Here is a 281515-nt window from a genome sequence, read left to right as displayed (position 1 = left end):
CCCATAAGGATCTACCCGATTCTGTTTGCAGCCCGTGTGATATTCCACAGTATGGGTCTATCATCATTAATTTCGCCATTCTCCTATTGGCAGACATTGAGGCTGCTTTCGTTTTTTTCCTACGATAGACAACGATGCAGCAGACGCCATGATATGAGTGCTTCTGGATACTTCTACAAGCATGTCCACAGCACGTGTTTGAGAATGGCATCGAAGTTCACCTAACTTTCCATCTCTCTCGTTTTATGAGAAATTGTTGTCAGGCTGGCGTCAACACAGATCCCACTTGAGATCTTCTGTTCCCCTCTCTCTGTCCCTCCCACACTTGCCTCTCTCTCTCTCTCTCTCTCTCTCTCTCTCAAAAATCAACAAACATTTTGGGGCGCCTGGGTGGCTCAGTCGGTTAAGCGTCCGACTTCGGCTCAGGTCGCGATCTCGCGGTCCGTGAGTTCAAGCCCCGCGTCGGGCTGTGGGCTGATAGCTCAGAGCCTGGAGCCTGCTTCCGATTCTGTGTCTCCCTCTCTCTCTGCCCCTCCCCCGTTCATGCTCTGTCTCTCTCTGTCTCAAAAATAATAAAATAAACATTAAAAAAAATCAACAAACATTTTAAGTAGAAAGGCGTTATAAAGTTGTATTAGGCAGATGCCTAAACATAAAATCTTTTTTAAAAAATATTTATATATTTGGGGGTGGAGGGACAGAGAGAGAGGGAGAGAGAGAATCCCAAGCAGGCTCTGCTCTATCAGTACAGAGTCCAATGCAAGGCTCGAACTCACAAACCACGAGATGATGACCTGAACCGAAATCAAGGGTCAGGCACTCAACCGACTGAGCCACCCAGGCGCCCCCCCCTCCAAACGTAAAATCTTAAAACTATAAAATTCCCAGAAAAAATAAAATAAAAGAAATTCTTCAAGACCTTGAGTTAAGCAAAGATTTCTTAGGGGTGCCTGGCTGGCCCAGTGAGTAGAGCATGCAAATCTTGATCTCGGGGTTGGGAGTTCAAGCCCCACATTGGGTGTAAAGATTACTTAAAAACGAAATCTTAGGGGCGCCTGGGTGGCTCAGTCGGTTGAGCGTCCGACTTTGGCTCAGGTCACGATCTCGCAGTCCGTGAGTTCGAGCCCCGGTGGTCCGTGAGTTCGAGCCCCGCGTCAGGCTCTGGGCTGATGGCTCAGAGCCTGGAGCCTGCTTCCGATTCTGTGTCTCCCTCTCTCTCTGCCCCTCCCCCGTTCATGCTTTGTCTCTCTCTGTCTCAAAAATAAATAAATGTTAAAAAAAAATTTTTTTTAAATATTAAAAAAAAAAAAACGAAATCTTAAAAAAAAAAAAGCAAAGATTTCTTAGGACAAAAGCACAGACCATAAACAAGAGAAAAAAAAAAGAGATAGATTTAGCTTTATCAAAATTAAAAATGTCTGCTTTTGGAAAACACTGTGAAGAAAATAAAAAGACAAGCCACAGAGTGGGAGAAAATATTTGCAGAACACATATGTGATAAAAGATTGGTGACCAGATATACAAAGAACTCTGAAAACTCAAAAATGAGAAAAGAGACAACTCAGTAAAAATATGGGCTAAAGAAAAAAACTATATATATCTATATGGGCTAAAGATTTGAATAGATATGTCACCACAGAAGATACATGAATGGAAGATAAACACATGAAAAGATACTCAACATCATTCGTTGTTAGGAAAATGAAAATTAAGACTGCAATGGGATACCACTATACAGCTATTAGAATGGTTCAAATCTTAAAAACTTACAATATGGAAGATATATACACACATTTATGTAAATATTTATATTCATGTATATGTGTGTATATATATGTAGATATGTAGCTATGTGCACAGCATGTGTATACACACATATGTTTGTTATAAATCTTACTGACATAGAAGGAGGGTAGCACATTATTTAAAAGAAAATTTTTTTCATGTTTATTTATTTTTTGAGAGAGAGACAGAGACCAAGCATGAGCGGGGGAGGGGAAGAGAGCGAGAGAGACGCAGAATCCGAAGCAGGATCCAAGCTCCGAGCTGTCAATACGGAGCCCGACGCGGGGCTCGAACCCACGAACCATGAGATCGTGACCTGAGCTGAAGTCAGACACTTAACCTACTGAGCCACCAGGCGCCCCTAGCACATTATTTTTTATATTTTATATTCATATAACATACAAGTAACCATCAAAAATATTTTTTTAGGGGCACCTGGGTGGCTCAGTCGGTTAAGCATCCGACTTCGGCTCAGGTCACGATCTTACGGCCTATGGGTTTGAGCCCCGTGTCGGGCTCCGTGCTGACACCTCAGAGCCTGGAGCCTGCTTCAGATTCCGTGTCTGTCCCTCTCCCACTCATGCTCTGTCTCTCTGTCTCTGAAAAATAAATAAACATTAAGAAAAAAAATATTTTATTTTTTAAAGTAATCTCTACATCCAATGTGGGGCTTAAACTCACAACCCCGAGATCAAGAGTCACTCACTCTACTGACCAAACCAGCCAGGTGCCCCTGTAGGTACGCTTTTAAAGAGCTTCCAAAAATCTTTGACTATTTCAAACTTTGAAGTTTTTCTAGGTCAAATAGTAAATTGGGTTCGGTTCAATGGATATCTAAGTCTTTTCTAAATAAGATTCTGGTATAACAATTCACAATTGCTTACCACTTAGTTTCCACTAGACATTAAGGATTCGAAGCATTAAGAATATAATTAAGGCTACTGAAAATAATAAGGGAACAATTCTGTATGCAAGGAAAGATATATGTTTTTGGTAAGCAAGGTATGAGGAATGAGAATATGTTTTTTTAAGGGAAAAGAAAGTAATTTTGTCCTTAATGAGACTGGTTGTTTATTTTTTTCCCAATACTTCAATTTTTTTTATTCATTTTTTTGAGAGAGAGAGAGAGAGAGAGAGAGAGAGCATAAGTGGGGGAGAAGCAGAGAGAGAAGGAGACACAGAATCCGAAGCAGGCTCCAGGCTCTGAGCCATCAGCACAGAGCCCGACGCAGGGCTCGACCTCATGAACCATGAGATCATGACCTGAGCTGAAGTCGGACGCTTAACGGACTGAGCCACCCAGATGCCCCTACATTTACTGATTTTTTTCATTTATTGCTTGTGCTTTTGCTGTCAAGTTTACGAATCCATCGCCAAATCCAAGATCATGAAGATTTACTCCTATGTTTCTAATAATAGTTTTATAGTTTTTGCTCTTATATTTAGGTCACTGACCCATTTTGAGTCAATTTCTGTACAAGTAGTGAGGTTGGGGTCCAACTTCATCCTTTTATGTTTGGATATCCAGTATCCCAGCACCACTTGAAGAGCTAGTCTTTCCCCATTGGATGGTCTGGGCACCTTTGTAGAAAAATCAATTACTCATAGATGTTTGGGTTTATTTCTGGACTCCCAATTCTATTCCATTGGTTTAGATGTCTATACTTCTGCCAATACCACATTGTTTTAATTACTGTCACTTTGTGGTGACTTTTGAAATTGGGAAGTGTGACCCTTGTTATGGGCTGAACTGTGTCCTCCCCACCCCTGAAATTCTTATGTTGAAGTCCTAACCTCCCAGAACTCAGAATGTGACCTCCTGAGGAGAGAGAGTCTTTGGAGAGGTGATTAAAATAAAATACAGTCACTAGGGTAGACCCTAATCCAATACGACCAGCGGTCAAACATGAAGAGGAAATTTGGACGTAGACGCTCACGTAGAGAAGACCATGTGAAAGCACAGGAAATGAAGACGGCCACTGACAAGCCAAGGAGAGACGCTGCAGGGGAAGCAGAACCTGCCGGACACTTTGATCTCACACTTCCAGCCTCCGAAACTGTGAGAAAATACGATTCTGCTCAAGCCACCCTTTCTTCAGTACTTTGTTACGGCAGCCCCAGCAGACCGACACATCCCTCCACTCTCCTTTCCTTTTCCAATAATTCTTTTGGCCATTCGGGGCCCCTTTCAACTCCGTATGATTCTGAGGATTGGTGTTTCCATTGTTGCAGAGAAGGCAATTTGAATTTTGATAGGGATTGTTGGAGCTGTTCATCTCTTGGGGGCATATTGCCATCTTAACAAGTGCTCCGATCTATGACCATGGGGCGTCTTTCCATTTATTTAAGTCTTTAATTTCTTTCAGCAATATTTTGTAGTTTTCAGAGTGCAAGTCTTTTACCTCCTTGGGTATTTTCCGAGCTGAGTTTTTCCTCGGTATTTTAATCCTTTGGATGCTATTGTAAATGGAATTATTTTCTTTATTTTTTTTTTTTTTTGCAGACTGTTCATTGCTCGTAGAGAAACATAACTGACTTTCGTGTGCTGCTCTTTCTCTCTGCAACTTTACTGAATTTGTAGCTCCTACTTTACAAATAATAAAATTACAAATTTCATACAGCCAACTGATGCTCATAGAACACTTTAGTTACTTTGACGAAACCCATGCGGGTGCAATTAACAAATGTGTTCCAACATGAATATTGGCCGATAGCTTCCTTAACATTAGAGAACAAGAACTAAAACCACCAACCGTCCCACAGCTTGAGCTCTGAAGACTGAAACTCTCTCCCCCGACACAAGTTACATTAATAAGACTTTTCTATTCCGTTGTCTTCACTTTTCCAGGAGACTTGCTCAGGTAAATGGCTTGATTATTTATTATATAAACTTCCCCAAAGACTCATCGAGTCTTCAGTGGAAAACATCAACAAGACGATTTTCACCCTTAGATTCCTTGGCTCCCTTGACTCAAAAATCTTTAGCTTGGAGCGCCCGGGTGGCTCAGTTTTTGAAGCATCTAACTCTCGGTTTCGGCTCAGGTCATGATCTCACGATTCATGAGATCAAGCCCCTCGTCCGGCTCTGTGCTGACAGTACAGAGCCTGTTTGGGATTCTCTCTCTCCCTCTTTCTGCCCCTCCCCTGCACACGGTCTCGCTCTCTCTCTCTCAAAATAAATAAATAAACTTAAAAAAAAAATCCTTAGCTTGCTGTCTCTGCCAATTCTGGACTGTTTTATAGTAGCCCTAACCTATTCCTAAACGAAGCCTTGCATTGAAAGACTCTCCTTAAACCAAACTCACAATTCTCAATAAATGCTAATTTTGTCTGCCCACCTTGAGATACTACTGACAAAGCTCTGGTGTGGTCCTCTTCCTAAACTCACCTCTGCCTTACCAACAGGTTGCATTGGAGTAGGATTAGGGGAGCCATCATTTGACGATCGCAAGACAAAACCAAACCAACTGAACCATATGTCAGAACTTCCTTCCTTCATCAGTGGTCGGGTAGCTCCATGGCTGAATCAGATGCTAGTTGTTAAATACTGCAAGAGTATCCCCCCCCTTTTTTTTTTTGCCATGCAATTCACAAAGTAATGTCCCCAGACACAAAACACTTTTTTTTTAAAGTTAATTTATTTATAATCTCTACACCCAATGTGGGGCTCCATCCCATGGCCCTGAGGTCAAGAGTCACGTTCTCCACCACCTGAACCAGCCAGGCAAACCAGGATGGGCTATTTATTTATCTGTTTGTTTTTAACAAAACACCTTTTTATTTTTTATTTTTTTTAATTTTTAACGTTTATTTATTCTTGAGAGAGAGAGAGACAGACAGAGGGACAGAGCACGAGCGGGGGAGGGGCAGATCGAGAGAGGGGCTCCAGGCTCCTCTGAGCTGTCAGCACAGAGCCGGATGCTGGGTTCGAACTCACGAGCTGTGAGATCGTGACCTGAGCCGAAGTCGGATGCTTCACTGACTGCGTCCCCCAGGGCGCCCCACAACACACCTTGAAGTTCCATCTGCATTATTCACATTTCTCCATCACTCCCTCAAGTCTAGACGATCCACAAATCAAACCCTGATATGTAGCCTTTGCCAATTTCTCTGGCGCAAATACTCCCACCACCGCCAATTTCACGCCACCCACGCGAAGTCACCGAACCCAGCTGGGGGGACCCTCACAGCAGCACGTCATGGGCTAGTCTTTCTACCATTCAGGGATAATAAACACCATCTCAAGGGCATAAATAGTGAAACGTAGCAAACTAATTAGGACTTGATGAGTTTATTGCCTTTGTGTTCGATATAAGTTATTTGTTAATTTAATACTTAATAATGGCTACGTTTAACAACCAGCTTGCAAAGTTCCTGCGAATTCAACAATTGCCTCTCACAAACTGGTGCCAGCCAGCTCTAGCACGGCCCTGGGACTATGAAGTGGCCCTTAGGGCGGGGGGGGGGGGGGGGGGGGGGTACGGGTTGGGGGGGGAGGGGGCACCTGGCTGGCTCAGTCAGTGGAGCCCGTGACTCTTGATCTCAGGGTCGTGAGTTCAAGCTCCACGTTCAAGCGTGGGTGCTCACACCACGGAGGGCGGCTGGGACGCCCCTGCCAGGCCCCTGCTGCCTCTGCCAGCTGTTTGTCTCGCCCCCAGGCTCTAGCGCGTTCCCCGGCACAGAGCCTGCCACCGCCTCTTCCAAAGCGAAACCCTGGGTCTGCACGTGATTGGTGGAGGCAAGGTCACATGACCACACTGTAGCGGCAAGGGAGGCTAGGAAAGCGAATTTCTGAGTCCTGCCTTGGGAGAGCAGGACTCATAACGGAGGAGATGCTTCGTATCTAGGAAGAGGGTTCGAAGCGTGCGGAGCCGGCACAGGAGCACAAAAATTGTCCCCTACGGTGACCACCGGTTACTGTCACCAGCGCACGATCACAGACACCAGGAACAGTATCATCCCAGTCATTGTCCAAAGCCTGGCCCGGGCCCTTCTGTGAGGGGGCGCGCTCCGAGGGCCCACGTGGGGACAGGTGTCCGACGGGCCCCTTCCTAGAGGAGTTTGCTGTCTGGTGGGAAGGGCTGGTGACCCGCCTGCAGGCAGCCTGTGCCCAGCTGCTGTACGAGGACTTGAGAGACGGAGGGCTACAGGAGCCAGAGGGGGAGGCGTCAGTGTGCTGCGGGGGGGGAGACAGAGGGCTTCCTGGAGAAGGGGGCATGTGAGCTGAGCTTTGAGGGTGGGACAAACCTCAAATCGGAGGACCCATGTGGGCAAAGGCTTGGGACAAGAACTAGCATGTCATGCTAGGGGCCTTGGCTGGTGCAGAAACGGAGGCAGCGTTTCTCAAAATTCTTGACGGCAACTTGGAAGTAGGGAATATAGTTTACATTGTAGCGCACACATAGGTACATAAACCAGATACAAGTTTCACACAGCGGTTGCCACACGCTTCCCAGGCTACCACACGCCGTGCACTCTGATGTTTTTTCTATCCCAACCTATCCTGTGTCATTATTGTTTTTCAAACGCTAGTCGCCACTCATGAAATCGACTTCATGACGCATCGCTGGCGCAAGGGCCACAGAGCTGGGGACAGAAGGAGCAGCAGGGCTCTGGAAGGCTTCGAACACCCAAACCGCAACATTTGGACTCTGCCCTGTAGATTCTTGAGACCAGAGGTCGTGGGCGGCAGGGTGATTGGAAATGATCCATATATACCATCTGTCAATATTTAAAATGCACATAACTTTTGACCTAGCAATTGCATTTCAAGGAATGCAGGAGAAGCTCGGAGGAGCTCGGAGAAGCACAAGCAAGGATGTTTGCTGCAGCGCTAGGAAAGTTGGAAGCAGCTAAATGTGGAGTGCCCTGCAGACCTTCCAAAGAATGAGGTCACTCTCGGTCGTGGAGAGATCCCCAGGACGCCGGGGAGGGGAGACAAAGTCAAATCACAGAGCCAAATGCGACCTTTGCTCTCAGTTTCGGATCAACCACACCCGTATATGTGTGTGTGCATTTACATGTGTGGGTGTCTCTCAAAAAGACTTATTTTTTATTGTTTTTTAAGTTCATTTATTTATTTTGAGAGAGAGAGAGAGAGAGAGAGAGCAGAATCCCAAACAGGCTCCTCGCTGACAGCGCAGAGCCTGATGCGGGGCTCGAACTCACGGACGGTGAGATCACGACCTGAGCCGAAATGAAGAGTCGGACGCTTAACCGACTGAGCCACCCAGGCGCCCCCTCCCCCAAAAAAGGTTGAGAAGGAAACTCGAACACATGTGCGAAGCTTGAAGATTTACGCTAGGTAGAATAAGCCAGTCGCGAAAGAACAAATCGTGTGTGATTCCACCGCTACGAAAATACCTAGAGTAGTCACCCTTATGGAGACAGAGAGCGGAACAGCGGTTGCCAGGGGCTGGGGGTGTCGGGGGGCAATGGGGAGTAGTGTTTAATGGGGACAGAGTTTCAGTTTAGGAAGACGAAGAAGCTCCAGAGCCCGGCGGCGGAGATGACGGCACAAAGTGAACGTAATCAATGCCGCTGAAAGGCACACTTAACAACGGTTAAAATGGGGGGCGTCTGGGTGGCTTAGTCGGTTGAGTGTCCAACTTGGACCCTGGTCATGCTCTCACTCCCTGCTATCAGGGTGGAGCCTGCTTCAGATCCTCTGTTCCCCTCTCTCTCTGCCCCTCCCCTGCTTGCGCGCTCTCTCTCTCTCTCTCTCTCTCAAAAATAAATTTAAAAAAATGGTTACAATGGTAAATTTTAGGGACGCCTGGGTGGCTCAGTCGGTTAAGCGTCCAACTCTTGGTTTCGGCTCAGGTCGTGATCGCACACGGTTCATGAGATCGAGCCCCCGTGTCGGGCTCTGTGCTGCCAGTGCGGATTCTGTCTCTCTCTCTCTCTCTCTGCCCCTCCTGTGCACTCTCTCTCTATCAAAATACATAAATAAACTTGCAAAAAAAGGTAAATTTTGTTGTATATATTTTACCACAAACAAAACCTAGGAGTCCCTACACCAAACCTAACAGTGGTTGCCATGGGGAGGGGAGGGGGCTGGAAGCTAGAGCAGGCAAAGGGGTTCTTTTATACTGCACCCTCCATGCTTCCGTGTGTTTGTAACCCTTGCAGTGAGCACTTATTCTGAATGACTCACATGATTTTTTAAAAACCAGTCATATATATGTGTGTGTGTGTGTGTGTGTGTGTGTGTGTGTGTGTGTGTATAGAAGTTCAAGTGGATCTAGGAGCAGAGAGTGATAGAGGGTAGGCATGGGGGAGAGGTTGGGGTCTGGAGAGGCCTAGGGGTACGGGTAGATGTGGGCAAGGAGGTTAGTTACCCTATGAGACCCGGGGCTAAGTAGCTCCCTGGAAGGGGCAGTTATAATCCACCGAAGTAAACACCGGGCGCTCTGGGAACCCAGCAAATGTGCTTGACCCCCTCCGAAAATCAGGGAGGGCTTCCTGGGAGAAGTGGCTGAAGCAGGAGTTCGGAGTGGGAGTAATGAAACCAGACAGCAGTTGCAAGAGATTAGGAGGAAGCATCCTCTGGAGGCCAGAGCCTGGACCCTCAAGCGTCCCCTGGGCTGGAGGCTGAGCTGGGCCCACGTGGTTTCTGTCCAGCCAACCCCCCCCCCCCCCAAACTGGCTGCAGGGCAGTGTGGGAGCAGTTATGCAAATCACCTCTCCGTGTGGCTCTCATTACCTTCCAGTGACTGGCAGCTGCAGAACCACACTGGCCTGGAGGCGGTTTGGGGGGTGGGACAGATTGCCTCGCCCCCTTCTCCTACCCCGCGTTCCTCCAAGAGCCCCCAACCCTAATCACATCTGGTCCACATTGGCCCTGTTTGGTTCCAATCGTGCCGCTTCCCGCTACCGTCTCTGGGCACCCCCAACCCCCACGCCCGGCTGTGGGAACAGCCCCCCTTCCCTCGGCATTCAGTAAGTGCTGCACACTGGGGTCCCCAATAGCCTTGGGGAGCTCCCCTTGAGCCCCCACCAGGAACCAGATGGGTCATCTCACTGCCCCCAGATGTGCCCCCGGGCCGTTACTCTGACTCTCCCCTCCGCCTGGGGTGTCCTGGGCCCTGATAGCACCCACCCATTCACATCCTTCCGGTCCAGGAAGCAGGGTGGGGGTGGGGGGAATGGAGAGTTGCTTATCTCAGAGAACAGCCCCCCCCCCCCCCCCCGGCACCCTGGTGGACCCAGAGAAGTGACTTGGAGGGAAAGTATCCGCTGGGAGTGTGGCCGTCCCCAGGGCAGGGCTGTGTCCTGGGGATAGATAATCTATAGCATTTGTCCTACAATATCTTTTTTAATTAATTAACTAATTAATTAATTTTTTAAATTTACATCCAAGTTAGTTAACATATAGCACCATAATGGTTTCAGGAGTGGAATCCGGTGACTCACCCCTACATACAACACCCTATGCCCATCCCAACAAGTGTCCTCCGTAATGCCCCTTATCCGCTTAGCCCATCCCCCCACCCCCCACCCCTCCAGCAACCCTCACTTTGTTCTCCGTATTTAAGAGTCTCTGACGGCTTGTCCCCCTCCCTGTTTTCATACCCTTTTTGCTTCCCTTCCCCTGCGTTCATCTGTTTTGTCTCTTAAATTCCACATATGAGTGAAATCATATGATATTTGTCTTTCTCTGACTGACTCCTTTCGCTTAGCTTAATAGCCTCCAGTTCCATCCACGTCGTGGCAAATGGCAAGGTGTCATTCTTTTTGATTGCCGAGTGATACTCCATTGTACATCTACACCACATCTTTATCCATTCATCCGTCCATGGACATTTGGGCCCCTTCCATCCTTTGGCTACTGTCGATAGTGCTGCTAGAAACATGGGGGTGCACGTGTCCCTTCGAAACAGCACCCCTGGATCCCGTGGATAAATGCCTAGTGGTGCAATGGCTGGGTCGTAGGGTAGCTCTGTTTTTAATTTGTTGAGGAACCTCCACACCGTTCTCCAGAGTTGTCCTTCACCGTTGCTAATTACGCATTATTGCTTGCCATTAGCCAAGCACCGGGAAGTAGGCTAGCTTTACTCCTCACAGGAACCCCCCTCCCCGTGAAGGAGCTGCTGTTATGATTATCAGTAGCAGCCCCATTTTACAGATGAGAAAGGCAAGGCCTGATGAGGCCAAGTAACTCACCCGAGGTCACACACTGGTAAGCAATGAAGCCAGGATCTGGGCCCAGGAGCCTCTTAATCACCCTGCTGTTCAGAGGCCCAGGGCACCACCCCCCCCCCCCCGCCCCCCGCCCAACCCAATCTCGCAGAGGTGGGATCTCTAATTCCACCCACCCACCCCCAAACTGGACTAGACTCTGGACGAGGATTTGAGGGCAGGAATGAGGACAGGGTTCATCTGTGTCTCCCCTGCAGCCAACACCAAACATCCATTCATTCATTTATTCATTCATCCCGTGGGTTTTTACTACCCCCTGGGAGTCGTGTGCCAAAACCCTTGCAAGCTTCAGCCCCTACATCTGTAAGATGAGAACGTCGTCTGGAGCTGAGAGGCCCCGATAAGATAAAGTGGGCCACGTAGGTAATTTTAAATCTCCTTGTGGTCACACTTAAAGGTGCAAAAAGTAACGGGTGAACTTAATTTTTTTTTTTTTCAACGTTTTTTTTTAAATTTATTTTTGGGACAGAGAGAGACATAGCATGAACGGGGGAGGGGCAGAGAGAGAGGGAGACACAGAATCGGAAACAGGCTCCAGGCTCCGAGCCATCAGCCCAGAGCCTGACGCGGGGCTCGAACTCACGGACCGCGAGATCGTGACCTGGCTGAAGTCGGACGCTTAACCGACTGCGCCACCCAGGCGCCCCGGGTGAACTTAATTTTAAAAACATCCCTTGCGAGGAGCGCCTGGGTGGCTCCGTCGGTTGCGTGTCCGACTTTGACTCGGGTCATGATCTCTCCGTTCATGAGTCTAAGCCCCGCGTCGGGCCCTGCGCTGACAGCTCAGAGCCTGGAACCTGCTTCAGATTCTGGGTCTCCCTGTCTCTCTCCGCCCCTCTGCCACTCACACTCTCTTCGTCTCTCTCAAAAACAAATGAACATTAAAACATTTCTTTTTAAATCCCGTGTCAACCCAATACTCCATAATATTATCTCTTCGGCACGTAATCCGTGAAAACTGATAAACGAGAGATCTGACGTGCCTTTATTCACATCGTGTCCAAGACGTCCCGGGTGTATTTTATCCTCCCCCCACATCTCCTTTCGGACGAGCCACGTAATCTGGTGCTCAGTAGCCACGTGTGGCCATCATCCTGGACGGCGTGGCTCTAGAAAGGTTCTAGACAGGTGAGATGGTGAAGGGCGTGCGAGCCTCCGGCTCCCCGCCTGGCCCACGGTGGGAACCACCGTAAGCGTGAGGACCCCCACCCGTTTCTTCCGTCACCTTGGTGGAGTCCCCTTCCTCCGGCATGGCCACGAGTCGGGGTCCCTCCGGGGTGCCCCCGGGACCGACGCGCTGCTGGCATTCCAGGAAGGAGCGGGAGGGAGCGGGAGCACAGGCCGGGGCCCCCAGGAGGGCCTGCCGCCTGGCACAGCGAGAGTTTGTTTGCACCTCTTTGAAGCCAGAGATGAAAGCGGGGCCCACATGGCCGCTTTGATTCCCTCCTCCCTGGGCCCCTCGCAGCTGCAGCCCAGCCTGGCCCAGTTCTTTGCTACCCCAGGGGGAGCAGAAGAGGCCCCAGGACAAGGGTCTTTCTCCCCTGGGTGGCTTGTGGGGTAAGCGGAGGAAACACCCTCCATCCTGGGGGCCCCGTTCTGCCACAGACGGACCCACCCGGCAGCGACAGTGACAGACTCCCTGGAGAGGTGGGACCAGGTGTGATGTGTACAACCTGGGGGAGCCGGCCACCCCAAATCTCTCTGCAGCCAACGCCTGACCGTCCACCGTCAGCGGTCGGTCCTCGTGAAGAAACACAGCGAAGGAGAGTTGGGTGAACCTCTTCACCTCCGTAAGCCTCTTCAACTCAACAAATGTTCGCTGAGGGCCTACTGTGCGCCAGGCACTGTTCTAGGTGCCCCGCTGGCATATATCACAGAGCAGATGGAATGAAATGGTGCGTGCCAAGTGCTTAGCACGGCGTCTGGCACGTAGAAATTGCTCAGTAGTTGTCAACCCGCATCGTCATCATCATCAACAGCATCATCACCACGACGACGACGATCTGCAGGGTCTTTTAACCACTCCCAGGTACTGAGGGAAGGGAACCAGCTGCCAGAACGGTACCCACCCCCAGGGCTAATCCCTCAAACTCTGGCCTGCGCTGTTTTCTCCTCTCTCCTAGGTCCCCTGGGGGCAGCCCCTGGCCCGGAGGGGAGACGGCACCACTGACCTTGACCGGTGACCTCAGGGGCCCAAGAATGGCAGCTCAGACCGGAGGGATGCTCAGAGGACCTCGTGGCCATAATGGAGGCAAAGCCACATATGGGACCAGGCGGCACGGTCCGGGCGTCCTAGGCCCTACCCTCTGACCGACGGCTCCCGGCCAGCCCACCTCTGAGGAGGAACCGCCTCGTCCTCCTCCTTCTCCTGACGAGGGCGCTGGCCTCACCGTCCCTGTCACAGCATCCTTGCACACACATCGGAGGGCCGGTGAGCCCCTCGAGGGCATGCCCCTCTCTCCTGAGCCTCTCTTCGTGGGCGTCTCGCTGCCTCTCATGAGTCAGGGAGGCGAGGTGGTGAAGCCAGGGCTGGAGACAGGAGCAAAGTGGGGAAGAGTGTTTCCGGGCAGGTGAGGTCGTCCCCATCCGTAGGATGGGGAAATGGAGGCTGGCAGCGACGGAGTCACTCGCCCACAGCCACACACTTGGGAGGGAGGGCAGCCAGGATTCGGATCCACGTCTGACTGATTTCAAAGGCTGTGTGCCTTCCATTCGGCCACCAACTCAGCCCTCATCACGGGGACCTCAGGGTGGCCCCAGGCAACTCCTCCAAAGCCTGAAACACTAAAGCCAAGAAGCCTGCCCTAAGGACAGATGCGATGGAGGGAAGAAAACTCGCCTCAGAGACAGACACCTGCTGGGACTCTCATCAACCCGTGTGACCTGGGGCAGGTGCCCTGCCTCCAAGACCTGCCTCTTCTCTCCCAGGGAAAGGGCCCCGAGAATGCAGGAATTCCTGAAGCAGGCACAAGGGACAGGATGATTTTAGGTGGTGGTTCATAGCCTTTTCTCTTTATTTTGGTGGTTGTAGATGCATTTATTGGGTGTTGGATCAGATAGATATAACTAGCACATCGAACGCACAATTTCATGGATGCTTTTGCTTAGGTAGTGTCTCTCTGTATGTGATGGACAGACCGCTGACTTCGGGGACAATACTGCGTGAAAAGACAGGTGGTGGGAGGGCACCGCTCATCGTCGTGACCACGTCTGGGAGGCACGAGCGGCTGTGATGACCGGTGTCACCGAGAGGGGGACCCCAGGAGGTTAGGAGCCCGGAAGGGGGGGGGGTGCCCTGGCCCCAATGGGTGTGGTGAATCCCATGAAGGCCTGGGCAAGAGAGAGGGAAGGAGGCAGCTAGGGAGGTGGGGCAGATGGACAGAGGCAAGGGGGGCTCAAGGGCTCACCCCGCCGGCCGTCTGCACCCACCCGGTGCCGCCGAGCCTCCTGGAGGCCACATTGCCGCCTCCCCTTCCCGGGCCGCACAGTCCGCAGCTGGCTGATGTAAAACACACATGTTTTGACTGAAGCTGCTCTCCCCCCACCTCCTGAAAAACGCCAACATTAAAGGGAGCGTAGCTTTGTAAAACTGAAACTGGAAAACGCTTCTGAAACCCAGCCCGGGGGATTAAAGAAACCACATGAAAAGGGACTTGGGACGACCTGGATGCTGACTTCCTGTTCAGAAGTTCGCTCAACATGTGCCTCCCACCCGGCCAGTGGCGGGTAGCGAGGAGGAGGAGGATGACGAAGACGAGGACGAGGAGGAGGAGGAGGAGGAAGGCCAGGGCCAGTGGGGCTTTAGGGGGGGGGGGGCCTCCAGAAGTCCAGGACTTACAAGGTCCAAGGCCCGACGACCTTGTCGCGGCCCTCCCAGGCCTCTGGCCTCCAGGGGCTCCGAGGAGAAGGTGCCATGTTGCCCTTGACCTTGGGACTCCACCCCGCATCACAGAGGGGTTGGGAATCAAACAGGCCACGGCTCTCTACCGTCCCGATGCCCCGTCTCTGCCCGTCTCCCCTACTCCTCCAACACGGTGTCCCCGGCCCTGGACCCTTGGACCCCAGCTCAGCCTCCCGCCCCTTCCTGGCTAAGTGCCTCCCCCAGGCGCCGGAGCTGACTGGGAGTTCGAATCTCAGCTCTGTCGTTTAGTCGCCGCGGGACATCCAAGGAGCTACTACTGGGAACTTCCCATCTTCCCCCTCCCCCTGTCACCAAGCAGTGTGCAAGTAGAGGACGCCATGTGTGTGCAAGGATGCTGTGCTCAGGATGTTACGAAGGGCTTCTCTGCTCTCACAAGCCTGAGGCCGAGGTGTCCCCACTGGTCTCCCTCTTGCTGCAATGGCCGTGGCCAAGTCACACCCCCTGGGTGGGCTCGGGGCCCTCGTCCTTGGAAAAGAAGATAGGCTGGGCTGGGCCAGAGGGGAAGCCCCGGCTGTGGACTCACACCCTCACATACCGCTCATCACACACACGCACATCACACACACACACACGCACCCAGATGCACACACAGACACATCACGGGCCACTCGGTGGCCACTGCCACCTCCACCTTCTTCGCCACCCTCCCTCCATTATGTAAACTCCCCGTGCCCTCCAGTGTCCCCCGCAATCACTTACCTAATATTAGGATATTAAAAAATATGGCAAGATTTTAAGAGACTTATTAAAATGCAATTAGCGGCGTGTACGACTTAAGCAGGAAGATTATTTTTAAAAGTGACTTGATTGTGCGGAATACCACGCACCTTCCCGAGGCCGTAAACCTGCCAATCACACACATGCTCAAAGGAAGAGGTTTCCTCGCTTTCTCTTTGTCCTTCAGGGTCTTCTCCTGCGCCGCTCCCCCCCCCAACCCCCGGCCCCCACCATGAAGGCTGGAGTCCTCCACCCACAAAAGCCCCCCCTAGCCACAAACATACATTCTGAGCCCCTCCAAGGGTCCCCTCAGAAGGAAGCGAAAGGGTTAATCAGACCCAAAGTCAAGCCCGGAGAAGTTTGGAGTAACCGGCCAGGTGGCAGGCAACGGGATGGAGAAGACCCCACCCCATGACGCCCACCCCCATTATGATTTGGATCAGCAGAGGCTGCAGCCAGAGGAAGGACGACAAACTGTCCTTGTTTCAGAGGGGCTGGGGGTGGGGAGGGCTAAAGGGAGGAGGGAGAGGTCCCAGCTTGCGGGTTACAGCTGACCCCCCCCCCCCCAGCCTCGGAGACCCCCTGCCCAAGGCGCCCGCCGCGCCCCCCACCCCACTCCCGCCCTAGCTGGAACGGTGGGTTATGCTGCCCCCTGCCGCCCGCTCTCCACACTGCAGCCCCGCTCCCAGGACCCGGCGGCGCAGCGAAGGAGCTCGCACCGTCCAGGGTCAACCTTTCTCCCCGTCGCGGGGGGGTTGACCAGAGGGACCCCGCATCTTCCAGGCTCCGACCTGAAAAGAACCGTGCATCTGGAAACGTGGGGACAGTTCTCCGGCCGCCCCCTCCGGGGCCGCCCCACCCCTGGCTGAAGGAGTTTATCAAATGTGCTTGCTACTTCCTGGCATTAGGCTCCCGCTGGCACTTTTATTCCAACCATAAAAAGGCTATTTCATTGAGAAATAAAGTCCCATCTCCCTGACGTGTGACTCCTTTCAGAGCTCTCAGCCGCCAGGCAAAATTTATGTTTCCCGGATGCTCTCTCCGGGGTTTGCAACTGGAAATTGGGGAGAGGGGGCTGGAAGGGGGAGTTTCCTCTCTGGTTGATGGACTTGTGCTTGTTTCATTGGTCTAAGGAGCCCCGGAAACCCAAGGCGTCCAGGAGAGAGCCCTTGCCTTGGAGTGAGGAGGAGGCCAGGGTTCCAGCCCTGGTTCACCAGCTATTAGCTGTGTGGCCTTGGGCAAGGTCCTGAGCCTCAGTTTACTCATCTCTAAAATGGGAAGAGCAATTCCTCTCTTCCTCAGAGGGTTGGAGCTCGATGCTTTGGGCAGAGGGAGATGGAAAGTACCTGGAAGCTGTAGAAATGTCCAGTGTTGCTATTATTATGGAAGCAGAGGAATTCTCTTATTTGGATGGAGGGTTGCTGTCCCTGGCACAGGTTCTCCCAAGTAGTGAGTGGTCTCAGCTTCCGTGTGCATCAGATTCACCTGGAGGGCTTGTTAAAACAGACTGCCGGGCCCCACCCACCCTGTGTTTCAGGATCTGCAGGTCCAGAATGGAGACCAAGAATTGGCTTTCCTAACTATTCCTTAGGTGACGCTGATGCTGCTGGTCTGGGGACCCCACCTGGAGAACCGTTGTTCTGAGGGCTTTGAGATCTGGGGTGTAGGACAGCTCGGCCCGGGCACTGAGAGAGGAGTAAGGAGCTGGTGGGAGGTCACCTGTGGACCAAGGTAGGGGTGGGGTCTGGCCAGCTACGCGGAAGAGAGTGTCTGTCCATATTGTCCCATCTTGTCCCCCCCCCCCCGCCCCCACTGGCCTGGCCTCATGTCGCTGGTGGCCTCCACCACCAGAAACCAGACCCGGGAGCAGCAGAGATGTGGGCGGTGGCCCAGGGCTAGGCTGTGCCTAGGAGGATGGACCCTAAGGGGTGAGGGGTTCTACAGAGCCACACTGGGGACTCTTGATTCACCATCCCCCCCGGCTGAACCTCCCTGCCACCCACTCCTGTTCCCTGTTTCGGCCTGTTGCTCAGAGAAATGAACTGACTTGCTCAAGGTCACACGGCTTGGGCAGGACACTCAGAAAGAGCCCTTACCACCACACTGCCTCTCTGGCAATGCAGTAATTTGAAGGATTACTAAGTTGATGCCTCTAATTCCAGTTTAAGTAATATTCAAATACCCAACAGAGACTTGCAGCTAAGGCTAGAAAAGCATGCAGTGGTTGAAGAAGTCTGCCGTGGGAGCGCCTAAAATCTGGGAATTCAAGACCTTCAACGAGGGAAACAACAACGAGCCTGGATGTTACAGGGCATGGAAACGGGCTTTGTGCTCGGGGAGGAAACCCCAAAAAGGAAACTGGATGGATCATGGCTGCTCCGTGTAACAGGACAGAAGGGCAATAAATCGTCCCAGCCCCTGAAATTTACACACAGCCGTGGGGTGAAAAAGATGGGGACCCAAGCTACTGAGGGCAGGGAGTCACATGGTGTCTGACCACCCCGAATCCCAGACTATCTGAGATCCTGCCCAGCAGGAGGCTGAGCTGGAGGGGAAGAACCACTCCTTGCCAGGATCTCAGTGGCCACAGAGAGATCAGCAGTAAAGAGATGACTGCTGTAGACCTGGAAGGTCTCCACGGGACAGCCGGAGGTCCCCCATGGCTGGGAAAACCCTCGTGCGCATGCACACGCGGCACTGGGATTGGGCACAGGTGCCATCCAGGCCCTGGCGGATCCGGAGCCCTGGGCAGGCATGGTTCTGGGGCCGTCCCGGATTGTGGGAGAACGGGAGACTCCCCAGAAGCTCGAGCGAGCGCTTTCTAACTAAACACGACTGTCCCGGTTCTGAGTCGGTGCGGAGCGGAAAGAAGAGAAGAGAAGTGCTTGGTTCCAGCTGCGCAGCCCGCTGAGCTGGGCCAAGTGCCCAGATCCTCTCAGCCTCGCAGCTCACTGCCCGCTGCGGGGAGAGCCATTTATGCCAGGTAAAGGCTGGCGATTTCATTAACTCCGTTCCCTTTGTCTCGTCTCCAAGGGCGTCGGGTGGTTAAACATGTGGAGGACTTGGTAAAGGGTCAGCCCCGGTTTATAGGACTGTCTTACGGGGGCGGGGCCCTGGTCTTCGAGGCCCTGAAGCTGGGTGGTTCAGCAGAGGTGGGGAAGGGGAGGAGGGAGATGGGGGGGCCAGGAAACAGAGACTGCAGGCATCTCAAACATCACCTGCAGCCACCTTCACGGAGTCATCTGGACGCCCCCCCCAGAGGGGCCCTTTGAGTCACCTTTCCTTCCAGCGGGGTGGGTTGGCCTCTGTCAGCCAGGGCCCCCCTCCTCCGTTCCTTTCGGCCGCCCCTGCCCTCTGATGTCCGCTTTCCAGCTTTTTTTTTTTAAAGCCAGGATAAAATCTGGGCTCCCGCGTGCCTCCTCGTCCTTTCCACTTCCTCCTATTCACTCCGCCAGCTCCCGTGGCCTTCTTTCCGTCCCTCCAACCCTCCTCAGAGCCCTTGCATTTGCTGTCCCTCTGTCTGGATGCCCCCTCAGAGGGGCCGTCCTGACCACCCTGCCCCAACCTGCCCTCCATCCAAGTGGCGTACTTGCGTCTCTTCCGAGCACATGGTGTCATCTGAAGTTGGCCACGCGTGGATTTACGGTCAGTCTCCATCCACCACCCCCCCTTCACACAAAAGCCCACGCTCTCCCACACACATGTGAGTCCGCTAGAACTTTCGTTCCCATGTGAGGGAGCTTTCTGTCCAATTCTCCGTTCCCTTCCCAGCTCTGAAACAGAGAATGCACTCCATCAACATTTGCCCTGCGATGGGGTCCGTGACATGGACCATGCGAAGGCAGGTGGGGGTCTGGGGAACCAGGTGACAGGGAGCCCACAGCATCAGGGCTGGGCTCTAACCCCCTTCCCCACCAGCCTCTGAAGTCTTCTAGCCCGGAAGCCACAGGCTCCAGTGAGGTGATCCCAGCCTAGGGGAGTTCAGGCTTCTTTCTCCCCCCCACCCCAACCCCCCCAGGCCAGACCACCCAGCGGGGGGGGGGGGGGGGGGGCGGCCGCCACAGCCTGGGGCCTCCTCTCGCTGGCTTCCCCTGTAGGTGTCAGGCTCGCCCTGGCCTGGGGGCCGCCGTCCCTGGGCAGCGGCTGCCCACAGGGGAACCGCCTGGCAGGGCGGGTGGGGGTGGGGGGTTGGCCTTGGAGTCACGGCTCCGATTCAAGAAGGGAAATCATCCGAGCTTTTAAAAAATTAAATGGAGTCAGTAATTTGATTTCAGAGAGAAGCTGAAAACCTCGTAATGGCAGGAGCAGCTCAAGTCCGTGGTGAAAAGGAAAAGCCTTAAATGGGGCTATTAAGCTTTTGCCTGGGATGGATCTGCCCGGAGAAGGAGGAAGGGGGGGGGGGGGCGGGCAGTGGGGAGAAGTCGTCCTGGAGGTAGAGACCGTTTATCAGCCAAGACAACCCTGATTATTTATTTATTTATTTGTTTCGCGTTCCGGGCGTTGTCCGCGGCCCCCTCTCCTTGGCTGTATTTCAAATCCCACTTCCAGCGACAGACTGGGGGGTGGGGGGGAGTGCCACCATCTCAGGGAACCACCCCCTGTGCTGCTCCCGCTCGGGCCACAGCTGGGCTTCTGGGCCAGGAAACGTGGGACCCCAGTGTTCCCTGGAGGTCAACGGGGGTCACCCGAGTGATCCAAGCCGGTGGGGGATCAGCTGCTGCCATGGGAACGGGAGGCAGGGAATAGTGAGTCACGGAACCAAAGCAGTAAGGCTCCCCGTTCTCCTCTCATGGGGTCCTTTAGAGACCTAGGGTCACGGCCCCTGAGGCCCGGGGGAGGGCGTCTCACCCTGTAGGATCTTATCATCACCCAGCCCTCCCCCACCCCAGAATGTCTGAGCCGTGGCTGGAGGCTTCTATGCTCTCCTGGAACAAGCAAACACGCCCTCCACCTGGGCCTGGGAGCCCAGCAGTTTGCTGCTCTGATTTGCCAGAACGGCAGGAATGGTGACCCCAGGGATGGCTCACGGGTTCTGAGTACATGCTGTGTGCAGGGGCCTGCGCCCCAGGCTTCGCGTCCACGTCCTCCCAGCCCCAAGTATTATCACCCGCCCCCCACCCCCACATTTGACTAATCAGGACACTGAGGCACAGAGAGGTTAGTGTCTCGCCCAAGGTCACACAGCCAAAGAGTGGAGAGACCAAGACTTGACCCCCAGCAGCCTGCTACAGAGCTTGCACGCTTACCCCCTAAGTGCTGTCCCCCGCCCCCCCCCCCCCCCCCCGTGCTTCACCACATTTCACAGTGAGAGGGCACGCACGCCAGTGCTGGAGTTCCCTGCGGGTGGGAGGCATGCCCAAATATCGTCCTCCCCACTCCTTTTACTTGGCATCCCCTGGACCGCTCCCAGGACTCACCCCAGCCAGGGGGCCTCTCAGAAGCCCCTCCACATTTTTCTGAAGCTCGCAAGCCCTGTGACTTTCGGGACTGGTTGCCCATGTGGGTTCTGTGGGCTCCTGATAGAGCATCCCCTGGTCAACAGAAAGGGTCTCCAGGTTCAGCCAGGCTGCACCGGGAAATGTCTGTGGGGGCCCATGGGCTCTGAGTTTGCCGGATGCAGGTACCACGCCCCACTCGGCCTGCTCCACCGGCCGGGGGCTGACTCCAGGCCTCAGGCTCACTATTACCCTGCCTCCGATGGAGCTGCCGGTTTCTTAGAGGTGCAGGCCAGAAGAATCTCCAGAGGAGCTGTCCCGGACCGGTAGCTGCTCAGCGGGAAGAACTGGCCAGGGGCCTGCTGGGCCCACCCTGTGCCTCCCCGGGGGCTCGGGGCCTGGGGCCCTCAGACGGGCACTGGGCCTGGCTGCTGCCATCATGCCTTGGGAGTGCTCACGGCAGGGCAGTGACTGTGGCGTCCATTCCCAGACAGGGGGGCGAGTCCCGGCCCTGCTGTGTCCTGAGCTGGTCCAAGGTGCCCCTTAGCCTCCTTCCTGGATGGCCCTGGGGCCTCCGTTATGGAGGACATCTTCTGGGGCTCTCTGGGGGCAACAACAGGGACCCAAGGCCTCTTCAGCTGGGCTGGTCATCAACCTCGTCAAAGGGTGGACCTCCTGGCTGGCCTGGCCAGGTCCCCCTCGCCGGGCTAACTGGCAGCCACATCCCCCCTGACAATATTCCCAGCAGGAGGGGACTTCCTGGTGGCCGGGCAAAGCTCTGCTCAGATGTCATGAGCAGATGACATACTGCTTCCTAGATGTCATGGAAATGGATGGCCTTGAGACCAGGAACACTTTGGACTGTTTGGACCCCAGAGAGGAGCTGAGGAGAGGAGATGTCTGAGAACAATGCATGGTCAGGGCTGTGGGGGCTGGGAAGACTGGACAAGGGGACCGGGGCTGGCCTGGACAGCTCCCATGGACTCTAAGGACAGAGCAGCTGAAGGTGGGGCATGTCCAGGTAAGCCCACCTTCCTCGAGGGAGCCTGGGGACCATTCTTCTTCCATAGGCTTTGCTATTTGCAGGAATGGTCCAAGCCCCTTCTTCAGTGAGAGAGCAGTGGAGAGAGAAAGCATATCATAAATAAAGGGATGTGAGCTTAGGCCCTGCTGAGGACGGCAGGCCAGAGACAGCCTGTGGGAACTGCGCCCTCAGGCCGGTACTCCAGGCCTGGCCCCAGGCTCCAGCCACAAGGTCTTTGAGGCAGGCCTTGGTTCCCCTCTGTGTGCACAGCTGCGGACCCTACCGGCCACCTCCTTTTGCCTGGTCTCAAGGCCCTGGGGGCTGTGAACCAGGCAGGACAGCTGGAGGGGGGCGGATCTCAGGTGGGAGCTCTTGGGGGCCCTGTTTTCTCTGGGGACTGTTCTGAATTTGAGGAGAAGACTTGGGCGGAGGTCAGAGCGCGGCTCCTTTTGGAATAATGGCTGTGAAAGGGGGGGGGGGTCTCATGTCTGTCTGGGTCCACCAACGCCTTGCCAGGATGGAGCCCTTCAGAGGAAGTTGTAGCAGCGAGGCCAGGGGACAGACCGGCATCAGAAGGCTTGAGAGCAAAGCTCTGACAAAGCCCTTCCCAGAGGCCACCCATGGCGGCGGATCCCGCAGATTAGAACTGGGGAGAGGAAGCAGGTGGCCTTCCTGCTGGAAGGGTGTCCCCTCCTGGGGATGGTGGAGGGGGAGCAGACCTCAGAGTGACAGTTCAAGCAGACAACAACCTTCTAGAACTTTCCAGAAAGGAAGCAGGAGTCAGCTCTCCCAAAGGGCCAAGATCATCCCCAGCCCCCTGGTGAAAGGGTCACCCATGCCGCCTTCCTACAGACGGGAAAATAGAGGTTTGGGAGCTTCAGATTCAAGCACTGGGTTAGGAACTGCCCCCACCGACCGAATTTCACAGACCTTCAACCTGGAGTCCTTTTTGAGCATATGCGAATGTCAAAATCTCTTTTTGAAACTGAATCACAGAATTTTAAGTTTTCTGTAAAGACCAGCCGGCCCCATGGGGCGCCTGGGTGGCGCAGTCGGTTAAGCGTCCGACTTCAGCCAGGTCACGATCTCGCGGTCCGTGAGTTTGAGCCCCGCATCAGGCTCTGGGCTGTTGGCTCGGAGCCTGGAGCCTGTTTCCGATTCTGTGTCTCCCTCTCTCTCTGCCCCTCCCCCGTTCATGCTCTGTCTCTCTCTGTCCCAAAAATAAATAAAAAATGTTGAAAAAAAAAAAAATTTTAAAAAAAGACCAGCCGGCCCCAAGTCCCCACCCCTGTATGATGCCACCTCCCGGTTGCATCTGTGAGCTAGTCGAGGCCAAATACGTGGGCCCAGCCCCAAGAACCACACAGAAGCAGACTCTGCCTCGATACTATCGACATCCTGGGCCAGATCCTTCTCTGCTGTGACAAAGGCTCCTGAGCACTGTGGGATGTCCAGCAACACCCCTGCCCTTTACCCACCCGATGCTGGTAGCATCAGAAATATCTCCAGACATCGCTAAACGTCCCCCCGGAGGCACAAATACACCCCGTGTTGATAACTGCTGGGTTAGAGCTTGCTGGGTCTGGCTTATGCCTTCAGACACGTTTGGTTTAGCCTGCAGAGGGGTTGAAATATTTTTTTATTTTCTATTTTTTAAATTATTTTTTTAATGTTGCTTTATTTTTGAAACAGAGAGAGACAGAGTGAGAGCGGAGGAGAGGCAGAGAGAGAGGGAGACACAGAATCGGAAGCAGGCCCCAGGCTCGGAGCTGTCGGCACAGAGCCCGACGCGGGGCTCGAACCCACGAACCGCGAGATCACGACCTGAGCTGAAGTTGAACGCTTTATTGACTGAGCCACCCAGGTGCCCCGCGTTTTAAATATTTTTTTAGATGAACTGAGAAAATGTAACCAGCTTCTCCTGGGAAAACAGAAGATTTGGCCGCATTGGCCTGCCTCCCTGACGAGCCAGGGATGGGCTGCAGCTAAGTAGAACTACTCCCTCTCTTTAGCGGGGCCCGGGGTCTGCCCACTCACCGGCATTTCCACCAGTGTCCTCTCCCTGGCCTTCAGCACTGTCACCTGGGCCACCGGCTCTCTTCCCCTCACTCATTTATACTCCCTGCCTGACCCCTAGAGGCATTTTTGTCAGAACCTCTGCTTTAAAATGTCAAACAGCTTTCTCTTAACCACCCTCCTGGTTTCTCTTCTCCAAGCTGGACAGCCCATTGCTTCCACTGCCCTTGACATCTGTGATATTAAATAATGAGGATTTCTCCAATATTTCACTCTGGAGGGGGTGGGGGGGGGCGGGAATGGAAAAGACTCTGTAACCACTGAAGGCTTAGGCAATCCTGGTACATTAATATTCCAGCTCATTAGTCATATATTTTCACAGAGAAATGTTCTTTGTCTGAAACGGTGTTTTTAAAATTCCTGGTGAAAACATAGTCCAACGGGCATCTATTAAGTGCTTACCAAGGGGAAGGCGGTGTGGTAGTCCCATGAAGGATAAAATGCTGAACAGGACACGGTCCTTGACCTCAGAGAGTTCCCATACGAGAGGGAGACACAGGATTGTGCACCGATAACCGTAACAAGCATAGAAACACCTAGAAGCCACAGGGGAGGTGCAGGGAAGGTATGCTGGGAGCCAGGGAGAGGGGAGATTCATTCTGGCTGCTGATATTAAATTAATAAAATGAGGCAGAGAACATTCTTTCCCCGTGTAAATCTTTCCGGAGAGGCCAAAAAGTCTTCCTAAGATGTTATTGCCATTGCTGAGTTGTTTTTGTATCTTATTTACCAGAGAATCTACCTTCTCTTCAAAGCCAGGGGCAAAGGTCATCTGGTCCTTGTCCTCTCCTCCAGGACTGCCTGCCCTCCCTTATAACTCTCTGGACATTTCTTTCCTCCCGCTTCCAGACTGGACGCTGCTGGAGAGCAAGGGCTGGGGACCCGGTGGCCTCTGTTCCCACCCCCCACCCCCCAGCCTCATACAGGCCCCTCCCACAGGCAAGTGCTTAGTGAATCTGTGTCAGATAAAGATCTAGCCCTCCCTTTCCAAAAATCAATGTCATTGCTGCAGGAAACTGTTAAAATAAAGACAGCCAAAATGTGTAAAAACTTTCAAGAAACATTTCCATTCTTAGCAGGCTGTTAGAGCTCATCCCCCACCCCGCTTTTTTCCTTTGTTTCTAATTCTGAGTTTGGGGCTAGATGTGGTAGGCAGTCCCCCTTTTAATCTTTAAATATAGTTCTGAATATAATTACATTTTTATGCAGCACCGAAACATCATATCCTGGTAACGGGGCATTCTTGCACTCTGCACATCTGTGTTAAATCTCCTTCACGTCTGTCTTCTATTGAGGACAGTTGTGAAGTCTGAGATGAAAGTGATCGACATCATTTGCGAATTATGTGTATTTCCTTATGCTGTATTTCAACGGGCTTTGCTCCTGGTGGTTTTGCAAATGGCAGGTTGTCTGGTGGCCGTGCCGTCACCGAAGACCCCTTTCAAGACGTGGGTCCCGGCGTCCTGGCACAGAGGACACACCCCATGCTTGGAAAAGCATTCGTCCTGGATTAAGAAGCCACGCCGCGTCTTTGCCAAAGAGCCCGATCCGTCTGGTAAGTGAGCTGAGGCGCGGAGCCCACACAGGTCAAAATGAAAATGGATCACCTCGTGCTAGGAACCCTGCTGAGCTCCTAACCCCGTCCTCCCCCACGGGCACCCGTATTCCCATTCTGCAGATGAAAACACTGAGGCTCCGCGGGGTTAAGTGACTCGCCGAGGTCCTGCAACCAGCTGAGAAGTTGATGTGCCCCTCCCCACGCCCCGGCAGTTCGAGTCCAGGGCCCGTGGCCACATCGCCACTCAGCTCCCAGGCCCCTCCTGTTCCCGGACCACTTCCAGCCAGCGTGCCCGACGCCGCTTACCGCATCGGGTGTGAGACCTGGCAGGCCCAGAAAGGGAAGGCTTGTCACAGGAGAAGGAATCACAGGGCCAGGGAAAGAGGGTTCGGGTGACGTGTCCTGTTACCGGCAGGCGCACCCCCACGGTGACTCGCTCACCCACACGCTGGGAGGAGCTCTCCACGGTCCAGGGGACGGGGGCAGCCATCTCGCCGGTTCCAGGACTACTCTACAGACAGCCTGCATTCCAGAGGCTTCTTGGGCCTCCTGGCATTGCTGTGGGGCGACGAAGAGTGAGTTGCGCGTGGCCGGGTGCATCCTGTACCCCACGGCCGCCGTCCTCCTGGCGGGGGGGGGGGGGGGGCTCCCTGGCAGGAGTGTCAGGTCCCAGGGGCACAAGTGGCCAAGGTCCGTCTTTAGCTGGCCCCACAGCCCCACCTTCCAGGTCTCTGATTCCACGTGGCGTCAGTGGCCCAAAGGAGGAGGGGCTTCCAGAAGACGCGAGGACGGCTGTCATGACGGATGCTGAACTGGACCCGCAGCACCCTTGCCACCAAGCTCAGGATTTCCTCCACGTGGCAACCTTCTTTGACCAGACCCAGTCTCTGCGTTGGGATGTTGAGTAAGGCCTCTGACTCTGGAATGGGGAAGGTCACGGGACACAGAAAAATACACACTTCGCAGGTATGCAGACAAAAAGGGCGGTTCCAGGACCTCAGCGGGGGGTTGATGTCCCGTGGCCAGCACAGTGTGCTTCCTGATCGGCGACGTGAGATTACTTGGAAGGGAAGAAACAGGCCCTCCCCAAGATCCAGGGACGGACCCCACCATCCGGGAAGGCCCATAAGGAAGCAGATGCCAGGAGCAAGCCTGCCCCTCGGAAGCTGCAGAAATGTCTCCACGGAGACCGCCTTTAGCTTCAGCGACCTGGTGCCCCTTCCTCACCGAAGCTGCTCTTAAGAAACAAAGCTCGGATCAATTGTTTACACTTTAGCAAGAATTTCGTGTGTCGCCCTCCTCATGGGGGCGTTTTAAGCCAGCTCTGCAGTGGCTAAATGAAAGCACCTATCTCCAAATAAAGGGCTTCAAGCATCATGGATAAGGAAAGAGGTGTTTGGGGGCTTGGCGAGGCCCCTCCCCTGTGCCTTAAAATCACCAGAGCTCCATCGTGAACTTTGGGCCACGATAAAATTCTATCAGATGTCAAGTCTTAGTCCTCTCTGATCTACCCACACAGGATGAAGCCTTTGATCCACCCAATGTTGCAAACAGAGTTCCTTAGAATTTAAACTTCCCAGAGGTAGGAAGTACTCATCCAGGTTCCAGGCCTCTCTATATGACACCCCAGGCTGAACGAAGTAGTTATTACGTACAGGGTCTGGATGGGGTTCCCAACCACTGAGGGATCGCAGAGCCCCAGAGGGCCTGCTGACAGGTGCAGACCTTCTCCTGTCTTTATTCTCAGGCCCCCTGGAGCCGATCACGGGACCTCCCAGGAGAGAAGAGACCCCGGGTTTGGAGGCCTCTAAGTAGAAGATTCCGCTTTTCATCCATACTCTACACCCAACCCGTACTCCATACACATTCATACCTTCTGGAACAGCAAAAGTCTCTCTGTCCCAAGCAATCCAGGGAGGCACAGTCAAGGCTGGGGTGACGAAGAGGCGAAGTGGGGCGGGGCCCTGGGGATAAGGTGTCCAGAGGAGGGAGGAACACAGACGGAACGGGACGAGAGAGAGACGAATCCAGAAAGGGTGGATTTAGGGGCGCTCCTGGGTCTTACCCAGTGGGCAAGCATCTTCTAGAAAACAGGCATAGAAGCCGTTCACCAGTTAGAGTGGCAGGGGACCCTCGGAGGTGTTGAGAACCTGGTGAGGCAGAAGTGTCCCCCCCGCCCTCCCCGCAGTGGCCTCTGAACTTCCAGAAGCAAACTCCCTCCACGGGGGACTGGCCTGCGGCCTAAACCCTCAAGTGTCACCCAGCTCAGGTCAGGGACCGTTGCTCCAGTGCCACCAGGAAATATTATTTAGCCCGGATATTTTTAGCAGGAACCGAGCTCCGAGCAAATGTCACGTGAGCCATCTTCTCTTACACGGCAACTTTGGGCTATTTAAAGAGATGATAATTACGCTCCTGCCACCGCGATCAGGACGGGCTGAGTGCGTGATTACAGGAGCCCCTCATCTGCCGTGCGGAGCACTTTACGCTAATAGAGCCCAATTTTCTAAGCTGCCTGCCTAAATCTGGCCGGTCTCCCAGGTGGACCTTTGAATTGGCACCGGAGGGGCGGCAAACTGCTCTTTGAGACCTCGTAGCTGCCCCCCAACGGCGGCTCCGAGGGCACTAGGCCACGAGATCCGCCCCCCACCCCCCAGCCTGGCGGGACTGACGCTCGCCACTGACCACCCGCCTCAGAAGAAGGTCTCGCCTTGGCCTTCGGGTGATGACAGTGGTGGTCTCCGTGCCTGGCATCTTTCAGAGAAGCCAGGAGCGACCCTCGAAGGAACAGCAGTCATGGGGTCTGAAGAAGCAGGACAGTCAGGCCAAGGAGACGTGATCGCTAGGGGGCCCAGGAGAAGGCGCACTAAGGGGACACTTGGGAAGGTGACAGGGCCAAGGTGGGGGAGGGCGGGACCAGGAGACAGGGCAGCAGGCCACTCGGGGAGGAAGGCAACCTAGACGCTTGCACTCCTTACACCAGAGGGAAGCAGGCACCTTGCAGGAGCCGCTGGCCCGTAGTAGGAAGGCTGTGCAGCACACACGAGAAAGAATGGATGTGCTGTTACCCCTACGGGCGACGGATGCCGACCAGGCAGCCCATACTCCGTCCAGCCAGGCATAACTGGGGTCCTGTGCTCCGATCCATTTGCGGTGTGCTCGTGGACATCGCCGATGGGGGTCTTGAATAAAGGTGGGCGCCTGGATGGTGGGGGAGGGCGGACAGGAGGGAGTCCACAGACCCCATCCTAGAAGGACTGGCAGGAGGAATTCAGGGGCGGACTCGAGGAAGGGAAAGCTAGCTGACTTCAAATACTCGAAAGGATGTAAAATGGAGAAAGGGCCAGGTCCTTCCAGAAGGCTGCTGAGAACGACTTAGGATCAGCCGGAAGGAAGCGTGTGCCCTGTGGAACCAGGCGGCCTCGCAAAGGAATGAGCTCCCCATCACTGGAGACTTTTCAGGGAGAGTCATAGCATGAAACGGACCTCGGAAGCCTCGTGGCCAGCCTCCCACCCAAAGCCGGGACCCTTCCTCAGAGTTCCTCCCGGATGACCTCAGGGCTCTGCCCGGAGGGCACCAGGCAAAGCATCCAGCTTCAGCTGCCAAGACACGAGCCCAAGAAAAGTTGGCACTGTCCACCAGGCCCGTCCAAAGGAAAACAGAAGTCAGAACCTCCTGCCTTGGAGTGTCCCTGAGCGCCGGGCCTGGCAGAGCCTTCTAGAACGTTTTGCTCCCGCCCCGCCTACCTGGCCACTGGCGCTTCCCAGGGGCAGTGTCAGGGAGACTGCGAACAAAGAGAGAGCAAGGGTTCCTGGCAAGCGGTTAGCAAAGGTGAGCGAGTAAACATTTCTGCCTGAGCACATAAGCGTGGCAATTACCTCAGCAGGACGCCGGCGAGAGAGCGTTGCCGGCTGGGTTGTTTGCTCATTAAGACAAGAAAATCATTTATGTTCTGGGACTCAAGTGTCAACAGACCCAGGGAAAATGTCTTGCCTCAGCTGCCACCCTGGGGCCGGCCAAGGGGGCAGCTGGGATCCCAGGCACAGCTGGCGGGGCCAAGAGCGGGTGTGCACGGCACAGACACGGTTCGGGACCCACTTCCCATCAGCGCCGTCTCTCAGGCCCTCCTACCTGTTTTCCTCCCTTGCCCTTTCTCCTCCCTTCTCGGGTCCAGCAATGAAGGGTGGAGAGAGTGCGGCGACGGGCCTGGCGTGCACGCCAAGGGTACCGTACTTAGGCGTGACCCACCCACCCCAGGCCGAGAGGGTTCCCCTGCGGTGGGACTTTCAGGGAAGCCCCAGGCAGACCGGGATGGCTGGTCACCATGCCTTCCATGAGCCCTGTAGCCGCCCCATAGGAGGGGCACCATTCTGCCCATTTCGCAGATGGGGAGGAAGGTGCCGGTGAGGGCAGAGCAGAGAACCTTCCCTGGAGCCCCTGTTGCAGCCATGGTCTCACCCTCCACTCCAGCTCTTCTCCCACTTTTCTCTCCTTGCTGCAGCCCCTTTCGTTTGCTTCAGACCCGGGCAGGGAGGGAGTCACAGACCCACGGAGGGTCCCTCGGACAGCCCTGACCAACGCTTGCCCCGACAAGCTGGGGAGGGGAGGCCCGGGGGACTGAGTGGCCTCAACAACACCCTCCCGAGCAGCACCCCCCCCCCCGACTCCTCCAGAGGCAGGGACAGACTGGGCCTTCATTCTCCCGTCTGTAGGATGGAAATAATAATAGCAGAAAGAAGCAGGTGGGAGGAGACCCCAGCCGGTGCGGTCTCCTCGGTGGCCCAGCCTTGCTCCCCTTGGCCGTCAGGATGCCCCACGAGCCCCTGGGTCTCCCTGTCCTTGGAGGTGCCGCCTTTACTTGGGCAGCAGAGACGCTGGAACGGGGTGCGGTGAGAGCAATGAAGAGGGTGCGACGTTTCCCTGGGCCCCCACCAGAGCCCGCCCGCTACTCCCGCGTCCCGTCCCTCTGCTGCAACCTGGAATAAGGCAAGGAAGCCCTCGGAGGCCAGGCTTTAAGGAGAGAAGCGATTCTGCTTCCAGAAGGAGGGGAACTTGCGATCGGCACCGTGCCCTTTAAGGCCCCACGCGGAGGCTATATTTAGGGCCGAGGACATTCCGCAGGACCTCGGGCAGCCTTCACTGGGAGCAATCGCTAATCACTGCATTGAGTTTACGGGTGCCCCTGGGCACACTTAACCCAGGGCAATGAATAGTTATTGCCGGCCTCCCGCTCGGGGCCTGTGGGCACACTTAAGCAAGAGCGCGGATCGCTGCTAGCGGGCACGGCTCGGGTACACCCTTGGGCACCCTGCGCCTTCAGCGGGGAGAGGCAGAGTATTAAATATCTATGTGCCCTGTGCCCACAGCTGCATTTAGCCAAGGGCAAGGCCGGTGAAACGGCTTTAATTAAAACTTAATGCAAGTTCAAGGTGCAGGCACGGAAACAGCGGCTGCAGAAGTCACCAGGAATGAATCAGTCGATTCGATGAGGTTCTCAGTGGGGGGGGCAAGGGGTGGTGGGGAGGGGGGCCAGGGCAGCAGAGACCCGTCTTCTCTCTCGTGCCTGCTGCCCACCTCTCTGTGTCCATGCTCTGGGACGTGGGGCCACTGCGGGCTCCCACACCTCGCTTGGTGAAGGAGGCTGGACATCGCGGCTTCTAAGGCAGACCGTTGGAGGCAAAGCAGGCGCCTGGGCCAGAGGCGGATCCTGTGTTTCTCAATAACCCGGCCCGGTGCCGGTGACTCTGGCCACACCGTCCCCCTGGCGGTGGCTCCCAGAATTACAGACCCGGTGCAGGGGGAGAAGTGACCCGTCCCGGAAACTTCAAAAGTCATCACCTGTGGGCAAAGCTTGGGGATCCTGGGGTAGATTCTTAGGAGGACCAACACCAGGCAAGTGGGCAGAGAAAGTCCTGCTCCTTAAGACTGGGAGGCAGAGGAATAGCCAAGCAGTCTGCCCATTAGCCCAGGCCCCAAGCCAGGAGGAGTTCAGGTCACCGGGCCTGGGGGCACCCCAGAAGTGGGGCTCCCTTCTGCCACAGCGCTCTTGTTAAAATTCAGACCAGATGGGAACACGGCGACAAGCTCTTCCTGGGGCAAGGGTCCACAACTCATTCAAATGTGGTCCCCTAGTACCCGTGCAATGCCTGGCATATAGCAGGTGCTACATAAGTGCTCCCTGAATGAACGGGGATCGTCACGGGAGGCCTTCTCTCTCCCAACACCTCTTCTCTTCTCTCCCCTCCCCTCCCTCGTCTTTCCTTCCCCAGGACCGTCTTCCCTGACTCTCAGGCAGAGGGGCTTGCACCCCAGCATCCCCCCAAGGCCAAATCCAGCACCTTTTTGGAGCCACTTCATGTTTACAAGATTAAAGTCAACTTTTGAACATCAGAAGAGCTCACATACAATTATGGATTTCCAGTTTCTCGTGAAAAGTTGGAAAGGCTGGCCAGATGGGGCTGGGGTGGAGTGGAGGCTGCCTTTCTGAGTGGGGGAGGGAGCGGGGGGTGGGGCGGGGGGAGCAGGGTGGGTGGGAGCCTGTGCCCGCCTCGGCTGTGGCCCCGCCACAGCTCTGCCTGGCTCACAGCCCGCCTCCTCCGCATGCCTCCTAATCCCTCCGCTTCATTCTCCCATCTGTAGGATGGCAATAATCATAGCACCCATTGCTCAGAATCGCTATGGAGATGCAGTGAGTTAATATTTGCAAAGGAGTTAGAACAGTGCCCAGCACAGAGCAGGTGCCTTGAAAGTATTTGCTAAATAAAGACACGAGTACAATTCTGTGCTGCCTCCTGAGCCTGGCACACTCATTTCTGGGGCGGGTTTGGCCCCCCCTAGGCATTTGCATTTGTAACCACCCACCCATCCAAGTCTCGTTTAGCTCACAGAGACTCCGGCAGGACTAGAGAGAAAGCTGACAAGCTGACGCAAGGAGCCCACAAAGCAGGGAAGGAGCTCACCTTGGGGGGAAACTCCACTTCCTGGTCTGCACCTGATTGTATCTGAGGTCCTTTTATGCCTAAAAGACTACAATTCCTTGACTTCACCCCAGTCAACAAGGGGTATCCAGACCAGCCATTTTTTTTTTCAATCGAGCAATCGAGAACACGAGGGCACAATGTTGCAGCTTCGGTGACAGCCCCAGTGCTCCCGCTGGCCCCCGTGCCAGCTAGTTCAGACACCTTGAACGCACCTGCCCCCCCCACCCCCGCATCCCATCCCAACTCACTCAGACAAAGCCCAGGGGGACCGGGCACCCGGCCGGTGTCCACGAATGCCTGCGGGAGAGCAAGGCCACGGTGCGTCTCCAGCTGCCACCTCTCTGCCGGACCACGTCTGAAGGCTCAGGAGCCGTGGCCTTTGGAGAGAAGCCCAGTCTGGGATGTCGCCCCACCGTGTCCCCTGGGCCCTCTGAGCCTGTTACTTGAACGAACGTGGGCCCACAGTAGACGCCCCCCTGGCCCAGCCTGGACGTTAACACTGGACACTTCGTGATGAAGCAGACACTCTGCTCCAACCTTCTCATCCCTGTTTGAAATATTCTGATTTCCAACCTGTAATTTTGCTTTCTGGAGGGAGGGCAAAATTCATGCGTGCGAATGGAAGAGGAAAACACAGTTCATAGGGCTGCAATTATAGGTCAGTGACTATTCACAGCAAGTATGGTTCACATCAACTGGCTGGCAGCCGGGAAGGTGTCAGGGAGAGGGCTGGGAAGGGAGACCGAGGCTGTGGGGCCTGGGAACCTGGGTCTGGCTTCTGGGTTCCCGCAGCGCAGCCCCCACCGGGAAGCCCTCGGGGCTGGGGAACGTTTGCAGATTTCAGGAAGGCCAAGCCTGGGCAGACAGGACAAGAGCTTGTGCCGGAACATCCCCTGACAGGCACCAAGTGTTTGCTCATGCCTGACCTTCCTCGACCGCCACAGATGACTCCTAAAGTAGGCTTCCCTGCTCCCATTTGATGGATGAGGCAGGTGAGGCTCAGAGTAGGTCAGTGACTAAGCCAACGGGTTGGTGGGAAGAGGAAGCAACTGAAGAAAGGAAGAGAAAGAGAAGGAAAGGTTAGGTCCTGGGATCGCTCCCCCCACCGTGACCCCCTCGGGAGACACTCTGGGCTCGGTCAGGGAAAAGAGTCCGCTCCCCCACCGACTGGCATCAGCCCAGCCCTCGGACCCCAGCCCCCAAATCCCGCCTCTCTGCACCTTCCCTGGGCAGGGTCCAGGCCGTGCAGCGCCTGGAGCTCAGGCAATTTGGGGGAAGGGCCTCTTTAGGAAAAAGAATATAAAAATCTCTTTTGCCAGCTTTACAGTCATGGTCTTGTGAGCACCTAAGGGGCCGGTGCAAGTGAGGGGCCCTGAGGCTTATGCTCCGTCAGCGCCAAGGCCAATCAACTTCTGCGAATCTGGCCGCACCACTTATTCCCTTTATTAAGCACTGACTAAGCACCAACTATGTGCCAGGCCCAAAGGCCAACGCTGTGGGCATGCCCCACCCCCTCCCACCCCGCCCAAGGCACCCCAGATCCAGCCAGAGACAGCTGTGGGAGGAGATTTGTTATTAATCAGGGCAGCAGGTGCAACGATAGAAGCAGGTTCGAGGCACAGAGGTGATCAACTATCAGGAAGACTTCCTGGAGGAGGCAGCCTCTGATGTAGGTTCACGCGCCTGGCAGTCTGTGCCCCAAACTCTGAGAGGTCAGAGCCTGGGCTTGGCCCCTCTCTTCTGTCTCTCCCCACTCTGTGTCTAGGAAGGAATAATGATACAATGTTCCCTTTCTTGACGTCTGCACTCATACTTAGGTCTTTTTGTCTCCCTGAGTGGGAGCTTCCCAAAAGACCTCAGCAAAGCCTGATCTTTCCCAAACCCACCTCCTTCTGCACGAAGCCGACTGAGTATTGAGCTCAAAATATGAAGTCACCGGGGCGCCTGGGTGGCTCAGTCGGTTGAGTGTCTGGCTTCAGCTCAGGTCATGATCTCACCGTTCGTGAGTTCAAGCCCCTCATCGGGCTCTCTGCTGTCTGCTCTCTCGGCCCCTCTCCTGCTCGTTCTCTCTCTCTCTCTCTCTCTCTCTCTCTCTCTCTCAAAAATAAATTAACATGAAAAAATTTTTTAATAAATTAAAAAAAGCAAACAAAAACAAAGTCACCGTCAGGATCAGGATACAAGAAGTAGCCACGTTGGGTAAGAAAAGAATTCAGGTGGTTGGGGCCCTCCAGGTCCCCACGATAAGCAAAGGACAGAAGTGTGATTGAGCCTGTAGAGGCCACTTTTCTACAAGTGGAATCTCAGAAATCTCAGACACCCAGACGTAAACCTCGAAGTCCCTTATCTGGGGTAGAGAAAAACAGTAGGAATAGGACAGGGCTGAAAAGGTACAGAGCAGCAGGAAATCCTAAAGGTTCTACCTTCGAAACATATCTAGAAGCTCACTCCTTCTCCCCACTCTGGTCCCCGGCTTGGGTTTCTGTAGCAACCATCTCCCTTACCTCCTGAGCCCCTAACGGTCTGTACTCCACACAGCAGCCGTTTGCATCTTTTCCCACACTCGGTCAGATCACGTCCCGCCTCTGCTCAAACCCCCATTTTTCACCCCGAGGAAACGCCAAGGTCCTAGAAGGCCGCACGTGATTTGCCCCTCACCTCACCACCCTCCACTTCCACTTCCTCACCTCCCTCCCTCCGCTCCAGCCACCCTGGCCTCTCTGCCCTTTTGCAAGCAAGCCAGGCATCCTTCTGCCTCAGGGCCTTTGCACTGGCTGAGTCCTCTGCCTGGAGCTCCCTTCTTTTAGATACCTGCACGGCTCGCTCCCCCATCTCCTTCCAGTCTTTGTGCCAATGTCAGCTTCTCAATGAGGCCCACGTTCTGGGTAGAGAGATTACGGGTCCCTTTTATTGTTTTCTTTGGGTTTTCTCTAGTTTCCATAATTATCTTGTGTTGCTTTTGTCATGATTTTGTTTTAAAGTCACTTTTAAAAGCTCACAGTTTGGGGGCGCCTGGGTGGCTCAGTCGGTTGAGCATCCGACTTCGGGTCACAGTTTGTGAGTTCAAGCCCCGCATCGGGCTCTGTGCTGACAGCTCGGAGCCTGGAGCCTGCTTCAGATTCTGTGTCTCCCTCTCTCTCTGCCCCTCTCTCACTCACACTCTCTCTGTCTCTCAAAAATGAATAAACATTAACAAATGTTAAAAAAAAAAAAAAAAAAAGCTCACAGTTTGGGGGCACCTGGGTGGCTCAGTCAGTTAAACATCCAACTTCGGCTCAGGTCATGGTCTCGCCGTTTGTGGGTTCGAGCCCCGTGTCGGGCTCTGTGCTGACAGCTCAGAGCCTGGAGCCTGCTTTGGATTCTGCGTCCTGCACCGCCCCCCCCCCCCCACCGCCTCTTCCCTGCTCTCTCTCTCTTTCTCTCGCTCTCAAGAATAAACATTTAAAAAAAATTTTTTTAAGCTCACAGTTTCATTTTCAAATTCTTGACTCAATTCTGTATTTGGTGGAAGATGGAGACACTATTTCAGAAAACAGTCCTGGAAGCCTTTATGCGGGGGATTCTCTGGTGACATGTGTTCCTTTTAAAAGCATGCAGCCTCCACCTCTATCTTTAGCAAGAGATCAAGGCCGTGCCTCTGGCAGAGGGCGGCTCTGAAAGGTAGGAGATCACTGGGGAAATAAAGTGTCTCAGCCTGGATGTGTAAATTGACCTGGATCATTTTAGTTTTGCATTCACGTCTGCACTTTGTAAATATTTGCCTGGCATCCCGCTGCTCACACCTGCTTGCTGTCCCCTCAAGTTTATGGAAGGCAGCAGGCACCGTCATTTCTCTGTCCCCACCTGGCACTGCTAAGCACTGCCGTGAAAGGAAAACTCTCCAGCGAAAGCCACAGGTGTCTCTGACAGCGCCTAAAACTAATGGCCTGTGGCTGGCCGCTGTGACTAATTCTCTGATTATTGACTTTATGATTTTACGCTTAAAACTTCTTTATAATAACACACAGAAATGTTTAATGGGCTCTATCCAGAGCCATAAAAATTACTTATTGAACAAGCGTTTTAAAACTATTAATCTATTGTTTTCCATTAATAATGGCTCTCCAAAGAACAGGCGACAGCTTAATGTATCCACGGCATTTCTCCTCAAAAAGTGGCCTTTTAATACATAAATGCCGCTCCCAAGGCTTCATGGGTTGGCTGGCCGTCGGGCAGCTGGCCCTCCCAGGACAGATTTAGGCTCCACCAGTCCCAGAAAGTGCTTTAAGGATTTCCCTAAAAATCCTTAAGGGGGCCCTGGGAGATTTTCCCGGTCTCTGAGAGAGATCGAAAAGCCTCTCTGCTCGATATCTCTTTCTGTGCAAAAGAGAAGAGGTATTTCTAGGGCCTGTGCTGCGGTGCCCACGGTGGAGGACACGGAGGAAAGTGGGCAATGTGCACATCTCTCTACTCTTGTTCCCTCCAGAAGGTTCTGGAGATACAGCAATAAACCGGAAACATGGGGGCCTTGCCTGCCCGGAGCTACCCTCTGTGGGGGGGAGCATAGACAGCAAAAGGTCATAAATGATAATTTTGGGGGCCGCCCACCTGGGTGGCTCAGTCAGTTGAGTGTCTGACTCTTGATTTCGGCTCGGGTCATGATCTCGTGGTGTGTGGGATTGGGCCCCGCGTTGGGCTCGACAGGGTAACAGCGTGGGATCCCTGCTCGGGATTCTCTCTCTCCGTCTCTCTCTGTCCCTCCCCTGCGTGTGCACACTCTTTCTCTCTCAAAATAAGTAAGTAAATTTAAAAACGATTATTAAAAAAATCGTAGAAGATCATTGTAAACAGTGGTGAGTTCTGAGGGGCAAATAGGGTGAGGTTGTGACTGGGGGTGGGCGGGGACTATGTTAGACGGAGAGTCAAGAAGGCTTCTTGGGGAGGTGGCCTTTGAGCGGAGATGTGAGTGACAGGAAGGAACCGGGGGTGAGAAATGGAGGAGGAGCATCCCGGGCAGGGGACAGGGGACACCTGGGATGAGGTATCCGGGCAGGCATCTCTCCCTAGGTGAAGACCTACTCAGCCAACAACCGTTCCCTACCTGGCAAGTGCAGAATTCTGTTCAGCCATCTGCCTCAAACTCTCCCCATCTCTCCTGGGCATCCACAGGCCATGTAGTCTCAGAGGCACTTGACCTTATCTGTCGAACAAGAAAACACTTCTGAGAAGGATGGAAGAATTTCTCGGCCCAGCCTCACTTCAGTGGACCGGTTAGGTAGGGGCATGGAGGAGTCATGTTGTCAAACCTGAAGGGGCCCTTTACCCCATGCGAAGAAGGTGTTAGTTCAGAGAAGGTTAGAGGCCAAACGTCTTAGGGCGGGGTTTCTCAGACGTCAGTGTGCCACAAATCACCTGGGGGAGTCTTTTTAAAATTCGGATTCTGATTCCGTAGCATCGCATCGAGGTAGGGCCTGGGGTTCGGCAATTCTGTCAAGCTCTCGGGTGATGCTGTGCTACTGGTTCAGAGACCACACTGAGTGGCAAAGGTCCTGGAGGTCATTAAGTCCAACCGTGGTGTTTCACGGGGGGAGACAAGCAGAAATGCGACTTAATGGTGAGAGCGCAGCGCTGAGGTCAGAGCACCTTGGTTTTTTTTGTTTGTTTGTTTGTTTGTTTTTTTAATTTATTTTTGGGACAGAGAGAGACAGAGCATGAACGGGGGAGGGGCAGAGAGAGAGGGAGACACAGAATCGGAAACAGGCTCCAGGCTCTGAGTAGTCAGCACAGAGCCCGACGCGGGGCTCGAACTCACGGACCGCGAGATCGTGACCTGGCTGAAGCCGGACGCTTAACCGACTGCGCCACCCAGGCGCCCCTTGTTTTGTTTTTTTAATACCTATAATGTATTGTCAGATTGGTTTCCGTACAACACCCAGTGCTCATCCCAACAGGTTAGGGCACCTTGGTTTGAATCCCACCTCTTGGGGCGCCTGGGTGGCTCAGTCGGGTAAGCGTCGGACTTCGGCTCAGGTCACGATCTCACACTCCGTGAGTTCGAGCCCCGCGTCAGGCTCTGGGCCGATGGCTCAGAGCCTGGAGCCTGCTTCCGATTCTGTGTCTCCCTCTCTCTCTGCCCCTCCCCCATTCATGCTCTGTCTTTCTCTGTCTCAAAAATAAATAAACGTTAAAAAAAAAATTAAAAAAAAATGAATCCCACCTCTTTTCTGTGTGTGTGTGTGTTTGTGTGTGTGTGTGTGTGTGTGCGCTGGTTGCTTAGTTTCAGTTTCTTCCTATGAATTGATTGTATGATGACAATGGTGGTGATGATGGAAATGATGGTGATGATGGTGATGATGATGGTGGTGATGATGATGGTGACGATGGTGGTGATGATGGCAATGACAGCAACAACGATGGTGGTGACAACTTCATAGGGTGGATGCGAAGCTCGAATGCGTGCATACTACGGTCTTTACAGGGTGCTCGTTGTAGAGAGCGGTGCCTAAAGGTGACGGCTCTTATGATGATAACTACCATCACCCAGAGACAAAACGACTTCTCCATGGTCACAGAGCAGTAGAACCGGATGCCCAAACATCCCTCCTATAATTTTCCAGCTCATCACGTAGCCAAACAAATTACAGTGTCAGAAATCGAGCCAGTGTTAGAACACACATGACCCTGAATCAATATGGAACCCATCGTAACGTTCCCCTTCTGGTACAGGAGGTACATCTGACTTCTGGCAGGCCTCAGGGCCATCGCTGTCGACACAAGCTCTGGGAGAGTCAGTAGAGAAAATGGGGACTCTGAGCTGGATCTTCACAGCACAGACATGTGATAGCCTGGTACGGTTTAGAAGATATGAGTAGACCCTGTGGAACTTGTTTACCGGTCACTTGACTCAGAAAAGTTGAGTAGGGGCAAGCCAGGGCCATCCCTGGAGCTTTGCAACTCAGGTGAGGGCTCCAGGTAGAGGGCACAGCGTATGCACAGGCTAGAGGTAAGAAGCAGTCTGCAACATCCTGATGCCACCCCACCCCCAACCAGTCTCCAGACGGCATCCAAGAAGGATCTTGAATATGTGAGATCATGCCAGTCCCTTCGGAGAATGGTTCAACAGCTCCCCACTACCCCTGGGAAAAATCCAAACACTTGCCCAGCCCATGCAGCCCCACCCACTTCTCTGTCCTTTCCATCACCATAGTCCGGCCAAACTCGTCTTTCTCTCCCTTGGGTCCTCTGCCCATACTGTTCCCTCTGCCTCAACACTGTTCCTCATTCTTCACATGGCCAGCTTCCCTTTATCCAGCAGGTCTCAGCTTCAGTGTCGCCCCCCATGGAACACCCTCCCCGACCACCTCCACCTGTTACCTACTCTGGCCTTGTGTTCGTTTCCTTCCCGGTTCACATCACTGTTGGGAACTATGTCACCTAACGGCTCAGAAGGATTTCTGTGTATTTCTTCCACTTGAGTGAAGGTACGTGCAGATAACCTTGTCTCCCATTCAAGTGAGGATGAGCTCAAGGGGGGCAGGGGCCGTGTCTGTCCACACTCTGTTCCCAAGGCCCTGCCATTGACCTGTGCCTGGCATGTAGTAACTGTTCAGTAAATATTTCACAATAAATAGCTATAGCCGGATCCTAGCATGCTCAGGAAAAGGGGAATGATGGAAATAACGTGTGGCGATTCATCTGCTTCCCTTCCTCCCACAACACGTAACTGATAAGCTCTATGAGAAAGCCCAGATTATGTCTAACTCATTCACCGTAGAACCTGCAAGATTTTGCCCAGCGCAAGGGGCAAGACCCCTGATAAGTAACTGTTAAAGATGTGTTTTGGGGGCACCTGGGTGGCTCAGTTGGTTGAACGTCTGACTTCAGCTCAGGTCATGATCTCACGGTTCGTGGGTTCGAGCCCCGCGTCGGGCTCTGGGCAGACACGCTCGATGTCTGGAGCCTGCTTCCGGTTCTGTGTCTCCCTCTCTCTCTGCCCCTCCCCTGCTTGCGTTCTGTTTCTGTCTCTCTCGAAAATAAAATAAAACATTTAAAAAAAAAAACACGTGTTTTCACCCCGAGTATGCTGGAGTTTTCTGTAATCACACGGGAACAATGTCAAGTGTGAGGGTTTGGCCAAGGGAAGTAGAATCTTGTTGGATGTGACACGTTTTCCGAACAGATCCCTGCCTATCCCCCCCCCAATGGCACAGAGTTGATAGAGTTCTTAAATTAAATATAGTCTAGATGTGACTTCTCTGACAACTGGAGAAATGGGTAGATGAAAAAAATCTCATCTCCTGGGTTGTGTCTCCCAGTGTCAGAGGCACTGAAGCTCCCAGAAGACCACAAGACGCAGGGGTCCCGGGGTTGGGATGTCAGGGCTCAGATGCTGGATCTAGCTACGTGACCCAGACAAGCCATTTAACATCCACAAGACTCCATTTCCTCTTCTGCAAAATGGGCACATGTGCAGTAAAGGGTTAACCCTGCCTATGGAAAGGTCTGGCCCTTCGCCCCCAGTTCCCAGGAGGCAAATTCTAAGCCCTTGGAATATTTCACGTGGGAGCCTTGGGCCACACCAGATAGCCTAAGCCTCCATGTGATGTATGGTAGGGCGCCTTGGACCATGTGATGTCAGCTCAACCTTTGGAGGGGCTGGAGACTAAGTCAGCTATGCCCTAGCGAAACTCTGGACACCAAGGCTTAGGTGAGCCTCTCTGTGTACCTGTCACACACTGTCACTGGAAGGTAGTGTGGTTAGCATACCTCCCTGGAAAAGGACAGCCAGAAGCTCGGACCTGGATACTTCCGGATTCTGCCCCATGCTCCTCTGCCCTGGGCTGATCTTAATCTGCATCTTTTCGCTATAATGAACCGTAACAGTGAGTAGAGCAACTTTTTTTTTCCTTTTTAAAATGTTTTTTAACGTTCATTCATTTTTGAGAGACAGAGAGAGACAGGGCGTGAGCGGGGAAGAGGCAGAGAGAGAGGGAGACGCAGAATCAGGAGCAGGCTCCAGGCTGTGAGCTGTCAGCACAGAGCCCGACGCGGGGCTCGAACTCACGGACTGTGAGATCATGCCCCCAGCCGAAGTCGGACGCTTAACAGACTGAGCCACCCAGGTGCCCCAAGAGCAACTTTTCAGAGTTTTCTGAGTCCTTTTTGTAAACTGAGGGTGGTCTTGAGGACCCTTGAACTTTGAAGCTGGTGTCAAAAGCAAGGGTGCCGTTGGGGACTCTGGAGACTTTCAGGTGAATACTAGCACCTCCCCCATTGGATATCAAGAAGACATGAGCCGATGCAGGTGAAACCCTTAGCACGGAGCCTGGCCCGGAATACATGTTCAACAGGTATTTGCTCCTCCTCTAGAGTCTTCTAGTTGGCGCGGTGGCTCAGTATAGACCCTCTGGAGCTCTCCTGCCTGGGCTGAGGTCCTGGCTGTACCTCTCGTTGCCGTGGGACCCGGGACTAGTCACCTTCTCCTCGGGACCTCGGTTCCCTCGTCTAAAAGTCAAGCTGTCATAAGGATGAGTGAATGGACACAGATCCCTGAAGGCAGGCCTGGCACACACATCATGCTCCATGTGCTGGTTTTTATTATTGAAACAGTGCTAATCTCTGAGTCAGAGGATCCCAGGCCCAACCCTATTTCTGGCACCAGCCAGCCACCGTGACCTCTAGCACTTGAACTCCGGGAGCCCCAGTTCCCTGCTGGGAGGATGAGATCATGAAATCCACGCTTCTGCAGAAAGCTTTCTCACTCCCAAAGTTACCCAGTCTCCCCGGGTTGCTTATCAACCTGCTCAGTGGGGAAAGGCCGGAAGCCTGATGCGAGCCATAAACACGTGATTTATTTACCTGCCAGAAACATCAAGTGCAGGGCTTGGCCTGGCCTTGTTTAACCTACAGGGGAGGATCCATGGGAACAGCATGGGTTGAACACAGATTAGACAGACGGCCCTACAGGAAAGGAAGGACAAGGGAAAGGAATGAGGGCTAGTATACAGCTGGTTTTCTACTTTCCTTCATTCAACCCGTTATGTTTATTTGTTGGGGTTTTTTTAATTTTTTTTTTTCTTAACGTTTATTTATTTTTGAGAGACAGAGAGAGACAGAGGGTGAGCCGGGGAGGGGCAGAGAGAGAGAGGGAGACGCAGAATCCGAAGCAGGCTCCAGGCTCTGAGCCGTCAGCACAGAGCCTGACGCGGGGCTTGAACCCACGAACCGTGAGATCATGACCTGAGCCAAAGTCAGTTGCTTAACCGACTGAGCCACCCAGGTGCCCCCCATTATGTTTATTTGAAGCGTCCACCCCACGCAGGGACCAGGTCAGGGAAAGACCCACTGAAAACAAGTAAAGAAATACACGAGCGAAGTCATTCCAGATGATGATCCAGCTCTGAAGAAAGTAAAACAGGGTGAGACACAGAGAGTTTGGGGTGAGGAAGGTGAGTGTTAAAAGGTAATTTTCAAAAAAGGTAACATCGTGGCTCTCGTGCAGACAATAAAGAAAACGAACCCGTGTTAGAGATTTTATTTAACTCATTACTAATGAGGGAACCAGGCAGAAGTTACAACCAGTTCAAAGAGGAAATCAAAGAACAGACACATTTATAGATGGGGAATGTTGAAATGAATTTGCGAATAGATCCGAAACTGGCTTCTTCCTTATTCTGCAGAAGGGGATGGAAGTCAATCGAACCGCCCCGATGCCATTGATTTGCCTGTCCAAAGACAAGAATCACTCACATTGCCATAGGAGATCTACATCTTATAACACTAAAATAGCTCTGAGGCAATAGAATGAGGGGAATCAGCAGGAAGGGTGTCCTATAAACAATACAGTTTTCTACTGGAGGCATGCGATAACTTTTGGGGTGGTTTTTTGGTTTTTTTTTTGCTTATTCCAAATTGTCAGGTAAAACATCACTGAGAAGTGACATTTGAGCCAAGATGGTCTTCCAAAGAGTTCCATGCAGATATTTGGGGAAGGGCATCACCAGCAGAGCGAACAGTAGGTGTAGAGCGGGGAATGAGTTTGGTGTGTTTCAGCAACTAAAAGATCAGCCGGACTGGAGCCAGTGACAGGGGCAAGTGGTGGCCACAAGGTGGGAAGAACAGGCAAGGAGCAGAGCCACAGAGCACAGACTGAGATTTTAAGAATGAAGGGAAGCCCTAGAGAGATCTGAGCAAGGAAGGAACAAGATCTCACTTACGTTTTAAGAGAATCCTTCTGGGGGCTCCTGGGTGGCACAGTCGGTGAAGCATCCAACTTTGGCTCAGATTATGGTCTCACAGTTCATGGGTTCGAGCCCCGCGTCAGGCTCTGTGCTGACAGCTCAGAGCCTGGAGCCTGCCTCGAATTCTGTGTCTCCCTCTCTCTCTCTCTCTCTGCCCCTCCCCCGTTCGCGCTCTGTCTCTCTCTCTTTCTCTCCCTCAAAAATAAACATCTAAATAATTTTAAAATAATAAGTAAAAGAATCTTCCTGGGGACACCTGAGTGGCTCGGTCAGTTAAGCGTCCGACTTCAGCTCAGGTCATGATCTCATAGTTCGTGAGTTCAAGCCCCGCGTTGGGCTCTGTGCTGACAGCTCAGAGCCTGGAGCTGCTTCGGATTCTGTGTCTCCCTCTCTCTCTACCTCTCCCCTGCTCCTGTTCTGTCTCTCTCCGTCTCTCTCCCAAAAATAAATAAACATTAAAAAAAAATTTTTTAAAGAATCTCTCCGGTTGCTGAGGCAGTAGCTATTTAAAAATGACTGTAGGCAAGAGCCTGAACTTCTCAGGAGGAGAAGTAGGGGGAGTGTAGGAAACGATCTTGGACCCAGAACCTGGAAAGAAGAAAGACTGACAACAGAAGGAGAAGTAGGAGGGTAGGAGCAGTGAGAAAGCTCCCTCCTCCTGGTGGGAATACATTGGTTCAACCGCTTATGGACCCTCATAGAATCTACTAAAACGGAACCCCTCCAGCGTCTGATCTGCAGCAGAAATGCAAGCACATGGGCATCAAAGGACATGCACAAGATTGTTCGCCACAGCATTTATTTCCTGAAACTGGGAACCGCTCAAATGCCCATCAGTAGTAGAGTGGATACCGTGGTCTCTTCATCCAGTTCATCCAACGGATTCCTATGAGGCGATAGAAAGCAGTGAGAAAATGATGAGTGTATACAACACAGAGAAACCTCAGAAACATTTTGCCGAGTGAAAGAAACCAGACGTTGAAGCATATGTGCTCTTTGGTGACACGTATCAGAGGTTTAAAAATACACACAACTAGCCCTTGGGTTTGGAAATCTGGACAGTAGTTACCTTCGGGAAGAAGGCAAGAGGAATCAATGGTTGGAAGGAACCCAAGAAGGGCTTCCAAGGAGCGAATGTCCTATTTCCTATCCTAGGTTGTGGTTCTAAGAAGGTTCTCTTTGGGCCAATGATTTGAGCCATACCATAGAGCTGAGGAGAAAAACAGTGAAAGCTTAGAAGTGGATCCCCCAAACTACGAGGTTTCTTCAGTAGAAAACTGGGTGTTGTGTAGGAATTGGAATTATTTTATTCTATGCAGCTGTCATCATCTTTGAGCTGTTTTACAACTAAGTTGTTGACTCTTGGGAATAATGCAAATGATTCTTCTTTTCTTTTTTACGAGAGAGTGCATGCGCGCAAGCATGAGTGGGGTAGGGGCAGAGAGAGAGAGAGAGAGAGAGAGAGAGAGGGGAAGAGAGAGAATCTTAAGCAGGCTCCATGCCTAGCTTAGAGCCTGATGTGGGGCTTGATCCCATGACCACCATGAGATCATGACCTGAGCTGAAATCAAGAGTCGGACGTGGACACACTCAACCAACTGAGCCACCCAGGCACTCCTGCAAATAATTCCTGTCCAGAAAAATATACACTGTGTCTGACAGAGTGACAGTTGGCTCTGGACTGTGGATGTTGACCAATGTTGTATCTATGAGACAGATCTGTCCTGACTGCCTTCAGACCGATGGTAACACGGTACCCGCTCCTCATTCGTTAATGAATTGAATAAAATCCCTGACACATGGGGGCACCTGGGTGGCTCAGTCGGTTAAGCGGCCGACTTCAGCTCAAGTCACGATCTCGCAGCTCGTGGGTTCGAGCCCTGCATCGGGCTCTGTGCTGGCAGCTCGGAGCCTGGAGCCTGCTTCGGATTCTGTGTCTCCCTCTCTCTCTGCCTCTTCCCCACTCACGCCCTGTCTCTCTCTCTGTCTCCATGTCTCTCTCTCTCTCTCTCTCTGCCCCTCCCCCACTTGTGCACACTCTCTCTCTCTCTCTCTCTCTCTCAAAAATCAGTAATTAAACATGTAAAAATTTTAAAAAGTTTGTTTAAATCCCTGACACATGTTTATTTCATATTTGTATGAAAGTCATACTTACAGCCTTCTTTAAAATTTCTCCTTTAACAAGGTCTCTCTCTTTCCCGGTAGGAATGTTAGATTCCCATTTAAAAAAAGTGAATAAAACAAGTTACATTCAAAAGGGCAGGAAACGGGGCGCCTGGGTGGCGCAGCCGGTTAAGCGTCCGACTTCAGCCAGGTCACGATCTCACGGTCCGTGAGTTCGAGCCCCGCGTCGGGCTCGGGGCTGATGGCTCGGAGCCCGGAGCCTGTTTCCGATTCTGTGTCTCCCTCTCTCTCTGCCCCTCCCCCGTTCATGCTCTGTCTCTCTCTGTCCCAAAAATAAATCAAAAAAAAAAAGTTGAAAAAAAAATTTAAAAAAAGACAAAAGGGCAGGAAACATCACCATGGTTCTGTGCAAGGCAGTTATCCTCCGGTCCTTCAGTTCCTGGGTGGGACAGGGGGCCGGGCTAACTGCCAGGAGTGGGGCTGGCAAAGAATGACAGGTGATGTCCCCAGCCTGGAATCTGAGTAGAGGGCAGAGTCCCTCTCTTAGGAGGCGGGCTGGCCCTGCTCTTCAGGCGACTCCTGAGGCTGAACCTGCTGCGGGCCTTCCTTCGGTTCCCCGTAGGGGGAAGCGCTATTATTATTCGATTAATTAGCAAAACAAAGACCTGGCTGGGGCAATTGGGCTTGAAGTAAGGTTCTCCAAGGGCGAGCAAATCTGACACCAGGGCAGAGAAAGAAACCGGGGGAAGGAGAGGTGGCTGTCCCTGACATTGAGCAACCATCCTCGCTGGGGGAGATTCCTACCTCTGCCCTTACATAAAGGAAGGCTGCGCAAAATCGAGCTCGCAGGAGGCCACGGGCGCCTCCATACTCCTCCTCGAGCTTCCGACCCCGCCGAAGATTGACAAACGGTTAGGAGGAAGGTGTGAGTTGTGGGTTTTGCCCCTCGCTTCTGCAACCCAGCGGAGGCAGCCCCTGACCTTGCCCGTCCCAGCCTTGGAGTGGAACCGCATTCCATCCTACAGCTGAGCCCCCTTGTTGGGCATTCTTGAGAAGCAGGTGGGATCCAGGATCTGCAGGAAGGAGCAAGAGGGACAGCGCCCAGGCCTCCTCCCAGCTGGCCCTTCCCTGCCCGCACCTTCTGTGCCTTCATTGTCATCAGACTTACCAACCTCACCTACCGGAGATCAAAACCCTGCTGCGATTGCCACCGTCCCCCCCTCCCCAGGGAGTGGCAACCATCAACTATTGTTGACAATTCGAGCCCTTGGAGACCTCGCTCGCTCCCGATTCCCGGCTCCCCTGAAGGAGCTTTTCAAAGTCTTTTTCTTTCTTTCTTTCTTTCTTTCTTTCTTTCTTTCTTTCTTTCTTTCTTTCTTTCTTTCTTTCTTTCTTTCTTTCTTTCATGTTTATTTTTTTTATTTTTGAGAGAGAGAGAGAGAGAGACAGAGCATGAACGGGGAGGGGCAGAGAGAGAGAGGGAGACACAGAATCCCAAGCAGGCTCCAGGCTCCCAGCTGTCAGCACAAAGCCCCAAGCGGGGGGGGGGGGGGGGGGGGCTCGAAAGCACAAGCTATGAGATCATGACCTGAGCAGAAGTCGGAGGCTTCACCGACTGAGCCACTCAGGCGCCCCTCCTTTTTTGTTTTTTTTAATGTTTACTTATTTTTTGAGAGAGAGAGAGAGAGAGCTCTTGTGCTAGTGGGGGAGGAGCAGAGAGAGAGAGAGGGATAGAAGATCCCTCCAAATCTTTCTTAAAAGGGGATGTCAGGGGCGCCTGGGTGGCTCAGTCGGTTGAGCATCTGACTTCAGCTCGGGTCATGGTCTCGCAGTTCATGAGTTCAAGGCCCACGTTGGGCTCAAAGGAAAAAAAAAAAAAGGATGTCAGCTGGGGAAAACAGGCAGCAATTCTGTTGCAAAGGAAATTGAGATTTTCTCTGTATCCTTACCATTTAGTAGCTCATGACCACAAGCCCATCATTTGAAAACTCCTTGAAATCAAGCATCTTTTGGCCAACTCGAACCCTAATTTGTCTTAAGAACCCCTCCAAGAAACACAGGAATGCTGTTTCCTTCGTGTTCTGGGAGGCAGGTGCACCTGAGAAGGCCCGCCCCTTCCCAAAGCACCCCCAGACCTCATCCAGCCTCACACATTTGGGCCCCTCTCCCCACTATGAAAAAGGAGACAAGAGGCCCCAAATGGAGTCATTTGTGCAGCAAAGCAAGACTTAATTCCTCATCTAATTTCTGTTCCCGACCTTCCTCAGAAACCTTTAACCAGCCAGCCTGGCATTTCCTGGCCAGCACTAGGAAATGACGGACAGACCGCCCCTCAGGACGTGGGCCTCGCCTAAAGGCCTTCTCTGCTAATGATTTCCTCTTTTCTGTTCCCTCTCGGCCTTAAAAGCCTTTCCTTTCCTTCCGTTCCACGGGGCTCCTTTGCATTTGCTAGATGGGTGCTGCCGATTTCGTGAATCACTGAATGAGGCCAATTTGATCTTTGGATTTACTCAGATGAATTTTGTTTTTTTTTAACACCACTTAGACGTGAGGCTTCAGGCCTCTGATGGAAAATATTTGGCCTCTGCTCCAAGGCCTGTGGGGATTTTCAGCACTCCCCTGGCTTTTCCCAATTCCCACAGGGACCAAGGAAGACCTTTCTGGATGACCTAGTTAAGAGACACTTCGCAGACAACTGCTGGGGACCCTCCAATCCTCAGGCTTGGCCACTCTCTTCTGCCCTGGACGGATTTAAGAAAGAGCCAAGAGCACAAAGGTCAGCCTCTTCTTTTCCCCTCCAGGGCAGATCTCAAGGGTCACTGTGGTACCAGAAAGCACAGGCAGCTGCCACCGTGTCTCAACCCTTCCCTGCCCGCTTTGGTGACGTCAGCTGCTTCAGCCCTGGGAGCCCCAAGTGAAAGATGCTAAGGAGGAGGATGTTAGACGGATTCCCCGGAAAGGCAAGGCCTCCACCTCAGCTTGAAGGAGAAGGTTGTGCAGGGAGGAGAAAAAAATTCCCTCTACTTCTTAGGGTCCCTGGCCACACTAGGGTCCACACATCAAACCACCGACAGAGACGGATTGTAGGAGAAAACACACACATTAATATAAGTTTTACGGGACACGGGAGCCTTCCTAAGGAAATGAAGACCTGGAAAAAATGGTTAAACCTGAGAGCTTGTATGCTAGGTTGGATGAAGAGAGGGCAGTCGTGGAAAGATATTACGGGCAACGGGGTGTGCACGCAAGATAGAGAACTGGGGGAGACCTGGCAAGGCCCATTCACTCAGATCCCTCTCAGTGTCCCTCTGTCTCAGGGGTAGAGATGTTCTTTTTCTCCAGGCATACAGAGGACCCCTCTCTCTCGAAGGTTCTGTGACCTGCTTCAGGGGAAGTTCAGAGTGCCTCCTGCCTCTGCCATTTTCTCACTCCTTTACGGTATTCAATACGCCAGAGCGCCACGTTTTAGGGGAGCATGATGCCCTGAGCCCTGTCAGCTGTCTCCAGGCCAAATGAAGAAAAGAAAAGAAACTCAGAAGCCACGTATAACTTGAGGAACAGTCGCGTTCTCTTGACCCAGCTTCCCAGAAACTTCCCCAGGGCCCTTCCCGGTGGAGGTCAGAGGTCGCTGAGAACAGACACACAAGCCAGCTGAGGCTTAGAGGGTTTCGGAGAGAATGAATGGAGAATTTCTGAATAAAGCAGCTGAGGCGAGAGAAATCATGAACAGAGGAGGGAAATGAACTGACTTGAGGTTTTTAAGGGGTCACTGTGGCTGCCGGGTTGAGAATGGCCTAGAAGTGGGTGAGGGAAGAGGGAAGGAGACCAGCTGAGAATATCCTAACACCCCCCCCCCCCCATCCAGGAGACAGGTGTTTCCCCGTCCCCAACCCCGAATACACTTGGTCCTTCCTGCCTCAATCTATGCTCTGCTCTCCCACCCCTACCCCCACCCCCACCCCCCGCCCTTGGCAAGACTCACTCAGCAGAGTGAGCATTTTCCAAGCTTTCCAAGACTAACAGTGTGTGCCTGGATCTTGTTGTTGGATCGTTGTTTTTTTTTTTTTTTAAAGTTTATTTATTTTGAGACAGAGAGAGTGCGAGCAAGCAGGGAGGGACAGAGAAAGAAAGAGAGAGAGAATCCCAAACGGGCTCTGCTCCGGCAACTCGGAGCCCAATGCGGGGCTCGAACTCACAAACTGTGAGATCACGACCGGAGCTGAAACCAAGATTTGGACGCTTAACCTCCTGAGCCACCCAGGCGCCCCTGTTGTTGGATAGTTTTAAGCATGTGATGCTTTAGCCCCGCAAAGCAAGGCTGCAAACAAGACTGGGAAGAAGAAGGAGAAGGAGAAGGAGAAGGAGAAGGAGAAGGAGAAGGAGAAGGAGAAGGAGAAGGAGAAGGACCAGACCAGAAGTTGGGAGACGCATCCTGGTCCCAGTTCTGCTGCCGATGAGCTTGGGCAAATCCTTTCCACATCTGCTGTTACGGGCTGAGCTGTGTCCTTCTGAAATCTGTAGGTTGGGGTCCTAATCCTCAGTACCTCAGAACGTAACCTTATTCAGAGGTGAGGCCTTTCCGGAAGTCATTAAGTTCAAATGAGGTCGCTAGGGTGGGCCCTGATCTAGTCTGACCGGTGTCCTTTTACGAGGAATTAGGAACCAGACACACGCGGAGGAAAGATAGCGCGAAGACACAGGGAGAAGACGACCCACAAGCTCGGGAGAGAGGCCTCAGGCGAAAGCAACTTTCCAGACCCCTTGATCCCGGACCTCCAGCCTCCGGACTGTAAGAAAATCCACTTCTGCTGTTGAAGCCGCCTAGTCTGTGGTACGTTGTCATGGCTGCCCCAGCAGACAAGTGCACCTGTAAAGTGATGACTTAGGACCCTTTGGCTCCTGATGTCCCTTGCAAGTCAAAAATATATGTCTCGATTCTAACTGTTCCCATTTCATCTGTACCTGTAGCTTCTCCCCGCCCCCTCCCCCGCACCCCAAGAGTTGGCATCGTTGAAAAGTCCAGGACCTTCAAATCCCAGCAGAGTGCCGGGCACGCCGTAGCTTTCAAAAAACACTGAACGAATGAAGAAAAGTAGCAAGAGGGCAGAAATAGTAGGGAGGGAAGCGAAATAGAGGGGACCTTTGACAGACATTTGACAGGGCCTGGCACATAGTAGGCACTTGTCAAACGGGGACCCGCAAATCCTCAGGCGTGACCACTCTCTTCTGCCCTGGACAGATTTATCCAGAAACAGAACCAAGAGCACAAAGGTTAGCCTCTTCTTTTCCCCTCCAGTGCAGGTCTCAAACCCCATTCCTCCTACACATACATACCCCTACACACATAGCTGCACACTCCTCTGCACACCCTTACGCAAACCTGACGTGTACCCTTCACGCACACCCTCACACACACAAGCGCACAGAAAAGTCTCCTGTCTTGGATAGGCTTAGATTCACCCGGCTCTTTTCAGTGGGGCTCAAATTGCATTTCTCCATTTGGGAAAAGTCACATTTTCAAAACTGCTTTTACTCGATACACCGGAAGCCCCAGGATTGGCTGAATCACAGCCCCTGCACGGTTTCACCACAGTTTTATTTACGAACACCCTCCCTCTCTTGCAAATGAGAAATTGCGAAATCCTTTTAAAACTAAGGGCCCTTCTACCTACTAACTAAGCCGGTTTTTCAAAAGCAGAAACCACTGACCCACTCATGGGGTTTCTTTTGATATTTAGAGGTCAAAGATTAATAAAATATATTTAACTCCCATTGCCAAGCTTCCAAGGCATTTTAAATGTGCCCATCTCAGTGAGATCTGGCATCATCGTTACCACTTTATAGATGTGGAAACTGACATTTAACCAATTATCAGGCATGCTGAAAAGCTCCCTGATTAGTCCCTTAGAAAACACACACAGCACCCTGGGAACCAGGAAATGAATGGTCAACTAGTTGTGATGCAGAAACAGAACTTTCTTCTTTGCTCTATTAGAAGGAGTGATTTAATCCATTCTAGGAAACAGTTAGTTCCCTCTCCTCCTGGAACAGAATGCAAATCTTTGACTCTCCTTCCCTCTCCAAGGGGGGAGCCCGTTTTCTGCTGCTGGAAATCATCATTTATTGAGTACCTCCAGACCCAGGCCCCGTTCTGAGACCTAGAGCATCTAATTTGGGGATTCTTACCCCAGGGTCCACCCCAAGGGATATACAGAATCTGGGGGTTCTTGAATTTGGGTGGGGAAAAATTACTTCTTTATTTTCACTAACTTCTAACTGGAATTTAGCATTTGCTTCTGTTATGAAGGTAGGCAATAAGCCAGAGTGTTGTTGTAACTCTGTCCCCAACAGAAATCCCCAATAGTTTGTTTTGTTTTATTTTGAAGTAGGCTTCACGCTCTTTGAGAAGCCCAGCACGGGGCTTGAACTCATGACCCTGAGATCAAGACCTGAGCTGAGATCAAGAGTTGGATGTTTGACTGAGCCCACCCAGCACACCTATACGCTTTTTTTTTTTAATGTTTATTTATTTTTGAGAGAGAGAGAGAGAGAGAGAGAGAGAGCGTGAGCTGGGGAGGGACAGAGAGAGAGAGAGGGAGACACAGAATCTGAAGCAGGCTCCAGGCTCTGAGCTGTCAGCACAGAGCCCGACACAGGACTCAAACTCACAAACCACGAGATCATGACCTGAGTTGACTGAGACACCCAGGAGCCCCCACTATGTGCTTTTTAAAATGTTATTTAGAGAAAGGGTCCATAGGTTTCACCAACCATAGAAGGGATCCATATGTAACACACAAAAGATGAAGAAGCCCCATGAGACAGACATTAGAAAGATGGGCTCAGAGAAGTTAAAACACTTGCCCAAGGTCACCCAGCGGGGATTCGAGCCCAGCTCAGTCAGACACCAGAGCCCGTTAATATGGTATGACTTCCCTTTCAGTGAGACGACTTCAACTCTGGTTTCAATGGGCATTCAGGGTCTTTCCGGATGGGCCCTGAAGAACAAACGTATCTTACATCCCAGCACAGAAGCCCCAGGCATGGGTCAGCGTTTGTAGGAAGAAGGTCAAGCCTGTTCTCCACTCCCACTTTTTGGGCAGTACCCATTGGGTCTGGGTCTTTACTCGGCCTCTTTCAGACCCCCTGGTGAGGATCCCAGGACAAGGAGCCCCAAAGGGACCCCTGGATGCCTCCTACGGCACCCGAGCCCCCAGATCTGGGACAGTGGGGAGTGAGCATCCGATTATAGCCCCAAGCCTGTGAGCATATGGCTGGAATACCCTTCTTTTTTTCTCTTTTCAAAATTTTTTAAATATTTATTTATTTTTTATTTATTAAAAAAATTTTTTAATGTTTATTTATTTTGACAGAGAGAGAGAGAGAGAGAGACAGAGCATGAGCGGGGGAGGGTCAGAGAGAGAGGGAGACACAGAATCCGAAGCAGGCTCCAGGCTCCCAGCTGTCATCACAGAGCCCGACACGGGGCTCAAACTCACAGACTGCGAGATCATGACCTGAGCTGAAGTTGACACTCAACCGACTGAGCCACCCAGGCGCCCCAATGTTTATTTATTTTTTTTATTTTATTTTATTTTTTTTTCAACGTTTATTTTATTTTTTGGGACAGAGAGAGACAGAGCATGAACGGGGGAGGGACAGAGAGAGAGGGAGACACAGAATTGGAAACAGGCTCCAGGCTCTGAGCCATCAGCCCAGAGCCTGACGCGGGGCTCGAACTCACGGACCGTGAGATCGTGACCTGGCTGAAGTCGGACGCTTAACCGACTGCGCCACCCAGGCGCCCCTGTTTATTTATTTTTGAGACAATGGGAGACACAGAGTGCAAGCAGCGGAGGGGCAGAGAGAGGGAGACACAGAATCTGAAGCGGGTTCCGGGCTCTGAGCTGTCAGCCCAGAGCCTGATGCGGGGCTTGAACTCACGAACCGTGAGGTCATGACCTGAGCCGAAGTCGGACGCCTAACTGACTGAGCCACTCAGGCACCCCTGGAATACCCTTCTTACGTGACAGCTGGACGAGAGCAATGATCCCAAACCCCACATGAAGCCATGCTGCCCAACAATCGTGTTTTACTCCTGACCTAAACTTTCGGGTCCTGTAATGCCTTTCGTCTAGCAACATCTCCCTGAGAAAAAAGCCAAGTACCCAGATTATTCACACTGTCATGGGACATCCCCCGGAAAATGCTAAACTCTCTGACATCACCGCATAATGACACTTTTTCCCTTTCTCATGAGCACTGACAGGGTTAGAAATAGTAGCTAATACTGGCTGGCACCTTTTATGTGCCAAGCACTTTGCTTCTCCAGCAATCCCATGCGGCAGTGGCCATCACTAACCCCACTTTACAGAGCAGGAGGTAGAGGCCCAGAGCATTTTGTGATTGGCCAGAAGTCACAGGGCTGTTGAGAGGTTTGCACTTTGACCCCAAGCGGTCCGCATGAAGCACTTCATGCCAAGACCTGTATGTCCCCTTTCTAGAACACAAGCCTCAAGCTGTGACTTCCTCAGGGAGGAAGGCACCTAAACGCCTGGGAGTTTCTCTGTTAAAACATTTTTTCCCCCACTCTGTTTAGAAAATATGCCGGTTGCAGAAGAAGATACACTCGTTGGATTTCAAGAAGCAAATGAACAGGAGTCAAGAGCCCAGATTCTAGAAATACTCAAATTCACTAGAGATCAGAGAAATGCAAATGAAAATGACATTAGGAGAGAGCATTTTATACTCATCAGAAGGGCAAAAATTAGGAAGGTGGAAATTAAGGCTGGAGTGTTGGCAACGCTGTGCAGGGTCAGGAGATCAAAATGCTGAGAGCCACAACCAGTCAGGGGTGGAGTTCACGTCCTACCCTGGCATTTCTTTTTTTTCTTCTTCTTCTTCTTTATTTACTTATTTTGAGAGGAGGGATGGGCAGAGAGAGGGAGAGAGAGAGAATCCCAAGCAGGCTCTGTGCTGTTAGTGCAGAGCCCGGCGCAGGGCTCGATCTCACGAACCGCGAGATCATGACCTGAGCTGAAATCAAGAGTCGGACGCTCAACCGACTGAGCCGCCCAGGCGCCCCGCCCCCGCCTTGGCATTTCTGCGCCGGTCTCTTCATCTGGCAAACGGAGGTGACATTGCCTACTTCACACCCTCGCGTTGTGAGGGTTCCAACGCTGTTGACATCAGGTGCTGAGAAGGGCACCGGAGCGGGGTAAGGGCCCCATGAATACAGCACTGGCCACCGTAAGCTCCCAGAGGGCAAGGACTTTTCTCTGCTCGTTTGCTGTATACCCACTGCCCAGAAGAATCGCATGTTCTGTAAGTGAAGTGCTCGGTTAATATTTGTTGCATAAATGATGTGTGTGACTGGTCTAGAGACAGGAAATAGCACTGCTTGATGGAATGTCAAATAGTGAAAAGAGAAAAACAAAAGGAAAATCTTGGAAATTGTTAACAGCACAGAAGAAAGGAAAATGAAGTGTGCGGCCACGGCATGAGCCAACTGTCTCACCTCGATGTAGCTCAGGGAGGTTTGTGACGGGGAAGCCAGGGGGCAAGCCAGAGGCTCACAGGGGAATGAACCAGTAAGATGAGGGGGTCACACGACAGAAGACCGCAGCAGTTAGAAGCCGTCACTCAGAGCACGGCTTGGCAAGCCTTTTTGTAAAAGGCCGGATAGGAAATATCTTGGGCTTTTCAGAGCATAGAGTCTCTGTTGCTTTAGGCTTTAGATGATATACAAATGGACGGGTGGACATTGAAATGTGAATTTCATGTAGTTTGTGTATGTCACAAAACACTATTCTTCGTTTGATTTTTTTTCTTTCCTCAACCATTTAAGAACCTTAGTTTGCATGCTATACCGAAACTGTCGTGGCCCAGATCTGGCCCTGGTTTGCTGAGAGTTGTGTATCCAACGACACAGCAAATTCTAAAAAATGCAATGAACAAAGCCAGTGATCTCAGGCAGGATGACAGTTGGAGAGAGATGACCACACATCCTGTTTTTCCAGGGATAGACTAGTTTACCCCAAGTCGTCCTAGAAATTAACAGCCTCTTTTTCACTCTCAAAAGTCCCAGATGGGATGATGAATTACATGCATGCCTCCACTCCATTAAACCCTCATTTGTTTTGGGGTGCTTGGGTGGCTCGGTCATTTGAGCAGCCGACTTCGGCTCAGGTCACGATCTCATGGTTCGTGAGTTCGAGCCCCTTATCGGTCTCTGTGCTGACAGCTCAGAGCCTGAAACCCGCTTCGGATTCTGTGTCTCCCTCTCTCTCTTTGTCTCCCACTCACACTCTCTCTCTCTCTCTCTCTCTGAAAAATAAATAAACATTTTAAAAATTTAAAATAAAAAAACACATTATTTGTTTTATATAAGTTAAAACATATGTTAAATCTGCACCCTAACATCTCAAGCAGGGGTCAGCAATTATTTTCCCAGTAAAGGGCTGGATAGTATATATTTTAGGCCTTGTGCCATACAGCCGATGCAGCATGAGAACAGCTATAGACAAGATATAAATGAATGAATGTGAGCGTGTACCCCTAAAACTTACTGATGGACAATTTGCGTATCATAAAATATTCTTCTTCTTTTGATTTTGTTTCAACGAATTAAATATGTGAAAACCATTTTTAGCTTGTGTGTCTTACAAAATCTGCCAACAGGCTGTAGTTTGCTGACCCTTGGTCAGGAATAACACCTCGCACCTGGTAGGCACTGCATAAGTGGCTTGCTTTGCTGAGTACACTCACTGAACAACCATGCATGTCCTGCAAGGACCGGTGCATGATTTAAGGTGCAGGCGGCAAACACCAGTGTGAATGTCCTGGGGCAGGGTGAGAGGGGCTAGGGATTAGGAATACGTGGGGAAAATAAATAAGAGAAATGGGGAAGAAATGGGGAAGAAGTGAGATGCGGGACAATGGTGGATCATGAACTGAGAAGGTTGGTAAACCCAGCTCCACTTCTAAGGCCCAGAAAGAAAAAGAGGAAAAGAAAAAGAAGTGAGGGGTCCGGAGCCGGACAACCTAGAGTTGAAACCCTGGTGCTGCCTTGACTATCCGGTGATCTTGAATAAGTTTAACCTCTCAGCGGCTCTTTGCAACTCAAATACAACTAAATACAGTACGTACTTCCTAGAGACGTTGGAAGGATTCCATGAACCCACGCACATAAAGTGCTCAGAACAGTGTCAGGCACTTAGTAAAGGGTCAATAAATGTTATGACGTTGTGGTTGTTTTCTATAAAGAATAGAGAAAAGGGGTGCTTGCGTGGCTCAGTCGGTTAAGCATCTGACGCTTGGTTTCAGCTCAGGTCGTGATCTCACGGTCGCGGGATCGGGCTTCACGTCGGGGCTCTGCGCTGACAGTGAGGTGCCTGCTTAGGATTCTCTCTCCCTCTCCCTGCCCCTCCCCCTGCTTGTGCTCTCTTTCTCTCTCTCAAAATAAATAAACTTTAGGAGAAGAAGAAGAAGAAGAAGAAGAAGAAGAAGAAGAAGAAGAAGAAGAAGAAGAAGAAGAAGGAGAAGAAGAAGAAGAAGAAAAAAAAAACAAAACAAAAAAAACAAAACTTGTTCCAGAGGATGGACAAAATGGAGTCAGAACAAAAATCCCCTGCGAAATACTCCAGAAGTTCCCAGAAGTTGGGCTGGGGACTCTGAGCAAAGACTCTGTGGAGGAAACCTCTAACATGAAAGACAAGACCAAAACAAACAAACAGAAAATAATTATCCTGATGAAACAGACATAATGCTGAGTGCACGAAAACATCAAGTAAACTATCATTAGCGTCTTCCGAGAATTAAATAAAAACGTCAGTTCTGTGCAACAAGAACATTTGCTGTCATTGAGGAGCAATCAAACAATGAGAAAGATCTTTTGGAAAACAAAAATATAGATGCTGAACATTTTTTTTTTTTGAGCCAATAGAAGGATTGAAGGTAGGGTTGGAGAAATTCCACAGAAGGTAGAACAAAAAGGAAAATTTGCACAATAGAAGAAGAAATCCTTTTTTAATGGTGGGACATTGCAGGAGATTCGATAGCTAGCTACTAGAAATTCCAGAAAAGAGAACCAAGAAAGGAGTAGGGAAGTAATTGTCAAAGTAATACTACAACAAACGTTTCCAGAACTGAAGAACAAGAGAATCTAGAACGAAAAGATCTCCATGTGCCCAGAACAGTGAACAAAAAAAAAGATCTCCAGGAAAACAAAGTCACCATCTTGAATTTCAAGCTACGAATAATAAGGAGAAGATTATGAATGATTCCAGAAAGAACACACAGAGTACATGAATGACCAAGAATGCAATAGACTGCTCAAAAGCAACAAGAGAAGCTGGAGGGCGGTGGGGAAAATGTCTTCAAACATGTCAACCTAAGATTAAAAATGTCTTTCAACCTAAAATCCTGTTGCAACTGACTACCAGTCAAGTGTGAACATGGAATAAAGCCATTTTCAAACATGTAAAAAAGTCCCAGGATGACAGCTGAAACAAGGTCCAGAAAGGAGGGCTGAAGTCTCCAAGAAAGTTTTAAAAATGTAAATTATCTGATAGATTTGACTGTAAGGAACACCTTGAGAAGTTTATACATCTTTCAGAGAGTGTAGGGGGACATTTGGATGTTCAAAGAGTACAAAACAAATGAAAAAAACCCAGGCAATTATCAACGCCAGGGAAAAGAAAAAGTTGCACAAGAAAGGATACTTCTTGGCTCAGTATTGAATGAAATGTATTTAGTTATAATAAGGAAAACATTGAATGTGTACTTAACTAAAAATTGTGAGGCCGCCTGGGTGGCTCAGTCGGTTAAGCATCCGACTTCGCCTCAGGTCACAATCTCACAGTTCTTGAGTTCGAGCCCTGCTATCAGCGCAGAGCCTGCTTCAGATCCTCTGTCCCCCACCCCCGCCCTTCCCCCACTCACTCTCTCTTTCTCATTCTCTCTCAAAAATAAATAAACATTAAAAATCAATCAATCAGGGCGCCTGGGTGGCTCAGTCGGTTAAGCGTCCGACTTCAGCTCAGGTCACGATCTCACGGTCCGTGAGTTCGAGTCCCGCGTCGGGCTCTGGGCTGATGGCTCAGAGCCTGGAGCCTGCTTCCGATTCTGTGTCTCCCTCTCTCTCTGTCCCTCCCCCGTTCATGCTGTGTCTCTCTCTGTCTCAAAAATAAATAAACGTTAAAAAAAAATTTTTTTTTTTAAAAAAGAGTAGCTTCATTTAAAAAAAAAAAAAATCAATCAATCAGGGCGCCTGGGTGGCTCAGTCGGTTAGGTGTCTGACTTCGGCTCAGGTCATGATCTCACGGTTCATGAGTTCGAGCCCCGCGTCGGGCTCTGTGCTGACAGCTCAGAGCCTGGAGCCTGCTTCACATTCTGTGTCTCCCTCTCTCTCTCTCTCTGCCCCTTCCCTGCTCATGCTGTGTCTCTCTCTGTCTCAAAAATAAATAAACATTAAAAAAAATTTTTTTTAAATCAATCAATAAAAATAAAATTGTCATATTTTAAGAGGATGGAGGAAATGATAAAGGAGTGTGTGTGAGATGAAAACCTTCACTGATAGTAATAGGAAATCAACAAGATCATCTCTAAAGTGGATACATCAAAGTATTGTAGAATAGATTTATTATTTAAGTATGTATAAGTATAACTATGGGGAAAATCAGTTTTTTGTTTTGGGTATTTTTGCACTAATTGGCTGTTCACAAAAAATAATTTAGAAAGTCTAAGACCTCAGTCAAACAGGGGAGGCATATCTTGACTTTGGCAGGTTCTAAGATACTGAAATTAAAAGGAAAGTAAATCGTAATGAAACTAAGAAACCAAAATAGCTTGTAGCAATATTGTTATTTTACCTTTCAGAAATGCTCATGACAACCAAAGTAGCAATGAGTACACCTAATGTCCAAATTCTAGTTTCTAAATGCCTTTTCTCACAAAAAGGAATCAGGGCTCTTTAGAGGAATTCATTCATTTCAGGTGAACGTGGAACATCTTGTACCAGAAACAAGAGCATGCTTAAAGACTAATGGAGACACATTAAAAGGACCCGAAGCTAGTTTAAAGGGTTTCCCCGGCCATCATCAGGACAATCTGATCATTAAAACCACTAATGACTGTAACTTATTGTAAAACATTGAATAAATAAAATCCAAGAGTTCATAGTGACTATCAAAAGAGAGAGAGAGAGAGAGAGAGAGGTGGGGGGCACCTGACTGGTTCTGTTGGTGGAGCATGTGACTCTTGACCTCAGAATTGTGAGTTCAAGCCCCACATTGAATGCAGAGATTACTTAAAAAATAAAATCTTTAGGGGTGCCTGGGTGGTCCAAACAGATGATCGTCTGACTTCTTATAGCTTGTGAGTTCAAGCCCCAAGTCAGGCTCTGTGCTGATGGCTCAGAGCCTGGAGCCTGCTTCGGATTCTGTGTCTCCCTCTCTCTCTGCCCCTCCCCTGCTCATGCTCTGTTTTTCTCTGTCTCAAAAATAAATAAAAACATTTAGAAAAATTTTTTTTTAATTTGCCATTTTGCAACCCCCACAAAGTGACTGAATCAGGCAACTATCACCAGTGAATGCAAAACCATGAAGTGAAAGGTCGTAGGCAAACGGGATATTTGCCCCTGTCAAAGTATCACCCAGAGATTACTTGCAAATTGCAAAGACGGAAAATATGTTTTTCCGGGAGAGATGTGGCGGTCATACTCTTAACCAAGAGATCAAATTTAGCATCACCGAAAATAAGACAACCAGGCATAATGTGTTCCTGATGGGGCACAATGGAACATACGTAGCTTTACTCACAAAGTGTTCAGGCCATTATGTCTAACCTAAATGTGATCTCAGGAAAAATAGGGGAGAGAGGAATGAGCTAAGTAATGCCATGAGGAACCAAGCTAATGAATCCAAAATGCACCACCTTCTACAAACTATCTGGCCAGATATCTTCCAAAAGTCAGTATCTTGGATGGGGAGATTATTCTAGATTTAAAATCACTAAAGAATGGGGCACCTGGGTGGCTCAGTGGGTTAAGCGTCTGACTTCGGCTCAGGTCATGATCTCGCTGTTCATGTTTTCGAGCCCCGCGTCGGGCTCTGTTCTGACAGCTCAGAGCCTGGAGCCTGCTTGGGATTCTGTGTCTCCCTCTCTCTTTGCCCCTCCCAAAGATAAACATTAAGAAAATTAAAAAGACTAACGAACACAATAACCAAATGCAATGCATGCAACTTAACTGGAACCTGATTCAGGAAAACAACTGTAAAAGACATTTGGGGGAATAATTGTGGAAATTTGAATACGGACTGGATACAAGGTGCTATTAGGAAATCATTGTCAATTTTCTTGGGTGTGATAGCAGCATTGTGATTATGTAGAAAAATGTCCTTGTTCTTAGGTGATGCAGGTTGAAGTATTTAAGAGCAAAATGTCACAACAACTTCAACCTACTTTGAAATGGTCCAGCAAAAAATGGAGAGCTAGCTAGCTAGCTAAACAAATAGGACAAAATGGTAATGATCCTTGCATCTGGGCGGTGACTATGCTAATACTCCTTGTAAGTTTGCTTCAATTATTTCCAGTTTGACATTTTTTGAAAGAAAATTTTTCTTAAATGTTTATCTAGTTAAATTGAGAGAGAGAGAGAGAGAGAGAGAGAGAGAGAGAGAGCGCATGTGGGTGAGCAGGGGTGGGGCAGAGAGAGAGAGGGAGAGAGAGAATCCCAATTAGGCTCTGCGCTGTCAGCACATAGCCTGACACAGGGCTCAAACTCACGAACCATGAGATCATGACCTGAGCTGAAATCAAGAGTCAGATGCTCAAGTGACAGAGCCACCCGGGCACCCCTATTCTCACAACTTTATCGTAAGTTTTCAGTGGTTTCAGAGGGGGCAACTGGATGGCTCAGCCGGAGGAGCATGAACTCTTGATGTCCAGGTCGTGAGTTCGAGCCCCATGTTGGGTGTAGAGATTACATCCATGTACACTTAAAAAAAAATATTTTGGAGTAAAAAATTTTAGAAAAATCTAAGTCAGACCTAGACCAGTTGGAGATGCGGCTTCCAATTTAGGGACCTAAAAACACCAGGACTAAGAAAAGTAAACCTTGACAAAGTTGCCCTTATTTAAATACTTGTATTATCTTAGTTCTTTCAGCGTTCAGGAATGTATGTACACTTTCTGGAGCTGGCAGAGCTGGGAATCTAGGGGAGACACAGCCAAGTGACTAGAGTGAAAACTGGGGCCCTTTCCCAGACATTCTGATTCTCTGCCTAGTGTCCTTTCTTTCCAGTTGAGACTCCTCATCCTTGTGCTTGGAAGCTAGCACCCCAAAGAGCTATTGGGGAGCCGCTCGGTCCCTCAGCATCTGCCTAGCACTGGCACCGTGTCCTTTATGTCCTCTGGGATTGTTTTCCAACTACTCTCTGTCCCAGCCCCCACCTGGATTGCAGACCACTCCACGCAGGCTGTGGCTGGCTTTCATTTTTCTCGTGCGTCTTTACACTGTAATTTTGGCACAGTGCTGGATGAGCCGTGAGAGCTCGGTATATCCTTTCTGATCCATTATCTTCAGAAAGCATTTAATAAATGCTCAGAAGAGAGGAGATGGGTAAGAACAGGAATGTCTGGCCTTCTAACAAATCCTCAGGCTTAATGTGTGCAGGATATGAACAAACAAACAAACCAACCAAGAGAACTTACGAAACACATTTCAGGGTGCCTGGGTGGCTCAGGTGGTTAAGCCTCTGACTCCTGGTTTCGGCTCAGGTCATGATCCCATGGTTGATGAGTTCAAACCCCACGTCGGGCCCCGCACTGATGGTGCTGGAGCCTGCTTGGGCTTCTCCCTCTCCCTCTCTCTCTGCCCCTCCCACACTCTCTCAGACTAAATAAATAAAATAAAATAAAACACACACACACACATTTCAAACAAGTAGAACGTTTGATATGATCATCGCTGTAAAGCTGAAGCCCAGAGATGAATTGCAATTAAGAGCAGAAGGATTCCACACTGTCCAGCCTCCCTCTGGCCTTATCGATTCTCTTCCTGAAGGAGCATTTGCCCTCTTCAAGACGGTGTTCACTGGTCTTCTCAACTGGCCGTGAAACTTCTGGGGGGAGGGACGGCTTTTGTGGTTTTGTCCCTGCTTGACTTTTCTCCGGTTTCTGCACACCCTGCTCCACCCACCTATGGCTGGCATCCAGGGCCCACAGGGCTGCCCACACTAAATGCCTCAGTCTCAATCATGGCACGGAGAGTGGGCCAGGCTGGAGGATGGAACACAGCTTCAGGGTCTGACAGAACGGGGGAGAGCAATTTACGGCCTGGATGACATATATGGGCAAGTGTGTGACCTCAGGCAAGTCACGTGGCCTCCGAGCCTCAGTTTCTTCTTCTGCAAAACGGGAATAATAAAACTAACTTCTCTCCCCAAATGGCTGGGTGGATGAGTTTAGATGACTCAGGCCTCTGCGCTTTATCTAGTGCTGCAAAACGTTAGTGACCATCAGGAGCCACATGCCCAGCTCTGCTGTCCTGTGTGTAGGGCCGCCTCTCGGTGTCTGTCTGCCCCCACCCTCTCTTCCCTTATCCCTGCGAATTGATTCACGCATAATCTGATTAATATGAACAGCAGGCATCAGGACTGGCAGGTCTTGACATTTACTCCCTAGGAAGCTTCAAGGGGGTGGCAGTGGAGCTCCTCCAGCCCGGAGCCAGACTGCCTGGGTTCAAATCCCAGTTCCAACAGTTACTGGCCCTGTGAGCTTGGGCAAGTTGTGTCCTAATGTAGACAAAGTACAGTATTATCATCAGAGGCCTGGAGCTGGAATATTTTAGCATTAGGGTTAGAGTTCAAACCCCAGGTCCACCATTTACTACCCGAGGGACTTTATGCAAGACAGTTAATTTCTCTGTGCCTCAGTTTCCTCCTCATCGGCACAGGCGAATAGAATCAATAGTACCTACCACACACAAGATTGTAGGGGCAATCGGATATGTGAGTACGTGGAAAACACCTGGCACATAGTAGGCTCCATCTTTTGACTATTTCAAACAAGGTCATTCTTTTCAGGTGTGGAGATCGGCTAGGGGAGGGAGGAGTGGATGCACTCGGCTGGCTTTATAGACAAAGGGGGCTGGGCTCCCGGGCTCGCTCAGGCCTCCAGAAGGTCAACCGGACCGGGGATCCAGCTCCCAGCTCCGGTCTGGCCCCGCCCCGCCCCACCTGGCGTCTCCCGGCCCCGCCCCGCCACTCCTAGCCCTGCCCCTGCGCTAGTCTCGCGCACTTTCAAAGTGCGCGAGCTCGGCCGAGACCCGGGGCCGACGGTTGGCCGGGCGAAGCCATTTGTTACGCTACGTGGGGGGAGCTAACAGCCTACGCCTCCATATTTTTGTCAACTTTTAGCCTTTCAGGCTCAGGTGCTAGTTTTACTGTCGCCTTTAAGTCCGTTCTGTTTGCTCAGCCTCCCGGAAGGGAGCCGTGCCGCTCTGGGGAGAAGGTCGTTGTGCCTCGGTGCGGCGTCCTTCCCCTCCCGACGGGGAGCCGGTGGGAGAGGACGACGGCCGGCGGGGGGAGGAGGCGGCCCTAGCGCCATTTTGTGGGAGCGAAGCGGTAGCTGGGCTGCTCCTGGAACCGTCGCTGCTTCGGGTTCCCTGTCGGGCTTCCTAGCAGCGGCCTCACGGGTGAGTCGCGGCCGCTTCTCACCGAGGACGCCCTGGGGGTCTCGGCCTCCGCACGCCGCGGCCCGAGGCGGACGCAGCGGCTTCCGCCCCCGCCCCGGGAAGGGAGCCGTGGGGCCGGGTCCGCCTGGTCCTGGCCGAGCGGGCTCGCGCGGGCGCGACGTTAGGGGCCTGGCGCTGGGTGGCCGCCGGCGCCGAAGCCGGGACGCTGGGCCTGCGGTGCCGTGCAGCCCGGGGCGGAGCTTCCGGGCCCTGGCAGGGCTCTGTGCTTTCGGCGCTTCGCACGCCGGGGGACGCCGCCAGCCTGGGCCCTGTGCCCCTGCGTCTGGTCCTCGGGCCGCGCCGAAAAACCCCTCCCTCGGCCGCCACGCGCTGGCTTGTGGGAGGTGGCGGCCCGCGTCGCGAAGGACCTGTTGTCGCTGTCCTTGCCCGAGTGTGGGGAGCCCCCGGAAGTCCCACAGTGAGGAACAGGGAGGAACTTTTCTTCCTGCTCTCTTCACCTGGCTCGCTGCTGCTATTTCTCAAGACACAGCTTCTGCATCTGGTTCTTAGGGACATCAGCTTTCATTCCCACACACGTCTCAGCCCCCAGGATGATTATTTACTTCTTTCTGGCAGCGTATATCAGGGTCGTAGTAAATAACTGTTTGGTATCCTCTCCGGATGTTCCCCCGCCCCCAGTAACCACCTTGCCCCCTGCGACTGTTTTCAGTTGAGCATCTGATGCCTAGTAGGCACGCGGCAAGTGTTTATAGCAGGACTGAAATAGCAAGGCATCGTGTTTTGTTAGGAATCACTGGCCTTGCCTTTGCCTCGTTTCGGTGGTAACCCGCACGTGTAAGAGCCCAAACAGCGGAGATGTCCCCGGAACGTGGACGTGGTGGTGGTGTTAACCAGGTGATGATAAGGGAACAATTACTCTGACTCGAGTGTCGGTCATTAATGGTTCTTTTTCCTTTAAGAAAACTAAGAGAAGATGTCTGAATATATTCGGGTAACCGAAGATGAGAACGACGAGCCCATTGAAATACCCTCAGAAGACGACGGGACCGTGCTGCTGTCCACGGTTACAGCCCAGTTTCCAGGGGCCTGTGGGCTGCGCTACAGGAATCCAGTGTCTCAGTGTATGAGAGGCGTCCGGTTGGTGGAAGGAATTCTGCATGCCCCCGAAGCCGGCTGGGGAAATCTGGTATATGTTGTCAACTATCCCAAAGGTTCGTTGCCCTTTGGCTTTGCAACGCTCAAGCGTTTGTTTCTCATTCTGCGTCCGATCATGGCCTCGTTTCACTGCGAAACATCTCCTATAACCCAAGTATTTCTTTAAATGTTACTGTTAGCTGCTAGTCCTGATTAGTGAAAATTGGAAATACAGAATTTTTTTGAGAGAAAACTATGTATTATGTGAACAGATGCTGCCAAGTTAATGCCAAATTTAAGGAACCGCTGAGAATGCTTTGCAGTAATCAGCCTCTTGTAAATAGATTCTTTTCAGGTGCCCTGATGTTTTGCTTTGGTTTTTGGTCCTTGCAGGCTTCCATGAGTCATTCAGTTAATCTGATGTTTTTGCCCCTTAAATCGAGTGCTGTAACCCAAATCTGAATTAGTGCAACTATAATTTGGGGTTTTGGTCTTATTCTCACTGCCCCTTATCACTGATGTTCTAAATCTAAAAAAAGGAAATATGAAGGAATGGTGCCAAGGAAGTAGGTACATTTCAGCAGAAGGAATTTGCTGTAGTTGATCTCTTTTGTTAAAACGCGATACCAACAAAGTATCATTTTTGATTAGTATGCAAGACTTTGACTTCCACTTTGAGAACGTTTTTAACAGCAACTTGGGGTTTTTTTTTGTTCTTTGTTTTTCGTATGCTGTTTTTCGAGCCATTGGCTATAGATTAATATTTACCCAAATGTAAAATGTCATGTAAGGGCACCTGGGTGGCTCAATTGGTTAAGTTCTTTTTTTTTTTTAATTTTTTTTTTTTTCAACGTTTTTTTATTTATTTTTGGGACAGAGAGAGACAGGGCATGAACTGGGGAGGGGCAGAGAGAGAGGGAGACACAGAATCGGAAACAGGCTCCAGGCTCCGAGCCATCAGCCCAGAGCCCGATGCGGGGCTCGAACTCACGGACCGCGAGATCGTGACCCGGCTGAAGTCGGACGCTTAACTGACTGCGCCACCCAGGCGCCCCAATTGGTTAAGTTCTTGATTTTGGCTCAGGTCATGATATTGCAGTTCTCAAGATCGAGCCTCGTGTAGGGCTCTGCGCAGACACTGAGGAGCCTGCTTGAGATATGCCCTCCCGCCCTCTCCCCTCCCCATGCTCGCTCTCAAAATAAACAAACATTAAAAAATAAAGTGCCATTTAGATGATAACGTGTCAGTACAGGTTCATCGGTTGTAACAAATGTCCCATACTGGTTTGGGGGGTTATTGATAATGGGGAGAAGCTATCCATGTGTGAAGGAAAAGGGGGTGGGAAGTCTCTGCCATCCTTCCAATTTTGCTGGGAACCTGAAGCTGCTCTAAAAAATAGTCTTTCTAAAAATCTCACTTAGTTCCTTTCCTCTTCCGAATACTGAGGATTTTTGTTTGCTTTAATGTCAGTTTATTTTTGAGAGAGCGAGAGTGGGGGAGAGGCAGAGAGGGAGACACAATCCCAGAAGCAGGCTCCAAGCTGTCAGCACAGAGCCTGACAACATGTGGCTCTAACTCACAAACTGAGAGCATGACCTGAGCCAAAGTCAGACGCCTAACCGACTGAGCCGCCCAGGTGCCCCCCAAATACTGGTCTTGAAAAATAACCTAAGATTTTGGTTTCTGTTACAAAATCAATGTGAGTTCACTGTTGAAAGTTTATAAAAGAAAGAAAAATAAAATTGAAATTACCCTTAAAATCCACAGCTGGAGATAAAAGTTGATTGTGTTTTGGTCCGTAACTTTTAACTTATAGGCATTAAGGTAAGCAGATATGTTTAGTAGACATAAAGATATTACAGCACTGTTTTTTAACCTGTTTTTTTTTTCCTTCTTAATGTGTTTTAAAGTCCAAAATGAAGTAGAATTAGTTTTGTTTCGATGTGCCTTTTGAGAGGAGAGAACAAACCATTGTAATCTTGAGATCCTGCAAAACCAGAGGTGGGAGGGAGTCCCTGCATTCGCACCAGAAAAGCCCTTCAGCCACTTATTCAGTCCCTGCTTCTGTCTTTGAGAGCTGATGTCACTCCTTGCCAAAAGTTTTCAGTATCTTATTGTTCTTAGAATCTTTTTGCTTGCCGTTGTTAGGTGTAGGAGTTAATATGTCCTAAGAAGTGTTAAATGGGGAGTTCACTGAGAGATTTCTGCTCATTTTGTTCAGATAACAAAAGAAAAATGGACGAGACGGATGCTTCTTCAGCAGTGAAAGTGAAAAGAGCTGTCCAGAAAACATCTGATTTAATAGTGTTGGGTCTCCCGTGGAAAACGACTGAACAGGATCTAAAAGAATATTTTAGTACCTTTGGAGAGGTTCTTATGGTTCAGGTGAACTTTGATTTCATTTGACAGTTTTTCTTCAGTGAATTCTTTTCCCCGAATTCCTGCAGTTTAGTGACACTGCCCTTCATGTTCAGCAGATAGTATCTTTAACATTTGTTACATGTATGCATAGGGGATGCCGAAATGGTTCGGGTGCCTGGCGGGGTTAGTTGGTGGAGTGTGTGACTCTTGATGTCAAGCCCCATGTTGGGTCTAGAGCTCACTTAAAAAATTTGGGTTATACTCTTTCCCTTTATGCGTATATTCTGTATTAACTTAGATTGTTGGGAGATTTAAAAAAAACTTTTTTTTAAGTTTATTTACTTTGAGAAGAGAGCGTGAGTAGGGGAGGGAAAGAGAGGGAGAGAGAACCTCACGCAGGTGTGGACCCTGATGCAGGGGTTAAACTCAGGACCCTGAGATCATGATCTAAACTGAAATCAAAAGCCAGGCAACCAATTGAGCCACCCTGGGTCCCTAAAAAAAAAACATCTATTTTTTTTTTAAAGGGGGAGCCACCTGGCTGGCTCAGTTGGAGGAGCGTGCAGCTCTTGATTTCCATGTCGTGAGTTCAAGTCCCATGTTGGGTGTAGAGATTACTAAAATAACTTTTAAAGAAATATAAAAACACTTATTTCCTGTTTTTCCAATTTAAGAATGTAAACATTAGAGGGGTGCCTAGGTGACTTAGTTGGTTAGGCATCTGATTTCAGCTCAGGTCATGATCTCACTGTTTGTGAGTTTGAGCCCTGCATCGTTCTCTCGCTGTCAGGACAGAGCTGGCTTCAGATCCTCTGTCTCCCTCTCTCTCTCTGCCCCTCTCCCACTCTGCCCCTCTCCCACTCTCTGTGCAGGCACGTGTTCTCTCTCTTCCTCTCTCTCTCTCTCTCAAAAATAAGTAGTTTTAAAAAAATGTAAATGTTAGATCTAATTTATCTTTGCATTGTAAACCAAGTTGTTAAAATTCTGTTTCATAACATGATTATTAACATGATCTGGATTCAACATTTACTCTCCTCTTGTTTTTACTTCAAGAATAACTTGGTTTAAATTTTAATTAAGCAACTCCATCCGAGTGAAGCCATTCAAATTACCAAGGAACTCTGATTTGGGTGTGTGTGAGATTTTAGTAAATTTCAGTGATTTTTTTTTCCCCCCCCCTAGGTCAAGAAAGATCTTAAAACTGGTCATTCAAAGGGGTTTGGTTTTGTTCGTTTTACGGAATATGAAACCCAGGTGAAAGTAATGTCACAGCGACATATGATAGACGGACGATGGTGTGACTGTAAACTTCCTAATTCTAAGGTACTTTACTCTTTTTTCCTCTGCTTTGGGAATTTTGCTTTGGGAATTTCCTCTGCCTTGGGAATTTTTGTCAAATTTTGACAAAACTCCCTTAGAAGACACTGTAGAAAAATAGTAAATGTACTTGGAAAAGGTAGTGGCGGGTATATTCCTGAAACATTTTGTCTCATTAAAGCCTTAGGACCTTAATGCATGCTGAATGTTTTATGTTTGTTTGAAATACTTAGTTTATTACCTCTCTTACTAAAACTTCGTTCATTTTATTCTTTTTTTTTTCTTTGTTATTTCTGGTGAGTGAACAGTTTCTTTACGTGGTTACGTGTTAAAGCACAAAGACAGTGAGAACACATTAATCTTGTCACAAAGGCCTAATTTAATTTGTTCCTAGCAAGCAAGACTTATTTGGAGAGTTACCATCTTTGCCAGGGCGTTCCTCAGTCATTGACTTTCCTTAATCCAAATAAACCTTCTTGAACTTGAAACCTTAAGACTTCGGAGGCACCTAGCCGGCTCAGTCCGTAGAGCGTGCAACTCTGGATCTTCGGGTTGCGCATCTGGGCCTCGTGTTGGGTGTAGCGATTACTTAAAAATAAAATCTTTAAAAAAGTTACTCTTCGCTGAAGCATTAAAGAGAAGTGCTAATACAGAAGAATGTATCTCCTTTTTAATGACTGATCGCTGTCGTTACATCCTCTATCATAATGCTCTTTCATAGGTCATAAAATATTTCTCATGTTTTCCTTTCCTTTCGATTTGACCAGCAAAGCCCAGATGAGCCTTTGAGAAGCAGGAAGGTGTTCGTTGGGCGCTGTACAGAGGACATGACCGCCGATGAGCTGCAGCAGTTTTTTTGCCAGTATGGAGAAGTGGTAGACGTCTTCATTCCCAAACCGTTCAGGGCTTTTGCCTTCGTTACGTTTGCAGACGATCAGGTACTTTTCTCTTTAATGATAGTCCTCTGACTGGGTAATTTGTCGCGAAGATTTCCCATCCCGCTGATTGCCGTCCTCAGCTGAGCTTTCTCACCTTGTAAGCTTTGGGATATGTATGGGTCTAGACAGTCGTCATAAACCCTTTAGGTATTTTTTCAGGATGTGGCACTTAAGTGGGAGTGTTTTATATCTTCTGAAAATAAGCTGAAAAAGTCCGTGCTGCTGTTACTACAGCTAAAGTCCATTTTACGGGTTTAAATGAAATGAGCTTATTTTTCCTCCCGCGTAGACTCTGGCTTGAAATCTAAGTTTGATTGCTACTCTGGTGCATGAGTCAATGGTTTAATTTCCTTTATTTACATCCCCTATTTCTTATAGGTTGCCCAGTCTCTTTGTGGAGAGGACTTGATCATTAAAGGAATCAGCGTCCATATATCCAATGCTGAACCTAAGCACAATAGCAATAGACAGTTAGAAAGAAGTGGAAGATTTGGTGGTAATCCAGGTGGCTTTGGGAATCAGGGTGGTTTTGGTAACAGTCGAGGGGGTGGAGCTGGTTTGGGAAACAATCAAGGTAGTAATATGGGTGGGGGGATGAACTTTGGCGCTTTTAGCATTAATCCGGCAATGATGGCGGCTGCCCAGGCGGCACTGCAGAGCAGCTGGGGCATGATGGGCATGTTAGCCAGTCAGCAGAACCAGTCAGGCCCGTCGGGTAATAACCAAAGCCAAGGCAACATGCAGAGGGAGCCAAATCAGGCCTTTGGTTCTGGAAATAACTCCTATAGTGGTTCTAATTCAGGTGCAGCGATCGGTTGGGGATCCGCATCAAATGCAGGGTCAGGCAGCGGTTTTAATGGAGGCTTTGGCTCAAGCATGGATTCTAAATCTTCTGGCTGGGGAATGTAGACAGTGGGGTTGGTATAGACTGGTGGGAATTCAAATTTTTCTAAACACATGGTAAGTATATTGTAAAATACATATGTACTGAGAATTTTCAGAATTGGTCTGTTCAGTGTGGAGTATATTCAGCAGTATTTTTGACATTTTTCTTTAGAAAAAGAGGAAAAGCTAAAGGAATTTTATAAGTTTTGTTACATAAAGGGTTGAAATATTGAGTGTTTGAAAGTGAACTGCTGTTTGCCTGATTGGTTAAAAAACAAAAAACAAAAAACCCAACACACTACAATTGATATCAAAAGGTTTCTCCTGTAATATTTTATCCCTAGACTTGTCAAGTGAATTCTTTGCATGTTCAAAATGGAAACCATCGATTAGAACTACATTCTTTTCTCCTTGTTTTAATTTGAACCCCACCATATGAATTTTTTTCCGTAGGAAAATCTCCTTTTTTTGGAGATCATGGTGTCACAGTGTTTGGTTCTTTTGTTTTCGTTTTTGTTTTTTTTAACACTTGTCTCCCTTCATATGCAAAAGTACAATATGAAGCCTTCATTTAATCTCTGCAGTTCATCTCATTTCAAATGTTTATGGAAGAAGCACTTCATTGAAAGTAGTGCTGTAAATATTCTGCCATAGGAATACTTCCGTCTACATGCTCTCTCATTCAAGACTTCGTCATCACACTGCACAGGCTGCGTCTTTGACGGTGGGTGTCCCATTTTTATCCGCTACTCTTTATTTCATGGAGTCGTATCAACGCTATGAACGCAAGGCTGTGATATGGAACCAGAAGGCTGTTTGAACTTTTGAAACCTTGTGTGGGATTGATGGTGGTGCCGAGGCATGAAAGGCTAGTATGAGCGAGGAAAGGAGAGAGCGCGTGCAGAGACTTGGTGGTGCATAATGGATATTTTTTAACTTGGCGAGATGTGTCTCTCAATCCTGTGGCTTTGGTGCGAGAGTGTGCAGAGAGCAATGATAGCAAATAACGTACGAATGTTTTTTGCATTCAAAGGACATCCACATCTGTTGGAAGACTTTAAGTGAGTTTTGTTCTTAGATAACCCCGTTAGTTGGATGTGTTAAGTGAAACGATACTTGTATTTCCCCTCCCCTTTTGTCAACTGCTGTGAATGCTGTATGGTGCGTGTTCTCTTCTGTTCCTGATCTGTAAGTGTGGTCCTGTGAACTGAAGCTGGTGGGTTGAGAACATGGACTGAGCTTGTGGTGTGCTTTGCAGGAGTTCTGGGAAGCAGAGTTCACCAGTGAGCTCGGGGTGTCGCCACGAAGGGTGGAAGCTCTAATGTCTGTCAGCTACCCATAAGAATGCCGTTTGATGCAGTTCTGTGTCCTGTGCTTGGATGCTTTTTATAAGAGTTGTCAACGTCGGAAATTCTTAAATAAAACTGATTTAAATAATATGTGTCTTTGTTTTGCAGCCCTGAATGCAAAGAATTCATAGCAGTTAATTCCCCTTTTTTGACCCTTTTGAGATGGAACTTTCATAAAGTTTCTTGGCAGTAGTTTATTTTGCTTCAAATAAACTTATTTGAAAAGTTGTCTCAAGTCAGATGGATTCATCACCTGTCATGCATTGACACCTGATACCCAGACTTAATTGCTATTTGTTCTTGCATTGTCCAAAGTGAAAAGTTTTTTTTTTTTCTTTTTAAACCTAGTTTTTAATAAGTCTGGGTGACCGCACCTAAAATGGTAAGCAGTACCCTCCAGTTTTTTTATTAGTGCCTCTGTGCATTTGGGTGATGTTCTATTTACATGGCCTGTATAAATCTCCATTGGGAATCATGCCTTCTAAAAATATTCTTATTTGGGGGGAGTGGGAAAAACAACGTTGATTATTTTCAAATGCTTTGTAGCAAAGCATAGCAGTTGGAAAGGAGGGCATTTCAGCACCTTTCTAGTTTGGGATTTGAAAAGTGGAATTAATTGCGGTAGGGATAAAGTAGAAGAAACCACAAATTTATCTTGTGCCTGAAATCCATTACAAAGCCTGATAGCTTTAAGAACTAGCAGGGTGGGATGTCTGTCTGAAAGTGTTAAGGGAAATGGGCTTTGTCCTCCACAGGGGGGGGAATAGAGTAACGTTGAGTGAAATCGTTTACAGAAAACTCAGATTAGACTCTCACGGCGCATTGTGCAGTATGTAAAAGCAATAATCTATGATTCTCTGTTGTACTTTTTATGTAACTGCTGTGAGAGTTGAGCTTGTTTTCTGATGGAAGAATGTTAACATTTGTGTGTCGGTAGTTTACCTGATGCCCTTATCTAATTAGATGATGGTAACTAGGTTTGTCATTTTTCAAGTTACGTGTTTTAAGCTTTTAGAAATGAAGTCGTCCTTTAGACTTGTGATCGCCACGTTGTTTCGTTACTCAGTTTCCTCTGTAAAAGGATCTTGCATTGTTTTAATTTTTTTCTGCATCTCAATTGCATGATTTCCAAACCCTGTACCATCTGAATTTTGCATTTTAGCCCTTGCACTGTTACTCAGCAGCAGTAACATGGTAACACTTAAAATGGTATTCGGGGACCTCCAAAGACTAAACTGACAAGCCTTCAAGGAGCCCAGGGGTAAGTTCACTTGTCAATGGCATGGTTTTAATCCCTTACTTGACTTGTTGTGAATCTAGTTTCCGGTCTTAGAAGGCTTTCAATGTGCAGCAGCCTTCTGTTAACAATGTTTGTGGTACTAGTAGCTGTGGGTATTTAATTCTACCCTTAAAGTTAAAAAAAAAGAAAGAAAGAAAGAAACAAATGAAGTCTAGAAGTAAAACTATTTGGCAAAGATTTGTTTTTAAAATTAAAAGTCTTATTTGGTCATCTCAATGCATTCATTCTTAAAACTTTTTTGAACCAGTTGAATAAAAAATTTGTTGCCACCACAGTTTAGTGTCTGGAGTCTTACTGGAAAAATTCAATTTCTTTTTTATATGTGACAAAGGTGATGGAAAGTTACTTTGGAAAAGTCTCAAGAAGTTCCCCTTTAATATGCACAAGAGGAATCAGGCACAAACTCAAAATGAATTTTTACATGAGTGGTAAATATTTGGCTAGAATGAAACTCTTTGTTAAATGTTAGCTATTAAAACTTTAAGGAGGAATAGCCAGCCGAAATGACCTGAGGTCTTTAAGGTTAGCTGAGCTTAAAGTGTGTCCTTAGGGAAAGTATCTTAACCGCTTGATAATTCCAAAGATGTATGTGATAATTGGAATAATTTGTTGTTGAGTGCCAGGAGAGTAGCTCTTCATTGTGTATGAGTTCTATACTCAGCTCTTGTGATTTGTGATCTGTTGTTTTAAGTATGCCCAAGGATTTTCGTGTTCATTGTGAGAATTAAAAAAAACAACTACAGACTTATCTATGCTATCGCCACTTAGCTCTGATGTCATATTTCTTCTTAAGGAATTGCCACATTTGATTCAGCTGTCTTCTGAATTTGAACATTATTTAGGTTATTATTTCCAAGGGCCGGGAACATCCTCACAGCTGAATTAAAATTCTCAGCGTTGGCGTTACTAGGTCAGAGGCTGCATGCTTTCAGGGCTTTTCGGATACCTTGCCAAGTTGTCCTTTAGAAAAACCTGTGTTGTCTCTGACAATGTGAAATAGTGCTGTTCTGTGTTTTTCTTGTCTGCCAGTTGGATAAGTGAAAAATTACCTCTCACCAGTTGATGGCATTGGTTTTGCACATGGGAATCAGTCAGTACCTAACCTGAAGTATTGATGTTTCCATTTTATCTACAAAATCACGATTCAAGGTTATCCCTGAACCAGTACTGCCGTAATATATAAAGCTCTGTTAGAGATCAAGAACAAGTCCCCAGACAATGGAAGAGTTGTCAGAGAACATGAATGGGCAGTTTATAGAAATGCAGATATCTGGTGCAGATACTGGACTTTGTGAGTCATGAAATGCAGATTTAACTGGTGGTTTCCTGTGGGATTGGCACAGGTGATCTCACTTGCCTGTGTCCCCTCGAATCCAGCAGGAAGCGGTGAGAAGCCCCAAGGGAGGGGCACCTGTGGTGGCCTTCTTCCCCGCAGTTTGCTTTTGTTTTTGGCGGTAGGGCAGTAACTGCCATGTTAATGTCTCTCGGGTCACGTTGCTGCTACGGTCTTTTAAAGGGGTTTCTAAAAATAAAGAATCCTTTTCTGATTGAAGACGCAACGAATTAAAAGTTATTAATTATGTTCTTGATCCAGGGAATATAGTTAACAACTTTTGTGTAGACCCCATACTGGTTTGCTTCCCCACAATTCATGGAACCCCAGGACACTATTCCTCCCACAAACCATGTCTGTGTCTCGTTATCTAGAAACACTAATGCCCCTCCACTGTCCCCTTTGCAGCTGTCCTTGCCCCCGCCTTCTAAGCCAGCGCAAAGCATGTTGTCTGTCACCCTTCCCCCTGGATAGGGCTGCTTTTCGTACACAGCGGTACATTTCTGATGATCGACAGTTGGAATGTCAACAAACATTAGACTTCTGGCAAGAAAACCCCTTTGGGTTAATCCCCATCCAGACACGGTCCCAATGTCATTTGTCCTCATGAAGGATTCGGCTTCTTTTCGTGGCAGACAGATAGGCAGGATGTTGCTATTGATTACAACTCTGTTCTTCAACTTAATCAGTGCTATGTCGTTATCAAAGCCGGCATCGTGAGTATAGCCTTCGTGTATAAAAATGGCCTCGGCCCAGGCTTGTGTATAATGAGCTGACAGTCTCTTCAGGGCACCCATTCTGATCTCTAAGGAGGAGGCATCTTCTTTTTGCTCATATACAGCGTGAGCAGCTGTGAGGATCCAGTTGTCCTGTAGGAGTGCGCCTGCTGCCGTAGTTCGACCTAGTAATAGGACTTGCCAGGGAAAATCGCCAAGCTTTGCGTTTTGCCCTCCATATATACGCCCTCTTACGGTGCGAGTTGATAGTCCACAAACTGGGGAAAGAAGCAGACACATAGAGCCTTTACAGAAACCCAGTGGTGGTTTTTTCCATAATCATTCCCACTTTGGAATTGTATCTATTTAATATCATCCAAAAATATCATCGGGTGAATTGGTGGGTGTCCACCCACACAGGCAAGTGAGACTGCTTTAAAACGGCACAGTTCGAACCTGAGGAAACCTTTTGGTATTAGCATTAGCTCCTCAGAAAATGAGGTGTATGAAAATTAGCTTTTAGAAACTAATTTGTTCTGCTGAAATAATTTGGCCTACACGATAGGGAGTATTAATAGGGCAGACAGGAATTGTCTGGGCTGATGTACTGGGGTGATGTGATTACAAGTCCAGTGAAAGGAAATAACCTTTTCATTGCTTCTGTTTTCCTGCTTGTAAAATGGGGTATTTACCCTCTAGTTCTGGGAAAGCAGGAACTAAGGTCACTGTTGCAGGATTTGCAAAATCACTTTCGCCTTTGAACATTGAAACGTTTTGCAAATCAGAATGTTGGCAGTTGTAGCCAGGAACCTTCAGGTTCGGAAATTACTATTTTAGTCTAGTTGGTTCTTCCAAACTAAATTTCCCTGTGTGTATTGCTAACTAAATACACTCATTAATGTAGCAAATATGTCTCCTGTTGTGGCAGAATGCTTGCACTAAAACGTACAAATGTTGTGTCAGCTAAGATGTAGTTTTTTTAAGAAAACTAATTTAAGCCAGATAACGCAGGAGTAATGAATACATTATTACCTTTCTGATTTTTTTTTTTTTTAATCGCTGTACTCAACTACATCTTCAGAGCCAATTCTGGCAAAAAAAAAATTTTTGGGGGGGTACTGTTCAAAAGGCAGATTGCATTAATGTTTAAAAACTAGATGTCGTTGAAAACAGTTGCTTAGGGAAATGAGTTATTAGCTTTGGGTTTTAATAGTTTTACAGAGAAGAAAAAGTTAACTCCACAGCAGGACTTGTGTTTATAAATGAAAATGGTTCAAGATAATTCTGAAAATGGTTTAATTTTTTACGCTCGCCTAGTTGTGAAGTCAAAAATAATCCAATGACTGACGTGCAGTCGGCACCTAGCAGCCCCTCCGCATGGAAAGGGGTGAGTGAGAACGTATTATCTGGAAATAATAACTTGGTGTAAGAGCCAAGTGCTGAGGTTCCATTTCTGCCCAACACCAGCTAGAGCTCGCTCGCCTCCCGCCCAGCTGTACTTTCCATCAATTACGCGTCTCTTGTGTAAATGTATCCATTACCAGGCTCACAGACTGGGAGCGATTTTTCTCCTTTGGAGCTCGTCCAGAATCCATCAGCCCCACACACATATTTACCTGCAAATCATTGGAAAAGCAAAAATGTTTAACTGCATGGAGAAGGTGGTTGTCATTTGCTTGAATAGCCCCTTGAAGAATGTTGATTCTGGAGCATCATCGGGAAAGAGAGGTGTCTGAATAACCATTTTACATGATTTCATAAATAGGAGGTCTCTGCATTAACCATGTTTGCTTGCAAAGTGGAAACCTTTTAGATGTGTAACTTGAATATGTATCAAGATCTCAAGTGCTTAATGATAAGGTTTTGACTTGTGAAATTAAACCATTTGGAATATATTGTGTGTTTGTAGTAGTCATTTACTAGATAAGATCTGTTTTCAGATTCTTGCAAATTGACATTAAAGTCACTTGAGCTGTAATACTTCACTTAGCGGGTGGGAGTAGTGCCTTTTAATCTTCCCTGCAGCCTTAGCCAAAAATGTTGGCTGAAGTTTATTTTCAGATCCCGAGGGTGTAGGTTCCAAATCACTCACCCCCAACTTGGAGCAGTTTGCTTACCATCCTCCCATCTCATCGTGTAGAAGATCTCGTTACAGCGGTATTGAATCTCCGCCTGGTATGTGGTCACTTCAGGACCTGTGACGTAGTGCACTTGGCCGTTGGGTAGGTCTTCCGGCGGGCCGCAGTCCACAACTGGTCAAGGGAGAGGGAGGAGTCAGGTCGCACTAACCTGATTTGTGTCCAGCGCTGACCGCGAAAGGCCAGACGGGCAGGTGGCCGTGCTGCCGGGCGCGCTGTAGCCCGAAGCTCCCCCTGTGTGGGAACAATGCTGACCTTCTTCCCTGAAAATGGAGAGGTCGGCCTTACTGTGATCGTAAAGCATCGCCTTCCTCCCGTTCCGACCCGACGGCTGGATTGCGGTGAGACCCCTGGGGTGGGAGCGGCACGGTGCTTTCCAGAAGGAAGGGGTTTGAAGCCACCTGGGACTCCTTAGTGCCCGTGCCCTAACTTCTGACGGAAAGTTCTGGGGCAAAAGGGCCTCAAGGAAGGAAGAACGGGGCACCGCCCACGCGTCCCTGGAGAGCAGTACTCCGTTTGCAGTTTGGCCCTGAGAGTCAACAATGCGACGGAGGACTTGGTTTGTGCTAAGGCTCCTTGTCCCAAATTAACTTTTTAGGAGATCTGGAAGTCCTAGTACCTTGAATTTGCATTAGAATGTTCACCCGTTAGGACACGAGTGTGAACGATCTACCCAGGTTCGGAGATGAAGTGATAGCAGGCCAGAAGCCCTACTTCACGCAAGGAGGTCGAAAACCCGACACTCGATGTTCTTTCTCCGAAGATTCAGAGCTTACACTGAGATAGCAACTTAATAGCCGTGAGCCTGGTTCTGTGCCGAGTGCTGCTCTGATTCTCCGCAGAGAGGTGCCCACGGCTACCTGGCTTCATTAAAGTGGCCGCGCTGGGGTTCGGGCCGGACTCCCAGCTCCCAACGCTCCCGTGGTGCCGGCTCTCCTGCTTTGGAACTAAGCATTGGTAGTCTCGGTGGTGGGGCTGAAGCCATGAAGTGAAAGTGTTTCAATTGCCTGTGGATTCTGTGGGAACCCTTGCACAAAACACGCACAAATACATTTACAGGGGCGCTACCCACAGCAGTGGATGTATTCGGAAAGACCTGGGGACAGCACACATGCCGTGGCGGGGGTGCCACGCAGCCACTAACGAGGCCGTGATTCTCCTGAGCCTTGGGTGGACGTGGAAAGAGAGCCCGACAACACGGGGGAATCCGTGCGATCAGACCGAGTCTCCTTTTGCTTAAAGAGTGTGGACTGGTGAGATACGTTAGGATACACACACGGCACGGGAGCTAAAGCACGTGAAGGCACGGACCTCCAAACTCTCAGGGGTAGTTTGGGGCAAAAGAGGCTCTCGCTGTAGGTGTCCGTAAACTTAGTTTTTCGACTTAACTTGCATTTTATCGTTGGGAAAACAACTTACGATGTGATTCTTAACTCGCAGGCTGGTAAGTACACCCTCGCTCCAGTTTGGTGTGTATGTGTCCGCGCAGTGACCCCCGTCCCTACAATATGGTGGCCTGTACCTGTGCACACGTGTGAGAGCGTGTGTGACCGCGGGCGTGTTCTAACAGTGGGATCGCGGGCCTTAAAGTGCCATTTTCTCTTTCCCATCCCGCACGGAGATTTCATACTTGGAAAAAAGTTTTAAAGATTACGCTTGTCCAAAGGCGATACTTTTCCTAGTGGCTTGGTTCCGTTTAACCTGTAAGAGCGCCCGGAGAGGCCGGCGAGGAGGAGCAGGTTTGGAACCCGGTCCCCGAGAAGCGGACCATTTCAGAAGAGACCGGAAGCAGGCACGGGCGGCACAAGCCGGGCGGGGATCTGGGGTCACGGGGCCTTACTGCTGCACTGCGGCGTCGGCTTGTCCCAGGATCCGTCTTTCTGGCACACGGCAGCAAATGACTTGAGGGGCAGACGACCCTAAAGAAGAAGCCGGAAAGGGTTGCGTTACTCGTTTGTATCGGGACCCCACTCCCCGAAGCTCCGCTCCCGCAGCAGTGCCTGGGTGGGGGGGGTGGGGGGGGGGTTCAGGGGGTGCCGCACCCACGTGACCGGCCACACCCCCGACTCTGCCTCGGTGCCCATGCGCGCTGGCGGCCGACAGCTCTGCCCGTTGTGTCGCCGATGCCGCAGACCTCTCCCTAAGAGAGGTGTTGGCGCTGCAGGGATCAAATGGTGACCTCTGCGGCAACTGCGGAACACTTTTCGCTCTCCACTGCAGTCCAGGAACACAACACGTCCAGTGCCTGCTGCTTTTTCACCAGTTCTTTACATAAAGGGCCAAAGGGCGGTGGCCAAACTTTGGGGAAGGCCAGCCGGCTCCCGCGTGGAGCGAATGTGCACGGAGTTTTCTAGCCTTGTGGCCATCAGCTGGGGGGGGGGGGGGGGGGGGGGGAGGGGAACAGTTACTAAAAATACTTTCCTAGGCCTCGCCTGTGCGTTCTCAGTGATTGCTAGAATGGTTTGCAGAGAACGTGTCTGACTTACTGAAACGTTATTTTATTTTTTTAACGTTTATTTATTTTTGAGACAGAGAGACAATGCATGAACGGGGGAGGGTCAGAGAGAGAGGGAGACGCAGAATCCGAAACAGGCTCCAGGCTCTGAGCAGTCAGCCCAGAGCCCTAGGCGGGGCTCGAACTCACGGACCGTGAGATCGTGACCTGAGCCGAAGTCGGACGCTCAACCGACTGAGCCACCCAGGCGCCCCTGAAACGTTATTTTAAAGTTGGAAGTGAAAGATCACTTGGGCAGAGCAGAAGAAGCCTTTATGCTTTCAAGGAAGCAGGAGGGTTTTTTGTTCGTTCTTTTTCCCTTCCACCTCCCCCCCCCCCTCCCCCCAGCCACCCCCCAGCAGAAACTGAAGAGGTTTGCAGTCCAAGGAGCTGCGGGCCAAGACCCTGGCCGGGAACTTTGCAAGGTGGGAAAAGTGCCGGGTTTTGTTTTGCTTCGTTTTGGACTCACTCCTCCGCAGGACTGGACTGAATAGCTAACTATCGTTTCCGTGTTATTACTTTGTACCGCTGGGATTCAGTGACAATTTTGAAGAACATAAAGAGGACGTGTTAATCTCTTACCTGTGCCCCTGAAGCAACACAGTAAGCATTTTTAAAAAAAAATTATCCTCCCTCACCCTTCACAGAGGTCACTATTTATAACTTTGCAGAATGTACCGTTTCCTAGTGCCGTTTAATCTTTGGTGCGCCCGGGACTTGTGGCACGGAAAGGTCGTCACGTGACCGGGGGCGGGGGCCTAATTTAATGCCAGGTGGCAGCCCGGACCCCTCGAGCTGCCTGATAGGATGTGAACAGGGAAAAAATCCCTTTTAATCACCAGCTTCGGAGAAGAAAAGGGCTTCTTCTTTTCTTTCTTTCTTTCTTTTTTTAAAAGTTTATTTTGCTTATTTTGAGAGAGAGGGTGGGAGGGGCAGAGACAGAGAGGCAGAGAGAGAAACCCAAGCATGCTCAGCATGGAGCCCGCTGTGGGGCTCAAACCCAGAAACCGTGAGATCACCGCCTGAACCGAAATCAACAAGCCGGGGCTTAACTGACTGAGCCGCCCCAGGTGCCCCTTAGAGCTTTTTGCATAAAGAACGAAAGAATTCTCCACAGACCTCTCTCTTCTAGGCCAGCTTATCTCTTTGAATGTTAGTGGCTAATCGTGGGCCGAAGAAAGCCCCGTGCTGACCACAGCTAGTTTTCCACTTGCACCCATCTGCCGCTACGAATATGTAGCCACGTAAAAACCGGCCATGATCCTGCTGCGCTTGGAGCTCTGTGCTAACTTACCTGCAGGAGCTCGTACCCAGTCTCGCAGAAGACGGCGAAGCGGTCTTTCAGGACGTACTGGGCTTGCACAGGCGCGAGGCGGCCATTAGGTGGAGCCACCGGACCAGGGCAAGGCCGAGCTGCGCGGGGTGGAGGGGGCGGTTGGAAACCGGGTTTAGGGGTTTTGATGCGGCCTCTCGAAGGCCAGTCTGCATGCAGCCATTTCAAGGTCTTGATTTTATAGCCGGAACACTTAACACACAGAGAGAGCTCGCCACAAGTGGGGTAGCTACCGCTTCAGAGTTCAAACCAGAGGCCAGATGACCCTGTGGGGCGCGTATTGCACCGATCGGGATTAGTAGCCGCGCCTGGGCCTCCCGGAAAGCGGCGTTGCCGAGCCGGGCACCCGGGGGGGGGGGGGGGGGGGGGCGTCTGCTCTGCCCCCGGGGACCTTACAGTCCCTGCCGCAAACCAAGAGAGAGTGTCGCTTGGAGGAAAAGAGCTAGACCCGCATTCGCAGCAATTACTTTTAGCCTCTCTGGGCCTCCGATTCCTCTGGGGGTCGTGAGGGCCGGATGTAAAGGCTAGTGCCTTGCTGAGCGCTGGGCCAGAGTGGGTGCGGGTGACCGCCCACAACAGCCCGGAGACACCTGGGGTTCCGATCCCCACCGGCGCTCAGGGAGCCTGTGCTTCCCCCTCGCCAGCACGTGCTCACAGCGCTCAGGCCCCCGGGGACACTGCCTTCCACTCCGGCCCCCAAACCCCGGCCTGGTGTCACCCTCCGCTTCCCCTCTGCCACGCCAGTGGTTTGCTAAGTCCCCCCAGCAGCGGGTCTCCGTGCCCTGGGGTGGCTCTCAGTCCCCTGCTGTCCCAGAGCCCTGCCCACCAGCGCCCCCTGCCCACCCCATCCCCACCCCTCCCCTGTCTCCAGGGACAGGCCTGGTGGCTGCCCAGCACCCAGGCCAGAGCCCTGCTCCGCTCAGCCTTGGCCCTTCACCCACCAGCCCTGCCAACCTGACTCCCTCTTTGAGTTGCTCTGAAAGCAGCACTTCCGTTGAGGATGTGTTATTACTCTGACCTACAGGAGAATGAATGAACCGGGGACAAACGAATCGGTCTCCTAGTTCCGGCCTCCCTCCTCCCAACCAGTCTCGCCCCTTCCCACATTTCTAACCGAGGTGGCCCAAGGGTCAATCTTTTCTAATCCAGTTTCCTCGTTTAAAAAATGACTCCAGGGGCGCCTGGGTGGCTCAGTCGGTTAAGCGTCCGACTTCGGCTCAGGTCATGATCTCGTGGTCCGTGAGTTCAAGCCCCGCGTCAGGCTTTGTGCTGACCACTCAGAGCCGGGAGTCTGTTTCAGATTCTGTGTCTCCCTCTCTCTCTGACCCTCCCCCGTTCATGCTCTGTCTCTCTCTGTATCAAAAATAAATAAACGTTAAAAAAAAAAAAATGACTCCAATCCCCATAATCCCAATTATCACTTCCTCTGAGCCACACCCTGTGCTCAGCACCTTCCCTGCATCAGCCCAGGAAGGAACACCTTTTGAAGGAGACATTGTGCTTAATTGGGACGACTGGGACATTACGGCTCAGAAAAGTTACGTGAGAGGTTCGGTGTCACATAGCCAGGCAACAGGTTCGTGCCTGGACACACACCTAGGCAGCCTGACATCAAAGCCTGCACTCTGATTTCCTGGATGGGTGGGTGGTTGGAGAGAAGGATGGATGGATGGATAGAAAGATGGATGGATGGATGGATGGATGGATGGAAGGAAGGAAGGCAGGCACTAAGGTTGGAGGGAAGAAGGGAGACATACTCTTTCCCCTAAGAGAAGGTGATCTTGCCTGGAACAATCCTTTCTTTTCTTTTGCTTATAACTGTCTTGCCCCCTCTTTCTTCCTAGGAAAACCCTCCATGTTTGCACACCCCCCTTGAGAGCTCCCCTTCACTTGGTAGATGGGATGCTGCCCAAGTCATGCATCATTTAATGAAACCAATTAGATCTTCACATTCACTCAGTGGGATCTTGTTTTCTGGTTTTGATGGCTGGACGTGAGGGGTGGTGCAATAGGGCACCCCAAAATATGACTCTTTAGCATAAGGATTGTTTTGAGCTGGTTATTTCCAGACATTGCAGACACAGGAGAGGCTCTGAGAACAGAGTCGAAGTTTTCCTTTTGTCAGGGACCTTTAGGTTGACAAAAGACACGTCCATTTTGTAAGCGTGTCCCCCTCTCTGCCCTAGAAGAAGGATGAATACGTCACTAGAAAACTCATCACCGGAGAAGGCAGGGTCTTAAATCTGAATTACGGACCTTACTTTCATTTACCATACTTCTCCTGGTCATGTCACCTGCCCGTAACTGGCTCCCCGCCCCCCTCTCTTTTGTCTTTAGCTGAACATGGTAATCGAAGCCTGAGTTCTAAGTCCCCATTCTCCCCTGGGTAATCTCCCACGTGTGCATGAGACGTACCTCTTCACAAACTTGTCTGATTTTCTCTTGTTAATCTGTCTTTTGGTCCCAGCTAAGAATTTAGGAGGGAATTTTTTCCTCTCTTACAGAGGAAGGAGGGCTGGTTGGGTGGATGGAAGAGGGAGGGACAGGAGGAGGAGTGAGGAGAGGGATGGACACGTGGGCGGATGGCATTTCCTCTTGGGGTACCATTGTCTCTCACAGGCCATCCCCCCCCCCCCCAAGCCTGCTTTGTCTTCTGGTGGAATTTGGGACATACTATCCCAAACTACAGCACCTTGGCATGTTGAATATCTTCTTAAACTGAAGGAGTTTGAGAAAACAGAAACAGGGAGATCCCTCAGACCTCTGCTCCCCGGCCCTTTGTCATTGTCACAGTCAGAAGACCCTCATGTACTGTCATGTGACAGGTGCCCTCCTTGTGCCAGGAGGGAAGGAGCATCCTTATCTCTAAAGACAAAGGGAGCCAAGAAGAATCCAAATAAACAGGCCTTTGCTGAGTCCTCCTCCCGGCACCCCACCCCCCACCGCGTCTACCACACTGACCTTAACGTGTCATTTTTTCCCCCGTGACCATCCATCCACCTTTCTGCAAACCCGGCACAAAAGTACACAGGCCTGTTTCTTTGGGTCTTTCTTTCCTTATGACGTCTCCCCTGTAGAACTTACGTGAAATAAATCTGGACGTGTTTCTCCTGTTGATCTGTCTTTATCAGTTTACTTTTCAGACCCAGCCAGGGACCCTAAGAGGGTCGAGGAAAACTTTTTCTCCCCCTACACTTCCCAGGCCCAGCTAGGAAAAGTCCCATCCCGTGTGGCTCCTTGACTCTCCCGAAACAGCTTCCTGCTGGGATCTGAGACCCACTGGCCCTCACCTGTGCTGGTGTAGTGGATCTTCCAGCCCGTGTGGTCCCCCGACTGATCCGTGACAAAGGTGATGGTCACCGCGTTGCTTTTTGTTTCAATCCTGCTGGGCAACGTCGTCCCGCAAAATGGGCCGTATTCCTCTTTGTCTGTTTGAATCTGAAGGCAGAAAGGGCCCTGTCACCTCAGGACCCGCCAGAGCCAGATGAGCTCCAAATCCCGGGAACCTGACCTTGAGGGAGTCATAGGGGCACAGGGTTTCAGGGTGCGTCTCCACGTCGAAGGACCCCACGAAGTCCAGGATGATGCTGAACCCCTCCTCCAGGTGGATGCTGTAGGAGCAACTGGACAGTTTGGGGTACGGCTGTGGGTATTCAGGGCTGCTGAGCACCCCCGACCGGCCGGTGAAGACCTGACCTGAACACAGGGCTGAGAGAGGGGGTGTTCCTGTGAGCCGGGGCGCAGGCAGCCTGGCTCCGCCCCGTCCGGCTGTCCTCACTGCGGTCCGGCCCGGGGCCCCGCGCAGGCCCGCCCCACAGACACCTCCTCAGACCGAACACCCCACCCCAGTGGTGAAGGGACAATCTGGAGTTTCTCAGGCTTCCTGGCTTTGGCTGAAACAGGTGACACCCGGATGTACATCCTCCAGGCCCCACTCACACCCCTGGGGCTCCTGGGCCAGAGTCACAACCCCGGCGGGGGTGGGGTAAAGAAGTGAGCGAGGTCACCGGCGGGGTTGGGGGGGGACAGAGGGGGGCGGAGACGGGGGGGGGGGGTGAGGGATCCCTTCCTTATCTACCCCTGACCCCAGCAACTCCCAAGTTCATCCACCACAGGGCTCCCGCCCGCACCCGGCCGGGAGCAGTCCAGCCTTCCCTGGTTCCCCACGGAGAACAGCGGGGCCTTCTCTTGTCCACTTCCCCTCCCACCCTGAGCCTGGGCTCTGCCCCAGGGGTTGGTTGAGGGAAGTTCAAGTTCACACTGATCAAGCGTGTCTGGTGCCCTTTCCCCACTGGGCCAACTGATTGTGCACTTGCTGAGGGAGCGTCTATACCAGCCATGGGAGGTGTCCGACCACCCCTGCCCCAGGCTGTAGACAGGGGGTGTGGGCATTTGAGCCGGGAGATTTCCAGAACTGAGGAGTCCCAGCACGGCCTTCCTTGCTCTGTGTGGCTGCTCCCCAGGGGCAGAGGGAACAGCCCCTGGGTGTGGGGGGACCAGACCCCCCATCAACACAATCTCGCTGGGCCTCTCTGCTCGGGGTCAGGCTCCCCCAGCCCAGCACACGTGGGACAGGAGCCATCCTCGGAACAGGAGCTGGTCTCAGGATGCTCCCAGCTCAGCCCCTGGGGACCTAGTGGGGCGTAGAGAGAGCTCGGTTTCCCTGTGTGAACTCAGGCCAGCCCTCGCCCCTCTCTGGGCCTCAGTGCCCCATCTTCCAAATGGATTGGAGGCTGCTGAGTAAGCCTTTCTAGCAAAGAGGCCCGTGGCCCGTGGAGGGGACCCCCACTGACCGAGGTGCCTCCAGGCCTTGATGAGGGTAGGGAGAGAGGGGAGGCGGCCAGGGTGCACACCACGGGCCTCTCCCCACAGGGCCCCCCAAGAGACACGAAGCAGGAGGTAGAGGTGGAGGCAGGTTTATTGTTAGGTCCAGGGATGGGGCGGTCGGGGGGGCTGCAGCAATCTCGGCCCGACCCAGACCGGAGCCAGAGGTGAGGCTAGGGGCTCTGCTCTGGAAGAGAGAACAGAGAGACAGGGAGAGACACTGGGAGAGAGACACTGAGCAGGGGGAGGCGGGGTCAGCACTGAGGCTGGGGGCCGCCCTCTCGCCAGGACACCCCCGGGTTTCCTGCCATCTGGCCACCTGGCGCCTGGCAGGAGTTCAGAGGGGGCGGGCAGCAGAGGCCGAAGGGGCTGGCCTGCTGGGAACCAGCCGCTTTGAGCACGCCCTGTCCACACTGGGAAGTTCTGTGCAGGGAAGCTTGTGTGAGCCAGGCCCGCGTCCCCCACTCTTCCCATCTGGGGGCCCAGGGCGGCTGTATGGGGGCGGGGGGCGCCCGGAGCCCAGACGGGATGCACGGTGGGGGCCTAACACATGCGATTTACGGGAACGGGCTCGGGACCGATGGCCGAGCCGAGGGCAGAGGGAATGTGAGTGGATGGGACACACGGCAGGAGGGGACAGAAGATCAAAGGTGGGCCGGCGGCCTGCCAGGAGAAGTGCCCAGTGGGCCAAGGCCAGGGGTCCCCCCGGAGCCCTGGGCAGAGCGGCTATGGCCTTGAGGAGCTGGCTGTATCCTGGGCCAAGGTGGGGGCTGGGCTGGGCGCCGTGTCCGCCCCGCCCCCACAGCCACAGCTCACCTGAGCAGGTGCGCTTGTTGCGGTGGAGAACGTAGCCCGCGCGGCAGGAGCAGTAGAAGCCACCCAGGTGGTTGTGGCAGTGGTGGTCGCAAGGAGGCGCCTCTCCTGGGGGCACCTGGCACTCGTCGATGTCTGGGGGAGGAGCGGGCCAGGCGGGTGGTCAGAGGGAAGGAGAAGAGGCCGATCTGGGGCCTCGCGGCTGAGCCGAGAGGAGTCTCCTGTCCCAAAGAGGCTGGTGCCCGGCCAAGCATGTTCTAGGCCCAGGGGCACCGTAACGTCCCCGGGACGCTTGGAGGCAGAGGTCAGCACCACCTTCTCCAAACCAGGGACAGGTGAAGCGTCCTGCTCCGAGTCACCCAGCTAGCGGGTGATCGGTCGGACCCACCGAGCAGGTTCCGCCAAACCCCGCTGCACCCTCCTGAGGAGCACAGAGAGGTTGAGCCACTTGCCCGAGGTCACACAGCGGCCCCCCCCCCCCCCCCCCGCCCTGGAGCCGCCATGTGAAATCGAGTCAGGCTCGAGGCCCACGCACAAGTACAGTGTGCCGGGCCGTCCGTTCTCGGCGGGGTAAGTGGGCTCCCTGGGCCCTTGCACCACAGGGGGGGCTGTGGGCATGTCCCTGGCTCCGCACCGTCAGGCTCAGTCGGAGGGCGGAAGGCATGGCTGTGACCGATATTTGCACCGGGGATGGTGTTGGACTGAGCTGCGGACTTCTCTCCGGCTGGCTTGGCAGGAATCCAGCCTCGGGGAGGTGAGGCTGAAGGGAGAGCTGGCCTGGCCCAAGACAGAGTCGCCCCCGGCCCGCAGATGGGCCCTCCCCCGCCCCCACCTCCTCTCGGCTCACCCTCTGCCGCATAGAAGGCCTCAAAGCCCGTGAAGGGCTTCTCGTTGGAGTAGTCGGAGTGGAAGGTGACATCCAGGCTGGAGGCCGGTGAGTAGAAAGTGTCGTTGCCGGGGGCCCGCTCCGTGTCTGTGCTCTCCTGCCCGCACAGCGTGGCCAGCACCTTGGTCCCTGAGCTCAGCTGTAGGGTCGGGGTCACAGGGAGGGAGGGCAAGACGCAAGGCCCGCCGTCCCTCCTTCCCTCCCTCGGAGGCCAGACCCCGCTCCCACGTGTCCCGGCCCAGCCCCCCCCCCCCCTGCCGCCGCGGGGCCCCTTCGTCGGGAGCCCCCAGCCCCCGAGAGGGTCCGGGTCACGCCCCGCTCCGTCGGCACCTTGACAAAGTCATACTCGCAGAGGTAGGAGAGCTCCAGGTGGAAATGGGTGAAGTAGAGGCCCAGGCGGTAGCCGGGGGGAGCCCTCAGGGTCCAGCGCTGGTCCTGGTTGTTGCCATACTCCCCGGGGAAGCCAGGAGATGCCAGGCGCCCGAACACGGGCTCGGGCCACTGCGGGCCCTGGCGTGCGGCTGCCGAGCCCCACAGCAGGCCCAGGAAGATCAGCAGCAGCCTGAGGGGGGCGGCACGGGGGTGGGTGAGGGCCCGGAGGCCTGTCCTCACCCCTCGCCCCTGCGGGGGAGGCTGGTGGAGGGGGGGGGGGGGCGCGGTGGTCCACTCACCTCATCGTGCACCCATCCAGCTGACCAGGCCGTATCTGGAGCCTCATGGTCTCACCTTTGATCTGTTTGTCCAGTGCCCAGCCCTGCCCCCAGCCTCCCTGACCCTGGGATTCCGGGAATTGACCCCGTGACTCCTGCTCGCCCCGGCTTTCCGGCAGGGAGGACAGGACGCTCCAGGAGCCAGGAATTGCACCTGGATGACAGATGGCCCCGGAATGAATCTTGGCTCCGTCCCTCACCCTTAACTTCCTCCTAAGGCCGGAGGGGGGCCTCCGTGACAACGATGGCTTCTGGACGGAGGTGGGGGATGCATTTATGTTTGCTCCCTCCTGAAACCCTATGCAAGATGGGAGAGAGAGGTTTCTTAAATGTCTTTTATTTTTGAGAGAGAGAGAGACCGCAAGTGAGGGAAGGGCAGAGAGAGAGGGGGTGGGCAGAGGATCCGAAGCAGGCTCCACAGGGACGGCAGAGAGCAGCCCAATGTGGGGCTCAGACGCACTAATGGTGAGATCGTGACCTGAGCTGAAGTCAGACGCTCAACTGGCTGAGCCACCCAGGCGCCCCGGGAAAGAGAATTTTTAAAAACACATGAATGTATGAGGACGGAGGCTATGGGAGAGGAGGCAGCGTTCCCGTTTTGGAAGCTGGGGAAATGGACAGGTGGAAATAACCCTCTAGAAAGCAACTCTAAATCGGCAACGGAAGGGGAAATCGGCTTGGGGATTGGCGGCACTGAGTCCTTCTGGAAGCGTTAAGAAGCTAGCCAATCCCGGGATGCCTGGGGGGCTCAGTCGGTTGAGTGCCCGACTCTTGATTTCAGCGCAGGTCATGACTCCAGTGTCATGAGAGCGAGCCCCGCGTCGGGCTCTGCACAGTCCTCTGCCAGACTAAAGCTTGGGGGTAGGATACGGTTGAGATGTGTGTTATTCTGTGGCCAGGCCCTAAGGGACGCTGCAACTTCTGTCTGGCTTTTTTTGGGATCAGTTGCTCTGGGGGAGGCCAGCTGCCATGTTGTGAGGCCACTCAGTGTCCCTGTGGGGGCCACATGGGGGAGGAACTGAGGCCTCCTAGCAACCACTGGCGTAATTTGCTGGTCACCCATCAAATCACCAAGGTGGTGAGGGACCCGTCTTGGAGGTTGCTCCTCCGGTTCCAGTTAAGGCCAGGTGACTGGCCGACGGCTTTGCCGCAAACTTACGGAGGAGTCTAGGCTGCACCAGCTAGCTAAGCCACTCCCAAATTCCTGACCCGCAGAAAAGCACTTCAATCTGACACCTTTGAGCTACTTTGCAACACAGCGAGAGATAATCCATAAAAATGGAAAAGAGCAAATCCCAAAATGCTAAAGGGAGAGGATTTCCAACATAGAATTCTGTACCTATCCGAATTCTATGCCCATCAGTCAAGCAGTGGAACAGGGACATTTCATGTGTGTCAGATTTTTCAAGCATCCCCTGCCCCCTTTCTCAGAAAGTTACTAGGGAATATGCTCCACCAAGACCAGGGAGTAAACCATGAAACGGGAAGGTATGAGGTCCAGGAGACAAGACTTCCGATAGGGAGTTCCACTAGGGGTGGTCCGAGGCTCAGGGGTAGTCAGAACACTTGTTGAGTCTAAACATTAAAACTTTTTTTCAGGGGCGCCTGGGTGGCTCAGTCGGCTAAGCATCCGACTTTGGCTCAGGTCACGATCTCACGGTTCATGAGTTCAAGCCCCTCATTGGGCTCTGTGTTGACAGCTGGGAGCCTGGAGCCTGCTTGAGATTCTGTGTCTCCCTTTCTCTCCTCCCCTCCCCCACTCACACTCTATGTGTGTCTCTCTCTCTCAAAAATAAATATACGTTAACAAAAAAACCCTACTTTTTCAGTAGTTATTGTTTCTTAAGAGTGCTATGTAATTTCCGGTATAAATCATAATGAACAAATGCATATTAGGTATGTTACTATTTCCTGTTACTGAACATTCCATTGAACATAATCATGAATGTACTATAAATTATAATGGGGCAGTTACTAGGGTCTCATAGCAAAAAACTGGTTAGCATTCTGTCCAGACCCTCATGAAGTATATTGAGTCCAAAGATCTTAAAAAGAGCTTTCAAGATTTGGTAAAAAGTTTGGAGCTGAACTGGTGATGAATTTATTAAAAATTAAGACAATGTGAGGGGCGCCTGGGTGGCTCAGTCTGTTAAGCGTCAACTCTTGATTTCAGCTCAGGTCACGGTCTCACAATTTGTGAGTTCAAGCCCCGCACAGGGCTCTTCACGGACAGCGTGGAGCCTGCATGGGATTCTCTCTCTCCCTCTCCCTTTCTGCCCCTCCCCTGCTAACGTGAGCACACACACACACACACTCTCTCTGTCTCTCTCTCAAAATAAACTTGAAAGAAATTTAAGCAGATGTGAGACACCCCCAAGGGAAGTGAGGTGTGCAGATGAACTTGGTCTCCTGTCCCAGCCGAGAGTGACGTTTATAGAGCTGTACTGGCACCCGTGCTGAATGTGGCCCCGACCAAGATGATCGTTTAGTTGTTGAGAGTGTGGCTGGGTCAGGGAAGGGAAGAACGAAATCCTCAGCTTCCCTAGTGGAAAGTCAACAGATTATGACTGAAGCTGCCACGCGGAGAGGCAGTAACTCAGGATGCTCCAGACGTGAAGGCAAAGGCCAGAAGCCTCGGCTGGAAGAGGTACACGCGGCTGCCTCTGCGAGAAGTGCAGTGGCCGAGGAGGCCCGCTATTTTCCTTCCAAATGGTCCACCTACTGGAATCCTTACACCGGAGCAGGGCTAGTTTTGATAAATAAGTAAACTTCAAAGCTACGGGGTGCCTGGCCGGCTCAGTCAGTAGAGCACGTGACTCTTGATCTCAGGGTCACGAGTTCAAGCCCCGTGTTGGGCATAGAGCTTAAAAAACCCCAAAAACCCCAAAACTCAAACAAACAAACCAAAAAACAAAACCCCAAAACGACTTTATCCGCCATGCTACAGAGGGGGCCTGTTGGTGGCCCTCCGGCATTTCTGGGGCCTCGAGGCTCAGGCCACGTCTGCACCGAATGCCCCCCTTCTGCTTTGGTCCATTAGTCTGTGTCTACATCACACCCACCTCGATGTGGGGCCCAGTGCTAGTCCCTAACTAACGTGCACCCCTTCAAGGAGGCTTTATGAAAAGTTGGGTAAGTGGAGGGATTTACGCTGCGGACAACTTCAACGTCCAGGTGAGGCATTCTTGTTTCCCAACGGCCTCCCTCTTTCTACGCCTTGGGGCCTCCTCTCCTCTTTCTCTGTCCGGACAGGCAATCCTGATTCTCACCTACTCAGCAAGCACTGCGTCACCGACACCCCTTAATGAAGCCCGTCATGGGTAAGGGCTATGAATGCTCCCATTTTACAGGCAGGGTAAGCAAGTCAGGAGCGGAGTGGCTCAAAGCCACAGAGCCAGCAGGAGGCAGGGTTGAGATTCAGGTCCAAGTCCAGAGCCCCTGTCAGCAGCATCCCTCGGGTTAACCTTGGGACAGACCTTCCTGGAGTCTGGTAAGATGGGCTGGGGCAGGAGGCGCCCTGAGAGCAGAGGCCCGGTGATGTCCCTGCTGGGGCCCGAGGGTGCTTGGGCTGAGCTACAGAGGCACGTGGGGCAGGCAGAGTGGAGTGGCTCTCAGAAGGCCAGGTGCCTGGTACCCCCCACCGTGTGCTGACTCGATGTGTGGCCCTGGGCAGCATCCGCCTCTCCTGGGCTCAGTACCTTACAGGCAGCTGTGAAGGTTTAAGGAACGAAGACCCGCGTTGGGTCAGGGCTTTGTAATTGGCCACCGCATCTTCTTTTAACTGACACTCTGCCTTGCGGCCCAGACTTGTCGTGACGCCACCCGGCCTCCCTGGGAGTGGGGAGACCTGGGGGAACAACGCCCATCCCCAAGCCTGGGTTTCTGGCAAAGTTAGCGATCAGGGGTCAGGAGGTGGTCCGGGTCCAGTGAGGGTGTGGGGTTGGGGTGCGTGGAGCCCAGAGCAGGGAAGTGATCTGCCTGCGGCCGCTCAAGGAATTATCTGTGCAGCTGGAGGCTTGCTCCCCAACCCCGTGATGACTGCAGTTCCAAGCCCCTGAAACTGTCGGGTCTGGGGTAGCTGCCCAGGGCAGGTGCAGGTCAGGGGGGTGTTCTGGCATCCTTCCTCCCTGCTGGAGCCACTCCCTTGTCACCGCCCTGCCAAGTCCCCTTCCAGGTCAAACTCGTCCTCTGGCAGTGCCTCTGTCGAGGGCGGAGAAGGTGGTTGGTGAGGTCGGCTTTTCCAAGGAGCAGGGCTCTTTCCCGTAGACCCTGAGATGGGGGTGGGCTGGAGGCCTCCCCCCTGAACCTGCACCGTGTTGTGTCTTCTCTCGTACCAGCAGAGCCTCAGTGCAGGTCATCGGGAAGGGTAAGGTGCCTGGGGCAGAGGATGGAGGTTCAGCACCTTGGAGAGGGGACAGTCCTGCGCCCACAGTCCTGGTATAGCCACCCACACCTGTTTTCTCAAGCTCTCTCAACGCTCGGGGGAACTTCTGGGAATTGACTACAGCACACTCACGGGTTGGCAGGCAGGATCGGAACCTAAGTCTGAATCCTGAGCCACGTTAGGGCACCTGATGTGCTTACACAGGCCCAAGTAACCGGACCCCAAGCGTGCCCCAGCCAGCTGCCTGGAATCATCTCCAGCATCTCCACCCCGATCCCCAGGATGGCACCTGACAAGCCTGTGAGTGACCCAAATTCTTCTGAGACGACAAAGCCTCCGAGCGGCCCCGCCGTGATCTTGTCAGCCCCACAGCCCCGGCCCCAGGGGTCTGTCACCTCTGTCCTTGTGGGGTTTGGTGAAGGAATGACTAAGGCAGTGTCTCAGGACAGATGCGGGCCCAGTTTGGTAACTGCTGTGTCCCCCGGTGCCTGAGGTCGAGGGCCAGTCCAAGGCTACACAGGGAGGGTGTGGGGCAGACACCTAGAGGCCCGACACTGGGGCCGGCTTGGAGCCTGCTACACAGGAGTGTCCAACCGTGGCTGAGGTGGCGCCCGCCTGGGCCCACTCAAGATCGGGGGACACACGATTCAGACTTTGTTATAAATACACGTGTTTGGTGAGTGAGGGTGACAGGAGGCGGAGAAGGTGCCGTACACAGCTGCCATAGGCTTGGAGGCCACATCGAGAGAGACAGACAGTCCGCCCAGCGGGGCAGGCTGGGCAGCATTCCGGGGCCTGTAACACTTGCTTGGTGGGCACGCCGGTGGGGCAGGGTCGGTGGGGGGGGGGGGTCCTGTCCAGGGCTTGTCACACCCGGGCGCCCCGGAGGCTCCCTGGCCTGAGATCCTGGGCAGCACGGGCGGCGGTACCTGGGCTCAGCTCACATCATTCAGGGCCTGGGGGGGACAGAAGGCCTCGTCAGGGGAGTGCTGGGTCATGTGGGGGCTCAGGCGGACCCTCGGGAGGCCCCGGGCCCCCCTGCCCGCTCCTGCCAGCGGCTCACCTTGCGGGCAAACTCGGGCAGGACGAAGGCTGCCTGGTGCACGTCGGAGTTGTAGTATTTCAGCTGCATCTGTTCAACCTGCTTCCGTGTCAGCTGCTGCACGGGCTTCCGGAAGTCGGTGCCCTGGGGGCGGGGGACGGGGGCGTCAGGGAAGCGCCTTCGTGCCCACCTGCCCCCCTCCTAGCCCCAGGAGGGAGCGCAGCTCACCGGATTTTTGCTGCACAGCATGAAGCCTATCTGGCCGCTGGGGTAGGTGGGGATACTGCAGTAAGCGTAGGCCACCACAGGGAAGAGCGACTTGCAGAACTGTCGCATCTTCTGGATGAGGTCCAGGTGCAGCCACTGGCACTCACCTGGGGAGAGAGCAGGGCAGTATCAGCGCCGGCAGGCAGGGCCCCCCGACACTGGAGGACCCCCGCCCCGCCCCCGACGCCGGCCTGCTCACCCTGGCAGCAGAGGACGCCATCATCCTTGAGAGCCGTTTTCATGAGCTGGTAATAGGATTCCTTGAAGAGACTCTCCGCAGGGCCTGCAGTGGTGGGGACAAGGGACAATGGCTGAGACCTCCTGAGCCTGGCTCTGGCAAGTACCACCACTGCCCCTTTACACGTTCACAGCTGCCAAGGGGGGCAGGGCCGGGATTTCAGCCCAGGTCTGTGGATTCAGAAACCAACCACAAAGAGAGTGCTTTTCAGGAGCGCAAGGATCCATTGTCCACCTGAGGAGGGCTCCATGTTTTCCTCCCATTCCTGGGCAGGGAGGTGGGGGGGGGGTTCTCATTGCCATTTTGTTGGGGGACTCTCCACCCTGGGCCCTGGGTTGAGACTAGATCCCTGCCCTGATGCTGGCCTATTAAGACCAGAGAAGAGGCTGAAGAAGAAACTTAGGCCTCAGTGGGCCAAGACCAGAGCCCCACCCTCCTCTAGGAAATCAACCTGTGAACTTTGGGCAACAGCGTGGTCTGCCTCTGCTGAGCCAGGGCTGGGTTGGGGAGGTAGCAACCAAGACAGGAAAGACGCGGGACCCCCGCCTCTGGACGGTGGCTGCCAGGGGGGCCCAAGGCCTATCCCTCGCTTACCCATGGGGTCTGAGGAGTCAGTGATGATGACATCGAAGGCATCCTGGTTCTGTTTCATGAACTCAAAACCGTCACCCACGTGTAGGGTCAACTTGGAACTGGAGTAGCCCACGGCCATGCCCGGCAGGAACTTCTTAGAGACCCGAATGACGTCCTGAGGAGGGAGGAGGGACCGGGCTCTGCCGTGGGGGTTGGAGGCCCTCCAGCAGTCCCTCTAATCGCCCGGTCACTTGGGCAAGCCATTCATTTTGTGGAAACCCGGCTTCCACATCTGTAAGATGGGGGGCACTCTGGTACCTCCCTCTCAGTCATGGCAGGATGGCTCCTCTCTGCTCCCCGGCCCACATCCCACTGTCCCTGTTTTCTGTCCCCAGACCAAACTGTCCCTTCTGAGAGACTTTCTTGCTATCTCAGAGGGAGGCGAGTCCAACCTCTTCCAGGAGGATCTTCCCCTGCCTCCACGTGGCCAACTGTTTTCCATCCAAGCCTCAGCTGAAATCTACCTCCTCGGGAGGCCTGCGCTGACCAGCCTTCACCCGTGAGCTCTGAGCCTGCCTTTTCCTTTCACCCCTGGCTCCCACCACGCCTTCACCAGATCACCCTCTTAAGTCTCTTCCTCCCTGGAAGACCGACTCCAAGGGGGTGGGGACTGGACGGGTCCATTCACCACTGTGCCCCAGCATCTAGGACGATGGCTGCTGCGTACTAAATGCTCATTAAAAACAAGCTGAGCGTAAAGGGTAAACGCACGCACGAGTAGTTGGAACGCTCCTGGATCTTGACTTGAAAACCAGCTTAGTCTTACTAAGAGCCAGCATTGAGGCACACTTATTACATGCAAGGCCCTTTACTACCCAGATCTTCTACTGAATCCTCCCAACGAAGAAAGAGGCTGAGCAAGGTTAAGCAACTTGCCCAAGGGAACACAGCCAAGTCCCAGGGCGGAGCTGGGACTTGACCCCAGAGCCCAACACTCACCTCATCAATCTCACACTGGACCACGGACTCCACGGAGGAGTGCTTCAACACCTCCCGCAGGACACCCCCGTCCCCACCCCCGATGATCAGCACCTAGGAGCGGGAGGAACAGTCAGAAGCAGGGCATCAACTGAGCATCAGCCTCACCAAACAGGCTCCAGCAGGACTCAGCGGCCTGGGCCCGCACGGGGCAGATACACTCACGCAAACCATCTGAACAGGGTAGGTTTCTCAACCCCGCTGATGCACAGACCTTATTATTTCATCTGCTACTCTCAGCAACGCTGTCCTGCCTCAGGAACCTGGCACGAGGCGTCCCCTTTTCCTGGAAACTCCTCCCAGGGCTGCTGCGTCTTAAGCTTCGGGCCTCAGTGAGAAGGGTTTGCTCCTCAGAGGCTGTGTCAGCCCCCACCCTGTGAAGTGGGCCCGCCGCCACCCCCACCCAACTTACTCCCTTTGTGCTTGCTAACACTTTCTGACAACCATTTAGGAAGCAGCTGGGCCGAGCATGGGCACATCCATGTTCTGCGGGACACTGAGCAGTGGGCTTCCTGTGTGGGGGCTGAACCTTCCGGAGCCGGGGTACCTTGCGTGGGTTGGGGTGGCTGCAGAGGGGCAGGTTGGCTATCATCTCCTGGTAGGAGAACTCGTCCCTCTCTGTGCACTGGATGACGCCGTCCAACACCAGAACGTTGCCGTAGCTCTTACTGAAGGCAGGAGTGACAGTTAGGGACCTGGGTCCCCTGCAGTGGGGGCGATGTGCCCCCACTCGCCCTGGGTGAGAAGGATCTCCCCCGACCTGCCGAGGGGTCCCAGGGGGAAGTACTGGGGATGACACGTGGCGAAGCTGGGCAGGCAGGCCCGCCGGGTGGGGGGTGGGGGTGGACTCAGGGTCCCGGCTCTGACGTGTCCGGGACTGACACGTGGAGCGCGGCGCGTGGGGTCGGCGCAGACTCCGACTCCCTCCCCGCGGAAGAGGACCGCCCCAAACGGCGGCCCCCGGCCCAGGGAGACGGGGAGCAGGGTGGGGAGGGCATCGCGGCAGGGGACGGGACCGCGGGAGGGGACGGGCCTAGTTCTTCAGAACTTCTGACAGTTTTGCATGGGGAGGGGCGGGGGGAGAGACGGCCGGGGGCGGGGGGCGAAGTAAAGGGCGCAAGGCAGGGGTCGGGCAGGAAGAAGGGTGGTCGGGACGGAGATTCGGGTAGGAGGAGTCCCGGCTGGCTCCGGAGCAGCGGGCAGCGGGCGGTCTGGGCTGAGGGCCGCCGCAGGCGCTCGGTGGCGCGGGGCCGGGTGGGCGGTGGTACCTGCGGAAGACAAGGATATCCTGGAACCGCGAGCGCTGGTGGTGTAGCAGCTGCTCCACCTGCAGCGACAGGGCCTGGCCTGGCCACAGGCTGCACGTCTCGCGGAACCAGCCCTCGCGGATGTCAGCGGGGCCGAAGGCGGTGGGGCCGTCGGGGCCGGGCTCCATGGCGGGCGGGCGGGCTGCGCGGGGCGCGGGCCCGGGACTGCAGGCCGCGCGGAGCCGCAGCACAACGGGACCAGCTCCGCCCGCCGCCCGTGAGGCAACCTAACCCTGCCGGCGGGGCGGGGCCTGCCGGCAGGGGCGTAACCCAAACTCGCCAATGGCGGCGCGGGTACGGGAGCGCGGCGGCCCGGAGGCACCGCCCCCACCGGGGCTCAGAGCGCGCTCATTGGCTGTCGGTCCTCAGCGCGGTGTCAGTGGCTGGACACGCTGTCCGTTCGCGGCAGCAGGGTAGTGCGGCCCGCTCCGAGGGGCCACGTGGGGACGGGCCCGGGCGGACGGGCCCAGGCAGCGGGGAGGGTTCCGGCTCTGGGCGAGCCGGGCCGGCGGCGGGGGTCGGGTCCGCGTCCGTCCCCGGGCCCCGCGCTGGCCGGGCGGTGCAGGCCCCCGGGCCCCGCCCCTTTTCCGGGGTCCGGGAGGCGCCGGGGGCCGCAGGGAGGGAGCGAGGGGGCGCCCCGGCGCGGGAGGGGAGACCGGAGCGGGCGTCTCGGGCCGGGCGCGGACCCTCCGAGCGCTGGGACGAGCGGACCGCCCGCCTGAAGCCTTCGGTCTGCAGAAGCGGGAGCGGGCGGCTACACTGCAAGGCGCAGAGTGACGTTGTTGCGCCAGGGCGGACGAGGAGAGTGTAGCTCTCGCCGTGTCCCCAAATTTGGCTCCTTGTTGGACGGAAAGTGTGGCTTGTCGCCAGGCGCACTGTTGTTGTTGTTGTTGTTGTTGTTGTTTTACTTGAAAAGGACCGACTTAGCTCCCTGACTTAAGTGAGATCTAGCCATTTTCTCTCAGATTCTCCTCCGACCCATGAGCCGTGTGGCTGGCTGCTGGATAAGGAGTCTTTTTCGAAACGAGTTTCTAAATTTACGAGCAATGTCCCGGAAGAGGCCAACCCACGTATATTCGGCACCAAATAAGACTGGCACGCGAGTTTTTTTAAATTTGTCTTTTTATTTTTTCAAACAAACTGGGCTTTGCTCTTTGAAGGGGTGGGCGGGAACGTGCTGTTTTTAGGCAAATGTCAAGGAACTTATCTGAATCGCATTAAGCATGCTAATTACCAAATATTACATGCTAATTGCTCTACACGCATAGTTCTTTGCACGCCAAGGAAGGGAGCTGAAGCTGGTGTAAAACTACCGGTGGCATGAGAGGGATGTCTTTTGACTGACGTTTTGCGGCCTCCCCTCGGAGGTGGGAAGCATGTTCTCTGTAACCTCAGATGAGTAACAGGCTGGTGTTTACCAGCTGGTGCAAGCCTCAAGCCTTACGGCAACAACGTATCTTGGTTGGCTTTAAGCTCCTTTCACAGGGAAGGTGAGCCAAGACAATAAAAGAATTGCTAGGAGACGTCTCATACAAAGCCGTTTCAGGACACGAGGTCATTCAGTAGAGGGTCGCACAGCAGGTAAGATTCGGTCAACCCCTCTGTCCAGTTACTACAGGCTTGCCTGCGTTCAGTCCTGTACTGGGGTCATGGCATTTGCCTCACAGCCTGTACAACCTCCATCAAGACATTTGCACCTCTGAGCTCTGATTGCTTGTTTACTTCTGTGTCCCGAGGCAGACTGGAAGCTCCATGAGACTAGAGCTGGCAGCACTGGGTAACAGGCTGAGTTGATGCTGGCGGCCTGGGCCCTAGTCCAGGCCCCTCGTAGTCAGCTGTCGCGGCTTTCTTCCAGGGACTGCACAGCTGAGACCAGACAGGGGCCCTGGCATTCCTGGGGCACTGCAAGGTCAGGGGATGGGGGGAGTGGAAGATCAAGTCCATCCCATGCCCCCTGTGAGCTGAACAAAGCTGCTCCCAGCATGCGTATCCTCACAAGAGAAGGAACATAAACGACATCTTATCGCCTCCTGTAGAGGAAGTGAAACCACGGTCTCCGCCTCAACACCAACAGGGAATGGGATCTCTGGGATGGTGTGTATAAGCAGTAGCTCAAACCTTCCAAGTTCAAAGAAGACAAAGGCCCTGAATAAAATACAGGCAGAAAAGTCCCTAGATGTACAGGACCATGATCCATCCCATAAATGCCACTCGACTTCAGATCACGAGGAGGAAACACAGTGGTTCTGCCAGAAGTGGCCATATTGTGGAGCCCAGTTATTCAAAGCAGGTAGGGAAGACCAGGATGGAGGCAACCAAGGTACAGCACGAAATGTTTCCCCGAATTCAGACCAACGTGCATTTAAGGTTCCGTTGTCACGCGTCACTGTCTAGCGGGTCAACTATCCCAACCTGTTAAAGTGTAGATAATATATAAAAAGGGGGAGAGGGGAGAGGACAGAGGTGGGCGACTGGCCACTGTCCAAGGTGGAGCTTCAGGGGGACCGCCGTGGGAAAGGTATGTGTGTCTGTCACCGGAGACTTTTAGCAGCTGGCACCTGAGGCACGTTTTAGGCACTGTGTTCAGCCAGGCTGACAGCTGTGGCCGTGAGTGGGAATGAATTTGGCCACCGCACGGTATTACTTGGTGAAGATGTTTATGGCAAGCTGACCAAAGTGCCACAAAGAGCAGCACGCCTCCTTGAGTGAAGAGCCCTCCTCATAGATCCTCTCTCCGCCGCCAGCCCGCTGACCCTGCAACCTCACTCCTCCAGAGCCCAGGCGCGGTCCTCCGCGGTTCCAAATCACCGAGCCTTTCCTCCGCAGGCTTACCCATCCTCCCACGGCCTTGGGGATCCACGTGCTGTCCCCATGGCTTGACACATCGGTGAATGGAAATAGAGCTGTTCTCCAAACATCCCCAAGGTTCAGGTCTCCATCCCGTGGCTCAGGAGTCCTGGACTTGTGGTTTCAGGGCCCGGCCAAGTTTCAAAAACCCATCTGGGGACTGACGTTCAGGTTTTGCCAGCTCTTTCTTTTACAAGGAACGACATTTAGAAAGACCTCAACTAGTACTACTGTTCACGGTCCCCATCTTTTTAGAAAACAAACGCACCGAAAACCATTGCCACGAAGACAAAACTAATAAAGATAATTTCCAAGTGAAGGACAAGGAATCGTTTTAGCCACGGAAGAAGCTGACACACGGTCTTTGTTGTTCTCATTTCCCCCTTGGCCTGCGTGCGGGAAGCCCCCTGCGGCCCGCTAAGCGAGGCCTGGGGCCCACCACCCCGCTTACCATGGCGGTCCTCAGACTTAGGCCACTGTGACAATCACCCGGAGAGTTTGCCGAGCCCGGCTCCCGAGGCCGCAGCTCCAGCCTGGTTGGCAGCTGTGGGGTGGAGCCTGGGTTTCTTTGTATTACAAGGTTCTCTGGACTTTCTCCCTTCCTCCTCCAGGTCCGACCCAAATGTGCCTTTCACGAAGTCTCCTCGGGCCATCCTCAGTAGAAAATGATTGCTCACTCTTAAAAATTCCCATCTGTCCATTTTTTAATCGCAGGGACTCTGAGATTTTGGGGGAGACTGCTTATTGTGCCTCACTGTCCATTCTCTCCAAACTGCATCAGAATCCTGGACTTTTAGGGGCACGTGGGCACGGAAATGACTTTCCCAGTAGCCCTTGCTGTGGCATGTGACTATAGGCCGGCCAACGGGAAGTGGAAACGGGCAACTTCCACGTAAAGGGAGGTGGGTGTGCATCTCCCACTCCTTCCAGCTGAATGGAATGCAGATGTGATGGATGGAGCCATGGCAGGTCCCCGTAACCCATGCGGTGGAAGCCCTGCGTTCCTGTTGAGAATGGCAGCGCCACACTTAAGTGCCAGAGGGAGGACTGCAAAGGTGTCCCACTAGCTCTGGACTCAATAGGACTGAGGAGAGAGGAAACAAACATCTGCTTTGCTAAGCCACCGACAGTTTGGCTTTGCTGTTGGTTGCGACCGCTCGCTCCAGTCCTGACTAGGCCAGACATCAGCCCATTTGGGGCCTGGGCTGTTCTTCGCTGTTCTGCCTGACTGGCTGCTCCCTGGCAGTGCGCCTGCTTTGGCTTCACGGCCCCTCCGGGGGTCGCACACAGCCAGCCCTCTCGATGATCTCTTGGGAAAAATTTCTATGAAAATACGTTCTTTGTTTAAGTAGTTGTGAAAACAAAAATGATGGTATATTTTGTGCCTTCTTGGCTTAATATCCCATCTCGATATTAAAATCAAATGGAATTCTGAAGAAGTTCAATGCTCCATTATTAAGAAGAACATAAAAATGCAAATATACATGTTCAATAATGGTGCTTAACTAGAATGAATTTTGGAATGAGAAAAGATGGAAACTTTAAAGGTGAAAAACTGCAGAAGCATAAATCCAAGTTTGGAAATGAACACACACGTAGTAGAAAGCCTTTCTACCAAAGCGTGAAAGCTTATATCTCTGTGTGGTAGGGTTACAGACGATATAATTGTTCTCTTTTCCTCATTTCCTACAGTGAACATGCTATTACTTTTTTAATTGGGGAAGTTAAAAAAAAAAAAAAAAAGGGGGGGGGGGGGGGGGGGGACAGGTACAGGGAAGAGACCGGGCCCTCTAGAGGCCACAGTTGGCTCTAAAGCTGTACCAGCCGCCCCCCACCCCTGCTCCACCCCGCCCCCTCACCCCCCACCCCCCTACCCCGCCCCGGCCCCATGGGGTCTTTACCATTTGGCTTTCACTGGCATGACTGGAAGGCATGTGAAGGAGGGAGCACGGCTCATGGAACCCTCTTAAAAGGGAGAGTCGATGCTCCATGAACAGGGTGCTCTGTGTTTTGTGGGTGCTGCCCTTTTCTGAGTCATAGGAGATTCTCCTGTGTTCTCTCTCAGGAATGATTCTGGACTTCTCCAGAAATCAGTGTCCTCAAGGGCATGCTTACCCACAGACAGCCGGAGACGGTGATCTGAACGGGGTGGGATCTGTCCTCTCCTGCCGGAACTGTGGTGGCAGCAAAGGAAAAGTCAGGAACCCGCTTTCTTCCAGTAAGAATTATTTTTAATGGTTTAAAAATGAGTCTGTACAAAACCAGCACCACCGTCTGGTGCTTCCGGTCCGCTGGGGAATTCCGGGGGTCTCTTCCAGTGCTATCTCTTTGGCCAGCTGTGCCTGAGACCTCTGCAGAGACAATATGAAAACAAGAGTTACTTCTTCCAGTTTGGCTGGAGAGCTGCTCTCCGCTGTTCATAAAACCTTGCAAACCTTAATGCACAACTGGGGGAGCCTGGTTTGTTGGGGGGGGGGGCGTGCGGTGGTCCTGGACAACTGAGCTTGGCAGTAGGGTGCCCCCCTACCCTGGCAGACGAGAGCGGGCTGGGGCAGTGCCCTGGGGCCCAACGAGGGTGGCTGTGCTGGCTAAGATCTAACGGCAGATTCCCTCATCAGGCCACCCCCCAGGGGTGAGTCCTCTGGTTTCAGGGTCTGTCCTGAGGATAAGCATTTCAGGTTCTTAACTAAAATTTTCTTAAATGACAACCCACATTCACTTCACTGATTTTCCCCCCCCATTCCTCAGAATTGGGCTGATCTAGGAAAATTCCAAGCCTATTTGCTCGGAGGTGACCCCGAGGCAGCTGGGTGGCGATAGGTGGTGAGTGACAGGAATCTGAGTCCGGGACACAGTGACAGCACTCGGCAGTCCCTTCCCCTCCTCCCAGCTCGGCTTTCCTAGAGTGACCGGGAGGGATCTGCTCCAGTGAGGCTCTCTGGGTCTTTCCAGCTGAGACCTCTGAGCCACTGCTGGGTTTGCGGGGCCACGCCGGCCTTGGCCACATACCTGTCTGGCTTTCCGCTTGGAAAGGACATGCTTTTGTTTCCCACCGACTGTTTAAGTTTTTTGGGTGCGGCGCATTTCTGAAAAGATAAAACGAAAAAAAAAAAATCACTTCGGCTGAGTGATAACCTGACTGCAGGAGACACAGGAAACAGCTCAGAAGGCCCTCCCGAGACACCAGCGCCACCGGTGTGACTGGTTTTCTCTCCACTGGATGTTTCTGGGTGCTCTGAAGAAAAGGCCATCCGGATGAGCTACTAAAGGGACAGGAGGGCTCCACACGGGCCTCAGCCTCCGCGTGCAAATTTTCGGCCACTTTTGGCTCCGACTGGCACCAACACCCACGGGGGCGAATGCAGGCTTGTGCCAGCACAGAAAGGAGTGTCTGTGGCCTGCGGCTGTGATTCCCATGGTAGCAAACCGCATGCCAGCCTTTACGGCCTCTTTAAAAAAAGCTTTTTTTTTTTTTTCTTTTTCTTTTTATTGCTGGAAGAGCTGATGGGTATTGTCCGGACTTGGGAAGGGATGAGGTGAGGGCAAAGATATGCAAAGGAAGATGACTGATGATTCCTAGCTGGGCCCTCTTCCCAGCAGTGGAAGAGGAAAAAAAAAAAAAAAAAAGCACCACGAGCACGTGAGAATTCTCAAGCAGATTTCTATTTTTCATGTAAAAATTTTTTTATTTTAGAGAGAGTGTGCGTAAGTGGGGGAGAGGGGCAGAGGGAGGCAGGCAGAAAGAGAAGGAGGGAATCCTAAGCAGGCTCCACGCTCAATGTGGAGCCTGACGCGGGGCTCGATCCCACGACCCTGGGATCACGACCCGAGCCGAAGTCAAGAGTCGGATGCTTAACCGACTGAGCCACCCAGGTGCCCTGTCTTTCCTTTTTTCTTTTTTTTTATTAGCTGTATCTTGTGTTTTATTTTTTAATTTTCAATGAAAATATAGCTGACATATACAATCTTACTAGTTTTCGGTGTCAAATACATGTCTTACCTTGCCAGATGGCATCTGCTTATTTGGATCAAACTGGGAAGAAGGTTTCGATTTGCTGTTTCCTGGAAGGTAAGAGAAGAGAGACACCAGTGATCACGTACAGGAGTTAGTACACCCAACAGGCGGACTCCTGGGTGGGTGCCCGGTGTTCAGGAAGGGTGGGGCTGTCAGCCTGCTGACCCCTTTACGAGGAGGGACCGATGGCTGACACATTTCCACGTGTCACGCTCCCAGTATAGAAGGACAGCCCGAACACTCGTTTCTCACAGATCTATTCTCAGCTCAGGGCAGGTGGCTACAGCACTGGCTCTTTTTCCACCGAGGAAACCCGTTCTGGTCTGCGTGCCGGTCAGATGCCACTGTCGGGAACTTGGGCTCTGAGGTGACAATCCTGCGCTACCTTCTCTCTCTTCAAAGGGACGTGGTGCCAAGGAGGCTGCTCTAGAGTCAGGAACGCCGCCTGTAGCCCCTCCAACGTAGATGGACTCTGACGGGCCAAGGAACAGCAGAGCACCTCACGGGCGTCAGGTTTCTTCAGTCAACTCCTTACCATGTTTGTGTGTCTGAGAAAATGTGTTTCTGGGCACAAGCTACAGTGAGGGAAGACCACGCGTGCCATCTCGCTCAGCTACCAGGGAGGCCCCGGCAAGTAAGGCCCAGCACAGGAGGGCGGGCTCTCTGTCCGGGCGCTGCAGGCTCCTAGGGCGCCGGTGCCTTGTCCTTCTCGGGCTTAGCCGGTGCCTAGGGCACGCTTTCTTCACGCTACAGTTCCTCCCCCCTAAGGCGGCCAGACATTCCCTAAAGGGCACCAGTCCCGGCCTCACCAGCAAAAGCCTTGAAATCCGACTTGCTGTAGTCGTAAGGGGTAAAATCTTTTCCTGGCAGATCTGGGTCTTTTGGCTTCTTAGAAGTTTTGAGTCGTTTCTTCTCTTGTTTCTGCTCTGTGGTCCTTGGGTCACTCGTCGTTCGCTCTCTCTTCTTGGCGGCGCTTTCTAGCTGTAGAGGGAAGGAAGCACAGGGGTGGGTGAGACAGACGGACGGCCCCACTAGGGACTCCGCCGCTGTGCTGGCAACTGGAAGGGGAGTGCGGGCCGTGAGTCTGGGCAGGGCTAGGGCCACATGGAACAAATCCCTCGCCGGAGAATGGCGGCAGGTCACTGAGGAAAGATGGGCTATGCACTCTGGAGGGCTCTAGCGGGGTGGAGAACGAAATACACACTAGGGCAGAGCAGGACGGTAAGCAGGCTTGGCTGTTAGAAGCTTCAGCACCTTATCTACTACTAGAGTCAGGGGTACGGTCTGTTGAGGGTAAATTCAACAGAGGAAATCATCTAAGAGGAATTGCGATATAAACTTTTTTGAGGGGAAATAAGGCAGGCACTAACTGACAAGCCAAAATGGACGGGGAAGACATAGCATTCAATTTGAACCACAGGGCAAGCCCTCCTGCCATTCGAGGAAAATCCTGGCCACAACCAGGGGCATCGGGTTTCTTAAAAGAAAGAGAAGGGCCGGCACGTACGGCAGCCTGCTGTCGGACGGACACGGCCTGTTCCGCTGTTGCTTTGTACTCTTCCCTGGCCTGGTCCCGGGCGGCTGGAAGAGAGAGCACTGTCTGTGGAGCTGCTGCCTCCGGCAGCCAAGCCTCCTTCCTCACCCGGCTGCCCCGGCTGCCAGGGCCGCCACAGCCGGGGCGCCCTCCCTGCTCCCCAGCCTCCCGCACCGGCCCCTCTCCCCCAGGCTCGGAGGAACGGCTGCCTTGAGGCTCAGGCCCGGGCGCTCTCCCCACACTCTCAATCTGACGGCCCACCTGCCCCTCTCCTGAGAGCCCAAGCCAGACGTCCACCACCTACGTGACTCCTCCCTGAGGACATTTCGGATGGGCCTCAACCACGGCACATCGAGGACCAGAACGAGACCCAAATCGGCGCCCTGTGCACTCTTACTCTGTTGCTGGCCACCCTCGTCTTTCTAATCACTCAGGCCCAAACCTTCTGGCGTCCGCGGCTCCCTTCCTCCTCTCACGTGCCTCACCCGACTCGTCATGAAGTGCTGTCAGTGTCCCCACCGGAAACGTCGGCTTCCAGCCGCCCGTCCCCAGCTCTGCTACCGTGCCTTCCGAGCCAGCGGCCCCTCACCTGGGTTACCGCCCTGTCTCCTACCTGGGCTCCCACTCCTGCCCTCTCCACTGCCCTCTGTGGCCCCTGAAGATCAGTGCAGGTCACTGCTCCGCTCAGACCCTCCAGAGCTTCCCAGTCCGCTGGGAGTACAAGCCGTGCCCTCACGACAGCCCTTCCTGCTCTCCTCCCCTCAGCCGCGCTGGCTTCCCGGCCTCTCTCTGTGTGCGCCCGACAAGCGACCGCCTCGGGGCCTTGGACTTGTGGGGCTTCCCCCGGAAGCAGCCCGCCTTTGCTCAGTGTCACATTGATTAGACTGCCTTCACCAAACGCCACACGGAAGCGGCCACCACTCCCCCGTGCCCGCCCCCAAGCACCTCCTACCCCTCTCCCCGCGGAAGTGTCTCTGGCCATCTGCAAGGACAAACGTTCACGGTAGGCTGTCCGCTGTCCCCCAGGAAAAGGCAAGCCCCGCAGGCAGGGGCCGTGCCATTCTGTTTGCTGCCACACGGGCCTTTTGTTGAACAAACAGAATGATGTACAAGGCCTGTTCTTTGACAGACACACTGACGGGCTGCCTTACAAGGAAGTGAGAGCTACCTGCTTGCTCCGCTGCCGTCTCCTTGGCAATTTCTTTAGATTCTTTGCGTACCTGCACCTGGCTCGCCAGCTTCCAATGGTTGCTGATCTACAATGAAAACAAACCAGACAAAAACGCTCCGAAACTCAGCCACCCAGGAACGCTGTATTTTTTTAATGGGGTGATACTGGACATGCTAACCTAACAACGACACACGTTCTAAGTCAGAAGTTCCAAATCTGATGACACACACACACACACACAAAAATCCGTTTTATTTATAAAATCTTTATCAAGAAGGACAAAGGGCAACTGTATTGCAGGCACTGAGCCGGATGCTTTCCCGTCCGTTGTCTCATTCAATCCCTTCTAATAATCCCCGGGACAAAGGCATTATCATCACCCCCACTTTGAGATGGGAAATAGGTTCAGAGAAGCTAAATAACTCGTCTGAGGGCACACGGTTAGCAAATGGTGGAGCTGGGATTCAAGGCAGGACTTCTCAGGGCCGTTTGCTTCTGCATGAACATTTGCCTGCGGGTCAGGACGCATCTCGCTGAGATTAGACAGAAGCACGGTAAGGGACGTACAGTTGCCGAATGGGCCACAACTGGTGGGGGAAGAGGGGCAGAAGGCATAAGAGCCACCTGACTCCCCATTTCTAAAGGCAGGAGGCCGACCACCAGCGACAGGGCAGGGGCCCGTCAGGTTTCTGGCCTGACCCTTGGTGCCTAACGAAAGAGCGGGAGGCAGACGGAGCCAGGCCGTCCATCTGACTGGAGCAGAAACTTCCTGCAGGAAGGAAGAAGGCTTTTGACAGACAATTAACAACGCTGGCTCCCAGGAACATCTCATGGGGCTCCAGGGAAGGTATTTCCTTATTCCTCATTATGCTATTAAAAACAAACCAAACAACAGAAGACAGAGTGTTTTAAAATTTAAGCTGTCATCTATAAGAGCCTTAAAGTAATATTCATATATAAAAATGCATCAAGCTGATCCACAAAGAACTTATCAAACTCAACACCCAAGAAACAATCCAGTGAAGAAATGGGCAAAAGATATTAATAGACACTTCTCCAAAGAAGACATCCAGATGGCCAACCGACACATGAAAAAATGCTCAACTTCACTCATCATCAGGGAAAGACAAATCAAAGCCACAGTGAGATACCACCTCACCCCTGTCAGAAGGGCTAACGTTAACAACTCAGGCAACGACAGATGTTGGCGAGGATGCAGAGAGAGAGGATCTCTTTTGCATTGTTGGTGGGAATGCAAACTGGTGCAGCCATTCTGGGAAACTATGGAGGTTCCTCAAAAAATTAAAAATAGAACTACCCTACGACCCAGCAATCGCACTACTAAGTATTTATCCAAGGGATACAGGTGTGCTCTTTCGAAGGGGCACATGCACCCCCATGTTTATAGCAGCGCTGTCAACAATAGCCAAAGGATGGAAAGAGCCCAAATGTCCATCGACGGATGAATGGATAAAGAAGATATGGATAAAGAAGGTGTGGTGTGTGTGTGTGTGTGTGTGTGTGTGTGTGTGTGTAATGGAGTATTACTCGGCAATCAAAAAGAATGAAATCTTGCCATTTGCAGCTATGTGGATGGAACTGGAGGGTATTATGCTAAGCGAAATTAGTCAGAGAAAGATAAATATCATATGACTTCACTCATATGAAGACTTTAAGAGACAAAACAGATGAACATAAGGGAAGGGAAACAAAAATAATATAGAAACAGGGAGGGGGACAAAACAGAAGAGACTCTTAAATATGGAGAACAAACAGAGGGTTACTGGAGGGGGTGTGTGTGTGGGGGATGGGCTAAATGGGGAAGGGGCATTGAGGAATCTACCCTGAAATCGTTGTACTATATGCTGACTAACTTGGATGGAAATTAAAAAAAAAAAAAAAAAAAAAAAAAAGGAAAAAAAGGCATCAAGCTGTACACCTAACATCTGTGCACTTTGTGACATATAAATTGAACTCCAATTAAAACCAAAAGCCTCAGGGCACCTGGGTGGCTCAGTCGGTTAAGCATCTGACCTCAGCTCGGGTCACGACCTCACAGTTTGTGAGTTCGAGCCCCGCATCGGGCTCTGTGCTGACGGCTCAGAGCCTGGAGCCTGCTTCAGACTCTGTGTCTCCCTCTTTCTCTGCCCCTCCCCTGCTCACGCTCTGTCTCAAATTAAAAAACAAAACCAAAACCAAAAACAAAACATTAAAAAAAAACCTGAAAGCCTGTTTCTTAAAAGGTTCCCAAATGCTTCTGAAAGTCAGAATAAAGTTCTCGCCCCTCTCTCTAGAAACTATGCTTATATGTATTTATATATAAAGCGTTTTCTGTATTCAGGAGGTTCAAGATGGGCTTAAGACAAGAGCTAGTTCAGATAATTAAGAAGTCTCCTTTTCCTAGAAAGTCACTCTTGGAAAGGATGGTGAGTCCACTTACTTCATAGATTTTTGATGACGGATCAAACTTCGCTGCCTGAGAAACGTGAGCGCGGCGTTCGAGAGAAGGCAGAAACTGGAGGGACGGAAACAGTCGTGTTAAAGGCGGTCAGGAACTGGGCGGGGGGTTTCGGTTGGTGTCAGCGTGGGAGGCCTCGTTCAGAGCGTCAGCCGAGCCATAGCTCACTGGCATTTGAGCGAGGTATCCTTGCCGGTTTCATCTGAGAAGATCCCGACTCCATCCCAACCTGGACACCAGGGACAACGGACACACTGGATTCAGGTGCTCCCTCTTTTCTGGGCTGTCGGCCTCTTTTCCAGGCAAAAGGCCCCTACAGCGGCAGAAACCTCTGCCTGTTCCGTCAGCCCTCAACTAGATACACAACGCTTACTCACCATCCTAAATGGATTTTCAAAGGACTCCATTATGTTCTGGGCTTTCTTCTGTGCAACCGTTAGTGGGCCCTTTCCACTCTCTTCAGCACTAGGTTCCTGCAGGGACAAACAGAAAACGATCAACTCATCACCGTCATCATTTTGTGGCAATACGATACAAGCAACGGCATAATCGTAACAGTAATAAGAATACTGGCTAATTTTTTAGGGCTCTCGTCTGCGTAAAGCACTGTAATAGCCTGTAATAGCACGCAGTGGGGTGTACTTAACATCTATTTATTAAACCAATGAACTCTCACTGTGTCCTTACAGACTATTAAAGTATGTGGTATTATTCTCCCCATTTTACAGATGAGGAAACTGAGGCACAGAGAGGCTAGGTCTTCCAGACCCTGACGGCTAACAGCGGCACAATGAGGACTTTTTTTTTTTTTTTTTAATTTTTTTTTTTTCAACGTTTTTTATTTATTTTTGGGACAGAGAGGGACAGAGCATGAACGGGGGAGGGGCAGAGAGAGAGGGAGACACAGAATCGGAAACAGGCTCCAGGCTCCGAGCCATCAGCCCAGAGCCCGACGCGGGGCTCGAACTCACGGACCGCGAGATCGTGACCTGGCTGAAGTCGGACGCTTCACCGACTGCGCCACCCAGGCGCCCCACAATGAGGACTTTAAACTTAGGTCCATCTGGCTCTAGAACTCGAGGTTGTAACCGGACACTCACAAATGAAAAAAATTACACACTTTTGCGGGGAATCAGGACAATTCTGCACCGGGGTGTTGCTTCCAACCGGGTTCAGCATGCAAGCTATCCTTCCGCGTGCTCTGTGGTAGCAGTCTTGCCACCCAGGGCACAGAGACACGACGGTCTGTTAAGTACAGTGCTTCCGTGTTCACACGGCCCCAAGTTCACGCTCGGATTTGTAGCTGCTGAGTCACCTTGATGACTCAGTTAAAGCGCCTAGATTTCTCTGGTCACGAGTTACTGAAGCCAGACCCAATCTAAGTTTATGTGATTAAGTGAGAAAGTTAACTCTCAGGCACCACGTCTCGCAGGCGGCATTTTGTCTTCCTGGCTGCGGCCTCGCGCTCTGGGGTGATTCTGGAACCTACGGAACCACCCAGCTGTTTCTCACGTGAACACCTGCTAAGCTCGATCCTCGTCTTTGTCCAAACGGATCAGACGCTTGCTTCTCTTTCTTTCCAGAAATTCTGAATTTTTCCTCTACCCCCTCTGTTGTTGGCAGTATTCAGTCTTACCTGTGTATTTTCCCTTCATCCTGGTCATTTTGGTATCTACCTATCTTGACCAACAACCACACCGTTCATCCTCCCTTTGCAAACAGCCTGAAATTCCAGTACTGGCAGAAACACCCACTAGGGAGGACAGACCGGGACAGGCTCTGTCACAACCCAGTGCGTATTCCGGGAACACGGCCTGACCCAGGTTGGCCACACTCGGTCCCATACTGGACGTGGTCACGACCTACCACGGCTCAGCCCCTCTTTGGGATGCGAAACACATATCTCCCCGCTTCCCAGTGCCCTCATATCCCGCCCTTCGCTTTCCTTAATCGGCCAGCGTACAGAGTTACACTCACGAGAGTGCTCAGCAGGCCCCTTCTGGGACTCAGGCCGAGCCGCCTCCACTGTGGCTGTCAGGAAGGTCCTGCTTACGGATCACCGTGGCCCACAACCTCCTCCCCGCCAGGCGTTAGCACTCTCGTCAAGGTGTTAACCCTTCCTCGAGGATCTCTTCACACAGAGCTCAGGAGACAATCCTCTGCCCATCTCTCACAGACTGCTTAGCAGATCTGTCTCCACGCCTGTCCCCTCCGGCCTGGGTTTTACTTCTGGCATTAGCGTCCACAGTGGATGCGACGCTCCAGGCACACAGCCTGTCTGATAAAGCCAACAAATCCCTGCCGGTCTACATCACCTCACCGGCGAGTCCCACTACTCACGTTAAATAACGTGATGACAGCGGTAGCGATCAGGCATTTGGTCTCTGGAGGGGCGTCCTCTTCTCTTTGGTCAGGGAAGAGGCTTGCCTGTTTCTGCACGGGCACGGGCCCTACAGGGATGGAAGTCAGTAAGGTCAAAGCCTAGCGGACAGCGTGCAAGGCACTTTCCAGGACATTCCAGAGGCCTCTACGTTACCGTCGCTTGCGACGACAGGGTAGCCATCTGAAGGGGCGTGGGAGCAATCGTGGGGTCCAAAGAGAACATTCTCTAATCTCTGCGTCAGAAAGAAACCGACACGCCTCATGAAAGCCTTGCAAGCGTGCAGCAGCTTTTCACTACCGTGCTGGGGGCTGCCTCGGACAGGGAGGTTTGTCCTGCGCCGGCTCTGACTGGTGTCCCCCCCGCCCCCGCCTGCCCACCGGAAAGAGGACAGATGCAGGACCATACCTCGGGGCTGGGCAGCGGGCTGGTCTTCTTCACGCTGGTTGCCACTTCAGACTGAGGAGGAAAAACAAAAAGCATCTGAGGAAAGGTATGCCAGTGGGGCGCCCGCACGTGTTTCCCTGGCATAGACTGTGCCCTTCACTAGACTGTCGTTCACGAGCCCAGAGATTTTCTTTCGTCCTTCATCCCTTACAGCGCCTGGCGATATGATCAGTTGGTACTTGGTAATTATCTGTTGAACGAAAGAATGAAAGCCTTTCTCATGGCAAAGGGACGACGCAGCAGATTTGCAAGAGCTTGAAAGAGATTCTTGTCTAGAGACCAGGGTTTCTCTTTCCCTGGACAAGCTGTAGAGCCAACGGAGGAAGCTTGAACACGAGGACTGAGATGTGTATATCTTTACACATCCTAAAGGAATTGATTTTAAGTCTTTCTGGGTCAATAATCTTTCAAAAAAATTACAAATACGGTTTACTATATACCAATATTACCACTGAGGCAACACCGTTAAAAATTGTCCCCTCCTAGCTCGGAGCCTGGAGCCTGCTTCAGATTCTGTGTCTCCCTCTCTCTCTGCCCCTCCTCTGTTCACGCTCTGTCTCTGTCTCTCTCTCAAAAATAAAGATTAAAAAAAAACTGCACCCCCCCCCCCCCAAATACAAACCAAGACACGTAAATCTATCTGAACATGCTGTAGCATCGACACAGGCGTGTGCGCGCGCACACACACACACACACACACACACACACACCCGCCACCGTGTCCGCACCCGGGCGCCACGTGCGTGGAGATGCAGGTAACCGGACTTCCGGCTGGCTAGCCTGCCTTCATCTGAGTTTGTCGAAAGTTTGGCATCTCCTTCACAAAATCAGCTCTTCCTGAATTCCCCATTTCTATCCGAGGCCCTCCTATTTTCCCAGTCACCTAGGCTTTATATTTGGAGTGAGTTGTCCTGGACTGGACTTCCACTATCCCCAAATCCACAGTCTGAGAACACGCCGGGGTACTTCGCACGGTGCTCAAAGAAAATGGCAGTCGCTTTCATCGTCTGTTACTAATTCCCATCGACCTTTCTTCTGATGGCGCTTCTTGTTCGTGTTCCTTTCCTTCCATTTCTGGGACCGCCAAACTCACAAGACGTTATCGCTTCACGTCTTGGACCCCTGCCAGGCTTCCAAAACATGCTCCCTGGACTGAGACCCTCAATCCATTTTTTTTTTTTTTTAAGTTTATTTATTTAAGTAATCGCTACACCCAATGTGGGGCTCAAACTCACAACCCTGAGATCGAGAGTCGCACGCCCCTCCGAGCCAGCCGGGCGCTGTGACCCCCAATCCATTTTATTCCACCAGGTTAACTGCCTCCCAACAACAGCTAACTGGCCCAGTCATTAGACATTACTTGCTGTCGACTTATTGAAGACAGGATCATAAAATAACAAAAATGAGCTTCAGCTTTTCACTGTCATCAAGAAGACATGTCTACTGGCTTTCCTAGCCCCTATTATTTTCTTGGGGTTAAAAAAATTTTTTTTTTAATTTTTATTTATTTTGGGGGGGCAGAGTGTGAGCGGGGGAGGGGCAGAGAGAGAGGGAGACACAGAATCTGAAGCAGGCCCCAAGCTCCGAGCTGTCAGCATAGAGCCTGACGCGGGGCTCGAACTCACAGACCGCGAGATCATGACCTGAGCCGAAGGTGGACGCTTAACTGCCTGAGCCACCCAGGCGCCCCTCCTGGGGTTTCTCTTTAGCATGGAGACCAGATCGTGTATGGAGAAGACCACAGGTGCCAGCAGACAGAGCCTGGTGAGCTGAGAACCTTTGGCAGCAAAGCTTCTTACCTTCAGCAGGGGCATCTCCCGAGCCTGCTGGATCAAGAGGTGCATCTCATTGATCTGCTGCCGTACGAGGGGTGGGACAGGGTTGCAGCAAGCTATGATGCCCTGGGGTTCCCTGAAGACAAGGAAGGACAAACTCATCACTCCGGGACACGGCCCTCCGAGGCTTCCAGACAAGCACGGTGATCAGGGAAGCCCGAGCGCTACGGCTGAGGGGAAGACCAGGGAGACGAGCTCCTAGCGGGGGGCAGTCGGGGCCAGCCGCTTCCGCATGTGCTCTCTGCTGCGGCAAGCTTGGAGGAGGTGGCCCCTGCAGCCTGCCTCCGGCTAACAGGGAGAGCTGGAGAGGGGCACCACAGCCCTGCCGAGCCGTTGCACTGCAACGGGGTCAACAGGAGATCACGAATTTGGATTCTCTGTGTATGCTTCAATGAACATCATAAAGCATTCAAAACCCCAAGATTCCAAATTACAGAGGAGAGCATCTGTGACACTTTCCTCCCTTCAGAGTGGGTACTGGAGGCTCAGACTCACAGCGGATCCGATCTGAGGCGTAACCATTGAAAACGGCTGCAGTTCAGGAGCTTTAGTTCCTACTGGGCAGTCCAAGGGAGGAAACTCTGAATCCTTGGACTCGTGAACTTCCTTAGAGCACTCATTTTTTTCTGAGTCAACAGCACTGGGCTAATAACTATCAGAGAGGCTGATTTTTGAAGGATAAAATTTCTCTGTTGAGAAAGTCAACATATTTATCAGTTCTCAGACTCACTTGGGCAGTTCTTCAGCTATCTTTAGCATCATGTGGTTTGGCAGGACGTATCTAGAACAAAACACACAGTGGTAGCACGTTAAATTCAGCCAGCGAGCCCCATTAAAAGGCTACAACCCGGGAGGGGAAAACGTAACACACTTTCAGGGTGAAAAGAAAAAAGCCCATTATTTCCTTGCTACCCGAGCCGCTCAGCCTAGGAGCAGATATTAAGAGAACGTCCAATCCCTTACCCGTAACTTTCATCTTCCCTACGAGCTGTTTTATCCCTCCAGGCAAACAGCAGCTGGAAGGCTGTCAGCTGCTGTGTGTTGAGATGCTTCTTCTGCTTCCTATACAGTTCGAGGTAGGATTCGTCCGTGAAGATAGGTTTGATGAATTTCTGCAATGTATTACAGAACATTCAGGATCAATGGGAATCAGAATTGTGCCCTGGGCTCTTGAAAACGTTCGGCTCCTTTCCTCTGTGTAACGAGCAAAGCAAAGCACGAGGACCCGGCCCGAGACAGGGTGGCCGTGACCGGTGACACTGTACCTTGAGGCAGATGTCCCTGCTCCGCTGCCACACCACCTGCAGCTGCACGGGCTGCTGGTTGCCTCGCTCCCACAGCTCCAGCCTCATTTTATCATAAATGTAAAGCAGGTAATGGGTGTCATCTCGGGCGTAGTTGAGCATTTCCTCAGGCAGAGGTCTAGAATTGCAACAGAGGCAATAATTTTGCTGGTTTCTGCCCCGGGTGTGGCAACGTAAGCTGTGTGCTCTGAGGGTGCTAATGAGACTTGGGCTCCTTTTAGTATCACAGCCAATACTCCAGTTATAGCGGCATTTCCTACATCTTAACAGGACAAGCCACTGTCTCCACGGTTGGGGAGAAAGGGCAGCAGGTAACGATGTGGTTGAAAATGGAGACCCTGGGGTCCCGAGTTTGAATCTTAGCTCTCAACACCTGTCCTCGGACAAGTCACCGGGCTCACTTTCCTCACCTGGGAAATGAAGGCCGGCACCTCACAGGCTGCTGTGGGGACCACCCGGCACAACATCCCCGAAGCTCTTAGCTCAGTGCTTGGCACATGGCAAGGGGTAAATAACAGGTAGTGGCTTTCAGGCTTTGTCAGTTTTCATCTTCTATCTGGGCTTTGTTAGATCCTCTTTGGAAGTTGTGGTGTGCGCAAGTGGAGGAAAGCTCATTGGAGGAGGCTGCTTCATACCGCAGCTGCAAACTCAGGAAGCCGGCCACCTGACAGTGACCGAGCTGAGCCCAAACCCCGGAAAGTGTGGCAGGACTCCACCAAAATCTTACACTCTAGTAAATACTCATTATACGGTGCGATCACCTACATACCTTAGAATTCTTTCAGACCTCTGGGAATTCACCACACGCACGCACGCACGCACGCACGCACCCACCCACCCGACTGCAGAGATCTGAGTTTCAAACGAGAGACGGGGAGGGATATAGACACGAACATGGCACACCTCTTCCAACGTCTATTCCCGAGAAGCGTGGTGTCATAGCCCCACATACACTCCACGTGGTCACCCTAAAACCTCCAGCTGTGCTGGAAACAGCTGGAAGAAAGACCAGCGACATTCAACTCAAGGTCTGGCTCACGTCACAGTCTGAACAAAGGCCTGCGCGGACGAGACGCTGATGGGCACCCCCGCTCCCTGTGCCATCAGCGTTTCCTCGTTAAGCACAAACTGACCGTATCCTCCAATCGGCCAGCTGGAACTGTTTGTTGGCTTCCACGTTGCAGTAGAGTTTCAGCAGATGGTCCAGCGAGTGCCTGCCCAGGTTAAGAAGGCGTGCCGCCTGATGGGTATCGAACATGTTCACTACATACAACCCGAAGTCTTTCTGTAGCCACTCTATGTCTGAATCAGCACCGTGGAAGACCTGAAAACAAAGCCGGAGTCAGGGGGTACAATGTGCACGAGGCCACTTGGGCCCCGAAACACACTCTACCTCTAGGGGATTATAACTCTGGAATTAAGCCAGAAGGCAGATTCAGATGGGTTCAGTTTTAAACGCTTCTTTTAATTTGGACCGACAGCCTTCTACACTCCTAATGGCACACTCTTCAAGTCTGAAACTGCTAACAGCCAGTGATTCTGAGAAAACAGCTCCACTAGCTTCAAGGATAGTCATTAAGTCCGCAGGATCCTGATGGCACGGGCTCACTGCAGGAATCCTTAACATGATGTACCGTCGCCCCGGGTGGTAACGAGCTGTAAGCTGTATCTCAGGCTGTTCTAATTGGGGCTTAGAAACAAAAGCAGTTTAGCGTGGGGGATCCGAGTGCAGGAAATTACAATGATTTCTCTCAACGTCACCAGCTCTATGTTGAAATAATGAAACAGTAAAACGAAAGCACTTAAATCCTGCGCTCATGCGCCAGGGCTGGAAAAGGCTGGCTGACCTTAACGATGGCGGGGTCTGTGAGGCTCTCATTGAGAATGTACATGTCACTTCGGAGCTCCAGGGTGTCGACAATGAAGTCTTCTGTTCGGGTGGAGATTTGCATCAGGCAGGTCAGCCCCAGGAAGCTCCTGTAGGAGTGGTGCTAAAACCCGGAAAGAGGGGAGAACAGAGAAAAATGATTCTGCTAGGCTTTCCTTTACGGATTTTAGGAGGCCAGCTATAAAAGTTACAAGGCAGATTGGTCTTTGCCAAAAAATAGATCTGTTGGTATTAATTTTATACTCCTCAAGGAGGTGCACTCATAGAGGATGTAAAATTTCACTCAAGGTCATTCACAACTTACCTCTAAGTCTACCGCAAACTCCTGACAAGCCAAGAGCTTCTCATTGAGCTCCACCAGTTCGTCCAGGGAGGATACAAAACGGCAGGGTGTTTCTCCCACAGGCCTATATAACTGGAGCACGAACGCACAGGTAGGAAGAGAGAGGAACATTACGAATCATCCTTCGCTAAAGCACAAAATGAATTAGGGGTTCAAGAAATGACCCAAAGGTGCAACCTTCTACTTTAAAAGATATTTAAAGAAAGCCAAGATTGCATTGATTGGATTTCTCCTGGGCTACCTGGCCATCATCCATAAACTCAGTTTGGATGCTAACCTGGGGTTCTGGCTTTTGAAGGACTGAATCTGGTGGAGTGAAGTGATCTAGTTCATACTGATAAGGATGTGCGAACCTGAATAAACAAAACAAAAAGAAAAGTCCTTTTGAGGAGTTTTGTGATTCAAGGAAGAACAACTGCTTTAATCCAATTTGTAAAGACAAATGAGCAAAGAACACTGTGAAAATATCTTCTCTCTATAAAAAGCACCATTATTTCAGTGAGAATTCAAGGGCATCAAAAAAAAAAAAAAAAGATCATGTCATACTGGTTCACCCTTATAATGTGATTAATTAAAAATCTACTGATTCATGGGGCACCTGGGTGGCTCAGTCGGTTAAGCATCCAACTCTTAATTTTGGCTCAGATCATGATCTCAAGGTTCATGGGTTCGAGCTCCACACTGGGCTCTGCGCCGATAGTGTGGAATCTACTTGGGATTCTCTCTCTCTCCTCTCTCTCTTTCCCTTTCTCTCCCTCCCTTGCCCTCTCCCCCTCCCCCTCGCTCTCCCCACTCTCTGCCCCTCCCCTGCTTGCGTTCTTTGTGTCTCAAAATAAATAAACTTAAAAAAAAAAATCTCATTTATAAAAACCTGAACTCTTATTTCAAAACACTGTATGACTGCCATTGTGGATGATAAAAAAATGTGCAATGTAGAATTCCTTGTGGTTTGGGGGGAAAAAAAACACAAACCTGTGGAGAGAGAGAGGGAATGGGGCAGGTATCTCAATAGGTCATATGCTAAAGGCTCTATTTTTTGTTTTTCTGTCATCTACTTGCATAAAAATCCTAAATCTCTGAGTTCCTTGAGGGCAGGGCCATGAGTCATCACCTTTATTCCTTTGCACCTGCCTGTGGCCTCATGGTGCAGAGCTGGGGCCGAGGGCATGCCGTTAGGGCAGACTCCAGCTATATGTGAGAAAAAGACCAACACCAGCAAAGTCCTTACCACCTTTTCCTTTCATACGGAAGGCAAGGTCCCTTTGTCTATTTTAAGCAGTTAATTATTCTTTTTTAAATTAATTAATTAATTTTTAAAAGTTTATTTATTTCAAGAGAGTGAGAAACAGAGAGTGTGTATGTGAGCAGGGGAGGGGCAGAGAGAGAGGAAGAGAGAGAGAGAGAGAGAGAGAGAGAGGGAATCCAAAGCAGGCTCTGTGCTGTCAGTGTAGTGCGGGGCTTGAACCCATGAACTGGGAGATCATGACATGAGCAAAAATCAATAGTCAGATGCTTAACGACTGGGCTGCCCAGGCACCCCTACGCAGTTTTTGGCAGATGTTTACACTGCCAGTGAAAAATGCCGTCTCCCTACTGACTTTATTGGCGGGCCCCTATCTCATGCCTGGTGAGAAAGGCAGAATGTCAGAGAGGAAGGACAGTTTTTTTTTTTTTTAACATTTATTTTTTTGAGAGAGACAGGGCATGAGCAGGGGAGGGGCAGAGAGAGAGGGAGACACAGAACCCGAAGCAGGCTCCAGGCTCTGAGCTGTCAGCACAGAGCCCGACGCAGGGCTCGAACCCACGAACCGTGAGATCATGGCCTAAGCCGAAGTCGGACACTTAACTGACTAAGCCACCCAGGCGCCCCTAGAGGAAGGGTAGTTTTAAGAAACTGGAGGTTTCGAGTTCTGATTGTGTGGGAAGTCAGCATCTCTCGGAGGGGGTGGTGGGGGTGAGAGCGAGTGCTACCTCTGAGGACTGGTGACGGCTACCCAAGATGTCACCTGTGCAGGCCCTCTGTGAACACCAGCAGCAGGTGTGACCAAAGAGATCCACTGTTAGGATAGTGATAACAATCACCCATGCCTCAGATTCTCTGTTTACACGGATACATTTTACAAGAGTGAAGCTGAGTGAGAATGTGGCATAAAGGCAATAATCACTCACGGCAGAAAGTCCCGACAGGCAAATACTCACATGTCCTGCTCCACCTGCTGGGTTCTCTGCTGATGGATGAAATCAGCCAGGGCAGGGGGGACATCCAAGTCCTCTGGACGATCCTGTGGGCGTTCCCTCCTTTCTTTAGAGAGTGCTAGAGACCCAAGGAACAACAAAAAACGTCATCCCAGGGCGTCTGGGTGGCTCTGTCGGTTAAGCATCCAACTTCGGCTTAGGTCATGATCTCACAGTTCATGAGTTCGAGCCCCGCATTGGGCTCTGTTCTGACAGCACGGAGCCTGGAGCCTATTTCGGATTCTGTGTCTCCTACCCTCTCTGACCATCCCCACTCGCACTCTGTCTCTCTCTCTCAAAAAGAAACATTAAAAAACAAAAACAAAACTGCCATCACAAAAGGGGTGAATACATTCACATCTTGTCTAGTTATGGAGGAGTTAGCTGGCTCCTTCCAAGACAGGGAGGCGGGGGGAGACTTTTCCCGCTTTCTTTAGGCAGAGTCTGCACGACTTACCCTGAGGGAGGGGTTTCTGAGCGTTGGGCTTGATGAAGATCTTAGGAAGAAATGGTGTGTTGGAGTTGTCGATCCTTTCTCGGAATTTAAGCTGAGGCCGGGCGATGTTTTTGGCATGAAGCAACCGGAAAGTTTCAGATTTTGTTTTTTTGCTATATTCTCCTGCCTACGATAACACATACAAATAGCTTATGACATCGCAACTCATCGATGAGAAATATAAATCCCATTTCTGCCTTCCAAGAGCATTCATTTGAGAGTGTATGTTGTGGATTAGGTTGCAGGGTGCAAAGGAGACAAGAGGTAATTAGGTGGTGCCTGTCCACGAGAACAAGTTGGGCAGTGGCCAGTTCTGTGTCCAATGAATCAGAACAGAAATGCAGACTTGCACAGCCAGGGGCCCTATTGTAAAGCTGACATTAGAAGCTCTAGTCCATGTGAAAAGCCTCCCTCACCTTGCGGTTCCAGCTGGACACTATTGTCTTGGGGACCTGTAATCCTGCAGGGAGGACTGGCTGTTGGTTCTTATTCACACCTGAAGCTTCATCCAGTAAAATACCCTAGGGGCAAGAGACAACAGTTCAGGGTTAACAGGTTAATTATTTGACATTCTTAAGAAACACATTCAGGGGCGCCTGGCTGCGTCAGTGGGTTAAGCGTCTGACTCTCGGTTTGAGCTCGGGTCATGGACTCGCGGTTTGTGAGTTCCAGCCCTGCACTGGGCTCCGTGTTGACAGTGCGGAGCCTGCTTTGAATTCTCTTTCTCCCTCTCTCTCTCTGCCCCTCCCCCACTTGCTCTCTCTGTCTCTCTTTCAAAATAAATAAATAAACTTAAAAAAAAAAAAAAAGAAATATATTCAAAGAATCATGCGTGGGAACATATATAAACACACACAAGAAAGTCAGCCCAAATAATTAAAACATTATTTGCTCAAAGACAGGGCAGTAATTGACCACTCCCAACCCTTGATCAGTTCCCCTGACAGCTCTCAGTTGAACTGAAAATTGAAAAATGATTGAACAGTGTGATCTGGCCCACAAAAAGAATTAAAAAGACCCTAGACTGTAGCTATTAAACAAGGAAGGATGGTACTCAGAGGGAGAATGGAGGGTGTTTTGATCCATTCTGCCCCATTGAAGCAGACGTAGGTTATCAGTCTGGGCATCCAGATGACATACGGTAGCATGGCTGGACTTGAAATCATAAAATATGAGAACCTGCTGAAGGACCCGTGGGCATTGAGACTATGGGAGGGATGACTTCACAGGACAGGAGTGTGTGATTTATTTTTTATTTTTTTAACGTTTATTTATTTTTGAGACAGAGAGACAGAGCATGAACGGGGGAGGGTCAGAGAGAGGGAGACACAGAATCTGAAACAGGCTCCAGGCTCTGATCTGTCAGCACAGAGCCTGACGCGGGGCTCGAACCCACGGACCGTGAGATCATGACCTGAGCCAAAGTCGGCCGCTTAACCAACTGAGCCACCCAGGCGCCCCAGGAGTGTGTGATTTAAATATCTGCAGGGTGTCACATGGTTGAGGGTTCAATTTGTTTTGGATGATCTCTGTGTATTTCTGTAAATAACGGCTGTAGAATTGGGCCTAAGTAGACAGTAAGCCAGATCATATGATCCACATCTCCTTCTAATCATGCAAATCAGGCTGTTTAGCAGATAGTAGATAACAGTAAAAAAAAAAAACAAAACTCAATTTTGGTTAGGTTCTGTACCCAGAAGCCCCTTCTCTCGCAATGCAAATAGGACTTGCAAACCTGGAACGTGGATTTCTTAACAGGCCTCCACTGAGCAGTGATAGGCTGAAGTAACTTATTTGAAGACAACTGTGTTATCTTTGGGGAAAAAAGGCCAACTGTCAGGAAGGGAATGTCATTGGAACAAGAAATGCTAAATTTCTGGGGCGTCTGGGCGGCTCAGCTAGTTAAGCATCTGACTTCATTTCGACTCAGGTTATGATCTCATGGTTGTGAGACCGAGCCCCACGCTGGACTCTGTGCTGAGTGTAAAGCCTGTTTGGGATCCTCTCTCTCTCTCTCTCTCTCTCCCCCACTCTCTCAAAATAAATAAACACTTAAAAAAAAAAAAAAAGAAATGCTAAATTTCCTTTTCATTTCCTCAGATGCTGGGGTTTCTTTTCATATTTTAATAATACAAAAGCTCCTCATTTGTTAATTACCTTTTTTTTTTTTTAAAGATTTCATCTTTAAGTAATCTCTATGCCCAACATGGAGCTCAAACTCATGACCCTGAGACGAAGCCAGCCACGTGCCCCCATTTGTTAATGATCTTAAGAGTAGGGTGAAACACTCACCACTCTTTCCAGAATGACGTCGTTGGTATCGACCAGCAAATCAAACTTGTCCTCCAACTCTGTCACTTTACTTCGGTCCTTAATGTTGCTTCGACACCCGTGGTACTGCATTACTCTGCTCATGCTAAAAGGACAGGAAAACCAAGGTTAGTTTGTATACCTTTATTCATTTGTTCTCAGTCTGAGAGAAAGCTTGAAAGGCTTGGCTTAGACTGTTCCCGATACTTTGTGATCAAACTAATAATATTTGCACCCTTATAGCAAAGTTGTGTGGCCTTGGGCAATTCCCTAAATCTCACTCAGACTCACGTTCCTCACTTGTCAATTGAAGGGATGGAAGAAATTACTGAAAGCTTCCTTTAAATTCTAAAGAATGCATCATACTATGTAAATAATACACTCCGCATTCATTGCTTTATCATGAAATCTAAAAGAGATTCTCTAACTCTGTCACATGACAGTTAAACAAAAACACTGTTTGTGTACTGTCTGTCCTCATACTCTTATTAAAAAGCTAATCCTCATGTCCCTGCAAGCTGTATGAGAGACTCTTGGATCTAGGCTTTCAAGTCCCATGTTATTCAAAAAGATTCACATATAGTGCAAGAGTCAATATGTTTTTTTAAAAGTTAAACTCAAGGGGCGCCTGGGTGGCTCAGTCGGTTGAGCGTCCGACTTCAGCCCAGGTCATGATCTCGCGGTCCGTGAGTTTGAGCCCCACGTCGGGCTCTGGGCTGATGCCTCGGAGCCTGGAGCATGCTTCCGATTCTGGGTCTCCCTCTCTCTCTGCCCCTCCCCTGTTCATGCTCTGTCTCTCTCTGTCTCAAAAATAAATAAACGTAAAAAAAAAAAAAATTAAAAAAAAAAAAAAAAGTTAAACTCAAAAGGTACCAAATAACATTTCCCTATTCAAAATCCATTGTCTTGGGGGACCTGGGTGGCTTAGTCAGTTGAGCACCTGACTCTTGATTTCAGCTCAGGTCATGATCCCAGGTCGTGGGATCAAGCCCTGCATCAGGGTCCACTCTGAGCATGGAGTCTGCTTATGATTCTCTCTCACTCTCTCTCTCCCTCTGCCCCTCTCCTCTGCTCACTCTCTCTCTAAAATAAATAGGGGCGCCTGGGTGGCTCAGTCGGTTGAGTGTCTGACTTCGGCTCAGGTCATGATCTCGCGGTCAGTGAGTTCAAGCCCCGCATCGGGCTCTGTGCTGACAGCTCAGAGCCTGGAGCCTGTTTCAGATTCTGTGTCTCCCTCTCTCTGACCCTCCCCCGTTCATGCTCTGTCTCTCTCTGTCTCAAAAATAAATAAACGTTAAAAAAAAAAAATTAAAAAAAAAAAAATTAAATAAATAAAATTGGGGCACCTGGGAGGCTCAGTCAGTGAAGCCTCTGACTCTTGGTTTTGGCTCAAGTCATGGTCTCATGGGTTTGCAGGATCGAGCCCCACGTCAGGCTCTGTGCTCATAGCAGTGCGGAACCTGCTCAAAATCCTCTCTCTCTCTCATCTGCCCCTCCCCTGCATGTGCACACACTCTTCCTCAAAATAAATAAACATTAAACAAAATAATAAAAAAATGAAATAGATGAGAAAAATCCACTCTTTAAAAAAATTTATTCTTTTAATGTTAAAAATTTTTTAAATCTTATTTAAAACATTTTTTTGTTTATTTATTTATTTTGAGAGAGACAGAGAGAGCACGCAGGGGAGGGGAAGAGAGTGAGGGAGAGAGAGAATCCCAAGCGGGTTCTGCACTGTCAGCGTAGAGCCCGATGTGGGGCTCGAACTCATGAACTGCAAGATTACAACCTGAGCTGAAACCAAGAGTTGGATGCTTAACTGAGCCACCCAAGTGCCCCTAAAAAAAAATTTTTTTTAATGTTTATTTATTTTTGAGAGAGAGAGAGAGAGAGAGAGAGAGAGAGAGAGAACATGTGGGGGAGGAGAAGAGACAGAGGGAGACACAAAATCTGAAGTATGCTCCAGGCTGTACAGAGCCCGACACAAGGCTTGAACTCAAACTGTGAGATCATGATCTGAGCTGAAGTCGGACACCCAACCCACTGAGCCACCCAGGGGCCCCTATTTTTTTTTTTTAAGTTTATTTATTTATTTTGAGAGAGAGAGTGCATGAGTAGGGGAGGGGCAGAGAGAGAGGGAGAGAGAGAATCGCAAGCAGACCCCATGCTGTCAACGTGGAGCCCAATACGGTGCTCGATCACGTGATCAGTGAGATCATGACCTAAGCCTAAACGAAGAGTCAGACACTTAGTGAGCCACCTAGGTGCTCCAAGGGTTTTATTTTTTTTAAGTAATCTCTACATCCAACGTGGGGCTGGAATTCACAACCCCAAGATCAAGAGTCACATGTTTTACCGACTAAACCACCCAGGTGCCCCCACTGTCTCATTTTTATATGTTATAGGTCTTGATAGCACAGAAAAATATGATTAAGATCAAACTAATCTAGGAAAAATTATCGTCTTCTTTATATTCATTATTCTCACTGTAATAAAATAATAGAGTACTCACCACTGAAGCAACCTGTCTCCCTGTGTTTCACAAAATGCCTGGAAACCAGGAAAACTTCGGTAGAAATCATACTCATCGCCAAACTGTGGTAGGCCCCCAGATGCCTTGGTGACTGCCACCACTGACCCAAGAGCAAACTGTCAAAAACCAGAAAAAAAGCATTTTTTGTTTAAAGTTTATTCATTTATTTTGAGAGACAGCGTGTGTGCATGCATGCAAAGCAGTGGGGGAGGGGCAGAGCGAGAAAGAGAGAGAGAGAGAGAGAGAGAGAGAGAGAGAGAGAGGGAGGGAGAATCGCAAGCAAGCTCTGCACTGTTAGTACAGAGCCCGTTCTGGGGCTCAATCCCATAAACCGTGAGATCATGACCTGAGCCGAGATCAAGAGTCAGACGCTTAACTGACTAAGCCACCCACGCACCCCAAAACAAGCATTTTATCTATCTATCTATCTATTTATTATAACAAGCATATTTTAAACACGGGTCCCCATTCATTCAAAAGCTCATTTTTCTCAGGGCACCTGGGTGGCTTGGTCGGTTAAGCGTCCGACTTCGGCTCAGGTCATGATCTCACGGTCCGTGGGTTCGAGCCCCGCGTCGGGCTCTGTGCTGACGGCTCAGAGCCTGGAGCCTGTTTCAGATTCTGTGTCTCCCTCTCTCTCTGCCCCTCCCCCGTTCATGCTCTGTCTCTCTCTGTCTCAAAAATAAATAAAACGTTAAAATTTTTTTTTTAAAAAGCTCATTCTTCTCAAGATTTACTATATACAATACATTGTGCTAGACGATGCATCTTCACACATTCAACAAATATTCATTTAGTGCTGATTTTACCTCAGGAACCAAGTTTTGGAGCTTACATTCTTGGGAGAGTGGGAGAGAAAGACTAAATACATACAAGACTAATATTCAAAATGGCCTGGCTTTGGGGACGCCTGGGTGGCTCAGCCGGTTAAGCGTCCGACTTAGGATCAGGTCATGAGCTCACGGTTCGTGAGTTCGAGCCCTGAGTCGGGCTCCCTAGTCAGTGCAGAGCCTGCTTCGGATCCTCTGTCGACCTCTCTGTCTGCCCCTCCCCTGTGCTCTCACTCTCTCAAAAATAAACAAACATTAAAAAAAACAAATGGCCTCGGTTTGAATCTTGGCTCTGCTACCTATCAGCTGTGATCTTGGGTAAGTTGTTGAATTTATCTGGACCTTAGTTTTCTCCTCTGAAAAAGAGGCATAATAAAAGTGTGAACCCCATAGAGCTGTTGTAAGGATTAAATGAGCTAATGAAGTCACAAAAGGTAGTGCTTGGTAAGCACCTAAGTGCTACCATTATTGCTACTCAAATTGAGGTCCATGAATTTTCTATGGGAATTGACTTCCCTGTTTCCATTTAGGCAAGCATCTAAAACATAAGAACATTCTAGATCCTTTCACTGACCAAAGTATAACCATCACTGCCCACAACTGGACTTGTGTTTATGTTCCAGTTAGTGCCAAGTGGTTCTTTATTTTAACTGTTGTGCGATCATGAGAAAAAAAAACCTGAAGTGCTGTCATAAAGAAATCATGGTTGGTAACATGAAGGGCGAACGACACCACTGTGAGTTGTGTAACGAATGGTTCAAGTGGGGGGGGGGGAGAGAAAGGAGGTGGGACACAGGGTAGCTGGTGAGCCTGAACGCTACCCAATCAGGACCATGGCTAGTGGTCCAGGAACTATCCCAGCCAAACAAATGAATTAATAATGACATCTGCTAATGATGATCCACCTAGCTGAGTGGAGGTTGGGGGAATACACAGTGCTAATTTACAAGTTATTTTAGTTTTGTGGATTTGTAAGAGTTATGCACGAGGCATAACTAAACCTACTTTTGTTTGTTCATATTTAAAAAGCATTACACAAATAATTTAGATGAACCCTCTCTGTGTTCCTCCGAGGAGGCAATGGTAATTGTTCTAAGGCACCCAGAGGAGGCTGAGTTGGTGGCAGCTGTTACAGGTGACATTAAACCCAGGGTCTGGGATTATATAGGACTGCACCGCATAAGAGGAAAGGAGGATCATCCCGGCCGCGGGAGAGGAGGATGCCCATGCGGCGTAAAGCAGCCGAGCCCCTCCGGGGAGTTGGTCCGGTGGCTCAGGCCCGGGCGGGGACGAGGGCCCGAGGGCTGGGGACATCAGGGTGACAAGGAAGCCCTTCCCAAGACGCTGACACGGCTCTCCACACCCGAGGCTGCATGGGCTCAATGTGAGAACGAGGGTCCTGGGAAGCGGGGCGTCCCTCAGTGTTCGCGTGCGATCACCGCCCGGGAGGGGAAGTGAAAGACTGTGCCCGGCTCGGACAGCGGCCTCTCGATCCCCACCCGGGGCCGGCAGCAGCGCGCGTGCGGCCGGCTGGGCGGCCGCCGACTGGATCCGGGCCTACCTCTGGCCGACCTCGGGCGGCTCCCGATGCCCCAGAGGCACAGCAAACTTACCTTCACAAAGCTGTCCGCGTCCGGGAAGCCCGGTAGCACCATCTCCCCGTCGGGTTTGGCCGCGCTAGTGGCCGACTGGGCCTTGGGCTCCCGGGGGCTGGGAGGCGCCATTTTTCCCAGCCTGCACGGCTCTTCTCGCGAGAGCGCCCCGGGTCGACGCGACGTGCGCGCACTACGCAAGCGCAAAGGTCGTCTTCTCGGGGGACGTGCTGGCTGGGAGTGTGAGTTGCTTTTCGTCCCTGAGCGCCGCGGCCGGGGAGTTTACATTTTCTCTTTAACCTCTTATCGTATCTTCTTGGTAACCTTGTGTTTTACGGTGGGACCCGGGGGATCCAAGTATCCTCATTTAAGGCCAGCTCCTCGCAAGCTCGTCCCGTGCCCGCTTCACCCGCTTGGTCGTGTCTCCTGTAATGATGCCCTTTCTCCGCACAACTGTGAGCCACCCAGGCTTCCTTGTAATGATGCCCTTTCTCATTCCTAACGGCCTACACGTGTGCTGGCATCCCTGCGACAGAGACACAAAACATCGCCGCACACCTCCTTCCAACAGCCGTCACGTTTCTCTTGCCCCTTTTAGGTAAACTGTTGGAGAAGGCGTTTTCCTGCCACACGGGCGGGCCCTCCAACTCTCTTGACCTCCTCCAATCAGTCATTCCCCCCCACCTACACCGCTGGAAGCAGTCTTGCTGAGGCACATATGGGGAACTCACACATTTGTTAAGTCAGCCTGGGAAGAAGGGCTTTTTTTCTGAGGGAGGCAGTTTTGGCAGCCCAGGAGATGGTTCGGAAGGTTAGTGGGGTGTAGCCTTTCTCCTAAGTTCAGGGGTGGCACACCTTTAACAATTCATTTGGCTTAGTAAATGTTCAGTAAACATTAACAGATCCCATTATTCAGACTGTCCTATTAACAGGAATATCCTATTAAGAGAACACTCGTTTTCACTCTCCCCCCTCCCCACTGGCAGGGTACCCTGGCAGAACAAAGACCTAGCCTGGGTCATTTTAACAACAAATATTTTCGAGCACTTATTTCCGTGTGGCTCAACCTAATACCACATTTCAGGCTGTGCTGTGTGCTTTACATGTATTATCTCGTCCTCAAAACAACCTTATGGGCTAGATCATACTATTCTCCATACTGTCCGAGGAGGAAGCAAGCATAGATTGAATAACTGCACAAAGGTAGTTTGAGGTGGAGTTGAGATTTGAAACTAGGTAATTTGACACCGCAGCCTTAGTTCTTTCAAACTACTTTACATGCCTCCCAGAGTTTTAAGACCTAACCTATAGAAAGGTACCAGGGCTTGCAGGGATCCTGAAAGTCCTTTGCTACGTGCCTCCCTTCACACAGGGTTACGTGAAGCCATCAGGGATGGATGGGTTAATTACGACTGTCCTTAAAGGTGTCCATCAGCTCAGCTTCCTTGGGTCATTCATCTCAACAGAGTTGGAAGTTTTTGTCTAGATACAACCTGAAACCCGTTAGATTCACTAAAGATCTTAATCCTGGTGACTCATGTCCAAAGAGTATGTCTTTTCCATTGATAGCCACCATTTTCCCGAGTCCATTCATTCCCATACCCTTTATCTTTCACAGAAATGGTAATGTCACTGTAGTCCCTGATAGTGATTTCACGTAGAACCAAGAAAGTTATGGTGCCCGTATTTTCTGGAGCAGAATAGTTGACACGTGGCGTAGAGTGACTATAGAAAAATCTAAGACAGGTATGAGACTTTCTAACTGGGGGGGGGGGGGGGGTGGTTAAAATAGTATCAATATTTAAACTCATCTTTGCTTTTAATACAGGAGTCCTCCAACAAATGTGTACGGAGCACCACTGTGGTCCAGGTCTCTGGCAGGTTTGGGGGATACAAAGTCTTATAAGAAATGGCTCCTGGCCTTGCAGTTCTCACGCTTTCCCTAATACAAGTTCTCTGAACAGCGTTTATGACTCAGTATTTCAAACTGGGTAGCTGCGGCCCATGGGAATTTAGAAATAGGAAATTTACTTGAACTGAAAATGCTGTTCTTCGGAAGAACTCCTTAGGCATGCTCTCTCTAGAGGACTCTCTATATAGTACTTGGCAGCTCCATGTAGAGTTCTCTCCTTCCCATTATTGTACGCCTCTTTAATAGGTCCTGTGGCTTCTAGTTTTCTCTTTACCCGTTTGACACTGGTTATGTTTTATTTTTTATTTTTTAAGTAGGCTTCACGCCCAATGTGGGGCTGGAGCTCATGACCCTGAGATCAAGAGGCGGATGCTCTACCGACTTAGCCAGCCATGCGCCCTGATCTGTTTTAAACACTACTCAGATTCTACTTCTGTTTTAGAACTTCACATGGTTCCCTGTTGTTCTCAGTGTCAGGTTCATACTCCTTGCTGTTGAATTGTGAGGCAGGCCACGGTCTGCCCCACACTCTACTTTTTAGCCTCCTTTTAGTTGCTATTATTCCTTTTGTTCTCCAGTGACCACTCAGCCAGATGTGCTGAACTGTGAGGTCTGACTGTGTGAAACTGCCGTTTTACATATCAAAAATGGTCTAAGACTTGCAATTCAATACAGTTCAAGTTCACACTTGCCATTCCTGCATGATACTGTACTTTCAGACCGCTTTTCCGCAGAATGTCTCCACTTGCTTCATCTGATAAGCTCCCACTTATCCTTTAAAACCCATGGCGGATGTCCCCTCTCCATGAGGCTTTCCTGGCTCACCCGGTGGAATTAGTGCCCCCAGCAGAGGCTCACACCCTGGATGTGATTCTTCTCCCCACTTAGCTTGGCGGGAGTTACCAGTCCACTCCTACACGATGCTGGCCCCGCCTTGTCTGGCCCGTGAACATCCCAAGGAAGGGGACCATATCACAAAGATCCCACATCCTGCATAGTCCATAGTGCCACGTGCATAATGCTGACTATTGGAGGACTACCCGCTTCCTTTATGAACTTGTAATTATGAAAAGACACTCCTACATGTTTTTAAAATTCTGATGTCGTTTATTGGCACAAAAATTATTCAGATACAACATGGTGTCTAGAATGGCTGCACTTGATACTTTGTGCATTTACTTTAATATTTCCTTTGCTCAGAATTCCCAGCGGGTACCAGACCTTCCCTCTCTGTTGAGCACCTCCACGACGGCATTTCTATTTCCAAGCCCTTGCTCTAAACACAGAGCGTTCGGACTTCACTGACAACATCCCAAAACCGTGCTGGGGAAGGCCACTGTGGGCCACCCTACCGCACCACGATCTCTGTGCATTTGCTCAGCTAAGGCCACCCAGCGACTGGAAGAAACTCCCCTCCTAGCACTGGGGCCTTGGATTGAAGTGAGTCAAGTCGCGGCATCACGAGTGAGGCAGAAGACAGGCGCTTGCCACCCATTTTGGCCCATCTTACAAATGTTGTTGCCGTCCGCGGACCAGTGAGGTAACGGGATGGGTGGAAGTGACCAAGTCAGCTCCTCCCGATTTCTAACACGTGTCCTCCATGGCCTGAGGCTTCCTGACTGTGCAGAGTTTGCCGTGTCCTTATCGGGAAGGACAAGGAGGCCATTCTTCCATCAGCAATGCTTATGATGAGTTCTCTTGTGAGTTAAGTCAAAACCCGTATTTCTAAGTTATGGATCTTCTGTTCCCCCAAATCAATGGCTTGATTTATGTAGTATTTCTGTGTTTACTGTCCTGGGAACCGAATCAAGCCTTGTGTTTCTGACAATATATTCTTCAACAGCAGCTAGAAAGTTGGTTCAAACCAACGTTTAATATACAGTAGTTCTTTTCATTTACATTTCAAGATATTTAACAAAGTCGAACTTCCTGGCCATGGTTGCGGTTTAGTGGAAGCATATCCAAAGTACAAAAGCCTCAAGAGAAACGCTGTGGGCCCTTCTGGGCCTTGGGTTACCAAAAAGGACACCTAAGAAGACAGAGACAAAAGGAATATTTTAATAATTTGGGCTTCTTCAGGCCTTTACACAGATACACTGAAAGTGGAGAGACCAAGGTCTGACAACCCCTGGGGACATTCCTTGAGATCTCCCACAACTAATTGTGTCGGACACACTCATCATTTCCAGTCAAGGGCTGATGCCTGCTGCGGTCCCAGAAGGACACTTCGCCATCCTCCTCCCTCTCAAGTTTCTATCTTCAAACGTGCCTCCGGCAATTCATCAAAGCAGACCCCAGCGTGGTCCTTGAGGTTACAGTCCCAGAGCATTAATTAGTCTTTGCGTCTCCTGCTCTGTCACTGCTCTGGCTTCTTTTCTGTGGCCCTTCCCTCCATCTTTGAATTGACAGCAAAAAATCCAAAAAGAACCTCTCTCCCCACCCCTAAGGAAAGGGGGACTCACCTACTTTTCTAAACCACTTTTTAATGTAATTTTATTTCGGTGTTTGCCTTCCAAGTAGGCACCCGTGTTTCTCAAGTGGCTCCCTTTCTAGAACTGTGAGCCCACACGGTGAATACCAACTTTTAAAGAGATCTGACACTACGATTACCCTTTATGGATAACCCCCCCCCCCCCCCACCCCAGGCTTTCTGCAGCTCTGGGACTGGGGCACAGGACGGGGCCCCACTGGCTGGTTTTAGCACAGGCGCTCTGGCACGCCCACTCACCAGCCGATGTAGCACTGGCACAGGTTTTCATGGGATGTTGCTTGCTTGATCAGCAGCTCAACTTGAGTGGGGACATCCAGGGTTTCGTCATGAGAAAAGTCCCGACCTAGGACAGGAGAAACAAAAACAGCTCTTGCGCACCTGTTTTTCAGCTCCGTCCTTGCCCCGGGGTCGGCTGACCTGTCTGTGCAGCCCGTATCAGGTTCTCCTTGCCTGTGAGTATGAAGGCTACGCGGTGGCTGGATTTTAAATTCACCTCCGTGTGACATGAACACACACCGGTCTCCTCCTCCAGACAGAGACTGGGTGTGAAGAGGGTAAGGGTGAAGGTCTGCGGTTGGCTGAGGCCTGGGGTGGTGCAGGTCTGGCTGGTGGGTCTGCGGAGATTCCTTTTATCTGTTGCCATCTTCAGGCAAGTGGACGGGAAACCCTTCCCCCTCTCAATCCTATAACCTCCGTTGTTGAGCCTTTGCTCCCACGGGCCGGCTTGCCTCCGTCATAAACCAGAACAGGCACTCGTGGCCGGCCGATGAAGCCTCGGGTGAACGTGCCCGTCCACCTCCCCGAGGCTGAGCTCAAGACGGCTGAGCTGGCTTTTCACCGCGGGCTTCTCACCGCCAGCACGTGCCCTCGGCTCCTCCTTTACAAGTTAATTCATTCACTGAGCTCATGGTTTCGGACCCCTGATGTGTCAGGCAGCGCTCGAGGCGCTGGGTTTGCTGGACACGAGCTCTCTCCTCATTGCTGCTACCGTCTGGAGGCACCTCTCCTCCCACTGAAGGCGAAATTCCTCTGCACTCGGATCCCAAGGCCTCCCGGTGCCTAGGGGGGCTTCGCACGGTCACTTGCCCTCCTTCCCTGTCTTTAAACTTTGTAAACTAGGTCCTCTTGCCCATTAAAGAACAAAGGGCTCCCGCCCAACTACTCCCTCTGCAGCCAGGGACCCTCCCGTCCCTGCACAGCCAGCTTCTCACACTTTTGAGACTTGTCTCCCCTGCCTGGCTTCTCTCCCCAAGTTCACATCCTCTTCAACCCCTTTGGTCTGGCTGCCAGCCTTGTCACACTCTCAGAAGGCTGCCAGTGACTCGGGGCTTCCTGGGTGCCTCCCATCCTCACGCCCCATCATCATCAATCAGTCCCTTGGATTTTGCCTCCTGAAGTTCTGGAAGCCACCTCAGTCTAGTCAACTGTCCGGCCGCCACTTCGGCACCTGCTTCCTCCCTCCATGCAGCCTCCACGTGGCAGGACAGGCAGGATTCCCCAGGGTAAACCCAGCGGGCCATTCCCGCCTCTCCACCCCACTTCAAGACCTCAGGGCCTTCCCACTGCCCTGAGGATGGAGAACGAAAATGCAAGGCCCCGCGTGACCCCGCCCCAGCCCCCTCAGAGTGAAGCATTTTGCGCTGTGCTCCTCCCGTGTCGCTCTCTGCGGCAGTCACACTTGTCGGCTCTCAGACCATTTTTCTTGCCAGCTTCCTTCCCACCACGGGGCCCTTGCATGTGCCGTTTCCCTTACCTAGAACAATCTGCCTCTAATTACGTCCTTTTTCGGGTGTTAGCTCAAGGGCTGTTTGCCTAGGGAAGCTTTCCTGAACACCAGCACTTAGATTTCCCCGTTACCGGCATCACAGCCCAAGCCCTTTCTTGCACCTGCCACAGTGTCTCCTTCAGACGTTGACCCCACGAGGGCAGGAAATCCAGCTGCTTTTACCAGCACAGTTTCTTCAGCATCTAGCGCTTGTAGGCGCTCAATAAATAAATACGACTTGACCACAACACTTCTGTGCCAGCCCCTCATGCTAAGGCTTGGCATCCCAGGTCTCACTTGAGCCCCGCCGCCTTCTGAGAGAGGCGCTGTCGTCATCTTCCAGATGAGCAGACAGGGAGGCCCAGGAGTCACACAGGATGCGGCAGAGCTGGGGTCTTCGGTCCCTGTGACCACTGCCCCCCCACCCCCACCCCATCATACCCTCTGGTCTGTATGACACGTCTCGTTTTCAAAAGTATGCATTTCTCTCCCTCCACGCTCTCCACTCCGTTAACAGCCACCAAAGTGCAGGAAGGCAGTGAATGAGAGTGGTCAGATTTGCTCCAGTGTCAAGCCAGGATGAGAAGAAAAATTTTTTCCTGAATTTGGCGGACTTTGGACCCAAAAGGACTGTATCCACCTCTGTCTGTTAAAATGAGATTAACGTCTGCTTACAGTGGGTTTATTGGTCTTTAGAGAATCAGAGAGGGTCCTTGACGGATACAGCCTCGGAGACCCTCCAGTGAGCTGCAGAGTCCAAGTTTAGGCGCCAACACCGCCGGGAAGAGGCTGACCACCCACTCGAGGACAGAGAAATCTCTCAAGAGTCTATGTTCCTTTTAAGCGAACGCACACACATACTCACCAGTGAGCTTGTCTCGAACCCGGTTGATAATCTGAATAGCTTTCTTATTTAGGGCCTCTGGTTTCACCAAACCGTCTCCAACTGGAATACACAAAAGTAGAAATAACAGTAGGATTGGATCATCTCAACAGTCTCAACGGATGCCCCTGTTTTTCTCAAATATTCACTTTTGTAAGTGTTGGGTAATTCTCCCCCTGTGTCTGTCTCTGTGCTCGGAATATAAAGAGGAATTCACAGAGCGCTATCTGCTCAAAGGCAGTTTTGTTGCCTCGCCCTGTTGGCCCCTCTCATGGCACAACACAGCCGCTGTGCTCTTCATGAGCCGGTCCTCGGTGCAGTTCCTCGGCCGTTGCACTTACTGAAGGAATGAATGGACTCTGGCACCGTGGTCCCTGTTTTCTTATGCGCGGGTTCCCCAAGCTCCACACCGTCCAAAATTTCTAGGAGGAAAAAGAATCGACTGGCAGAACATTCTACCACCAAGAAACCACTGTTTCAAGTGTTAGCTCTACTTCTCCACACACCACCTCCCCTTTCAAGCTCGCCCTGCTACCTCTGAGGGGAAAGGAGAGGAAGAAGGGTCACTATGGATTTGAAAGATCTTACGTCTCCAAACACGAATTTTCAAGCAAACGGCCTTTATAAAATGTTCTGACGTAGAGAACAGGAGCGGGAATGAAAGCCCTGCTGTTAAGACTTGTTTGGCTCGACAAAATCTGATGATACAAAAAACACGAGCCTTCCCTGGGTCACGCTCATGACCCGAGTGTTATTCTTTGGAGGAATCTATATGCCATTTCTGGGCAGAAAAAGTCCTCAGGCCTTGGGGTCACTCTCCACCAGTTGTGGCCTTCAGGAGAAAAGAGTCTGGAAGGAGGAGTATGAGGTTATTTGCACGTTGCCCTTGCACACCACAGGCCTTCAAAATGAAGCGAGTAGTAATAATAGTTCTATGAAACTTCACTTTTAAGCCACATGACACCAGCCGGGTCCACCACTCTCTGGTGCCACCAGAACCAGCTGTCCTAATTCCCCGTAGGCAGCACAGAGGAGTCACGCGATAATGTACGAATGAGGTGGACCCTGAGCACGAAAGTCTCACATACTTTGGACAAGACCAGTCACCCGCACAAAGTATCCCAGACACTGCAAGTAATTCCGGCATCATTCACAAATCCTGTCGTAGTGTCCGCGGTAGAGTCCGCACCGGTTCACAGACTGCACCATAGCCCAGGACCTCAATGTCCTGCCCAGAACACCCTCTTCCCTCCCACCTGTCTGAAATGGCCAGCCTAAATCGCACTGACCCGGGACCTCCCTTCTCGACTGCAGTTCAGAGTGGTAGGTTCTTGCTCTCAGCCCCACAGCCTCTCCTCTGAACCAAACTGCAAACCGTGAGCTGTGGGACCACACGGGGCGGGGGGATGACGGTTCTCTGATCAGTTCGTGGACTATATGTTTTGACTGATTCTGTGATGTGATTCTATGCTTCTCGAAGGTAATCTCTGTATGTCACACTCTTTTTGCACCCTTAAACATTATTTGGCTTAGCTAAGTAACAAGTTGCAGATGTTCCATTGGTATTTGTAGAGAATACTTACCTTTTCTTACACCCCAACAGTATTTCCAAGGTGCGAACTATGTAGGATGTTGTTAGATGTTATGGGGGAAACAGGGGAGGAGGGACGGGCAAGGTGAAACAAAGTTAAACCGCTTTACTCTTAAGACTTTTGAGAGGTTCACACAAACCCCGTTCTGGCTCTTGAAGGGCATTATCTTCCAGGGACCCTGTTCTGTGGACCCACTCTTGACGGCAGTGTTTCCTGTGGCTTCCCCGCCCCTCAGACAGCAGTGTGAGTACACTTCCAGTAGCTTCCTGGGTCCTCAGCCAGCAGTATGAATACACTTCCCGTGAGTACACCTTCTGTGGTTTTCCTCAGACGACAGTGTGAATACGCGTCTGCTGCTATTTCTAAGCTACTAACAATTCTGTAGGCCCGTGGACACGGCTAATAATTATCCCAATCCAGACAGCATTCAAGGGCATATACTGGCTGATACTCAGACATACTTTCAATTGTGTTTACAGATAGATTAAGACTGGAAAGTTTGATCAAAATTTCTGAGCCTCAGGTACCCACCCCATCCTGAGAGGCATTAAATAAAAAAAAAACGTGTGCTCAGTAAATATTTCTAGACTAACTTTCTGAAGTTACATAAATGCCCATTAGACGATATTTTAGCAGTGACACAACTTCTGCATGACCGTATCACTGGTAAGAGCCTCTGGAAACACATGCTTCCTTCCTTCATATTCAGCATCCATTACCGCTTTCCATCATGCCTCCTAATGGCAAGAACAAAGCTCACCCTGTTTGAGACAAACTCTGCACAAAAGGGACAGCATCTGCAATCTCCCATGGGATGCACCCACCTACTGACTGGCCAGCAGAGTAGGAATCTGTCCTTGTTCGGGACCGCTTGTTGCCTTTGGTATTTGCTGGGGAAAGAAATAAAGAGAGGATAAAAAGTGCTTCCAACTGTCACTTGAAAGAAATTTGGTTGAGACGATGTTTTCTTACAACCATAAAAATACAATTTTTCGAAAAGCTAGAGCTTTGGGGAGAACTCAGGATGGATCCCTCAGGAGTCGGCAGGTGAATGTGAGCATGGGTGTCCAGTCCTGTGGGACGCGCTATGTCACAGAGCTGAATGTAGATGCTGGGGACCAGATAACAGAGGGTGAAAACAGGGTTTGTTGGCAGTGGTAGAGACACCTGTGTTAGTCACCCCCTTCTAAGGAGGAGGAGCAAGGGGGAGACGGAGAGGTTGCTGCCCTAGGTCACAACTGCCTGTGTCTCCTGTCAAGATGCCCGCTTGCTACTCTATATGAAATGCAAACAAACAGAAATCACTAGGGTACTTAATTTATCCTGAATTTATTTATTTATTTATTTATTCATTCATTCATTCATTCATAATGGATGTCTTATTTTTATACATTTTTTAATGTTTATTTTTGAGAGAGAGAGAGAGAGAGAGACAGTGTGAGCAGGGGGAGGGGCAGAGAGAGAGGGAGACCCAGAATCTGAAGCAGGCTCCAGGCTCTGAGCTGTCAGCACACAGCCCGATGTGGGGCTCGAACTCATCAACTGCGAGATCATGACCTGAGCCAAAGTCGGATGCTTGACTGACTGAGCCACCCAGGCACCCCTAAATGGATTTTGTTTTTTAAGTTTATTTATTTTTGAGGGAGAGAGAGAGAGAGCAAGCAAGCGGGGTGGCGGGGGGTGGCAGGGAGGGGATGGGGAGCAGAGAAAGAGAGTGAGAATCCCAAGCAGGCTCCGCATTGAGAACACAGAGCCTGACTCGGGGCTCGATCTCAAGAATCACCAGAGTATGACCTGAGCTGAAATCAAGAGTCGGACGCTTAACAAAATGAGCCACCCAGGCGCCCCTTAATTAATATTTAAGTTGATGATTGGTGTTTTCTGTTCTACTTAGAAAAACAAACAAAAAAAACCCCTTGAAATTCATTTCCAGCCACCAGAACAGCTCTGTAAAAATACAATGCAATAGGGGTGCCTGGGTGGCTCAGTCGGTTGAGCATCCGACTTCGGCTCAGGTCATGATCTCACAGTCGGTGAGCTCGAGCCCCGCATCGGGCTCTGTGCTGACAGCTCAGAGCCTGGAGCCTGCTTCAGATTCTGTCTCCCTCTCTCTGACCCTCTCCCTCTCCCATTCATGCTCTGTCTCTCTCTCTGTCTCAAAAATAAATAAACATTAAAAAAAAAAAAAACAATGCGATAGCCCAGTGATACACCTCAGGCTCCAGGCTGGCAGGGGAAAGATCAGTGAAATGGAACACATCAGATATTCCCTGTCTGGAGGATGTGGGTTCCAGCTCCCAGACATTTGCTCGTACTCACTGTCCATCAGCCTCCAGTTCAGCAAGGGGTCATAGACAAAGGCTTCCAGCACGGCCATGACACTATCCTTGTGTTCCCGAAGCACTTCCATCACTGTGTGGCACGTGATTCTGTAGTTGCCATCCAGACCAGTAACCTGCAGGACCAGAGCCATTCGCCACAGAAGTCGCTGGTACCAGCCCCACCCCTGAAGGCCCCACAAGCAGAAGCAAGTCAAGAGGGTCTGCTCCCCACACTTAGGAAGCAGACACAGGCCATTAATGATGTAGCAGGATGGGAGGGTGTTTGGAGCAAGGGGTGGGGTCAGGCCTGTGGCTCGTAGGAGACAAGGTCTGACGTGAAGCATCTCAAAGATGGATCGTTTCTAACACAATGGAAAATACCAGGAAACCACCACAGAAGCCACCCAGGTACTTCAGGGAACTGATGAGATCTAACAAGCAAGTCTGTCTTCAGAGTGGGTCCTGACTGTACCAGCCCCCATTCCAAAGTAGCTCGTTCCCAATGCCCACTCACCTCCATAGCATTGGTCAGCATTCTGGTTAGTCTAAATGGAATCTTCTCTGGGAATTTCTCCCTGGTCATAGCAACCTGTGGGGAAAAGAGAGAAAAACCAAGTCTGATGGTTAAATTGTTTTCTTTAGAAGCCAGGCAAAGGCAGATAGCTTTTCTTTGTACTGATTTGAATTAGGGCACAGAGATGAAGTAGCTTGAGTTTAGTGAGGGGACTTGTCACAGGGATTTAAAAGACAACCCGAGAGAGAGAGAGAGAGAGAGAGAGAGAGAGACAAAGGGATAGAGGGGAAAAAAGAAAAAGGACAAGCGTGCATCATGCCAGGCCTTTGACCGGCAGGCTGTGTCGGGAAGGAGGATTCCTCCACTTGAGAGGGTGTGTGAACAGTCTTGCTTGCCTCTAGAGAAGTCAGAGACCAATTACAGCAAGTATCAATGAGCACTGATTTTGTTTCTTAGATTGACTTTCTGTTGCTTTGGTAGGAGAGGCAGGAGTCAGGATAAGCATTTTGGGCTTAAATTTGCTGGAATGGTCAGAGGGTGGAAAGTGGTCATCTGGAAAGGAAAGCTTTATGTGGTGTTTGAGAACGCATGGTCACCTCAAAGCAGTCCCCAAAGTCAATGTGCAGGATCTTCCCGCTCAGCCGGTCCAGCATTAAGTTGGATGGGTGTCTGGGAAACAGGAGAGAGACCGGGGAGAGGTCACTAGAGCAGCACTGATGAATACATCAACAAGGATGTGATATTCCAGGCCCCGTCCACAGGCCAAAGCCAGCCCCGCCTGCTTCTGTAAACAAAGTTCTACTGGACACAGCCGTGCTGACTGGTCACGTTCTGTCTCAGGCTGCTTTTGTGCTACAATAGCAGACATGAGTAGCTGTGAGACGTCATATGGCCAGCAAAGACTAAATTATTTCTAATCTGGCCCTTTACAGGGAAAGTTTGCTGATCCCTGCTCCAGGTCTGAAACGAAGGCTTATCTATGTGAATCCCAAGTTGCTTTCCCAAGGTCTTTGGTCACAAGAGAAATCATTCCTGGTGGTGCTGGCATCTCAGAGTGACAAGGCTCTATCACTACCCCTCAGCATCTATCACAGGGTCTCACCTCTGAATTCTCCTGGTTCTTTTCAAAAACAAGAATTTATTATTTTTGTGGGAAAAAATTATTTTACTCTCAAATAATTGCACAAGACATGAGCCCAAGAGAGAGTAGATACCAGAGAACTAGTTTTTCAAAGACTTCTGGTGAGTCAATTTCTGAATATTCCTTAACTACTTTTTCAGTCAGTATATTTGGATATAATTTCTTATGTAGAACTACCAGGAGGATCTACTTTGGTTGGTTTCATTTACAGAAATAGAATTATTTATCTCAGCACAGAGGTGACCGATAAACGTTTACTGAATCAGTACAACCAATCAAGATTGTTCTTTGTCTTTTAAGTAAGGTCTGCACCCACTGTGGGGCTTGAATTTGCTACCCTGAGATCAAGAGTCACGCCCCCTACTGACTGAGCCAGCCAGCTGCCCTTGTACGTGGCTTTAAATATATCAAACCAACCTATGGAGAAAGCAGTACCCTAGGACTAAGCTTTCTCTTCTCTTTAGTTTGTTGTGTGGCTGTTGTGTGGATAATAAATTGGGACCTAAGGCTGATGCTGCAAACGAGGGCCTGGGGTACAAAATACAAATATTTACTAGATGGTCATAAACCTTACTAGATAGAAAACAAAAGGAAACTGTTCAAGAAAGGTACAATGTAGAAAAAAGACTAAAAAACCAAATTAAGTTTGCTCACCTATCTCCTAGGCCCAAAATATACCCGACCATGGACATGACCGCTAAAGAGCGGGTGTAGTTGGTTCTTCGGTCAAACCACACCTGGAACACAGAAGCACACTTGTACCAAGGCTCTGGAAGCTAACTAGCTTCAACATAATTATACCTCAATCAGTTGCTTTTTAATATTTCATCGGTAACTCACTAATAACATAAAATGGAATAAAAAATCTCATTTATTATTATAACAATAAAGTATGCTTGGAATAAACTTAAGAGATATTCAGAACCTAGATGAATAGAAAAAATTAACCTTTGCTTTGGAATATAAAGACCTGAGTAGATGAAAATATCCATGTAAGACAGAAAAAATATAATAACCTCCCAAATTATTTGATACATTTAATGTCATCCCACTAAAAATTCAGTGGTACTTTTCTGGGGGGAGTGTGACAAAATGATCCCAAAATTTATCTGGAAGAAGAAAAAAATTAAAATAGCCAATGAGAAGAGACTTTTTACTAATAGTTGTATTAATAGTATGGTACTTGAGAATAGGCTTTGGAAATAAAGATCAATGAAATAAAACAGAAGCCCTAGAGAGAAATCCAATGGCACAGAAAAAAATTTTTGTATAATAAAAATTAATTCTCTTAAAAGTAGGGAAAGGATGGATTATTTGCTGAATACTACGGTGTTGGCTAATCATCTTGAAGAAACAAAATTTAAGGGGTGCCTTGGTGGCTCAGCTCAGTTGGTTAAGTGTCTTGACTTCACCTCAGGTCATGAACTTGAGGTTCATGGGGTTGAGCCCTAATTCGGGCTCCACGCTTTTAGTGTGGAACCTTCTTGGGACTCTCTCTCTTTCTCTCTCTCTCTCTCTCTGCCCCTCCCCACCTGCACGTGCTCACTCTCTTCGTCTCAAAATAAACAAACTTGAAAAAAAAATTTTTAATCTTACTCTTAAATTTTGAACTGGGTCGAGGATTTATCTATGTTAAAATGTTTATTTATTTATTTTTGAGAGAGAGGAAGACAGTGTGCGAGCAGGGGTGGGACACAGAGTGAGGGAGAGACAGAATCCCAAGCAGACTCTGCACTGTCAGCACAGAGCCTGATGTGAGGGCTTGGTCTCACGAACCATGAGATCACGAGCTGAGCCAAAGTCAAGAAACAAGACACTTAAGCAACTGAGCCACCCAGGCGCCCCTGGGTTGAGGATTTAAATGGATAAATAAATCTTAGAATCAGTACAAGAAAATAAATGTAAAAAGATACATAACCTTGAGGTGGGGATGGCCTTTCTAAATGTAAGGCCAAAGGCAGAAACTCCAAAGAAAAGGACAAAAAACCTGGTAACTTCTAACTTTCAAAAAAGTTTGCGTATCAAAAACGAAACAAAAATCCCAAACCAGGAAACATACCATTAACAAAATTAAAAAACCAAACGGACAGGAAATTTATACCGTACGTGAAAAAGATGTAACAGCCTTAACGTAAAGAACTCAAAGACTATTGCAAGAAATGGGAGAAACATTAAGTTACTAAATTTCTATCTGCTAAGCTGCACGGCTCTCCCATTTAATTGCTGCTAGAAAAGACCGCACATAATCTAGAATCATTACAAAGACGAGTCCGCCAGCACACGTGAAGGAACAAGAAGGCCATCCCCGACAAGCGAGTGGGCCAGAGGGCGTGGCGTGTCGTACCTCGGAGCTGGGGCTTTTCAGCCATAGCAGCTTGGCCAGGTCATCCCCGGCCGTGTTATTGACGGCGTGCTCGAACACCTCCACCTTCTGCATCAGCGTCAGATGGTCGTAGTCCGGAGCCATCTGCATCAGGACACAACCATTCTGAGGGCGGCCCCAGACTAGCAGCGTGGACCCAGGAAGAAACAAGGCTCGGGGCCCGGGCAGAGCTGGGTGCTAGTTTCACCACCCCGGCCCAAAGGAAGAGGAAGGAAGACCAGTGCAGGAGGCACAAGGGTGTGGCCCCTCAAACCCAATGACCACAGGGGAACTGCCAGGGCCTGAGGATAAAACATCAGGCCCCACCCTGAGTACAGGCCTGCTGGTGGGAATGACAGCAGTGCGGGCGTCAAGGTTCCAGGTAACAAACGAGTCTCTTTCTTACTACTTACGCGTCCACTACACATTTCCCCACGTGGCCAGTGCCCTGTACACATTAGGTGTTCGGTAGATACACACTGCCCGATAAACGATCCCGGCCAGTCTCACCTGGAATGACCGAAACCTAATTTCTGGGCTCTAGGGTCCTTCTGTTTCTTAGAGGTAATCTGCTGTAGGACTCACTTCATTAAAACTTCTTCCGTAGCTAATTCTCAATAGACTTTTCGGTGATTCACAAACACCGAAGAACGACAAGTGCAGCTTTGCCTAAACTTCTCAACTTGTGAGTTGTGTCCAGGCGTGAAAGCGCTGGGCTTGGCAGCCTCATCACGTACCCGCAACATGATGCGATGCTCGATGTTGAGAAGGATCTTCTTTTTCTCTCTGTAGTCCCGGATGAGGGCGTGCAGCGTGTCGCAGTGGGGGACCCAGCCGATGAGGCCCGAGTTGGTTGATAAGGGGATGACAGCGTATCTCTGGATGCTGGCACCCACAGGAAAGGAGGGTTATCGGACAGTAAAAAGGGTGCATCTTTGACCCGCTCGCAACACACGTAAATGGGCCGAACGAAGTCCCCTGCGCAGGGCTGTCGTGAGGTGTGCAACGAGGGCGCTTCCCAGAAGGATATGGCTGTGGACGGGGACGGCATCAGCCTCCTCAACCTGCCTGGCAACCTCCCCGCTTCGGGGGAGCGGCCCAGCGATTCTCAGCCGAAAACCGCCTCGCCACTTAACATCCGTGTTCTTAACAGGAAGAGGAGGGAGGGCGGGGTGGACAGGGAAGGTCAAACACACCAAATGTATAGCACCTCTAGTCTAATGGCCACGGGTTGTTCTATTCCGGACCCTTTGGCGTTGTCACAGGCATTTCCCGTGCAAGCACGTTAAAACTACAAATTCTTCTCTTTGTGTTTGCCACCTTGGCTGTTGAGGACTTCCTGTCTGGGTACATAGTTCTATAACTGATTTCGTGAAGGGACGTAAGGAGACCCTAGAAGACCTGTCACTGCCGTGCCCCCCGCCCCATGTCCTGAATACCTGAGGTTCTTGCGAAGAGACGTGGGGTCGTTGGCCAGGAGGGTGTTCACCAGGCCGAAGAGCTGCATCACTCGCTCGTCCTGCCGCAGGTCCTCGTGGCCCTTCAGGAGGAAAACAAACTCATGCCCGTTGCTGCCTGTGAGGAATGGTGGGAGCAGTTAGCACAGACCGGCCCCGGACTCACGAGCTCCTACAGACTATGCGGACCCTACCCGGTCACACTTGCCCCAAACACGAAAAAACGCCCTGGACCTCATGAAAAGAATGGCGCTAGTTTTGATGGTCTCCCAGTGCAAAATGAAAAATGGTCTCAAGTGAAAAATAAAATTTTAAAAAGCTCTGTCTCTGAGGATCAGGAAGGACTCTGCACAGAGATGGTCACTCCGGACGTTCCCTCACAACCCACTCTCCGCCCTTCTCTGGTGTGCTTGGGCCCTGTGAAGCCTGACCCCTAGAGACCTCATCACCCAGGCTCCCGGTTGGGCTGGGACCATGGCAGGAGGTCAGAGGGTGGGAAGACGGAGAGGCCCAAGGGTTTGCCCCTGACGAGCGGCCAGGCTCCAGTTCTAGAAACAGCCGTGTTCCCTCCGTCTGGGCTACAGCTTCTGGTGAATGGCCCCTCTTTCCAGGTCACATGCCCTTGACGGGCTCCTTGCCCTCTCGGGTCTGGAGGGTGGGGGCAAGTCACAGCTTCTCACTGTTGGCTCTCTTAACCCTGTCACACCCTGGACACGGGTCCTTCATCCAAGTCTCTAATGAGACACCGTGGAGAACCTGAGTGACACACAATTTGGTACAGGAGACGCCAGCCCACGGGCACAATCACTTGTGTACCACGACTAACTGGTGGTGAATAACTACTGCATTTAAAAAGCACGAGCCTTTCTGAGGCGCCTGGGTGGCTCAGTCGGTTGAGTGTCCAACTTCAGCTCAAGTCATGATCTTACGGTTCAGGAGTTCGCGACCCGCATGGGGCTCGCTGGTGTCAGTTCGGAGCCGGCTTCGGATCCTCCGTCCCCAACCCCCCTCTGCGTGCATGCGTGCGCACTCTCTCTTTCTCTCAAAAATGAATAAGCCTTTATTAAATAAATAATTAGCACGAGCCTTTTTAAAGGTGAGAACCCTCAAAGGACCACCAGAGCGTCCAGGCATCCTGCAACTACGTGAGGTGACAGAGCTGCCCGTGAGAACTCGTTTCTACCTCGGTTGTTCATTTTACACAACCATTTCCCACAGAGAGAGACTGTGACGGTAAAAGAATATTCAAGAGCCCGGGAGCCCTTTCTCCAGCCCTGCTCGTCCCCTGCCACACCTGCATCCAGGCTCCTCTTTGCTGGCCTGGTCAGTCCCCGAAGCCGCCCCCCACCCCCACGTCCCCACGCTGAACACCTTTACGGTTCCCTCCACCTGTCCTGCTGCAGGGCTGTCCGGCTTCAGGTAAGCGAGCACGTGATATGAATGCAGTGGGAGTCCTGAGGAGGACGTAATAAGGAGCCCGCTTGCCCTCTGTTTCTCTCTCAATAAGCAGGAGCGAGGTGTCGCATATGAAAGATGGGTGGTGTGAACGGTAAGCGCTAATTTCAGCAAAGGGGAGGGGTTCGGCCAGGGTGGGAGGGAGACGCAGGTGGCGCGAGCACAGGGGTCCTTACCCATGAGGGTCAACTTCCGGGGCCGCTGCTTGGAGGTGATGACCTGGAGAGACGGCGCTATGGACTGAATGCGGATGATCGGCTGGTGGGGGTCGTATGTTCCCGGCACGGCCAATTCAAGGTCCCGGCACATCAGAAGTTTGGGGGAAACATACTGCAGTTCTAAGGATGTGAGCTGTAAATAATTAACCACAGGATTTAGTTTTCTACCTCCAGGGAGGAATTTCAATGCCATTTAGGCAGTTTTCAACGGACTGCTGATAGCAATGACTTGTCTGCCGACAGAAGTGCAGCCAGATGCTTCAGAGTTAGCGTTAGAACGTTCATAAAAAGTAAGACACACAGGACTCTACTGACAGTTCCCGCCAGAACCCGGAGACCCACCTGAGGCAGCTGCTTTGAGATTCGTCTGAACACGTGATAGTAGAGGTCCCAGGCTTGAGTGAGGTCCTTCACGTTTCCCGATTTCATGTACTTCCTGCACCACTCTTGGGCCTCCATTAAGTCTCGCCCATACGCCTGAGCGGGGAAGCGGGGGAGGGATGCGAGCTGTCAAGGTGCGGACTAGGCCGCGGGCTGAACCCCCAAGCCCAGACAGCAGAGCCGCTCAGGCACACGCTATGGCCGGATGGCTCCGGCCCCTGGCAAGGCGTAGCTCTCCGGTCCTGGAGGCCCCAATCCCAGGACGGCTTATGGGCAAAGTAAGGTCAGAGGAGAGGCGAGATGACCTCGGGAAGAATCTTGTGGTTTTCTGGTTAAAATCTGGGGAGGGTCCCCATAAGTTAGTGACAACTAAACTTGTGCTGGTGTTTTTATATTGTGACCTCAGTTCGGAGAACACTGTATTCAAGTCAGCAGAAAGACCAGAGGGAAAGGGGTCTGGTGGCGGCTTTGGGTCACGTCGTGTCGCACTTTCTTATCCCATACCTGATTAAAAGACGTTTCCTTCAGAGTCTGGGGGCCCCGTTCCATCATAGCATGCAGGGGCTCCAACACCTCAAACATGCCTTTCACGTTCCTCTCCCCAAAGTATAAACGAGACGCTTCTTCCAGGCCTTCGTGCCACATCTCGTGCCAGAGGATGGCCACGCGGATCAGTTCCTCACTCACCTGGACCAAAGAGGGGAAAGAGACAAGCGCTGAGGATGAGCTAACCTCGGAAAGGCCTGTCTTGGGGGTGCTTGGGTGGCTCAGTTGGTTGAGCGTCTGACTGTTGATCTTGGCTCGGGTCACGAAGCCCTGCCTTGGGCTCCATGCTGAGTGCGGAGCCTGCCTGAGATTCTCTTTCTCCCTCTCTGCCCCTCCCCTGCTCATGTTCTCGCGCTCTCTTAAAAAAAAAAAAAAAAAAAAAAAAAAAGGCATGTCTTGGAGAGACAGGAGGTACTCCTTTCAGCAGCACTGTCGTGAGGAAGAAACCATCTCCCTCAAGACCTCTGGCTAGATGGTGGGGTCCACGAAGGCCCACACAGACTCCTGACTCACCATCATGGCCTGCTGGACCAGGGTGTTACTGTGCTCACACATGTTCTTCAGAATCTTGTTGGCTGCGTTGTGGCGGGCCGTGGTGGTGGACTTGGAGGCCACGGTCAGGGGATAGATGAGGGCCTGAGGCAGACACAGAAGGAACATTCGCAAACTCTGACTTTCAGGAGGACAAGAGAAATGGCCGCCAGCGCTCCTGTGAGTCCACCAGGCGGGGGCGCTGCTCAGTCTCGGGGCGGGTGGGGGGCTCTTTGTCTTCGGGAAGGCCCCGGGCCTGGGACCTCCAGCTGCACGGGTGGGATGCCTGGCTCCCAGTTCCTGCACTTGCGTCTCTAGAGCAGCTTTGGGAGAGGCTGAGCACCAGGTCAAAAGGCCAGCTGTTTGAGGAGAAACCGCCCAGGCGCCCACGTACCTGGGGGTGGTACCGGCCAATGTCGGTGAGAAGCTGGTGGATGAGGCGTCCCACCAAGGGCCTGGGCGTATCAATTCTTGCAATGAGCTGAGGTATGACCTGGTATTCAGAAAGACCCGGAATGCAGCACGTGAGACACAGAAACAACTAGTTATTCTCCCGGGCAACGACCAGCTCTTACAACTTGTCGCGGGAGATGCTGGGAAGCTCTGAAACGGTTCGTTCCCTTCAGTCCTCTGGGAGAAACTCAAGAAACTATGGCTCGACCCCTACCTCTTTACCACTGTTGACTGAACACGCGTGACTCCAGGAGGAGGCAGACCAGGAGTGAGTCTGACCCCACCTTACCTGTAACCACGTGTCAATCTGGATCGCCTTCACCCCCTCCACCAAGGCTTCGTTTACGTCCGGCCAGTGACCGTAATCAAACCACAGGGTGAGGACTCTGGAAACGAAACATGAGAAAGTCACAGAAAACTTAGTCTCCCAGCTTGTGCGTGTGTGTGTTTTAATCTTCAAGGTTCTTGAGAAAAGAATTAACTGGCAGGGCCTCAAATCGGTGGCTCCCCAGTGTTTGGTCTCAGGACCGCCTGGGAGGGTGGGTGGTGATGGCCGTTTAGAACTGGGCTCACACGAGGAGGGGCATCCCAAGTGAATGCTTATTTTATCCCAGACAACGTAGAGGGATTGGCACGGTGCAAGCTCGGAAATCGGACAGATGAGCCCAGGGCTAATCGTGGATAATCTTTGCACGTATAGAAAATCACCTGTAGAACAGAGTCAACGGGCTAAATGTGGGACTTAGCTGCCCCTTGTCACCTATGGTCTCCGGACTGGCCGGTCTGTGCCATGTTTAGGCCTTCCTAAGTGGCCTCTAAAAGCCGAGGGCATTTCGGCACTCGGGCTTCCTCCCGACAGAACACAGCGCACGGAGTGCTCCCAGGCCACTCCTCCTCCTGGGTCTTGGCAGGGGGAGGCCTGTCAGCAGTTCCCCTTGGATACACCCATCAGGGTGGGGCGGGGGAGGGGACCTCCGTGTCATTCTGTGTCCCGCAGAGGCTCACGCAGCCTAGCAGGGCCCGCCCTTCGATACCTCAGCGTGTCCTGGAGGTTGTTGCCTCGCGACAAGGAGATAGAACGGAAGAAGCCCTGGACGGCAGGGACGGTGTACATCAAGAGGGTTTTGGACAAATCCTGTTGGAACACACATTCTTGCCTTAGTGTTCCCATCCGTAAGAGGGGCCTAGCAGCATCCCAACAGTATCTACCTCAAGGAGTGGTTACCAAGTTAAATCAGTTAATGCATGACGAGCCTCTGGACTAGTACCTGCACACGGCAAGCACTCAATAAATGGCAACTGTGTCACAATGGCTATCATCTTGGGCTAACGGTGGCTTCCTGAGCAGGGTGGCAGGAGGAGGGGCGCGGAGTCTGAACACGCTGGTCCCTGAACTGACAGCCTGGAGGGAGGTGGGGCGCGGGGAGCAAAGGCGAAGGCAGAGGACGGATCCCGTCGGCCTCTGTCCTCAAGTGGACCCGCAGATGTGCACGGCCACCCACGCGCGCAGGTGCAGGGCTTTCAGGGAATGAGCTCATTCTCATGGGAAGAATGACAAGAAACTGAATCTTCAGCTTTGGGGCCATAGCAACGCCTCAAATACAAATATGAGCACAAGGGCACCGTCTCAAACAACGGCGGATGGCAAATGAGCAACATCGTCTAGCTGTACGTGGCATTTCGGGGTGAAGCCCGGGTTCATGAGGGCCCTGCCAACACCCCAGTCCTCAGAGCGCCTGCTGCCTGGGTCTGTCCTCGGTGAGGGAGGAAGGGAAGGGTACCTCAGTGACCTTCTTCTGCAGAGGGGACGGGGTGGGGCTGTTCTCGGTGCTCTCGGCCTCACTCTCGCTGTTGCTGCCCTCGGTGCTGGTGGCCGTGGCGGTGGCGGTGGCCGCTGTGGTGGCGGCAGTGGTCGTGCTGGTGACGTTGGCCCCGCTGGCGTGACGCAGCTTCTTCTTCTCGTCGCGGGCTTGGTTCTGATGTTTGTAGTGCAGCACGGCTTCGAAGTTCATCACTGCCCACGCGTGCCAGGCCTGGGTGTGGCGAGAGTCGAGGATGAGGAGGCCTGAGTGCCAAGGGGCTGCCCTTCCCTCTCAGTGGCCAGCAGAGCAAAACTGCACTTCACCGAAACACTGGGGAATGGGGCCTTTTACTAGACGCAGCCCGATTCCTTCATTTTGTGGGGCCCTTACTGTACCAGCACTGTGGCGAGTGCTGTGGGGGAGGGGCGCCCCGGGAGAGGCACGCCGGGTCCTCACCTCAGGGCCCTTCTGGTCTGGTGGGGGGCCCAGCAACCCAACGACAGGCAAACGTGGCGGGGGGTGGGGGGCAAGGAGAGACGGGCAGCGGGCAGGCCAGGGCAAGCTTCACAGAGAGGGGAGGGATTTAGGGGAGGGCTTGAAGAGCAGCCTTCAACGGACAAGGCAGGGACAAGAAGCCAGCAGCAGGGACTTCCTGGCCTGGGGAGGTCAGGGACGAAGGTGGGGGGTGGCCAGCATAGGGCGGTTCACAGGAAACAAACAGACCTGATTGGAGTGCAGGTGCGCAGGAGGAGGTGAGGGGAGGGTTAGTGAAGCAGCGGGATCAGATTACGGACGGGTTGACATATTAGGTCAAGGAGGTCCCATTTCATTCTAGGTTTGGAAGATTCCCTTGGCAGCTGGTATATGAAACAGCTTGTTTAAGACAGCAGAGACTTAGTGGTGCAAGTCCTAACCAGGTTCCAGGCCAGTGGGAAGGGGAGCACATCAAGAGCACGTATGGGGGCCGGCGTTCCGCCATCCAGCTCTCCCATCCGGCCAGGGTGCGCGGCCTGTCAGAGAGCCGATGGGCCATGACTGTTTGCTGGGAGAAGCCTTTGGTGCTTATTTTGGTAAAGGACGAACTATCCACCCCCGTGCCATGTTCAAGGACGGTACAGCACTGCCTGGTGTAGACAGCAGGAGGCACGCTTTGATTTGGGGGCCTCGTGAGTTTGCAGTGGGGGCAGGACATTAAATAATCCGCTAAGAGTTGGACTTTCTGGATAATCAGGCAATTCCTTTGCATCCCTTGCTAGAAACCTTTCTTTAACATAAATGTCTCCATTTTTCCACCCAAGCAGAGTAGGTTGACCACAGTTGACCTTTATTTGATGAGTGACAATTCTACAATGACCCAGGCTCAGTTTCCCAATACCTTCATTTAGTCAACAGATCACTCCTCTATATCCCCTGCATGACGGGCAATGAGCCAGGGGACGCGGTGAGCAACACGGGACCAGTCTCTGCACACCGATGGGACCACACCATGGGCAGTAAGACAGCATAGACCCCAAAGGACTCATACGAGGGAAAAACTTAAATTCCTGGAGTCCGTTTTTTTCCCCTCATGACTCGTTTCTTTTCTCATCTGGTTAGGAGAGAGTTCTAACTGGTAAGGTTCCGGCTAGTCAAGGGTTTGCTGGCTATATTTTCCAGCGTACGACTGAAGCTATTCTAGATAGAGTAATAGCTGCTGCCACCACGAAATAGGCATTTTTCCGATCAGAATGAAGCATGCTTAAATCAGGGTAAGATTTTTACTGTGGATGCTTCTGTGTCTTCAGATGCACCTTTTGATCCCAGAGGGATTAAATCACAAAGTATCAACAAGTTAAAGAAATACTGGAAAGAAATGATGACATGTGTTACAGCATGTGGCCATTACCAGGAGGTCCCTGAGGAAGGTCTAAAAACTCAGGGAATGTGCTCTCCTCAAAGATGTGTTCTTCCAAAAATCCCTCCTCTACCGGTCAACCACATCTTTGATACATTTTCTGATTTTGTTTATCTTCCTGAAAAGTCTCCTATGCCGTAACAGGATGTTACCCAGAGCTTTCCAATACAAATAAGAGAAAGTCAAGTTCTTAGATGAGGACCAGGCAGGGATGGAAATCAGGAAGAAGCCGGGAAGGAGCGGATGACCCAAGGGAAGACAGAGTCCCAGAGATTAACTGTGTGTCCAGATGCTCGTAGGAAAACAATCCGCTAAGAGTCTGGAAGACAACAGCATTCCCCAGAGCCACACACGTAATAACGGTGCAGTAAAGTATCTCGCAGATAAAAGATTCGATCGATCTTTCTGTATCGATTAAGCTCGTAAGGGGCCTCTGGCAGTCCAACGAGCAAATGCCCAGAATCGGACCGGCACCACGAGGCTCTGCCGTAAAGCACAAGCGCTCGGGACGCCGGGAGCCGGGCTCTGCCCCCAGAGGAGGCGGGGCTGGGACGCGGCCTGGGCCGCGGTTACCTTGTACCAGCCGCGGTCGTGCTCCGTGGCGGCGCTGTAGTACTGCAGCACTTTGGGGATGGTGCTCTCATTGATGCCCTGCAGGTTCAGCTGCCACTCCCCGAGTTTCAGGAAACACCTGGAAACAGAGAAACGGGCCCCCGTGTCGCCGTGCCCGCACACCAGCCCTCGCCCTCCACCAGGGAGGACAACTGATTGTGTCAGGGGGGCACGAAAGCCTCCCGGACAGTCATGCTTGCTCTCGGGAAGCGACGTGGTGGAACCATCAGAATTCTCAACCGCACAGGAGGGAAAAAAACGGGCTTCGGGGATGCGTATTTTACGTATCGTCTCTTCCCCTTGACGTGTCCTTCAATGCTAGCATAAACCAGTACCTGGGATGGGCAGGTCTGTATGGACCTGTCCACCCCCATGTCAGTGTTTGGTGGGAGTTGGCTGTTGAGTAACTTTCCTGATCGACTGCTCCTGGCTTCTCCCTCACTTCTCCCTTCTCCTCCATTTATAATGAATGATACAATACATATCAAAATATTACACATATACTAATAACATTAAGAGCCAACATCAACTGATTGCTACTCCATTCCAGGTACGGCTCTAAATCGTTGCCATGTTTGTTCTATTAACCCTCATATCACCTCCTACCACCCTCACAAATAGGAGCTCTCGTTATCCCTTTTATAAATGGTGGGGAAACTGAGGCACAGAGCGGTTAAGTCATGCATCTGAAGTCACACAGCAAGGCAGCGGCGTATCTGGCGTTTGCAAACGAGGAGTCTCACTCTACACTTGATCTTAGCCGAGAGGCCGAGAAGCGATAAGGAGTCTAACTCTAAAGCCAGACACCAGGAGGGAGGACCACAGCACGTGGATGCTCTCAGGCTGCTGAATCCTGGGAAGACAGCAGCAGGGGCTCTGGAGCGGCACGATTCGATGGCCGCCTGGGGTCCCCACCGGAAAGAGCCGGGTCAGCAACTAGCGGCCCACGGAGCCCTGCGCGCCCCCCCTCCCCGTGCTGCAGAGGCGGCTGGCATTGGCGGGACTGGAGCACGACCGGCCCCGGCCCGGAGGGCCCCACCTGGCCATGAGCTTGTGCAGCTCCTGCTTGTGCTGCTGGTCCTCGCTGGCGATGGCGTGCTGGGCTTGCTGCTGCATGGTCTGCACGAAGTGCTGCATGTGCTGGAAGGCATCGATCTGGAGCAGGACACAGGCACAGGGAGCTGCTTGGTTTGGGGCCCGGCCTCAGGGGCAAGACACTCCTGTCCATCAAACGGGCGCGTGAGCCGACCCCCCCTCCCAGGGGGACACCCCGGAGCGGTGGCGAAGGGTCTCCCACGGTCAGGGGAGCAGGGCGTGATGCCGGGAGGCGGTTAGGCTTTTCAAAAAGATCCGTAGTTTTCCAACTCGAGCCTTAGCTCCCCTTGGTTAACTGCAGTACTATTTTCCTACGTCTGGGAAAAGCTACGGCCCGGCTACCCCAAAATACCAATTCATATGAGGTAATCTGAAACGACCGCTTATTTCGCTATCAACACACTGCCCCGGGGCAAACCAGGCTTATGGGGAGCTATCTGGGGCCCGTAAAACTTTAGTTTTGTTTCAAACACTCTGGTACCTTGGGACACTCCGGCGGGGCAAAAACCGTGGTTTAAAAAACCCGACAGAACCCTCAGTGCCCGACTGAGAATACAGAGGTGGCGTAGAAGCCCCTCATACGTGCAGGTGAAACGGGGGGTGGGTGGAGACACCGGCCGAGCAGACGTCCAGTTGAACGGGGTAGCTTAGGAGCAAAATGCTCACAGCAGCCTCAAGCAGTCAGATCTATTTACACCACAGGGTTTTACACCAACAAGGCACCTGGGCTAGGAACGGGATGCCGAGTGAGGGAAGACTGGAGGGAGACACGGAGCCAGAGACCTGGGAATAAGTTACAAGCCGTCTGTAGAAGCCCACATGTCCACACACACCAGTGTCTTAATAAACGGGGTCCAGGGGCGCCTGGGTGGCTCAGTCAGTTAAGCGTCCGACTCTCGGTTTCGGCTCAGGTCGTGAGCTCACGGGTCGTGACTCCAAGCCCCGTGCCCGGCTCTGCACCGGCGGTGGCATAGAGTATGCTTGCAGTTCTTTCCCTCCCTCTCGCTCTGCCCCTCGCTCTTTCTCTCCCTCTCAAAATAAATAAATACACAAATGGGGTCCATATGCTCTTCAAAGGGCTTCACGGGTGGAGACAGAGCACATGGACACAAACGTTCCAACGGAAAAAAATGGTGGAATCTAAACCTACCAACACAGTGAGGGGAAACGCTACGTGAGAGGATGTGAAAAAGAGGCTACGTGTCCTTTCCTGTGGGGGGGGGGGGGCACGGGAAAAGCTAACGTTTTAAATAAATAAGGTCAGGGCGGTCTTCTTCCGTGTTTTTAAAACACAGAAGCAGGTCAGCGGTGACAGTCTTGAAGGAAAAATAAAACTCCCTGGCTTGGGGGCAGAGACCAACCTCAGACACTTTTCCACGTAAGGAATTAATTGGCGTCAACGGGATGGGCTCACCCCAGAGCCAGGATGATGTGACAAAACGATTTATCAGGCAGCTAATCCGTGCAGGGGGACATTGCAGACACACAGATGTTCAACAGTTAACAAGACAACTGTCCCCCTCAGACAGCTAGCTGCCTTCATAGGGTCCCATTACTCACCACTGGCTTTGAAAAATGAACTACGTTAGCATCCCACACCTGGGAAGTGATAAATGTTTTTAGTTTTTCTACAAGAAACCGCACTGACCAGACTTAGAGCTGATTAAAAAGAAGAAGAAGAAGAAGAAAAAAAAAAAAAGAATTGAGAGGCAGCAGTAAAAAGATCAATCGGGGGGCTCCTGGGTGGCTCAGTCAGTTAAGTGGCCGACTTTGGCTCAGGTCATGATCTCGCAGTTGATGAGTTCGAGCCCCACATCGGGCTCTGTGCTGACAGCTCAGAGCCTGGAGCCTGTTTCAGATTCTGTGTCTCCCTCTCTCTCTGCCCCTCCCCCGTTCATGCTCTGTCTCTCTCTGTCTCAAAAATAAATAAATGTTAAAAAAAAAAAAAAAAAAAAAAGATCAATCGGGAGAAAGGTGGCTGACTGATAACTCAGTGTGACGAGCGTGTCCATCAAGCAGGTAAGAACTACACCAGGAATGCTGAGGTCAGGGCTGTTCGGAGCCCATGAGCTCTGTCACTGACAGTCCAGACACACAGGGTAGAGTCTTTTGGGGAGGCTCAACAAGGCACTGAACAAAAAATAAATTGCCCAAACCGGGGAGGACTGGGTATTACTTTGGATTTGAAGCTCAGTATAAAGTAAATTTATCCCACTCGGGAGAATCTATATCCTTCTCCTCTGTGGCATGGAGGCAATTTATTTTCAAGGAATTGAAAATGTTCTATTAAAATCCCTCTTGGCTCCGCCCCTGGGAAGTGAGGAGAGAAAAACTGATTTTCTCTCTCTCTCTCTCTCTCTCTCTCTCTGACGGATGAGGGACCGGCCACTCAGAGGAAGGGGTTTCTCTCATGCCCAGAGTTTAAGCTGCACATCATACTCTTGGCTCCTGGATGCCTGAGTGGTTTGTGGGCAAGACGGACAAGCTCAGCTTAGCGAAATGTCATGGAAGGACCGGCCTGTCTCTAGATTCCGGGAGGCGGCTCACCTAGGAAAACACGGTACGGTCACCTACTGCCTGACACCTTCCTGCAAAGCCGACGCTGCGTTTCTCAAACTCTTTCTGCCTTATGCAGGGCAGAACACAACAGTTTACTGAATTGTTTCTAGTGGCAGGAAAGCAGAGCTCAGAGAAGAAAAGCACTTGGTTCAACAGCACAGTTATTACTAAGCACTTGGTTTTCTTTGAGTAGCTCCCGAATGTCTGCGAAGGCAGAACATCTCTAGCTCTGGGCTTGAAGTTCGAGCCCCTAACTTGAAAGAGGTTTCTCAATTTCTAATCCATGTCGTTTTATGGGCTCCCACCAGAAGGTGGGCTCCCAAGAAGAGGCTGTAATGTGTGGAGAAGCCGGGCTGTGGTCCCATGTTGAAAGAAGCCACCCCTTGGTTGAGACATCAGCCAGGAGGCTCCCGCTGCCTGCCTTCGGCAAGACGTTCAAAGACTTGGAGGCTGCACGTAGGAAGGAAACCGGACTAGATTCAGATCCAGTACCTTCTGTTTTTCTCATCTGCCTGGAGGAGGTCAGGCTTTGCATCGGAACCGCTCTGGCCTGGGAAGCTTGCAGAGCCTTGCAACCACACCAAAGCAAACCAGACCCCAACGAACAACAGGAGAAAACACCCCTCCTCCCCGCCCCCGCCCCAGACCATACGAGTGGGGAATGCAGCTCGGGTCGATACGACTGAAACGCACCCCTGTCCAAGACCAGCGCTGGGCTCCAGGGCTCCCGATCCCACTCTGGGTGGCGTTCGTCGTCAGAGTCGACCATCCGAAAGGAAGGCAGTTTCTAGACACAGTCCTAGATTTCCCTAAGCATGCCTCCCACTGAGACACGACTGCTGTGTTATGGCATCTTTCCACGGCCACGGCCGCAGTGCTGACCCCTCTCACGACGGGTCCCAATGCGGGGACCACAGTGGCGAGAGAGGGAGAGCTGGGATGCCCTCTCTGTCCGGTAAGGAGGATGAGGAGCCAAAGCGGATGCTGATTTTGCCTCCGGGGCCAACTTTTTGTTAATCATCGCCATCATCCAGGAAGACGGTTTCAAAAAAATAAAACCAAAAACCCCCGCCAGGAGCCGCATCTAATTCCCTGTCTGGGGAAGGCCCTGCCTGTAACTAAAGTAAGAGGAATTCTACGCTGGCTCCAAGGTGACGCTCCCGACTGGATTCAACATTACACTCGGTGTTGCTGCTTCTGAATCCCAAGCGATGACAGGACAGGAGACGAGAAGTCTGAAAACGCAAACTGGTCTTGTGAAATTTCCCATCTGTGCTCTCACAGATAGGCTGCCCTTTCGGTACTGAACAGCCCAACCTTCTCTTGGGGGGGAGGGGGGTAGAAATTCAGCTTTCTCTATGTTCTAGCATAATCAGTTATATTACATGATTACACTCATTGGTTCAATCAACTGTATACGTGCATGTCCTCAAATATGATTCACTTTTGAAATCGGGCCAAATAGCTTCCTACCAGGAGCTAACTCCCTGACATGGTGGTTTGGATGCTGTTTCCCTTTGGGCCCCGAGGCAGCGACAAGCCGATTAGTGAGCATTCTGGAGCGACGCGGTCTACTGCTGGACGGAATCGGGACACAGACCTTGCGAGCACTCTTCCACATGTTTTTCATGTAGGCGTAGGTCACCTGAGGGTGAACTGTTGGCAGAGGATGGTCAAGTTGCCGAGACGGATCAACTCCCAGGAGCAACACCAAGGTCTTATGAGCAAGAGCCTTAAAACCAAGAGAGGTCAGGTTATAAACAGAACAGGACCGGGAGCGCCGGGCCCTCCTCAGCCTCCCACCCTGTCCTGGTGGCGGGGGGTGACTCACCAGCCTGCCACTCTTGCCACACAGGCTGGCATACTTGAGCCAGGTCCTCATGTCCTCGTGGGGGCTGACCACGAGCGAGCGCACCATCAGGATTTTCTGCCAGTCCTCCACGATGCGCTGGCAGCCCTGGAACATTCGGGGGTGAGAGTTAGGTAGGTCTCCTGCTGTCGCTTCATCCCCGACAAGCAACAGCAAAACCCACCTTGAGCCAAAGAAAAGAAACTCATTTTTACAACCTCAACTTTCTCAAGGGAAGGGTACTGCGAAGAAAACAAGAAAACAAAACACTTCTTAGGAACCTCTCAAAATCTGAGGACCAGGGGAGTATGGACTCTGGCGCTGGGATCCCGGCCCTGCCACTTACCATCTATGTGACGCTGTGCAAGTTACTTAGCTGGTAAAAGGGGGTAAAGGCAGTACCAACTTCATAGGGCTATGATGAGGGTGACAGGACTTAAATTATTTAAATTGCTTTTCTGAATTGTAAATGATGCGTCTTTAACTTTGATTTTTTTTTTTTTTTGCTTCAGTTTCTCTGGATGAAGTGGACTATCACTGACAAACGCAATGTTAAAATGTATCATGCAGGGGCTCCTGGGTGGCTCAGTCAGTTGAGCGTCCGACTTCGGCTCGGGTCACGATCCCACGGTCCGTGAGTTCGAGCCCCGCGTCGGGCTCTGTGCTGACAGCTCAGAGCCTGGAGCCTGCTTCGGATTCTGTGTCTCCCTCTCTCTCTGCCCCTCCCCTCCTCGTGCTCTCTCTCTGTCTCAAAACTAATAAATAAAAACATTAAAAAAAAATGTATCATTCAGGGGCGCCTGGTTGGCTCAGTTGGAGAAGCTTGTGACTCTTGATCTTGGGGTCATGAGTTCAAGCCCTACGTTCGTCGGTGTAGAGATTACTTAAAGATAAAATCTTTTTTAAAATGTATTATTCAAGATTTGGAAGATGAATTAAGTACAAAAGAAGTTTAAACAATTAAAATTTCACATGACGTTGCTCGTAAACTGGTGGCATAAATAGTCCTGAAGTTATTAATCCCAACTGATGATAGGAAAGGTGATGAGGAATCTGAAAAACCGAACCAGACTTGTGACCAGTTATTGATGCCTAAACCTTCATGAAAACCTGCCTAGATTCTTTTCTCTTCATTTGTCCCAGAGCAAAAACTGCACGGAGAAGGAAAAGTGCCTCATTTGTTCACATCTATACATTCCTTTTAATGACAACAGAGTGGGGGCACCTGGGTGGCTCAGTCGATTATGCGTCCGACTTCGGCTCAGGTCATCATCTCACGAGCTCGAGCCCCGCGTCGGGCTCTGTGCTGACAGCTTGGAGCCTGGAGCCTGCTTTCAGATTCTGTGTCTCCCTCTCTCTCTTTGCCCCTCCCCTACTCATGCTCTTGGTCTCTCTCTCTCTCGAAAAAAATAAAAGTAATAATAAAAAAATAGAATGAATTCATCATTATTAAAAGGGGTAGGCTAATTTTATATCAAAAACTTCTGAGGGAGAGTGGGCCTCTCCTCTTCCTCACTGTAAGAAGTCAGGCTCAGAGACAGACCTGCAGGGGAGCAGAGCTCCTGAGACCTGTCACTCCTTTGGTGAATTCATCGGTTCAAAAGGCAAATGGAACCAAATGAACCATCCCTCCATGGAGGCGATTCTGAGAGCCCAGCAGCAATGGCCACAGGCTTTTTTTTTTTTTCAACGTTTTTTATTTATTTTTGGGACAGAGAGAGACCGAGCATGAACGGGGGAGGGGCAGAGAGAGAGGGAGACACAGAATCTGAAACAGGCTCCAGGCTCCGAGCCATCGGCCCAGAGCCCGACGCGGGGCTCGAACTCACGGACCGCGAGATCGTGACCTGGCTGAAGTCGGACGCTTAACCGGCTGCGCCACCCAGGCGCCCCCACAGGCTTTTAAGTGTAACAGGATCCAGAGTGAACTTAAATGCGGAACTCAAGGCACATGAGGCTGACCTCTCATGCTCCCCACGGGAGACCCTGGCGGGGATCTCCACGGAAATGACCTGGTCACAAAATGGAGGCCTTCCAGCCGAGGCGGCTTATCGAGTGCTTTGACGACAAGCCATCCGTGAGAGCCAAATTTCTGCCACAAACTTAGTGCTTTATTTTCAGGCCTCGGACCGTGTCTTTCCGTCCCATTAAGTGTGGCAAGAGTGATTTGGAAAGTTACAAAAACAGAAAAAAGTACATCGAGTGACTGTTTTGGGAACTTCTCACCATCCGCTAGTTTCTTCCAGATGCCGAAATGATCGGGCCCCCTGTGAGCCAAAAAGCATCTTGCTGTCTCAAGGTAGGAAAGTCACGAAGGCCTCCGATGACGACAGTGTTTTGGACACGGTAAAGTCAAGCACGGGTTTCCCCTCTCCAAGACTCATTTACTCCACCCCCGTCCGGGTCTCTATTTGGACAAGGTCTCCCTTGTCAGAATGGCAAAAGATTCATCAGATCTCTGATGTGGAAACTCTTTACCCCATTACAGACACTTAAAAAAAAAAAACCGGGGTGTGTCCAAGGCAGGTGGGAAATGCTTGCTCTGTGGAATTCTTTTCTGGTGGCCAATGGACAATTTTCCATCAAAACATTCACTGGGCGTTTCATAATTGCTAATAAAACATCTCAAAGAACTGCATGTGCTCACTGCAGAGCGTAAGTGACTCTGCATTCACACACGCTCTTTGCCTCCTGCTCTCCCCTCGCCAGCGGAATGTGCCCAAAGCTCCCCAGACAGGAATGCGGCCTGGAGTGAAAAGGTTTTCTCACAGCCCACTGAGGAGGGGCCTGGAGCCGAATCTGGAAATAGGTATGGATGGGCCAAGAGGAACTGTCTAAAACCGTGGCGGGAGGGGGGGGGGGGTGGGGACGACGGACGAGTGGCTTCTGGAGCGGTGAAGGCTTTTTCTCCTTTGCAAATGAACTTGCCCTCCTACCAAAGCAAGGAATGGGAGAGCTGTCCTTTCCAAGAACACTTAAGACTGCTGACTCCCACATCTGGAACGGACTGCTCCTCACGCTTCAAACAATCAGAATGTACAATGAAAACACTGATGCAGGACTTGGAGAAGTTCCTCCGTGAGGGAAACTTCAGTCAGAAGAGAGACTGTGGACGACTACGGCCTGAGGAACTGTACACGGCAGGGGTCGGTCAATCGAAGCATCAGGTAACCCCGGTTAAAAAGCTGGATGTGGGTGGCCAGGAAGTGGATTCAGAGCAGTGGTTCTCAGTGTTGGCCACACACTGCAAACATCTGGGGAGGCTGAAAAGATACTGAGCCTCGGTCTGTCCCCAGAAATTTGGATTTATTTAGTCTGGGAAGCGGCCTAGGTATCCGGACTTGAAAATCTCTGCAGGTCATTCTATCATGCAGCTGAAGTGGAGAACCACTGAATCCGGGGTTAAGATTCTCAACAAGTTGTCTAGAAGTGGCACTTATTAAAGACGTTTTCTTGCCCTCCTCGAAAAGGGTAAGAGGAGGCTGGAGAACTGGTCATTCTCTCACACCTAAGGGCTTAGGTGCCCGGACTTTGAGCGCTTTGCCTTGAACGTGGCCCCAGCCTCTGTGAGGAGGCAGGGAGCGCATGGCGAGCCAGAGCAGGGGAGGGAGAGTGGACGGGCTGCCCCGGGGCTTTCTACCGGCCTCACCTGCAGTCTCTCCCACCAGATCTGGCGGATGATCTCCCGTCGCTCGGGGACGAGCTTGTACTGGATAACCTCCTCCAGCTCGGAGAGCATGTGGCAAGAAACCATGGCCTGATGGAAGCAAATCACATTCCAACTTAATACGGCATGAACAATCCACAGCCAGGATTCATTTCAATCATTCCTTCTGGCGACAGGGTATCTGCTGAGAACACACAGGCATGTTCTCAGCGGCCTGTGACTCCTCACTGGCCCGCGCTGAGGAAAGAACTGAAATGAGCCTTTAAAACGACACTGTGCAGAATGCTCGACACTCACCCCATATGCCCGACTGTAGCTCTCTCCTGCCATAGCAGTTAGCTCTGCATCCAGCAGGTCCCTGGCTTTGTCGATACACTAGAAGAGAAACAGAGAAGCCTGGAACTGAGCCATGGGCTCGGGAGCCGAGCGTGGTCTTCGGCTTCCTAACTAGTTGGAGCTTATCCGTTTCACTTAAACTCTAGTGATGGAGAGAAAAGTTCACTGAAGAAGGAAAGAAGCCTTTTACCAGATTTACAAGGCTAAAGAAGAGCATTATCCAATTTCCCAGAAAAGACAGAACGTATGGCAACCAAAAGCTTAACATCCCGAAACCTAGGTAACGAGGGAAGGAATAGGTATGCTGAGAATCACTGTGTTCTCAGGACGTCAGGGTGGCCCAGTCGGTTGAGCGTCCGACCTCGGCTCAGGTCATGATCTCACAGCTCGTGGGTCCGAGCCCCACATCGGGTTCTGTGCTGACAGCTCGGAGCCCGGAGCCTGCTGTGGATCCTGGGTCTCCCTCTCTCTCTCTGCCCCTCCCCTGTTTGCGCTCAGTCTCTCTCAAAAATAAATGAGAAACATTAAGAAAAAGTAAAAAAAAAAAGAAAAGAATCACTGTGTTCTCCTGTCTCAAGACGACAGCTTGTGGACCTGCCTTCTTTCATCTTTTCCTTGCTGGACGTATTTGTAAACTAAACTGTGCAAACCCTTACTAGCTCCAGGTGGCCATCACTGGCTTCTAAGCATCTTGTCCTCATGCAGGAGTGCCGTGGCTCCTGGCAGAGGAATGTCCAGACCTGTCCATGTCACAGGCGCTTCTGTGCCTGTGAAACGACGGCCCAGGCCTCAGTTCTCATCATGTAAGCCCGAGCTCAGGGGATGGCCCCAGGACTGTGGTTTGAGTCTTGAGTTTCCTCAACTCAAGACCCCGCATGCAAAGCTTTTCCTTTCTCGAATATTTGAGCTTCGTTACTGTGCCCCCATCCCTTGGGTGCTCGGGTCATTTACCCCAGCACCTCACCCGAGACAGCCTGGTGCCTGTTAGGATGTGACCACTTTGTTCTTTTATCCCGTGAGCCAGCACAGGGTTCTCAAATACAGAGCTCCCTTTCCCAGGCCATCGCTATGTGACACGCCTGAACAGCCGAAGAACCTGGAGACTGACCTCTGCAGACGGGGCTGCTGCTTCCCAAACCCTCCTCGGGTGAGACACACAGCCCTTCTGTACTACAAGGGACGCTGCTAAAGCAGAGCGATCAGAGGGTGCAGTGCTGACCCGAGAAGCGAATTCCAAAACCACGTAAATGGCAAATTCCAGAACACCTCTGTCCCTCTTAGAGCAGAAAGTGGCCCTGGCTGATGTGCTGGCAGTCTTCTTGCGAGTCTTATGCTCCAAAGCCTAGAGTCTGATGTGCTCACGGAGCCGAACCCCAGAGCGGAAGGACATTAGCCCATTTCCACAGGGGCTGCGTGCCTCGGAACCGACAGGGCACAACTAATCACCTTTCCTTTGCTAGACGGTCTGAGTACACGTAGGCTTTTACCTGTTGCGCCAAGGAGAAGAGGTCCTGATGTAGTGCCAGCACGGCTCTATAAAATGCCCCATCGTGGGTGTCCCGAGGGATCATACAGGTATATTCCTCCATGCTGTCCCACTGACCTACACACACACACACACACACACACACACACACACACACAGAGAGAGAGAGAGAGAGAGAGGAAAGCATTAGGGTGGTCAGCTTGCTAGGATGCTAAGGGAGCAGCTCAAATTGGCCTTGTCACTGTACCTTGCATTTAGCTTGGGGTTCGAACGAGACGGGCTTGTGCCTGATGTATCAAAACCCTGCCAAGACCTGCTCTACCCTACAGGGTTGAGCGAGCCAGTGTAACAAGCAAAGCCACGTCTGTCTTCCAAACACAGGACTCCACTGCTGCCCCAGGGAGCTCCGTGAAAGATGGGAGAAAGCCAGTGAGTGCAAAGCCTACCTGTCAAGAGGCTTTAACGTAGCACCTCATTAACCTAGAGGGCTCGCTCAGGCTTCCCTAGGTGACACGGGATGGCTTTCTTCCCTACTAGCAAAGCAGCTCGCAGTTCGACGGTACATTGGAAATTACATTTTCCCCTCAACGACTGAAAGAGGCCATTACCCAGACAGGGGGCAGGATTAGACAAAGAGCTCGCCCGCCTCACTCTGGCACTACCTGTGCCTCAGGAGGGAGGAGATAAATATTTTAAGAGGTTCTGTTATAACAGAAAGATGGGCTGGGTCACAGCACAGCGGTCTCTGTATCGGGGCACAGACCGGGGAGAGGGCTGCATCCAGAAAGAGACACTGCCTTCCCCGGACGGGGGGGGGAGCACGCATCAGATGCCAGCGTTTCCAAGCCCGTCTGCAGAAACGCTATCAGCCTCATTAGCTGCAGACTGCAGGGCAGCCGATTTTACAAGGCATTTTCCTGCCTTTCACTCCAGACCATCGACTCATTCATTCTTGGTGCCTCTGGGCAAAAGCAAATGGCCAACGATGACTCCTCAGGAAGCACTTTGTTTTTGAAAGATGTCCTGGATCCAGCCCAGAGCTCATGAATGGAAAGGATATAAGCTCTGTGACTCAAGAGGGATGGAATGGAGGTAGAGGGTTATGTAACCTTCCTCTGGACGCCACAGGTGAAGCTTTTCACTTGGGGCGTCCTGTGGCTTCTGTCCCCGCTTATTGAGAACATCTCTGGACCAGACATTGGTAATCTCAGCTGGGGCCTGGTGTCAGAAATCTACACTTGTCTGTGGGGACTGAAAGGAGATTTCTGCTTTAAGATACTCAGGGAGTAAGGGGGGGTATCAGGCAGCAAGGAGGAGAACAGAAAATACAGAACTGTGAAAATGTTTATAAGTGTTGGAGAAGGTGAGGGCATATGGGAGTTCGTTATACTATTCTCTTCACTTTTAGATGTGTTAGGAAAGTTCTAGAATAACAGTTAGGAAATAAAAGGAGACAGACAGCTGTCTTCTCTCTTTATTCCTGCTAGGGGTAAAGACATGATGGGCGGAGCTCCAGCAGCCATCCTGGATCATGAGGTGGACTTGAAAATGGAGGTCCCACGCAAAGCAGAAAATATGGAGAGAGGCTAATGGCAATGGAGCCAGACACTAGGTTGGAAATTTCTACTTCTAGATATTATTCGTAAGAGAGAAAAATAAACCAGTAATTTGTTTAGAATAAACAAAACCTCACTAAATGTATCAGTTTTGATGCTTGCTGGCTGGTTTTCTTGGCTTCCCTGGTGAGAGCCATTTTTACCCGTGTCTAACAAGTCAGTCACGGTCATCAGGTAGAAGGCACGGGTGGGAGAGACAGACGTGGGTACAGGCTATTTGACACTTCTGTGGACCTCACGTTTCTACCTGTAACCACAGCTGCCTTAATTTTTGAATGCGAGCCCCCAGCCACCCCCTCCCTACCCCGACGGGGGTGCCTGGGAGGGAAGCCTCACCTAAGCCCCAGGCAGCTGCAGCGGCCATCCGGGCCATCTTGGCTTGGGTCTCATCGTTAACCAGGGTCCACTTCTCACAGCACTGCTGGTGGAGCTGCCCCCTGAAGGAAGAGAACCAGACAGTTGTGTTACCCGAAACCACTTCCACAACCTGTGCGTCGTCCTCTCTGGCCCCCTGGGTGAGCTGGGGCCTGCCGTGAACCAGGAGCCTTCAAATAAAAAGCACTTTTGACTGGGTCCTAAGATATAGGAGAAGTGGTCGGTGACTTCTTTCTACGGCCTGGTGGCTCACCATTTGTCGGCGGATGACTTTATCGAGGCTGGGGACTGTGTCTAACTCTGGGATCGGAGATGTCCTGGGCATCCCGCCCCCTTCATAAATACTAAGTAGCTTCTTTCCTAGGCCAGTGAATTTTGGGCTCTTTCCCCTTAGCGGGCCTACAGAGAAAGCAATCTGAAGAGACACAGCGACATCTGGACATTCATATTGGGCTCAAAGGTTTAGGGAGAACGGGCTCTTGAAAGTGTGATACAAACGGCTGTGGTCTGAAATGAGACGCAACTGAAATCCATCAGCACAGGACGAGGAAGGCTCAACCGTGGTCACGCCCACCAGAAACCCAGATGCTCGTTCCCAGATTTTATACAACTGGCGTTCGTGTGGGGAAGGACTATGAGATACCGAGATCTGAATGGTGCTCAAGAGACTTCAATCCACCAAGAGGGCAGAAGGCCTCTCGAGAAGCGAGACGTCCCGTTGACTCCTGACACCGTTGCCTTCCCATGTTCCCCTCCTGAATGAATGGATGTCAAACCTTGCTGGTGGGCGGACAGGACCCTCTATTTTCCTGTCAGCTTCAAGACTCAGCTAGGAGACTCTAATCCTTCATGCTTTCCGAAAGAGACGCTGCAGCATTTTTTTTTTTTTTTTTTTTTTTTTTTTTTTTAGGATGTTCTAACTTGGTCTTGGCAGTGGAGTCAAGAGAAAAGGTACAAGTTCCAAGTGGCCCAGATCAGAAGCTGTGTGGGACATGAGCTACACGGTGTGTGGTCAAGATGCTGAAGCCAGTCAGTTCTGAAGGGCTCTAGGCTGAGCTCACCGAGAAGCGGACTAGCGACCACTGCTAGGACAACTGCTCAGGGCCATGATCCAGCACGGTGGCACAGCCATCACTAACTTCTCTGGCGCACGATCAAGAGAGCCGGGGCCACGACATTCTAGTTCAGTACACAGCTAGGATCAAAAAGAGGAGGAAGGGGAGTGGGCCGCCTCTGTGCCCCAGGCACTCACTGAAGCTCAGTGACGGGAGCAGGATGGAGGTCGCTGTTGGCTTCCTGCCATCCACCCCCAAAACCTTCACCGCTGGGCCCTGCAAGGGGTGACCTTTGAGCAGCAGTTCTCAAACTGTCTGTGCATCACAATCCCCCGGAGGCTCCTTCCTTCAAATAGATTGTTGGGCGTCACTCCCTGAGCCTGACTCAGGAGGCGTGCACTGGGGCCTAAGAAGGTCCATGTCTAACAAGTTTCTAGGTGATACTGACACTGCGGCCCCGTGTCTGAGAATCACGGACTCAGCGGCAGATTTTTGCTGGGGTCCTGCCTAGACGTCGGGGAGGAAGCTGCCTGATCTCTGAACGGTTCTTCTAACCCTAGATTTCAAATCTGTATAGCTGGGGGCCACAGGCAACTCAGCACCCTCCAGTCTTGTCAGGACCACCCAGCTCTGTGCCGTAGGTCTGTGGACCCAGCTGTGCTTTTCATCTAGAGGCAGGGAGCGAGTTCAGTGTGAAACACCACAAACTGTTACCTGAAAAGACACAGCAGGGAGCAGCGGCCCCCGACGGCAGACATGGGCACCGCCTCTAACCTGTGGCCCTGTTAATAGCTGCCAGCACACACAGAGGGGGGTTCCTCTCCCATCAGCATTTGTCACAAACAAAAATGCAGAATACACTGAATCTTAACGCTCAAAGGCAAGGGGAGAACAAAATCAAATACATAAGAAAATATGAGGGGCGCCTGGGTGGCTTGGTCGGTTAAGCGTCCGACTTCGGCTCAGGTCATGATCTCACGGTCCGTGAGTTCGAGCCCCGCGTCGGGCTCTGTGCTGACAGCTCAGAGCCTGGAGCCTGTTTCAGATTCTGTGTCTCCCTCTCTCTCTGCCCCTCCCCTGTTCATGCTCTGTTTCTGTCTCAAAAATAAATAAATGTTAAAAAAAAAAAGAAAAAAGAAAATATGAGTCTGTGTGTGGGGCAAACAGTACGATCTCTTTTCTGGTACCTCTCACGGCACTCCAGGGAGAACTGGGTAAAACGCCTGTCCTCCAAGACTTTGACCTTCCCACTGAGCACAGGGGCAGAAAGCTCTGAAAGCGTTCTTTCATTTGAACACCTAAGTGGCTGACGGCCTCTGATCTCGCTCCTGAGCAATCTGTTCTCTAGGACCCAAGGGCCTGTGAAGGAGTAGTTAGGGAGAGGGCTTACTCACACTCACCCTGGCAGCAGGTGTGGCTGTGTGTGCCATGGGGCTGGGCTGGGGGCTTAGCTTCCCGGGGCAGACGAGCATGGGGAAGGGGTAGGTTCTTAGCTCACTGGTAACCCCTGGTCACTGCTGACGCCGCCTCTGCGGGCGTGTTCAGGATACATACTCGAAGCGAAAGCTGCTTAGAAATCGCACGTTCGATAGAACTGACCGAACAAACCATGTGAGAACCCTGCAGGTGATCGGGAAAAGGATCCTGCTTCATTCATCTCTTTTTAAAATCTCTTTCAGCCGGCCGCGTTCCTAAATCCCCTGGTCAGCATCACCAGCCACTTACACTTTATAGGTAATTATTGAACTGGAACGGATCCAAGAGAGCAGAGGCAAAGGGGACCCAGCCCCGCCACGGCAGGAGACCTGGATCGCTTAGCTCTTGGGACCCCGCAGGCAGGCTGTGTCAACTTCCCCGAGTGTCACAGGGGATTGGACAGAATCACAATGAAAGCCTCTTCAATATATCCAAGCTACCCCTACAGAACCAACGTAAGAAAGTGCTCGTCTCGAATTCCTAAAGTGAGAAGGGGGCTGGAAACGGTCTTGAGGAGGAAGAAACAGTACGGATGGACTTTGAAAGGGGGACAGAGTTTCAAAAAGTGGAAAAAGGAGCAGAGGAGGAAGTGGGTACACTTCAGGAAACTGAATCGACAAACGCAGAGGAAACAAATTCTGTGGAGTTTGAAGAGCAAGGTTTGGCCAGAGCTCGGATTATGAGGTAAAGTTCACTGAGAAATGGGCTGGGGTCACGACACAAAAGACTTGGATGCTAGGCTGTGACACTTACATATAAATTCAAGGGCAAAATGGAGACGCTAAAACATTTTAGGAATTGATTGGTTAGAGTTGAATTTTAAGAATGTTTACACCTTGTTTTGTTTTGTTTTTAATCTTTCTCTTAATAGCATGGTTGTATGATAACCAATTTGGAAGTGGAAAAAATTGTTTTTGAAATAATGTGGCTAGTTTTCAACATACTACTCTTGCTTTAGATCAGTACCGTCCAATAGGTTTCTAGAGTGATGGAAATGTTCTCGATCTGCACTGTCCAATGCACCAGCCACCAGCTGAATGTGGCTGAGTACTTGAAATGTGACCAGTGTGACTTGAATCATTAATTTTATTTAATTTTAAATAGCCACACTTGGCTAGTGGCTACAGCAGTTTTGGATACCTGTCGGACATGAAAAACAAAAAAAAAAACCTTAGTTGTACAAACTAATGAGGCAGATTTGATAGGCTATGCTTCCTCATTTATTGAGGTGGACGACTCATTAGGAGAATGCTAATTATGGAAATAAATAATAACATTTCAATCTCCCTAATAATGGTTAAACCAGACAAACCAATTTCAAGCAATTTTAGACTATTATCTGCATATATGTGATCCAATGCCTAAGGCTAAAATCATTGACATTAAATTTTCATGCAGTACAATTAGATCTTTTGTCTTAGGAATACAGTAATAACTTTATATTAAGAAGTAAAAATAGCCATCGTTTGCCAAAGAATATCTATAATTAGGTACAGAAAGGATGTGTAGTGGGAGAGCGTTCTGCGTTCTTCTTAGAAGACTTCCCTTGATTTTTCTCCAATAATATTCTTTAAACTGCCCAAGGTATTAACATTTCAGAACAATCTAAATTTGCCTATTTAGACAGACTGAGATTTCCTAATAATAACAAAATGGAATACCGTGAGGCCCTTGAGAAAACGAGACAGCATTTCAGGTAGTGACGGGAGAGTGGCTTACACGCGTTAAGTGAAAAAACAAGGTGCAAAGAGGTGTGCAGAATTCACCATCATAATGTACATGGTGCACCGATGCGGACCGTCACCGGGAGTCTCCACAAGGACCCGGCCTCGGCGCCTGCGGGTCTGGGTGGCTGCGGGACGGGGAGAAGACTTGGTTTGTGCAGTTCCGTCACTGGTTTGTACTAGTGGATTCTGTACCATGGTGGATTTTGCCTTTTCAAAAATACAATGCTTTAAAAATAAAAAATGATTACAAGAACGTAGAGTAAAACAAAACAAAACAAAACAAAACAAAACAAAACAAAACAAAACAAAACAAAACACGTCCTTCAGGGACAGAGGCTGCCAATGCAGATCCAAATGCGAGGGTGCGGGCCTGTGGAACTTCCCCCAGACGGCTCCTTGGAGGCCTGGTTTCAGGGGAACCTTAGGCTTTGGGATGATCTGACCTCTGAGGAGCTCTGGGGGTGTTCCAGCCTCCCTTTATGCTGGAAGCTAAAACCGTAATTCTTTCCGTCCTCACTTCCGCACCTAATCAGACTCCAAATCCTGTCAACACTGCCTCCTAAACACCTTGGGATCCAGCCCCCTCCCTCTCCCCTTTCTCCCCTTGGGTGGCCTCTGAACAGGCCCTTCCAACCCTTCTCTGGTCTCCCTTCGATCCATTCTCTTAATTTGCTCCGAAAGGTTCTGTGTATAATGCAAACCTGCCAGTCGCGGCCCTCCAACTCCTCGGAGGGCCGGTCAGTAGCCTTAACTCCTCACGTGGTATACACCCCACGCCACCTGGCCCCGGGCGACCTCTTCTGCCTCCCCTGTTACCTCTCCACATCACACTTGACCCTCCGAGCCACACTGAACTTTCAGAACACTGAACATACTGTGTTCACTCCTCACTACACATGTTCAAGTTAGGTATCACTTCCTCCTGGAAGCCTTCCAAACGCTTCTACGCCTGGATTGGGGGCCCTTCTATTTCCCACAGCCCCCTGCACTTCCTCTTTATTACTGTATTCACTCTGTACTACTGTAGCCCAGTTACCTGGCCTGTGAGCTCTGGGAAGGCAGGGGCTGTGTCGCCTGGTTCGCTGCTGCGTCCTTGGGACCTGGCACAGACACTGGCCATGAAGAGGTGCTCAGTAATTACTGGCTGAATGGGTACATAGGGGCCCTCCGGTCTCCTGTCTCAGAGAAAGTCTGGATAATCCACTCGTGGGGAAGCAGCATGGCATTTCAACTATTTAAAACTATTGTTACAGTATTTCAGCATTGTGACGCCTGGGGGGCTCAGTCGGTTCAGTGCCTGACTCTTGATTTCTTTCGGCTCAGGTTGTGATCTCACGGTTCGTGAGGTTGAGCACCGCGTCGGACTCTGTGCTGAGAGTGCGGAGCCTGCTTGGGATTCTCTCTCTCTCTCCCTCTCTCAAAATAAAAAATAAACATTAAAAAAATAGCATCTCACCACTGTACTGTGGCCTTTTGTTCCAACTATTTAAAAAAACTGCACACGGGGGCGCCTGGGTGGCTCAGCCGGTTGAGCATCTGGCTTCGGCTCAGGTCATGATCTCACAGTTCATGGGTTTCAGCCCCGCATCGGGCTCTGTGCTGACAGCTCAGAGCCTGGAGCCTGCTTTGCATTCTGTGTCTCCCTCTCTCTCTGCTCCTCCCCCACTCATGCTCTATCTCTCTCTCTCTCTCTCTCTCTCTCTCCTTCAAAAATGAATAAAAACATTAAAAAAATTTTTTTTTAAAACCTGCACTAGATGCTGGGAAACAGAATAGGGACCATTTTCCCTTCAATGTCCCCCCAAAAATCCCCAGACCAAGACCTCGGCAAGTGTTTGCAGCTAAACTCCCCATTCCCCTTCAGTGTCCCCCAGTCTTAGTCCTCCCTTCAGGGGGGAGGGCAAGGCCATCCTGCTACCTCCATTGGTTAAAGTCATCTGCTCAGACCACCGTCACTGTACTCTCCGGCCTTAATGACTATCTGCGATATGCTTGTCTCACGAGCCTCCTGATGGAGGGAGGCCTTATTTTCTGTGCTTCTTTTATGTCTGGGGCCTGGCAGAGTGCCGGGCACGTAGTAAGCGTTCAATATAGATGAAGCATCTGAAGAGGGCGGTAACTTGTTCTTCTCTCCCAAAATCATTAGCAAGAACTAATAAAGAAAAGGCTATACAGTAAGAACGTGAGGTCTGCATGGTCAAGGTCAAGAGGCAGACGGGAAGGAGCAGGTGTAGATCCTAGCAGCTCACCCAAGCCCACCCTGTCCTCGAGGACTTACAAAGTCTAGGTCTGAAAAAAAACCTCCAAACACCCAAGGTCTAGATGATCCCCGGGAAGATGCCCAGTGAAACAAAGAGGAGTGTCTTGGGTGAGAACTCTGCGTGGGGGAAGCCCTCCAAATCCGAAACCCCACAGAGGACGTCCCCGGCGGCTCACCATTCCCCCAAGGCCTCGAGGCAGCGCATGCGACCCAGCATGAGCTCTGGGTCGTCCTTGTTGGTGTCCATCTTCTTGTCGTAGGCCACGAGCGCATCTTCCCACTCGTGCAGCTTCTCGTACCAGGTGGCCTGGATCTCCTGCCAGGTGGGAAAGAGAGAAGACTGCTGTGCGCATGGAGAGCTGGAGAGCAAATTAAAATTGCACGTTTTAAACCCCACGCTGCCTTTCTTAAGGTGCTAGGTGCTTCCCCCGTCACCGTATGTCCTGGCTTTGGTGGAAAAGAACTTCAGCATATCTGGAGGCAGCTTGGGTGGCGGTGCGAACACAGGTGCCTTGGCACACTGATGGAGTGACCCTGTGATAACCTGACAGCAGATGGCGGGCCATGTCCCCGTGCCCCGTCACGTCCTGCCCAGACGCAGGGGCCACCAGAGCCCCGGCAGGTGGGGATGCGATGACAGGGGAGATCCTTTGGGACAGCAGGAGGCCCCGACCAGAGCTCCTGCAAGGATGCCAAGGCCTCGGTCCGCTGGAGTGCGGGCCGCGGGCCACCGGACCGGGAGCTGCTTTCCTGATGGGGCCGGAAAGACCAGGCATATTTGCACATTTGCTGGAGGAAAATAACTCGAATTTTTAAAAGCTCCTGATTCTCTGCATTTCTTAATGCGTTTTTAAACTTTCAGGAAATACTGATTTAAAATACGATAGAGCGCCACCACTTAAAATTCTCTGGAAAACCTTTCCTCCCTTCTTCGACTCCTGCATCCAATGTTCCCTCCTGCTCAGCGCCTGGCAGGTCTGCCAGTGTCGGGGGCCAGAGGATGGTTTCCATTACCCGGGCAGATGGTGCGCCACGCTGAAATTCAGCGCTGGCCACGTGAGGAAGAGGGGCCACAGGCTAAAAGGGGCAGACTCCGGCTCTCCAAATGGTCAGGGGACAGACCGCTTCCCGAGACGTCTTTGCCTGCAGCCTCCCCCCCCCCCCCCCCCCCCCCCCGCCCTCCACCTCAGTCTGTCTTCTGGGCTTCTTCCTCACCAGCCTAGTGAACGGCTACTTCTCTACAGGCCAGGGCAGTGGCTCTCCAGGGATTTCTCCAACAACAAGAGGAGTCTGCAGCGGATTCTGTACGATACAATCCAGGGCCCACCCGCGCTTCCCCCCATTGCCCTCCTTTCCTTTCTGAATAAAAGTCTTATTTGAGTGGTATTATTTGAGTAGCCGACCGCTACTCTGCTAAGCTCTCTGAAAGGACCTTTTCTTCTCGAACCTCCATAAGGAGGTCATTTCTATTTTCAGTCGTTAACTCGTGCCGACTTCCCCTCGGCGGTTCTTGGCACAGCCGATCCCCTCGGCCGCCCCTGCACGAATTCCGCTGCCCGGCAGCCCTCTGCCCCGTGTCGGTGCACAGGAGGGTTCACCCAAACCGGCCTGTCTGGCTCTGCAGAAGGGAAAACTACTTAAACTTCATTTTCCGAGGCTGTTTAGAAGAATATGAGAGCGAAAACTTAGAAGCGTGGCTGTAAAGACAGCGTTAAAATGAAAAACGCTAAAATTGGGAAGTAAATGATTTCTACCCCAGCGGGAAAGAGGAAGGGGGCCGGTGACCAGCGGATGGCACACGCTAGGCGCAGCCAAGCAGAAAGCAGAGGCAGCGGCATATGGAGCAGGTCAGGCAGGGGGCAGGATATTTTGAATTGCAATAGATTGCAGAAACTATAAGGTTTAAGCAATGAATCACACGAAATTCTAATGAGATTGCTGTTACATAAATTGTGCTGAGAAAGCGCAGGTTCTGCCAAGAAAAGCCAAACCACTGTCAGGCTTAATACGCTTCAGCTCCCTAAATATAACAGAAAATCCACCACGGGTTTAGCAACAATCCTGGACCTAATGGCCACCTTTAGAACCTGGAGACAGAGGAACTTGCACTTAAGGCTGGCGCTCTGAGCCGCTGGGCATTAGCTAGCTGCTGGCAGGTCACCCGAATGCCAGATGGTCATGGGAGCTCCGTTTCTATCGCCCTTACTGCGGCCCAAGCTCTAGGGAGAGCAAAGGAGGAGAATGCATGTCTTCGAGAGACTACGTTAAGCGCCCCCTCTGCAATCAAGGATTGAGGCAAAGGTGGAGACGTAGTCCCTTCTGCCCTGTCATCTGGACAGATGCTGTCTTGGTCTAGTTACAGATAGGTGCTCAAGATGGCAAAATACTCCCTGGAAAGTTCCAGTCCAGTTGACTAGCCCCTGTGTGAGGCAAAAGCCTATGAAGCGGCCATGGATTTCTTCACTCTAACACACTGGGCCCTTGATTACGGCAAACCTGAGTAAGTGACCCACGCGACTAACAAAAGGTTCCTCATCAAATGCACGGACCCAGAACATCTTGACCTTCCCGGAAGTCAATGCCGAGTTGATTAAGTCAATGCTTTATATATGGTTAGGTAGTTACCAAAGCACCCTCCCCGGACCACAGAGGGTCAGGGAAACATTTTAATATTGATAAGGCAGAGATGGCAGGAGAGAAGAAGCTATGTGAGCAATAATGAAATGGAACAATTCCTTAACAGGAGGTATAAATTATAGTACATTTTTTTCTGGAGCACTGGCCATGGTTTCTTCTGAGGTATGTCCTGAGCGTTAATCGTGGGCCGGTGGCGATGCCAGCCGCCACAGATGACACAAAATAACTCAGGTCAGAGTTAAATGGATGAGGCCAGACTGCCTGGGTTCAAGTCCTGGCTCGGCCAGTGATTCGCTGTCAGATCAGGTGAGGCTGCTGTTCTGCTGGGACCACCGGCTCCCTTCCTGTAGGATGGGGTCACGATTGCACCTCTACTCATCGGGCTGTCGTGAGGACCGAATGAGATGGTGTACATAAAGTACGCAGCGAAGGGTCGGGCACGTGCCAAGAGTCTGATGCACACCAGCTATTACTATTTATCAGGTTCCGTCCTCCCGACCTATATTCAATTTGAATGTAATCCATACAGCCGCTCTCTCCTTCATCCTTACGGTACAGCAAAGTCAGATGTCAGCAATTGGCAAAAGAACAGGAAAGTAACTTTCTCCAGGGGGTGGCTGAGTGCCTCCCTAGCCAGGTCTCTGCACTTACCAACTCTCCGAAGTGTTTCATGGCATATTCTAATACCCCGGCAGCTGCCTCTGGCTGTTGTAGCTTATTATTAATGCTGGGGAGACAAAAGGAAGAGGGGGTTACACTCAACATGTCAGAGACTGGGAGGCGTGGGGGTCGTGGCGGGTAGATGGCTCACCAGCCCACCGGAGACAGTGTCTTGCAGAGAAGGTGACTGTCTGTTACCACCCAGCAAGCTCAGTCTGAATGACTTCTTCTAAGGAATGATTTCATCTCGACCCCACACTCCTGGTTTTGAGGGGGTAGCGTCTGGTAGACAGGAAGCCTCACCGGCTCTGGGGCCCTTTCTCCAACCAGCACGGACTGGCTTCCTCTCAGATACTGTCAGTCAGGCACCTTGTGTCTGTTTTCTAAAAACTAGAAGCCCTGGGTCCGTATTTGGCCCTGTCGTTGAACACGACCAGATGAGGTCCCTCTGAACTTTGAACTCTTACTTCCGCTCATCAGTTGCCTCCAGGAATCAGAATGATCAAAGTCGATAAAAACCATCAGGCTCTGTGGGTGACACAGAAGTGGCACGGAGGCTGGGTCATCCACGTTAATGACAGAGCACCCCAGGGACTGTGGCCGTGCAACCATCTTGACTGCTCCCCCGATAGCCCATTTCCTTCCAAGATGGACGCTTCCTTAGTCCCTCTTCGAGGACCACCCCCTCCCTCTGCAGTGGGCAGCCAGGGACCTCATCCAGGGTCACATGCCGGGCGGAACGATGCTTTTCACTAACGACACGCTACTCTGCTGTCATCTGTGGGCAGCATGTGGCCACTGGGACCGACTGGGGGACTGTAACGTATTAGGACAACTAGGCGGTAGGCTGGCGGTGGGTGCCTGGCGCTGGCTAACCAGGGAGGCTGTAGAGAGGCCCCGGAAGTTGGACAGCAGCAGGGCCGAGACCCTTGTTCCGACGGTAACATACACGAAAGGGGAAACGGAAACTAAGCCAACCCTGAACGTAAGCTGGAGTTACAGAAGGACGGGAACGAGGGACGAAACAGGCCTGAGAAACTCATAGGACAGCAGTTTCTTTATCTGTTCACAGGTGGGGAGCAAACGATGTCAGTCCAACTTGGGAGTCTAGACTGTTTAACGAGCAAGGGATCCAGTTTATTGCCCTAAGTACAAACTGTCTACTTGACTAGAATTAATTTTTAAGTGGTTTTGGGAAACTCCAGGATTTGGGTGGAATGTGGTAATAATATGGCAAGAGATCGCTGGTATAAACATTATTTTTAAAAATTCAAATTCCACCACATTTATTCCAATAAAACCAAGAGGGAACTGCCCGCAATCTGTCAAACTAGAGAAGTTAACATTTGTGGAAGTAATAATCTAATGCCTCATGTTTACAAAGCACGTTTCAAATGATCTTTCCAACCTATCACTGCTTTAACCTCCTGCATCCCTGAGAGAGTGGAAAGGAAAGGTATTACCAGTCTTGTTTCACTCCTGGGGAGACTCAGGCCTGAAAGCGTAGCAATGTTCCCCGAGGCCCGCAATGAATGGGGAGAGTCTCCATATGATCTGAAGCAATTTTATGACTCTCCTTTGTTAAGGTGAGGATGGGGAGGGGGGAGGGGGGCCGCTTTGGATTTGGAGTCAGAGAGCTTGGGTTTCCATTTCTGGAGGTCCAATCCTGCCGCCTATAAGCTGTACGACCATAAGCAAGTTCCCTTTTTTGAGTCTTAAGCTTCTCATCTATAAAATGGGCCTAATACCACTCCTTTCAAGCTTCCTCAGGGAACAAAATGAAATAATGGGTATGAAATTACTAAGCAGATCCTGGTAAATGCTCCTTCCCTCCTTTGGTTTTGTCTAAGAATAAAGGTTGCTAGAAACGTAGCTGCATGCTTGTATGCAGAAAAAACACTCATCTAAGGTTGAGACTCGAGCCAGCACTAAGAAATCATCAACTCATCCTGAAGACAACTATTTGAGTAGGGTGCCCAGGCTCTAGGCCCTGCAACTGGAGGGGAGAGTCACCATACAGATGTCTCGCTCCTTTATTTACAGCAGACAGGTGACCTCAGGTGGCATCTACTGGGCAGACCCACCGGCACTTCTGTGCTGCTCCTAAGCAATGAGCCAGAAGGTTCTCCATGCAAGTCAGTCCACTGCAGGACTCAGAAACATTCAAAGAGAAGCAATAACACCATGGTTTCTTTCCAGAAGTCCTATGAGATTTAAAAAACAAAAATTGTGTATATATGAATGTATGTATATATTTCCTTAAATAATTTTTTAAAGTTTATTTACTTAGTTTGAGAGAGAAGAAAGAGAGTGAGAGTGGGTCAGGAACAGAGAGAGAGGGGAGAGAGAATCCCAGGCAGGCTCCATGCTGTCAGCACACAGCCTGACTCGGGGCTTGGTCTCATGAACTATGAGATCATGCGTGACCTGGGCCGAAATCAAGCGATGGCTGCTCAACTGACTGAGCTACTCAGTGCCCCTGTTTATTTTTTTTTTTTTAAGTAAGCTCTATGCCCAATGTGGGGCTTGAACTCACCACCCCAAGATCAAGAGTCACATACTCTACCAACGGAGCCGGCCAGGCACCCCATGTGAGTTTTTCTAATAAGCTCACTCACACAGGGTTAGGTGCATTTTATTAATATCACTCTTAGCCGTATCCATACAGCTTTGTGATTACCTAGTTCCCCGAACCCAAACACAGATTTTGGAAGCTTAAGAAGATATGGGAAAAAAAAAAAAAAAAGCCAATGTATCTTCTCTAATGAAACATGTAATATGCCATATGTAAATACATATAATTACATAGACTGTATATTCTTTTTGGTTCCAGTGTGGATTCTGGGATGACCGTGGCAGAGATATTAACTACTCTGGTGAGGAAGACAATGTGTTCTGTGCCTAAAGCAAAAGAAGTTAACTCTAAGAATCACACATAAAAATCCAGGAGTTCCAATAAATGTCTTCCGATCTTGCGTTCTGGAGCATATGCTATTTTCAAGAGCAAATTACAAACATTGCCAAAGTTTGCCTCACTTGGGACAAAGCCAACACAAAAACGGAAGCAAGCAAAAGCCTCTTCCCACCCCATTCTCCCACTCATTATGCCTAAAAAGGAAAGCTTTACAACAAGCTGATCAAAATCAGGAAGTAATAATGACTAGGAACCAGAGGAGAAATACGAATTTTACCTTAATATTGCTATGGCTTTGATATCCCTCATCAAAGGAGAGACTGACTTAGCTTTGCAAATTAAAAACAAAACAACACCCCCCCCCCCCAAAACTCATCGTATGCCCCCTACTCCTTCAAGGGAAAGTCCAAATAAGTCCCCTACCTGTAGAATACAGACAGAGGTGCTGGGCTCCCTTGGGGGAACCACCGAGCAGGACTTTAGAACCTGCCAGAAAACTGGGGGTTGTACCTTGAGATTCTGTCCAACAGTAAGGATGATCACTGAAAAATTACAGCTTTGACTAGACGGACTAAAACACAGCCATGAAAAATAACCGGGGTCAGCCTGAGGAAAGGGTCCCTTATTAAATCCTTGGTCTCTGGATTGAGGACCTGAAGGAAAGGAGGAGACTGTGCGCACCTACGGGCGACCGTTCAGAGTAAATATTTTGAGTTGACCGGCCGCTATCCCCATTTATTCTTTTCTCCTCCCTGTTCCCTCTTTATTTTCCTGACTATGCTTCCCTCTTCTTTCCTTCCATGGAGTCTTCCGCGCACGCTACGAGGCTGCTGGAGAATGCAGCTGTGGACGCGGAGAGGAGGTTCTGGTGAGGGAAGGAAACAAAACTCTTGGTGATACAAGAGTCTGTCATCTTGTTTGGGACCTTAATTTTTTCTCCTTCCGCCATGACTTCTGGCATTCCACTGCGGGAGGCAACGTATCAGAACAACAACAAAAAGAGACCTAAATTTACCGAGCGCTTACCGTATGTACGAGCCACGGGGCTTACTGCTTTTACGTGTTGTCTCATGAAGTAGGCACTAATATTAATATTCCCATTTTACACATGAACAAGCTGTGGCCCAGGTCACAGGCTCCCGTACCATTAAAAATGATCTTAACAAATTGTTTTTTAATGTTTATTTATTTTTGAGACAGAGAGAGACAGACCATGAGTAGGGGAGGGGCGGGGAGAGGGGGAGACACAGAATCTGCAACAGGCTCCAGGCTCTGAGCTGTCGGCACAGCACCCGATGCGGGGCTTGAACTCACCGACCGTGAGATCGTGACCTGAGCTGAAGCTAGACGCTTAACCAACTGAGGCACCCAGATGCCCCTAAAAAGGATCTTAAGTTGGGGCCTTAAGATGGCTCAGTTGGTTGAGCGGCTGACTCTTGATTTCGGCTCAGGTCACGCATGATCTCACAGTTCACGAGATCAAGCCCCGAGTTGGGCTCTGACTGACCGCACGGAGCCTGCCCGGGATTCTCGCTCTCCTCTCTCTCTGCTCCTCCTTGCCTGCATGCATGTGCTTTCTCTCAAAATAAGTAAACTTAAAAAAAATTTAAAAAATAAAGAGCACCTTAATTAATAACTAAGAGTGCACTGTAGCTCTGCAGCGGGAGGGACAGCGCCTCAGCCTTCCCCCTCTTGGATCAGCAGGCGTGCATAAATGCTTGTACAAGGAAGGAAAGCAAGCATCGGGTGGGGGGTGCTCCCTATAACCCGCCACGCGGGAGAAAGCAGCCCTACCAAGCTTTCGTTTTAATTTCCTCCTCATGGACGCTGTGGCTGACCGCCCCTCTGACCCCGAAGCTCCCATCCCGTCTCTTTCCTTTCAGAAGCTGCGGGTATGCCTTGATGCTTCCCGACAAAACAGCCAGCCAGGTCGCCACCATGGGCTTTTCCAAGGCAGCGTGTCCAAGGCTGCTGGGCTTACAGACACAGCCCAGGCTACAAAGTGTGGGCTGCCTAAGTCTCTGTAGTCAAGTGCCCAGTCTCCTGCCTACTTGGGTGACACAGGGCTGTCCTCTGAAACAGTCCCCTTTAAAAAAAAATGTTTTTTTAAAATGTTTATTTATTTTTGACAGAGAGAGACAGAGCATGGGCAGGTGGGGGGGCAGAGGGAAAGGGAGACACAGAATCCAAAGCAGGCTCCGGGCTCCGAGCTGTCAGCACAGAGCCCGATGCAGGGCCCAAACTCACAGACTGTGAGATCATGACCTGAGCCGAAGTCGGGATGCTCAACCGACTGAGCCACCCAGGCGCCCTGAAATAGTCCCCTTTTAAAACTCAGATGTGGTTTTATGAGACTGAAGGGAGAGGCTCTATGTTTGGCTCGTGGGGAGAAATCACCTTCACTCAAAGCCCCCTTAATGAGGAACTCTTGTTTCATGGGGCAGCTGGGAGTTTTCTATCGTCCGTTCTATAAACGGTCCCTTGTGTGCCCCTCAGTCGCTCCGTGTTACTGCTGGAGGCTTAAAAGGGCAAACCGTTCCAAACCCCACAACAAAGAAGCGCTTAACGACACAAACCAGACCCCACGGACATCAGTCCAGGTGACAAGATCTGACCACAAACAAGCTGAGAGAGGTGGAGGTTCGGCAGCAACGTGCCCACGAGAACAGTGCAGAAGGACAGGCTGACGAATTTCCTGTCTCCTCCCGACAGGGGCTGAGGCCACAAGAACACAGAGCTTTGCCAGCTGGTGGAGGCCCAATCGACAGGGGTCTATCTGCATTCTGCTCTGTCTTCCAGTGGGAGCAGCCGGTTGAGATCTTACAGGCACGAATCTACAGGGCAAACAGAAATGCCCTGTCCACGTGATCATCCCGGAGCCCACAACTGAACCTGGCGTTAGAAAGCCCGTGAAGAGACAGACAAGAAGACAGCAAGGTAGGACAGCAAGAAGGGGAGAGGCAATTCTACCGACATTCACTTTCACTCATTCCCCACCCCAAGACTTAATTTTTATTAAGGGAAGTGGAGTTGAGAGCTAGAAACTGGGAAAATTCTTGGCAATTGAGGGAGACACTTTCTAGAGTTGTGCCGAATTAACAAATAAGGACGAGACAAGAGTGCCTCCATGCCTTCAGTGGCAAACACCTTAAACCATGTATCTTCTCTCCCTGCTATCTGAGAATTCTTCTCCAGAAGCAGGGGAAGCGGGTCAGGTGGGCCAGGGGCTCAGATGTGAAGGAGATTCTCTCGCCGCCTCGGCAGATGCCCCGTCGAGAACGACGGCGAAAGAGCCAGTGCTGGCGGGAGGGCCTGCTTACTTCTCCACGGCTCTCCCTCTCGAGCTTCTCCGCAGTGCTTTTCCCGTGCAGGTGACCAGCCCCACGAGGATGAAACTGACCGAAAGGGTCAGTCACTAAGTCACTAGCTGCTCGGGGTCTTAATGCTGACCCACAGCATAGCAGTAAGACGGTCTCTGGCTTGGCATCCAAATGCCACTCCCACCACCTGAAGAATCCTCAAAGGGTTTGGCTCGTGGGAAGAAATCCCAAAGCGTTCCAAAGTCATTGCTCCCCACGCTTCTGGATTGATGTCAAATCCCAAGTGGCTTGGCCTGATAACTAATTCCTTCTGGGATGACTCCTTTGGTTATTGACCTCATCTCTTAGCCTCGCTGCCCCAGCGACCTTCAGGCTATTAAGAACAAAGCCCGGGGGGCGCCTGGGTGGCGCAGTCGGTTAAGCGTCCGACTTCAGCCAGGTCACGATCTCGCGGTCCGTGGGTTCGAGCCCCGCGTCGGGCTCTGGGCTGATGGCTCGGAGCCCGGAGCCTGTTTCCGATTCTGGGTCTCCCTCTCTCTCTGCCCCTCCCCCGTTCATGTTCTGTCTCTCTCTGTCCCAAAAATAAAAAAAAAACCAAAAAAAAAAAAACGTTAAAAAAAAAACAAAACAAAAAAAAAAAAACAGAACAAAGCCCGAGGGGCGTCTGGGTGGCTCAGTCGGTTGGTCGTCCAACTTCGGCTCAGGTCATGATCTCATGGTTCGTGGGTTCGAGCCCCACGTCGGGCTCTGTGCTGACAGCTCGGAGCCTGGAGCCTGCTTCAGATTCTGTGTCTCCCTCCTTCTCTGCACCTCCCCTGCTTGTCCTCTCTCTATATCTATCTCAAAAATAGACATTTAAAAAAAAAAAATTAAGAAAAAAAAGGACGCAGCCCAAGCCTGTTGGAAAGTCAGTCAAATAAGGAGCATCTGCGGTCACATCTGGGGGACCGCTTAGGCTTTCCTAGCGCTCCCATCAGGAATTTAGGAGAACGTTATGCACTCGCTTCCCAAATGGCTCCGGGCCTTCTTTCTCCTGTCTATTTCTAGTGCAGACCACAGTCTGTGTTTTATTTGGTGCCCAGTCAAGTAAGAATTCTCCGAATTCCCTTAGCGCCAGGCTGCGGACACATGCAACACAGCTGACTGGGGACCTTGGCAGGTCCGACCGAGGAGCTCCTGACCAGCCAAGATGAGGCCAAGGGGGACGTGGCTTTGCATCCTTACCACCTACATCAAGCAGTTCCTCCTGCTTCTCTTGTAGAGGCAGAGCTGCTTCAGACCATTCCCTGTCCCTTCTCCCAGCACCGAGGCTTAGCTCTGTGTGCCAAGCGTGATCCCCGCACAGAGCCAAGGAGATCTGCGGCCGGCCGGGCCCCGTGTCTTCATCGGGCAGTTCCCCCGGGACTCTGGGAGCAGCAGGGTAGACTGGGGAACCCAAGGGTGTGGCAGCCTCTTTCTGAAGAGGGTAAGTGAAGACAGAAGGCCACGTGAGGGCATCTGAACTGCGACATGGACGAAGGCCGTGAGGACGAATTAAACTCAGGCAGCAGGAAAACGCAGGCAGGCTGGTTGGCCTCCGTCGCCCACGGACAGCTAGGTCAGGTGATGACGATAGCGCCTGTGGCTCTGTTAGGGTCAAACTTCCCTTTTCTGCTCTAGGAACTCAGGAAAAGTCACTTTAGTCCTTTTTTACATATTCACAGACAGGAGGCTGGCCTCATTAGAAGGTTTCAAAGCTGGGACATTCGGTGTCCCTGGTGTTCTAGGGCACCTGAGGCATCCAGATAAAAAAGATTTGATGCGGAAGAAGCGGCCTGCCTTGGACAGTCAATGGGTTCCCGACGTCTCAGTCCAGAGTGGCTTAAGGGGAAAGAGCTCGTACTTGGTCTCCACCCTTTCCTTCGGTCACAGTTTAAATGGCGTGTCGGTCACGATACTTGGAGGACATGCTAACCCTGCATTTGAGAAAGTGGGAGATGTCAAGAGGAAAAAAGAACACCAACAGCTGTGTGAGGGACAGATTAGGGAGACAAAAAAATCCTATCTTTCCAAGATTGGAGAGGGGAGGTGTATCTTCTGGTTAAACTCCACTGCAATTCAACCACTTTTCAAAATACTGTTTTCACCTACGCATATTCTATGTAAACAGGTATGTGTTCTATACACAGCAGTGAGCAGATCATTCGTACAATTTCGTATGTTGCTTTTGCACGTAGCACAGGCGTTTCCCACTCGATCCAGTCTTGGCAATTACTTTTAAACAGCTCCACCATTTCGTCCTGCCTGTGGCTCCCAGGCCTGCGATCGGTCTCACGGGTGCACCTTCTTGGCCGGTGGGCGGGCAGCACTCGCGTTAGATTCCCGACCTGCAGGCACGCCGCTCAGGAGCACACATTCGGCGCTCTCGCACGCGCAGTAAGCGATCTGTCCGGCAGAAGTCTGCAAGGCCCGCTCTGGGAATCCAAGCCCCGAAGATGAAGACGGCGCTCAGCGACAAGCCCGGAAGGCTGTCCCATTTGACACGTCACCTCCAGGCAGCCCCTGGCTGGACGCGGGGCCCAGGTGCCCTAGCACAACCCGGCATAAGGCACGGAGAGGCCCCGGAGCCCCGGAGTGTCAAAGCGCACGTTTTGTGCCGGCTGGGTTTCCAACCCAGGGGCCCGTCAGAGGCGCGCTGTAAAAATGATGAATGGCTGTCACATTTCCAAGGCTCCGGCTGATTTAGGGAGCCATTGGCAGACACATCACTCCCAGCATGTCAGCCAGTTAATTACTTCCAACTTTATCTTTCTTGTCAACACTTCTTGACAAATTGGCCATTATCTTTTTATTCTACAACAACGAGCACTGCTCCTTTTCTGGTGATGCCTGGAGGTTTTTCTCCTTTCCGCTTCTTCGTACCCAGAGTGGATTGAAGAGCTCTGAGAGAGCCGATTAGAAAGAGGAGCTGTCAGGAAGAGGACAAAAGCGGCGAGGGCTGCTAGAGTGAACCCAAGGCTCATTATCAAATGTCTTCACTCAAAGCAGAGTTGATGTTTTGGGTAAAATACTGATTTCCCGGCTTCCCGATGTCCGGGAGCTCTGCCTCAGTCTCTCGCGGGGACGAAGTTGGGACACAGAAAGGTAAGTGAGCTGGCGTCTGCTGATCTGGCAGTGCTGAGCTCTTCTCCCCACCTAACTGGGAGCGCGGACGTGAGGTGGCCCTCCGCTCCCCTGAGAGGCCACATTGTAGAAACACCGATGCCCATTCTGGAGTCAGGGAAGAGGGAAAAATAAACCTACTTCTTGGTAAGGCCAAGCCAGTAGAAGATGAGCGTGACACGCTATAAACGGGCCACCGAGATTCAAAGTCTGTGAGATGACCAAAAGCATTTGGAGAGACCAATGGTGTCACCACCAATACGTTTCGCCATCACTGCACGGACGTTGTCAGCGGTGGCCATGGGGCAGAACCCAACCCCTACTGTACTCCACCAGTTGTAAGACACACACTTTAACATCTCTGAATCATGATATGGCATATAATTCAAGGTTTGAGAGCGCTGTGACGTGGTTTAGTTGCCAGCAGTAACCCCCGCCCCGCCCCGCCCCAGAAGTACATAAAAATCAGAAGCAGCGTCTCTAACTCACCATTTACTGGTCCCATTAAATCTCGAGGGGTTCCGGCGGGTGAGCTACGTACAGTGGAAGGGCAGACATTTACTACCGAACTACCGCGAGCTTCTCCCTTTGGGACGGTCTTGGGCTGCAGTGAAAGACCCTGTGTCCTTTTGGTTCAGCTTTAGGGGAAACCCCGGGATTCTTCCCTTCGTACGGCTCCCTGCGGACGGCCGGCTTTCTACACTGACAGGCAGCTTCTCTGGGGTTTCTGAGGTGCTCTATAAAGACAAGCTGTCGTCCAGTGAACCTGTAGAAAGTCTTCAGAACAGCCAGAGATACATTTATGCTCTCCTGGCGACTGGTGAGAGACCTGACCTCTTGGGTAGGGCTGGATGTTAAGAGGGCACTAAAGAAAAAGATGGGCCCGGGAAGATACAATCTGCGTTTGTGCTCTGGCTGCACGGGGGTTTCCTCTGTCCATCCGCTCTCTCCTGTGTGGAGCTGCCCTACAAGGGGTACAGATTCCTAGAGGCACATTGCACTTTTGAAGTCAGCATGAGCCCAGAGGTTTGGAATGTGTTTTTGTCGAGAAGCGAGGAGCTTTGAGCAAATCCTCACCCCTCTGGCCGGAGTGCTTTTTCTTCCAGCAGAGGTAGGGGAAAAGAACACGACTCTGTGCCTTTTCTGGAAGCCAGGAAACGACTGTGGAAGCAGGACTCATACTTCCAAGCAACACAGCGGTGACACCCTGGGAACATGTGTTTAGAATTAAGACAGAGAGGGTTTTACTCACCCCTCTAGCCCCTCGCCGGTAAACAGCAAAGCGCAGTCACGCTTGCCATTAATTGGTTGCTCAGGCACAAGTGGCACAATTTCTCGAACGTTCTCAAAGAATTACAGTCCCCTTTTCCCATCAGTGCTGCCTACGTCAGGGCGGCAGAGGTCCGGCCCGAAGGGAAGCTCTGGGGATCCCAGGGCACCTGGGTACGAACGTGTGATCCTATCCTGCACTTCTGACGGGGTCTTATCTCCGGCTGAGAGTGACTTTCTGCTACTGCAACGTAATGGGTATTTCATCCCCTTTTGGGGACAGCAAGATCTGTCAGGTTCCCGGATAAGTTCTGGCGAACACAGCTGCCCCGAGATGTGGCTGTTTTTACGGGGACGTGCGACTTCATTCTGCCTTCGATGTCAGCTGTTGCGTGTGGCCCCTCAGGCCACGGTGATGGTGAACAAACAGGCCGATGCAGGCGGAAGCGATCAGATAGGCCATTTACCCAGGCCTCTGGAATAAAGTGGAGCGGGACAAAACCTTGCTCCAAATGCTCTGTGGTCCTTCTGTTGGTCTTCATACGTAAAGAAAGAGGAGGGAGACACAAATCGATGGTTTCCAGGGAGACAAAGGGATCACACAGTGAGGATGCTGCCCCCAGTTATTGATTAAAATACAAGGTTGAGCCAGATGATCTCAGTGTTTCCAGTTCCCACTTCCTTTGATTCTGTGTCTAAGACCTACAGAAGGAAAATGGACTCAGAGCAGGACAGAACGCAGGGGCCAACGATGAAGACCTCGCGGTGACAAAGTACCGCCAATGACCATGGATAGAGACTCTGAGTCTCCACAACAGATGTTTTAGGCGAAGAGAACCTTCTGCTGGGGATTCATTCTTTCACTTGACGAGTTCCAAATAAGGAGCTCTTTGGTCTCAGTCCGGTGCCAAGAGATAGATGTTAGAGCTACCGTGGTAAATACGACAGACGAGGGCTTTGCTTTTGCAGAGCTAACGGGCTGGTGAAATAGATATACAAAAAAAACGAAAACAAAAACCAAAACAAAAAAACCCTGAAATAAATGCTGTGAAGGTAAACACCAAGAAGAAAACAGAGAGCCTAGATGGAGACTAACGGGGGGGTGGGAGGGGGGGGGGCGCTTAGTGTAGACTCGGAAGGGCAGGGAGGGCTTTTCTGATGAGATGATAACTGCATACCTAACCAGTAATACTTGATATTTGCTGGACATTGACTATGTGTCGTCACTAACCTGTATCATGTGCACTATCGATTTTTGAATCAACTTCCTAGTTGAAGTGTAACACACATACAGAAAGGTGCACACAGTGTGCAGCTTGAGAAATCGCGGAGTGAAGATACCCTTGTAAATACCACCCAGAGCGAGAACCAGAACACAACACACTGCCAGCGTCCCAGAAACACTGAGCCTTCTCCTGACCGCGGCTCCCCTCCTCATCTCTAGAGGCAACGACTATCTGACCTCTGACGCAACTGGTTAGTTTTGCCGGGTTTTTTTTTTTTTTTTTTTTTTTTTTTTTTTTTTTTTAGTTTAGTTATTTACATCAAAAGAGACAGAGAGAGCACGAGCAGAGGAGGGGCACAGAGAGAGAGAGAGAGAGAGAGAGAGAGAGAGAGAGAGAGAGAATCCCAGGCAGCTTCTGCACTGTCAGTGCAGAGCCTGATGTGGGGCTTGAACTCATGAAACTGTAAGATCATGACCTAAGCCAAGATCGAGAGTTGGACGCTTAACTGACTGAGCCACCCAGGCGCCCCACAGTTTTGCCATGTTTTGAACCTCGCCTGATGCTCAACACGATGTCTGGGACATACGTCCGTGTTGCGATGTGCCACCAACACGCCACGGTCGTTCTTCCTTCTGGTGCTGAAGACTCGTTCACTCTATGAATATATCACAAAGTATCCATCTTCCCGCTGATGGGCATGTAGGTGGCTGTCAGCTCTTGGCCGTACGAGTGCTGTCCCTACACACGTTCTTGTACTGGCTTTGGTGCAAGGGTGCTGGCGTTTCTGTCGGGACCCTACCAAGAAGTAGCACCTTTGGGTTACAGGGTGTGTTCTGCTTTCGAGGACACGGACAAATTGCTCCCCAGAGTGGTTTCGGCAGTTGACATTTCCACCGGAAATATCTGCAAAGCCCAATGGCTCCACATCCTTGTCAACACTTGGTACTGTCCGTGTTTCCCATTGCAGTGTGTGTGTATTGGCGGCATGGGAGAGTTTTGATTTCCATAATGACTAAGGAGCTTGAGCAGCTTTTCGTGTTTATTGGCCTTGTGGAGATCTTCTTTTGTGAAATAAGTGCCTTGTGACATCTCTTGCCAATCTTTAAGTTGGCTACCTTTTTCAAAGTTGTTTGAGAAGAGCTGTATGTATACTCTGGATGCAATAAACACAAAGATATCTATTGGAGATAATCTTCCTCCCTTTTCGCTCTCTTTGTGGTGTCTTCTAATGAACAGAGATGACTCTTTCTATTGCATTTGATAATGTTTTCTTGTATGGTTAGTGCTCTTTGTATCTTGGTTAAGAAATCTTTGCTTACCCCCAAGATGCCGAAGATAATAGCCTATGTTATCTTCTAGAAGCTTTGGTTTTACCTTCCACATGTGGAACGGAAGCCTCCTCTGAACTTGAAGTTTTATGTGTGGTGTGAGGTAAGGGTCAAGAACCCTCTTCTCCCCGTAAGGCTACCTAGCTGACCTGGAAGAACTTGCCGAAAAGACTGTGCTTTCCTCAGTGTTCCGCGGTGCCATCTTGTCAAAAATCAACTGTCTACACACATGTGGGTGTTTCTGGACATTTGATTCCACTCCATTCATCTGTGAGTTTAGCCTTGTGCCACCACTACGCTGCCTTTAATCACTTACAGTAGCTTTATGATAAATATTGATTTCTCGTAGTTTAATTCCTCCAAATTTATTTATCTTATTCAGAAATGCCTTCACTATTTTTATCTTTTATTTTATGATTATTTTTTAAATGTTTATTTTATTTTTGAGAGAGAGAGAGAGAGAGAGAGAGAGAGAGAAAGACAGAGGATCTGAAGTAGGCTCTGAGCCAATAGCAGAGAGCCTGATGCGGGGTTCAAACTCACAAATGGTGAGATCATGTCCTGAGCTGAAGTCAGATGCTTAACCAACTGAGCCACCCAGGTGCCCCGCCTTAACTATTTTTAATCCTTTGCTTTATTGAACCAGAAATCCTGTGAGGTAAAGTAGTTAGGATTTGCATCACCACTGCACAGATCTGTAAACTCAGAGAAATAATTTGCCCAGGGTCATGGAACTACCAAAGATGGGAAGGGATTAGAACCCAGATTTGTCTGATTCTAGACCCAACTATTTCAAGTCCTTCATATACCGCCTCCTTAATCTTCAAGCCAGATGATCCCTTCGGGGCATTTAATATGAACGCATTACAATTTCAAGAAATTCGGATGTTCTAGGCCGTCCCATTTCCAGTTAAAAATCTTGTGGGGCAAGTACAAAAAGCCCCTTTCCCGGTGAGACTCAGGAAAACAGAGCAACAAGGGTAAGGAGCTGCTTAGATTCCTTCCAGAGACTCGTCTGTCTTCAGAGTAGCAATCACGCCCCTCACGTCGACTCCTCGGGGCCCTCAGGCCTGGCTCCCCTCCACCTCTCTGGCTTTACTGTCCTCCGCCCCTGACTCTTAAGCCACACTCAACTACTTACGTCCTCCTACTAAGCCAAGGTCTTTCACAAAGCTGCACCTTGCTCAGAATGCCGGCCTCCCACCCCTGGCTACCTCCTCCTTTCTCTGTGAAACCTGGGTAGCACTCCCCTTGGGAGGCCTTCCGGACCTCATCTGAATTGGGCACTCCTCCTCCTCTGTGTCCCTCACCTAGCATGTCACACTGTCCCAGAGCTCAGCTGTCTGTTTCTCCAACTGGACGGTGAGGCAGTTGAGGCTGGGCCGGCATTGTTAACGATGCTCTGCAATTTACATGCTGGCTAACAGAACAGACGTTTGCTACAAAGTCTGAGCGCAGAGACAGACTCTCTTGCTAGGTGCTGTTGTGAAATAATAGACTCTAGAAGGAAGCACAAGAGAAACGATTTCTAACACGTCCAGAATGCACTCTGGTACGAGTGGCAGATCAGGAGACTTAGGGAAGAGATGGATGTGCCTCCTGGGGTGGGTGGCATTTAACTGAGGCAGAAATAGGACTGAGCGACAGGAGTGTCAGGTATTGGGGCACGTGGGTGTGGCTCAGTCGGTTAAGCGTCCGACTTCGGCTCCGGGCATGATCTCGCGGTTCGTGAGTTCGAGCCCCGCGTCAGGCTCTGTGCTGACAGCACGGAGCCTGGAGTCAGCAACCTGCTTCAGATTGTGTCTCCCGTCTCCCTCTCTCTCTGTCCCTTCCCTGCTCGCACTCTTTCTCTCTCTCAAAAATAAATAAACATTAAAAAAAAAAAAAGGAAGAAGAAGCGTCGGGTATTAAATGGCCGCATACAGTAAGGCAAAGCCGTGACTCACTAAGACTTTAGGAGAAGTAAAATATCCCCATAAAGAACACTATTAAACTAACAACGAGGCAGGCAGGTTCTTCTGAGATGTACTCATGCCACAAACTGAGAGTCCGGTTCTAAGGGTAGCTGTTTCCCTCACCAACTGTGCAAGTGGTGGTTTAAGGGCAGGCAGGGGCAGGAATATATTAGCAAAGGAGGAGGCTCTCCAATCGGGACGTTTTCGAGATAATGCGACATGACGCTCCATTTGCGTGGAAGGAGAGACCACCTCTAGGTCTTACCCAGCTCTGTAATCCTCAGGCTGCTGGAGGCTTCCCGTCCTTGGTGCCAGCCCAAGGCAGTATGGCCCAGACTGTGAAGTGTCTGAGAACTTCCAGGCTAAGTAAAAGCTCACTGGCTTTTTCTCATTAAGACTATAAATTTGATTTTCACAAACATCTTCCCCAGGAACACCAAGCTGACCCTCTTTCACCAGCAGCAAAATAGAGAAAAGGAAAAACTGCAAGATGTCCAACACAGGCTTTCCTTATTTTCTCAGTTAATTCCCATTTTTATGGTCACTTTATCCGCTGAAGGGCAGAGAAGGTAAAAGCCTCTTGGAGAAGGGAAAACTGGTCTCGTCCTCCACATTCTTCCTGGTTTTCTCCACTGGCTTAGCTGTACTCAAAACAAGGGCTTACTTTTCTTTCTTTCAGAAACTCAGAATCTAGCACATCGCAGGGTTGTGGATGTATGCAGGATTGATAATCTTCCGGCATGGGAAACACTCTTAATTTGCTATTTTTTTTTTTAATTGGGAGGGCTATTGACATTTGGGCAGCTTAGGTGATTTAAGAAAATCTTCAAATAAGGAAGGCTTCTGTCTCTAACTTGTACCTCATGTTAGAAATAGGCTTTCAGCAAACAAATGTCAGAGAGTAGGCATTCATGCTAACAGCTAGGTGCTTCTGATCCAAACCTATGAACCCCCAGTAGGGATTGCTACATGGGCTGCAAATACAAATGGCTGCTTCACTTTCGGCCCAGATAGGAAAATCTATTCGTAGCAATTTCCTGTTTGGGCGGGGGAAGTGGCCACTGGGAAGAACAAACAGAAAGTTGGCTGGGAATCCATAGAGCTCCACTGACCCTTTCTCTATCACGTTGCTCGGGGGGGAGCACCAGGACGGCAGGGTCACAAAGGATGCTCCACATGCCTGTGTGGCACAGGGCAAAAGCTCAGTGTCAGCCGATGGCTGGGAGATCGACGTGAAGATCCTCACCGGGTTCAGGAGGCCGTTGGATGTGGATGGTTGGGGCTGGGTTCGTGTTGGTGAAATGAACTCCATGTGGCCGAGACCGCAGTGCCCAGCTGGGCTGGGTATTTGCGAAATAAGAGCGGGGACTGGCTGCCAATTCTAAACAGGCTCTTCTGAGAGGAATGGCAAGCTGCTGTGGGGGGCCAGCCACACCCTCACCCCTCAGTAGGCAAGGGGACTCAGGAAGGGAGAAAACGAACCCTGGGACACCTGAGCCACAACCGCTTAGTGATTTAAAGGGGGGGAGAAAACCTGTTTGGCAACTCTAGCTGCTGAACAGAAATGACTTTCTGAGGCCAGAAGTGCCACCTGTAAAGGGACTCCGGGGGTCATGGCAGGGAAGGAGGGCTGTCGGGCACCAGGCTTGTGTGTGAAGGACCCACATGGAACAGCAACAGGACGAGGTCTGCCTCGGTGGCTCCGTAACATGGAAGCAGAAAGAGCACGTTCCAAAGACAGAGGCAGTTACTGCTTAAGGATGGAGAGGCCTCTGTATTCGTTCTCAGTGAAAAGCTCATTTTAAGTATCTAAGGTTTGCCGAAGCCCCAGGTTTTTCCCATTTGTTTTCAAAGGAGTAGTGCCCTTCCGTTCCAATACATGAGAAGTGACAGCATCCCTATTTTCAGGGACGTACATCAGATATAGAGAAGAGCTTCAGATTTGCAAACTGTGTTGTACAGGAAGAGGGACATAAGACTGTCGATATGGGTTAGGTGACAGAGATCCTTTTCCCTATGATTTAATGTACGTTCCAAGTTTTGAATCACGGGCCACGGATGGGCCTGTTCTCCGCTGTGCCTACAGACCGACGGAAGTACATCGGCATGACCGTGCCAGGACCGTGTCCGGCACTCCTGAGTTTTTGTCCCTGCCGTCCTCTCCGACACCTCCTTGTCAAATGCCACGTGCGAGGAGCCAATACGGGCCCACTTGTGGAAGAAGGAAGTACGTAAGAAGAAAGATGACTGAGCAAATCCTGTGGATACAAACCACAAAGCCTTTTTTTGCTTCCTAAGATGCTTACTCTTTCTATTTCTAGAGCTCTTCTAAGTTGGAGATTTTCCACCGTGACAGTGTTAGATCTAGGCGGAACGAGGGTTTTGTAAAACATCATTCTCTGAGTGATGATCAGAAAGAGGAATAACCAGCCTTGTTAAGAGCACACTCAGCAGGATGCCAAAATATACCAGATCCTCATATAAACAGCATGGATTACATTAACAGGCCTCCTTGGGTGAGCGGGAGTCGTATTCCCAATTCTCTTTGCCCACCTTACAGTCACCCCACGGTTATGTAACCTTTAGAACGGAATTTGGAAATTCTTCCGACCCTGCCCTGCTCGCTGATAGAGCTGAGCCAGTGGCTGGCAGGGGCATAATCTACCAGGCGAAATTGGAAACACACAAATTCATAGTCCTCTTGTCTCAGCCCAGAGACTGTGCAGGCAAGGAAAGAAAGACTCGCCCCTGTGTCCCTCCTCCCCTCTGGCCTAAGTTTACGCTGACTTCACCCAACAGGCACCTGACCCTCCCAGATGAGCTGGGAGGGGCTAAGGCACCATGCACGGCCACAGTGGGGGTGGAGGTGCAGGCAGCAAACAATATTTAAGATGCTGAGTTTGTAGAGCGTTCAGGCTTGGGAAGAAAGGTACAGGGAGCCCAGTTAGGCTGCACTTTTAAACCCAAGCTTTGAGAAAGGCTAAGAAAGAGCAAGGGAGGACAGAAAGCAACAGGGTGGTGAGCCCATCCGGAGTGAAAGTGCACAGCTGTAATTTGCTGCAGCTTTGCAGACCTCAGCCGGGCATACCCAGATCCCCCAAAGGAAGATCCTTCCCCACCCAGGCCCGCGAAAGATGCTGAAAAAGACTCTCTCAGCTATGACCTGGCTCTGCATTTTCATCACGGCCTTTGTCAGCCACCCAGCGTGGCCACAGAAGCCCCCGAAGCGCAAGACACCTGCGCAGCTCAAGGCGGCCGCCTGCTGTGAGGAGGCGAAGGAGCTCAGGGCCCAGATTGCCAATCTGAGCAGTCTGCTGAGCGAACTGAGCGAGAAGCAGGAGAGGGACTGGGTCAGCGTGGTCATGCAGGTGATGGAGCTGGAGAGCAGCACCAAGCGCATGGAGTCACGGCTCACAGACGCGGAGAGCAAGTACTCGGAAATGAACAACCAGATCGACATTATGCAGCTACAGGCAGCACAGACTGTCACCCAGACCTCGGCAGGTAAGGAGAACGTGTCCTCACGCTAGTTGCCACCTTCTCGGTCAAACACAGACCCGGAGCGTCTCTGTGTGGCATGGTTTCTAGATGGCTTGGCCATCAGAATGATGACTGGGGGTTCTTTGGGGGTGTATTTTCCCGGGTACGTGCCACCGGCTCTAATGTCCTGTAAATTTCTGTCAATTTCCCCAATGTCTGCACAGTCTCTTTACTCACACCATGATTCAGCATAAGGAAGGTATGAATCCCCATCCCGGAGCGCACAGGGACGACATGGTTTGCCCAGAGTCACATCGCAAGCCTTAGAAACAGGGTTTAAGTCTCCCTGATGGGTTCGCTTCCTCACCCAGAGCCGACAGGCTGCACCCACAGTCCTAAGGAAGCAGGATTGAGCACCAAAACTGTAACATCTATCGTTGTAAGAACCAAGTTTTGCCACAAACAGTTCTCCTGTGTCCCTAAGATTTAGTGGAATGGGCATTAATGGGTTTTTGTGTCCTGTCTCTGCAAACCTGACTCTGCCCACTGGCTCAGAATTAGGTATAGATGCTGCCTAGAGCCAGAAGAAGAATTCCTTTGGGTCAGGAAGGAGAGGCTCGAGGTTCCTCACTTCTGAGATTTCTATTTTCCCCCAGGATCTCAAATAAAATTCTCCCATTACAGCAAATAAGAAAATGCAATGCTGAAATCTGGATTTTTGGAAGCCCCCCACGTCAGATACATCCAATGCTTTCTTTCCTAAAATAACTTCTGGTTTCTAGTTAGGTTGGCTCAGACCGGCTAAGGTGAATTTATTGCTCAGAGAGAAGAAACTGGGGTTTCTGAAATCATCAGGAAATTGTTACTTGTCAGGCGAATATCCTACAGATATGCCATTTATTACTGATATAAAAACTTTCGGTCACATCATAGAGCAAGTCAAGAAATAGAAGAGAGTGAGTCACTGGTGACTCTCAGTTCAAACGGAGAAAAAGCTTTAACGTGAAATAAGCTTAAACGGCCCGTTACCCAGTAAACCACCATGTGAAAATCACTTCCTAAGCATGTACTTCCTGCCCCTCAGTGTGGGACTAGAAAGGTATCCTCAGGACATTTTCCAGACAAGCGCGTCCCGATTTGGCCCGGCGCGGCAGAGCAGGCCAGGCGGGACTCTGACTGTGCCGCCTCCTACTCCTCCAACTGGGGTTTTCTCCCCTCCCAGCAGGGAGCTTCTTGGGGGTCAAAGGCAGCTCTCCTGCTGGGCCTCCTACCCTTCTAGCCCAGGACATCCTTCCTCCGTTTTCTTCTCGATTGCCAGCTGCTGGGTCACCTTTAGACTCTCTAAGCAGGTAGCTCATCGGAGAAAGCAGTAAGTTGATGCTCTCCTCAGTAACAGAAAACGAAGGACGCTGATGGCAAAGGCACACGTCTCCCCCTCCCTCAATGTGCTCTGCCTGGGACAGTTCCTGGTGGCAGTGAGCGTCTCTCGAAGGGCCCTTCTCGAAGGCCCAGCACAGGGGCCTCCAAGGAAAGAACCCCAGAGACAGAGGACAGGAAGCGTCTCCTGGACAGCAAGAGCTCCCGCTCTTTGAATCCCATCAGGAAAGGCGGTTTCTTTGATATTTGAGACCTGGAGACAAAATCTGGCACAAAGCTGCAGCCCCAAGATGGCCAAGGAAGCGTTTAAATCAACCCCAGGGTGAACACCAGCCTGTTCGATGCTCTGGTTTGCTTGTTTTAATAATGCTGCCAGGGGAGGCCTCCACGGGTTCCTCAGGGTGTTTGCACTTCCGTTTGAGGAATGAGCAGTGTTAGACGAAGCAGCGGGGGGGGCGGGGGGGTGGTTCGGGGAAGAAGATGTTAAACTGATCTCCCTTAATTAGGGTCCTAGCAGGCAATCTAGATAAAAATAGCCATTCTCAAAGGTAGACATAGCCATTGCCTCTGAAAAACCACCCCCACCCCCAAATAAACCAAGAAAACAACAAAATCAGACCCTATGAGATGCTCATGACGTACGTGGTAAGAGAGGCTAGCGGTCCCAGAAGTGGAATTTATTAAACAGGCGCATCTATTACGTGGCCCTCGCACACTGTAATGTTCCCAGAGATCGTGGCCTAGAAGAATAGAACATAGCGGGATGATCTATTTCAGAGTTAACCTGAAACCACCTGTTTGACGGTCCCATTGATGCTGCTATCCAGGTGAGGGCTTCCCCACCACCAATGAAGCCAAAAGACACCTCCTTTTGGTCTCCCAATGGCCACACCCCTCCAAAACCCAGACCCTGTCTAGTAATGAACACTCGTGTGAATTGTGTGGTAGAAATGAGATCTCAGTTTTTAAACTTTCAATGGAGACGGAGCACGAATGCCCACCTGTCGTGGAGCCCCTGGGTTTGGATGCTCACTCCTGCGGTTTGCTCCTATTAACAGACGCCATCTATGACTGCTCGTCCCTCTACCAGAAGAACTACCGCATCTCTGGGGTGTACAAGCTTCCTCCCGATGACTTTCTGGGCAGCCCTGAGCTGGAGGTGAGGTCACCAGAGCCCACGGCCCAGGTTCTACCATCGGTCCTCTGCCCCCTCACAGGGCTGGGGGCAACAGGACTAATCACGGTCTAGAGAATGGGAAACTCAAGACAGAATCAAACACACCGAATACCCAGAGAGCTATCCACACACACACACTCAGTTTGTGGGGGGGGGGGGGGGGGGGGAACCACTCCCCCGGCATCTCTTTTGCCCCTTGAAATCATTACCGACCAAACACCAAATCTTCCGACACAGATAATTCTATAACCTCCACCCGACTTGTTGACATCTCTTGCCACGACCCAGAGCAGTTATTCTTGGGGGAAGGAGATAAGAGAGAACACGTAGAGAGCACACATGGATTTTCTTCTCTTCCAACTATACGTGCGCTTGCCCCCCTCCTCAATTTTGACAATTCTTCCTTAGCAAGCCACCACCACCCCACTCCTGCTCGCTGACACTGGGGTAGAGTCGTGGTGAGCCCGCACACATCCACTGGCCCTGCGGCAACGGGAGGGAGGCGACGAGGCCCGCCCTCGGGCTCCTCTGCCTGCCTCTGTGGGTCCCTGACCAGAGCATCCTCTCTGCCACAGGTGTTCTGTGACATGGAGACGTCAGGCGGCGGCTGGACCACCATCCAGAGACGAAAGAGTGGCCTCGTCTCCTTCTTCCGGGACTGGAAGCAGTACAAGCAGGGCTTTGGCAGCATCCGTGGGGACTTCTGGCTGGGCAACGAACACATCCACCGGCTCTCCAGACGGCCAACCCGGCTGCGTGTGGAGATGGAGGTGAGCACAAGGCCCCTAGGACTGGAGCAGGTGCCACACCCAACTGTGCACGACTCTGGGGGCGCCCTTTCCACTCTTGCTGACTACAGGCCTGTGTGCTTATTACGGCGCTTTTCCTGCAGGCTGTAGTGCAGTTGAGAAGAGTTTTTCCTATTTGTTCCCAAAAGCGAGGCTGCAGATACACAAGAGGCTGGACTCGGGCCAGAGCGGGGGGATCCAACAGTCAGCTGTGCTGACACACTGCGGTCCCCACTCGGGCCTGGGGCTTGAGCTCCTCTACGTGCAAACCTTATTGACACTGACCGGTGACGGTCGTGAAGGGAATGGAGGCCCCGCTACCTTCTCCAGTGACTCTGAGTGGGACACAGAGAGACACACACCCACACCTCACAGACAGACAGGGACAGGAAGGATGCAGAAAGAGGGGCTAATCCAGGCCAGATGGCGACTCAGGAGCGAGCCTTGCTCTGGGACCCTTGTTTTGTGACTCCCAAGCCTAGTGTGGTAGCTAGAGGCAAATAAGCGATAAAGCCTCGCTGGGCCCCCGTGCAAATGGACAGACGGACGTGTGGCTGCGAGCCGAGAGAGGGAAGGCCGGTGGCGTGGCGGGAAACACAGCCCCCGCGCTGCTTCTCTAAGGCTCCACCTGCTCCCCAACAGGACTGGGAGGGCAACCTGCGCCACGCCGAGTACAGCCGCTTCGCTCTGGGCAACGAACTGAACAGCTACCGCCTCTTCCTGGGGAACTACAGCGGCGACGTGGGGAACGACGCCCTCCTCTACCACAACAACACGGCCTTCAGCACCAAGGACAAGGACAACGACAACTGCCTGGACAAGTGTGCACAGCTCCGCAAAGGTGAGGTGCGGGGGGCTCGGGGGCTGGTCCCAGCGGGGAAGGACCAACTTAAAGCCGGATTTAGAGCCGCACGGCCCGGCGTTCTGGCTTTGGCACTTCTGACTGCGGAGCTACGGTTCAAACGGCAGCTCCGCCAAGCCTCCTGTCCCGTGTGTCCGCCGTTTCCGGGGCGGGGACGAAGTGGGCTCACGGCCCCGATCTCTCTCTTGGGCCAGGCGGCTACTGGTACAACTGCTGCACAGACTCCAACCTCAACGGGGTCTACTACCGCCTCGGGGAGCACAACAAGCACCTGGACGGCATCACGTGGTACGGCTGGCACGGCTCGAGCTACTCCCTCAGGCGCGTGGAGATGAAAATCCGCCCGGAAGACTTCCAGCCCTGAGTGCAGGCCTGCCGGGGGGCACGGCCAGGGAAATGGGGACAAACGGAGGCTGGGTGAGGGCAGGGAAGGGGAGGAAGGGAGTGGAGAAAGGGTAGGGACGGAAAATGGCCTAGAATCTCCAACGAGAGTCTGTCTCTAGGGAGCACAATAAAACTGAGAGGACAAGGACGTTACATAAATGGGATGAATTATTTAAACACGATGGGCCATCACACAACTTCCCAGGGGCCTGGCCCGAGTGGGCTCTCTGTGCCTGTGATCCCTGACATATTCACTCAAAGCCTCTCCTTTCCACCTGATTTTTCTGTGAAAGAAAAGTAATTGTGACATCACTGTATCTATTTAGTTGGAGGTCTAGGTTATGTGAGGGGAGAGAATAGACCCCTTCACTAAAAAGAATCATGTGATTTTGATCTTCAAGGAGAGGCCTTGGGTGATGGAGGAAGGCATAAAAGAGAGGCGTGGTGGGGGAAAGAAGTTTCGAGTTTTAAATCCAATCCAACGAAATTACCTTCAGTCTACACATTTTTTCTTTAAAGACAAAAATTATTCTGCCGGCAGTGGATTGACCCAGGAGGGATCTCCAGGGTCCCGGGACTGGCGGCAGGCCTCTGCCTCCTCCCTGCTCAACGTCAATCAGGGTGCAGTGTGCTGAAAGGCAGAAGTGGGTCTAGTGGTGGCTGGGGAGTTCCAGTAGGAGGTGGGGAAAGTCCCTCGTGGATGCTTGCACAAAACTGCCTTATGATATTCAGTCAATACAGATATATTGGTTTTTATTTTTTACTTTGTAAGAAAAGGGCTCAAAGAGCTTCCTCTTTTGCCTATAAAAGTGGCTGCAAAATGAAGGTAGATGACACTATGGTTAATGATTCATGCTGTTTATAAGCATTTTGCTTTGTAAAAATACAACACTGTAGGATGTTGTAAACATTTCAAGTTTCCTTTTCCTTCCACAATAAATTCTTTTAAAACTTGTTGGTTTTTAAATTATCACCATTACCATTCAGAGCAAGGTAAAAAGCTTAAGGGAAAAACCAGAGGGTGAGCAGTGAGAAAGAGACTGATTTTGTTACAGTCTTTAGGGAAGCCAAAAGGTGAAAAGGCAGGGGCCGACAAGGGCAGCAGCCGCTGGGAGAGGTCAGATCTAGCCACCTAATCACCACGGAGCCCAATGCCACCGCCCGGCTTCAAAATACTTTGCAAACCAACACTCCTACTTTCTTTCTCCTTGAGCAAACTAACACAGAGAGGGGGCATGTCTTCAGCCGTAACAGATGCTAAATTCATTTTGAGTGGCAGGAAGTCATTTTTCCTTGCCAAAAAGAACCATTCCCTTGAGCCAGTCAGTGTAAGGTAAGCCATTACTCCTACTCAGTGTTCCCTATTGTACCTATAGTTCTTGGGCTGCTGGGAGCCTGTTTAATCGTAAAAACAAGAACGCGGGGATTTTCCAAGGAACAGAGTGAGCAGAGAAGAGGTGCGCTGCAGCAGGGCATTCCACAGGACAGGCATTCAAACAAACTCCCCGAGGCAGGCGGGGAGTCTGAGGCGCCAGCAGCCGGCGCAATACTGCCTGGAAAGTGAGGATAAAAAGATCAGGGGGTTAAGAGAAGAGCAGGAGAAGCGTGAACGCCTCTGGCAGAAGTAGCTAATAATTCTCTCTCTCATCTCCTCTAACCCCAGAACTAAAAAAACATCTGAAGCTCTAGGCACCAAAGGCTAAAATCAATAAGTGGGCTCGCCTAGAACTAAAAAGCTTCTGCACAGCAAAGAAGCAATACGTTGTTGAAAAGACAACCTGCAGTATGGGAGAAATGATTTGCCATCTATAGCCCCTCGTGAGGAGTTAATATTCAAACTATATACAGGAATCATACGACTTAATAGCAAAAAAATAAATACTCCCAATTAAAAAAAGGGCAAAGGTCCTGAATAGACATTTTCCCAAAGAAGACATTCGCGGAATGGCCAATAGGTACGTGAAAAGGTTTTCAACATCACTCATCATCAGGGAAATGCAAACCATCCAGTGAGGTATCTTCTCATACCAGGTATGATGGCTGTTATCAAAAAGGCAAGAGACAGCAAGTGTTGATGAGGATGTGGAAAATAGGAAACCCTTGTACACGTTGGTGGGAATGCAGATGGGGAGATTTTTAAAAATAAAATTACCATACGATCCTGAAATTCCACTTCTGGGTACATATGCAAAGGAAAGGAAATTAGTATCTTGAAAAGATGTCCGTATTCCCATGTCCACTGCAGCATTATTCACAATGGCCAAGACATGGAAACAGCCTAGATGTCTGGTGACAGATGAGTGGATAAAGACACACACACACACACACACACAGAGGAATATCATTCAGCCATATAAAAGAAGGAAACTCTGCCATTTATGATGACATGGATGAATCTGGAGGGCATAATGCTAAGTGAAATAAGATAGAAAAAGAAAAATACCATATGGTATCCCCTACATGTGGAATCTAAAAAAACAAAACAAAATGAAACAAAAACCATAACCACCACCTGATTCCACAGAAAGAGAACAGAACCATGGTTGCCAGGGGGTGCAGAGAGCCGGGGAAATGGGGAGACAGGTTGAAGGGCACAAACTTTCCACTGTAAGATGAGTAGATTCCAAGGATCTCATGCACGGCATGGGGACTATAGTCAATGTTGCACATTTTAAAGTTGCTGAGAGTGGGTTTTAAGTGTCCTTATCACACACACACACACACACACACACGAGTTAACGATGAGAGGTGATGGATGTGTTAATGATCTTGAGCTTGATAAGCATTCCATAATGTGTATCAAGTTATCATGTTGTACATTTTATTTTATTATTATTATTTTTAAGTGTTTATTTATTTGGGGGGAGAGAGAGAGAGAGAGACAGAGAGAGAGAATCCCAAGCAGGCTCCATGCTGTCAGCACAGAGCTGGATGCGGGACTCAATCCCATGAACCGTGAGATCATGACCTGAGCCAAAACCAAGAGTCAGATGCTTAACCAACTGAACCACCCAGGCACCTGCCTTCATGTTGTACATTTTTAATATATACAATTATATTTATTAATTATTCCTTAATAAAGTTGGGGTGCAAAGCATCTACACCGTCCTAATCCAAACCTATAGTTGCTGAAACTTACTCCTATTTTTACATGTACACAATTGCGTAAACAGAAGTATAAATTTTTCGTGACAATGTTCATGTTGGAGGACGCCCCCCGCCACTTAACCTACGGTGCGGATTCTGACCAGAACCACCACTTTCCAAGCACGTCTCCAGGTGCGGCCAGAGGACAGACACCAAGGATTCGGAGAGGAGCCAACACAGTCTCTGGCCCTAAAGAGGACAGAATCACCAGGAACCAAAGGAGAACTCAGTGTCATCCCGGAAAGTAAAGCACGTTCTGTTTCATCCTCCACGAGGTATGCTGCTGCACAGCCACCACGGAAGTGCCGGCCCCTGTTTTTGGTCTTAATTCTGCCAATCTCAGTCAGAAAATTCTTAAAAAACGGGATTACTTGCTAGGGGTTGGGCAGTGAAAGCATCCAGCTTGGATCAGACACTTCCTTCTACTTTGGGTGAGAAGCAGGTCCTGTGGACTGAATGCGTGTGTTCCCCCCAAATCCTACGTTGAAGTCAATTCCCAATGTATTCGGAAGCGGGGCCTTTGGGAGGGGATTAGGTCACGAGGGTGGGGTGGCTCACGGATGGAATTAGGACCCTTATGAAAGAGACCCCAGAGAGCTTGAGCTCTGCTTTCAGCCACGTGAGGACACAGTGAGAAGGTGGCAATGTGGCAACCTGGAAGAGGGTGCCACCAGTACCCAACCGTGCTGCTCCCTGATTGTGGGCTGCCCAGCCTCCAGAGCCGTGAGAAGTCAAAGCTGATTAAGCCCCCTGGTCCGTGGTATTTTGTTACAGTGGCCCAAATGGACTGAAACAGGAAACTGGTACCAAGATGCGGGGTGCTGCTGTACCAAACACCTAGAAACGACGAAGTGGCTCTGGAACAGGGAGATGGGCAGAGGCTGGGAGAGTTTTGGGCTGCGTGCTAGAGAAAGCCCAGACTACCGTGAATGGACTCTCAAAGGCAAATTCTGGTGAAAGCTCAGCAAGAAAAAAAAGAGAACCAGAGAGAACGCTTCTGTCTTCTTAGAGAACATGCATAGTTGTGAACAGAACGGTGATAGAAATATGATGGTAAAGGCCATTCTGACGAGTTCTCCGACGGAAAGGAAGACGGGTTATCGGGGAAGAGAGAAAAGGCAAGCCTTGTTATAAAGTGGCAAAAATTTTGCCCGAATTGTGCTCAACGCCATAGTGTTTGGTGGAAGGTAGAACTTGTGAATGATGACCCTGGGTATCAGCTGAGGAGATTTCTAGGCAAACTGAGGAGGAGTGGCTTGGTTCTTCCTGACTGCTTAGGGTAAAATGAGAGAGGAGAGAAGCAACAGCGAAAAAGGAGCCGGGACTTAAAGATTTGGGAAATTCTCAGCCTATCTCTGCTGTGAGAAATGAGCGCGTGCATTCGGGGAGAGCACGAAGGGTACGGCCACGTGAGGCTTTGCTCAGGGGACTGGGTGTCATGAAGCATGGACCTAATCAGCTACTCCGGCAGGAAAACTACCACATTGAACAGACGGGCAAAGAGACAGGAGGGAATGAAGGAAGGCTGTTGAACTTCCTGGATTTTACAGGACGGGACTATGGAGCTATTTGGCTGTGAACAAGAAGAGAATGATCCTGAAGTTGATTCAGAGATCAGCAGGGCTGCCTGCTTGTTTTCAAACAGGAGGACCATTGCCTTGCTTTTAACAGGCCCGTGAACTCTGCCCAAAGCTGTGGGGGTAGAGCCACCGCCGGGCCGTGTAGCCGGCGGAGCTGTGGGGCCAGGACCTCTGCCCAGCAGGTCCAGAAGGCAGACCGTTACCCAGAGGGCTTGGAGAGCAGAGGATCCAGCCAAAAGCGATTACTCTGGAGATCTCATGAAGTTTGCCTTGCGTGGGACCTGTCACCCTTTCCTTCTTCCCCGTGTCTCTTGGAATGGGGATGGCTCTCCTGTTACTGCCCATCAGTGTATTCTGGAAGCATGTAACTTGTTTGTTTTCACAGGTTCGCAGCCAGAGACAAATTTTGCCTCAGGATGAACTGTACCTAGATTCTCAAGTCTATCCCTGATTTAGATGATATTTAGATGAGACTTTAGAGCTGATCCTGGAATGGGTTGACTTTGGGGCTGTTGTGATGGAATGGATGGATTTTGCACTTAAGAAGGACATGCATTTGGGGGGCCGGGAGCGGAATGCTGTGGACTGAATGTTTATGTCTCCCCAAATTCCTGTGTTGAAGGCTAACACCCAGTGTGATGGGATTGGGAAGTAGGGTCTTTGGGAGGTGATCAGGCCATGACGGTAGAGCCCTCACAAACGGGATTAGGGCCCTCATCAAAAAACAGCCTGGGGGCTCAGTCGGTTGAGCATCCAACTCTCGGTGTTGGCTCAGGTCATGATCTCATGGTTTGTGAGTTCAAGCCCTGTGCTGGGCTGTGTGCTTTCAGCACAGAGCCTATTGGGGATTCTTGCTCTCCCTCTCTCTCTGCCTCGCCCCTGCTCACGCGTTCTCTCTTCCTCTCAAAATAAAAAGAGACTTAAAAAAAAAAAAAAAAAAAAAAAAAGCCCAAAGAGCTTGTTCTCTGCTTTTTGCCGCTTGAGCACACAGAGAGAAGTCGTCCGTGGGGCAACCTGGAAGAGGGTGCTCGCCAGAACCCAACGGTGCTGGCATCCTGACCTTGGACTTCCCAGCTTCCGGAACTGTGAAAAGTGTTTCTTGCGTAAGCCCCCCGTCTATGGCAATTTGTTACAGCGGCCCTAATGGTCTGAGTCAGCAGGCACTAGACTTTAACCTAATGCTACAGGCTAACCAAGTAAAAGCCGGGGTGTGTGTATGTTTACAAATAATTCAATACCATTTAATCCTCTGTTCCCTTATGAAGCAATTATACTTACTGATATATACAAGCTTTGAGGAGATGGGAGTCGTTTATAATGTCTCACTGTGAGCCTGGTTTGAGGATTACATGTGAGATTTAATTTGTCCTGGAGTAAATAGTAGAAACGTCAAGAGGTGGGAAGTCAGACCAGTAGCAAGAGAAAAGTACTGTCAGCACAGCACAGCTTTTAGATACAAAAACAAAAACTGAGGAACAGCTGATTGTTTCAAAGAGAATTTAAGGCGGTCGACTCAAAGATAGATACCAGAATAACCTTTCAGAAAGGGCACAAACAGTGAAGGGAAAGAGCAGGAAAGACAAAAGAAAGCTGGGAGGAGAGAGGGCGGCAGACAAAAGAGGTCGAGGGTCTGTAGTCTGTTAGAGGTCAAGTTAGAGTCTATTAGAGGTGGGCCAGGATCCGAGCCACTGCGAGGAAGGGAGTTCAATCTATCACTGAGGAGCCGTGTCTCCAACACGGGACCCAAGCAGTAACTCAGGGACAGGCAACCACCAGCGGTGGGACCCCTGGGAGGGGTTTCCACGAGGCTCGGCTAGAGGACTGGGGTGGTGCTGGGCGCACATTCTCTGACAGCACCTTTGCCTAAGCCTGTTTCTTAAAACTTTCTGTGGGGACGACGATGGCAGAACATTGCCACGGTGCGTAGGAAGTGCAGTTTTCAGTGGGAAAAGCGGCCAGTGGAAACAGAAAAGTGACGTTACGGGAAGATGGGAGGCGGCACTGTGAACTCGGCTCAGTCAGGCCGGGACAAAACCGGAGCTCAGAGCACTGGCTCCATCTGGGAGCACAGGTCTCTATTTGTCTGTGTTCTTAAAGTCAAGATCAGTCTGCAGGGATTTCTGAGGACTCATTTTCAGTTATACTGGCATAAGAAGTTAATGGCTTTCTTGGACACTTTTCCCGGCCTCTGACTATACCTTCCTGTTACAAATCCGTATACACACTAATCCTTCTGTGATTGTTTCAAATACGGAGAAAGACCTGGGGTGGCACCAGGGAGGTTTCAGAGAGCTGTCAAACAGAGAAAGCTCAGCAAAGAAACTGACACGCAAATCTGGTTCTTTGACACTGAGGTTATTATATTCAGTTGCCAGATTTTCTATCAGTTATCAAGGAAGACAATATTACCAAAGCCGGGGGGGGTGGGGGGGGAGAAATGCAGGTTTTCACATCTGCTGGACCTAATCTGAAATGGAAGCCGACCCCAGAGGATGGCATGTTTATATCTGTTGGTATGTGATATCGTAGAAATCAATGGTCTCTCCAAGTTCACTTCACTTGGACAAAAACATGACTCTCTCGCCTTTTGGTCACTTTTTAAGGTGTTTAAAGGAATACTCAGCATTGACTCAAAAGCAGGCCTGGCAGGGAAGCTGGCTATTTGATTATTCTCTCAAATGAAGGAAGCACCACACACAGCAGACTGTTTCAGCCACAAAGGAGGTACTTATTAGCCGGGTGATTTTCCCCTAAACTATCTGTAGTGAAATAATCAACCGTGTTAGCATTTACATGAAGATAATTAGATCCCAGAGTTAATATTCTCTGATAATCATTAGGGGAAGCGAAAGGTTCTCTGGGAGCTGGCGCTAACATTTGAGGCTGCTTCTAATTTCGTAACAGCAGAAAATTTATTAAACAACCTATTTTTGTCCATGCCCAGAAGACTCAAAACCGTCTTACGAGAGGAGAACGCATGACCAAACCAAGGGAAAAGATCACTGAGTCTCAGACTTCGCTCTGCCTCTTAGATTCACAGAACCCCAGAGGAGGAAGACTCGGGCAGCAAAACCCCAGTGGCCCTTGGGGCAGTGGAGCCAGTACTTTACTCCCACCAGAGAGGGCGATGGAACCCCCGTGTCAACTCTATCGCTCCTAGGCTGCTACTGCCCCGGAATCGCTTCTGGACTGATTTCCCTGGGACAAGCAGGCCCAGGTTGGAAAACAACGGGAGCCCATGTGCTGAGGGTTAACAGAAGTGACAATTACGGCTCCGACAGCGGGGAGAGCCGTCCGCAACCACATCGCATTTAAACGTGCTGGCCGGACCGGGCGGCCGATTTCACGGAGCAGAAGTCTCCACGTGACAGCGGCGATTTGGTACCAGGCGGCGGAAGGGAGAGAGGTCGTTTCAGATGAAGGCGGCGATTAAAAAGGGTTTCGAGCCTACCTGATGAGAGACTCTAGGATGGCGGGGGTGGGACCTTTCTGGAACTCCAGCTCTTTGTAGTGTAGTGCTTTGGCATATGCTCGGCACTTGGCGGCCCTCTCGCCCAGCAGGACGATGCCGTTGTCGTCTCTCAGTGGCAGGGGGCCCTAGGGCAGAACAGAACCCACAGCGTAGGAGCGCGGGGGCCGGGCCACTTCTCCCTCCCGCCTGGCTCCTGTCGGGCTCCATCTGGACAACGGCAGAGCATCTCACCTTGTCACTGTGTTCCATGAATTCAGCCAAGTTTAAGAGAGTTTGCGTGACTTCGGCGATGTCCTGAGAGGTGAGGGCCAGCTCGATGCTCCTGATGAGTTCATCCTGCTGGTCTTCGTTCAGTTCAGACCAGCAGGACACAAACGCGGCGTTGAAAAGATCCCTGAGGGCGGAGAGAGCGGAAAAAGATGTTGGCAATGCCTCTCGTGCCTCTGCCCGGTGCCATCAAGTCACACCCGTCAATCTACTCCCGGCGTCACTGACTTTGCTCGGACACACAGACAGGTGCTGTCCATCAGAACGTGCTGGAAACGCTCTGTATCTGTCCGATACGGTAGCCACTGGCCACTGAGTACCTGAACCGTGGTGAAGTGTGCCTGAGGAACGGAATGTTAAATTCTGTTTAATTTTAATTCCGTTCGTGCAAGCACACGTGGCCAGTGACTCCCGTATTTACAGCGCAGGCACAGACGCTGTGCGCACAGCAAGCTGCGTGGGGGTGCGAGGGGCAATAGCCTGTCTCACAGGCACGTTTCTTAGCAGAGTTTGCATTTTTTCTCTTCAGTGGGCGGGGGGACGAACAGAAAGGGGACTTCCAGCACAGAAGTTGGCATCAGCCGATTCAGAATATGATCATCTCCAAAGGATTCTTGGGATCCTTCTCAGGTAATGTCCAAATTCCTACGATCGGAAGCGGCAGAGGCAGCACCTATGACTGCCTTTCAAAACACGACCAGAACCCTTAGCTGAATGGTCACAGACGCACAACAGAACTTAAGAAACTAAAAGCGTTAGCGAATAGAATCCCGAAGGATCCCCTACGCCAACCTCACCACTGGAGACCTGGAACCAGAGGTGTCATTTCTAAGATCATTACGACTACTTTAAACCATCAAAGCATCACACGAACAGACATATTTGCCGTGCCCGACGACATCTGAACTTTAATCCCATGCCCTTTTGTGGTGAATGTTGGGGGAAGGGGCTTGGAAACTATAAGATATGCTTATAATGGATGGGTTGATCATTTCATGCCTCTACATATGCTTTTTATTACACATTAAAAAAGGTTAAACCAGACCAAGCCTCTAATTTTGGAATCTTCTGGAAAAAACAAAATGTGAAATTCAAAGGATAACACGAAGACCAAAAGAAGTCCCGTGTAAATTAAGAAATAAACTTTCTGACCTACATCCAAGGCCAAATGCACACAGTTGGCACTACAGTGATAAACGCATACATGCACGTTTTATCACAAGCCTCTTTTGGATGACGCCGTGTTCGAACATGACCTGGGGCAGAAGAGAGATACGCTCCATCAGCTAAGCATGTGAAATCTGCACACTGTGCGACCAGGGAAATCCTAGGAACTATTTTTAAAGCATAAAAAATAGCATTTTATGCCCCATTATAAATAATTATCCGTCATAGAAAAATCTGGAAAACAGAAAAACATTAAAAAAAATACTCCTTAGGCCTTCCTACTTAATCACTGCTGTATTACTTTCTAATCTCTTCCCTCTGTACAAGTGTTTTTAATAGTTGAAATCACACACACCATCTTGTATTCCATTTCGTTCGTTTACATTATACTGTAAATCTTTTACATGCAGTGAAACTTTTTATAAACCAAATCTTCAATGGCTGTTTGAGATTTATTATTTAAAACAGTATTTTTTTTTATGGCAAATTCTATTTCTCAAAGATGGCTGCCACAGTCTCTCTTCTTCCACATGTTCTCCTAGAACCTTCCTACTCCCCTATCGATGGACAGCATTCATAATCTCCTCCCCGTGAATGTGAGTGGGCTTCTGTGACTGCCTTGAACTACAGAGTGTGGCAGAAGTGACACTGTATGACTTCCAAGGCCACGTCATACAAATATCATACACTTCTGCCTTGTTCCCCTGGGGACATTCAGTCTTGAACCCGCCAGTATTCTGTGAATGATCCCCACAGAATGAGCCACACGGAGAGGAACCAAGGCTCCTAGCCAGAGCAGTTCCCACTCAAAAGCTCCAACGGGGCACCTAGGGGGCTCAGTCGATTAAGTGTCCGACTTGGGCTCAGGTCATGATCTCACAGTTCGTGGGTTCATTCCCCACATCGGGCTCTTTGCTGACAGCTCGGGCCTGGAGCCTGCTTTGGACTCTGTCTCTCCCCCTCTCTCTGCTCCTTCCCAACTCACGGTCTCTCTCTCTCTTTCTCTCTCTCTCAAAAATAAACATTAAAAAAAAAAGCCCCAACCTGCCAGACGTGTGGATGAGCCACCTTGAAAGTGGGTCCTCTGACCCCCGGACAAACAGCCCCACTGACACTGAAGCAGAGATGAGCTGTCCCCACAGATCATGTCCAAACTGCAGATTCATGAGCAAAACAAATAACTGTCGTCGTTTAAGACCAGTAAGTTCTGGGGTTATGTGTAATGCAGCAGTAAAGAATTAGAGTATCATTATTATCAGAAAGCAGTTAGAGTAAACCGTTACATCGTTGTTTTCAGAGTTGTAAAGGACATTGTAATTAAAATTCTGGACCTAAATCTCAGCAAGGTTAAGATGGGTGCTTTTCCTGTGACATGAGCTTGTTCAATTTGCCTTTTTATTTTTTTCCACCACGAGTTGGCAAAATTAAAAATACTAGCCCCTTTTACTGCTACCGCTGATAAAAAGGAACTTATATATGGTTTTCTCTGTGCTGAGTCTCTTGATCCCACACTGAAGCGGGGGGGTGGGGGGGAGAGGGCGGGCAGCTGGCCACGACATACCTGGCCATCGGGTTGTAGGCCTGAGCCAGGGCCCAGCACGAGCGCAGGGAAGGTGAAGACGAGTCCTTCAGGAGCTCCAGACTCAGCCGCCTCAGCCATTCTAGCCAGTCATCTTTGGAGACCCTTCTGGCAGCTCCCCAGGCCTGCGATCCCCAGGCGACAACGGAAAACCATCAGCTTCAAGGGCCAGTTGTGAAGAGCCCTCATCTATTTAATGATTATTCTGTCTTTGATTTATGAAGTCGTTACCTCCTGTGACCAAATTCCCTCAGAGCGCAAATACAAAAGAGTAACATCTAATTAGCAGTCATAAAACAAAAGCGGCAACCTTTGGAATATAGCACGATAAAGAAAAAGACTGTTTTACAACTCATTTGTGCCGGACCCTACCTCTATCAGCAAAGCCAACAGCCCTACAGACCCATGATGGATGGGGCCGTCACACGCAGGGTGCGTTCAACAAAGCCTAACGGCCCCTGCAGTGTGTGATGGGCCCTGGGCCCTCTGCATGAGGACACTGGCTCACCTGACAGCAGAGGGTCACACAGGGAGAGGGAAAACGCTCAGGTTCACGCTACCGTGAACCACGTTACAATCAGGCGAGCCTGAGCCCAGAGCGCACGGCACTGTGGCGGAATGGGACAGAAGGAATGGAACAGATCCAATTTTAACTTTCTGATCTATTCCCTCCAACTTTCCTCAAGACTCTGAGCATTCCAGGCACGAAGGGTTATGACCAGGGGAAACTCAGAGAGCGGGGCGGGAAGGTCCAGCCTCTGGAGCTCGGCAGCTTGAGCTCAAACGGCTGTTATCTAACTCACTGGCTGTCTGACCTCGGGCAAGTTACTTCTCTGTGCCTGTTTCCTCACTTGTAAAATGAGGGCAATAGGTCCCACCTCATAGGGTGTTTTAAGGATTAATTAGTTTGAATATGTGTAAGAGATTTATACCAGTGCTTGGCACAAAGTTAGCGCTCCTGTGAGCACCTGTAACTGCGAAGTCAGGCACACCAGTGGGAAGCCTAGATCCGCCACTCGGCAGGTGTAGCACTCTGGGCAAATTACTTGTGTTGCATCTAAGCCTCAGTCTTCTGCATCAAGGGATAAAATATCTAAAGTGCCCGGCTGGAAGGGAAGAGCAAAAAATCATTGCTATTATTATCAAAATGACATTTCTTTAAACTGGCCTAGCCCAATTTTTACAACATACCCTTAAAAAAATGTTTATGTTATTTTTTTGAGAGAGAGAAAGAGAAAAAGAGAGAGAGAGAGAGAGTGCAAGCTGGGGAGGGGCAGAGAGAGAGAGAGAGAGAGAGAGAGAGGGAAAGAGACATCCCAAGCTGGCTCCACGCCATCAGTGCATAGCCTAACATGGTGCTTGATCCCACAAATCTCAAAATCATGACCTGAGCCCAAGTCAAGAGCTGGACACTTAAATGCCTGAGCCACCCAGGCACCCCTAAAATATATTCTTAGAAGATTTTCCAGGGGCTCCTGGGTGGCTCAGTCGGTTGAGCATCCGACTTCGGCTCAGGTCATCATCTCACGGCTCGGGAGTTCGAGCCCCGCGTCGGGCTCTGTGCTGACAGCTCAGAGCCTGGAGCCTGCTTCAGATTCTGTTGTCTTCCTCTCCCTCTGCCCCTCCCCCACTCATGCTCTGTCTCTCTCTCTCTCTCTCTCTCTCTATCAAAATTAAACATTCAAGGGGCGCCTGGGTGGCTCAGTCGGTTAAGCGTCCGACTTCAGCTCAGGTCACGATCTCATGGGTTGTGAGTTCGAGCCCCGTGTCGGGCTCTGGGCTGATAGCTCAGAGCCTGGAGCCTGTTTCGGATTCTGTGTCTCCCTCTCTCTGCCCCTCCCCCATTCACACTCTGTCTCTGTCTCTCTCAAAAATAAACATTAAAAATTAAAAAAAAAAATCACATTCAAAAAAAAATTTAATAAAAAAAAAAAAAAAAGATTTTTCTGGCAGAACAGACACATGGATCTTCCCTAAACTAGGGAAACTGAGTAAACTAGAGCAGAGGTTCTCAAGCGAAATTGTCCAGGGAATGAAAGACATCCCCATGTGCTACACCACCTAACCATCAACAACTCAACCTCTCACTTCCCTGGGGTCACCTGGAGACCTACACTGGCTTCTGATGAGTTATCAGTGAGTGACATCATATAAACTATTATTTTATGTCAGAAACTAAAAGATGTTACGAGACAAACTGAAAAATTACGTGAATGATTCTCAATGATCATACAATGAGAACCCTGAACCCGGAAGAAGACTGACACTACTTACTTGACTTTTAGACCTTGTTCTATTGAACAAAATGGGAGCATCAAGTTCTTTTCTATCCAGAGGCTTGTGGCTTCCTCCCTACACAAAAGATCTCTGGACAGCTGCTCTGCAGCGCATGGCATTTAAAAAAAAATTTTTTTTAATGTGTATTTATTTTTTTGAGAGAGAGAAAGAGAGAAAGACAAAGTAGGAGCGAAGGAAGGGCAGAGAGAGTGGAAACACAGAATCCGAAGCAGCCTCCAGGCTCCGAGCTGTCAGCACAGAGCCTGATATGGGGCTCGAGCTCATGAACTGCGAGATCATGACCTGAGCTGAAGTCGGACACCCAACCAACTGAGCCACCCAGGTGCCTCCCCTCCACAATTTTTTTTAATGTTTTTATTTATTTTTTTAGAGAGAGAGAGACAGAGTACGAACAGGGGAGGGGCAGAGAAAGACAGGGAGACACAGAATCCAAAGCAGGCCCCAGGCTCTGAGCTGTCAGCACAGAGCCCGAGGCGGGGCTTGAACTCGTGAGTCACAAGATCATGACTTAAGCTGAAGTCAGATGCTTAACTGACTGAGCCATTCAGGCGCCCTCCCCCTTCAAAAATTTTTTTTAAATGTTTATTTTTGACAGGGGGTGGAGGGGAAGAGAGAGAAGGAGACAGAGGATCTGAAGCGAGGATCCGTGCTGGCAGCAGAGAGCCCGATGTGGGGCTCGAACCCACAAACTGTGAGATCGCGACCTGAGCCCAAGTTGGATGCTTCACCCACTGAGCCATCCAGGCGCCCCTTCGGTGCATGGCATTTTAAAAGCTGAGGACATACAAAAGGGAGGATCACTAATGTCTTTTCCCTCCAATGACGTGAAGTTGAGCCTGGGTAAGGCGGAGGTGATTCAGCACAGTGGTTAAGAGACTTGACTCTGTAGTCACGACACCCAGGTCAAATCCTGGCTCCATCACTACCAGCTGACGTTGGATAAATTACTTAACCTTTCAGGGCCTCAACATCCATGTCTGTACGGTGGTGACAGTAATGACAGCACCTAACTCGTAGGGTGAAGGTTAAATGAGTCAACGTACGTAAAGTGCTCGCACCAGTGCCTGACACATTGAAAGCACTCAACAAATGTCGGTAGTTATTATTGCTATCGTTATGGTTAGCGTTTGAGAAATGGTAGCAACTGAGTGCTTGGAAAGCTTAGCTTCACGGACAACTGCACAATCTATCAGACAGGCCAAGTCCCCCATATGGGCCTTTCATTGAAAACATAACCCACTCTTGCTTCTCTGGGGTCTGTAGTAACTGTTGACACCTGCCACCGTCCCTCTGCCGCCACCCGCCGTGGGCTGCCTCAGCTGGTGACGCTGGCACATGTTGACAGGACATCAGCTGATTCATTTAGAACGTAAGCCCAGACAGCCTCTCCTAGGACAGTAAAGCTGCTGAAAATCCTGGCGGGCATCCTAGAGGCATATACGAATGGTTTTTCTGTCTCTGGTCCCGTGTAACTCCTCTATTAGCACAGCCAGTAGAAAGATGGCCGAGGTGGTGCACTGTCGCTCTGAAAGCGGCTAAAAGCAGGGGCCGTGCTGACCCCGAGCGCTCAGCATGCGAGTACGGGGAAGCACAAACAGGTCTGAGAGTCAGCGCCGGAGATCCTGCTGAGGCCTTCTGGACTGGCTCTGTTCTCTCAGGTGAGATAAACTAGAGGCTCTTTCTTCCTTCTGTTTGGCAAGGGGGACGCTTTTTTCTCCAAGTCCTGGGTAGAAAGCAAGCCTTCCTGGAAGCAAACTAGACTACTGGGGAATTTCCTAAAATAGCCCGAACAAAGCTCTAAGAGAAGGTGGACAGCTGCCTGGTTGGAAGGACATTCTGAACCCAGGCGGGCTGAAAACACATCTGGGTGGAAATGTGCATCTGGCCTCTTTGCCCGGCCCCTCCCTGGAGTGTGAGGTGTCAGCAGGGTGGCCTCGACAACCGCCCGGGAGTGCCGGGTGACTGGTGACCTTTTCCTTCTCCTGGAGTCCCGGGCTAGCAGGACACACTCCACAGAGGGACAGCAGCGTCACGCCTGCCCCAGGGGTCTTTCACCACCTCCCTCTCGGATCATCCAACGTTTCTCAGCAGGGGTCACTTTATAGCTGGCTGTGCGGGTGCAGAAGCCTGGCTCAACAGTCAGTGATAGGCCTCAGTGGTCCCAAGCTGTGTGTCAACACACACGCACACACACACACACACACACGTGTTCAAATGGTTACGGGCTGGGCCAAAAGCAGAGAACAGGGCAGCTGGGACCCAATCCTGCCCAGTTCTTTATCTCGGTCCATGCCACACTTGAAGGGCAGCTGCTGTGGGGCAACTGCTAATGAAGGAAGACTGCTACCACGGTGAAATCCAAACAGGGAGCTGCTTACAGTCTCCAGAAGCACTGACACTAATACAAAACGTGGGAAATAAGCAACCCGGTGTATGTATTTAAAAGTCAGGAACGTCACGATTATTCTGCTCCGATCGACTAGTGATGCTTTGAACCCGCCTATTTTTTAAGTGGATGGCTGGTGGCATATATGGTGAGACTACTGGTTACATCCCAGGCTTTTGTCAGCACAGAGAATTTGGTATTTGTCTGCAAAGATCTAAAAGATCTTGCTGGGGGTGCCTGGGTGACTCAGTCAGTTAAGTGTCTGACTTCGGCTCAGGTCACGATCTCACGGTTTGTGAGACTGAGCCCCGCATCAGGCTCTGTACTGACAGCACGGAGCCTGCCTGGAATTCTCACTCTAGGCCCCTTCCCCGCTCGCTCTTGCTCTCACTCAAAACTAAAATAAACGTTAAAAAAAGAAAAAGCTTGCTACTCAAAATGTGGTCCGTGGACCAGCAGCAGTGGCCTTACATAGGACTCTGGTAGAAATGCAGAACGTAGGCCTGACCTTGGACCGCCTGAGTCTGAGCAAGTATCTTCCACCCGCTGCCAGCATTCGGCGAGCCCTGTGAGTCTCGGGAGGCTGAGAAACCCCGCTTTAAAGGGCCTGCATCAGTCTCGGTGCTAACTAAGGAGCTCACTGGTTTTGTTCCAGTCATGTAAGAGATGAGAATGTTACTCACAACGAAGGACTCTATCAAAGCTGCAAGGAAGTTTAGAACTTTGTTCTACATTTACCCTCTATTAAAAAAATGTGTAATTTGGACGCCTAGGGACAGACAAAATGACCTAAGTTCACGGTACCTAGAGTTTCAGAAAAACGCTTGGGCTGGTCTTTGGTTGTTTTACGCTGGTGGCAGCAAGAGCTAAGAGTTCTAGACAAGAGAGAAGAGCAGGCCTCTCCTTGCCAAGTCCCCCCGCAAAGCATGGACCTGCCTTTTGAAGGTTGATGGTGCTGACATGCAGTTTCTTCATGGGTCCTGTTTCTACCGGCCCACTGGCCAACGCATCCCCTTGGCCACTCCTCAGCATTCGATGCTGGTAAATCAAAGGGTCCTCTTCTTCATCAGCAAGGGTGTATCCCTGCAACCAGAGATTCACAGAAAAACCCTGCAGCTCCTCCCAGTTTGGAAAATACCCTTAATTAAACCCGGGGAGGGTCCCACCTTCTGGAAACGTCAGGACCTCGACAAGAAGGAAAAAGTTTAACGCATGGAGACAAAATGAACCACGGGTCGGCTATACTCCCCACTGCAGACCCATCTCCTCTGGTCACTCTTGGTCACACTGACCGCACGGACTCCGCAGTATGAGCCACACAGCTGGCGAAGCCCCAACAACTGGGGGTAGTGATCAAAGGGACGAAGTGTCAGGAGCAGGGGTGGCAAACAGCCCCTTGCCTGGCTTTGCTTGGCCCTACAGCCAAGAAGAGTTTCCTCATTTTCCGATGGTTGGGAAAAAGAACAAACAAAGGAAGATGAGGATTTTGTAACACATGCAAGCTGCTAGAGAAGCACGCTATGGTGACCGCAAGCAAAAATGCACCGGCAGGTGGCCGGGCTCATTCCCGTCCACGCACGGACAGCCACTTGCGGGCCGCGGCGGCAGGGCCGAATCATCGCGTCAGAGCCCAGGTCGCCTAGAGAGCCGAGCAAAACTGGCTATCTTTACAGAAATGGGCTGCCCGTCGCCGGTTCAGAACTAAAAAGCTAGATGTGCTCCCACAGCTAAGACCACGTGAATACCAACGAGAAAAGACAACGGGGGACTCTGAAACAGAAAGAAAGTGCAGTTCACCTTGACGATTCTGCAGATGAGGACGTCATAGCGCTGATGGTTGATTCGGTGTCGTACCAGGACTTTATTCACCATTGGAATGAAAATTTGGTACTGAGAGAGAAGAGGGAAGAGGTCAGAGATGCCACTCCGAAGAGTGGGAAGCAGAGAAAGGATTATTACCACCACTATGTTATAGCTAGTTCTTTTGGGTTTGGGGTGGCTTGGTGTTATTCAGAAGAATCATTTCTCTCTGTCTCCCTTTCACACACGCACTACATTCCTAGTCCCCAGCATCTTCCATCTGGGCTCCTGCGAGGCCTCTGTGCTCTCTCCGCTCCCCCGCTTGGCCTAGTCTGTTCTTCCACACGGCGCTGAGTGTAATCAGCTCAGATCACAGTATCCCTGTGCTCCAGAGCCCGCAAAGACTTCTAGACTTGCCTAGGGTAAAAGCCAGAGTATGTATCATGACCCACGGTAGTGATGTGCAAATTCTGATGAGCAGCAGAATAACCTGGAGGGTTTATGAAACCAGGGACTGCCAGGCTCCACAGGCAGTTTCTGGCTCAGGTCTGGGCAGAGGCCCGAGAATCTGCATTTCTAACAGGTTGCCGGCAACTGACACGGACACTGCCTGTCCAGGGACATCTGAGAACCGCTGGCCTATTGCATCTCTGTGCCCCACTGCCTTATCTCTATGACCTGAACTCCAAGGCCTTTCCCCTGAAGCTCACTCCTCTGAAGACACACGCCTTTCTGTGATTCCGCAGACCCTTCAAGCATGCTGCCTCCTCACACCTTTGCATTTGCCACTCCTTCTGCTGGGATCCAACCCTGTGGGCTCACTCGGAGTTTGATGTTTACATCTCTGCTCAAACGTCAACTCAGGAGAGAGGCCTTCACGGTCTACCCTAAATACACAGCATCCCTCCCCCACTGACACTCTATGCTCTTATGAGACAGGCTGTGCTTATTAGCTTTGCCTCACTGGAATCAAAGCTCCATGAGAACAAGGACACCATTCTGTTTACTAAGTTACCCCCGGAACAGCACTTAGCCCACAGAGGTGGCTCAAGAAATATTTGCTAAACAGATGAAGGAACAAAAAAAGCAAACAACTTTCAGTTCTCTGACAGTTGCTGAGACCTACAGACTAACATATAGAGACCTTCAGAGAGAAGGTCATCTTCCCAAAGCCGGGCAGAGAGCACGTTCACACAGGGGTGCGGCCTCACCTTCTTCCCCAGCTGAAAGACAAGCGAAGACAACGTGTCCATGGCCGTGGGACGCAGTTCCGGGCTCTGGTCCAGGGTTCGAACGATCGGGTGAATGATCCGGGAGGCGTAGTCAGTGAAGTCCAAGGACTCTGTGAGGCGGTCTACCGTCTCTAACGCTGCCCTGCAATTGTTAACCGACAGTAGCTGCTAACATACAGTCCTCAAGTGAGAGAAGTGGCTGAGGGTTATCTTAACGGCACCAAACGGGAAGGAATGGCCTCTCCGGTATCACATGACATGGATCCAACATATATCCCAGGGGGATGGGGACAGCTAAGATTTCCATCAACCTGGGACATTTCTGAACTAAAATAAAGGGAGCTGAGGTATCAACAACAACAACAAATGGAAAGATGGCCTGGGAACTTAAGCAAGGGACATTTTCAACAGAACATGAAAGGCTTAACTGCGGTTAGTGATGGTTAGTCCCAAAGGGCAGGTGCGTACTTGCGGGACGGCAGGGGGACTTCAGGGGCATCAAACAGCTTCACGATAGGAGGCAACAGCAAGTGCAAATAGTCGTCCAGGTTGGCGCCGAACAGCTGGATGGCAGCCAGCAGCTGCGAGAGGGAGCAGAAGGCTGGTGATGAACAAACACAGGCAGGCACCACGTATCTAAGCACACGGAGGGGGGTGATGGTTCAGGTAACTCCAAATTCTGTGGGGACTCGAAAGGCCTTCAGTAAGTGGTCTTGAACTACATTCTTTTGGTAGCACTTCCCCCCTCTTTCATTTTGCTTAGGGATTGTTTTGCTTTCTCTGAGCTGATTTCAACTGATACGGAATCAGCTGCTAGACAACAGAGAAAACTGGTGTGGGATAAAACATTCACCACAAATAAGCCATGAAAGGAGACAAAACACAAGGACAATCGAGGGAGGACTGTAAACATCCTGTTAACTGCACGCCTCGGGGATCAGCGTTCTTTCGGATGGAGCATCACCCTGTCACTCAGAGCAGGGTCTCGGCTCTTAGCTGATCATCCCCGGACTGTGAGGGATGGCGGCAATCTCTCTAGAGGACGCCCTCATGGACTCACCTTGATGGAGACGATGCGGCCTGGGCTGTTGTCATGCATGAAGACACGTAGCATGTGTGGGATCAGCTGAGGCAGATAGAGCTTAAATTCGCCCCCAAGAGCTACCACGATTTGCTCAATGAGAAGAATGATCGTGCTCTGGATCGAGGTGTTCATGACCCAGAATTCCTATAAAGAGGGAAGAGACAGAGAAGCAAAGCCAGGTGCCCTTCTGCCGAAACATGAACCAAGGAACTGAGATGGTCCAAAAAGAAGGAAATACGCAGTGAGCGCAGTCTGCCCCGTGACAGACCCCTTGCCTACCCTCCTCTCCCCGGGCCTCTTTGTAGCCCCTGTCACGGTCACAGTGCAGAAATTAAACCGCCTTTCCCTGAATGCAACCAGGCTGCTTTGCTCTTCTGTGCTTTGCCTGTGTTCTTTGCCTAGAACTCCTAAGACCGCTAAGCTCCCGTGGTCTTTCTAGCCCCGGCTCAAGCCTCACTTCCACGAAGGCTTTCTTGCTCTCCTCCCATTACACGTTTTGGGTCCCTCTACCCTCCTCTTTTCTAGCACCTGTAATACTTAATTTTCTTTGCCACCTTCCCTCTACTAGACTATAAACTAATCAAGGGCAAGAAACCCCTCTGAGCCATCTCTGTCTCCCCAGAATCTAGCACAGCACCCGGCAGAGTCCAGCCACCGGAACACGTTGACACAGTGAATGAGTGACTAGGCTTACATCACTCAAGGGGCTCCCAGGTCACCCAGGGTGGATTCTTTACTTTGGGTACCACCTGGTCTCTACCAGGGGTAACTCCAGTGTTAACAAGGTTTCCTGCCCCTTCTGGATCTAGACTTTGCTACATAGCACCTGCCATTTGTCCCACATCATTTTCAGGCCTGGATGATGCCACAAAAGGAGCACTTTTTCTATACCCAGAGAGTCATGTTCCATATAAGTTACTAAAAACTTGGCTGATCGGCCACAGATCCTGCCTTGGTACCCCCAAATTGGTCTGAGTTTCTGACTCCAGGAAAAGCTGTCATTTCAAGTCAACTCAAAAAGAGAGCTGCCTACTACCTTGCCTAAAACCTCTGGAGAGGGAGACTTAATGATGACAGAAGTTGAACTGATGACGGCAACACACACATATTAATACTTTAGGGCCCCCAAATAATTCAGGAAAGTCAAAGGGGGAAAAAAAAAGAGAGAGAGAGAGAGAGAGGGCTCCTCAGAAGAAGGGCTTTATAGAAGCCTAAAGTATTTTTACTACAACTTTGAAAAAATCCTAATAGTTCAGAAAGTAAAAACCATACTAAAAGATGCTGGTAAAACTTATTTCTCTCTGCTCGGAGAGAGAAGTATTCTCTCTGAAAAAGCTATTTTCTCTAGACCAAAACCTCTGCCAAAGAAACACCACAGATTTTACGACCTCCATGGTTTGTCTGATGCTCACTCACTTGGACCGCACTGTGCCTTCTTCAGAGAAAGCCCACCCACCTTTCTGTGGTGGGTTACAAACCCACCTTTGTGTGGCTGTGCTACTATGGGCGTCTCTACCTCAAAGAAACCAGGCAGCCTGCCCAGGGATCACTGTTAACAGAGACTGTTCTCATCCCAGGCTCGGGGCACTCATGAAAATGCCCAAGATCAACAGAAAGGAAGAGCCCTGGACTACCTTATCTATCTTGGAGGAAATGAAAGCTGCATTTTGCAGGTGTGAGGCTCCCTGCCTCAAACCCCTATGTTTTGGGCCCAAGTCTTTTTCGGGGACTAGGTCCCCGATTAGTCCAGCTTCAAACCACGAGTACAAACCACGAGTACACACGGCTGCGTCCTGGGCCCCTCCCCCCCCCCGGCCATCTGCCTGCTCTCCAGCACTCTGCTCAACTTCCTTGTACGGAGGCCTCTGTGGCAGGAGTCGGGGAGCAAGAGTGGTTTTAATTATTTATACAGACAGGAGATTTTTCAGTTCTGAGACCCAGTTTCTGGGAAGTTCCAGTTTTGAAGTCAGCCACTTTGATTTCAGTCCTGCTGCTTCCTCCAAGCTAACTACAAAGAGCTGGCATAGAAGAACAGAAATCGGGGATGAATTGTCTTCCAATTCTTTGAGGGCACAGCCATCTCGGCAAAGCAAGTCCCCCAGCAGAGACATTTAAATGATACAGAACAGCAGGAAGCAGGCCTCCTCCTCAAACGGGAAAACGACATCGCCACCGATGGGGAGTCCTCTGCACCTGCTTAAAGCAGGTTATAAAATCTGGGATGTGAGCCTTTCCTCCGGTGCTGCTACAGTCAGAAGGTGGCATTTATGCTCTTAAAGGCGGTGGGGGAAAGCCTCGCCTTCTTCCTCAGTGCCTGCCAGGAGTTCATCGTATTTAATAGCCCTACGAAAACCCAATCCTCCAACCTCTCTTAAGGCCATGGTTTTATGGGCCGTAAGAAGGGGGGCTTTCCTGGGAACAATAGAGCACTGTTGTGATAGTAAAGTGAAATTGCTTTGTTGTGTGTGAGGCAAGAAACTCGAGAGTTTATTTCTGGCAGAACAATGACTTCAGTCTCCCTCCCCTGTTCTCGGGTGCCACAGCCTCTGAGGGGGTACCCCCTCCCCTGTCAACACCCGCTGGGGAACCGGGCCCCGCTTTTTATCCTCGGGCTGGAACAGCTCTCTGGAGACCCATGCCACAAACTGCCCATGTTATCCAAATCTGCCTCCGAACGTTCCTTGACCCAAACACTGATGAACTGGCCAAAATATTAACTTCTACTTACTCTCATGAGGGTGACTATTTCATCCATGTAAGGTCTGATGTGGCTCTTCACAAAGGACACCAGCATCCCCAGCTGCTGGAACAGAAACTGGAATGGAGAAGAGGTCAGCAAGTTGGCATCAGGAAGGACGTAGAACTCCCAGGCTTACCCTAAGTCCGTGGGAACAAACGAAAACAACTATGGGATCGGTTTCCACACCATTCTATGCACTGAGAGTAAGTCTAAGAAAAAAAAAAACCCAGAACCGAAAATTTTGGTGGTGACAGTGGTTGGGGCTAAAAACAACTGTCAGGTGGCTTCATACCCCAGGTGAGCCAGTTACTGCACAGCAGATGCCCTGGGGCCACACTGGCTTTTGTGAGCCACGATGCTACCTGTTAGCTCTATGACCTTCATTTACCTTCTCTGCGCCCAGCTTCTTTGGTTGGAAAAAGCAGGTAACAGGCCACTTGTCTCCGAGGCTTATTTTAAGTAAAATGGGATAATACCTGGATGTGAATACGATTAAGTGCTCCATGAACACCAGCTATCACTGAAAGATTTCTGGAGTTACTGAAGACTTAAAAACGGACAGGAAATTTGCAATCAAATGTAAATGTGTCTTGTCTTTTCAGTTCTAATTCACTACCGCTTACTTTCTAAAAACACAGCTAACTATTATGGTTCATTTATAGTAATTAATTAATTAGATCTTAATTCATTAGTTAGCAGTGTAACTCTAGGAAACTTTGAACGAAAACAGTAAGCAAACGGGGAGGGATGGGATAAGGAGAGCTGTTCAGGTTGATACGGTACAAAAGTTAAGAAGAGGTGCCTTCTGCTAAAACAAGCTGGGAATGAAAAGACTGGGGGGAAAGGCAACCTCTGCTACTAAAGAGGTCTTTAGGGCATAGTTTTTATCCTGTTAGGATCTTCAGATAGTGCTACGTGTCAATATTCAGTGGCGAATCATATTCTAAATGTCCCTCCCCAAAAGATTTTTATAGCCCTCTATGCCTTTGCCTCCCCCCATTAATAAGGACAATTTAGTGCGAACATACATATTTTCACTCTTTCCACATTTGGAAACTTGAGTAAGTTGGGGATAAATAAAAAGTACTGTTTCAAATAGTGAGCAACGGACTTACGGACTCATTATCTGATGAGGAGAGACTGACAGGACAGACAGGGTTGGGCTCGAAGGGAGTGTGGACGCATTCTCTAACCACAAGGACACCAATGGATTCTAAGCAGTTACAATCTGCTCACCACATGGCACAGTTCCGATTCAACTCAGGACGGCCGTTCCTACCTATCTCTTGGGTGCCTCCTCATTGAATCGCTGACAGTTTTCGTGAAATGTTCTCTATAAAGGACATTCCAGAGGTCAAGGGACGTGGGACTCTAAACATAATGGTTTTTTAGTTAAATTTCTGTTATGGGACACCCGACAAAAGGTAGAAAATCAAAGCTGGAGAAAGAGCAGGGCGCTGGGGATGGCAGGACAGAAAGGACAAAGTGTCCTGATCCTTGCTGTCATTTCATATTAGGTGTAACGGGGACGCCTCTCTGTGGCTAAGTCATCTGCAGCGGCCACACAAGGGTACCCACACACAAGTGTCCCCTCCACAGCAGCCACCTCAGTTCTTCTCCTGTAGTTTCTCTCATGAGATTTTTCTTCTCTTTTCCCCCTGAACGTTAGTATTTTAAAAGAACATATAGTTTTGTTCTGAAAATATGGTGGGTTAGATATCCTTACTATGAAAAGCCTAAAGATAATGCATAAAAGGTAATAAATATTGTTATTATACTAAGAGAATTGAAACCTGTCACAGAAAGCCAGACCTTCAGAGGGCTACATAGTAAGAGAAATGGTGACCCTCCCACCCCTAAAGCTGTCCAATGGCAAAAGGAGACAAAGACATCTGTCAGCCTTGATGTGACATCTAGGTAGGAAAAAAGTCTCCCCCAAGAGCTTGTAATTTCAGTTCATTTTCATATGAGTTTAGATATGGGTTATTTGGACCATCTCTGTGGACTGAGAAAATCTAAGCCAAGAGATTAACTTAAGGTTCTCTTGGATCACAGGGCAGAAGCATATGTAAATCTGGAGAGATGCGACCTCAGAGCCAGGGAATGCCAGTGGACTAGGATATGCGATCCAAAATTATAAAACACATAAAGACAGGCCACTCAGAGCATGACTCAGCAGAAACAAGAAGTAGCAGGATCAGACCCATCAAGGATTTTATACATATTGGAATTATTGGATAAAAATATAAAACAGATCTGTTTAAAATGCTTAAATTCTCACATTTATTTATGTGAGAATTTAGGGCGCCTGGGTTAAGCATCTGACTTCGGCTCAGGTCATGATCTCATGGTTCATGAGTTTGAACCCCGTGTCAGGCTCTGTGCGGACAGCTCAGAGTCTGGAACCTGCTTCAGATTCTGTGTCTCCCTCTCTCTCTCTCTGCCCCTCCCCTACTGGTGCTCTCTCTCTGTCTCTCAAAAATAAATAAGCATTATATATATATATAGTTGAACCTAAAAACTCAAGGACAGGTCCAAAGACACAGTTGAGGAATTCATGAACAGAAACAGGAAGTGAAGAAATATCTAGAAGGGAATCTCAGAGAGATAAAGATGAAAAATACAGAGAAGAAACTAACAGACATTAAGGACAAAGTGAGAAGCTCTACAGGTTGAAACGAATTCTGCAAGGAAAAAATCGAAGGGTGGAATCCTCATATTCGGGAAGTCCACAAATCCCAAAGAGGATGCAAGAAAGCAATCCGTATCTATACACACAATAGTGGAGCTTCAGGGCAACAAACACAATGAGAAGATCTGAAACAGACACTGAGAAAAGTGAGGTTAAGTGAAAAGGAATCATGATTTCTCAACAAAAGAAATGAGAAAACGTGGGATCTTATCTACAGTTGCAGAACCCACAATCGTATTCTCAGCTAAGTAAGGATTTTAAAAGAGGGCGAAATAAAAATGGTTTCAGATAAAACAGAAACAGAGAGCTTACTTTGATGGATGCTCACAAGAGGAATGTGCCTTGGCTCTACAGAAGGATAATGATCCTAGGAGGAAGCACTGAGGTGGGAGACAGAATAAGGAGAAGTGAGTTGGCAAGTGTCTCTGCACACAACAGCGATAACGTTTAGTTTGGTGGTAGAAAAAAAAAGAATACTTCACAATAACATAGTCTGAGCAATCGTTCTAAGTTTTGTATGTTATTCTGGGGAAGGACAGAGATACGGATTCATTTTTAAAATTAGGTATTAAAATTAGGTATGTGAGGCAAAATCGTAAGGGTAGAGAAGGATAACATGAATCCATCCTGTACACGGGGACATATTCCAAAGAGTTCAAAGATCGAAGTGTAAAAAATGAGGGGGCACCTGGCTGGCTCAGTCACAGGGGCACGTGACTGTTGATCTCAGGGTTGTGAGGTCACACCCCACACTGGGTGCAGAGATTACTAAAAAAAACAAATAAAAAGCTTTTTAAAAATGTAAAAAATGAGGCCAATCAAGTACAAAAAGAGGTAAAAATTATATGCACACACAGCTTTTTGTTACAGGATTATTTGAAGTATCAAAAGAGTGGAAAAAACGTAAAATACATCCACAGGGATGGGTTAAATGGTGGGGGGATATCCACAGAGTGGAGCGCCATCACCTCTCAAGGAAAGAAGGAAAGATAAATTTAAAAACTGACCAAAACGGTTACCTCAGGGGGTGGGAGTGCAAGTTGGTGCAGCCACTCTGGAAAACAGTATGAGGTTCCTCAAAAAACTAAAAAGAGAACTACCCTACGACCCAGCCATTGCACTACTAGGCATTCATCCAAGGGATACAGGTGTGCTGTTTCGAAGGGACACACGCACCCCCATGTTTCTAGCAGCACTATCGACAATAGCCAAAGGATGGAAAGAGCCCAAATGTCCATCGATGGATGGATGGATAAAGGAGATGGGATATAGATACACAATGGAGTATTACTCGGCAATCAAAAAGAATGAAATCTCGCATTTGCAACTACGTGGATGGAACTGGAGGCTATTATGCTAAGTGAAATTAGTCAGAGAAAGACAAAAATCATATGACTTCATTCATATGAGGACTTTAAGAGACAAAACAGATGGACATAAGGGAAGGGAAGCAAAAATAACATAAAAACAGGGAGGGGGACAAAACATAAGAGAGTCTTAAATATGGAGAACAAACTGAGGGTTGCTGGAGGGGTTGTGGGAGGGGGATGGGCTAAATGGGTCAGGGGCACTAAGGAAGCTACTCCTGAAATCATTGTTGCACTATATGCTAACTAATTTGGATGTAAATTAAAAAAAATAAAAAATAAAATTTAAAAAAATAATAAAAATAAAATAAAATGTAAAGAAATATTAAAAAAATAAAAATAATAAAAAATTAACTACCAGTAGAGAAGATTTAATAATACATGATTGAACATTAAAAAAAAAACAACCAAAGCTCGGTTACCTCAGGGGGAAGTGCGGTAGGCAGAACAATGGTACGCCACAGATGTCCATGCCCCAATCCCCAGAACCTACCAATACATGACAAAGGGGACTTCAGAAGAGGTGATTAAGGTTCAGGACTTTGACATGTGGAGATTATCCAGGTGTGGCAAATCTAATCAAAGGCGTCCTTACCTTAAAAGCAGAGAACCTTTCCTGGCAGTGGGCAGAGAGAAAGATCTGACAGAAGAAGGGTCAGGGAGATGCAATGTTGCTGACTCCGAAGGTGGAGGCAGATGGCAAAGGAACATGGGAAGCCTCTAGAAGCTAGAAGAAGCAAGAAGATGGATTCTCCCCTACAGCCTCCAGAAAGGAATGTGGCTTCAATGAAACCCTGATTTTAGCTCAGTATGACCTCTGTCAGACGTATGACCTACAGAGCCATAAGATAATAAATTTGTGTCGTTTGAAGCTATGAAGTTGGCGGTGATCTGTTATAGCAGCAATAGGAAATGGCAGAGGAAGGAAGAAACACGGAATAGGGATGCGGGGAGAAGTCAGACTTCACTGAACATATTTTATAGTTTTGGCCCTGGAACCATGTTAATGTCTTACATAATCAGAATGAACCTCAAAGTTAAATCAGAAAACCTAGTTAAATTGGAAAAACCTCAAAGAAATTTCTAAAAACTGAAAACAAGCAGAAACAATTTAACTATAAATCAAGTTGGTTGGACAATCACTCAAAGAATTTCAAGCAACTTTAAACACGGCATTTTAAGGGGTGCCTGGGTGATTCAGTTGGTTGGGTGTCTGACTTTGGCTCAGGCCACAATCGTGTAGTTCACGAGTTGGAGCCTCGAGTCAGGCTCTGTGCTGACAGCTCAGAGCCCGGAGCCTGCTTCGGATTCTTTGTCCCCCTCTCTCTCTGCCCCTCCCCTGCTCATGCTCTGTCTATCTCTCTCTGTCTCTGTCTTAGAAATAAACATAAAAAAAAATTTTTTTTAAATAAAAAATAAACACAGCATTTTGGTGTATATCTCCAAAAGGACACAGCCTAAGAACAACAAAAAATTGCAAAAAACCTTGAACTGCAGTCAGTAATCTTACTGTTATTACTAATACTGGTCATTTGCTATTTACATGTATATAAGATACATGTAGGTATGTATTTTACAAGATAAAGCAAGTAATTATAGAAATGTCAGAACCAAGGAACAAGTTTTTCAGTGTAAGAAACAAGTATAAAATCAAAGTAAAAACTCTTAAAACTTAAATATGCATTACTTAATTTTCCTCTTTCTAAAAATTACTTATTTCTAGGTCTGTTCACTGAAATGGCTGAGAATAATGATATGTCAGTAGCAATGAGCACCCAGCACACAAACTGCAGTTTCTAAGTACCACCTCTCACTTAAAGACACCATAGCTCTGGGGACGCTTGGGTGGCTCAGTCAGTTAAGTGTCTGACTCTTGATTTTAGCTCATGTCATGATCTCACAGTTCAAGGGATTGAGTCCCATGTCAGGCTCTACACTGACAGTGTGGAGCCTGCTGGGATTCTCTCTCTGCTCCTTCCCCACTCATGTGTACACGCTCTTTTTCTCTCTCTCTCTCAAAATAAATAAATAAACTTAAAAAGAAAAAAAAAAAAGGAAAAAAGAAACCATAGCTCCTTGAAAGTGGCCATGACAAGGCTTGAGTGAAATGTACTTGACAAGCTCAAAATATCTTTTTTTTTGCCAGAAAGCAAGAAAGCAATCAAAGACCAAGACCACTGGTAATGTAAATGAGTGGGATAATTAGATCATGAGAAAAAACAGTGCCTTCAATGAACAGAAGACACACACATACACACACACACATGCACGCACACACGCACACAAGTTGATACTGATACTCCAAAAACAACAGGGGTCGTGGGGTGGTGCCTGAGTCACCTTGGAGAGGTTGCAAAGGACTTGATTCATTACTCTGAAAAACTGATAAATAAAACAATCGTGCATTTATTTTGCCCTTCCTGCATGAACTATACTTCAAATTAACTAAATAGTTGATAACATAAAGTTCTTTATAGATAATTGCTAGCTAATAAATCCAGAAGGGGTAACAGAATTAGAAATCACCGTTTTCTAGTTGCCAATGAAATAATGGTTCTACAAAACAATCTTCAATGAGCACTAAAAGGATTAGGAGAAAAGCTGACGGGGAACACAGGATCACAGTACCTGAGCCCATCGATTACCTTGTATATTACTAGAAGTGGATCATTTAGAAAAGACTTGCTTACTAACTGTTGAAATAGGAAGTATGCGGTACAAAGTACTTCTCACCAAAAGGAGGAACCTGAATCTAACTAAGCATCTAAATCTAACCAGTTTACAAGAAGTTAAAAGACATCTTGAAGATATTATCAGCCAAATCCAGAACGGGGAATTCTATAGGAAAAATGACCTGCTTCCTTCACAAATAAATGGTATGAAAAAAAGTGGGGTAAAAAGGGGGACAGAAAGACAATTGGATATATCAGCTGAATGCCACGCGCAGGCCTTATCTGGATTATGATTTAAATAAACCAAATGTAAAAATACATTTTTGAGACAAACAAGGAGGGGGCCTGGGTGGTTCAGCTGGTGAAGCGTCTGACTCTTGAGGTCAGCGCAGGTCTTGATCTCGGGGGTCATGAATTCAAGCCCTGTGTTGGCCTCTGCACTGGATATGAAACCTACTTAAGAAAAGAAAAGAAAAGAAAAGAAAAGAAAAGAAAAGAAAAGAAAAGAAGAGAAAAGAAAAAAAGACAAACAAGGACATTTGAAGAAGGCTTCATATTAGAAGATACTAAGGAATTATTTTTAATTTTGTAGGTCTTGTAATTTTGGTTATACGGGGGAAAAGCTTTTTATTGGTGAAATAGTACAATACCTAGAATTTGCTTTAAAATACCCCAGAAAAAATGTGTGTGTGTGTGGGGGGGAAGAGATTGGTGGGGGTGGTAATAATAAGATGAAACCAAACTGACAGAGTGCTAATAATTATTAATGAGTATGGGAATTTGATAGAAGTTGTCCACTTTTCTTTACAACTGAAATATCCCATTATAGATCATTTATTAAAATTAAAGGTGGCCAACAAGTAGAGGGCAAAAGACAAGAAAATGAAAGCTTAAATCAAGCCCCAAAAAGACAGAAAATAAAGAAAATAAACAAACAGATAAAGCACTAGATCAGATGGTGGAAACAAGCCCAAATTTACCAGCAATCACAATAAATGTAATTGGACTGAATGCAAAGATTTTCAAACTAGATTAAAGGGATAACCTAGCTGCATTATTATACATATCATGATCATGAGTGACCCATCTAAAGCAAAAAGTCCTTAAGACAATTAAAAGTAAAAAGATAATAAAAGATATCCTCCCTCCCTCCAAAAAAAAGATGGTGTAGCTATATTAAAACTTGGCAAAATAAATTTTAAGGTATTATTAAAGATATAAAGAGTCATTGCAAAATGACAAAAGATTCGACTTATCAGGAAGATATGATTTTAAATTTGAACGTACCTATAATATATCCCCCCAAGTACATACAACAGAACTGACTAAACTATGAGAAATTAATAAAGCCAGCATTGTAAAGGGAGGTTTTTATCTCACTTCTCTCAGTAATGGACAGATTAAGCAAACAAAAAATTAACAAGAATACAAAAGACTTGAACGCAGCAAGTAGTAAGTTCAAATCTAACGACATACGTGGAACCTTGTGGATAACGTTAGCAAATACACACTATTCCCAAGCATGGAGGAAACATTTATCGAAAATGGACCAAGCATTAGACTATTAAGGCGGTTTCAGCAAACATCGAGGAATCACAAACCCAATGCAATTAAGTCAGAAGTAGATATCCAAAGAAGAAATCTGAAATCCTGTAAATCTGCAAATTAAAATATCCATTTCTGGATAACTCAGGGACACAAGAAGAAAGCATAGGAAACATTAAAAACACTTCCTCCGAGCAATAATAACATTACATTATTATTTAGCTAGAAAGAAGGAATAAACTACTGATCCACGATGAACTCAAAAGGATCATGTAAAGTGAAAGAAGCTAGACACAAAAAACCACATATGATTCCAATTCTATGAAATGTGCACAGAAGGCAAACCTACAGACAGAAAGTAAATAAAATGAGTAATTTCCTAGAAAAATGTGGCCAAAACTGTTTTAAGAAGCAACAGAAAAGATAAACAGATCTTTGAACCTATAGTAAAAAAAAAAAAATAGTAACAATTACAGGCAAATTCCACTCAGGGTTGCTGATGTAAAAAAATCTCAATTAAGTAGTAGATATAAAGTCAATGTATTAACAAAATACATCATAACCAAGCTGGTTTTAGAACAAGACTTCAAGAATACTTCAACATTAGAACATATCCATAAATTCAACATATGAACACCCTGAAAGAGGAAAAAATATGCGATCATCACGCCAGACAAATAAAAGGCAGTTGATAAATCCCATACCTGTTCGTGATAAAAACTTTAGCAAATTAAGAACGCAAGGGAACATTTATAACCCTTTCAAAGCTAATTACCAAAAACCTACAGCAAACGTTATATTCAGCAGTGGAATCTTTACAGCTGTCCCAGTGAAATCAGGACCACGGTGAAAGATTTCCACTTTGACTGAGCTAATCAACATTGGGTTGAAGGTCCTGAATATACAATGAGAAAAGCAATAACTAACTGGTTTACAGACTAAAACAAAAAACTAGAACTACCTACCTTCCTTCCTTCCTTCCTTCCTTCCTTCCTTCCTTCCTTCCTTCCTTCCTTCCTTCCTTGTTTTTTTAAGTTTGAGAGAGAGAAAGCATACATTCGCTAGAACAAGTGTGAGCGGGGCGGGGCAGGGCAGAGAGAAAAATCCCAAGCAGGCTCCACGCTGTCAGCACAGAGCCCGATGTGGGGCTAGAATTCACAAGCCACGAGATCATGACCTGAGCTGAAATCAAGAGTTGGAGGCTTAACCGACTGAGCCACCCAGGCCCCCCTATCTTTCTCTTTTTGTACACTGTATGATTGTCTAGAGTGAAAAGCTAGATGATTAGAATTAGTAAGAGTTCAATGAGGTTGAACACATAAAAATAAACTGCACTTCTCTCCTCCAGGCACAAAGTTAGAAAATATACTTTCTAAAAAGATACTATTTCCTCCAAATGTACATCAAGTTGAATAGATAATCACAGAGAGAAAAACTGATTAGAAAAATTAATTCAAGTATCTTTATAACATAGTACTCTGGGGAGCCTGGGTGGCTCGGTTGGTTGAGCATCCGACTCTTAATCTCAGGGCCGTGAGTTCAATCAAGCCCCACACTGGATGCAGAATTTACTTTAAAAAAAAAATTAAAGGGGCGCCTGGATGGCTCAGTTGGTTAAGCGTCCGACTTCGGCTCAGGTCATGATCTCACAGCTCGTGGGTCTGAGCCCCTCATCGGGCTCTGTGCTGACAGCCTGCTGGAGCCTGCTTTGGATTCTGTCTCCCTCTCTCTCTGCCCCTTCTCCCTCATGCTCTGTCTCTCTCCTTCAAAAATAAATAAACATAAAAAAAAAAAAATCAAAAACATTAAAAAAAAAAAAAAGCCCCCTTAAACTTTATTTAGCAGGTTTGTTGTCAGTAGTGGCATAAGTATAATAATCACAGAAGCGCTCTGCAGGTTCTGTGGTTCAGAGAAAGGAAAGAGAACAAAAGGGAGCTGTGGGGAAGGAAAGGGGAAAATTCTACCTAACAGGAATGTGCCAGCTGTTAAAAGTCGAAGAAATGGTGGAACTAGAAAGTCCTTACTTTGCAATCAGTGTGACAACTGATTCAGGCAAGGGTCACCTATGAATACTCAGCCACGGGGTAAAAGGTAGTCAGGGAACAGGACAGTCGTAGTCTCGAAGTATCACCCCACAGATTACTCAATGGCTCACGAAAAAGGCAACTTTACGATGGAAAGATCTGACAGATGCCAATCTAACCGTGTGCTCGAACTCATGATCAACACTAATGGGAGAAGCTGACATTATGAGATCTGATAAGAACGTCACCTCTGCAGTATTCTCACTAAAAATGATGGACTTAGGGGTGCCTGGGAGGCTCAGTCGGTTGAGTGTCCGACTCTTGATTTGGGCTCAGGTCATGATCTCACAGTCTGCACGGATAGCGCAGAGCATGCTTGAGATTCTCTCTGTCTCTCTGTCTCTGTCTCTGTCTCTCTCTGCCCCTCCCCTGCTCTTTCTCTCTCAAAATAAATAAACATTAAAACAACAACCACAAAACTGATGGACTTAAATCTAATCATGAGAAAGCAACCAGAAGTCCACACAGTGGAACATTCTCCCCAACAAATGCACTGAACTCTAGACACCCACCCACCCACCCACCCATTCATCGCCATTCTGAGGGGATAACCCAGGAAACCGGGCCGAGCCAACCGCACCTGTTCTGTCAAGTGTGAGGAGGGAGGACAGGTGCTCAGCTCAACAGCCAGCAGAGGGCAGCGACAGGAAGCTGATATGCAAATAATCTGCCTCAGCGGACCAGCTGGGGCTCAGGCGGAGGGAGCAGGGGTGGGGTTTTAGCTACTTACCTCCCGGATGGCCCCATCACAGACGCGAATGACGTTGAGGAACGTGGGCATGACCTGGGGCAGGAACTGCACACACTTGAGGCCCAGGGACTTGAAGATGAAGGTGATGGCCTGGACTACCATGGTGTGATGGTGCGAGAGGGACTGGTCCCGGAAGATCCGCATCAGCGCCACCATGGACACGGCGGGGTAGAACTCGTCCAGGGGCAGGTTGCCCATGTTGACCAGCATCTCGCTGGTGCTGTAGTCAGCTAGGACAGAACGACGGCAATAGTCACGAGCTATACGTGCGTGATGTGACTCCGACTTGGAGTAGAGCCTCGCGTGCCACCAACAGCCTGAGCGCCATCGGCGTTCACGGGGAGGACAGAGAACATCAGGACCCAATGAATAGGCTGTCACCATTAAGGCTTCTAAGAGTTTCTGGCTTTTCTCTGACCCCAACTACAGAAGCCTAGAATGGTACATGATGGGTTTTCCTTAAATTGCTCTGTTTAACTTAGCTTCTTATCATTACAAGTGACAACTCTGAAGTTGAAACCATCAGTAAAAATAATCACAGCCCCTAAATGAAAGTCAAGGCCAACTCCCCAGTTACCCCCCAAATTAGGCCAGCATCTGTTCAGTAGCTGCTCGGTCCCTCTAGGGACTTCAGAGAAGGGGGTGGCAAATGCCACCAGACCTGAACAGCAAGGATCTCAAAGACTGGGTGAGGGGAGGCTGAACGGTACACTGAGGAGGGTAAGAACTCAGTGGGTCAAGAGGCTGGACAGGCACTGCTGAGTAAGGACAAAACCCGCAGGGACCCGGCCCCCACTCTGCTGAGACCCAGGACCCACCCTGGGTCTGACAGGGTGCTATCATAGGTACACTTCTCTAACACACAGAAGAATACATTGGAAGCAACAAGGTTCCTTCCATAGAGTTTGGAAACAAATTATTTGGGGAACACAACATTTTGCTGGAAGGGCTGGGAGAGCCACTGCTGGATTTTCACTCTTTCGAAAATAAGTCCGCCCTAGAAGAATCTGCTGTAACCCCATACCCTACCCAATCTCTCAGGCTACTTGTCAACAGACAGAGGGGCTCCAGAGCCAGACCAGTTGATGGAAAAAACAGCCCTGGATTCTGAGAGCTACTAGTTTGTCTATGCCCCCGAGCCTGGCCTCAGATTTCCCTACCGATTAAAACAGAGAGGATAAATTCTACCCTCTTGCTCCTTGGACACCAGGAGAATAGAAAACATCAAAGAAGGACTAACAAAGAACGACAGATGAACAGAGGTGAGGGAGTGATGATTCACATCTCTCTCATCAGCACCAAAAAGCGGGTACAGGCTTAGCCTGTTGACCCTTGGCAAAGAGTCTGGACAGATGTAAGGATTCCAGACACATTGGGAAGCAGCATCCCTATTGCGGTTTAAGACAAAACTCAACTTTCCACTCAAAAGTCATGAAGTGAGCCGACGTGCTGTCATTTGTTAACCAGCCCAAGGCTCTTTCCAAACACAGCCGGCAAACGCTTCGTGAGGCAGGATGTGATAAGTCTCTCATCAGTCCCCTCAACTTACAGGAATCCTGACTTGACTTGGATTCTGACAGGCTAACAGCAGAAGCGTCGCGGGACTGGTCAATCATGCCAATGTTCACTTTGTGCTTGTAGGGATCCAGGGCCCCCAAAAGCCCTAACACACGGATAGCCTGGGTGGGGAGGGGGAGGGGAAGAAGAAAACATTCATCACAGTATCTGATGACCATAGCTTTGATGCGTATTCCTCTCGATGTTCCATGATACCCAGTTCATACCTGAACGGCCAGCTACGAGAACGAAACAGGAGGACAGGACGTCTAACCAACATGCTCTCAAGAGCGTGTTAATGCCACAATCTCTCTGCATTCTTCCAGCAAAATCTTTAAAGACCGAGTGTGCCACGTGCCCTACCTCTCTCCGTGTACCCTGGTTCTGCTCAGTCTTCAGAAAATTCAGCAGGACCTCAAGCAAAGTGGGGTACTTCCTGTAGGGCTCCACCACATAGCCAGTGCTGGCCACCAACTGTCCCAGGGTCCACAGAGCCACCTGGACAAGGAACAGATCGTGTGGTCGGTCGAGTCAGTAGGAGAAAGCATGGTCTGTACTCTTCCTTAAATAATTACAGCGAAGTATTAGAGGCTTTTCCAAGAAAAAAATGTTTCCAGTAGAGTTCTGTTAACCTCCAACAGAAATCCTTGAGAGTTCGGGCATAAAAACAAGGCCACAAACCGATGCCAACAATCACTGGATACAGAAGAGCCCCATCTTCCTCAAAGGAAACACACAGTCCTTCCACATCCTGAATGATTGATGGGAGAAATCGAGCTTCGAGGGAAATTAAGACTGTTCTTAATGTTAGTCACCTAATGGCCTCAGTGGCCAAAGTGAAGCCAGGACTGGGGGTGGGGGTGGGGGTGGGGGCTGCTGAAGCGTGGCTTTTGCTTCCCCAGCCACAGGCCCAGGCTTTCCTTCTCCCTCTGGGGGCCGGGGCTCTGATACATGATCTGGATTTTTCTTTGAGCCGCTACTTCCTCAAAGTTGTCTCCAGGTCAGGATGACAACGAATTCTGCTTCCATATCTTCCTTCCCTTTACTCAGCAGATACTTCTGAGTACCTACTGTGTGCCGAGCTCTGGGTCGGGCACTGGCTGGGGGCAGTGAGTGACGAAGAGAGACAAGGGCCCACGCCTCCCAGGGGCCTGTCCTGCTCAGTCCAGAAAGAGCAGCACTCACCTGCCTTTTGGCCAACAGGGAGGAGTCCTGGAGCATGTCCATGATGATAATAAAGAGTTCATCAACCCATTTCCTCATTTCTAGGCCACTGACCTACAAAACGAAAAAGACCGCGGTAGAGAAGATTAGAAATTACGGCCTTATTTTGATTTCCTCAGAGGCTAAACAGCATTCTTCCCATCCAGTGGAAAAACTGGTTGTCCCCTTACCTGAGCCAACTCTCCTATTGTGGCCAAGACATTATTGATCACACCTGGGTTTGGATCAGGGTCTGGATCTTTCAGTTTCAATATTAAAGCCTATGAAAAGAAGGTATGAGAAAATGAATGCAGGACAGAATCTACCAGGAACCTTTCTTTTACATAAGTAAAATTCACCCAAGAGACCATCTCAGTCACAGATAAATTACTTCTAGGCTTTACAAATCCAGGATTTCTCTGGAATGTGGATTCTAAAACTTTTCTGAGCCCAGTCTGACATACGAGAGAGCTGGGAAGTGCCATGATTTAAAAACGTTTCCCACGCCTCCTCAAATGATACCTGTGTGATCATCTGCCCAGATGCACGTAGGTTCTGAAAGATTTAACATGCCTCTAAACGCATTCAGATTTTAAAGCTCATTTTTTCTTCACTTTGAAGGAACAATTTTATGCCACTATTTGCCTACTTCTTTCCAGGCACATTTGATGATGTGCTGGAACCATCATTTCTTATCTCTTATAAAGAGAGCCCTTTCTGCAATTGGTGGGATTTTTGTAGTTCTTTCGCTGAGAAGGGCCTGATGGGGCCCTCGTCCCCGAGCCTGGGGCCAAAGAACTTCTCTACTGAAACACTCCCATCGTCCCGAATGAGCTGACATAAGATCACCTGGAGAGAAAGTGCCAGTCTCTCTAGCTATTGTGGGTTACCTTCAGAATGGGCTCCATGTAGGGGCGGATGAGCCGGGGGGCATTGGAGACCAAGTGGCCCAGCATGCGGGCACTCTGTTCTTTGATTCTCCCAATGCCGCTGTGCTCCAGCTCTGTCAAAATCTGGAGGGAAGAAAGGTTCGTATGATAGAGGAAATTCTAGAGACGAACGGTGTGTCAAAGGGGAAAGGTGGCAGGGAACCAGAGGAAGGAACCAGAACTCCACTACAGATCAAGTGGCTGCTAGATATTCCACAAAGGCAAACAGTGGGACACAGCAGTGGTGGGAAGAGAGACGGTCTGAAACCAGTCCCAGCTCCCACGGTCCCACGATCATCCCCGAGCAGAGCTGTGACAGTGCAGCACAGTCACAGGAGACTGAGAAAACCACCAGGGACAGTATGAGCAGGGGTCTGCAGAAATAAGGATTGAAGTGGGGCATCTGGGTGACTCAGGTGGTTGAGCATCCAACTTTGGCTCAGGTCATAATCTTGCAGTTCGTAGGTTCGAGCCCTACAGTGATCCTCTGTCTCCTTTTCTCTCTGTCCCTCCCCTGCTCACACTTTATTTCCCTCTCTCCCTCAAAAATAAATAAACATTAAAACAAAAAGAGAGAGAGAGAGAGAAATAAGGTATGAAGGAAGGGCTCTCTTTTGAGAAAAATCTCCATCCAGACAGCAAATCACTAAGAGGGCTTATAACTAATGACAAAAGAATCCAAGAACAGTCAGAATAGCTATGATGTTGAAAGAAATATTAATACTCAGTAGTGGTTTCAGGCACATCTAAACCCCAACAGTGAGGGATTATATCAATAGATTCCCCTTGGACCTTTATGAACAGAAATAACATGTTTGTTCTGACATCCTTAAAACACCTGCAAATCAGCACGTTCTACTCATAGTGACTTCATAGAAACAACTTAATATAGACAGACTTCTGGTGAGCTGAAGTTGCCAGAAGGAAATCTCTGAACCATGAGAACAGTGCATGTTAACTCAGCTACCCAGAGGAGGAGTCTACAATTTCACATTATATCTTGTCTCCGGTTATTGATTTAATAATCCTGACTTTCTGGATCCCCCTGGCAGCCTGTTTTTCCCCTGTCACAGCAGACAGCCGTGAGAGGGGATGGACAGGGATGCTGAGAAAGGACCCACGTGAGCAAGGAGACGCAGGCGGGGAGAAAATGCGTGCCCGTGAGGAGAGCACAACTCTCGGGGGCGGCAAGGGCCACTTCAAAGATCCCCAATTCATTTCCAGAGCCAGAGAGCATTGCTGTGCCCCCACAACAATACCCAGCGCCCTCTCTGGTGATCAAGGCATCAGAAAAAGGACAAAGCACATTTAGGTAATGTCCCTTATTATCAAGGCATGAAAATGTCCAATTCACCTTGGGAAGGTCTGTATATGCATTTGAAAACAATTAGAAATTTTGGTGTTACCAGGGCTGAGCTCAGTAATATTCTCATTAGGAGATATTTCTGTTTCAAGCTTCTTTAGCAGGATTTGGGCTGGTAGGTTCAACAATGATTTCTTTTCCTTCCCCAAACCTTAGAGATTTTATATGTGTATATACACACACATATACACATATATATACACATATACATATATACATATATAATTTTTTTTAAATGTTTATTTTTGAGAGAGAGACAGAGTGCGAGCAGGGGAGTGGCAGAGACAGAGGGAGACACAGAATCCAAAGCAGACTCCAGGCTCTGAGCTGTCAGCACAGAGCCCGACGCAGGGCTCGAACTCACAGACTGTGAGATCATGACCTGAGCTGAAGTCAGACACTTAACCGACTGAGCCACCCAGGCGCCCCAGGTATATTTTTTTAATGTTTATTTTAACTTATTTTGAGAGACAGAGAGCATGAGTGGAAGAGGGACAGAGAGAGACACACAGAATCTGAAGCAGGATCCAGGCTCTGAGCTGTCAGTACAGAGCCTGACATGGGGCTCGAACCCATGAACCGCAAGATCATGGCCTGAGCTGAAACTGGACGTTTAACCAACTGAGCCACCCAGGTGCCCCGTAAAACCTTAGGTATTTTAAAAAGACTTAAAGTGATGGACACTCCTCACACAGGCAGCAGTTGAAGAAATAAACCATTAGGCTAAACACAGAAGTGCCGGCAGCATATTGATGGATCTTGTTTTTTTAATCCATTCTGCTACCCTATGTCTCATTTGAGACCTAAGGACACCTGCAGATTGAAAGTGAGGGCATGAAGAACCATCTATCATACTAATGGAAGTCAAAAGAAAGCCAAAGTAGCCATACTTATAGCAGACAAACCATATTTTAAAACAAAGACTGTAACAAGAGATGAACAAGGGCATTATTATCATAATTAAGGGATCTATCCATCAAGAAGATCTAACAATTGTAAATATTTATGTCGCCAACTTGGAAGCACCCAAACATATAAATCAATTAATCACAAACGTAAACAAACTCATTAATAATCATACCATTATAGAAGTCTTTAATACCCTACTTACAGCAGTGGACAAGTCAACCAAGCAGAGAATCAACAAGGAAACAATGGCTTTGAATGACACACTGGACCAGACGGACTCATATTCAGAACATTTTGTCCTAAAGCAGCAGAATACACATTCTTCTCGAGTACACATGGAACATTCTCCAGAATAGATCACATACTAGGTCACAAATCAGCCCTCAAGAGGTACAAGAAGACTGAGATCACACCATGCATATTTTCAGATCACAACACTATGAAACTTGAAATCAACCACCAGGAAAAATTTGGAAAGCCCTCAAATACATGGAGGTTAAAGAACATCCTACTAAAGAATGGGTTAACCAGGAAGTTAAAGACGAAATTACAAAATACATGGAAGCAAATGAAAATAAAAACACGACTGTCCAAACCCTTTGGGATGCAGCAAAGGCAGCCCTAAGAGGGAAGGAAATACATTGCCATTCAGACCTATCTCAAAAGCAAGAAAGGTCCCAAATACACAGCCTGACCTTACACCTAAAGGAGCTAGAAAAGGAGCAGCAAATAAAGCCTAAAGCCAGCAGCAGAAGAAAAATAATAAAAATGAGAGCAGTAAGTGATAATAGAAACAAAAAACCACAGTAAAACAGATCAACGGAACTAAAACCTGGTTTTTTGAAAGAATAAACAAATTTTTATTTGTTTATTTACTAACCCCCTAGTGAGACTTCTCAAAAAAGAGGACCCAAATAGATAAAATCACGAATGAAAGAGGAGAGATCACAACCGACACCACAGAAATACAAACAATTATAAGAGAATATTATGAAAAATTATATGCCAACAAACTGGACAATCTGGAAGGGAGGGACAAATTCCTTAACACTCACACACTACTAAGACTCAAACAGGAAGAAATAGAAAATTTGAACAGGCCCATAACCAGCAAAGAAATGGAATCAGTTATCAAAAATCTCCCAAGAAACAAGAGTCCTGGGCCAGATGGCTTCTCAGGGGAATTCTACCAGACATTTAAGGCAGAGTTAATACCTACTCTTCTCAAACTGTCCCAAAAAATAGAAATGGAAGGAAAGCTTCCTAACTTACTCTATGAAGCCAGCATTACCTTGATTCCAAAGCCAGAGACCTCACTGAAAAGGAGAATTACAGGCCAATATCCCTGATGAACATGGATGAAGAAATTCTCAACAAGATATTAGTAAATCGAATTCAACAGTACATTAAAAGAACTATTTACCATGATTAAGTGGGATTTATTCCTGGGCTACAGGACTGCTTTAATACTCATAAATCAATCAATGTGATACACCATGTTAATAAAAGAAAGGATAAGAACCATATGATCTTTTCAATAGATGCAGAAAAGGCATTTGACAAAATTCAGCACCCTTTCTTGATAAAAACCCTTAAGAAAGTAGGGGTTGAAGGAACATAAGTCATCATAAAAGCCATATATGAAAGACTCATAGCTAATATCATCCTCAATGGGGAAAAACTGAGAGCTCTCCCGCTAAGGTCAGGAACACGACAGGGATGTCCACTCTCACCACTGTTGTTCAACACCGTGCCAGAAGCCCTAGCCTCAGCAATCAGACAACAAAAAGAAATAAAAGGCATACAAATTGCCGAAGAAGAAGTCAAACTTTCACTCTTCGCAGATGACATGATACCCTAACGTGGAAAACCCAAAAGATTCTACCAAAATACTACTAGAATGGATACGTGAATTCAGCAAAGTCGCAGCATATAAAAACCAACGTACAGAAATTGGTTGCACTTCTATACAACACAACAAAGCAGCAGAAAAAGAAATCCAGGAATCGATCCCATTTACAATAGCACCAAAAATACCGTTAAGATACCTAGGAATAACCAAGGAGGTAAAACGTCTGTATGCTGAAAACTCTAGAAAGCTTATGAAAGAAACTGAAGAAGACGCAAAGAAATGAAAACGCATTCCACGCTCACGGGCTGGAAAAACAAATATTGTTGAGATGCGTACGCTACCGAAAGCAATCTACATATTTAACACAATTCCTATCAAAATAATACCAGCATTTTTTACAGAACTAGAACCAGCAATCCTAAAATTTGTATGGAACCACAAAAGACTCTGAACAGCCAAAGTAACGTTGAAAAAGAAAACCAAAGCTGGAGGCATCACAACCCCGGACTTCAAGGAGCATTACAAAGCCGTAATCATCGAGACAGTATGGTACTGGCACACAAAGAGACACACAGATCAGTGGAACAGAATACAGAGCCCAGATATGGACCCACAAATGTATGGCCAACTAATCTTCAACAAAGCAGGAAACCGTATCCAGTGGAAAACAGACCGTCTCTTCAGTAAACGGTGCTGGGAAAACCGGACGACGACATGCAGAAGAATGAACCTGGACCACTTTCTTACACCAGACACACAAACTCAAAATGGATGAAAGACCTAAATGTGACATAAGAAACCATAAACATCCTACAGGAGAAAATAGGCAGCAACCTCTTTGACCTTGGCTGCAGCAACTACTTACTAGACATGTGTCCAGAGGCAAGGGAAATAAAAGCAAAAATGAACTATTGGGACCTCATCAAGATAAAAAGCTTCTGCACGGTGAAGGAAACAGTCAACAAAACTAAAAGGCAATGGATGGAATGGGAGAAGATATTTGCAAATGCCATATCAGACAAAGGGCTATTATCCAAAATCGATAAAGAACTTATCATACTCAACGCCCAAAAAACAAATAATCCAGTGAAGAAATGGGCAGAAGACATGAACAGACACTTGTCCAAAGACATCCAGATGGCCAACAGACAATTGAAAAGATGCTCAACATTACTCATCATCAGGAAAATCAAAACCACAACGAGATACCACCTCACACTTGTCAGAATGGCTAACATTAACAACTCAGGAAACAACAGATGTTGGTGAGGATCCGGAGAAAGGGGAACCCTTTTGCACTGTTGGTGGGAACACAAACTGGTGCAGCAACTCTGGAAAACAGTATGGAGGTACCTCAAAAAATTAAAAATAGAACTACCCTGCGACCCAGCAATTGCACTACTAGGTATTTATCCAAAGGATACAAAGACACTGATTCAAAGGGGCACATGCCCCCCGATGTTTATAGCAGCACTATCAATAACAGCCAAAGTATGAAAAAAGCCCAAATGTCCATCAAGTGATGAATGGATAAAGAAAATGGGGAGAATGTGTGAGCGCGTGCACACGCGCACACACACACGCACTGGAATGCTACTCGACAATCAAAAAGAATGACATCTTGCCATTTGCGACAACGTGGATGGAACTAGAATGTGTTATGCTAAGTGAAACAAGTCAGTCACAGGAAGACAAATATATGATTTCACTTATATGTGGATGAACATAAGGGAAGGGAAGGGAAGGGAAGGGAAGGAAAATTAAGATAAATACAGAGAGGGAGGGAAACCATAAGAGACTCTTAAATGCTGGAGGGGAGGTGGTAGGGGGTTGGGCTAAATGGGTGATGGGCACTAAGGAAGGCACTTCTTGGGATGAGCACTGAGTGTCATATGGAAGTGATGAATCACTGGGTTCTACTCCTGAAACCAATACTACATTTTATGTTATCTAACTTGAATTTAAATAAATTAAAAATAAAAATAAAAACAGAAGTGCCAACATAATATAATCCTCTAATTTGTTGACTGATATAACTTACACTCACTTTAGCTAGGACAGACTGTGAATACATGACATTTGTTTCGGATGAAAGTTACACGTTAATGGTTTTTCTGCGTTTAAGTTTTTACGTGTTAGGAAAAGTATCTGTTTCGAAAGAAATCATGGGAGATTCAGGAAGCAGAGGGGGACGTAGGGACAAGGTGGAGTCAGGGGGCAGGAAAGGACTGGGTGAGCCACACTGAGACCCGGAAGAGGTGGGTGGAAATCACTCAAGGCAAGAAGGACTGGACCACGGGCCCCTAACCAGGAGGCCAGAGAGTTTATGCGGCTAGGTGGAGACAAAAACTGAGGAGTCAGGTTTTAGCAGGAATTGCAAATCCTGGGGCACCAGGCTGGCTCAGTTGGTGGAGCATGCGACTCTTGACCTCGGGGTTGTGAGTTCAAGCTCACATCCTGGGCCTCTGTGCCTGACCTGGTGGGAGCAGGAGAGCAGGAGGACAGAGAGGCGTCAGCAAAACTGACACCATCGGCAGCAGACTGAGCCAAACGTGCCAAGAAGCGGGATCGCCGGTGACTTGCCAGGAAGAAGAAAAGAGCTGCCTGCAGACGAGGTTCGCCGGGGATAAGAGGCCCCTGGAGTCGTGCCGCTGGGGGGAAGAGGCTCATGAGGCGATCAGCCCTGAACTGTAACTGCCGAGCTGGGAAAACAGGGACTCTTGGAGCCAAATGTGGCTTTTACCAGGCATCGTGATCTTTCTCCCCTTCCTTGTCCTCATCTCTCTTTCTCCAAATGGCTCTCACAATGACAGTCCCTTCCAGACTGCCACTAGGTGTGACTGTCACCCCATTACCTGGATGAGCATCTTGCGCAGGAAGGGCATGACGAAGGCCGGGTTCATGCTACTGAGCCGGCCCACCGTGCAGATGGCCAGCTCCCGGATCTCAAACACCTGGTCGTTCAGGGCCACAAACAGGGCCTGCAAGTTCTCTGCCTGGGCCAGGTGTGCATCAAAGCGCTCATCCAGAGATGCCAAGACGCAGTAGCGGATGTCGGGGTCTGCAAGAGCAAGCGAGCCTTTGAATGCCTCTTCGATGCCATCATCCTCTGGTCCTTTCCCAGTTTCCGCCCACACTGCCCCCCGGCCTCGTGAGAGGCTGCCACTTACGCTTCTCTCGTCTAACCCGTCATTCTTTGCTCACAGGAGCAAAGACAACAGGATTAAAGACAGATCGTTTTACGCCACCCGGCTGGAGTAGCCAAGCCTAACGCTTTGGCAGAGAAAGAGCCGGCCGTCACCTCCCTGAGGGCACGCCATGAAACTGGCTAATTCCCGGTGCCCCGAGCGTCCAAACTCCCCCAGACTGCTCCTGTCTCATGAACCTTACCAGGATCTGTGATCCCGACCACGAGCAGTTTGCTGAGCACGTCTGCCACCACTTGCACCGCAGTCTGGCTAACGACGTGCGCGTGGCCGCTGATGAGGTGGACGGAGGGCGTGAGCAGGCGGGAGCAGGTGCGGGCGGCTTCCATGCGGATCTCCTTGTGCTCGCTGTTTAGGAAATGATCCGCACAGTGGCGGACAAACTGGGTCAGAGAGTGGCCTGGATACAAAGGCAGAGAGAAGACAAAATAAACACCGCTGCTCTGGACGGTAGGCCCACAACTTGCTGGCTGCGTTTTTCATTTCATGGCGATGAATTCAGTTTTCAACAAGATATTGACCCAGAACTCTTCTCTTAAGAAGGTAACAAGTGGGTTTCGAATCAGCAGAGGCAGAAGGGGAGCAGAGGAGCTGGGAGACAGAAAAAGGGCATTCCCCCCGCCACATCCCCCCATCCTAATCTTTTCTTTATTCCCTTCAAAGGATGAATTATTTCGTTTTATTCTGACCCAAACCTTTCTTTATGCTCCCAGAGAGTAAAACAATTCTTGATCAAATTTACCTTGTCTATTTTAGTTCCCAGATTTGAATAGCAAAAGAGAGTCTGATGTCGGCTGGGTGTAAATATAGCTACTTTCTATTCATTAGAAATATATTAAGCTGGGTGTTAATCAAGGCAAGTGAAGGAGCTACAGGAGGGAAACCACAGATGGCTGTAAGCATTCAGACCGCACATCTAGGCTTTTTGTACTTGCTTGTTTCCCTGTAGTCTTGAGCAATACCACCTACATGATCTTAAATTTCAAAAGTATCCCTTTTTCTCTCCTGAAACAGATCTCCCTAGGGACATTAATGTGGGTTTATCTGCAGCTTAGAACTCTAAACCGAACTACACAGGACGCCACAGCTGAAAATCATACTGCCGTAGGAACGGAAACACCTTAAAGCCTCTGGCTTAGACATTTTAAAGCATTAAACGCCATCTCCGCTTCATGGATGTGGGGGGATGGGGTGGGGCTCCATCTCTGACTTTCTCGTCTCTCTGAAGCATTCATTCCTTGGATCAATGCAGAATTTCCCTGAACACCATCTGCCCCCAAACTCAGGGTGGGACAGAGAAACAAAGAGAACGAATTAACAAAGCATGCAAAGAGCCCAGAAGGCTGAGCCGCTACCCGATCAGCTACCTGGTCTCCAGATCCCCAGCCAAGACCCGGCAATGCTAGGCGCCCTTGTTCTTTCCTCGGGGTTCCCAGCAACACTCCGTGTCTTGGTGAGAGCTGGGGCAATTTCTTACCTTCAAACTCAAAGCTGCCGAGAGTTCGCAGGGCAAGAGTAATGCTGCCCACGTCGCTGGCCTCAGGGAGGGCTGTGAGGCCAGGGGAAGCCAGCTGATGGGCCAGGCCCTTGGGCATGCCCGGGTGCCGGAGGGGTTTGTGCATAAGGACCAGGGACAGCATCTTCAGTAGCCCATCCTGGATGTCCTTCTTCAGCTGTGGAATCTGACGGCTCAGGTCGTACAGCACAGCAGTGAGGGCAGGGCTGAGGGGAAGGAAGCCAGGTGTGTATGGCGCTGGACAAGACATCTGTCTGTCCTTGAGAAGAAACAGCCCTTCTCGTCCAGCAGGGGGTTAGGCCCATCGCAGCTTGGTCTTTAAAGTAGAAAGGATACTACAGACTAGGATAAATGACCGGAACTCTGTCGGCCTGGTCAGAGGTTTCAGATCAATCTACGAATTTCTGGTCTTTGCCAGAGAGGAACCTGCTTAATATAATTTAGGTACTGCAGAAGACCAAGTCTCGATTAAAAATCTGGGAAGCAAACTGAGAGCATCGTCCTTATTTTACAGAGAAAGAGAAGTAATGCAAGGAAAGCCAGGCCATTTCCCAATGATAACATAAATGGCTGCAAACATCGGTCGGGCACTTCGTATACACAAAGTCGTGTGCCGAGGGTGGCTATTTCATGAACTCCTTCACTTAACCTCCATGACGACCCTAGACAACAGGAGCTGCTACTGTGCCCGCTTTTCAGGTGAGAAAATGGAGGCTCGGAGAAGTTAAGTAACCGGGTCAGGATCACACAGCTAACTAGAGATGAAACCAGGATTCAAAACTAGCCCGTGTTTAGCGCGAGCTCTCCCGCCTACCCAATCTCACACGCACGCACCCACGCCTCGCTTTCAGCACCACCCCGAAACCGCGGTTCGAGTCTCATACTCCCCGAGACGGGAGCTCAGGTTTCCGACACCCACCTCAGTCCCACTGCCAGCATGGGCTCCAGCAGCTCCTTGATATCCTGCTGGATGCCTGGCCCCATTGCCCGGGCCAGCATGCTGATGCAGGTGAACACTGTGGCATCCACCTGCATTGCCTTCTGTCTCCTGCAGAGGACCGAAAGAGTGAGTGAGTGGCCACTTGAGACACAATGACATTCTGTGATGCCCCACCTCAAAATCGCCTTGGGGCGAGGAGGGCAGCTTACCCAGGCAGGGCCACGACTCACTGGCGTGCCGGTCATCTCCTGCCCAATTCTAGGGGGCCCACCACACCCTAGTCACCATACATTTGAATCTACAACAGCCCAGCAGATGGCAGTCACGTGTCTTGAGGAAGGGGCCCCTTTCCTGAATTGGCACAAAAGGCACCATGTGGCTTAGCGCGGTGCTGGCCAAGGTACCTATTTAGGAAGTGAACTGAACAATGTGTACATCAGGGACCAGGGTGCACAGCACAGCCACCGGGCGGAAAGAAATTCTCCCCGCAACGAGAAGGCTGGGCTCTAGAATGGGGAGGCTTATCCCTTCACCAGGCCAATCTACTTATACGTACATATATAACACACACACACACGTTTATCACTTAGTTTGAAAAAGGTTGGAACTCAACTGAGGAAGGGTTGTTCTTTGTATGACTTGCTACACCCTGGTGGTTAATGATGCAGAGAATGGGCTTGGGCTCCACGGAAACTGGGATAGAGCATCCTTCCTCCCCAACCAAATGGGGCGGAGGGTGAAATCCTAATAGAGACACTTACTTATGGGCAAAGTCCTTTGGGGGTAGGGCTGCTCGGATGATGTCCAGCACACGAGGCAAATAGACCTTGAACTCAGATCTCACAGCCACAGAAAGGAGCCCCAGGGCTTGGAAGGCTGCCGTCCGTTCCTTCTCCTTCTTGACACAGCTCAAGACGTGGTTCATGGTATCTTGGAGGTACTGGGTATCTGATCACAAAAAAGACAAGGCATATGGCTCAAGGTCAGGGTTGGTGTATGTACCAAAGGTCAGAGTTCCTATAAAACACTTACATTTAGGAATAAAGAGAGCCGCCTGGAAAGATGTAAAGAAGAATTTAGAGGATGTATTAACCAGTCTTGATAATCACTTGCTAATCACTCCTCAGATACATCTTTTGGAAATATTAGAAATGTAAGATTTTTTTTTTCCCCTTTAATTAAAAAAAAAAAAACCCACCAAAAACTTAAAAGAGCCTCTGAAACAATAACATGGCATGATCGTCCCCATTAGTGCTATATTTTGAGGGAACGACTACATGCTCTTACGAAGTATATGTTAAATCTTGCTTAAAAACAAAGAGAATCATCTAAACGATTTTATATTATGTTGAAATTTAAAGTACTATTGGATACTGTTTGCAATAAACAGGCCATTCTATTCAGCTTAGGCCTGGAAATCACTTTGCTATTACCCAGAGATTTCTGTTATAGTTATATTTAATAGAACAAGATTTAGTCTGTAATTTGGGAAGCCACAAGCGTATTTTCATTAAGTTTACATCAGCCAATGTGCACGGGTAGGCGATTCTTGGGCAATTTAAGCCAAAGTGTTATTACTCCTCTGAAGGTTGGAATTTCCTGATTTTTGCCTCTCTCTATTTCTTCCCTTCCATCTTGCCGGCCTCAAGTCCGTGCACCCGCAGAATATACACAGCAGCAGAGAAGGCAAGACCGCACATCCATTAGAAAGTGAGGGGTGCTGAGGGCCACAGCTCATTTAGGAGGCAGTGAGCTGAAGTCCCAGACAGCACATATGCCTCCCTGCATTTATTCTGACGAGAAAGATCTTCTCTCGTGGCTCGCGTGGTCAAATGACACCGAAGCATGCTGGGGCTTGAAAATCACATCACGTCAGCAAGGAAGACGGGACTTCTGGACGGGAACAGCATTTCAGCAGGAAGGGAGCTTAAATCAAGAAGGTGATTTCCTTTGCCAGATTTAGCACCCTAAGAGATTAAGGGATCTGATATTGTGAGAGAGCCCAGCCCAATCTTAGGGCATTTTTGATAGGTCCAGAGCTTCCGTCATTAGGAAGTTTAAACAGCGACGTCCAAACTGTAAGCTCTAAAAATGTGGCACTTTCCCAATGAGGCTCCATGGATGGAGGCTGCCCAGGCTGAACATCAACGACACGCTTTAGTATATTATTTAACAAAACAACAAAAACCCACATCAAAAGAATAAACCTAGGGGCCCTCTGAGCCTCTGTATCCTGCTGCTAGGCGGTCCTTTGAACTTACTGGGGTAACTGCTTCCACAACATGACAGACTTTGATCAAATTTGGCCTAGTTATTACTTTCTTTTGAACCAGAGACTTTCACACCACAATTATTTAAAGCTCTACTGAACAGGGGCATGTCTGGTCATTAAAGAAGAGAATAGCTGTTGGGTACCAGGTGGGAAAAATGGAAAACTGAAAAAAATATGGGCAATTTTCATGATATCATTTCTCTCTGGTTCATTGATTTTATGTGGCTAATTGTCTCGTCCTTCCTCAACACCTTCTATTCTCACACACAGCATATTTAACACCTCACCAACTATACTTTTTTCCTATTTCATCTGGACTGGGGAGTGTGAAATGAGTCTGTGTGCTAGGGGATGGCGTCTGTGGAGGGTCAGGCTGACCTTCCACTTCCACTCCTGGCTCTCATTTGGTCCTGAACGCTTATTAAGCCCAGGCGACGGGCACCACAGTGAAGTGCAAAGAGACGTTCGAGACGGCGGCTCTGCACTCAGCAAGCAGGGAGGTAAGATAAGGATATTAAGTATGAACAGGCAACCAGAGTATTGTTATAATTTTTCCCTTTACCTTACTTCTAAGATGGATCTGAGGAGGCAGAGGAGGCAGTAATAACAGAATAATGGTTTCCACTTATGGGGGCCTACTCTGTGCCAGGCATTTAGAGCAGGTGTTTAGGCATTAACACGATTCACCTTGTAAGGCAAGGATTATTGTTATTCCGCCTCTACGGGTCAGGAAGTGGAGGCCTGGGAAGGTCAAATAACCTGTCTGAAACCTCACGGTGAAGGACAGAAGCAGGATTCATCCCGGGTCTGACGCCAAAGTCTTTCCACGGCCGGAGGCTATCGAGGAAGGGGGAAGAGCACTTCCGGCCGGAGTAGCCCAGGAAGGCCCAAGGGAGAAGCCAGCATCTGGGCGGGGGCAGCTCCGGGAGCCGGGGATTCTTGCTGCCCAGTGAAAACAGGGCAGGAATACAGGAGCCCCCAGGCCATCATCCCCGAAACCTGCCTCTGAAACTTCCAGTCCTTCCTCCCTGTGAGCGGTGAGGCAGTGGGTGACCACGCCAGGGGCAGAAGCAGGGCGGTCACCACATCCTCCCCGCCCCACAGAGGGGCTGCTGCAGAGGAGCTCAACCCAAACTGCCCTTCCTTCGGTCCCTGTGACGTCCGTCATGAACTTGTTGGCTTCCACACGCACGAAGTCGCTTGGCTCCAGGACTGCCTCTCTGCCTACACACTCTGGTCCTTCCCGTGTCGGCTGCCTCAGACACTTGTGGAAACCCTACGCCGGGCCCCACTGAAATCAGACGAGAGGCAGAGAAACCAGAGACTAGCCCCTTAGTTGTTGCTTCCAACGAGAGGCAGACGTAACTTTCTGGAATCACTTCCGTGTGAGTTCCCTTAAACAGGTAATGATATGACGTGTCCACGGACATCCTCACCTGTGAAGGCAGAAGGTCGGAATGCAGCCAAGCGGGGCAACAAATTAAGGATTGTCATTTGGATCAGCGAGTTCTTGCTATTCCTGCATTTCAGCACCCACTGGCACACCTGAGACAGGAGAACACAGGGTTGGCCACGGAAAGGGAGCACGGGGCTTGGGAGAGGAGGGGGCAGGCCTCTCGCCACCTACCTGATCGAATTTCTCCTCCATCAGGTCTCTGCAACACCGGCTCTCCACCAGCGTGGACTTCGCTGGGCTGGGGGAAGCCCCGAAACCCATGAGGCCTTGGTGAGAGCTGTACCCCAGCAGTCCCACCAAGGCGTTAGACTGCGGGGGCTGGCCAGCCTGGAAGCTGGTGAAGGGGGTGATGTGGCGAGGTTTCGTCCCGAAGCCCATGAGGTCTTTGCAGTACTTGTCATGGACCAGCTGCTGCTGCGTGATTTCTTCCATTTCTTCTCTCAGGCGCTGCACGTGGGGAGGGAGATCACCTTTACTCACAAGTGCCACCTGCCAAGCCCCTGTGGGGTCTACAGAGCAACTCCTCTGCCCAACCCTGCAGGGGAACTATTTGCCAAGTGGAGGGAGCCCACTCTTCATCTTTAGGAGCTGGATTCCCCCAGAACCTTGCAGGGGGCCTGGTTTTGTTCTAACTTAGGCAGAAGAGCACCACCTACTGAACAACGAAGAAGCGGCAGGGGGCTGGCCGCCAAGGACCCCTCCCCTGGTTTGGGAAAGCTGAGTTGCAGACCTGAGGTCACAGCGATGAGGTCACCCTCTGGCGAGGGTGACAGGGTGACAGGGTGCTGGGCGGCCCCACGCCAGGGTCCCGTTGAGGACATGCTACTCTCCTTGTCGCCGGAAACCCAGGTAGAAACAACTAAGGCAAGTTATTTTCTCAGAATCTGAAGAATTCCATGGGCAGCACGGACTAAATGGACTGGCTGAGAATTCACACCTATTTCCCAGCCAAAGGGCTGCTTAAAGACAGTCCAAACTGAGAAGGACAGGAAACAATTTCTCAACTTGCACACTTTTCTCGACACAGGTATTTTCGCTTCTCAGACATCTTCTCCACTCTCCTTGTCAAGGTCACCAAGGACTCTCAGTCTGCTAAATCGGATGCTCGATTCTCAGCCTTCACCCTATTTGCCTCGGCTACAGCATTTGATCCAACGTAACAGTCCCTCCTCTTCGAAAACTCTCTTCCCTTGGCTTCTTGGATCCTGAGCTTTCCCGGGTCTCCTCTCCTCCTCATGCCGCTGGTCTCCCCTGCTTGCTCCTCACCTCCTGACCTCAGGTCCCCAGCACCCCCCTTCTCCGACGCTGGTATGCTGCTGGGGAACCTGAAATCACAGCTATGTGCTGACGGCTCCCCAAATCTGGGTCTCCGCCCAGATCCCCCCAGAACAACTCAGTTCTCTGCTCAGAAGCCCAACAGGTGTCTGGAACACATTCAAAAGCAAACTCCTGACCTTCTACCCCAAAACGCACTGCTCCTTCCACCTCAGTCCTCCTGACTCAGCAAACGCCACCCTAACCTTCCGGTCACTCAGGACAAAAACCTGGACTCCTCTCTCCCTCATTGACCCCCAAATCTCAAATTCAAGAATCCAGCCCCTCCTCGTGCCTGCACGGTTCCCGCTAGGGTGCAAGCCGCCAAAGTCCTCTGCTAAGGCTGCCGCACTTCCTTCCCAAATAAGACCTCCTGGCATCACCCCTTGCCTCGCGGATAATCCCGCTCAACATGTAGCCACAGCGATCCTTCTGAAACGTGCGTTTCAGCTAGCAGCTAACAGCTTCCCATTTCCCACACACGGTCCGTACGGTGGCTCCTGAGACCCTACACGATGTGCCCCTTACCTCATCCCAGGTATTCCTCTGACCCCATCTCCTGCCACCTCCCTCCTGTCACACGGCTCGGTCGCAGTGGTGATCTCGCTCCCGGCCAAAGGCAGTGTGCTGCCGCCATGAGGCCTTCACACCTGCAGAGCCAGCTGTCTAGACTGCTCCCCCCAGATATGTATTTGTATGGCTTGCTGTCTTACGTCCTTCACAATTGTGCTCAAACATCACAGGAGTGTGAACTGCACTGGTCCACTTATATGCGGATTTTTTTCCCCCATAAAGACAGTGCAGGGTTATAAATGTATTTTCTCTTTTTCCTATGATTTCCTTAACGCCATTTTCTTTCCTCTAGCTTACTTTATTGTAAGAATACCATATATTATATGTATAACATACAAAATATGTGTTAATTGTTTATGTTATCGGTAAGGCTTCTGGTCAACAGTATGCTATTGGTAGCTAAGTTTGGGGGGAGTCAAAAGTTATATGTGGATTTTCAACTGTGTGTGCGTTGGGGGGGGGGGCTTGATGCCTTAACCCCCACATGTTCAAAGGTCAATGGTATATATTTTCACTTATTTGTGTCTTGTCTCTCCCCGCTAGAATATAATGTTTTGTCCACTGCTGCATTATTCTAGCTCTGAGGACTTGGTGTAGCTGGCCCACAGTGGGTGCTCAACTCAAACTTGTTCAATGAATGAACAATGACAAAATTATGATACCTCACATTTGGATAATTCTTTAGGATTTATAAAGTACCATCACAAGTACTATTTTTTAATTTTTTTTTAAATATTTATTTTTGAGAGAGAGAGTGCAAGCAGGGGAGGGCAGAGAGAGAGGGAGACAGAGAACCCGAAGCAGGTTCCGGGCTCTGAGCTGTCAGCACAGAGCCCGACTCTGTGGGGCTCGAACTCACGAACCATGAGACCATGACCTGAGTGAGCCGAAGTCGGACGCTCAACCGACTGGGCCACCCAGGCGCTGCCCAAGTACTATGCATTTAATCTATTTAGGTGACACTGTTCTGTTTTCCTAGGAGAAAACAAAGATCCTCGGGCTGTATGTGCTCATCCATGGGAAGCCCCATGTTATAGTTAGACGGGAAACCTCTGAGGGCTAACATTTATGGAATGCCTACTCTATCAGATGATGTGTTAGGCACTTCGCGTAGACGGCCCACCCTTGAACAACGTAGAGGTTAGGGGCACAGACACCCTGTGAGGTCAAAAATCCATGTGTAGCTTTGGACTCCCCCCAAACTTAACTGCTAGTAGCCTTCTGTTAACTGGAAATCTTACCGATAATAAGAACAGTTAATCAGCACATACTTTGTGTATGGATTGCACACTGTATTCTTACCACGAAGAAAGCTAGAGACAAGAAAATGTTATTAAGAGAATCACGAGGAAGAGAAAAATCTATTTACAGCCCCGTCCTGTATTTCTCTATACTGTAAGTTTATGTTGTCTGTTTATGAGATGAATCATCTGTCAGCACCCACGTGAACATTATCTCCCATGAAGCAGAACAATGTGGACGTTACATGCATTACTAACACCGGATAGCAGAAATGAAAAGATGTGAGAAAGAAATTCGTGTTTACTTATAGGTATAATGATTCAGGCACTAATAATGAGGCAGCAGCAGTAAGACTGCATCACAGTAGCTTAGTGTAATCAATACGGTTGCTTCATGGTAGCCTCGCCTATGCTCTGACGAATGAGTCGTTACCAAGTTTTTATGGTGCACGGTATTACAGTCATATTCATATTACAGTGCCGGAAACGCTGACACATTTTTTTAAAAACCACGTACCTGTGATAGGTTGATACACACTTTCTCCAATTACCAGAGAGAGACACGAACTCTACCGTATGGTGACGTAATTCTTTGAAAGCAAAGTTATAAAACAGGAAGAAAACCAACATGCTATTAACTTCACAGTAAATCTCACTCACCTAACGCCCACACGGGAATCGGCGGTCCACTGCCACACGAGTCTTGCACACGATGTCTGACACGATGAATGGTCAGGTGATCAGGATACAAAAACATCTCTTACCGTTCTTGCCATACGGTCAATAGACTGTCACACGAAGACCCACAGAGTTCATCAACTGTATGGCACGATGATGATTTACCGTTCACTAAATGGGAGTGGCTCATCGGAAGGGTCCTTTATCCTGGTTAGTCCCCTGGTGAGTAGGCTAAAGCAGAGGAGGGGTCGGCTTGAGGCCTCAGGGGTGGCAGAGCGGGAAGGGGAGGCTGGAGACACGGCGCAGCGCTGTGTAACTTTACAGAAATACGTTGTAATTTGCCTGACTGCTTTGCTTTTCCGTTTCTCTAACAATGGTTTTGTTTTGTTTTTTAATGTTTATTTTGAGAAGGGCAGGGGAGGGGCAGAGAGAAGAGAGAGAGAATCCCAAGCTCTATGCTGACAGCACAGAGCCTGACGTGAGGCTCGATCTCACGAACTGTGATGACCTGAGCTGAAATCAAGAGTCGGATGCTCAACCGACTGAGCCACCCAGGCGCCTTCTCTAACAGTGTTCTTATACGGTACCAATCTTTCTTCCACTGTCTCCTTCAGTTTCAGTACCCGTATCAGAAAAAGATCCAGGTCATAAAAGAAGTCACAAGCAGTCTTGAGTACCTCGAACCCTTCTGCTGGACCGTCCAGTGTCAATCGGTTTCCTGGCACTGCTTCCTCGAGGTCTTCTTCGTCGTCCGGCACTGGTTCGGAAATGCTCGTCTCCCTCAAGCCGTCTTCTGTTAATTCCTCTGGTGTGGTGTCTGTTAGCTCTTGAATTTCTCCAAGATCTGTATCACCTTTCAGCGCCCATCTTTTGGGCCACCTCCACGTTCTTTCACTCTTTCATGGTTTCCTTGATCGGCTTTGTCCTAAGTCCTGTGAAGTCACGCGCAACATCTGGCCACAGTTCTCTCCAGCAGGAATTTACTGGTCCAGGCTTGATGGCATTTGTGGCTTCTACAACCAAAATGGATTTTCAGCGATGGAATCCTTCTAGACTTTCTATCAGGGTTCTCTTCAAACTGTTGACAATCCTTTTCATAAAGTACCATGTGTAACGAGCCTTAGAGGTCATGACCCTGATCCAGAAGCTGAAATAGGGATGTTGTGTTTGGGGGCAGTCAACCCCTTCGATGCCTCTAGTATTGAACTCATGGGGTTCTGGGTGGCCAGGGGCATTGTCTCATATGGCAAGAACTGTACAAGGCGACGCTTTACCGGCAAGGTCCTTCTTGACTTCAGAGACAAAGCATCAAGGGAACCAATCCAGAAAAAGGGCTCTTGTGTCCAGACCTTCTTGTTTTACAAACAGAAGACTGGCAGCTGGTGTTTACCTCTTCCCTTCAAAGCTCGAGGGCTAGCGGCTTTATAGATAAGGGCCGTCCTGATTGTAAACTGGACCGTATTGCACAATGGCAGGATTATCCTGCCCCTTCCTGCCTCAAATCCTGGTGCTCGCTTCTCTTCCTAATAAATGTCCTCTGTGGCATTTTTTTTCCCCAGAGTAGGGCACTTTCGTCTGCAATAAAAACACGTTCAGGCAGATACCCTTTCTCCTCAGTGATTTTCTCTTACAGCCTCTGGGAACTCATCTACTGCCTCTTGGTCAGTAGAAGCTACTTCTCCTGTTATCTTGCCTTTTTTTTTTTTTTTTTTTTTTTTTTAAGTCAAACCTGTTTCCAAACTCATCAAACCATCTTTTGCTGGCATCCGATTCTCCGGTGCTAGGTCCTTCACCTTCCTTTTGCTCTACATTGTCATATAATGACTTTGCTTTTTCTCAAATCACATTAGAGTCTTTAAGTATGCCTTCCTTAAGGCAATCCTGCACCCACATAAAAGCTACATTTACCATATGCGATCAAAAGATACTTCTCAAGGGGCACCTGGGTGGCTCAGTCGGTTAAGCGTCCGACTTCGGCTCGGGTCATGATCTCGCGGTCTGTGGGTTCGAGCCCCGCATCGGGCTCTGTGCTGACAGCTCGGAGTCTGGAGCCTGCTTTGGACTCTGTGTCTCCCTGTCTCTCTGCCCCTCCCTCACTTGTGCTCTGTCTCTCTCCATCAAAAATAAATAAATGTAAAAGCTATTTCTCAAAAAGTGCAAGAGATTTGCGCCTGTAGGCACAGCTGTGGCAACAGCTTCACGCTTCAGCTTCCTTTTCTTGTTTTGCAACGGTGGATTAAATGCTGGATTCATTTATCCTGAAACGGTGGGCGGTCACAGCTGCGGACCGCAAGCTGCGGTACGTCTCAAGCAAGGCAACATTTTCTTACAATATCATGACTTTGCTTCTTGGGAGAACTTCGCCAGTGGCACTTCACATGGGTTCCGCAGAATTATTCAAGGTTTATTTATAGTATCGCACCGAACACGACGAAAAACACACGAGGACGGAGACAGATCGACAGATCGCTTTTGCGACACGTGACTTACTGGAGGGGTGAACTGGGCACACGGAGATGATCAGCCTCGCACGGTGTTTTAACCAGACATTCCCAACACTTGAGCTCATTGCAGCAGCAACAGAGGTGGCTACGAAATTACTACAGTCGGTACGGTTGTACTACAGTTAATTTTATGCAGTTAGGATTTAATATTGTGCCTTCGTGTTTGTTCACATTTCTCTCGACTGCAAATGGCACCAGGTATAGTCTGTGAGTGCTCGTGTGCGTAAGTTTAGGTAACGTTTAACTCTAACAAGAGATTTGTGTATATTTTACGATGGTCAATAATAAGGCTAGGATCTACATCTATGTTACGCCTTCGTGACATACTCAGCTTCTTAATTTCTAGGCTATGAGGTTCCTATCTGTGAGTTTTTTCAAACGGTCACAAACCTCCCAAAAAGTTTTCCAGTATGTGTACCGAAAACAATCCACCTAGAAGTGGACACATGCAGCTCAAACCTGTGTTGTTCAAGGGTCAAGTGTACTTGGAAACCTCCCAGGAGCCCAGTGAGGTGGAGATCCCCGTTAACAGCAAGGAAAATGAGGCTAAAGGAAGTAAAATAATGTACCCAAGTCACACAGTGTACACATGAATGGTGATTCCGAGCCGGACTCCTGAGCTCTCCATACAGTGTAGCCCAGGCCGCCCGCATCTACAGCACAGACATCACCAAATGATCATCCGGTCTATTAAAGCAAGAAGCCCTGGGGCAAAATTCCACACCAACTTGCTCCCCGTAGGAAGACCCGTGGATGGGGCTCTACTCCCAAATGTATCCCGAATCCATTGTCAGTGGGTTGACACTGAATCCACTTCTCAGTGTCTGCACTGCCAACCCTAGGGAAGCCACCACCATCACTTGCCCAGACTACTCCAGAAGCCTCCCACGGTAGCCAGGAGAACAGGATCAACTACAAGGAGTGCAGTTGACAACGGCCCCGGCCACGACTCTGAAAACATCACCATGTTTGTGCCACGGCCACATTTGCCACGGGCTGCCTCTAGCCAACGCAGGATGCAGGAGGAATGCTGAGGCAGGGCTCCTGGGGGGGCGATGGTGGCCGGAAGCCCCCCCATGGTGGCTCTGCGCGGTAGCCTAGCACACTCCTGTCACTTTCCTTTGCTGTCTCATGGCTGCTGACGGCTAGCCAGCCTCTCCCTGCTCCCTCCACGTCCCCCGCCCCCACCATAAGTTGTTTCCCTGACAAAAGTCCTTGCACTTTTAAACACAACCCCCTAAAGAGTCTCCTGCTTTCATTCCCGCCACTGCACGAGCTTTCCCCGCAGCAGTAGCCAATGATTATTAAAAATGGAGGCCCTCACCCCGCTCCCCTGGGCACGCATCTCCAACGTTTATGAGAATAAGAGCCAGTGTTGACCGCGACCCTGAGGCCTAAGAATTTGACCCTTCCCCCAACCTCCCTTGCTCTCGGTGCCCCAACCACATTTCCCTTTTTTCTGTTCCCTGAATTTGCCAAACTCTCTCCCACCTCAAAGCCTCTTCCTGGAACACCCCCATGCAGCACAAAGCTCGCTCCTCCACATCATGTGGGTCTCAGTTGAAACAGCACCACCCCAGAGAGGAAGTCCCCTCCCACTGCTACCCTCCAACCCGTTATTTCACAGGACTTGGTGCCTTCTGAAGTGACCTCATCGACTTGCTTATTTCCTGGTTCCCTTATAAAACGTCCTCTGTAAGGACAAGGATCTCGCCTTGTCTTGTTCACAGAACGGCACGTGGGAAGCCAGACTCCCTTCTGACATGCTTCCTCACCTCTCCCTCCATGCTGCTGATTCGGACCAACTCGTTGAGGATCAGCAAGGCTCCATGGATGCGATCATCCCGATTCATGCCCTTCTCCTTGGCCAACGTCTCATCAAACCCTTTCTCTGCTTCTTCAAACGTGTGCTATTAGAGACACGGGACGTGTTAATTACCCAATGTCCAAAGGGAGAAAGACCACCAGCCCGCCCCTTCTACATGGGGGACCCTGAGGTGTTACCATGCCTGCTCAGTGGCTTGTGCCAGCAACATCAACGATAGGGATTCACCAAGCTCTCTCGTTTAATTTAGCTTCAACGTGCACCGTACCATGAGGCAGAGGCCACGACCATCCCCATTTAACGGATAAAAACCAGAGGCTCAAGGAAATTAAATGACTTGTCCAACGTCACAGAGCAAAGCCAACCCTAGAGCCCAGATCTCCAATGCCACGTTTAGGAATCTCTTTGTAGTACCAGCTCTTAGCGAAGAAGTGCCAGGTCTCTCTCGTCTAATGTCACGAGCCCTGGCACTTCTTAAATTAGCATCATTGTGTGTCGCTGCTTCTCAGACACCCATTTTTCTATATTTTCACACCTCTGAGAGGAGAGCTCTTATAACTGGTGATGAGACGGCAGTAAAGTCACAGTTTTACTGTATCACGTTTTCATTCATCCTCAGTGGCACGTACAATAATGGTGTGGCCACCAACAGATCTTTGCATTAATGAAATCCAATGAGATAAGTGCTGACTCATACTGAGCTTCAGAAACCACTTGAGACCAACACAAAAGTGACATTTGCTCTGTGGCGAGGGCCCTGTTGCGGCCCTTAGGCCAGGTGGGGCTGTATATAAACGTGCTGTGGGGCACCTGGGTGGCTCAGTCGGTAAAGCATCTGACTTCGGCTCAGGTCACAATCTCCCGGCTCGTGGGTTTGAGCCCCGCGTCGGGCTCTACACTGACAGCTTGGAGCCTAGGGCCTGCTTCCGATTCTGTGTCTCCCTCTCTCTCTGCCCCTCCCCTGCTCGTGCTCTCAAAAATAAACATTTTTTAAAAATGTGCTTTGCAGGCGAATGCAACGGAACCATCTCCTCACCCTGTACCACTGAGGCTTCTGCATCTCCTTCGGCTCACGCTGGGTGGTAAGAATCAAACAGGCACGAAGGGCGGCCACAGCTCCCTCCCGGATGGCCTGTTTGGGGTCCCACACGGCCACAAAAATGTTGTCAAAGAAGGGCTGCACTTGCTGGAAGAAGAAGGTGGGGACGCTGATAGCCAGCTCGCGGAGAACCAGAACCTGGGGGAGAAAAGCACACAGAGAACCCTCGTCTGGATCAGAGAGTTTCGTCCCATCAGGATGCGGCTTCTTGCCATCCTGGAGCCTGTGTGTATATATACATCAGGAAAGGAGCAGACTCGTCCTCTCTTCTAGCTGGGAACCTCTGGGGACATAGGAATAAAAGAAAAATTGATCGAAAATCTCAGTGTTCATTATCCTAGGGTGTTTACAAACATAGGATTCTCGTAATGTTAGAACATGAGCTCTGGAAGGGAGACGTGTTTACGCTTTGCATTCTGTCCCAATGACAGCCTAAAGCCATCCCTGGAGCACAGTGGTATTTGATAAACATTTATTTTTTAAATGTTTATTTACTTTGAGAAAGAGAGAAAAGCACAAGCGGGGTGGGAAAGAGAGAGAATCCCAAGCAGGCTCCACACTGCCAGCGCAGAGCCCAATGTGGGGCTCGAGCTCAGGAGCTGTGAGATCACGACCTGAGCTGAAATCAAGAGTGGGACGCTTAACCAAATGAGCCACCTAGGCGCCCCTTGATAAACGTTTATTAAATGAGTTAATAATCCCGTTCAATATTTAATTTTGCTATATGTCCATCTGACAGCGGAAGAAACTGAAGGTCAGAGGTTGGCCCGAGTTTCAGAGTTAGGAAGGAAAAAGCCGCCTTGAAGCAGGGTCCACATGGCTGTCCCTCCCCCAGTACCAGGGTCCCTCCTCGTGGTACTGGCTCCTGAAGACAGAGCCGACAGGAAAGGATCCAAATGATGCTCTGATCCCCACCACGTTCATTCCCAGATTCTCAAGGACAGACTCTCCCTCATCTCGCGGCCTGGAAGCCTGGTCCCTCAAACGAGGCTTTTTTTCAGGGCCGAGCCTCAAAAAAGCAGTGGGGGTGCACCACGAGAGGATGAGAGGCTCCCACTCCCCCAACTGCAGAAGAGCCAATGGGGAAAGAGGGAGTTTGGGCCAGGTGCCCACCAATCAACAAACGCCTAGAAAATAAACAAGAAAGGCCTGAAAGGAGGCAGACCACCACTCCCACTGCCCCCGCTCCTCTCCTCCTCCTAGTATTTCTGTGTTCCCATAGGACAGCAGAGAGACCTTGACAGAGACACTGACAGGATCACACAGATAGGACAGCTGTCTGGGGCTTTAGGAGCCTTTTGGCTTGTGATTTCGTCTGCCTGTGGCCAAGGGGGGAACCTTCTGCTCAGGAGGCAGTTTTGAGTCTAGGAAATCAGAGGTCCAGACAGCACCGCACTCAGGGCTGTGCCTATTGGGCAAAAGAAGAGAACTTTCAAGTTTCCTCTTTGGGTACGCAGCTTGGGGCAAAAAGAGAAAGGGATTCAGGACAGAACCGAAGGCCCCTCTTCTTTAAGAAGCACAGCGCCTCTGCCTGGAGCGTCCCCTCACCGCCTGCCTTTCAGGGACCCGAACACGTGGTGCGGAGGACCCCGACAGGGCCCCCTTGCTCCCCGGCCAGCTGCATCCCTCCCCGCGGGCACTCACAGCTGCGTGTCTCCGGCCCTCGTTGCGGTCAGCGCCCAGCCACTCCAAGGCTCGCTTCACCTCGAACTCCACGTACTCAGCTGTAAAAGTGTCGCCTGCCATGGCAAGGCGGCCAATGGCCTTGGATGCCATCTCCATGACAACTGGGTCATTAGAGGGGAGGAGGTTCCGAAGATAGTTAGCAAATCTGCCGATACGGGTGGCATTCCCGCCTTCCACTCCTATGAGGCTGGCTGGGAAAGACAGGAGGACAAAAGGTGAGGATGGGCACGTCCGGTCCCGGAGAGCGCGCGGCCCTGACAGGAAGGCTGGCGCGTGACCCCTTCCTTCTGCTTTGAGTACCAAGCGCAACTTCCAGGTGGGAAGGATGCAGACAATATTTTCATTTTAAGCAGCAGGTTTGACATCTGCGTCAGAACTACTTACATAAAGCAAAACAACCTTGTTTTAGGACACGTAATTTGTTTTCCCAAGAAGAAAAGGAGTAAAACGGAGAATGAATAATAATGCACCAGACCGGTCCCTGGGATGTGAAAATGACATGCTTTGTATCACTGTACCCCAACTTTGCCTTTCCATTTGTGAGCCCCACTACGCCAAACTGCCCGACAGGGAAACCAGAGCCTGCAACGAGCCACACGGGGTGGGGGGAAGAAAGCTGGCTTGCAGTCTCCGCTCAGGCACCGGCTCAGGCATTACGAAAGTTGCATAATGGTTCTGAGACTCTGTATCTGAAGACATCAGCTGTGCCACCATCCCAGGACCGTTGCTAAGATTAACACCTGAATAAGTACACTGAAAGCCACAGGGCTCCTCAAAATTTCGTGAAACGGGTAGGAACTCAGCGTCTAGTAAGCAGCGGACGCAGGTGCAGTGGACACAGAGGTGACCGCCCTTCATTCCCAGTTGTCCCCGTCACCAGAGGCCCTGCCCTTACCTATGGCCAAGATGCCACCTTTCCTTTCATTGGCATCCGAGCTGGAAACCAGTTCAAAAATGTGATGGTTCAGCTGATCATAGAAGCGAGTAGACTCCTCTTGACTCATCTGCAGAGGAAGATGTACTCAGAACAACTTCTAATGTCTCCCTGATGCTGGGGACTGGGGGGGGGGGGGGGGGGGGGGGCTCCCAAAGGTCAGGACTGAGAGGTGGCCAGCAGATCTGGCTCACGCCGAAGAGGACAGAACTACTGCCCACGTTTATAGCTGTAAACTGTTGAGATGAACCCACAGCTCATTTGTATGTGGACCAAATGCCTGTTGAGTATCTACCCCATGGCAGGCCACATCCTGGGGTTACAAGGATGAGCAAGAGACACCGTCCAGACATCAAGCATGCTCTCTCTCTAGAAAGCCCCAGGCTACCAGCTCCTCAAACCCAGCCCGACCACGGTTATCAGATAGAAAGAACTGAAGGTCTGGAATATGGTGGGGGAAGGGGAGGGGAGGGGAGGGGAGGGGAGGGGAGGGGAGGGCAGGGGAGGGGAGGGGAGGGAAGGGAAGGGAAGGGAAGGAAAGGAAAGGAAAGGAGGAAGGAAGCACAGCATAGGAAATGCCACAGAAATGTGCCACTAGGATAGGAAAGGAAAGGAAAGGAAAGGAAAGGAAAGGAAAGGAAAGGAGGAAGGAAGCACAGCATAGGAAATGCCACAGAAATGTGCCACTAGGATAGGAAAGGAAAGGAAAGGAAAGGAAAGGAAAGGAAAGGAAAGGAGGAAGGAAGCACAGCATAGGAAATGCCACAGAAATGTGCCACTAGGATAGGAAAGGAAAGGAAAGGAAAGGAAAGGAAAGGAAAGGAGGAAGGAAGCACAGCATAGGAAATGCCACAGAAATGTGCCACTACAAAGGAACCAGCGCACCCTACAGACAGGAAAAACTGGGTGCCTTTGTTTTCCAAATCCTCACTCAGCCGTTGGAAGGAATCGAAACCAGTGCCGGTGCATTCAGGCCCAACACTGCACGACAAAGCCCAGAAGCCCTGACCTCTCGAAGCTCCATGGTGACGTAGTGCTGGAGCTCCTTGGCAGCTTTGGCCCTGGTCTCCTCATTCCGGCTCTTCAGGCCGCTGGCAAACTGCTGCAGGACGCTCACGTTGCTGGACGTGGTGGTGGCTGTGGTGGCGGTGGCAGGTCCGGTTCCCAGCATCTTGACCTGAGGTTCGTTGGAGAGAAACTTCCTTCAATATTTTGCATAACAAACTATGGTGTCATGAATATATTTATGGTGCCCGTTCCTCAACACGGATCTCCTCTCTGCCCGTTGTCAGGGGGCGGGGGGGGGGGGGGGGATCCTAAAAAGGTTGGGAGACCTCACTGAGGAATGTAGAGAAAGCCTTGATTCATTCCACAATGACTGGTGTTTAAAAGAGGCGGGGGGGGGGGGGGGTGGTGCGCCTGGGTGGTGCGCCTCTGTCGGTTAAGCGTCCGATTCGTGATTTCAGCTTTGGGTCTTGATCTCGCGGGTTCAAGCCCCACATCGGGCTCTGTGCTGACAGTGTGGAGCCTGCTTGGGATTCTCTCCCTGCCTCAGAATAAATAAATAGACTTAAAAAAAAAAAAAAAAAAAGAGGCAGTGTAGCAGACAGGGTTAAACTGTGGGCTCTGAAGCCAGACTATCTGGGTTCGAATCCAGTCCAAAATTATGTATTAAATTATGGATTAAGTGAGTTAATAAATGTTAAAAAGTGCTTCAGTCCCAGGCACACAGTGAGTTCTTAATAACCATTAGCTGTTATTACCATGACCAGCGCCAAAATCAAGAGTCAGATGCTTCTCCAACCGAGCCACCCGGTTGCCCCCATAAATGTAATTTTAAATCTCCTGGCAACCATATCAAAAAGACGCAAAAAGAAACAGATGAAATTAATACATTTCTTAAATCTAATAGATGCAAAATATCATTTCAACATGTTACCAACATAAAAATTACCGATATACTTTCCGTTCTCTTTTTGTACTGTGCATTTTCCACTCAGGGCAACCTCAACTTCAACTAGTCACATTTCAGATGCTCTAAGCCACCTGTGGCTGGTGGTTATGATATTGGACAGTGCAGTTCTCTTAAGTACCAGTACTTGGAATGTGAGCTAAAAGAGACTGATTCATTCCTGAGATCACTCATTCGTTCCTCAATTATATACTGTCCCTCCTCTCAGTTGAGCTTACAATCTAGAGGGAAATACAAATAATCAGGCAACCACCATAAAGTGGCCATAACAGGGCTCAGCCCAGACTGCTGCGGGAGGAACATATATACCGGTCCGAGGTATGTCCACATTATATTAGAACACCAATTTTTCCAAAATTCTTATTTTTGAAATTATCTGTGAGATGCAGAGAAAAAAAAATTAGGGAATAATTCGTTTTGTAAGGCTTTTAAGTACTTCAATGCCAAGAAAAAGGCTGCAGAAGGAAATGTCATCCTTCAGGGGAGAGGAAACCCAAGGATCCCTGATGAGAAAACTAGGAAGGGGTGTGTGTCCCGCCTCTGCGATGAGGGGGAGGGAGGCTGGCAAGGAATTCTCATTCTGAGGAAGAAACCAGAGTATCTTCACAGGGTCTAAGGCCCACAGGCCCATCTGCTCCAGGCAGAATTCAACTAAAATACTTGTAAGTCCAATATCCTAAGAGTCTTGGTGACGGCTGGCAGAAGTTAAAGTTGGGGTGGCTGAAACTGGAGATGGGGGTAGGGAGGGCAGAGAGGATGAAACCCCAGGATGGAACCCAGCTCAGTTCTGGGGACTGGGTCCTTGAGAGGTCCCCAGGGTGCAGTGCAAGGGGCACACACGGACGTTGCTCCTCTCTGAGGACAACCTGTAGGTGGCTCGGAAGATGGGGTGACTGCGGGGCATGGAGACCCAAAGGCGCCCGGCGGTACCGGAGCTGATGGGCCGCCCTTCGCCGCGCCAGGGACACACGGCAGGCTGAGGGGTCCGGGGGTCTCCTGGGGGTCCGGAAGGAGGTGGGTGCTGCCTCGCCGGGTGGGGGTCAAGGGCTCAGACGGCGCCCAAGTCCGTAGGGACCTCACGGACCAGACGGACGACTTCCCGGCACCCCCCCCTCCCCCCCAACGGACCAGGCTGACCCTGGGTCTGGAGATTCCTCCACCTTAGAGGGGTCGGTGCCAGGCCCCAGACTCACCGCGCGGCTTCGGCCAAGGCCTCGGCTGCCGCCACCTGTGCGGGTACCGCCGCTTCAGGCCCCCGGCCCCACCACCCGCCTTCCCCGCTGTCCTCTAAGCCGGGCGGGAGGGAGGGCGGACTCCTAGCGCTGAGGACCAATCGCCAGGCGTAAGGAGAAGATGGACTGGAAGGCAGACCAATAGAAATGAAGGAGAAGTGAGGCCTGGGACCCGGCTTCTCTAGGGGGCGGGGACTGTTCAAATAGACAAACCACGCGGCCAGTGGCAGACGAAAGGAGGCTTGAAAGAGGACTGCGTCCACTTGGGAGAACCAATCGCTCGTGAGTTGATTTCTGCCACTTCCACGCGCACATCCGGTGCATCGCTACTATCATTCCCCGCTGCATCGACACTGTGGCGGTCCGGATCCTGGTGTGTGGGTACCGCTGTAACCAGGGTGTGAGCGACGTGGTGCCCTGTCTTTAAGAGAGCAAAGATGTAGAACTTTGGGACCAGCGCTAATTATGCACCCGTGATTTCTCTTCTTTGAAATGCAGTGTGCGTTTAAAAGCGTTTTTCGTGAGAATTTTCCAGTTTTCCAAAATTACCTAGCTCACAAGATCATTCCCATAACCAAGTTTTAACTGAATGACCCACTCCTAAATAAATACTTTTAAAGCAACATCACTTAAAAACATCCAGGGGCTCCTGGGTAGTTCAGGGGGTGGAGCCTGTGACTCTTGATCTAGGATCCTGAGTTCAAGCCCCACCTTGGATGTGGAGCTTACCTTTCAAAATTAAAATAGTTAAAATAAAAACATCTTTTCAAACAATCAATGGCAAAAATGGCATTTGACGGCCTCGCTGACAGTGCGGAACCTGCTTGGGATTCTCTCTTTCTCTGCCCCCTCCCTGCTTGTGTAGGTTCTCTCTCTCTCTCTCTCTCTCTCTCTCTCTCTCTCTCTCTCTCTCAAAATAAACATTTTTAAAAATACAAGCTGTACAACAATAGAAGTATAATATAACCCCTTATAAAGCATTTATATATTTCTTATGTGTCTATTCAGGGCGGGAGTGGGGGAGGGATATGCAACTAAGATGCAATGAAATACGGAGAGGGCATATTTTTTCCTTTGTCCATTACCATCAATTACTTGTGTAATAAAAAGACGTGTCTAAAATACCATATGACCTCACTCATTTGTGGAATTTAAGAAGCAAAACAGATAAACATGGAAAGAAGGAGAGAGAGAGAGGGAAACAAATCATAAGAGACTCTTTAGGATAGAGAACAAACCGAGGGTTGATGGAGGAAGGTGGATGGGGGATGGGCTAAATGGGTGATGGGTAGTAAGGAGGGCACTTGCAATGAGCCTTGGGTGTTGTATGCTAAGTGATAAATCACTAAATTCTACTCCTGAAAACAATATATGATATGGTAACTAACTAGAATTTAGATAAAAATTTGAAAGGAAAGAAAGAAGTGCCCATTGTAGATATTTAAGTTTCCAGAAGTTCTGAAATGCCAAATTAAAGAGGTTTGGCAATATTCTGTGGCTGACAAAACGCGTTGGCAGATTCTCTTTTTATACGTACTCTTATTTTCCCTTTTTGTTACTATCTGTACTGTTCTGCACTTTTAACAATTTTAGTAGATCTTGGAGATGTTTCTCAGTTTATAGAAAGCTCCCTTGTTCTTTTGTTATTATATAGGTACATAGTATTTCATCACATGGATGTATGGTAATTTATTTTTCCAGTCCTCTGTTGATGGACACTTGTATTCTTGCTATTACTAATGATGCAGCAAAGAATGCTTTTGTACATACATAATATTTCCCCTAGAAGCTATGCCAAATAAATACCCAGAAATCAGATTACAAGGTCAGAGGGTAAATGCATGTATAATCGACAGACATTGCCATATTGTTCTCTATAAGGGAGGTACTAATTTTCATTTCCACCCGCAATAGATGAGATTTTTGCCACGCTAAGTTGTAATAAGGCCCTGTTTTCTAATTAACAATCACATGGTTTTATAACAACAGTAAGCGATACATATGTAGGTCTCTTTTCAGTTTACGAAGAGCTTTCTTATGTTAAAATGGTAAGTAATATTTATTGAGCACTTACAAAGTATCAGGGATTTTGCTAGACATGATAAAGTAGTGGTTAAAAGCAGCTTGGAGTCTAACTGAATCTGAAACTTTGCTCCCACATTGACTAGCTATACGACCAGGTACTTAATCTCTTTATACCTATTTATTTATCATAAAACCAAAGAGATTATAATGCACTTACCTCCGTAAGTAGTGTGGTGGGGTTAAATGGTAACATATGTAAAGTACCTAAAACCCTCTATGACGCATGTGAGCAGTCAATAAATTCTATCACTGTTATTCTTGAACATTGAGGCATTCAACATTCTTGAACTGGGAGGCATGTTGTATATTGTTCAGACTTTACACGTGAGTAAACTGAGATAGAGAGGGATTAGGTTATAGAATTGGTAAACGATGGAGCCAGGGTTTTGATATATCTGCTTCTTCCTCTTGTCCAAGTTGGCACGAGAGGACACTTGGGTCTGGCCAGCATCACAGGTATGTGCTACAGAGTAGAGATGTAAATATTTAACAACCAGCTAGCTGATAAGGTGGGGGTGGGGGGAGGGACATGTTGGTATGTTTGTATGTACAAGGGCTGGCTTTGGGGCTGTGTGAGGTTGTATTGCTCTTATTGAAACTCTTAATGCTTTTTGACCAAGGGGCTGCACATTTTTATTTTGCACTAGGCACCAAAATTATGGAGTCTGTCCCGCGTCCATACATGCTACGTGCATATTATAACTGTCACCAATATAAAGGATGTATCTAGCGCGTAACTTCTAAATACTAATAAAATACACAATGCTTTTCATTGCAAATTCCGTATGGCCAATTGATTCTAACAGGATGCGTCTTTTGGATATCGTAGAGCCTCCCAAGCTGGGGGAGATGAGTGGTAGCCCGTCATTATATCATATTTCCACAATGCGATAGACAACAGACAAAAGAAACAAATGGTAACATGGAGTGAGATAATTGGGAAGTAATGAGTTTTGTTAACTTTGTTTTAAATATAACTTATCTAATTGTAAGTTGGTACAATTTAATTTTTAATAATGGCTGTGCTTAATGATGGGCTCAGAAAATTCCTGAAAATTTAACTGTTGGCTCCCTCCAGCCAGAATGAGCTACAGCTATGGCCCATAAGCTTCCAGAAGGCGGGCAATGAAGAGCCAAAGCTGGCCAGGAGACAGAGTGGGGAGGAAGACGGTTATTTGCATGAATAAGTGAGCAACCTAGAGTATGGATAAAAAGGCAGGCAGGACAGTACATGGCAAATGGTAATTGTTCACAATAAAAAGCGGGAATTATTGCCGTGGTGATTATTACTAGAGCTAATAATTTCTTAGACATCATTTCCCATTTCAGAGCTTCGTTTCCCATTTAAAAAGTGGGAGGTAATTCTACCTGTTTCATTGCCCTCAATGCCCTCCCTGATTTTTGTCCATTTTGTTCACTGCTGCCTAGCATAGTAAGTGCTCAATAAATACTTGTTGAATGAAAAATATGAGTGAGTCCTATTTTGGTGAATGGAAGCTCTAGGTAAGTCGTAAAGCGACACGCGGTCGAGGTCGTTCCTGTGATGCTGAGGCTGTTTCCTGCGAGTCTGGGGGGTAGCTGAGGGCCTCGGACCCCCGGCGGGAGAGGGGCTTGGCCGCGGGGCCGCCGCTCCGCCCCGGCCCGCCAGGCTCCGCCCCGGCCCGCCAGGCCCCGCCCCCGGCCCCGCCCCGGCCCCGGCCCCGCCAGCACCGGCCCGGCCCGCGCGGTCGGTCCCTGTTTCCGGGCGGGCCTTCGGAGGCCGGCGCACAAGATGGCGGCTCCAGTATCCTAAGGCGCGTGGCCGCAGTTCGGCCTTGGGCTCTAGCCGCGGACTGAGGTCCAGACACAGGTTTCGCCCAGGTGACAGGAGGTCGGGGCGGTGCCGTCGGGCCTCGTGGGCTGCCTGGTCGGCTCGGTGCTGCCCCCGGGGCCCGCCGCCTCCCCAGCCTTGCCCCGGGGCGGAATCGAAGGAAGGTCAGGTCCGGCCGCCCCGCCCCTCTTCGCCGCTGAGCGGTAGCTGTGCCGTGGGTGGCTCACTATTAACTTTGACTTCAGCCACGTGCAGCTTCCATGGCGGCCTCTCACGTTCCGGGGGAGATTAACATACAGGCGGGAGAGACGGCCAAGGTCGGGGACAGGGACCTGCTGGGGAACGACTGTCCGGAGCAGGACAGGCTTCCCCAACGCTCCTGGAGGCAGAAATGCGCCTCCTACGTGCTGGCCCTGCGGCCGTGGAGCTTCAGTGCCTCACTCACCCCGGTGGCCTTGGGCAGTGCCCTGGCCTACAGATCCCAGGGCGTCCTGGATCCCAGGCTGCTGGTGGGTTGTGCCGTGGCCGTCCTTGCCGTGCACGGGGCTGGCAATTTGGTCAACACTTACTATGACTTTTCCAAGGGCATTGACCACAAAAAGAGTGATGACAGGACCCTGGTGGACCGAATCTTGGAGCCCCAGGATGTTGTCCGGTTTGGAGTCTTCCTCTACACTCTGGGCTGTGTCTGTGCCGCTTGTCTCTACTACCTGTCCCCTCTGAAACTGGAGCACTTGGCTCTCATCTACTTTGGAGGCCTGTCTGGCTCCTTTCTCTACACGGGAGGTAAGAATTGGCCTGTTTTCCTGGCTGCATGTACGGGAAACTGCTGGTTTGCATCGGAGTTTCAGGGCTGGAGAAGAAGTTCCAAAGGTTCTTTTCTGAGTTAGGCCATTTATGTGAAACCTGTAACGTGTAGGTCATGTGGACTTTTTGAAAACAGTAGTGACTTGAGAAGATCCCAGCTTGGCTTATGGATGGTAGGAATCACAGAATCACGTGTATGTAAATTTTTCTATTTGGTTTTCTTTCGATGGTCGTATCTTAGGATGCCACAGTTTCAAATTTTAGAGGAATTAAATTTGAAGAACTCAGAATTATACAGCTAATTACTGGCAGCTGGTTTGCTGTGTGACTCCTTGCAACAGGCTGATTAAGGTAGTGATGGGCGGGTGGTCAAGTCCTACGTATTGAGCGCCTATTATGTGCCAAGCACTGTTCTGTGTGAACCCGGGAGTCGCAGATCCCTGCCCTTGTGGAAGTTGTTTCATAGATCTTGAGGAGACCTGGAAAATAAAAATAATAAATTATATTTAGGATGACCAACGTCCTGGTTTGCTCAGGACTTGAGGTGGTTCCCAAGATGCTGGACTTTTGGTGTTGAAATCGGGAAAGTTCCAGGTAAGCCCCGATGAGTTGGTACCCTGGTCATCGTATATGAAAATATTATTAGTGCTATGGGGAAAATATAAGTAGGGCAAGGAAGGAGGGCATAGCTGACTGTTTGAAGTAGTTTGATCAGGGTAGGCCTCATCAAAAAGGTAATGTGAGCACAGATAGAAGGAAGTTGGCTAAGCATGTATCTAGAGGAAGGATGTTTCAAATCTTGGAATAGCAGTTACCAAAGGCCTTAAGGCAGGAGTGTGCTTAAAAGTTTAAGGAACCGCAAGAGTCCAATATTGAGTGAGGGAGTGAGTAAAAAGGTAAAACCAGAGAGAAGTATGTTTGGGGAGGCAGAGAAGCACAGAGATTATGGAGACCTTCATGTTTTAAAAGAATCAGTCTGGGTGCGGTATTGAGAACGGGTAAAGGTGAGTGGGCAAGGACGGAAGCCAAAAGGTGAGGCTGTTCGGCAATCCAGGCAAGAGAGGTTTGGTGGCCTGGATCAGGGTGGTGGTAGAGAAGGGAGGACGTAGTCAGATTCTGAATATATTTGGGTATATTTGGAAGGTGAACAGGGTTTGCTGATGGATGAGATACAAGGCAGGAGAGAGACAGGAGAATTCAACATAACTCAGAGGTTTGGGCCTGAGCACTTGAAATGATGGACTCGATGTCAAGGGAGCTAGAGAAGGATGAAGACAGGTTTGGGGGGGGGGGGAGAAAATTGGGAGACTGGCTTGGGACATCTTAATGTATTAGATCTCCTAGTGGAGATGTCAGATGGCTGGCTGGATGTAAGCACCTGAGTTCCAAGGAGAAGCCTAAACTGCAGATGCAGATATTTGGGAGTCTCTGGCACAGAGATAAAGTTGTGTGACTGGATGAGATCACCAGAGGAAAGAGTGGTGATAGAGACCCATGGAGACCAGGACTGCGACCTGGGGCACTCTGATGTGAAGAGGGGGAGAGAAGAAGGAAGGGGTGGGGGAGAGTGTGACAGAGCAGCCAGCTGTGAACAGCCCTGTGAAGGAAATCAGTAGGGTGCTGTGGCAGAACGCGCATGGGGCGGTGGTGAAGAGGCCCTTGAAGGATGAGGAGCAAGCTACAGGGCAGAGTAACTGGGTCTGATTTGGGAGCGAGTCCTTCAGGGCTGGAGGAGTAGCGCAGGCTAATGCCCTGGGGTCAGGGAGAGCTCAGCGTGCTTTAGGATCCATGAAAGGCCAGTGTGATTCAGAGGGAGAGCCAGGTACTGTTGGGGAGGCCACTCAGGGCTGGATCATTCTGGTCTCACAGGGCCTCTGGCTCCCCTGCCAGTTAGTTGTTCCTTACTCCCAGCCTCCAGCTTCAGTCCTTGGACCCCTTTCCTCTAACTCCATCCACTCTCCGGCTGCTTTTAGCCAGTCTCATGGCTTCATATGCCATCTGTTAACCTGGTGACTCTCAAAGGTGTTCCTCTGTTCCAGATTTCTCCACTCAACCCCAGACTCGCCTAACTTCTCCCTCAGTAGCTTCTCCCCAAGATCTCACAGGCATCTCAAGCCCATTGTGTCTGAAACCAAAGCCCTGATCGCCCCTAAGAATCCTGTCCTACTCCCCACCTCTCCCCATCTCATTCCGTGGCACCTTCCTCCTTCCAGTTCTTCAGGCTAAAAGTCATGGGCATCATCCTTGGCCCTTCCTTCTCCCATCCAGTCCATCAGCAAATCCTGTTGACTCCACTTTCAAAATGCATTTGGGATCTGGCTGCGTCCCACCACCTCCGGCCACCGCTGTCATCTCCTCAAAAATGGCAGCGGGTTCTTTATCGATATGCCTTTCAGGGTGCTCCCAAATCAGAGCTGGAGTAGTCCTGTGAAAACATAAGGCAGCTACATCAGTCCTCTGCTCAGAATTTTCTAATGGCTCCCATCTTGTTCAGAGGAAAGGCCGGGGTCCTCACAGTGACCCCCAGGACAGTGCATTATCTGTTCGCCCTCTCCCCTCCTGCCAGCTCTCTGACCTGCCCCCTTCTTTCTTCCTGCTCATTATGCTCCAGCCACACTATCCTCTTGGCTCTTTCTGGTACAGCAGGACGTGCTATACCTTTGTAGATGCTTTTCCTTGGCTTGGAACCCCCTTACTCCTTCTGTCTGCTGGATTCGCTTTCTGACCTCCTCCACCCATTTGCTCACATGTCTGCTGTTTTGCGAGGCCTTACTTTCTACCCTGTTCAAAATTACAATACAAAGTTTTTGCAGCAGATAAAAATAAAATACAGTAAAGTAAAATAAAAGTGCCTGCGCACACACACACACACACACACACACACACCCTGTGTTTTCCCCCAAAGTACCTTTCCTATTTTTTTAATTTTATTTTAGAGAGCATGAGCAGGGGAGGGGACAGAGAGAGAGAGAGAGGGAGAGAATCTTAAGCAGGCTCCACGCTCAGTGCAGAGCCCAGAGTAGGGCTCGATCCCACGACCCTGGGATCGTGACCTGAGCTGAAATCAAGAGTCAGACGCTCAACCGACTGAGCCACCTAGACGCCCCACAGTTCATACTACTTCTAACATAACAGACTTTGTTAATTATCTTCCCCTTAAAACTGTAAGCTCCCTGGGATTAGGGATTTGGATCTCTGTTCTTTCTGAACGCATGGCGCCCAGAACACTGCCTGGCATATACTCAGTACTTAATATCCATTGAATGAACAAATGGGGAAACACTGAAAAGTATTGAGCATATTATGTAATGATATGATTTATATATTTTTTTAAAAACCATTGACGTTTATTGATATAATTTGCTTACTGTGAAATGCACAGATCTCAAGTGTTACCGTTTGATGAATTTCGACAAATGCAGGCAGTTGTATAACCCACACCCTGTCATGATACAGAACATTTCCATGACTCAAAAACTTACTTCTCTGTCAATTTCCACTCTCCCCAACCCTATCCAGAGGCCATCACTATTTGATTTCTTTCACATAGATTGTTTTGCCTGGTCTGGAACCTTATATAAGTGGAATCACTCAGTATGAATCCTTGTGCCTGGTGTCTTTGCTCAGCGTGGTGGTCTTGAGTAGTTCCTTTTTAAATGCTGAGTAGTATCCATTGTGTGGACATACCACAATTTGTTTATCCTTTCTCCTGTTCAGAGACATTTGGATTGTGTCCCTATTTTGGCTTTTATGCCTGAGCATTCATGTTTAAGCCTTCCTGTGAATATATGTTTTCATTTTTCTTGGATGAATGCCTAGGAATGGAATTGCTGGGGTCATAGGGTAGATGAATGTTGAACTTTATGGGAAGCTGCCAAAGCATTTTCTTTTTTTTTTTTTTAAGTAGGCTTTATGCCCGCTGGGGAGCCCGACGTGGAGCTTGAACTCATGACCACCCACCCCCACCCCCACCCCCACCCCCACCCCGAGATGAAGACCTGAGCCTCATGAGATCTAGAGTCGGGACGCTTAACCGACTGAGCCACCCAGGCGCCCTGCCAAAGCGTTTTCTAAAGTGGTTGTACTATTACATTCCCACTGGCAATGTTTAAGAGTTCCATTTACTCCACATTCTTGCCAACATTTTGATTTATGTTCTAACAAATTCATTCTGGCCGCTGTGTGGAGAACTTATCCAGTCTTTCACTGTGTTGGCTCATTTGGAAAATGGTGGTGGGAAGTTCTGAGGTGGGCTGCATTCTGAAGCAGGTGGAGTGCGTGAGCCCTGGGCCATACGTCCGCCCCGACTCTTAGGAAGCAGCTTTCTCCCCAAGGGCTCTATCGTTTTCTTGTGTCACATAACCTCAAGAAGGCTACCAGACCTTTCTCAGCTCTCGAGTGGGTTTGTGGTTGGTTTTTGTGTGGGACCTGTTCGAGGTGGGGGCCTATCTTTGCAGGCCCAGGTTTCATTCCACGTTGCTCACATCACTTTTGCCAGGTGATCTAAGGGGATGTTCTTGGGTAATCTAGCCAGCTGTCAAGGCTGTAGAGCTGTTGTGTTTTCTTCCGTAGCTACAGCCCTGACATCCACCCGGAGAGCTGGGCATGTAAGCAAAAGAAGAGTGGGCAGCTGGTGGAGAAGCATGCCGGGTCCCTGCTGGGAGCCTTCCTGCCTGGCATCTTCCTTGGGCAGAGGTTGTTCCCTCAACAATGTGAGATTCTGCAGGAGACATTGATTGGCTAACTTAGTACAGGAACCAGTGCTCTGCTTGAGAGAACCTCCTCCCGGAGGGCATGTCCTCAGAGGACTTCCCACAACACTGCTTGGGGAGTGCGGAATTCGTTTGCTGCATGTTGGCGGGTACCGGGGGCCACGGCTATGACAACACTTCCCTGGGGACGCTTCAGTCTAAAGAACCGAGGGTGGTCATTTAGCACCAAAGCACCCCAACTAAATGGAGGCGTTAGCTAATACTGTGGTGGCAGTCATCTTGCGATATATGAACGTAGGAAGTCTACACGTCGTAGACCTTACGCTTTCGCTGTGTTCTAGGCCAGTTTTCTTTCAAGAAAGCTGGAAGAGAAACAACCGCAAAGAAGCCCAGCTACCAGTGTGAAGGTGATCTTGGGCTGAACCCATTCTTTGGCTGCCCTGGCCTTAGGTCATCTGCAGACCACCGTCCCTTATCGTTTTCGGCTGGTTAAAATGCAGTTGATGACCCAGTACTTTTCTTTGTCTCCTGATCCTGAGGCCACTCGTTGGAAGCTTGGTCAGATCGGGAGGTTTCCCAAGCTTCTCTCTGTGTGTGTGTGTGTGTGTGTGTGTGTGTGTGTACCACACTCCACCCACTCCATGCTGCCTCCCTCTGAGTGGGTCATTTTCCTTAACCTCAGCCCCAGCTCCAGGTGCTTGTTACTGTAGCTCTGTGTTCAGTTCAGCCTTTGTGCCCACGGTGGGGAGCGAGCTGTGAACAAGCCAGACACCAGGCCCTGCCCTCATGGAACTTCTGGTTTGAGGGGAGGATGCAGACTGAGTAATTAGAACCACGATGAACTTTATGAAGGGGGAAATCTGGGGTGCCCTGGGAGCATATTGCAGGGGGACGGGCTGTGGCCTAGCAGGTGAGGAGGGGCTGTCTTGAGGAATGGTCTTTAAGGTCTTGAAGGGTGAGTAGGAGTCTGCCAGGCAAAGGTGGGGTGGTGTGCCTGAAGGCCTTGGGGAACCGACAGAAGTATGAGTGGAGGTGGAGGGGAGCTTAAGGTGAGGTGGGGAGGAGGGAGGCGGGGCCAGAGGTGTGCCGGTGAAGGATCCCGAGGACAGCTTGTGATAAGGGTTTTGAGGTGTATGTTGGAGGAAGGGCATGGTCAGATTATATATTTTTTTAAATGTTTATTTATTTATTTTGAGAGAGAGGAAGCAAGGGAGGGGCAGAGAGAGGGGGAGAGAGAGAGAGAGAGAGAGGGAGAGAATCCCAAGCAGGCTCTGCCCTGATAGCTCAGAGTTTGACCTCATGAACTGTGAATGTATGATCTGAGCTGAAATCAAGGGTCAGATGCTTAACCAACTGAGCCACCCAGGTGCCTCAGGTCAGTATTTTGGAAGGACCCCTCTGGCTGCCCGTGAAGATTAGATCTGGGGGTGGGGTGGGGTCGTAAGCATGGCTGTCACCATGTTCCAGGCATAGGATGACCATGACTCCTCTTTGGAGATGGGAGTGAGGCCGGATGGATTGTGGCATCGCTGGAGAGAACTGGGCAGGTTCTGACGAAGTGGTTTAGACAGGATTTGAAGCGGGTTGGCAGTCCAGGAGGAGTTCACGGGGCGGGGGGAGGATTTAGTTTGAACTTCGTCGGGGAGGAGGAGTTGGGGGGGAGTTAGTTTGGACTTCATGGGAACCAGAGAAGGGAAGCAGCATGGGAGCCTCGTCTTGGCCGTTTTACTCGTTATGTGGACGAAGGTTTCTTTATGTGGAGTTTGGGCACCATCAGATTTCCCTGAGATTCGCTGCGGGTTTTCTAAACTAGAGGCTGTGGAAGAAGGAGGGAGAAAAGTAAGAGACTGGGATGGGCCTTCTGTGAGGTACTGACCGACGGACGCGATGTCTCGCACGGGCCGGCGAAGGGACAGAGAAACCAGAGTGGCCCGTGAGACCATTTAGATCCTCCATGGGCTCCCCCGTTGCATCGCGTGTGGTGGGAGCCCGCTGCTGTTTGTTGTAGGACTTGCCGGGGGACAGTAGGAAGGACAGCGTGGGGACGACCCGAAGCCCAACTGGGTGCTAAGAGAGGAGTGTTCCCTGCCCCTCTGTGTCACTGGAGACGACCTCAGCTGGGCTCCAGAGGGCAGGGAGCTCGCCGACTGCCTGTGGTCTCTGTCTGAGAGCTCCCTGCTCCCGGCCATCCGTTTCCAGCCCTGGATCTCACACCTCCTCTCTGGGTCTTCTGGCCGTAGGAATCGGATTCAAGTATGTGGCCCTGGGAGACCTCGTCATCCTCATCACTTTCGGCCCGCTGGCCGTGATGTTCGCCTACGCCGTCCAGGTGGGGTCCCTGGCGGTCTTCCCCCTGGTCTACGCCATCCCCCTCGCCCTCAGCACCGAGGCCATTCTCCACTCCAACAACACCAGGGACATGGACTCCGACAGGGAGGCCGGCATCGTGACTCTCGCCATCCTCATCGGCCCCACCCTCTCCTACATGCTCTACAACACGCTGCTCTTCCTGCCCTACCTGATCTTCAGCATCCTGGCCACACGCTGCAGCATCAGCCTGGCCCTGCCCCTGCTCACCATTCCCATGGCCTTCTCCCTGGAGAGACAGTTCCGGAGCCAGGCTTTCAACAAACTGCCCCAGAGGACTGCCAAACTCAACCTCCTGCTGGGGCTCTTCTACGTCTTTGGCATCGTCCTGGCCCCAGCGGGCAGTCTGCCCAAACTCTGAGGGTCCCGGGAGCCCTCCCCACCCCCGTCCGTGCCCCCCCACCTTAGAGTGTGTTTGTCGAAGGCGGAGAATCACAGGCGGGAGGCTGATTTGGCAGTCAGGGGCCTAAGGAAGGCTTCTGAACTCCCACCTTTTTTCTAATTATTATGCTTTTAAAGATAAGGTTTGTTTTTGTATTATTCCGTTTGCCCGTGACTCTTGGAACCACTCGTATCAGGTGGTGAACTGGAAGCATGGCCCTTGTTTTATTTATAATTTCCACTAGGGGGTGCTGTTGGGTCACTTTAAAGTGGATTCAAAGGCCCTAAGACTTGGTGAAGGAGCCACCAGGTTGGCCTCGGGTCCTGAAGAGCCCTTGTAACTGGGCTCCTCCTTGCTCCACTGACACGCAGCCAGCTTCCTCCCGGTATGCTGGTCTTGCAGGATGCGCTGGCGATCGGCGCTGGGCCCCGGGACACAGAGCATCCGTCTCTTACCCTGAGCCCTTGCGTCCTAAAATACACTGCTTGAGAGAGAGTCCCTCGTTAGCAGTCCAGCGTGGCTCCCAGCTTTGTGCCTGCGTTGTGTGTCAGGCGCGTTTGTCCTTCGTCCCCCTTTCACTTATTGCCACAGCTGAGCGTCCTGCAGCAAGATAGTCAAGCTGAGGGCTGGGAAAGGAAAAAACAAAAACCAAAAACCCACCCTGGAGGCAGCTGAGAAAATCACTCTGCTTTTGGGTAGAATTTGGTGGGGCAGCTGTTTTCCCTGTATAGAATCTACTGGAATGACTCCAGCCCTTTGAGTAGCTATTAGGAGCCCTGAAATTGTAGAGGCACCGTCCTTGCGGACTCCGTAAAGCCCACAAGGTCGCGTCTTCCCCCACCTATTGCCTTTCCTGATGCTCCCCTGTGCCCACCCCCCATCTCTGTCCGGTTCCCATTTGTGCGTCTCCTGTCCGTGCAGCCTGACTGTTTGGGTAGCAGCTTAGCAGCTGAGTTGAGGACAGTTGTCACTTTCCACAGAGCCCCAGAGAATTCAGCTCTTCCCTGAACGAATAAGCCGACAGACACAGTCCTGACCCTGTTCAGCTGAAAGAAAGGCCCTGCCGGAGAAGGAACCGTGTCTTCGTCTTTGAAGACAGATGAGCAGCATTGACCCCGCTGCTCCCAAAGGCTTCAGTGGCCTTGTGCAGAGATCATTTGTGCCCAGAATGGGGGAATTCCAATGCTGCTTTTCACTTCATTGCCTGCAAAGTGTAATTTCTGGGCTACAGCTGCCCAGTTGCATTTGGTCCAAGACTGAAATAGATTGAGACCGTCATCATCGTGCTTTTCCGTTGTGATTACAGCAGCCTTTCAGATAGGTGATTCAGGGGCCCGGCCTGCCAAAAATGACAAGAATTAGTTCTTCACCCTTCAAGGCAGGCTGAGTATGAGTTGGTTCCTTAAGATTGGTCGGTCTACTTGGGGAAAAGACATACTTGGAAATTGCAAATGTTCCTCCAAAGTTAAAGGTGGTTTGACTGCAGAGCTCCGGGATCCTCGAATGGTGGTTAGAGCCCAGTGACCAGAGAAGGAAGGACGGCCCTCCTCTCCTGCCATTCTTCCCAGCACCACTGTCGTTTTGACGCCAGGCTTGTGGCGTTTTGGTGCTCATAGGGGTCCTGCCTTCAAAGATAGGCTCTTGTGGCATCTTTTCAGTGCAGGCCATTCTCACACAGGGCTCACTCCGGTGGCCGCAGGACCAGAGCTCCCTGTATCCCCAGACCAGACCCACCTTTGCAAGCACACGTGTTGGGAGGTGACATCCGGCCTCTGCACTGCATCATGGTACAGATTTTAACGCGTATTTTTTTATATAAATGTTTCTAAAAGGCCGGATTTGGTGCCAGGTTTTCTATACAGGTCACCATAATTTGTATTACACCCCCTGATTCAATGAAGGTTTTCTTTAGACTTGTCAATAAAAACAATGTCTTATCAGTTGTCTCTGCTTTTCTTCTACTTCCTGTCTTGCTGTGAGCTGATTCATGAATCTCAGGAGGACCGCGCAGGAACACCGGGCCATTCGGCGGGGTGCGGGTGCGGCGCCTGGCCTCCGCCAACGAATCTGGATAGGGGTTTGGCCGGATTTGAGGGGCCTTTAGGAAAGACGGGAGGGACCGCTTAGAACCAGCCGGGCCAGGTCATCCTCACTTCCTCTGTCCTGTCCTGCATTCGTTTTCTGTTTCCTCGGTAGGGTCGCTGCGCTGACGGGTGGAGGACATGTAGTTGATAGAGTACATTTGGGTTTCAGCTGGCATTTGACAATGTGTCCCTAGGAACAGAGCAGAGATATGCAGACCGGATACCAGTCTAGTCAGAGGAATTTGCGGGAGACGGAACGCACTGCGGGGAGAGAGCTGGCCGATGAGGGCGTCCTGTCAAGGGGCAAGGAGGCCTTTAGTAGCCCATGTGAGCCTGCCCTCTGCCCTCCACCCTCCAGCCGGCCGGATCCAACACCTGTCAATGACTGGAATTAGCCTAAATCGCAGGCTTTTCTAAACCTTGGAGGAAGAGCTTAGAAAATGGCTGACCATTAGGATCCTCGTAAATCGAAAGGCTGCTTTGATGGGTCAAAGGAGAAAATTCGCATGAATGAGTCTACTTGGGTCCCCAGATCAACTTGTGTGACATCAGAAGGGGGAGATCCGTGGCACGGCAGCAGTAGATGTGGTGGGTGTGAATTTCATCAACGACCCTGGGATCCAATATCCCGTGCCCTTATTTCTGTGAGTCAGATTTATTCTGCTTCCCAGAGGGGTGGCTGGAAATTCAACCTGAGTCACCTGTTGGGCCCACTCCCATCCCTCTGGGATCACCCAGGACTCCTGGGTCTCGGGTGGGGGGAGCAGGAGGCCAGGGGTGTTGGCTGGGCGGGAAGCACCTGTTCGCTCCACAATCTAATAAGTCCACCTCCCCTATTCAAAGCACTTCCTGGGTCTCCAGCCCTTGCAGGACCTTTGCACAAAATCCCAACCCGGGGACTCCATGCTGGTTTCTTCTGGAGTGGGGCAATGAAATACATCACGTGTTATTAATCTTTCCGTTAGTCCTGTGTTCAAACCAACACACCAAAATCTGAGCCTGTTACCTGGCCCAAAGGTCAGTTTGAGTCAGTAATGAGTTCTGACTTCCGTCAAGGTTAATGTGATCCGAGGCAAATTAGTAGGCGATTAGTGTCCAGAACAAGGAAAAGCGCAGGCCCTGCCATCCCTGTGTTGTTGTTATTTTTATTCTTGATAGTCAATCTGGGGATGGGTCAAAAACATGCCATGGATAGAATACACTTGGATCTCAGCAAGGCATTTGGCAATATGGTCTGAAATGAGAAATGGATGAAAATGCAGTCAGAGCAACTTTATTTCTGTGTGCACGTGCGTGTGTGCGTGCACGTGCGTGTGTGTTTTCACGCTGGTAACAGCTGCAGCAGAGATTTTATGTCCCCGGTATGGGGAGTGCATTTTGAAGATAATGATTAACAGACTGGATCTTGTCCCGAAAGCAATAGGCACACTGGCCAGGACACTTAGAACAATATCGGCATGTCAAGGAGACTAACCAGAGGGATGTGTGTGTGTGTGTTTGTGTGTGTGTGTGACTTCAAAGGTCAAACCTAGGACCAATGGATAGAAGTTAACATGGCCCCAAGTTTAAGCTCTTAGGTCAGGAAGAACTTTCCAGCCATTAGAGAAATTGGCAGGTGGGATATTCAAAACATCACAGTAGTAGTGAGCTCCCTGTGACGAGAGGCATTCAAGTGAAGGATGGCTTGTCAGAAACATTGAAGCAAAGCGTTGGATGTCAGAGGGGTGGACAAGAAGACCTTAAGGGTCTCCCAATCCTGTGATAGAGCGGTTCTGTTTTTCTGGGATTTTCTCTCAAACCTGCTCCCAGGGGTTGGAAGGACAGAGGACAAGAAATATGTCACCACTTCCTCTCTGTGCTGTCAGATTGTTGTCTGTGTGCCTATTTTAGCAGGCACAGCTGTGATTAATGTTCCTCTTTTTAGAGACTATACACACACGCACACACATACGTGCGCGCGCACACACGCACACAAAGAGTTGATTTTGCCCTTGAAGTGGAGTGGATGACAGCTCTGTTCCTCCGAGCCTCGCAGACCACTCTGCTGCTAATGGACTGTCAGCCTCTTTCATTCCGGGCTCGACTGTGTGCCGGCTGGTGTAAAAGCGGCGCCTCTGGCAAGAACCTGGCACTTGGGTCTCAGCCAGTTGACATTTGTGATTTGCCCTTCTTCAAATCGGTACAGCCCTCCCACCGTGAGTTACTGAGCCAGGATGCCAAAGGGCGGTATAAACCAGGTCAGGTCCCCTGCCTGCAGAGGTGACAAGGGCTGAGCCCGGGCTCTTCAGGAGTGCCTGCAGGTGGTTCCTCAGTGGGGAAAAGGCTAGAATTGCAAGGCACGGACCCCTTCAGTGCCCCCGACCCACTGGACACCCGGAGAGCTCTGGGAGGGTGTTGATCACACGATGTCAGTGACGTTTGGGGCAGAAAGGGAAGTTGGTCTGGGGGCGCACTGTG

General features: G+C 50.2%; 7 protein-coding genes and 2 long non-coding RNA genes across 24 annotated transcripts; 5 read left to right on the top strand and 4 right to left on the bottom strand.

Moving 5' to 3' along the window:
* Positions 1 to 64451: 64451 nt before the first annotated feature.
* TARDBP (TAR DNA binding protein) lies at positions 64452 to 77968 on the top strand. Of its 10 annotated transcripts, none has more exons than XR_009258414.1 (9): positions 64452 to 64739; positions 65699 to 65950; positions 68096 to 68259; positions 69418 to 69558; positions 70320 to 70490; positions 70869 to 72099; positions 73073 to 73106; positions 73887 to 73985; positions 77618 to 77968. XR_009258414.1 is itself a non-coding variant. In XM_058719103.1 (7 exons), exons 2-7 carry the CDS (start codon positions 65713 to 65715, stop codon positions 72013 to 72015), a joined length of 897 nt encoding a protein of 298 aa, XP_058575086.1. In that variant the 5' UTR covers positions 64458 to 64739; positions 65699 to 65712; the 3' UTR covers positions 72016 to 72812. The 10 variants fall into 10 exon arrangements, 2 of the variants coding, with proteins under 2 accessions (XP_058575085.1, XP_058575086.1); XR_009258416.1 differs by having other exon boundaries at positions 64457 to 64739; positions 70869 to 70995; positions 71960 to 72099; positions 73073 to 73985; XR_009258417.1 differs by lacking the exon at positions 77618 to 77968 and having other exon boundaries at positions 64457 to 64739; positions 70869 to 70995; positions 71960 to 72099; positions 73073 to 73553; positions 73887 to 74298.
* LOC131505492 (uncharacterized) lies at positions 65957 to 67568 on the top strand. Its single transcript, XR_009258420.1, has 2 exons — positions 65957 to 66673; positions 66922 to 67568. It is a non-coding gene; the product is annotated as an uncharacterized LOC131505492 (long non-coding RNA).
* MASP2 (MBL associated serine protease 2) lies at positions 73007 to 89362 on the bottom strand. 3 transcript variants are annotated; one of them, XM_058719099.1, is made up of 11 exons: positions 89233 to 89362; positions 88892 to 89123; positions 88523 to 88700; positions 87679 to 87810; positions 85550 to 85746; positions 85329 to 85476; positions 82000 to 82118; positions 80052 to 80130; positions 78191 to 78325; positions 77615 to 77689; positions 73007 to 76351 (listed from the first exon to the last, which is right to left on the bottom strand). In XM_058719099.1, exons 1-11 carry the CDS (start codon positions 89277 to 89279, stop codon positions 75588 to 75590), a joined length of 2106 nt encoding a protein of 701 aa, XP_058575082.1. In that variant the 5' UTR covers positions 89280 to 89362; the 3' UTR covers positions 73007 to 75587. The 3 variants fall into 3 exon arrangements, with proteins under 3 accessions (XP_058575082.1, XP_058575083.1, XP_058575084.1); XM_058719100.1 differs by lacking the exon at positions 73007 to 76351 and having other exon boundaries at positions 77105 to 77689; XM_058719101.1 differs by lacking the exons at positions 73007 to 76351; positions 77615 to 77689; positions 78191 to 78325; ... (2 more) ...; positions 85329 to 85476; positions 85550 to 85746 and adding an exon at positions 86939 to 87049 and having other exon boundaries at positions 89233 to 89361.
* Positions 89363 to 94308: 4946 nt separating this feature from the next.
* Positions 94309 to 98357, bottom strand: SRM (spermidine synthase). The gene is made up of 8 exons (XM_058719105.1): positions 98082 to 98357; positions 97361 to 97481; positions 96775 to 96867; positions 95797 to 95950; positions 95164 to 95247; positions 94926 to 95071; positions 94719 to 94841; positions 94309 to 94611 (listed from the first exon to the last, which is right to left on the bottom strand). Exons 1-8 carry the CDS (start codon positions 98246 to 98248, stop codon positions 94591 to 94593), a joined length of 909 nt encoding a protein of 302 aa, XP_058575088.1. The 5' UTR covers positions 98249 to 98357; the 3' UTR covers positions 94309 to 94590.
* A 4819-nt stretch (positions 98358 to 103176) lies between these two features.
* EXOSC10 (exosome component 10) lies at positions 103177 to 128517 on the bottom strand. Of its 2 annotated transcripts, XM_058719095.1 has the most exons (25): positions 128360 to 128517; positions 125896 to 126032; positions 123366 to 123489; positions 121490 to 121594; positions 121035 to 121200; positions 120542 to 120656; positions 118620 to 118695; positions 118304 to 118414; positions 117959 to 118102; positions 117245 to 117435; positions 116073 to 116229; positions 115771 to 115919; positions 115538 to 115588; positions 114772 to 114883; positions 112934 to 112984; positions 112682 to 112760; positions 112486 to 112595; positions 110523 to 110618; positions 110128 to 110202; positions 107685 to 107772; positions 106490 to 106563; positions 105792 to 105963; positions 104968 to 105029; positions 103977 to 104053; positions 103177 to 103318 (listed from the first exon to the last, which is right to left on the bottom strand). In XM_058719095.1, the coding sequence occupies exons 1-25, from the start codon at positions 128468 to 128470 to the stop codon at positions 103288 to 103290; spliced, it is 2664 nt and encodes an 887-aa protein (XP_058575078.1). In that variant the 5' UTR covers positions 128471 to 128517; the 3' UTR covers positions 103177 to 103287. The 2 variants fall into 2 exon arrangements, with proteins under 2 accessions (XP_058575078.1, XP_058575079.1); XM_058719096.1 differs by lacking the exon at positions 125896 to 126032 and having other exon boundaries at positions 128360 to 128480.
* A 114-nt stretch (positions 128518 to 128631) lies between these two features.
* On the top strand, positions 128632 to 137904 carry LOC131505488 (uncharacterized). Its single transcript, XR_009258411.1, has 2 exons — positions 128632 to 130084; positions 130167 to 137904. It is a non-coding gene; the product is annotated as an uncharacterized LOC131505488 (long non-coding RNA).
* Positions 131335 to 264889, bottom strand: MTOR (mechanistic target of rapamycin kinase). 2 transcript variants are annotated; one of them, XM_058719094.1, is made up of 58 exons: positions 264773 to 264889; positions 262617 to 262784; positions 261569 to 261677; positions 260632 to 260864; positions 258925 to 259125; positions 257839 to 257973; positions 249925 to 250200; positions 249734 to 249842; positions 246787 to 246973; positions 246005 to 246133; positions 245047 to 245291; positions 243754 to 243969; positions 243219 to 243424; positions 236201 to 236323; positions 235502 to 235591; positions 235293 to 235385; positions 234471 to 234605; positions 234100 to 234229; positions 232530 to 232780; positions 221428 to 221514; positions 218676 to 218843; positions 218084 to 218196; positions 217595 to 217757; positions 216381 to 216473; positions 215520 to 215666; positions 209882 to 210024; positions 207118 to 207280; positions 206866 to 207011; positions 175458 to 175533; positions 172346 to 172485; positions 165613 to 165713; positions 163662 to 163777; positions 162136 to 162213; positions 161821 to 161928; positions 158154 to 158279; positions 157923 to 158054; positions 153708 to 153823; positions 152630 to 152747; positions 150142 to 150393; positions 149395 to 149495; positions 148650 to 148746; positions 148302 to 148400; positions 147890 to 148012; positions 147335 to 147517; positions 146792 to 146926; positions 146408 to 146582; positions 144759 to 144894; positions 144057 to 144204; positions 143302 to 143424; positions 141612 to 141694; positions 140413 to 140485; positions 139817 to 139891; positions 139301 to 139436; positions 137806 to 137871; positions 135731 to 135811; positions 135372 to 135452; positions 132979 to 133084; positions 131335 to 132279 (listed from the first exon to the last, which is right to left on the bottom strand). In XM_058719094.1, the coding sequence occupies exons 2-58, from the start codon at positions 262776 to 262778 to the stop codon at positions 132264 to 132266; spliced, it is 7653 nt and encodes a 2550-aa protein (XP_058575077.1). In that variant the 5' UTR covers positions 262779 to 262784; positions 264773 to 264889; the 3' UTR covers positions 131335 to 132263. The 2 variants fall into 2 exon arrangements, with proteins under 2 accessions (XP_058575077.1, XP_058575076.1); XM_058719093.1 differs by having other exon boundaries at positions 262617 to 262794; positions 264775 to 264886.
* On the top strand, positions 193439 to 199642 carry ANGPTL7 (angiopoietin like 7). Its single transcript, XM_058719098.1, has 5 exons — positions 193439 to 194123; positions 196535 to 196635; positions 197229 to 197423; positions 198084 to 198282; positions 198498 to 199642. Exons 1-5 carry the CDS (start codon positions 193754 to 193756, stop codon positions 198665 to 198667), a joined length of 1035 nt encoding a protein of 344 aa, XP_058575081.1. The 5' UTR covers positions 193439 to 193753; the 3' UTR covers positions 198668 to 199642.
* A 3987-nt stretch (positions 264890 to 268876) lies between the features above and the next one.
* On the top strand, positions 268877 to 278914 carry UBIAD1 (UbiA prenyltransferase domain containing 1). Of its 3 annotated transcripts, XR_009258410.1 has the most exons (3): positions 268877 to 269492; positions 270024 to 270107; positions 276466 to 276483. XR_009258410.1 is itself a non-coding variant. In XM_058719092.1 (2 exons), exons 1-2 carry the CDS (start codon positions 268967 to 268969, stop codon positions 274247 to 274249), a joined length of 690 nt encoding a protein of 229 aa, XP_058575075.1. In that variant the 5' UTR covers positions 268877 to 268966; the 3' UTR covers positions 274250 to 276456. The 3 variants fall into 3 exon arrangements, 2 of the variants coding, with proteins under 2 accessions (XP_058575075.1, XP_058575074.1); XM_058719092.1 differs by lacking the exons at positions 270024 to 270107; positions 276466 to 276483 and adding an exon at positions 274086 to 276456; XM_058719091.1 differs by lacking the exon at positions 270024 to 270107 and having other exon boundaries at positions 268882 to 269492; positions 276466 to 278914.
* The last annotated feature ends 2601 nt before the right edge of the window (positions 278915 to 281515 follow it).

Source organism: Neofelis nebulosa, chromosome 2, assembly GCF_028018385.1.
Source record: "Neofelis nebulosa isolate mNeoNeb1 chromosome 2, mNeoNeb1.pri, whole genome shotgun sequence".
Taxonomy (NCBI): Eukaryota; Metazoa; Chordata; class Mammalia; order Carnivora; family Felidae; genus Neofelis; species Neofelis nebulosa.
This window is presented reverse-complemented; position numbering and strand designations above follow the sequence as displayed.

What these genes read in the sequence shown, in the direction of transcription:
- UBIAD1 (XM_058719091.1), top strand. Translation starts at nt 268,967, where the DNA reads ATGGCGGCCTCTCACGTTCCGGGGGAGATTAACATACAGGCGGGAGAG. An exon ending in CTCCTTTCTCTACACGGGAG is followed by an intron (nt 269,493 to 276,465) that starts GTAAGAATTGGC and finishes TTCTGGCCGTAG; the next exon opens with GAATCGGATTCAAGTATGTG.
- MASP2 (XM_058719099.1), bottom strand. Translation starts at nt 89,279, where the DNA reads ATGAGGCTCCAGATACGGCCTGGTCAGCTGGATGGGTGCACGATGAG. An exon ending in GCGAGTATGACTTTGTCAAG is followed by an intron (nt 88,701 to 88,891) that starts GTGCCGACGGAG and finishes CCGACCCTACAG; the next exon opens with CTGAGCTCAGGGACCAAGGT. An exon ending in GCCCCTATGACTCCCTCAAG is followed by an intron (nt 85,477 to 85,549) that starts GTCAGGTTCCCG and finishes TTCTGCCTTCAG; the next exon opens with ATTCAAACAGACAAAGAGGA.
- MTOR (XM_058719094.1), bottom strand. Translation starts at nt 262,778, where the DNA reads ATGCTGGGAACCGGACCTGCCACCGCCACCACAGCCACCACCACGTCC. An exon ending in ACATGGAGCCCATTCTGAAG is followed by an intron (nt 235,592 to 236,200) that starts GTAACCCACAAT and finishes TTCTTTTCATAG; the next exon opens with GCTTTAATATTGAAACTGAA. An exon ending in AGCATCGCATCATGTTGCGG is followed by an intron (nt 143,425 to 144,056) that starts GTACGTGATGAG and finishes GTCCTGATGCAG; the next exon opens with ATGGCTCCGGACTACGACCA.
- EXOSC10 (XM_058719095.1), bottom strand. Translation starts at nt 128,470, where the DNA reads ATGGCGCCTCCCAGCCCCCGGGAGCCCAAGGCCCAGTCGGCCACTAGC. An exon ending in CCCTGTCGTCGCAAGCGACG is followed by an intron (nt 112,596 to 112,681) that starts GTAACGTAGAGG and finishes CCATCCCTGTAG; the next exon opens with GGCCCGTGCCCGTGCAGAAA. An exon ending in GGATTTCAAGGCTTTTGCTG is followed by an intron (nt 105,030 to 105,791) that starts GTGAGGCCGGGA and finishes CTTACCTTCCAG; the next exon opens with GAAACAGCAAATCGAAACCT.
- TARDBP (XM_058719102.1), top strand. Translation starts at nt 65,713, where the DNA reads ATGTCTGAATATATTCGGGTAACCGAAGATGAGAACGACGAGCCCATT. An exon ending in GAGAGGTTCTTATGGTTCAG is followed by an intron (nt 68,260 to 69,417) that starts GTGAACTTTGAT and finishes CCCCCCCCCTAG; the next exon opens with GTCAAGAAAGATCTTAAAAC. An exon ending in TTACGTTTGCAGACGATCAG is followed by an intron (nt 70,491 to 70,868) that starts GTACTTTTCTCT and finishes TATTTCTTATAG; the next exon opens with GTTGCCCAGTCTCTTTGTGG.
- ANGPTL7 (XM_058719098.1), top strand. Translation starts at nt 193,754, where the DNA reads ATGCTGAAAAAGACTCTCTCAGCTATGACCTGGCTCTGCATTTTCATC. An exon ending in TGTCACCCAGACCTCGGCAG is followed by an intron (nt 194,124 to 196,534) that starts GTAAGGAGAACG and finishes TCCTATTAACAG; the next exon opens with ACGCCATCTATGACTGCTCG. An exon ending in GTGTGCACAGCTCCGCAAAG is followed by an intron (nt 198,283 to 198,497) that starts GTGAGGTGCGGG and finishes CTCTTGGGCCAG; the next exon opens with GCGGCTACTGGTACAACTGC.
- SRM (XM_058719105.1), bottom strand. Translation starts at nt 98,248, where the DNA reads ATGGAGCCCGGCCCCGACGGCCCCACCGCCTTCGGCCCCGCTGACATC. An exon ending in TGACTCCTCAGACCCCATGG is followed by an intron (nt 95,248 to 95,796) that starts GTAAGCGAGGGA and finishes CCACCACTGCAG; the next exon opens with GCCCTGCGGAGAGTCTCTTC. An exon ending in TGGCGTCCTCTGCTGCCAGG is followed by an intron (nt 95,072 to 95,163) that starts GTGAGCAGGCCG and finishes CTCTCTCCCCAG; the next exon opens with GTGAGTGCCAGTGGCTGCAC.